At 39.5% G+C, this 288,358-nt stretch overlaps 9 protein-coding genes across 12 annotated transcripts in view; 5 read left to right on the forward strand and 4 right to left on the reverse strand.

Annotated features, from left to right (window-relative positions):
• The first annotated feature begins 67,914 nt into the window (after window positions 1-67,914).
• enox2 (ecto-NOX disulfide-thiol exchanger 2) lies at window positions 67,915-187,804 on the forward strand. Its single transcript, XM_022759948.1, has 15 exons — window positions 67,915-68,044; window positions 100,454-100,600; window positions 134,880-135,011; window positions 147,975-148,130; window positions 155,646-155,852; window positions 159,324-159,557; window positions 161,038-161,250; window positions 164,507-164,613; window positions 169,856-169,970; window positions 172,639-172,826; window positions 174,749-174,889; window positions 179,955-180,011; window positions 180,840-180,936; window positions 182,799-182,884; window positions 187,015-187,804. Exons 1-15 carry the CDS (start codon window positions 68,023-68,025, stop codon window positions 187,144-187,146), a joined length of 2,034 nt encoding a protein of 677 aa, XP_022615669.1. The 5' UTR covers window positions 67,915-68,022; the 3' UTR covers window positions 187,147-187,804.
• Window positions 187,805-201,397: 13,593 nt separating this feature from the next.
• On the forward strand, window positions 201,398-225,691 carry LOC111232369 (multidrug resistance-associated protein 5-like). Its single transcript, XM_022759858.1, has 29 exons — window positions 201,398-201,556; window positions 203,332-203,520; window positions 204,027-204,182; window positions 207,674-207,821; window positions 208,855-209,088; window positions 209,436-209,609; window positions 210,266-210,413; window positions 211,588-211,736; window positions 212,013-212,120; window positions 212,818-213,165; window positions 213,293-213,364; window positions 213,560-213,684; window positions 213,778-213,850; window positions 213,997-214,200; window positions 214,360-214,485; window positions 214,805-214,916; window positions 215,056-215,240; window positions 215,633-215,779; window positions 216,745-216,874; window positions 217,249-217,402; window positions 219,491-219,619; window positions 219,797-219,983; window positions 220,900-220,989; window positions 221,433-221,625; window positions 221,742-221,901; window positions 222,661-222,739; window positions 222,848-222,961; window positions 223,348-223,512; window positions 224,382-225,691. Exons 2-29 carry the CDS (start codon window positions 203,342-203,344, stop codon window positions 224,472-224,474), a joined length of 4,182 nt encoding a protein of 1,393 aa, XP_022615579.1. The 5' UTR covers window positions 201,398-201,556; window positions 203,332-203,341; the 3' UTR covers window positions 224,475-225,691.
• Window positions 225,692-228,047: 2,356 nt separating this feature from the next.
• Window positions 228,048-252,607, forward strand: LOC111232588 (mediator of RNA polymerase II transcription subunit 12-like). The gene is given in 44 exon segments (XM_022760172.1): window positions 228,048-228,158; window positions 228,907-229,011; window positions 229,120-229,311; window positions 231,069-231,228; window positions 231,446-231,621; window positions 232,315-232,425; window positions 232,779-233,051; window positions 233,231-233,377; window positions 233,802-233,901; window positions 234,016-234,152; window positions 234,327-234,458; window positions 235,178-235,304; window positions 235,504-235,733; window positions 235,850-235,909; window positions 236,070-236,243; window positions 236,794-236,938; window positions 237,836-237,954; window positions 239,112-239,255; window positions 239,363-239,526; window positions 240,663-240,794; window positions 240,948-241,175; window positions 241,283-241,427; window positions 241,635-241,755; window positions 242,884-242,994; window positions 243,095-243,208; window positions 243,345-243,481; window positions 244,210-244,389; window positions 244,718-244,789; window positions 244,876-245,039; window positions 245,344-245,505; window positions 245,692-245,893; window positions 246,671-246,780; window positions 246,916-247,051; window positions 247,486-247,635; window positions 247,895-248,260; window positions 248,428-248,566; window positions 248,663-248,877; window positions 249,526-249,600; window positions 249,800-250,029; window positions 250,178-250,358; window positions 251,286-251,395; window positions 251,397-251,532; window positions 252,332-252,413; window positions 252,520-252,607. Coding segments are annotated over 44 exon segments (6,534 nt in total). The 5' UTR covers window positions 228,048-228,056; the 3' UTR covers window positions 252,558-252,607.
• Window positions 252,608-254,406: 1,799 nt separating this feature from the next.
• On the reverse strand, window positions 254,407-257,499 carry mars2 (methionyl-tRNA synthetase 2, mitochondrial). The gene is made up of 3 exons (XM_022760168.1): window positions 256,958-257,499; window positions 256,363-256,697; window positions 254,407-255,584 (listed from the first exon to the last, which is right to left on the reverse strand). The coding sequence occupies exons 1-3, from the start codon at window positions 257,229-257,231 to the stop codon at window positions 254,412-254,414; spliced, it is 1,782 nt and encodes a 593-aa protein (XP_022615889.1). The 5' UTR covers window positions 257,232-257,499; the 3' UTR covers window positions 254,407-254,411.
• Window positions 257,500-260,912: 3,413 nt separating this feature from the next.
• LOC111232586 (magnesium transporter NIPA2-like) lies at window positions 260,913-264,702 on the forward strand. Its single transcript, XM_022760170.1, has 5 exons — window positions 260,913-261,369; window positions 262,024-262,080; window positions 262,379-262,469; window positions 263,756-263,916; window positions 264,049-264,702. Exons 1-5 carry the CDS (start codon window positions 261,237-261,239, stop codon window positions 264,681-264,683), a joined length of 1,077 nt encoding a protein of 358 aa, XP_022615891.1. The 5' UTR covers window positions 260,913-261,236; the 3' UTR covers window positions 264,684-264,702.
• A 12-nt stretch (window positions 264,703-264,714) lies between these two features.
• Window positions 264,715-267,393, reverse strand: timm8a (translocase of inner mitochondrial membrane 8A). Its single transcript, XM_022760171.1, has 2 exons — window positions 267,196-267,393; window positions 264,715-266,068 (listed from the first exon to the last, which is right to left on the reverse strand). Exons 1-2 carry the CDS (start codon window positions 267,304-267,306, stop codon window positions 265,907-265,909), a joined length of 273 nt encoding a protein of 90 aa, XP_022615892.1. The 5' UTR covers window positions 267,307-267,393; the 3' UTR covers window positions 264,715-265,906.
• A 478-nt stretch (window positions 267,394-267,871) lies between these two features.
• On the reverse strand, window positions 267,872-279,518 carry btk (Bruton tyrosine kinase). 3 transcript variants are annotated; one of them, XM_022760360.1, is made up of 18 exons: window positions 279,393-279,518; window positions 275,668-275,826; window positions 275,438-275,542; window positions 274,801-274,882; window positions 274,429-274,554; window positions 274,275-274,339; window positions 273,995-274,182; window positions 273,470-273,532; window positions 273,216-273,270; window positions 273,010-273,089; window positions 272,542-272,669; window positions 272,234-272,305; window positions 271,612-271,783; window positions 271,213-271,432; window positions 270,983-271,047; window positions 270,437-270,555; window positions 270,110-270,267; window positions 267,872-269,511 (listed from the first exon to the last, which is right to left on the reverse strand). In XM_022760360.1, exons 2-18 carry the CDS (start codon window positions 275,806-275,808, stop codon window positions 269,440-269,442), a joined length of 1,911 nt encoding a protein of 636 aa, XP_022616081.1. In that variant the 5' UTR covers window positions 275,809-275,826; window positions 279,393-279,518; the 3' UTR covers window positions 267,872-269,439. The 3 variants fall into 3 exon arrangements, with proteins under 3 accessions (XP_022616081.1, XP_022616082.1, XP_022616083.1); XM_022760361.1 differs by lacking the exon at window positions 279,393-279,518 and adding an exon at window positions 277,512-277,599; XM_022760362.1 differs by lacking the exon at window positions 279,393-279,518 and adding an exon at window positions 277,444-277,511.
• A 79-nt stretch (window positions 279,519-279,597) lies between these two features.
• Window positions 279,598-282,822, forward strand: LOC111232631 (60S ribosomal protein L36a). Of its 2 annotated transcripts, none has more exons than XM_022760234.1 (6): window positions 279,598-279,652; window positions 279,903-280,006; window positions 280,700-280,805; window positions 280,893-280,960; window positions 281,046-281,168; window positions 282,742-282,822. In XM_022760234.1, the coding sequence occupies exons 2-6, from the start codon at window positions 280,004-280,006 to the stop codon at window positions 282,760-282,762; spliced, it is 321 nt and encodes a 106-aa protein (XP_022615955.1). In that variant the 5' UTR covers window positions 279,598-279,652; window positions 279,903-280,003; the 3' UTR covers window positions 282,763-282,822. The 2 variants fall into 2 exon arrangements, with proteins under 2 accessions (XP_022615955.1, XP_022615956.1); XM_022760235.1 differs by lacking the exon at window positions 279,598-279,652 and adding an exon at window positions 279,697-279,759.
• A 1,001-nt stretch (window positions 282,823-283,823) lies between these two features.
• The window catches only part of gla (galactosidase alpha), a 4,760-nt gene continuing 225 nt past the window's right edge, over window positions 283,824-288,358 (reverse strand). Inside the window, exons 1-7 of the mRNA XM_022760303.1 lie at window positions 288,343-288,358; window positions 286,947-287,121; window positions 285,934-286,108; window positions 285,637-285,728; window positions 285,298-285,459; window positions 284,426-284,623; window positions 283,824-284,206 (exon numbers count right to left, since the gene is read on the reverse strand). The exon at window positions 288,343-288,358 is cut by the window's right edge and continues 225 nt beyond it. Coding sequence (XP_022616024.1) covers window positions 283,874-284,206; window positions 284,426-284,623; window positions 285,298-285,459; window positions 285,637-285,728; window positions 285,934-286,108; window positions 286,947-287,121; window positions 288,343-288,358 — 1,151 coding nt within the window. The 3' untranslated portion in view covers window positions 283,824-283,873. The remainder of the gene's footprint in view (window positions 284,207-284,425; window positions 284,624-285,297; window positions 285,460-285,636; window positions 285,729-285,933; window positions 286,109-286,946; window positions 287,122-288,342) is intronic.

Genomic DNA, 288,358 nt, shown 5'->3' on the forward strand with positions numbered 1-288,358 from the left:
GAGCCTGCTGATATGACAGATTTGGACATTACTACTACATCAACATTCTGTTTCCACCAAACTTCACACCAACCCAATCATTTATAGTTCAGATAAATGCTTCAGGAACCAAAAAAACCCACACTGACCTATAAGTTTTCAAGGTTGTTAGCATGACTATATTTCTATCTAAGAGATCCAAAGTGTTGCACAAATGTCTTCAGTATGTCCTTCTACAAACTTCATCAACTACAAAACCTACATACAGTATTTCTAGGAATTCCTGCGAAGAAATTGCTGCTCTGCAGTGAAATAGAGTTCAAACACAGCGACCCAGTCTCCTGCAAATGTCTCATTTATTCATTCATTGATGAATGAATGAATAATTACGTTTTGGGAAAAACATAACAGCTGCCTTGCTTATGATCGAAGAACAATGTTTACCTGATCTTGACGGTGATAATCACCAAAAGCATTCAGTGTTACTCACCTTGAGGCCTTACAAACATCTTCAGTGCTTCCTTATGCATTTTTTTTTTCTTCCTTGCCAGCAGTCTTCCTCCCTGCATTTGTAGTTTTTGTTGTGTTACCACCTGTAGATTAGAGTAATAGTGTGAAACCATATGTCTGTGTGCATGCATGTGCATCCTCACGCAAGTGTACAAGAACAAAGGAAACAGGGGTCCACTCATATACACACTGCTCCAAAGAACTTCTAATTATCAAAAACGCCACAGGGTACATTTGACCGAGGGCTTCGAGTTCCAAAGCATAACCATAAAAAACCTTGCATTAGTTGCTACTGTATTGATATTGTATTGCAAGAGCAGGAATTGGAAAATAAATTAAATGGGTTGTCAATAAACTATATGCAGATAAATTCAGATATAATATTTTGCAACTTGGCAGATACTTTAATGTGTCCCCATAATTTTGATAATGTAGTTGGGGAGTGTTGCATTTTTGTCGACATGTATTTGCTGTTGGAAATTATCAACATATAGAAGCAATTTCATGAAGACAGAGTTGAACACAGAGCACAATGTTGTACTATGAAAGATGAAAATGTTTGTGCACTGTGTCCCATGCCATAAAACAAGTAGAGCCCCTGAAAATGAGTTTACCAATATCTTTTGTTTTACACAGCTATCCAATAGAGAGTATGATACAGCAAGCTGTAATCTGATTTGTCCTGTCTGTCAGGAATGAACACATTTCTCAAAGTGATTTGTGAGAAAAATAGTTCAATTGCAGCTCCATCCTGAAGAGAAAACCTCCCAGTGGTTGAATTTTCAGTGACAATTATTTGCTGTTGAAGGGTTATTTGTTCAGTCACAGAGATGGCGGTGGCTGGAAGTCGAATTCACCTCATCATGAGCCCACATGCAGATAAATGTGGTGGCTGCATAGGTAAGGATTTGTCATGTTTTTGTCTAGGTGTGACCTCTCCGCTTTAGTGTCCTCATGAAAGACTTATCTTCCAGGTGATGTTGACACGCTCTCTGCTCTCAGATTCTTATATTCCCATTCTTAGCATCAGCATATTATCCACAATTTGTCACACTGCTTAAGGACCCAGTTGGATTTTAAATTCTTTGTTCTGGGAATTTTATGCAACAGGGTTTTTTCTTATCACTAATCTTACATTATCGCTGTATCTATAGCACATGCACGGTGCCTCTAATGCACTCTTCTTATTGTCTTCCCTGTAAATTAAAGCCATTTATAGTTATGGCATACATGTATGTGTGAGCAAGACAAAATAACATTTTTCTATTTCAGTGCATTCAAATGAGCTGTTGCCTGGAGTCATTATCAACTCAACTAACATGTTAACTGTGCATTTGCAGAGACAAATACCAATTTATCTCATTAAAAACCACTAGGTGTGCAGTTGGTCATCACATCAGGAGAGAATATTTTATTCTATAGGTTTTATTCTGTGGCTTTCAATATGACATACTGAATTATATTCAAAATTATATGTCCTAATGTTACATAAATCATTATATAAACAGTACAATTATTTTTATCCAAAAAAATTAACCAAACAAATGAGTCACTAATAGTGTGCAAACTTTTTTGATCTCCAATTATATGATTATTTGGCTAAAATGAAATGGACTTCATGCATAACAAATGCAAAGACAAATATTTATCTGTCTTGATATCCTGTGTAAATACCCAATTATACAGTAAGCCAAATTACAAGTGATACTAATGATGCGGTTGGTCACTTGAAAATTATTTCATCCAGGGTGGCAAATTACTGTCCTGTGGTTTCAATCACTCACCGGAACAGCTGTTCTTCCTCCAACGTGTCAGATCTTTTAGGGCAAAGTAGAGTGTGCGATCCACTGAGAGTTGCATATCTGAAAACCTTTAATAGGGAGACAAGCGTGAACTTTCATGTTTTATTCTTAAATAATTCTCTTTGATAGAAACAGAGCATAACAAACTGGCTTAGGTCTTCGCTTGCATTTTTTTGTTTGTTTTGTTTTGTTCTTCAAAAGAACTGACTTAAATGTGAACTGAGAGAAAGTCAGCTAGTTACTCAAAATTGTAACACAACGCAGCTGAATTGTGCTGTCTAAGGTGCTTTCTAAGGCACTCAATTTCTTCCTGAGTTAAATTTCTATTGTTGTTGCCTTTGAAACTCTCTCACTTTCAAACAAATATGTGACAGTAAGTGATCACCTAATAAACATAACAGTCAGAATACTTGATGCATAAACTCATTCTGCATATTGTTAGCTGCTCTTTTAACCGGGAGATTCACTGATAGAGGTGAGAGCTTGAGTCAAAGCATGTAAGGTACACAACAAGTAAACAGCACAAGACACATGCTGATAACATAGTCAACATAATATAAAAAATGCATAAAGTTATATAGTTAAATGTAACAATACATTAACAAGATCTATTAAATGAAAGACAAATAAATATTTAAGATAAACGTTGATGTTAAAAAGTTAATGAAAAAATGAACCTGGGCATTTCAGGTTGCCATCCCACCACTGCCACCAAATGTCACTCTGTTTGAGAGTGTGGGGAGTTCGGACCAAAAAATTTACTGGAAAAATGACTTACAATTTAAAAAAAACAGTTGTGTTTGTGAAGAACAGCAAGCCAAGACAATAAGACAATGTCTATTAGTGGATTGGTGAGATTATTGTGCTCCAAAAAAAAAAGGTGATTTGCACACAAACCTTTTTAAACTATTAACAACAGATGAAGACCTACTCTTACCAGCCGTCTGCTCAGCACCACGTTTTCCTCGAAGTCACCCCCTGCTCTGCTTGGAACCTTTTTATACATGGATGGCTCCTCCCACCGAAATCATACCAACACATTTACCAGTTAATGTCAAAACAACTATAAAATGGCTACTACTCTGCAAAACACATAATGAAAATGCATAATATTACATTCAAGACAGATCACTCTTCACTTAGTTTTTTTTACAGATATGATTTTTGACAGATTTTTGTTTCTTTTTTTCCTAATAAATGGAAGACAGATCCATGTTTTTGGACAACAGTCTGTTTTGGTGTTACTGGAATCATTTGCATTCTTTCTTGGGAGTCCATTCGATGCCTTTAAGTTTAATAGGACGTTTATATGATTAGGATTACAGAGTTCAAGACACAAGACATCTCACCCAGGAGATTTTATACAACCAAAACATGAAACTTGTCTCGTATTTAAATTGTCCTGTTATCTGCGTCCTTTTTTTGAATTATGGAGTCATAGTGTTAGTGTAAGCTGATGAATGTGGATCTGTTTAAGCATCCAGCAAATATTGGTTTGAGATGCACCAAATTGTATGTACTGGCAATTAAAAATCACAAATTCAATATGCTCAATATTGAAGGAAATGTTCAATTAAAGTAGAAAAGATAAAACTTGAAAAAGCTGAAAATCAGATTAGTGTAAAATCCACAAAGCACACGTTTACCAACCCAGCTGGTCTGTGATGGCTTTTTACCAAAGAATACCAGAGGGATGGGAAGAAGGAAGGATTAAATTGGCAAATCAAACTTCATGGTTGCTCAGTTCCTGCTTTTCAGGAGTGAGCTTGAATTCAACTTTTTAATTTTTTAGCGGTTACTTCTTATCCATATCTAACGCCAGAACTTAATTTGGACAAACACGGTGAGATTCGAGACTTTCATTCAGATGTCATGGGACACCTCTTTTCCCTAGCAATAACACTCTGAGTTAATCTGAGAAGACAAGTTTAATATTATGTTATAATGTATAATGTAAAAATGTCTCCTAGTCTAGCTTCAAGGTCGAAAACGGTACACAATTTTGAGTCAGTATTGACTGTATAACAGAATTATGCCTGCTTTCTCTCACTGTGGCATGCTGCTGCTGTCACAAGCGTCTCTATGGCTTTTCCGTGGAAAACTTATTGTCTCATCGTAAATTAAGTGTCATGTGTAAACATAATACAGATGGAAACTAAGTGGTAAAATATGAATTCAGCTCCTTCAGCATTCTAGGCTTAAAGAGTCTGCAGGGTTTTCTTAGTTCAGTGTCACAGCATGGCAGCCTACAGACAGTGATAAATCAACAAAGGATTTATTTTTGCCATGAAATCATTCTCACACTGAACACTGGCAATCAGGCCACAATCAGATGCAGTGACACACGTTCAAACCTATCCGTGAATGTGACCACTCCAGTGTGAAAGACAGTCAGATGGTTTAATTCAGCAATCAACACCCGGCTCAGATACCTGATTGGGTCCATTTTGTCTGCGCTCATGTAAAAATCAACCTTTTGGAGAGGGGGGATTACACGCACTTCAGCTCTCATTCAGGACAAGAAAAGCCATTATTTCTCTAGTTTACCACCAGCCGGTGCAAATGATTAAAACAACCTCTGATTGCTTGTAAACACTTTCTCATCAGTTCATAGAGAAGCAGCCCTGTTGACTCTTAAGTTCTGATGGCCACGGGCAATACCCAATCAAAGCCGGCTTTTATTGGCTGTTGCTAGGCTACCAAACTTTCCATATGTGAATCACCCAAGACATGATGAGATTTGTGCAGGCTTGACACTTGAATGCATTGCATCATTCCACACACTATGCACTTCAAAAATACTTGGGATGCATAAGAGTAGGAAATCTAATGAGAAAAGCTGAACAGACTGGTGGAGGGACTGCAGACAGCAGCTTGGGAGGAGATTGGATGCCTGCAGGAGGGCTGATATTGAATGCTCTCACATACACTGTTGATGAGAAATGACATGTTTTCTCTGGTCAACAGCAACTTGTATTGTAGAAGTAATCTCTCTTTTCATGTTTCGGCCGGGACGTTGTGCCATCAAAGCCGGGTAGCTGACAGAAGTATCTTTTTTTAACAAGTCTGTGAAAGGTGGATGTCTGTCATTAGCCCAAATCAGTATGCTAAAAATATTCCATATATATGTCTGCAAACAGATTTTTTCCCCTCACTTTCATTTCCTTGGAGATGAATGAAACATGTTACCATTTGTAACATGCTGGAATTACCAATAATACTCTCGCTACATGACTTCAAAAATATTCAGATTTACAGTGTGATTTACATATTTACGACCCAGCTCAAGTTTGGACAAAAGAGGGGACACCACGCACGAGTTGTAATTAAAAATAAGTTTCTTTTTCATCTCTAAAAGAGAATATCAACCAATGATAAACCAAAAGTGTGGAAGCCAGGGGGGAGAGAGAGAGAGAGAGAGAGAGAAGAACTGGCTACATCAGCATTCTCTATCAGCCAAAATGTTGAAATATTTGTATTATACCTCACACAGCACACCTCCTATCCATCACTGCCATAGACAAAGATTCCTCCAACTAGTCCACCCACCTCATGTCCTTCAACCTTGCACCTCAGGAAGCATATTTACAGTAAGACAAACAAAACTGGACTGGTCCTGAGCATAAAAACATCCAAACACAGACCGTAAACAAGGGAAAACAGCTAGCCTAGCTTTATCCAAAGATAAAAAATCTGCCCACCAGCATGTCTATAGCTCATTAATTACGTCATTATGTCTTATTTGCTTACTCTAAAAACCAAAGTGTAAGAAAATAGATTTGCATTTTGATTATTATTCCTTCATTGACTCTCTAAAGTCTCCACTGGATGCCTGGCAACCTCACAGTGACAAGATTTTAGGAAGTCACTGCTCCCAGCCGAGAAATAACAACCCTGTCTCCTAGAAATGGAAAGGAAACGTATTCACTGGTTGGATTACATTTAGAGGAAATTTACTTTTTGAATGAATGAAGGTTTGTGCAAAGATTGTGTTTTTTGTTAAATGTAACAAGACATGTTGTGTCTGAAGTCACTGTGAACTTCATCTACCCAGAGACAGTACTAGCAGTTTTTAACTGGTGTGGTCCAGGGTTGGCAAGGGGTGACTAGAGGTGGCACAATGTGTAATTAATGTGTGCGCACAGCGCAGGGAATTTTTGTATGCCTTGATATTCTACTAATAATAGGCTAAAACATAAATTAATAAACTACATGTATACACATAACTATTGATGGTCAGTCTCCTATTTTGCAGAACCTTTATAGTCAAGCGGTCTAACATTAACACAATAAATAGGACCTTTTTCTGAGCTCATTTCCAAAGGTTAAGGCTATTAAGTAGACAAATGCTCTAAGCATACCACCAAACAAGTGCATTATGCAAACCCTCTATCTTCCTCTAAATTAACTCAATATGAAACTACATTGTACAGTATTTGTATTTATCTCTTATGTGGATTAAACAAATGGCATGTTCATATCAGCAGCACCTGTCACCTACAGCTCTGGTTCCACAAAACAGACTGGGCAAACAGAGCTGCGCTAATCTTTCATGGCTTTAGTGTAGGACTGAACTTTCATTTCACAAATATACTAGCTGGTACATTATGTAGCTATATCAGGACAGAATTAGTGGACTGGAGAAACTGAAAAATTGCTATTAACATAGCTGTCTCATCAATGTCAAAACTTCAGGGAGGGAGAGGAAATTACCAGATCTGATCTGCAGCTAAATAATTATTCCTCCTCCTGTTACCAAAATTGACATGAAAATGTGGATGGTTGACACATGAAACAAACTGCTAAGGCAAAGCTGAATAACATGGGCTATAGTGTCATCATTGGCATGCAAACAAATTTCATTTGAGCAGCAAAGCTGATGAGAAAAAACCAGCGTAACCCAATGCTGGATGACTACACCTCGCTCTAGGTTCAGAAGGAGCTAAATTTTGCAATAAACAACAAACACAACAGAAGTGTATTCACTTAACTGCTTTACTTTAGTTTGCTTGTGGGTAGCAAAAGAATGCAACATGCATCACATGTACATGAACATAAAAACTAAAATCTGGGACCTTTGAACCTAAGAAAACTGTCTTTATCTGTGATTTCCAACAGTTCTAGTAACTTCTACGTCAGTCCAATATTGGTCACAAAGTCAGCTTCGTTTGAGTTCAGAACAGATGAAGGTCTAATCTGTCTGATGAGTCAGAGTGCACTCTTTAAGTATAATGTATGTTCAAGATGGTGCCAATTCAGGTGACTGGCATAATCCTACCACAAGGCAGATAGTTTATCCAGCTGTTTCAGTGGCCATATAAAGCCGGGCTCCTGGAAATCAAGCTGGGAGGCTCACCATCTCCTGGAATTGTTGGATCTTTTTCACTGGATCTTCTCACTCAATAAAAGGCCTGACCTGCAATAACAAACAAGGTTATAGTCTCTGTTCTGCTTTCCATTATGTTTCATTTTATGTTTCTCTTATGTTGTAAAACATCATACTAGGTCATAACAATATCAAAGTAAGTGAGGACTGATTGCAAATACTTAATATATTGAAAATTATTTGTTACTCTCTACTTTGACTTCCAAACTCTCAATGATATTAGAATTATTTTTGTTCTAAAAAAAACATGCTTGGTATATAATTACATGATACTATTATACATGAAATAATAATTAAACAGTTCCATCTTAGCCAATATTTGGGTAAACAATGAAACAAAAATATCTCAAACATTAACATTAAACCTACATACCCTAATTTCTCAGTGAAAAAAAAAATTGTATTTTTCTATAGAAACAGTCTCTGCTTCACCAACTGAGTAAATGCTATAACTTGTCTGAATGCTCTTAGCAGAAACAGTAAAAATAAATTCTGCGGTTGACGCTCACCAAATCATTTAATCATCTCTAGCAGCATGAGGAAGCGATTTAAAAGTCCCCATTAGAAGAAATCCGATTTTTCTCTCTCAGCAACATGGTGAATATTATTATGAAACTTACATTCTCAGCATCAGATACATTTTTCCCCATAGACACTTGATATTCACAAACCACAATAAAATGCTAGAATGAGCTTTTCATGGAAATAACTTTGTTTCTAACATGAACACAAGAAAACGCAAGAAGCTAGCTTACCAAGGCTAGTTCAACTAATTAAGATAAAACTGGCACTTCCGGCGGTCTCGTGGCTTCTGCAGTTGAATCTTTTCACTTGACAACTGCTCGACTTCAATGACAGCTGTGTGCCACGCCCCAAAACATACTGCGTTCAGTTTAGCAAGGGGTGGGTATACGTGAAACAAATCAAGTTATTGCAAATATTTAATAACAGTAACAAAAGCATTAATTTAAAACTTAAGCCAATAGTGAAATTGCTGCGTTACAGGTATAGAGACTTACATATTGTATTTGTAAATTCACTGTAACGTTCCTTACTGCCCATCCTGCAGGTCTGTGGGTCTCTGTGCTTGCACGTGTTGCAGAGAGTGGAGTTTGACTTTTGTGCCCCCATTACAAAATAACTCTCCCCTTATCAACATTTCCTCATTATGTTAACAGAACACATAATCTGGTCACAATTAGGCTACATTTCCTACAAAACATATTTGCTGTTGCAGTTTAGTTACATAAATCAGATTCCTAGGGAACAGGGTTGGAAGTAGTCCTTCACATAACTCCTGGTGAATCTGCAAACAATTTGCAGTCTACACGTTTTGTGTTTTTGTTTTTTTTGCTCAGATTAAACCCAAAATGATAAAGTATTCCAAAGGAAGGTGGCACAAACAAACTAAACAATAAACCCAGTCTATATTCTTCAGACAGGTGCTGATGATGGGCATTTATTCACTGGACACAATTGGGTCCAGAAAGCCCTGCATTTATCCCCAGAAGTCCATCGATATGATCCAGAGCTCTGAACTTTAACTGTTAATGTTAAGCTGAAACAAGCTCAATGTTGAAGCCTGGTGCAGGAAAACTCCATGAACCAAACAGCCACCTACAACCAAAATGCATTGGCACTTATTTGCACTAATACCCCAAATTTTTAGTTAAAATAGGAAAGTTTTTAAATTATCCCAGAAGGTACGACACAAACCAAAATGTAAAAATCTTGTTAGTGGACTGCTTCCTGAACTAGATGTAGCCTCTCTTTTGAAGAATGTCTTGAGCTAAACCACTGAAAAATGTTAAGAAAACTGCATGAGCTCTATACCATACAGTATGTCCACATTATAGAACTCCAGGCTTACGTTATGCAGCTGAAGCTGTGCAATAGGTATCTAATTGAAGAAACCTGCTGTGAACCAGGCAACATTATATCTTTCCAGCTGGGGGAGACATGTTAACTGGGATTATGACTCATTTGGGAATATTAATGGCTCATTAAGCATTAATAGAGCTCTCAGATCAGTATTTACACTGTACCAGTTTTCAGTTTCTCCCTTCTCACTGGAGTGCATGTGACACAGAGAACTGTAATAGGTACTGATGTTTAATCACAAAGAAGAAACAGACGTCCGCTACGGAGCAAATAATGATTGCCAGATAGTCCAATCCAGTGCAAACAAACCAAGGAAGAGAAATGCATGCGAAGTTGTCAGAACATGTCAAATATCATCATGGGCCTGGGGGGAAGGTTGGGTGCAAAGAAAGCATTAGCAGTGGTGTAATTGGCTGTAAATCGTTCAAAACACTTAATGATGTGGGAGTGGAATGCATGCTGGCACATATGATAATCCCCTTGTTATGAGAATTCACTAGATATCACTAGCTTTGTTCGTGCCACAGCTTCTATGAAAGAGCTTAGCCACCAGAACAGTATCAATAAGCCATGGAGTAGGAAATGGCATTGAATACAGCTGAGAACAAAGTGAAATTTGACACAAAACGAAACCATTTGCTTAATAAGGAAAAAAGTAGTATTGAGAGGTTTTAAAATGACATGCCCATTTTGTCTCTTTATTTGGATGATTAAATCAAGACATTTTTGTGATGAGTGGCAGGTTAACACCATCATCTCATAACAGGGATGTATTTAAGTGGTGAGAGTGAGAAGAATCAGCTTTGAGCTATTTTAGTTGTTAAACATTAGGATGCAGGCAAACTAAGCCTCACAAATCCCAAGCCTAAGGTACCACAGAAACAAAATCAAAGAATGAGAAATGTGGATAAACAGCTCACATCTCAGATAGGCTATAATTCATGGCAGCTTAGAAATAAAAGTTGTCATCACTTCTCAGTGGCGAAAAAAGTATTCAAATCCTTTACTTAAATAAAAGTACCAATGAATGTAAAAATTCTATATTATGAATAAAAGTCCTGCATTCATAATTCTACATAAGTAAAAGTATAGAAGTATTGGCCGCAATATGTATATAAAGTATCAAAGTGACATATACTGACATTATTAACGCTAATACATTAATGCATAAGCAGCATTTTACTGTTGTAGCCACTGGAGGTGGAGCTAGTTTTTAATAGCACACCAATGGTGCCCAGCCAGCAAGCTAGCTGCCGGGGAAGTGGCTAGCTTGCCCCCAGTGGGCCATGCATAATTGGGCGTATCATCTGAACCATAAACAGGTGTTAAAAAGTGTGACAAAGTAAACAAGACGTATGCTCTTAAAATGCAAGGACTGCAGGGCACACTGGTGACGCAGTGAGATAGACGTTTGATTGCTAATTATATCGCTGTAGCACTGCAGTTCAAATCCTGTTGCAGGCTTTCATTTAAGTGTGTATTTATTTTTTTGGCCAGCAAATTTCGTATTATTATCTGCAGGTTGACATTGACATGGATATGCAATTTACATTAACTGGAGATGCTAAGTTTTATTTCAGTGACGTCTTCAATATCTTGCCATGCTTCACAGACACACAGGTAGGCTAGCTATGCTGAAATCGACAAATCTGCTAAATAGGACATTTGGAGCACAGGAAGTGGCAAATATCACCAGGTAACACGACCACCAGTTAAACTGGGACACCGGCAGGACGAGGCAAAACTCTACTAAAATGCTAACATGGAGAGTCCGTAGACAACAACAATATTATGCATTTATGCCACTTGAAATGTTTGTCAGCACGGTTTGTCATTAGCTGCACTAATGATACTTTTTGCTAAAGAGCCAACATTAGATGTTACTCACCAGTCTAATAGAAAAGTTGCAAACTCGGCATCAAACCGCATCTCTTTACTTGTCAAGAGCTGTCTCAGTGGTAGAAAGCCAGACCAAGATTTACTAGTGATTGCTTCTTTTCTTTGCCGTTGAATGTGGGTTTTTTTTCGGGAGCAGTATGCAGATAAAGGTCAGGTAATTTCAGTAGATATCTATGAAATACAATAGATGGAGGTCTTAGTCATGACATCATCACGGTGGCTCCTTCACACACGGTTGATAGTGTTGCCCATATTGTACATTGACTTCTTCAGTTTTCACACTTGAGCTAAAACAAAGACGTTAAGCCTAACTTGACTGAAATTAACAAATTTGATGCAAAAGAAAGCATATTTTGATTTGGTTTTACAGTAATTACTATAAATCTATGCTTAGAATATTGTAGCGTACCTCAATAATGAAGCTACGGGTCTTGAGTTTGTTTCACAGGTACTTTATTCGGTACTTTATTCGTTCACTTAACACAGGCTACTGTGGGCCGTAGCCAATGCCAAAACAAGCTGCTCTCACCGTGTAATTTCGGCGCTATTCACAACTTCAACAACTCCTGCCGTAGACTAGCTCCCGCTTCCCAACTAACAGGCACAACAACAACCTGCCCGCCACACTATCAGCCAATCACAGGTACGTTGTCTTACATCAATCACTGTCATAGGTTGATGAGATAACTGACAGGCTTCACAGCCTCTAAGCATAACACACATTCACTGACAACCTGTAAAACTCAGTATCTGCAATTATGAGCCATTTCTACCGTAACTGCACTTACCATCCTTAAAACAGTAACACTATAACAGAACAGTTACGTTAACATGTCACCCAGTCCGTTACAATCTAAACTACAATCATTGTTTCCCTCATATTCAGTTTGTGATATACAAACCTTTGTATTTGCCTATTTTACAATCAGGCCAGTAGATGTCGTACCGTTCACATGACTCATCAAGAAATGAACCCTCTGAACCACTTTGCTGAGAAAGTAAAGTCTAAACCTCCGACGCTGTGGGATTTACCTCCGGCAGTTAATTTCTTCGGGCAAAGAGGACATCACAGTCTGGGTATTTTACTCACCGAGTATTTCACTTCCTGGCCGCGGACTGTACACTAAGCTAGGTTTCAGTTCACTGCGGCCTGGAAGGTTTTTGGCGTACGTATATAAAGCTGTAATGGCGCGCTGACTGGTGGTCGGAGACTAGTTTTACAAGCCTCAACCAGGCCTTAAGTACACCACACGTGCAAGACTCGGCCCATTACCAGTTGTGCCATCCATGGTGGCTTTTATTCATTTCCTGCTATTTTCCCCACGCTAACCAGGGTGCAAATTAAGGGGAGCTAAGAGAGCTCGGCTCCCAATGATAAGACATGGGCTCCCTTGTAAACATGATTTGTGAAATTCTCTCAAAATATTAACAATGTTGTTTTCCCACGCATTTTTCTTGTTTTTTGTATCCTCGTCAACATGGATCATGCATGAAGGCGATTTATTTTCACTTAAATACTGTTACACAAGTGGCGTGGCTCCTTTAAGAATAGCTCTGTGTGTAGGGGTGAGAGTGGTGGAGCGAGAGAGAGCGTGCGCGTTTATTGGTGAAGGTGAAGCTGCTTTGAATTGGATATAAAGTTTTAGATTTGAAACACGTATTCTGGTGTAAGAAATCACACAAACAGCATCAGAGCCCCATTCATTGTTAGAGAGCAAATTGGGATGACATTGCACATTTTAAAGTTCTCCCTTTGGTTTCCAACTTTAGAGGAGAGAGCTGCATGCTCACAAAGATTGACCAATCTGTTGTGGGGCACAGAAATAAGAAATGTGAATTCTTATAAAAAGGTTGGGTTCTCCTTTAAATGCACAATCCATGATTATAATATAGTGTTCCATTCCCAAAGTCTCTGGTGCAGAAAAATAACAGGCTAAAATTATAAATGTTGAAGTCATTGTAGAAGCCTATTGGGGACTTTATTAAAATGATCATGTAAACTTAAAAATGAAAATGTAATTCCATGATAGCATTGTAATTTTTCAAACATGCATGTGTTCTAGGATTACACTGGACTTGACTTTATGAGTATGAGCAAAGCGGGAGAAGCAATCGACATGTTCCATTTGAAAGTATTTAATCTTTTGCTTGCAGTCAGTCGAGTGTGAGTAGTTACAGCTGAGAGAATGTGTACACACAGGTCAAATTCTATCATATTGTCTTGAATAAATCAAAAAGCAATTCCAAATCAAAAATCAGTGTCGCAGTTCATCCGTGAGCCAGTTCTGTCTCTGGATGTCCCTGTGTCTCTCTGTGCTCTCCCTGCATTCCCTTGTGTCTCCACCCCCTGTGTGTGTAGATGCTGTGGGTGCGGTTTCCCCTACCTGGCTCTGAAGAGTACCACACCTGCATGCCATTACCTCACTAACCACAGTACAAATACTCTGGGCTTTCCCCCACTTATCACCAGATTGTTCAGCAACCAGTGGTAGCAAGTTCACGACCAACCTGGTTTCTAGCATGTTTTTTGTGTTTGTGAAACCTTTATGCTTACACCTATATTTCCTTCTGTGTCCCAGGACTCCAGGGCAGGACATCCCATTTCCTGCTGCTCTTCAGGCCAGCAAAGTAAAGACAATTAAATTGCACCTAAGTACAGTACACATACTTAGTTACTTTCCACCACTGTCACTAATGGACAATCAGTTTCACTGTGAGAAAATGCAGAATTGTATGGATGCTTATGGAGTGTAAACAGTATGACAGTATGTTGCACATATTCTTATATTCAAATTTCCTTTTGTAATTTCAGTGAATAACTCTCTTCTAAGGACACCTCATGCAACTTAGAATTTCATCAACCCCATCTACATAATAGTCTTGAATTAATTTGAATTGGAATTTGAAGGGAAATCATTAAATAACTACAGAAGAAAAATGACAGTTGTAAAAGAGGATAATGACATTTGATAAATGCAGCAGATAGACAGAAATTCGTCTCCTGGCTCTTTTTTTTAAAGAACACTACGCTTAAAACTAAAAAGAAAGATGTGAGCTGCCATCTCCAGGCTTACAATTATATAGTTTTGCGTAATTAATCAAAGAAAACCATACAATCTCTTTCATGTGAAAGAAGATGAGGAATAAAAACTGAATTTATCCATCAAAGCCCTAACTGGAGTTTCTGGGAAGGTTTTTGACTTGTAAATTTACACTGTAATAGCCCGCAGCCCAGTATCCATAACAAAAACAGCTGACACAAATACCTGCATGGTTGAAATGCTGTCAAAAGAGTTAGTCATTGTAGAGAATGAGACACTTCATCATTATGGACTGGATCATTATGAAGTGCAAAATAAATAAACAATGAGTGAATAAATAAATAAATCATACCTATACCCTTTATTACAGGACTACACACAGTATTTTTTTTATTACAGTTTTGCATTATACAAATAGGTGTGTATGTTGTTTAGTTTACCCTAATTGATTTGAATGGGGTGGACAAAATAGTTGGAACATCTGTCAACATAAGGCAATGCAGTTCCACAGCACCAAAGATGACATCCTCAAAAATGATCATGGAGCTAAATCAACACCACTTGAACAGTTTCAACAAAAACTGAGCATTATAAACTTAATGAAAGGAGGATTTACTGCAGGACTATTAGACTACATTAGGTTTAGCTATACTACCTAATAAACTGCTGAGTGTATATCTTTTTTTTCTTCAACCTGCATATACAGACGTTTGGTTTTAATCTTTTACTTCACAATATATGTGTATCTGATATGTGTTTCTATTTAATATTGTAGGAGATGCTTGGTAGGAAAGGTTGGGGAAGGATACGGTGATTACTCATTATGTTGAGTACTTTTACCCATTAAGTCTCCGTCTATGCAGCAGCAAAACGAAACCATCCTAAAAAGTTCGCCCATAGGGGGCCGATAAAAAAACGTCAACAAAAAGCACGTGTCGGCCTCTTGCTTGCCGTACTTGGCTCCGCCATTGTTTGACAGGTCTCGTTGCTAACCAGAGGCTTTCCTGGTTACCCACTCTGCGGGGCAGAAACTAACTTCCAAGTTTAGCATGGATTTCTAGGAGGCTTTTCAGCGGCACACGGAGCATGGAGGAGGACAGACGCTGTAGCCACGTACTTTTATACTTCCTCCTTACCTTCCTTTTTCACTTCACCGGTGCTAACTTTCCGACAACAGTAGTTAGCTTTAGCTTCTTTCAGTGTTGCTCTAACTGAAAGTTTACAGTAAGGCACGATATGGTAAAAGTTGGCTGCATATAGCATGTTGTTTAACATATAAGGCTCTTAGTTTGGAGTCACAGAAAGCGTTATGTAGTCCGAATTTCCCCTGTCTAACTTTTGTATTCGGGACGTTAAGTTACCAGACTTAACAACTGCTGATTTGACATTATTTCAACCGAGCAGTGTGGCAACATCATGTTTAGCATCTGCAGTGACAGCTCTCCTGCTAAGGTAATTATTCTCTTTTATCTCCATACATAAGTCCGTCATAGTGCTGGTTAGTCCAGAGTCGGGGTGTTTTGTGCAGTTAAGTGAAGGCTAGAAGAGGAGCAAGCAATAGTCCTGCAACAGGCAAAACTATTATCTGTAATTTAGAGCAGGGTTCAGGAAGTTATTTTCAGCACAGAGAACAGTTGATTGCACCGATCACAGCGCACATTATGGCTGAATTTGACAGAATCTCATTTTGGAGATGCTGCCTGGAGGGAGACCTGTCTGTTTTTTACCATACCTTTTGCAACATTGAACCGATGCTATAATTTTCAATTAAAATAAGGTTATTCAGGCTTGACTGTAGCAATAAATAAGTAGATGAATATGTAAAATACCACATTTGTTGAGGCAACTTTAATCTGAATGTGCCAACGAACGGAGAGTGTGAGTGACACGTTGTGTTGAGGTTGACTGAATCGCTGATTAAACGATTAATAATAAAAAAAAATAGTATGGGATAATAAACAATGAAATTGCTAACAAATCTTTAGTTGCAGCCCTGACTCATATAGTACATAACTCAAAATATGTATGAGTTTCTGAAAGTAGGTAATTTTAGATTTGTATCAGCTAATAAATATGAGGAAAAAAACATTTTAGCACAAATAAAATTGATCGCAGCCGCAGCTTCCAAAATTTAAGTCTGTGAAATTTTGGAGTTCAGTATTTCATGGGAGAGATGAATTTCCATCATGTTTCAGCTCATCTTGTTTTTTTGGGCCTAATTTATTTGAGGGCTGCTTGACCAATGTTTAAAGGTTTAAAGGTTTACTGAAGGCTGACATCTTGTCACAGTGCTGGCAGTTGTCTGGTTCTATAGAGGACAACTTAGGGTCATCTGTGCAAATGCATCAGCAGATAGAGGGGGATATCACAGCCCAGAAATGGTCCTGATGTGGACACCCACTGGATCGTCATTCATTGCTGTATGTGGGTTGAGAGAAAGTAGATTGGATTTTCTATGTGGTACAAAAGTACAGTTGTATTGCACCATTTTAGTACCTGACCATTGCACTTAGTAAGCAACATATTACAGCTCTAATAAATGAATAAATACTGATGGGACATGTAACTAATTATATTTTAATTATAGATCAATCTGTTGAAATTGTTTTTGATTTAATAGATAATTGTTGAGTCTACAGAATTTGAAAATAGTTTAAAATGCCCTGCACGTTCCTAGAGCCCGAGTTCATGTCTTCACATTGCTCATTTTATTTATCTAACAGTCCAAAACCCCATTATATTCAGTTAATAATGATACAAAACTGTTAAAAGTGGCAAATTTTTGATTATCAAGTTGATAAACTAATTCTTAAGTCATTTAAAGTTTCAACACTGGGGTCATCATTGTGCTTTGCTGCTAAAAATGTGTGAAACACAAGTTTATTCTGTGCAGTAAGACAGTTTTATGAGCTCTCTGTGAGTGATATGAAAATATTAAGAATCACCATTGTGGTACTTATCTAAATGTTCAGAATCCCAGCCTTTGATGAGGGCATGAAAGTGGAGAGCTCACCTCTGAAAATATGGAAGATCATTACGGAAGCCACCTCTGCAAATACCTTCATTTCCCAAAAGGCTCATGATGAGGTGCATTTCTTTGGAGAGATTTGAAGGATTACTGAGTCATTAATGGTAACCTAATGGTAGTGATATATGGGGTGTCATACAGGTCTGAAAATCTAAGTCCAATAATGAACTAAAGCATGTCTTCATGGGTATAATCCTGAATTTTGACTTCACATTTTGCTAAGAGAGGCCCCGCTGATAGCAAAGGTTAATCCTCCTGTTGATTAAAAATGGAGGATGCCATTTGTTCTGGCCCACTCCGAGTCCCTGTTGTCAGAAATGCAACCAGAATTTGGGCAGGAGAAATGACATTAGAGGAGCTTTAAACATTTAAGCAAACCAATTAATTCAAGTAAAAGCAACTGCATAGATATTTCTATCTGCTGCAGAGCTGTGGTGGGCCAATATACTGTACACAATGTTTAATTTTGTATTTTATGCATTTCTTGTCATGCTGTGTAGATTCACTAAGAGAAAGGACATGATTCATTACATGATTTGTCATTGAATGCACATGTAGCTAATTTCTTAATCAGAATGAAACATCAACTATGTATATAATAATAGGTTTAATTAAAAGACAGTACATGTGCCCCAGTGAGCTAAAATGATTAATTGAATAGAAAATGAATTGACAATGATTCTGATCATCAATGAATCTTTTAAGTAATTTTTCAAACAAAGTTATCTAACGATGCAGCCAAAGATTATTTTCTTTATTGATTAATTTGGAAGTTTTTCTCTTGCTTAACTGTGTAGACTATGAAGTAGAAAAAATAGTGGCATTCACAAATTCTCAGAGGCCAGGGTGATGTCTTCACTTTAGCTACTTTTAAACAGAGACCCCTATATATTGTAGTGAAGAAGACCTCTCATTATTCTGGCTTTGCTTGTTTACCCTGAACCAAACAAGACCGACATGATGCCTCCCCCATGTGTGATTTTTAGATAGCATGCCGGTGTCCTGAAATCAGAAACTTGATGTGTACCACAACAGTGTCGGCGTCTGTCCTGCAATGCCGGTAGACATCGATCCAGCTCTGTGACTACCTCCGCTGCCGTCTTAAAGGCAGAACAACAATCCCCTCCCATTCCATGTTTGTTCCTTCTTTACAGAACGGCGAGGCGGAATAAAGGCACAACATTCCCGTCTTGAACAGGCTGTATAAAGGGGGCTTTTAGTCCAAAACCTTAATACATTCAATTTGTTGTCATATATTACAAAAAAAAGAACAAATTATCATTTTTGAGAGGCTGGAAGCAGAAAATGTTTGGCATTTTTTCTTGTTGTGGAAAAAAAACAAGCTATTCAAAGACAAGAACAAGAGTTTTTTGGCTAAATAAATGATTATTTGGAAAAGTAATCAACAGAATAATTGATGGTTAACACTCATTAATTGTTAACTAAACTAGTTGCAGCCCTACCTCACATTGTGTGTCAAATCAAAATATGTATGAGCTTCTTGTAGGCTATCTTAGCTTTTTTATTGCCTTTATAAATATTAAGCAAATTTGAACACATAAAATTGATTGCACCCACTAACAAAATTATGTTTTTAATTCTTTGACATTTTGGAGTTCAGTACTTCTAGGAAGAGTCGCAATTCCATTATATTTCAGCTCTTGTATTTTTTTTATCGTGTGAATTATTTGGTTTGGAAGTTTTCCTGCCTCCTTCTACTTGGGCCTGATTTATTTAAGCAGTGTTGAGGACTGCAGGACCAAGATGTAATAGGGGTGTCAATATTCGTCATGTCAGCAGGTTGTGCTTCATTAATCTGTCTGATTGATCCAGCATCCATGTGGTTCCATGACCTTGCTTTGCACAAATAAGAACTGCACCCATGCCAGTGATACCTGATCTACTGCTCTGTTGATGGATTCATGCTTGACTTATTGAAGGCACAGGACAGAGACAAATGTGGACACCAAAGCCGTGAGTGAAGAGGGGATTCTTCATGTGTAACAGAATAGGAGGCCTCTTGTTACATTTTATGATGTCATGCTTGTTGTGCTCTGTTGCGTTGTGTCTGATCGGCTGGTAAAATGGGTGTTGGAAGGAGACATTAGAGAGAGACACAATGAGAGGATAAGTGTTTTAATTGATTGATTGCATTTATTTGATGATTAAGAGCAGTTGATAAAATCAGTGAGGTTCAAAACACAATAAAAACCGACAGATTTTAAGAATTAGATTTTGGTGGTCAGAGGTCAAAGGTCAACGTCACTGTAACCTCACAACTCAGCAATTCATATGCTAACTATGACATAATGCACTTAATAACTTTCAATCAATTCTTTCGAAGTCTGGACTACATATATTACATGAGCCTGGATAGACATGGATGTAAATTACAACTTGACCGGTTGGCGGAGGCATACAACTGGTGAGACAGTAATTCTAGTTATTAGTTGAAGTTTCTGTGAGTGGTGGGCAGTCCCTCTGCTTTCAGAGCCCACGTATAAAGTGTGTGTCATGTCATGTCATGCACATAACCCAGATCTACAGTGCAATTTGATTAAATGTGCAATTCTGCCATGTAGCATAAAATGTCTTGTATTTCACTTGTCAATCATAAACTAACCAGACATGTTGCAAGTGCATCACAGCTCTGGTGTGCTGCTTTGGTAAAAAGAGTATTTGAACTGCAATATGTTGTTCATGCTGAAGAAGAAGAGAGGCTGTCAAAATCTTCTCCAAACCTTCCTGCTACAGCAGTTCCAGATGAACACGCCGCTCCTCACAGACACTTAAAAAACCCTGTGGGAAACCATTAATAGAAAGCTGTAGTGCAAGTTATATATACCAGATACAAAGCCAAGTAGCTTTTGAACATATATTATCTTATATACATTGTCTAAAGAACCTAAAAAATTTGCCTATTAATCAATTGGTCACTTCTTGAAAATTAATGGACCAATTATTTTGATAATTGATTAATCCTAATGGGTAATTTTTCAAGCAAATATGCCAAATATTCTCCTGTTACAACTTTTCAATTATGAGAATTTGCTCAATGGACAAAACAAGCTGCTTGAAGCCATCAACTTACTTTAGGAAGTTGTAATAGATATTTTTCACTATTTTAGGATATTTTTTGGACCAAACAATTAGTCAGTTTAATTGAGAAAGTAATTGGCGAATAAATTAATTAAGAACATGATCATTAGTTGCAGTCTATTTTGACTATTTTAATGTAGGTTTGCCATGGGCAAAGCACTAGATGCAACTGTGTAACTAAATTACTTAAAAACAGTGATTAGGGCAGGACAACAGCTGATATGTGCCAGCCCATTAATCAGTTGCATTAATTAGGCTGTTGATGTCACAGGCCTACACTGCTTGTTAGATAAAACATCAGCGCGTGTCAGCACCAACTGTTCACAACATCAAGAAAACAACTTCAGCTCCTTAGAAGCTTTTAGACCACTGCTCAAGGAAGGTTGGGCGGCTGTGGCTCAGGTGGTAGAGCGGGTCGTTCACTATCTAGAAGGTCAGTGGTTCGATCCTCCTCCAGGCCATCGAAATATCATTGGGCAAAATACTTGGCCTGATCAGTGTATGAGTGTGATGTATGAATGTGAGTGAATGGGTGAATGTGGTATTGTAAAGCGCTTTGTGTGGTCAGTAAGACAAGAAAAGCGCTGTATAAGTTCAAGTCTATTTACCATTTACCAAGGTTTATAGTTGCTGATGGTAAATGTTTAATAAAGAGGTAGGATGTTCCAGTATTTACTAAACAACAGGAAGCCCTGAGAAGCATTTAAGGGCCTCTGACATCATCAGCTTGATGAAGCTGAGTAATGGACCTTCACACCTGGTATTTATTAGCTGTTGTTTTATGCTCTAATTATATTCATTATAATTTACTGATTTGGCATACACATTTATCCAAAACGACTTACAAGTGAGAGACAGCACTAAAGCTTCAGTGTAGCAGGAGACCTTGAAGTAAGTACTATGTACTAAATCTGTCCAATAAGGCAAAATGCAGATCAGAGAAAGAAGTGTAGCAAATGTGCATATTAAGTGCGAGTTAATTATTGTTTTAAAGTGAAATCAAAAGCTTCAAACTGCAGCAGTTCCTCTGTCCTTTTTTAGAGTAATTACGTGGACCTCCTGATAGCCGAACATGTTATTTAAATACTGCCTGCGGGTGATTACTTGCAGTATTATATTGTATATTGCAATAATAATCTCAATATTATGGCCTATCACTGACCTGCCAATTAGTTTGTTATAAATTTAAGACTGCCCCCTCTGTTGATGCATCCTGTGCGAAATTGCCCCAGCACTATGGTCATTTCATTCCCCAACTCTGTCTGACTAGACTGTCTTGCCAGAGGCCATCTTACTAAACTTAGCTCAGTGGATGGCACCATGTGGAGATCATTCCCATGTTCTGAACCAAATTGTTTTTGTGCCACTTGAGGTGAGAAAAGGTGACATTTCTCATTATGAGATGTTTTATTGACCCTCAAGGGAATTTGGTAGCTGGATAAAAAGAGAGAGGTGGTGAGAGGGTGCCATTTCAGAGAATCAATAATGTATTTTGGGTCTGTGCATACAATACCTACCTGCTACAAAACATCAAAAGTCAGTGAATAGAACATTGAATAGTGAGATAACATCTATGAATCAGTGCATGAGAGGGATTCTTTCTCTTACAAAACTTCTTGTGTAATTTGTTGCAAAGACAAAATTATGACCTGAACTGATATTGACAATTGTGTTATTGTCAAGTTTGAAGTTTAAATCTTTTAATTGCCTTAATTGCATTTAATTAGATTTAATTGAATCCTTCACTGCTGGGCATCAGATACTGAGTTCAAATTGATATTCATATTTTCTATATAGCAGAACTGTATAGCACACACTTAGACTCAAGAAGGCTAAAACGATGTGTGACTGCTGAAAATTACATTAAGAAAACGTAGAGGTGAATCTTTAGTGTCGTCAGCCCTGGTGTTTTGTATAATATCCTTGGTACGAGAAGTTTTGTTGCAGGAATGTATTGATGCAGGTTTCAGCCAGCAATGTGTCGCTAACATACAAAATGACTGCTTTTTGAACTCAAGGTGGGTTCAGTGTTCTCAGAACCTTTCACCATTGTCCTGCTGCCAGTTCTCATTCTTAAAATAACAGAAGTGACTGCTAAAGGGCTGATTAAACAGTAGAATCATTTTTCCTTTTGTATGGCAGTGAAAGGTAATGTCAGCCAGAGAAAATTTGGATTTTTTAATTGAATGCTTTTCTGCAACAATATCTATCCAGTATTACTGAAGTGTTTTCAGGTAGGGGTGGGCGCTATAGCGGTTTTGTTACTGTCATCGGTGTCACCTTTTGCAGCGACATGGATTTTGCAATACTGTTGCCGTCATAAACACATTCATTTTGGTTTTAGTACACACACAAAGGAAATCTACTTCCCACAACACGATGAACTATGTTTACGTGTCACGTACAGGCAATAGGCTCACTCGACTTAACGTGATACAATGCCGGACTTCAAACAGTGCATGCTGGTTAGAAATTTTGTGCGACTTTCGCTGGTGCTGCAGAATCTCACACGACTTTAAAACTTGTGAGAGCAAAATGCCGCATTTTCTGAATCAGGTGCTGCAGTTGCTCTGGCTCCAGCTGCACCAATTGGGAACCACCTCTGTGACGACCGAACTTTGCCCTAATTGGCTTAAGGCTTCACCGACACGCATGACATGTTCTGCATTTTTATTCTATGGTTATTTCTCCCAAAGGGGATGCAATGAATTTGATCCCCTCCTTCTGGCAGCTCATTTTTTACATATGGGCACCTTACACTACACTTTTAATTTCCAGCAAGACAGCTGTAAAACAGATCAGTTCAGGAGTGTGTTATTGTAAAAGAGGTAATACTGTTACTGTTATTTGTAACTGAAATACTGATTATGTTTGCACTGCAGCATATATTATACAACTTGAAGGTGTATTTTTGTTGTTCGACACATTTTACAGTTTCTGTATGAATTCTAATAGAGTTTGTAGGACAATTAGTATTATTTTTCAAGTCTGTTTGAACTCAGAATTGTGTAATGTAGAGACCAGGATTTAGCTCCTTGTGTTGTGTTCAGGTGTCATTTTGAATAACTTTCTTAATGTGGGTTAAGATATAAAAGGTTATGTCAGCTTTCGGTTTCTTCAAAGATGTTAAGTGTAATGTAATTCTCAGTTTGCCTGGTAGAGTTGTGGTATGTCAGATCACAAATGATGTGGCACTCATTTCAGAGGTGAGAAAACTACTACTAATAAAAAAACAGTAAACATCAAAAACATGAAAAGCCTTTTTTTCCCCCAAATATTCTTAATTTCTTAGATTCAGGTTGCTCAGCAACAGTTCACTAACAGCTCAAAACAGGCTGTTACAACTAACTCTGAGAATGAATCACATAACATTTACTAATAAACCTGCTATGGGGCAGGCTACTCCTCCCAAAACACATGTAGTCCAGACCTCTACCTCATTTTCATTCCTATTTGAGCCAATAAGCACATCTGTTTTTTTAATCATGTTTTCTGTCCTAAGATATGTTCTCTTGCAATGCTAATAGAGTGAAAAGAAGTAGAGATTCATGTTTTTAAAGCAGAGTTGACTTGAGTATCCCCTCTAATTTTGTACTGTGATGTAATACTGCTGCTGAAAAAATAATAGTACTGTAATATCAATTTTAGAACATATTGCCCGCCCCAACTGTCTGGACATGTCTTATTTACAACTTTATTTACTTTATTCAAGGGTAAACAAGAGGGCAAAGCTGATAACTTAATTATAGTCACCTCCCTTGTAGAGGTCTTATGTTACCTTCTGCCACGCTTCACTCAAATGGCTGTTAAAAATAAATATATGATCCTTCTCCTACCTATTCATGACAAAAATAAACTGGCCTAAATGACAGTATGGGAGCATACGCTGTACACTTCCCAGTAGGCTTAAGAAATAGAGCAGTGGACTTGCTCCATACTACGAGTGCCACATGGGATATGCTTTAAGTCTATGTAACATAGAAGATGAATGAAAATTCCACAGTGACTTGCTGCGTATAACCAAGATAAACAGAAGTAAAATGCATTAGTTTTACTTTCCGGGCATAGTCCAGCACCTGATAACAGGTTCCATTTAGTCCTAAACACTGACCTGCTATACACAACCTATTTTTTCCTCAGGCACAATGAATTGCTGTTGAAATTGGTCTAACCAACTCGCTACAATATCTTTTATCAATCTCTGTGGTCAGTAATTTAGGCTGTGTGGCTTTCAGCTTTAAAGTAAATTTCCTTATGAGATCTCAGTGGACATTGATCTGGATCATGTGAAGTCTCCAAAAGGTGTGAAGTAAATTAATTTCATACCCCAGAAAGTCTGGAAGCTGCAATGACATTGACAATTAGAGGGGGGTGCACTTTCGTGTTAATCCAGCTCAGGAAATGGTGCTGTGTTTATCACACCCAAACATGATCAGATTTCATACGTGCATCACTTTTCAAATGCATGAGCTGAAAAACAATGTGAGTTACTTTACTTTTTGTTTTGCACTGTCTACGTGATCATCTGGGGATGACTTCAGTGCTTAAAGCCCTTTGGGCTGAGCAATTACCTTCACAAATGCCATATTATTCATAAAGGTGAAAACCACACATTTAATCAGGCAGTGCTGATGATGGGTTATAATTTTAGTGATTGAGCTAAATCTCCAGTTGTAGTGATGAGCTCTGAGGACTTTGATTATCGCAAAATGTGGTCACAACATCACTGCATATTTTATCCTTGGCTATTGTGTCCTGTCTGAATGACATCTACATATTTCAAACTAATGGGAACTGGAATAGTTTCCTTGGATTTTACAAGTTGGCTTCTCTCTGTCTTACTTTTCTGGTTTTATGTGTGCATGCTTTCATTTGTAGGATTTATGGAGAATAACATATGAAACAAACCTATTTATTTACCCTTGTTACATCCAGTACAAATTCTGCAGCAGGCTGCCAGATATATTCCACACACTAGATTTGTTTATGTGATTAACCTATCAAACAGTAAAGCTTCGAATGACTGTACAACTGAAACACAATCTTACCCTGGTAGATTTTGTGAAGATAGGCTTGGCTCCGCTGCGTCTTCTTGATGAAAGATAGCAGCTGATTAGCTGCCAAGACATTTGAAATGACTCCAGCTCTAAAGCCAGGATACAATTCTGACAGAGCTGTGTGTCTTAAGCAGCCAGACATCTGGATTAATGTGTGAAAGGATTTCACTGGTTTGACTCCCTCAAAGCAAGTGCTGGAAGAATCAGAGATATATAGACTGAACCAATGTAGGAACCAATGTCCCATGAATATGTTTATTTGCCTAGTGAATGAAAACAACCAGCTTTTTACAATGTTATATATTTATTAAATGGTGTAATACAGAAACCATAATACACAATTCTCTTCTGCATAAAGGTTTGATATATAATTTTGACACCACAGGTTTTATAAGTTTCCATAAATGCATGGCGTTGTGGGGGCTGTAATGCATTAGATTAGTAGGGAGAGGTTGGCAAGTCTGCATTCATATATCAATAACAGTAATTTGGGATTGCATTTTCAAACATTCTGTACATAGAGACAGGGCGCTGTTTGTTCTCATCTCAGCCACTGACTGGTACTTTTTAAAGAAATGTCAATCTTTTTTTTAACTGGCATTGGCACATAAAACCCTTTTTGTGTGGAACTATTTTACTCTGGCCACCAGACTTTTTTCTGCCATAGCAGTCTTTTGCTTATTTGCAGGTTTGCTGTGTATTCTATAGAGCTAAATGTTTCAGTGATAGTAGGGAAATGCGTTCTCCAGCACTTTAAAAACACAGTAAATTACGTTAAATTACTGCTTTAATATACAGTATGTATGTTATATATAATCTACAGTTTGTTTATGTAAGATTCAGTAGCTAATTCAGTAATGCTAATTGGCAAACTAAGTACTATAATGTTACTGTAGTGTCCATAAAGGAGACTAAGTCACCAGCAGGGGAGAACCAGGAAAGGGCATTAAGGATTGTGCAGAATCTGGATTGCGGCGATGAAACGATGGCCTTCCTGAGTTGAATTTAAGAAATGCATTTGGCAAATACTACAGTGAGAGAATTAAAGGTGTGCTTCATTTGCTGAGAGACACCAGATGTGTGTGATGTTCTCTCTTGCTCTCAACTGATTAAGATTACTGCAAAATGAATTCCTATGTAAGCAGTATTCTGGCTGATCTTTAACCTCAGCCTCTGTAGGAAGTGCCACATGTTATGGTTGCCTTGGTTTACCTGGGAGACAACTGATAGCTGTTGGAATGAGAATGAGGAGTGACACAGACAATTAAAGGGCTGGATTCAACCTGGCCTGAGCTTCTGATCAATGCACTCCTATTTAGAGCTGGCAGGCTAGAGACCAGCACTGTTTTTCCAGACTAATAAAGATGGCACAGAGAGCAGCTCCTGGGCTTGACTGCCAATACTTTTAACACCCCCATCGATTCTCATTACTGTTAATGGTTTCTTTGCTAGTGTGAGCCGGATGTTGAAGAGGGTGTGAGTGGGCATGGGTGTAGTTGGAGATTTGGCTGGGGGCAGAGTCATCATATTGTGACCCTGGTTAGTGGAATGGCTGATACTCAGAGTCAGTTTTCAGTGTGTTGACCATTCCTCTCATACATTGTATAATATTAGTCATAATGCTGATTATTAGCACCTCTGAAATTTCAGAGGAAGCAGAAAAATGTTAAATTACAAGATGAATTTTGCAATAATCTCTAGCCTCACTCCAGACCTCTGAGTTGCCGCCAACATCTCCAATTTGTTTAGCAGTTCAAATAGGTCTGGCATTCTGCCCATCTACAGGTGTTTCAGCCAGTTGGAGAAACAGTTATCCAGTCACAGCTTAGTAGATGTGGACAAGGATGGAGGTGTCATCTTTTTATGTTGCTAATTAGTTACCTAGTCACATTCATGAAAAATAGGGACTGAATGAAAGGTCACAAACCTCCATGAGTTAGTTGCAGTTGTACAAATTGTTTTCAGTCCACAAACAGATATAATCATAAGTCTGTTTACAGATGTTGGGGAGTACTGCTGCATGATATGTGACTGATGTTGAAGTGTTTTGTGGCTCCAGAGAAAGCTGTGATTCAGGCTGAAGACTTCAAGTTTGAAAATTTTTCATTTCTGGGGGTGTGGAGTTAGAAAGAAGAGATCTAACCAGATCTCTGTAGCCTGCTCTTAATTAATGCTAGAGGCTAGTGGTGTGAAAACACATCGTCTTCAAGCATAACACACCTGAATCTCCCATTGAACTGTCTGCAGTTGAGGTGCATTGTGGGAAATATAGGCAATGCCACATTGTTGAGGTACTCAAAAAAAAAAAAAGTTCTTAGCAACCACACTGGAGTTGATTGGGGAAAACAAAACAAGAAATCGGCTAACATGAGGACAGTTTCAGGCTTAATGAAGGAAATGCAACAAAATGGCAATTCAGTCTGATTATCAGGCTATTTCTTTACCAGCTGAGAGTTTAAAAATGCCACAAGTCTGGTTTCTCTCGGCAAAACAATAACACCTATTCATCCACTTTGTGTTGTAATTTTCCTACTGAATTTCTCATTACTACATATCAACTCCAGTTGCAGGAAAGTGTCCCTTTATCAACGCAACATACATTCTGAACACCTGAAACCTTCACTCTTTTGGATATGTAACCACTGTGACCGGGTCCCAAGGGGGAAGTTGAAAAACACGTTGCACTGTTTTTAGCCCCCTGAAACGATCCACTTCCTGCCGAGTCTATAGCAGTTTGTGATGCCGTTGTTCTGCTCTCACGCTGCAGCAGCTCTACATGTTTTAGTGGCCTATACAGCTACTGTATGTCCACATTAATTATTTGACTCTAATTAGTGAGCAGCGCAGATAGAAATGTTTCTTCAGAGGTGTATGATTTTTATTTTGCTTATCCTAGGACAATACTCTATAGTCTGCTGTGGTAGGCTGCCTGAAGGTTTTTCTACCTAACTCAAATGTTCTGGGAGTACAGCAACATTGTCTGCTCATCATTTGAACATTCAGTGCTGCATTGGAAGCCTTCACACTGACAATAGCACTGTGGAAAAATAATGCAAAGGGTTGTGTAAGTGTGGGCATTTTGCCACAGGGTGCAGGTAAAGAAGATGAAATACAAACAAACAAGACCAGGATGAAGGCTTAAAATGCCTAGACAGCGGTTTATGCCCTTGTACTCCTCTGAGGTCTGATTGCACAGCTCTGGAAAGTTAATCACTGCAGAAATAAGTTTCTCCTCTATCTCAATGCTGCCCAGGTAGGCAGCAAATTAGTACAATGTTACAAGGTCTATACTGCAAGGCAATCTAGCTGAAATGTGTGCTTGTGAGAATATCCAGTATTTTGCTGAATGCCCTAACATTATGATGTGGGACAGAAAGAGCCAGAACCAACTGCTTTGCTGGATCCTTCCGTGACAGGATCCCCCGCTGAGCTAAAGCAGTGGTATCATTGAAATGAGTGAAGAAGCTTGAGCCTTTGCAGCAGTGCTATTGTCAGTGTGAAAGCTACCTTAGGCTGTGCTTTGGCATCGGAAAATAAAATGGTACTATATAAAAATTTACTTTATGGTGACTGCTTTTGGTCCAAAGCTCTAAACCTGAGAACTGAGAACTATGAAAGTAGAGGTATATTCAGGTTTTTAGCAGCATGGGCTTCATTTTGTTCTGTTGTGTTTTGCAGGCTCAGAGATGAAGCCAAGCTACTGCCACATCATCTTTGCCAGAGTGAAGTGGCCTGGTGTTTGATACAAGCTGTTCTATGACTACAACATCACAGGTACGATTTCTATGGCAGGCAAGATCCACACTTTTTAAAGCTGAATAAGCCAGTAATCTACCACTGCCTCATGTAGTGTATTTTTCCTTCAAGCCCTTAGTTTTATTAGTACATCCCTCAAGAGATGTTCCTGTTATTAATGAAATGTAACAATTCACCATTTAACAATGTTGCATTTTCAGTATTTCTCTCTCATCTTGTTTATCTCTAATTTTGACGATTTCCAATAATTGCTTTCAAATGTAACACCTCTCTAAAGAACAGTGTTAATTAACCTTATAGCTTTAGCAGGAAACCAGTTGTAGAAAAAGAGAAAAAACTAAATCCTACATGGGTTGAATAATCGCTTTAAATTATTTCAGTTCCTTCACATTTTTGTTGCTTGCACTTATTATCCTTCAAAAGTTGGCAGTTGTACCTGACATTAACCAAGAGTGCATACACAAACAGCTGTTGTGTATTTTATGCTTCAATGTCTTCATGTTTTATAAGAGAGTAAGTCGAAATGTCCAGTGCTAGAGAGTAGTACAAAGGGGGTAAAACAACACTTGTAAGTGTTTTGCTTGCAGGATATCTGCTGTTCTTTGTTGTTCCAGAGACTCAGGTGCTGCCTGCCTCTCAGGCTATTAATATTTGAATCTGCCTTCAGATTCAGCAGCAGATAACAGCAGCGGTATCTCCTCTAATTGTCTGTTGCACAAGAACTACTAACTACTGGAGATGTGGGCTGCATGTCAAACAGTTTTCTTCAAATAGATTCTGTGCCTTCATTTGGGCACATGCTCAAATTAGAGCCCTGCTCATTTGAATATACTGCAGTGTATTTTTCTGTCCGTGGCTTAATTATATAACCTCTATTTTGATTTAGGAATTGAAGGCATATCCCCATAAAATATCTTACAATTATAACCAAATTAAAAAAAATGCAGGAGCAGGATGGCAATACTGAGTACACAGACCTGACATTTAAAAGGCAGTTTCAGTGAAGTTGTAACTGAACATACAATACTGGGTTCTTGTGTCGTTCTATTTGCAATTTTAAAATGCAGCACAATTTTTTTGAACTGTCTAAGTCCTTGTGATGTGTATTCCAATTGTGTCACATGCAGTGGTGTCTATATGGCAGTCCATATTTGCATATGTACTGTATAGACTGTACTACATGGGCAGCTGTTTGGATGGGGTGTTTGGCAGGTTCTTGTGCTTCTTTTATTATTGTCTGCACTGTTTTCCTGTATTCTGCTCCTTCATATTTAATTTTTGTCTCTGTGTCTGACCGTGATCTACCGAACCAACCAGTGAACATCTTGGCAGCATTGCACAGTTAATGACCGTGCATTGAATGCCAATTCTCAACTCTTGTTCTCGTCCAAAACACACAATCAAGCTCATTTGCAGAGGAGCTAGAGTCAACAATGCTTGTTGCTACCTGTTTCAAGCAGGAATCATTAATATGAATTGTTACTCTCATTCATAATTGTGCCAAGTGGGAACTTCACAATATTAAGCGCTAAAATGAGGAGCGACAATTGTACTTTATTATAGTGTGAATGGTGTCTTAACGGCTTATAGTAATTATGTAATGTGTGTTTACATGCAAATTAATTTACTGTTCTCCGTAACTGCAACAAGTAATATCTGATAAAGCTCTTGACATGGTCGGTCAAAGCCCCATGAATTTGTTCCTATGCCCCTACACTGAGTCAAACGGTAGAATAAGCTCCTGTTCCCCTCTCTGTTGGTCTGTGGGTCAGTCATGCTCTCTGTGTCTTTAGTTTCTGTAGCCTTCAGCAAAACAATGCGATTATTTTGAATAGAGATAACTCCTTTACCACAGCTTCAGAATGATTTATGTTGCCTTATGTAATGAAATCAGGATACTGAACTCCAATATTAGCTGGTTGCTGATTAAGCCCTAATTCTAATTTTACACACACTAGATTTCCGTGTGATACTCAGTAGACAGCCTAATGTCCTAGTTTAATGCCCAACATGGAAGCAAATGGGTCAAATCTCCCATTTTTAACTGGGCACAGAAGAATGTCCGTCACTGCAGCTTTTGGGAAAAACTTTCAAGGTGAAAGATTGGATTAGAGCAGAGACTTTCTTCACGCTGGCAGTTGAGACTTTTGCGTCACAGTAAGAATCCTTTTGTCACTGCAAAATATTTTTGAATTTCTGGTCATCCTGTTTCCAAAAACACCCTCTAGAGCCAGCTGTAAGATGTGATAAGACCGTTTTCTGTTCTCTTTCACCTAAATCATATTCAAAATACTGATACTATTGTCTTACATTTTTGCTGAGAGCAGCTTGCTCGACTCAGCAAAGCAACTTGACCACACAATACAAGATACTTGCCAAAGGAATGTTCGTCAGCCTCTTACTGGATATTACTGAGAACAGCTATTTGATCTGTGAGCCACCCAGATACTACTGTCTGTCTGAAATGGAGAGGATATTACCTGTTATTCAGTTACTAGTGCAGACATTTTACAGACCAGGACAAATCGCTGTCATTTTCTAACTTAACATACTGATGGAGTCACTTTCTGTTGAGTGCGATGTGCATTTTCCTATTGCTGTTTTCCCTTTCCTGTCTGTTTTTGCAAGGTCTACACTTGACTACAATACTGTAAGAAGGTGAAAGCATGCATTAAAGTGTGTAGGGGGAGCAATAATTTAGGGTGACTGCTCTGTGCTCCCAAAGCTGATGTCTCGTTCACTAAATATGTGACAAAAGAACACCTCCTTTTCAACAAAAGGCACCAACGCTGGCTACCCAGTGCTTTGGATTTAGGGATTTATTGCAGTGCAAACTACAGACATATCATTTTGATTAGTCATTACGTAGGTACATCAAAAATTTGATGTTGTTTTGATAATGCTAAATTGAAAAAGTCAGTTTTTTTGTTTTAATTAACTTTTAATCACAAAAGCATATTTAAATGGTTCTCATTTATGAAGGTTATTTCATTATATGATTTACTGTCATGTGTTAGAATTTAGTACTATAATATATATATAATTTTTTTCACCTGGTTTTACAGGCTTACAACTGTCAGGACAAGAATGGAGAAAATATCTTGCTGTCGTTAATGGTCAGTTTGTGTCTCTCTATGGTAATTTTGTGGTCTCTTTACGGTTGTTTTGCATCTCTGTGTGGTCTCTCTGCTTCTCTTTGTGGTTGTTTTGTCTCTTTGTGGTCATTTTATGTCTCTTTGGCTATCTGTGTCATCTTTTAACTGAGCTCTTTATCATGAGAAATATTAAGTCCCTTCATACAATGGGGCCCCCTTGGGGCCCCTGGGCCCGTAGGCCTGCTCAGTAACCAAACATCGGTCAGGTCCACGTTACTTGATAATACTATAGCTGTGAAGTACTGATATAAATGTAATTATATTCATGTACTTATTGGTCTTATTGTTTGTTTTACGTCAAGAGGATCATGAAAAAGGTACTGAATTTGATCCTTTGTTGTGAACACTACAATACTCAAGAATTAGATATTTTGACTGATTGAGTGGAATGTTGAAGAGGTGTCTTTTGAACCTCTTGTCCAAGCCAACATGCCATTCACAGCGGTAGGCTAATATTAGCACTCATCTTTGCTCCATGTGTCAGTCTGCCTTGCTCTGTCTTTCCCACTGACTCTTTCTCGACACACAAAAACACACACACACACACACACACACACACACACACACACACACACACACACACACACCCACACACCCACAGTGAGTAAATTAGCTCCACTTAGCTCCACCTGTTTTCCAGGCTCAGTACTAAGCTCTCTTTCACCTCTCTGCCTACAGAGAGCAGAACAGATGTGATTGCCAGAAGACTCAGCGCCCTTTCACATCAACTAATAGCCTAATTTTTATGATGCTCAAAAACAACATATTTTAACCATTTTAATTGAATTCATATCACTGAATCAGTTTACAGCAGCAGTAAATTTTGATGTATTTGCTGAAACAAATACATTTTTGTATTCATGTGCACTTCTGTCTCCTTTTAAAATATTTGTCCCTGATCTTTAACTCCTATTTTTGTCATCATTAGTGCCTGCTGCCTACCCAGTGCCAATGTCTACTTTGTTTGGATATATTGTCATTGCAGAATATAACAAATAAGTGGGCAAAATCACAGTCTAAAAAGTAGCACAGTCAACACTTAGTTCACTGAACACATCATCAAAATCTCTAATGTCTTTTTCTCTTGCATTTTCCACAGCAGCAGTTTTGTGATGGTGGTAGCTAATTACAATATCTTCGACTCATCTCTGCCTCCAGCCTTTTGTGTTTTCAAAAAGAGGGCTAGGGACTGCATATCTAGTAGGCTGAAATTGGCTGCTGAAGCACCTACACACACTCCAGCTCGATGTTCCACACCAACACATATAAATGCCCATACAGTATCTGTAATTTTAGTTTTCTGAATCAGCATTTGTGACAATCAGCAACACTTTCCTAAAGTTATGCTCAAAGATATTTTTGGTCTCATCACAGGAGAGTTTGTGAAGCTGTTTTTTTAACAGTGAATGGGGAAGGATCAACAATTAAAGAAACAGTTTGTCATGGGGTGGCTGTGGCTCAGAGTCGTCCACTAATCAGAAGGTTGGTGGTTTGATCCCTGGCTCATCAAGTCCACAAGTTGAAGTGTCCTTGGGCAAGAACCTGAACCCCAAAAATCGTCCCTGATGGCTGTTCCATCAGTGTATGAGTGTGTGTATGGGTTTGATGTATGAATGTGTGAGTGAATGGGTGAAAGTGGCAAGTATTGTAAAGCACTTTGAGTGGTCTCTAAGACTAGAAAAGCGCTGTATAAGTGCAGTCTACTTAGCCTTTAGGTAGTTGCTTTCACTGGATGATATCACCTTTGCAACGCTAGCCGCATGTGTTGTATATGATTGGGCATCATGCTTCATATTTGCCACAAAAAATGTGTTTACATCCTGTCATGTATGTTCATTGTTTTTCAATTCATTCATTTATACAGAGCAGTGAATGGGATGAGCAGAAGGTCTGCAATATGATCACTTTGTTAGATGTCCATAACTGAAAAAGGGAAGATCAATGAAAGTTATCTTGAACTTTCTTAATGTTAAAATTGAATCACATTGAAAGTGGAAGTTGTTTAACATGATGATCGCCTTCTCTCCCCTTTATTTAAAGTGTTTTTACATAGTTGAAATGAAAACAAGCACAATTGTTTGTCTCCTGGTTAGGGATGTCACTTCAATACCAAGTTGATGCCAAAATTCTGAAAATGTGACGGCACTTGTTTTTCTACAGTACTGTAGATGACGTCGATGTAATTCCGGCAGGACTGACGTGATGGATTGGTATAACATGACTCCAGAGTGTGAGCATTTCACTCACATTTGCGACTAAAAGGAGACGTGTGTGAAATGTGTAAAATAGTAGGAGCACTGTGTGCGCATAAAAAAGTATAGTTGAATTGAGCCAAGAGGCTGTTTGGAGGTTTTATTCCCAATGAAAGGCACGGTCTATCGCACCTACTGTTTGTGTCTGTATGTGTGAACGGAGGTAACTCTTGGCAAGAGAGTATGCAGCTGTATTTCCCAAATTGTATTCCTCTAAGGTTTCTTCTGAATCAGAGTTAATTTAGTGGATTTAAAGTATTTTCACAAAAAAAAAAAAAAAAAAACACTTTATTTCCTAATTGTGTTTGTCGTTTTCTGTATTGAGATAAAATATACATTTCTGTAAAATTAAAATACCCAGGGTGTGAAGTTGCAGGCTTTGGTAATAATGCAGCTCCGAAAATTATTTCTTGTTGTCAAACTCCTGAGACACCAGATGTTTCTTAAACACAAACTGAGACCAATAATATCCCAAGGTTGTGTCTGGCATGCAGATTTAGAATCTCAAGAGTGTGCATGTTTGATTGTATCATGCAAATTTATCAGCAGTTTTTCCCATTAAAGGGTTTCTTTGTCAGTCACGTAGCAGAAAAGCACAGCTCAAGATGTTCGGCATTTCCCACTCGCTTACATGCGCTAATAATCTGCTTATGGTTCTTTTCCTAATCACAATATCACGGTCATGCCTATCCGTCTAAGCTGTATAATTTGGGTGAGAATAAATGTGTGTTATTGTTAGATTGCGAAGTTCATGACATTAGATATTTGTACATCTCAAAGTTGACTAACAGCACAGTCAGTCAGGGTTGTATGAACTGTGATAATGGGTCTGATATGTAATTTCTGAGTGATTCAAATTCTTTACTTTTATTGGATCTGTTAAACACAGTGACACATTAATTTCACTTGGTGACATGTTCATTACTGTGTGAAACACTCTCTGAAATGAAATATTGGTGCCACCAAATTACGCGCCCGTGCCACTAATGGGAAAATGTCAGCTGCAGCAGGAGCAAAAAATAGAGCTCTTTGGGGGTTTTAAGTTTAAGCAACTCGTTGCCTGGTTTAATTGCAGTGTGGTTTACTGCAAAACTGTAAGATGACTACTTTTAGAATTTGGCAGAGTTTTGCAGAGCAGCTATAACACAAAGCATGTCACAAAGTCATGCCCATGTTTACCCGCAAGTCATTAAACTAGATGTGCTGCTGCTGGTCCTTTGGAGATTCAAACTTTTTTTTTTTTTTTTTTTTAAATGTATGACACCAAGTTTGTCAGCATGACACATCAAACTCTGACATGAGCTTACTCAAAGGCTTTATTATACTCCTGTGCAGTATCTAGAGTATATAGGCCACAGTTACATTCAGCCTGGAACAATATTTATTTTTGTCAAGTTGTCATTATGAAACATTTGCCTCAGGTGACGTGTTTGATCAAATCAATTTACACCTCCCAATAATCCTCAAAAAGTCACAGCAATAATATATCTTTGCATTACTAAACATAAATAATCCAGGCCATGTTAAAACATGATTCTATTTCAGTAGCAAAGGAGGACATTATCATTAGTTCACTCCTCAGGTAAAGCCGTACAGGGAAAAAAAAGGCAGAAGGTCATCACAGTGGATCTTTTGATTTTTTGATTTTTTTTTTACCATAGGAATGTGACAGAGAGCTGCCTCCCCCTGGGTCCCTGCCTCTCTGCTACTGGGCAGTCGTGTTGTAAATTATTGTCCTGGGTATAAATAGGCTTACAGTCTGGCAGGGCCAGGTGGTCTAATCTGCCAGTTCAGTGTCCTGCTCCCTGCCTGGCGAGGTGGTGTGGCGGTTGTTTGTCCCCGCATTAACATTGGCCTCAGTACCCACAGATGGGCTCGTTCTTGTATATTGATCAAAAGGTGGCCTCAGAGATACTTTTTTATTTCACTTGATGAGAGAGACACTTGATCTTTTATTAAATGGTCGGCATAATATTAAATGTATTGCAATGTTGCACAAACTGAGCATCACTTGTTTTCAGCAAGGCCCACATTTTGTGGTAATATGAACCTAAAGTTATCAAAACTATAAGTCGATCCATAGAAAATTACTATTTTAATTGATTAATAGTCATCGAGTCATTTTTCTAGAAAAAGTTAAATAAACATTGCTTTTCTTTGTCTTAGTGTTTAGATAAACTGAATAACTATGGGCTTCATACTGTTGACATTGAACTTGGTTTGCTCTTTGTTTTCGGACCACATTTGTTTTGATTTCCTTTTCACAAATGACAAATTCTGCTTCTGCTTATTGTTCATGTCAAAGCTACCACTATTTTTAGCAGTTTGTCAGACTACTTCCAACCTGTACTTCACAGGTTTTTGTGCTGTTGCAATTTATTTTTTAAGGAGAGAAACAGTTATGCATCCAATTATGCCACAATGTATCCAGTCTCTTGCCACCTGGAAACTCTATGGCTGCTGAATATTCAGCATAAAAAGGTTTGGCTCACTTTTTCATTTTTGGATTTTTTCCCCATGGTGCACCATAATCAAAACATACATTTTTTTCAAACTTTTTTCAAACAAACAGAGTTTCAAAATGAGCAGTGTCTTCTGATTAGCGTTTGATCTCAGCATGCTGAAGTGCTTGGTATTGGCAGAACTGTTGATTGATCAATTAGGAGATGAAGAAGATCATGAGAAATACTTTATGAAAATACGATAGCTGTTATCAGTCATTTCTCCATTGAAACTACTGTTATTTGGTAGCCACCCTAGTCTAGCTTGTCCCTCATTCTGTCTTGTCCCTGTGTTGTCTGTCTCGATCTCCCACGTCATCACTTTCCCCCATCTTCAGTTGTTTCCCATCAGAGGTGCCAACATGTCACCAGCAGCGCTAAAGTCTAATGGCTATGGGAACATTTTCTCTGACACCTGCAGCAAACATGAAGCCTGCTGGGCTGCTGGGAGAACAGAGGAAGGTTTATCTGGGATGGCAGGCCTTTCCTCCATCACCATGCCAATAGAGACAGCAGCACAGAGCTCGGCGCTTCACAGCCAGATAAGGCCCCCAGACAAAGAGGCACTGCAGCTAGAACTCACTCACCACAATGGAGGGGAGAAAACAAGATATATGACTAATAATCCTTGACAGTTTGCTCCAGTTAAATACTTTACTATGAAAACACTTTACTTTTAGCCTCTGAGTTAGTTGTCTGTGCTGTTATCTAACGTATAATATATATGTGCTCAAATTAAAGGTATTCATTTTGCAGAAATTAAATTTCTCAAAGAATCCAGCTTGTTGGGAATGTCTCAGGTTTAGGTAAATTTACATTTTATTAGTGGACTGAACTTGCATAGACCAGTAGACAGAACATACAGTTCACAATAATCTTGTGATTAAGCATGTGTAGAAAATGACTTAAATTACATTGCTCTGTCGGTCTCCAAGGTCAGAAAGGTTGTACATGTAAGCACCACATATTAACTGCCTACTTAGCAGATTTTTTACTTTAGTATTTGCCATTTTATGCAATTATGTAAATGGCCTAATCACACTGACATTTCACTCTGGCAACTGATTCTGTTCATTGTGGTCACATTATTGTGTACATGTCTACAGGTCATTCTTCAGAATAAGAGTTTAGTTGATAATTTTTTTTTATTTTTCATGTTCCAATAGTAGAATAGTGGGTTAAATCACAAGGAAGAACTGCATATCTAACTGGTTTCTTATAGTTCTGTTACAGTGGCTGTTTTTTAGTTTTTATAGTGGGAAACATAAAAACTGTGCTTGGCTGCTTGTATATCCACTGAAAGTTTCTGGTGATTATAGAGATTGTTGAGAGAGATTGTTGAGAGTGAAAACACTATGAAGCAAGTTAAAGTAATCTGCTTTTTGTCAGTAACACACATCTAACAAAGCCGCCAGTGCGAACTCTCTGCTCACCGTGATTGTAGCTGTCTATCACAGTGAATGAAACGATGTGATTACAACAATAGAGGGGAATAGTCTCAATTCAGTAATGAGACGAGGTTATTCTTCCCATCGTCCTGCTCTATTATAATATAAATAAAAGTATGTAAACACTTTTACAGTGGGGAATGTAATTACAGCACGATACAGCCTGAACGTGTACAATATTTTGTCACCTTCCTAGATGTTTTTGCAGTGTCCTTAGGCCACATTATAGGTACTGCGTGTGCACTGTACCTTCACAAGTCCTTTTGGGGATATAGTCACAGCCAGAGCTCTGGACTGGGAAATCAGCTGTGTTTGGCTAACCGTGGCAGGCAAACTTGAATCCGACGGTGCCACAAAATGCCTGGGCCATCTTGTCTGTCACCATGAATGCAAAGAGTGGATTTATCTCCTAGCACTCAGATATGACCAGGAATAATGCAGGGTAGGACAGGTTCTGCATGCTTTTACTCCTTTTCCACATTTTCATATAATAACACCTGCAGCTTTTCATTACAGAGCTTGTCCTTTTTACATGGTTTGTAGACTGCAAGTAATGGTTATCACTTTATGTATTTGGCCATGAGCAAGACGTTTTATCTACGCTGACTGTTTTCTGGACTAAGTTTTAAACTTTATTCAATAGTGCAAGCCTTGTATTAAGTTGCTCTGAGATATTGAATAGGTAATCCATTAAAGGTAGTTATTGTATTACACAGTGGTTTAGAACATAATATCGGTCTATTACATCACCAATGCCTATGCATAGAAAGAAGAAGCTATTCATTCAGATTCCTTGAACGAAACTCATTTGGCATGGGTCACCTCATCTGACCAGTATGTTTGCTAAAAGCAAAAAGAGAAAATAGAGCCATTCAGATGATTCTGTTTTTTCGTTTTAGTTATTTATTGTGTGTGTCGGCATAAGTGTTTGTGCTTGTCTGGCAAGAAATTAACTTTGTCACAGTGGCCCTAAACAATAGCAGGCAGGAATTGCTGAGCCTAATGTTGCACTCTGGGAACAGTAAAGTCATTTCGCTCCAGCAGACCACTTAATAGCTTTGGCTGATGGAGAGTTTGGAAATCCATCAGTCAATTGAGCCAGACAGAGATGAGCAGTCTTCTGAGTGCCAGTATGCTTAGTATGTGAGGAAACAGGTAGCAAGACAGTGGAGCTACTTTCATTATGAGCTGGAGTCATACAAAGAGATCTAATTGCTTTTTCAAACCACACAATATCAACCTAAATTGATCTGACAGATGTTGGATATGGTGAACAAAAGAGCATCGGAATGACAATAAGTAGTTAAATTCTGTGTAAAGTACCATGGTATAAGACAGCCAGTGCAGTGTCCAGACCCAGTACCATGACAGAAAGAGTGTTATCACAAGTTTGATTATACCCATGATGAGTTTAGTGATGTTTATGACCAATGAGAGCACTGTAGAGTGATGTTACTTTGTATTTAGCTGTGTGTTATCCTGTCTGATACATATGCTGTCACATTGGAGAGTAATACATTTACCATCAGGTCTCTTTGGGGGATAGGGAGCACTGCCTAGACTCTCTTTATATTCTCATTGAAAATCTGTCCAAGGTTCTGATTCAGAATCTGGACCAATGACTGTATATAAACATAAATGATAGATAGCTCTCCAAAACATATCGATCGCTCCCTGGTAGCTGGTTGCAGTATAGGTCATAATCCCTACCCCATCCCACAGATGGCTTCTGTCATTTTAGGTGGTTTTATCACGCTCCTGTATGTTCAAGTGTTCATGATTGACAGCTGTGATTGACTCGTTATTGGGTTGGGTGGGTGTATGGGCGGGAGCTCGATACTATGGTTCCACCACCTGATCACTACTGTGCACACTCTGGCTTCAAATGATGTCACCAGCGCAAGATGGCAACGTCCGTATTTGGGATATTTTAGATTCATTTTTGTACAGTGGGAGGACGTGGAGACATGTTGTCCATCTTTATATACAGTCAGTGGTCTGGACTATCAAAGACCACTAAAATGATAACCATGGTCATTTGTTCATGACGACTAAAACACGTTTCCTGAAAAGCAATCTGTTGTGGTTGTGTGTATGATTATGTTGTCCAAAAACACTACAGCAATTGTCATAAAAGAAATCGATGCTCAGACGTGATTAAATTGAATGATCATGACACAAGATCAGCAAAGCAATAATACAGCATTGGTTGTTTTGGAACACACTGACAAGCTGTTGTCTGTTGTGTTGTTTAGGTTTGAGGACTTGTTGTGCTTTTAAGGTGGATTTAACACTTGAGTTGAGTTCAGTTTGCCTGGACCATGGGAAATATTATATATTGTTGTCCACTGGTCCATTTTATGTTCTTACAAACAACCTAAGAGGAGTAAACATAAACTCATATTCCAGGTAACTCATTCATTGGGTGGATTTGGTGGAGAAATCAAATTCTTTTCAAATGACTGACAGAAAGTTATGCAGCACGTTTGTATGTTTATTGTCTTCCCTGGCTGTCACAAAGAGCTCACTAAGAAATAACCATGAGCATAAATATTCAAGACTACAGCTAGACCTCATGTGTCATGTATAACGGAGAACAGAGGCGTCTTTCCATAATAATGGGGGTGGATATTTATCTCTGCCAAGGAGGCTTTGTTTTTCACCATGTCTGTTTATTTGTCAGCAGGATGACACAAAAGGTGCTTTGTGGAGCAATGGGGCACGGGCCAGAGAAGATCCCATTACATTTTGGGGCAGATCCAGATCATTTATATATATATATATATATATATATATATGGATTTATATGGGTGAGTTATATAAAAAATTAACCCTGGTAAATTTGTCATGAAGGGGGGAATTAGCTATGGAGACCCAAATTGTTTTTGTACCAGGCTGTAAACATGTTTATTTCTGCTGAAAATTTGGGCATTTTAACATGGGAGTCTATGTGGATTGACTCGCTTTTGGAGCCAGCCTCAAGTGGCCTTTCGAGGAATTGCAGTTTGTGGCACTTCTGTATTGGCTTCATTTTTCAGCCCCGGAGTTTGCCGGTTTGATTTAACGTGCCCAGTGAGGGCCACTTTGTGAATAAATCTCTACTGTGGGGACGTGTGGTACCTCAGCTCTTAATGAATACATTTTGTATCACAATACTTTGAAATTTAGTCATACGCCAAAACAAGTTTAATTGTATAAAATTAAGAAATTCCAACCTCATACGTATGTAATTCCCTCCATCTTGTCATCATGTGGATGGAGGCAGACTACCTGACCCACTGTGTCAGTCTGTAAGGATTGCTTGCCCAGCTAACCTCAGTGTCAGCACTCTGATCTGACTGGTTAGGATTGCAGACACATTGCTACCAATCAAGTAAATGACCCTAGGTAGCTTAATCAACTGGGATGATGGTACAGGGCAATGTGAGGGTATTGTTATTCACTGTGTCCTCCAATGAATTATATATGCTTTGCTTCAAGGTATGGCTAGATTTGATGGAGAGCAGAGATTGCGGCAGAATAAATGATGAAGAAGACGCCTCAGCTTTTATTGTCATAGCAGCAGCTTTAAACAAGTTGGCTCAATTAATTGGCTCGGTTGTGGGTCATTTCCATGATGCTTGATACTTGTTCTAATTTTTTGTTTCTTCAGGACTCAGGGGTCAGTAGTGCTTTACATAGGTTAAAAAGTAGTAGTAGTATGAATTATGTTAACGTAAGCAGAAGTATTCAGGGCGATGCATGAAAGATTCAGTAGATGCAACATTTCTGGAGCCTACTGGAATGACTCTCTTCTTAAGACTTGGACGCTATTTGCATGTGTCGCAAATGTTATTACTGGTTTAAAAAGCTATGTAAGGAGTAATATCAATGTTGTTGGCACTTTTTTTTTCTAAATTGGTATTGTAATTGATGCCTACTGTGAATCTTGTCACAGCTGTATAGAAATAGATTCAAATATTCTTTCAATATTAATGTGTAAATTTAAGTACTGAAAAAATTAAACAGTACAGCAGGTTGTTGATTGACAATTTTGTGAGTTAACAAAAAGAAAATTTCAAATATTTGCTGTTTTAAGCTTCTGTGTTTGATAATGTAAATTTAATTTCTCTGGGTTTTGGACAATTAGTTGGACAAAAGAAGATATTAAATGACTTAAGGCCCTGGGAACTTGTGATGGGTGTTTTTTCTTACAACATTTTGATATTTTATAGGCTAAAGGATGATGAAGAAGAAATGATCAACAGATTAATTGCTAATGAAAATACTAGTAAGTTGCAGCCGCATGAATTCCATGTAATTGCATACAAACTTCTTTAAAAGGCTGCCTAGTTTATCCTGCATCCTAATTATCTCCAGGTTTGATTGTGCCAGTATTCTGCACAGTTTCTCTTTACTCCTAAGCAGCTCATCCCTCTTATCAGAGGCTGCTTCAGTGTTGAGACAAGGTAATTAGCTGTTAAGAGAGGAGCCTGCATTGAGGAGCAGAACAGACTCATCTGCTTTTCAATCAAACACTGTGCACTTTGGTCAAGACCTGGAGAGAACACAATGCACCAGCTGAATGAAGATGCCTCCTCATAACTTGTGCTGGGAGTACAGATAGTGTTATTTCATTATTACCAATGACAGAGTGACAGACAAATTTGGGTTCTTCTTAATTATGGATTCTTCTTCTTCTTTGTAGCTTAAAATACATACACTTAAGTACTAATCAACAAAGGACTTTGAATCTTCTTTCATCACTTTATTTATCTCTATATTTTTTATGTAGACTGTGAAAAGATTCGGAACAGTGCACACCCAGTTGCTGTGCTGCTGGCACAGGCAGAAACAGACTCTGTTGAACGTGAGACAGCTGCACACTCAGCTTTCATTGCATGACAAGTAATTTAGGACACAGATGATCATACCTACTTTATCTTTCTTTAATGTTAATTGGGCAAAATATGACAGAGCTAACAGAATAAGGAAATTGTAGAAAAGTGTTTTGTACAGTACAGAATGAATTCTACTGCCTGTGGTCATTGACTCAAAGCACCCCACACACACACAGCATTATGTTGTATTACAAGACAACACCCTCCTCAGGTCAGTCAGTGTTTTGGTTGCCTGAAACCATTTCAGTCAGAGGCATCCTCGCTCCACAGAGCATCGGCTTGATGGGAGTTTATCAAAGGTTTCCTGGCTCTGAAATCCTAACTACTCAATTTCCCAGAAGTGTTGTCTGTAATCTGACTATTTGGAATTTGATTCTGTTCAGATGAGCTGACCTTTTAATTTCTTTGCTGACCTCGCTCCATGAGTATTTTTCTACTTGATATGAGTTTAATATTTTAGTCCCTATGTCGTACGTCTAACCGAGACATCAGAGTTAAAGATGTGGGGTGTCTGTCTGTAGTAGCAGTACTGGCCTCCCTCTCTCATCCTTTCCCCTCTATGCACATGCTTCAGCCTGCCCTCCTACTTTTCTTCCCTGACTTAAATACTTGTGACAGGGAGAGCTGAGCCCCATCTATCCCTTCACATGCAAGACTGCTTTTTCAAACCTTTATTTACCAAGGGTTGCTTGACTCAACACTTCTGCTCTTTTCCAGCAATAGCCTCTGTACACATTCACTCAGCTGCACATATTCAAACTAGGAATGTGCCATGCATTTTAATAAAGACTATTGTGCAGTATAATCAAACTCTCAAGGATACTGCCTGTACTAAAGGACACAGTTTTAAGGATTTTTAAAGATATAAGAGCCTTGACTTTTACAGGACGAAGGCTGAAGATAATTACCAAGACCTTAAAAACAACACAGCATTGTTCCTCTTTATTGCCACTTCCAGTAATCATTCGCTCTTAATATTCTCATTAAGTTCCCTCTTTGTCATACTTTGCCTAATTAACATAATAAAGTAACGACACGCACTGAAGTTTCTTTTAGATTTTTTTCTTAGAGGGAAACAAATTCACACAGTAATGATTTAGCCATCTAAACCCTAAACACTTGTCTATATATCTCCAGCTGATATTAAATCCTCTTTATTTTTCATCTTTTTGAATTAAATTGTGTTTTTTTTTTTTTTTTTTTTTTTTTTTTTTTTTTTTTTTTTTTTTTTTTTTTTTTTTTTTTTTTTTTTTCTATATGTTTTTTTTATTTTTTTTTTATATTTTTTTTTTTCGTTTTATTGTTTATTTTTTTTTGTTTTTCCTTTTAACTTTAATTTTTTATTTTTTTTATTTTTTTTTTTTTTTTTTTTTTTTTTTTTGCTTTGGCTCCACCAAATGATATCGAAGGCTGTGAAGCTCAATGGGTGTGTGTGTGAGTGAGAGGGCGAAAATGATTTCCCCAACCTCCTCACTGGCGATGAATGCAAAGACAGTACGTGTCTATGGCTGTTAAACAACACTCACTGGCTCCAGGCCCACTCGTAAATTACGGAGCGAAAGCCTCTCCCAAGACTGCCTTTAGTGGAACAGTTCAGTCAGTAAGGTTGTTTCCTATAACCAGCACCACAGCTGTCAGTTAACAGAGTTTTGGGGCTCAGAGACCAGGACTGTGTTTACAAATTATGAAAAGCAACTTTGCCAGATTCATTAGTTCCTTTTATTGCTTGTATTTCATTACATGTTGAATGGTTTTCTTCACTGTACGTTGCCCTAAGAGGGTCTTTCAGACAAGAGTACTATCTAAACATCAGGATACTAATGGTGTTGGTGTTTTAACAGAATGTAGTATTTAGAGCTGCAGTGATTTTGTCAATTTATGGATTAGAAAGAAAATAACTGGCAACTATTTTAAGTTTGTCATTTATTAAGTTGAAGTACCAGACATTTCGGTATCAGCTTCTCAAATGTGAGAATTTTCCTTCTCTTACATTAAAGTAAGTTTATTCTCTTTAAAGACATAACCTCAGACATTTTTCATTGTTTTGTAGGCCAAATGATTAATTATAAAAATAATTGGCAGATTAATCAATAAAGAAAATAATCATTACTTGCAACCTTCATAGTATCTGTATTTTGTTGCATACTTAAATGAGAAATACTTGAGGGTCTTCAGAATGGCTCTACTAGCTTTTATGCACATTGAGGTGTGTTCACTTTGCATTGTGTAACCCTTAAAACTACCACTGCACCAAAGCTGTGGGCCTCATGTAAACTTTTCCTTAAACCTAAGATGCAATTTCACTTGTTATTTGAGGATGCACACATTTTTTATTGCTTTTCTCACACTTAGGGGCTTGTTTCCTGTCCTGGGGTGATAGAAAATTGTGTTGTGTCTGTCCTCTGGCTATGTGTGTTAACACTGTGGGAAATTGTTTTCCTGCTCAACATCAGTATTTTCAGCCTGAGCCATGTCTAAACGATGGAAGATGCAGCTCAAATGTAACCAGTTCTTTCTCTCTGATCATTGTTTGGTGGAGAACAGTGGATACATCTCTGCTTTGCTCTTGCTGTTCTCTCATTGTCCTCTCTCTGCCCTCTGGCTGTCATGCACTTCCAAAGTGTTATAAATCTTTCCAAAACTAACATTTTTTTATGATGTGCAGTGTTAAATCCATAGTGCGACGTCAACAGGACTACACAAGCAACTCATCCATTGGTAGAAATGTTTTGCAGATGATTAATACCACAGATACTTCTTCTGTTGTTCTGTTTTTATCACCACTGATGAATGGTGTGAATTTCAGTAGTTTTTCAAATTGTTTTTATAAACTGTTTCTGGATCTGTTCACTGTCTGAATGAAATGATTTTAACATTTGTGACAAAAGAAATCTGCGGCCATATATTACCAGAGGGCACAGATGACTGCTTCAGTGTTTCTGTGTGCTCATTTTAAAAATTTATTTATAACTGTTTTTACATTGTGGCCTCACATATTGCAGCACAGTGGTGCTGCCATCTCTGCAGCATGTTGTCTCCCTATGTGTAGAAAAGCTTGACAGACTGTCAGCTTTTCAACATGTCAGCAGGGGCTCATTAACAAACAAATACTGTACCACATGACTGCATGTTTGTAATGGTGTGGGAACAGTTGTGTCTGTATTTGCAGTGTACATTATACATTTTTATGCAGTTAAAAGACGTGTATTACATTGATTGCAGAATATGCACGAATTGTGATTGTTGGAGGGATGACAGAAGCAACCACATCACTATAGACATGCCAGTGCTTCTATCCAGTGAAGCATTTTCATTCCCACAACCCACATGTGACGTCTGACAACTGCAAAGGTTTTCCTTTTCATTACTCATGCACTGTCTACATTCAACCAACTGTATGTAAGCATAATACACATAAAATGTATGGTTGACTGTGGAAAAATATTGAACATACATGTTTTAACATATGTAGTTCCTCCTCTTGCTATTTCAGGTTGAGTTTTTACATAATGTATGTTTTTCATCCTCATATGAAGGCAGCAGTTACAGCACTAACCGTGGAGATTAAGTAGCTCTTACACGTATAGATTTTATTAATCTGGTAGAATTATAAAGGTATAAATACTTCTACTACTACTAGTATTCATGGAATAGAAGAGATCTGACACAGTTAATAGATTAATTCATCATCCAATTGAAAGAAAATTAATGCCAGAAATTTGCTGTTTTTTGTTTCTCAAATGGAAGGATTTGCTGCCTTTGTTTTGGTCAGTAATGACAGTAAATTAGATATTTTTTTCGTGTTTTGGCGCGGTTGTGGCTGAGAATATAATTGTCAGATTAATTGATAATGAAGTTAATCATAAATTGCAATCCCCATACTTTTATATATTGGCAATAGTTTGTTTTTTTAGATTACATTGTTAACTATTATATTGTTATACTAATATATATTATATATACTATACTCTGTTATACTATAATACAAATGTTATGTTGTTATAGGTGCAATGTGTTCCTTTACTGGTTTTTGGTACAAATGTTATTTGTTGTTTGTTGGGTTTATTTTTCTTTGAAGATTGTAGTTAATGCAAAGGCTGGAGATCTTTGTGCAGGTTCTCTGAGAAGACAGGGCTGGGTTTTAGTTATGGAAATAATTACAAAATGCATGCATGTTTCAAAAGGGGGTTTCTACACCTACATTATGAGGTGGTCCTACTCCTTGGCATACTTTAAAAACATGTCATTAAATCTGCTACAGCACAGAATTACCCCATAGGTTACATAGCAGTGAGTAGATAGTACTTCTTCCATCTTTGATTACACACAACAAAATTAAATGACTGCTTAACAGCATTTTGCTTGCAGCAACAAAATAAGGTGTGAGCATTATATCTCCATAACAAAGGTAATGTTGTCATGGAATTCACATACTGTCAACAAGGAGTTCATAAACTCACAGTTATACTGTACATTGCTGCTTGGCATTCGTAAGGAACTAAGGTTGAGGATTTTCAGCAGTACACTGGTGTATGAAATCACATGTAACGTGTCTGGAGAAATATTATAGTGGAATCAGTGGTATTTTATCAGATAGTTGCTGAAAAGCAAGGCCGATGGTAGACGCCAGGATGAAGAATACTCATGCATTTTGGTTTTGTATTTTTAGTAGTATACACTTAGATAAATGAATACCTCCTCATCTCACATCATCTGAAGATGATCTGTTTGTTGACAAAATTGCCATTTGTAGGAAAAGCTTGTTACCACACTGAAAATGCAAGAGAAGCTGTGTAAAATTGGAATGACTGAAGTGAAGTGAAGAACCCATTGACCAAAGTTGCAAACATTGATTTTCTTCTGAAAAACATCTCAATTTACTTAAAATAATACGCAACTTAAAATTTAAAACAGAAACGCATGTGAGCAGATGCACATTTGAACTCATTTTGGTGTGTATTTGTGTAAACATGATAGTTGTTGAAGTGCTTTTTACCTTACTTGATATTCTGAACATATTTTTATGATTTCCAGACAAATGTAAACCCCCCCGAGCTTTCATTTTGTTGTCCCTGTGTGGGAGATGAGGTACTTCATCACAGAGATAAACATGCAGACTGAGGGACGGCTACAGGAAAGAAAAGGTACACGAGAGCTGCTTGTGAAGTACAGATCAGTTCTCGTGAAGTTGGTGTGATTAATCCAGTGCTGCGAATTTTTGCAGAGGGCAATTTGGTTTGTGCCTTCACAGGCTCCTGTTTCCCTGCTGGGGAGACAAAAGATGAATGGACCTATCCGGCCTATTATGGGGTATCTCTCTTCTCCATCACTATAGGGGCTGGTTGACTCTGATAATCCTCTCCTCACTGAGAGGATCCTCTAATCCCTGCTAGACACAGGTGTCTGGCCTTGTGCATTTGTCAAGATGGCAAATGCACTCAACTCTGTGTGAAATACAAAATACATAAATACTTACACAAGGCTAAACACGTGGAACATTGTCGGAATGATGAATATCTGTAGGAGGGGATGCACAAGAAACATTGCATCCAATGGCATTTTAAAGCAGTAAAGCTGACATTGTTGCCCATTTGCTGTTTTCATTTGCCAGTTAAACATTTATAGTCATCAATAACAGTCATGCATGCAAAGAAATTAGACCAAATAACCATCAACCCTCATTTCATTTTAAGTATAGCTTGTGTTGCACGAGCTGCCCGTACCTTCTTTCCTCATTTTCACAAACAATCAGAGTTTTATTCACTTCAAGACAAAATGAAAAAAAAAAAAAAAATCAGCCAATTCATTTTAATAACGCCTATGGTCACAGTATGTCTGTATGATCCTCTGTCTAATACACTCTCTACCCAGCTTACACTCTGAAGCTTGCATATTGGTAAGTGTGCTGGATTTGAATCACAATTTCAGAGTCTGATTTCAAAGGCCAGTGTGAAACTACCCTCTCCACAGCTTCTGTGTGTCATTCGTAATCATTAGTGGACACATTTCCTCAAGTTAGCAACTCAAGCTTTTTCCTAACTATGGAAATATATTTTAGAGCTAAGTGTGTGGAAATGAAAAATGCTGGTAATAACAAACATAATGGGGAAAGTGGGTGCCTTAAGAGTGATGAATGCCATTTGTTGTTGTGCCCACAAAGGACTTTAAAAATAGATTTTCTTAGCATCTTCCCCATTAAGAAAAGTCTTATTTTCCAAAATTAAAATAACTGTCATCATTCTTCCTGAGTTAAAACTAATGCCGTTCTGATGGTGAATAAGTAGCCTATTTTCCTGTCCTCATAGTGGGGGTTTGTGCATTTTTTTTGTTGGCCTTGATTTTGCTTTGTGGTTGCCATTACTGCAGTGAATACTCCGTGAATAGTCTCTCAGTGTTGCACCACCTTTAGGTCCAAAAGCCTGTCAGTGCAAGGCCAGGACATACTGGTCTTCTGTTTACAAATATGGTACTGTGCCCTAATGTGTAAAAATTATGGTCTAGCTAAGCTAAGTCAAGCTAACACTCTTCTGGGTCTTTTCTTACCTGCTTAACTTTTTAATGGTTTACAGATTAAAGAAGACATACTTAAGTTGAGGTATATTTTTTTTTCTTTTTTTCTTTTTTTTTTTGTTGTCAAGACCCAGAACTCTGTTTAATTAGTAACGTTTTATTACAAATCATGGGTCAGTGCGGCTCTCGTAGTTGCTTTGGATTTTTACAACATTGTCCTAACAAGCTATTGTGTGGAAAACAGATCATTATGCATTAAAATGGGTTCAGATATGTTAAAAAGAGGCTATTGTTATAGGAATGTTGCTTTTTCTTTTCTTTTTTTAAGTCTCATATAGTTTTTTTTCTTTTTTTTAATATTCATGCTTGGAGAGTCCCTATCTGAACACAAGCCAGTGTTATAATGATGTTTCTCTTTTTGTCATCCCCCAAGCATTTTCTTTTCCAGTCTACATTGTTTTCTATATTGAAACCATGTGGAAAAAAGGAAACAATTGTGCATTCACTCATAAACTTCTCCTCCCTATATCCTGTGTTCAGAGATCAGACTGTCTTCAATGAATGATATTAGTTCAATGGAGGTCAACTACCATTACAAAGGACACCTTAGTAATGAATTTGATTATACACCAGACAAATACAAGTGAAAAAAAGAATCAACATTTCAACCTGTAGAAGCCTGGGAAGAACTTTGGTCTCTAGCAACAGTGTTTTTGTTCTACTCTAGTGTCTGTATTCACCACAACAGACACAGTAATGATAGTAAACTGTTTGTTTCAGTGTTCAGTGCTCAGGGGGCCAAGAAGGCGGTTTGTCTTTAAACCCCAGTTTTGACAGACTTCAAATAAGTTGCAGAAGTAGCAAGAACAAAAATCTTTTAAATGCTAATCTGATGCTGATGGGTACAAATTGTTGAATTAATCACTGTGACTGTTAAATGTTGCTGATTAAAAAACAAATGATTAAAAACAAATGGTGTCATGACACAGGTATTACTAGTATAACTCTTTGTTGTTAATCTAAGCGAGTTTAACTGGCACTCCGCTTTTTGACTGTATCAGCAGCTACTAACAGACCACGACGCATGCTGAAGGCCTTGTATGCCAACAACAAGAAAGGATGCAAGCCTTACTTGAACCCCAGTGGACTCGCTCTACTCACTCCTATTGCACTGTTGCTCATCCGACTGTCAGCGACTATACAGTGAGCTTGTTGTTTGTTTCACTTCGTTTTATGTTCAGGTGAAACCAAAATACTTCACTTCATACTGCAAAATTGCTCTCTATATTCATTTGCAGCAAGCTACACTCATGCGTCCATATGTCTACTTTCTCTCTTTGGCAGCTTGAATCTTGGCAACCTGTCAAGAATGAGAAATGACAGATTGTGATCATATTAGGTAAACCCAAACAAGATCAAAAACACGTTTTGAGGGTTTAGTTTGTTACTGTCTGAGTGAAATGGATAGAGACAAGTCATTATCTGATTTAACTTCTTACTTGACTTTTAATTCAACTATACTTAGATTGCACCAATATAGAAGAAGCAAGCTGCAGGAGAACAGCTACAATGTTCAGTCCTATCTCTTAGAAATTATGTTCATCTATTGTACACCTAATGCATGGACAGTTCCACCTAGATTATGTTTTTATCAGCAGTCATTACTTTTTATTACCAAATGTTTCTGTTGAAAGTACTTGCAAAGTGCAAAACTGCCAGAGCGTAACATTGTGAGGCAGCTGGCTTTCACACAAGCGAGAATCCATCTTGCCAGACTCCAAGTTATTCATTTGTGGCTGGTTCAGACCAATCAGCACCCTATTAGGGAGGACCTACTGGCTACAAGTGACTGTTCTGGTATTTTTTTGAGTGCCTATTATGCGTACATTTTCCTCACAAAGATGGCAAAAATTGTCTACCGACATGCTAACTAGCTTTCAACGCTCTTCAGACTGTGGTTTGTTGCTGTGTTGTTTTTCCTCTTCGTCACTCTCCTACTACGACAGATGGATGGTTCTTGAAAGCGCCTTCCCTTTTCCAGTTCCCAATGAAGCCTGCCTTGATGGTTCTGTGTAACAAACCATGTGGGAAAAGGAATGACTGGCTGTTAACATATGCCAAATATCTTGGCCATCAATTCATAGAGCATATAATAGGTGATAGAGATAGTGTATATTCCAGCAATGCTGACAGTTATCTTTGTGTGTTCAGTACGTCCTCAACTGATGTCAAGGTCTGGGTGTTCAGGGCTTTCTTGTATGCTGTGAGTTGCCCATCTATTGTGTAGGTTTTAAAAGAGCAGTTTGCAGAGATGTAGTGGCCTGCAAAGATGCCATGAAGATGTTCTTGTATGAGCCAAGGTCTTGTTGTGTTCGTCACTTGCAGTATGTGTCAGCATAAATATACCTGCACGTCAGGCAGTGATAAGAATCCTATCACTACCTGACATGTAAGGAAGTAAATAACAGAACTGATGCACTTAAGTCCTTACAAAGCTGTGTTCAGTGAGTTCTACTTCATGTGACATGTACCATATGTGATTTTTTTTGGTTTTATGTGATTTATATAGTATTGGGCTGCAACTAATAGTTATTTTCATTATTGATTAATCTTTCATGATAATGACCAACTGATTCTTGCTTAATCGACTGCAACAGTGGGGCCAGCTGTATAATCGCGAATGTCTGTGACTGACTGACTGACTGACTGACTGACTGAGTGAAAGGGTTAAGTGATCATAGTTCCACCACTGGTCAGCCAAATGCTAGGTGACTGAGTTGGAGTTTCCCAATTGGTCATTATTCTTTCAAAATGAATTGGCATAAACAGTTTTCATTAGGGTAGTGTTTATAGCCTGCAGTGTTGCTAACTAAGCTAGATGTGTGTTTCTCTAAAAAGCCCCTTGCAGCCACTTTTTGGACAAACCTTGGCTACTTAGAAATGAGTCGCCAGTAATGCCCTGTCTTGTGTCTGCTCTGTTCAGTGAGTGGGAGAGAGGTGGAGCAGCTCACACAGAGGCTGTGCACTATATTAGAGACAAAACAAGAAAGCTATTCTGTAGCTTCTGACAACAGAAACAGAAAAACATGTAAATGAGAACAGCTTTACTGGGAATTCAACTGTTTTACAGTATTGTACATGTCTCACAGAGTAGGAGAGGAAGTAAACACATAAAGGACTGAAACCAGCAGACACTAGGCATGTAAATATGACAGACAGAGGTACCAAGAGTTTTCAACTACATACTCCAATTCCAACTGTACATCGTCCAGACATTTGGTGGGTTTTGACCTAGTTTGTCTGAAAAACAATCCAAAACTCAAATATATTAGATTTGCAAATATATAAAAAATTTTAAAAGCCCAAATTTTCCCATATGAGAAGCTGAAACTAAAGATTTTTGATCAAATTTAATAGATTGACTAACTGATTAATTGAGTAATTGTTTCAGCACCATTGTATGTCATTTATGAATTGGCTTTTTTAAATGTTTTTTTTTTTTTTTTTGGTATAGACCACAGTCTAAGAGAAAGTGAATAGGAAGAACATTCATATTTAAATTCTAAACATTCAAGTTCTTGTACTTGAGGTAAAATCTCAAGAATGCAGAAAACAATGTCCTGCTTATGTGTTGTTTCAATAAGAATTCAGACGCTGCTGTCAGCAGAGAGGAGCGAGGATTGGGGATCACTGTGACCTTCTCAGTGGCCTGAGAGTGTGTTGGCATGGCATGACTGATGCAGATTATCATAGCTGGAGAAAGCCAATTACTCTGGTCATCACGGCACCCTCAGGGCCCCTCTTGGTGGAATGAAATGCATTACAGAATTCTCTGTGCATCCTTCTGGCAGCGTTTTTATATTTCCTCTATGCTGATCCCCCTAGTTTGAGTGTTAATAGTGCAGTCAGTGGGACCCTCCTGCGCCTCTGAGCCCTCCCTGGCTCGGATGAGCTTCTGCTCCACAATGCAGGGAGGTTGTGCCTTTTGGAGAAGCGGATGAATTACATTCTCCTGTTTGTATTCTCTCTATTCAAGACAAAGCCTTTCTATTTTTGCACTTTCTTAACTGCTCATATCGGCACCCTTGAACAGCTACAGAGTGAATGAATGAATAAGTCGTGCCGCAGAGTTGAGGTATGGGAGAATTTGCTATAGCATTTTTATCAACAGAACAAACAGCAACTGATCAGACTTTTCTTATCCTTGGTTTTGATTTCCAGAACACACATGCTACAAGAGCAGAGAGGCGGAGATCACACACAGCGAAGCTGGGTCTCTAGTATGAACAAAGACTACAGATCAAGCCGAGTCACAGGTAGGAGGCCTGGATGTTTGTATGTACCATGTTGGTGTATATGTTGGTGTTTCCATTGAGTTTTGTTCCAAACTATCAGAACACTAATGAATACTGAAATGTCACATAACCAAGAGGATTTGCTGGTCAAATTTTTCACTCCCCAACAACATTGTTAGTTACCCTCTAAATGTCTTTTTTTGTAACTTCCTCTGAAGCGATTCGTTCTTTTGCCCCCGAACCTGCCTCACTCTTTCCTGGATTTGAACTGGTTTCTTTTTGTGAAGTCATCAAAATCTTTGGCATCCTCTCAGATATTAGTGTCAAGGTTTCTGATTCAAAGTGTTAATCTCATTCAAGCTCACACGTATGATTAATATGGCACTCAGATATGGAGACATTTTATTTGTGAGTCTAGATATGCTAACACATGTTTTTTTTCCAAAGTGATCTGCTGCAGTATGGATGCTTATGTGAATGGGTAGCTCAAGTCAAGATTTATCAACTTGCACAAAGTCAGAAGAATATTCACAACACATTAGGAAAGCCATACATGAAAAGATGGTATGTTAAGTGGGATTCTTGCAAAGTACATCTTAGTAGTGCCTGTGTGAAAAGTGTGTGAAAACATGTGCTGGGTAGTTGTTTGCCACTGATTGCACTAGTTTACTGCCCTGAAACTATGCTTTAGTCTGTTTATGCCATTGAATACTGACGCCTCTGGGTATCGTGCATAAACATCTAGATATAGTTTCACGCCCGACATAATTTTTACTCAAAAAATGAAAAATGAAAAATTCCTCTTGAGCAGCGTATTTGGCCTACTTGTACTCAAGTTTACATAAGATAGGATCAGATAAAACTAAAAGAATTTTTTTGCCAAGCAGCCTTACTGATCTTTGGCAATGGTTCTGTGGCTCATTCTAAGGCCAGTACATTCACAGAAGCCAGATTGGAAACTGCAGTGGGAGGTGTAGTTTGCATGAAGCAGTATGTAATGTTGCAGACTTTTGTTTCAAGTGCAACAATGATGAGTTTATTCTTCGATTGCTCAGATGTAATTAATAGATGCAAATTGTGGATCAAGAACCTAATTCACTTACATGATTGTGCATTCATTCATTGTGTATTGACTTCCGTTCTGCAGTCCTGCAGAACTGTGTGAGGTGTGTTGCATCTCTGACACGTTATTCAGTGACACTGACAGTATTATAGTTTTTTTGCTAGCAGCATGGTTCTGCTGGCAGTGCTGCTCTGTTGGAGGTTGGACCATCCACCACTTTGGTCCAGACTGAAGTATCTCAATAACTACTGGCCGGATTGCCATGAAATTCTTTACAGACATTCATAATCCTCAGAATGAATCACACTGATTTCGATGATCCCCTTACTTTTCCTGCCACAATGATGTTGACATTTGCAGTCCCGAGTGAAATCTCTTTCAACTTTTGGATAGATTATGAAATCTGGATCGGACATTCATGTTCCTCTCATGATGAATTGTAATAACTTGGCGATCGTCTGATTTTTCAACATTTCCATCATTATGCCAAAATTTTAATTTGTCCAATACTTTGTTTTATGACCAAATACCTGTAAAGCCAGTGACATTCCCATCAGCTTCAGCTGTACTTGTGCTAACTAGCAAGTAGTATGCTCACAAGCTAAACTAAAGTGAACATGGTCAACGTTATAGCTGCTTAACATCAGCATGTTAGCATAGTCTTTGTTAGCATGGCAATGTTAGCATTTAGCTCCAAGCACTGCTGCGTACAACCTCACAGAGCCGCTAGCATGACTGTAGACTTAATGTTGTTAGCATATCTCCAGATCAGCTGTTACTCTGCTTTATAATTTTGCCTTTCTGCTGAAAATGCTTGTAACTAACATTATAAGTGCACAATACAGAAAAAGACATAAGAGCACTTATTAAATGGACAATTAGCTGTTACATAAGCATGTTCAGAGAAACTACAGTGAATAGGCTTTTCAGTGTGCATTACATTAGGCATGGCATTGCTATGTCCCACCAAGCTGTTATTGTATTTTTGAAAACAATGGGATCCTACACTACATCGTCTGAGAATAGAAACTGAACCGAGTAAGAAACTGACAGATTGCTTAAGAGAGTGGAAAGAGAGGGGGAATGAAAAGCGCTTTTCTTGCTGGGCTTTGGCCGATGAGTGTGTCCTTTCCCATTACTCTCACACAGCGCAATATGCAGGTCAGTCAGGTGATAATGAATGCTCTGTCTGATACTTGGCCTTTCTCCCTCCCTCCTGCTTGTCTGGGCTGCTCTCTCTGTTGTATCCTCTCTCTTTCTTCACCCTTGTACACTGCAGAGTCTTCTATAGCATCTAGTATATTTTCCTTTAGTGGTTTTAATTATCTAGCAATCTCTTCTTCCTCTTTTCAGGAGCATGCGGCAGTTTAAAGGTGTCTCAGGTCAGTTTGTGGGACAATAAAGATGTCGAGTTTGCTCTCGCTTCCTTCATTAATTAAACACTGACTTTAAGGCCCGTTTAACCTAATTTTGTCAGGTTTCTTTGAACAAAAAGAAAAGACACCTTTGTTGATAGATCATTTGCTTTAGTTTCTACAGTGCACACAGAATTGGATGAACTAATCAAATTCTGTGCACACCAACCCCCCACTGCAAGACTGTGTGCAATAGGATGGAATTTAATAATACATTCAGCTAACGTTTCTCTAAAACATTTGATACTGGGTTCAAGGTTTGAGATTTCTAGTAAACAATAAAATGCGAATGAGATCAGTAATGACTAAAAACCAAAACAAAAGAAATTAAATGTAAACTAAATGCAAGCTATTGAAGCTATTCCATGTGTCTGGAGTTTGTAATGCTTTTGAATTTACAGGTCTTCTCTAGTAAGTTGTCTTGTAGTTTTCTTCAGGAGTGCATCAATCGATTGGTCAGCGGCTCCAGCTGGTTGATAAATGATCTTTCTGGGTCAATATTTACAGCTAATTAGTTAATTTACACTGGTGCTTATTTGTTTTTCATTGTTTTAGTGAGTGGTGACATTAGTACGATTAGTTTGCAAACATTGAAAAGCATCCTGGAAGGTACAGTATGTTACATAACACATTACATCTAAGTGGTTGGATGTTAGTGATGTTTGTTTCAAAGGTTCTTCTGATGTTGAAAATTAAGATTAAGATTTTGATATAAGTAACATCAAACATCTGATGACAGCACATCAAAGCTCGATAATGGCTCCTGTTGCGTCAAGAGATTTTGCTTTACAGTGGCAATATGTGCAAAAAGCCTTTTTCAAAAATGATTGAACTACTCCTTGACTGGAGAGAAGCAGAGCTTTTACCCATGAAAACATTAGGACTAAATAAAATGCCACATCAGCTGTTCGCAACTTATGACTTAACAGTGTTTATATAAAAAATAGATTGTGTAGTTTCCGTTATTTTGGAATTTGCACATGACTGTTATAGTAGAAATGGGATATGCATTCCTGTCTGAACACTTTGAACAAGGTTCCTCTCTTCCTCGGAATGAAGAAAAAAGCTTTTTATGGTCCAGGAAACAATAGAATATTCCAAAGTGACTATTTTGGCATCTTCTTTGACCCACATTTATAGTGACTGTTGATTTGGTATTCAAAACTGACTACATATTTAACAATTATAGTAATCAGAAGAGAGATGGCCAATCACCGGTCAGCATGTAATTTAGCAGATAAATAGATATGTGGAGAATAAATGGTCTGTTCTTGTGAAACATGCAAGAATGGTTCTCCAAACTCTGAGTAAATCATGTTTCAACCTTTAGGTCTCAAACGTCTCTTTATTCCACTCTTTATTCTCCTCTTTATTCTTCAGCCTGTTTTTTTATTGCTGTTGTTGACTTCTTGGTGGGAGCTAGAGGTCTGGCTACAAGACATTACCGGCCTTTGTGTTAATGTTGAGTTGGGGGCAGTGAATTTGATGCCTGTGCAGGGCTGAGGGTACATGTAGTGCCAGGAATCACAACCAGTTTGCTGCACAACACAGCTGCCAAAATGCACCACAGTGCCCACTTACTGCCATCAACTGCTTTTGCTTGTATCAGAGGACTCGCAGCATTTTTATACAGTGTGGTAATGTTGTAGAACCAACAAACATGATTTGTCATCACCTCTTCTTGTGGCTATATTGGTGGCAATGCATGAGTGGTGTTTGAGTCAAGTGATTCTCTGACTGTGAATGATGATGGGGCAGCGAATGCTGTTAACAACATTTCAGCAGAGCAGAGTGGTTAACAGTTGTTTTGCACTCTGCTTGAGACCCATTTCCATCAATATTCATGCTGAGGGGAAATTCTCCAGAGATAGGCCTGGCCTCTTTTTGGGTTTAGCTTAATCTGGTTTCCAGAACAGATGCTGTCATCACCAGGTTACCTAAAGTTACTCCCACCTCTCGCATCATCATGAAAACTATGGCAAACATAGCTCTGCATCTTAAAATATGTTGGCTCCATTTCCTTATGGTGCCTTGTCACTCCTCCACAACTCATTAAATTCATCCAAGTAGGAATTCACCAGTACCTGAACTGGGACACGGTGAAGCTCACTTAATGAGGTGTGACTTAAGATGGAGAGTCACCTCAACCTTTCCTGTCCAGATGATCATCTGCTAACCATCAGTCAGGGGCAGAGATGTGAGGTAAGGAGGGAGGAGGAGAGGAAAAGATAGGTAATTAGAGAGGGAAGGATTAAGGAAGATAGAGGTCAAAGATAACTAGCAATAGCCCAAAAGACAGAGATGTCCCCGATCCTCAGGACACACTTCCATGCTAGCTGTCTTCCTCCATTGAGGGCAGTGGAGTTAATGACATTTTTCACTTGTGCCTGAGCTACAAACACACCACTCATTGATCTGCAAATGGACGACACTAAATACCACTGCAGTCACTTTAAGCTGAAGCAGAATCTTTTTAAAATATCGTCCTCTCTCCCTCTCTGAAGGCCTTGTGGAGCAGCTACCTGAACCATATTGGTACAGAATGGTGCACTCGTACAAAAGAAAACAGGACTGTCTGATTTGGCAAATTACTCGATAGAGGCAGACAAACAGTGCCAATATCTCACGGGACAAATAGTCATAAATGTTGTTTAGTGGGAAGGGAAGAATTGAATAAAATGAAACCTAGTTAAGAGGAAGGCTATGCCTCTCAAAGCCCTTGTTAAAATTTTACTATGATAGTTGTCAGTGAGGCCCAGCTTCCATTTGATATGCAGTAACTGAATTTGAATTATTCATTGTGTGAGAGATTTCCCTGCTAACTAAACAAATGTATTGAGCAGGAGATTAGATCTAACTGGGTCGACCATTCTATATATTTCTGCGCTAATGTATAAAACTGAGATGAGTTGGACGATGTGGACTCTCTCACATGCTTCTTTTCTTTTTAACGAAATGGTGAAATCTTTCAGCCAGAATGACTTATTTCACCTCACTTTCAAGTCAGGCAGTTTATCGGACTAAAGAGGTCTCTAATGTCACCAAACACACACACGGTCTCATACAAAACCATAAAGGCAAACCAAGGCTGCTTTCATCTGCTGAGGCACAGAGTCAAATTAGTGTTTGATTTGAATGTTTTGCTACACTAAGCTGGCCACAGAAAGAACATCATTGTTAAAAAAAAAATCAAGACATCAGACAAACATTATTCCCTAGGGGCACTGAAATTGAATGAGAGCATGCACTAGCTGTTACTCATTACTACTGGCTGACATAGGTAATTGAATTCTGCCAGGAGAACATTCAGTTTATTTATGACAAGTCTTTTCTGGTGAAAATGTGGACAGCGAAAAGGCCAGCTAGTTGGTTGCTTTGCATGTGTTTATATCCCTAAAGGCAGAGGATAAATAATTAACTCCTGATTGATAATACTGGGTCTTGTGTTGCCTGATGCTCAACCAAGGTCCTGTTCAGACCTGCCGTTAACATGCGTCTTTGGTGATCCGATCATAAGTAGACAGCTCTAAGTATGTTGGTTCCCACCTGGCATTAGACTGTGTCTTGAGTGACCACTTGTAATCGGATCTCACATACCTGCTCTATATGCAAATAAACATGTATGTGTTGCTGTTTTTTCGCTAATCCAGGTCCACCGTCAATGTGTATGTGTGTGTGTGTTGGGGGGGGGGGCAAGGAGGGGTTGAGAGAATAATTGCGCTGTGCACAGCTCTGTAATGAAATTGGGTTTTAGCCTTTTGAAATAGTAACATTTTCAATTCATTACAAAACTGTGGTAGGACTAATTAGACTATAGACTGTGGCAGAGGACGTCAGTAGAACAGGCGGAGCTTCAGTGTGGTCCAGCTACCACTGAATGTGGTCAAACACAAATGCGTCCTCAATGCGTCTTGGGCGCATTCACACTTGTATGTAGAGCTGTCCATTTGTGATCGGATCACCTGAGACAGATGTTAAGGCCAGATCTGAACAGTTTCTCTTAAATTCATCCCATGTGTGTGTAACCAGTGAATACAGCCTTGTCCATCAAATATTTTTCAAAGGGTAGTCTGTGGTCCAAATGTTGTCCCATGTGGAAATGTCCAAAGGAGAAAGACAGATCTCCGTATTATTATCATGTTTCTGAAAATCACCATGATTTGTCTTCAGGACAGTCAGATTTTATTTTGAAAGCGTGTGATAACATAACCTGAAACAGCAAGTCTGTATATATTAAGGAACCAGTCAGAAGAGAAAAAGAAACTTCTTAGTGGTTGTTTTCAAGCTGCCTGACAGTTTGGTGTCTTGTTAAAATGTACCTGCAGTGAGAAGTTGTCAGCTGATAAGATCATTTTAATTCATTTTCCATATGTGAGATGAATCTTGTTATGATCATTAGGTATATTTCCTGATTGTTCTTCAACAATGGCTAACTGAAAACATGGAAATAACAGTGCATATTGAGCAAACGTTGTTTACCAAAGAATAAATCTGGTTTATTTCTCTGAATCAGTCAAAGCTGTTTAGAAAGTCACTGAAGGCATTTGCTATCAATGTATGAAAGAAACAGTGTTGTTACAGTCAAAACTGTGCTTTGAATCAGTCCAACACCTTGTTTGTAGAATAGTGTTCTTCTGACTTCACAGTAGACTGGAAATTGAGAGCAGTTTTGAGCCTTGGGAAAAGGGAATGGTACTCTGCCCTTGGTAAATACTTTTATTTACCTTTTGAAATGATTTTGTGATGGCAGTAGAAACAGACTTATTGCTGGGGCAAATAATTTGACCCGGCAGATATTTTTTAAACATATCCAAGGCTTTTTGACCTGAACCACACAACTCAATTTTGCTTGTATATATGTATAAATATTTGTGTTTACAGGCATGTTTGAATACATTTCTTGCCTTTGAAATCACATACACGCAGTTGTTAGGTACACCCAGCTGAACTAATGCACTCTAGAGCAACAGTCCTGCAATAAATCCTAGGCCATAGTTTTAAGTCCATGTTAAAACCTTAATAGAGTTGTTAATTGAATTTAAGGGTTGAGGTTCAACCTTCATTCTTGGCCTTTGGAAATAGCACTTCACAAACTAATAGGTGCATTTACATCCACCTGTTTTTATGTGCATTTCCTAGTTGGACATAAAAAACCTGAGTGGAAACACTGAAAATCTGAAAAGAAAAAAAATATAATAAAATGAATAAAAATAGCAAAAACATTTGGCTGAAGCGGAAAAGTTGGTGCATTGTTAAAAGCAAAATGCAACAAAGTGCACTGGAAACTGACATAGCAAATAAATCATGAGGTACATGAAGTGACTTAAACAACTGCTCCTCTGAAGACACTAAAAGTAGCAGCAGCCAAAAACATGTGTGGAGCCATGAGGAGACTGTAACATTCTACAAATTAATACATTTATCGAACATAAATTTCAAGTTTTCAACATTGTTTTCCAACATTTGAGGTTTGACTGGCACTCTTAACTACAAAATCTTGGTTGCGCCCTCTTCCTCTGCAATGCTTTAATGACACCTAACGAGAATTAGCACCAACAATGGTGGATGGAACGCACGTTAATTGACTTTTTGTCTTGTCAATTTCAAAATGTTCAAAAGTCCTAGATTTGCTCAAAAACATGACAAGTTTGAACATGCTGTTAAACTGCATTGCATTATACTGAGAGGTGTTTCTAATATTGTGTCTACATCTCAGTGTGTGACACCTGAAACAACAAATCTCTAAAACATTTTCAACAAAAACTGAACATTGTTCCCTTGATGAACATAAGATTTGATGCAGGACTGTGGTATTAGACTGCATTAGTTTAAGGCAGGTGTAAACTGGCCACTGTATCTACACTGCCCTATTCATACTCCTAATACAAAGAACAAATACTCAGAAAGAAGTCTTCATTTTCTCATGAAAAAATTCTTATAGTATCAAGTGAAATGTTCCCAAAATAAGCACACTGCTTCTATCAACTTAAATGAATAGTAAACCTTTTTGACATGCTGTTACCATTAGAAGTTGACTTAAATATTAACACTGAACAGTTGATATCAGTGTTTCTCCAAAATCCAATCTGAAGGGAGTTAATGAGATCAGGGATAAATGACTCAGCTGACCACCGTAGTGATACATTAGATAGGATTCTCACATTTCTCCTTGTCTCTGTACACAGCTTGTGTTTAATTATGGAAGCATAATAGTGTTTGCTCTGCTGTTTTCCTTGTGTAATTAATCTTGTGGCTTTGTGTTGATCCAATCATGTATTCACACTCTCAAAAGCCTCCGTCGTCTTTAACATATTTATTTTTGACAGCATGAGCACAAGATTTTCAAATATTTGGGTGGAATGCTTCTTAAAGAGTATAATTATGAAGGGGCCTCTATGGCGTCATAGAGGTAACATTGCATTTCATTGAGCCCCTGTGATATCTGTCCAGTTATCTGATTATTTAATGCATTCACTTGGCTAAAGCATCATAACTTAGAGGTGGAGTAACTCTCTATTGAATTACTTTTTGAAAATCCCTGACAACATGACCAAAACCAAGAAAAAATTGACAGACTGCTTACAAAAACAAGGAACAGACTAAGAACACTAACATTGTGCTAGCAATAGCAGTAGAATCGACCCAAACATTCTCCAGGAAATGGACAAAATAACTGATAACATCATGAAGGTTATTAATGCTAAAGTGGACAAAAAACTTGCGGCTGTAAGGGATCAAACAACCCAAATATAGGTGCTGGGAATTTGAGTCAGTGAGGTGGAGGGCAGAATTGCTAGCGTGGAGACCACAACAGAATTGTTGCAGTCTAGAGTGACAAATCAAATGTTTTGTAACTTTATCTTGCACAGTTGTGACGCTATCAAGAAGTACTCCAAACTGCCTCCGTGGTAGAACTACAGTGTGAGTCTTCAGGACCACATTTTGCCATGATGACACGCACACATAGACTCAGAAGGTGAAAAAATACCAGCCCTGCCGTCGTGGCTGGTGATGAATCAGCCTTGACGGTGGAGACTTCACACTTTATTCTTAAAAATAATACTTTCACATCTTATTCTGAATCTAAGGCATTTTTGTACATGAACTCACGATCAAAAGATAATCCCCCACTTTTATGGGAAACTTGTAAGCTTATCTTCTGCCATAAAGAGATGTCAAAAATTGGAAAAACAAAAAGCTTTAGAGAGTAAACTATCAGATAAAGAGGAAGCTTCTATTAGCTCTCCGTCACCTAAATGTACTCTATGGAAAGAAATATCTGTTCTCCGATCAGCTATAAATTGTCTCCTTCCTAAAGATGTAGAGAGAATAATTAAGTATACTAAACAGAGGTTTTATGAATACAGAGATAAGCCAGGGAAATCCCTGTCTATAGTAGTTATTGTTGATGCTGAGGGCAACGGGGTATATGAAAATAGGTTAATGAATGATTGCTTTAAGGAGTTTTACACAAATTTGTACTCTTCTGAACAGACAAGAGATGTACCTCAATTAACCTTTAAGCTTTTTGCTCAGATCAATCTCGCAACAACCTCAGAAAAACAGAAAAGTCTTCTCAATGGCCCCATTACAAGAGATGGAGTAGTTAATGCTATTAAAAATCTCCAGAGTGGGAAGTCATCAGGGCCTGATGGGTTCTGTTGCGAATTTTTTAAGGAGTTTCAGGACCTGCTTTTAGAACCATTACTTGAAATGTTTAATCATTCATTTTCTACTGCAGAATTACTACAGACTCTTAATTAGGCTAACATATCACTTGTAATAAAAAAAAGGGAAATGTTGCTTTCTAGAATTCTAGCTACTCATTTAGAGGACCTTATGCCCATATTAATTAAAAAAGATCAAACTAGTTTTATAACCACGAAAAGTCAACTAATAATGTTTGACGTCTCTTTAATGTTATTCATGCCTTTGAACAAAAATCTATAGATAGTCTAGTGCTTTCCCTAGATGCAGAAAAAGCATTCCACCGAGTTGAGTGGTCTTTTTTTAATTTTACATATTAAGAAAATTTGGTCTCTATAATAATTTTGTGAAATCGGTTAAAGTCATAAATAATGACCCTCAAGCTGCAGCTATGATTAATAGGTTAAGCTGAGGCGATTAGATTGGCTCCCACTATATATAGTTTACAGGTTGGAAAGGTATGTTATAAAATAATTCTATGTGCTGATGACATGCTAGTGTTTTTATCTAATCCTGAGACATCAGTCTCAGCTCTTATTATGATGGTCAAACTTTTTGTAAATTTTCTGGATATAAGATTAACTTAGCCAAATCAGAGGCTATGCCCCTGGGTAGTCCTACTCCCAAAACGAATACTACGCCATCCTTTACTTTCAAATGGTCTCCCTTGGGTTTTGTCATTTTTGTTACCCCATCATTTAATCAGTTGTACAAAGCCAATTTTGTTCCATTATTCCAAAAAATAGTTGGCTCAGCTTCTTTATATAGAGTAGACCTAAACTAAAAATAAATTTATAATACATACTTGTTTGTTCAGTAAGATAATCCTCACAAATAAGCACCACTTTTATGATTTTTGAAGCCTAAATACAATCGCCAGCAGTAAAAAGCTAATGTTAGGCTAACAAAGTACACCACAGTCACATGACTTCAACATCACCACAACTAATCTTCTAACTTGTAGTCTGATTTAGTATGCTTATGTCTTCTACAAAAGCCTTTCCTCTTACAAAGTTAGTAATAGTTTGCAAGAGCGTGAGTATGAACACAACGAGGCTCTGGCGGACTGGTGAGTAGATCGGTTTTCATGTTCAGCGTGATGACGTTTAATTTCCTTATCTGTAGTCTCATTTAGCCACTGTTTAGCAACTGTCTTTTTTTAAGACACGAAAAGTGTCTGGAGGTTGTGTTAACCAGACTTTATTTCGGGTATCTAACCAAATCCCATTCATAAAAACCACTGACTTTGGGACGAGGGAATCGAATGTGCAAAAATGTTAACTTATTTTCAGGTTTTAGAGCTCATTCCTGCAACACTCTATAAGTGGCTTACATTTGCCAAATATGAAAGGGTACCAGCGTGAGGTTTATATCTGAATGGGTGAGGAACAGAAGATTTGACCACTTGACAATGAATCATCATCTAAATGTATATTACAGAATAAGGGATAACAAGGATATAACCAAATTGGGAGAGTCATTTTCAAATCATAGTCTAATATCCTTTAAACATCTAGTAAAGAAATACCAACTCCCAAAACAAGATTTTATTGCTTACACATAAGGCCTTGTTTTACTAAGTGTACGACCCTTATGGATCACCCTGAGATATCTGCTGGTGAGAAAATGCTGTTTCAACAACCAGGAAAGGTTTCTCTTAGTTTGCTGTATGATGTAATGCGTGGCATGTCTCCAACTAATACACAGAGGATTAAAGGTGAACGGGAGAAGGAATTGTCAGTGACTACTGATGAGAAAATGTGGGAGGATATTTTGAGTTATACCAAATAGATATCCATCTGTCATCAAACAAAAGCAATCCAGTTTAGAATTATACACAGAATACATATATCCCCTAATCACAGGTGTTCTTTTAATCCGTCATTTTCCCCTCTGTGTCTAAAATCTAAAACCAAAATAGGTACCTTAACCCATTGCCTTTGGTCATGTTCTAAATTTCAGAAGTATTGGTCTGAAATATTATGTGAAATGGAAGAAAATATTTGACAAAGATTTAGAAATGGATCCAATGGGGGCCTCCCAAATAGAGATATAAGTACTGTTGTTAGTGAAAGGTTATGAAACATTCTTACTTTTGCCAGTAGGAAAAATATATAATTATAGTGGACTGATGACAAATGCCCTTCTGTTAAGGGATGGTGTAAAGGTATATTTGAGATGGGTCCTTTGGAATAGCTTTCAGGTCAGTTCTACAAAGTCTGACAGCCCTGTCTGTATTATCCTGGACCAGATTTTTCTTCTATTATTTTACAAAGCGTCTCCTGAATCTGAATTCTTGTAACCTGTGATTTATTTGAAACATAGACTGTTTCCTGGAACCTCATATGTTTGTTGATCTAAGCTGTGTTTGGTTGTTTGTTTATGTTACTATTGTTTATATGTTTGTTTAAATGTTTATATGTAAATGTATAATTATTAGAAACCTGACTGAATGCAGGCTGATTCACTTGAGCTCCCTAAAGAGACAACATCAGCAACTACATGAGAGGAATACCATTTATTTTTAATAAATACCTTAATCACTTGAGGCAGCTTGGACAAGTATTCTGCTAATGTATTTATTTTAGATCACAGAGTGTAACTTGAGCCTTAAGCATAACAAGAATGCCTCTCATTACAGCATGCATGCTCAGCATTGGTATTGAACTGATAATCTCAATGCTTCTCCCCCTCCAACTGGCAAGCAACAGAATGACACCTTCTTATAAACACAGCTGTCAAAAGTTTTGGTCAGATTACCTCGCTTTTTGGGCATTTATCGCTTGGCTGCACTTCAAAAGATGTCACAATCAAAAAAAAGAAAAAATACAAATTCGGAAAAAAGTGTCTTTTACCTAATTCTTGTTTATTTGGCATTCAACTCCGGAGCGGGTAACGTGTTGAGTGATTCCTCCTGTTCGCTGTGAGTGATTTACCGTAGGGGTAGCTTGGCTTTAGGCAATGTGATATTTCTCCATGTAAATGACATCCTCTCTTGACAGTTCACCGGCGCTTCAGTTCGCTGCTCGCAGCAGACTGACAAAGAATAGGAGCAGGAGTTTTGTCAGTGTCTGTAGCGCCCACCAACACAGCCTCAAACAGTTCGCCTGCACGCTGCGCGTGTCTGAAAGCGAACTAGTATTCTGCTTCGGTCGCGAACCGGGCACGTCGTGAGGGCGGGCTCGCCTGCTGTAGCTATAAGGTCCCGCTTTGACTGGCTGCTCTCATTGCAGTCCAGTCTGCCGAGCGGAGTGGACTGACTGAGGGACGAGCCCCGTCTCCATTCAAGGATTTTACTTCGTACACTTCGTCCTACAGCAGAGGACCGACAGGAATCGCACCTCGCCTTCTGTGGACAATGTTTCTCTTGCAGTACACAGGTACATGTTTCAAGTTTTACCCAGCTCCCGCTCTTCGTATACAGTCTCCTCTCTCGGTTATATTGACAGCAGAGATGTTATTTTTTTTTGTCCACACACACCGACTGTCTGTACTTCTGTTGCTGCAGGCTACAGTGTATCACTGAACGGCAGGTTAATGCATGACTTGTGTGGCGTTTTGCCACATTTTGTCGCTCATCTTTACGTTGTTTAACAGAAGTTATAAGAACAAGCTGAGAGATTTTCTAGCTGTTTTTAGGCTGTAATTGTCGGGCGTATACCAGCTGTTGAGACCGCATAAGAAGAGCGGTGCTGCCTCGCTCCAGTGTGGTAGGGCTGTTTTTTATTTTTCGTGTGTCAGCATTTACATCTCCTAATGGTGTGCTCTATGATGAGAAAAGATCAACAATAATTTCATGTACGCGTTTTACACTTGCTTGTCAGTACAATAGATACGAACCACAGCTATTATCCTGACTGGCACACGCCTACTGCAGCTGTTCGTGGATGAAGTTTTCAGAATAGATTCAATCCACGCTGACGCCGGATCGCTGCTATTGAAATACTCATTTTTCACATGCTGCTCAGTCCGGTTTCTTTTATATTTGGGCAGCATAATCGAGCTTGGTGAATCACATTGTAGTAGAAGATAGGCCTATCATGCAGGGGCTTGCGAGTTGTTTGCTTTATACATATAAGTTATTTTCTTTCTTGGCTGCGACGTCCAACTGTTAAGATTTCCGTGTCATTTATTCCCGAATCGCCACAACGCATAAATAGCTCGGCTTTAAATGGGACATTTTCTCTGGGCTCACAGGATCTAATTAAGCGAGGATGCTGTTTGAACTCTCACATTAACCTGCTTACGCTGCTTTATTCTGGCACTCTGTTCACCAGCTTCCTCTGTTTATAGTCATGGTAAATTTACTTCAGATGTCCCACAGCTTTTTTGTTGTCTCTGTGTTCATAGCCTAATTGCTGCTTCCCTTTAGCTCATAAAAGCAATGACTTGTCAAAGATTAGTCTCATGGCATTAATTTGCTGTTTGTCATCATAGTGGGTATACTGATGAGAGAAGATTAAACTTTTCCTATCCCCCGCCTAATATATTAGATTTATTCACTTCATATGTTAGGTTTATACCACACAATATATTCTTTATTGACTTTTTGACTTTTAGAAAAAAAGACTTTTCAGTAGTCTTTGGAAAAGAAGGTTTAATTAGTTTTGTAATGAAGCTTACTTTTGAGCTAAAAGTTTGTCACTGCAGTGATTCAAATAATTTCACACTGCTTAATTCATTATTCCAAATATAGCATGTAGTGTGAAAAAACAAGTAGTTTAGGACAGAAATTACAATATGACCTGAAAAAAAGTTATTGCTTTTGTCCAGCGGATGAAAATGTATTTCTTGTACTTCTCTGATTGGAAGGTTTTCATTTCTCTGCCGCACTGTTGTTCATCTTGCACAGACATAACAAATCAGTTCCCTTCTTCTTTATTTTCTTCCCTTCCAGAGGCACCAACATGTTTTGAATCAAATCAGATAGAGGTTGAGTACCTCCCCATGACCACTGGGAGAGAAAAGGTCCATCAAGCCCTGTGACAGCCATTTACCTCCACACTGTGCTAGTCCTCTCTGATCAATCAGTAGAGCGTCTTTAGATTGCCTTTAATGGTACGAGGGTGGGAGGCACTTTACTTGGATCAGTCAGAGAGGAGAGATTTAAAGGCTGTACGTAGAGTGCTTGAGAAGGAGCTTGAATATTTCATCTCTTTGGCATAGGATGATAGGGCTGAAGAACAAATTAAGACTGAATAGAGAGCGGACTACTGTACAATACCAGGAGATTTGGCAGCTTTGGAAACTCAAATTTTAATTGGTTGCTGCATGACAATGTGTGGTTACTAAGTGGGATTCTCATAGCAGTGGCTGTCGAGGGAAAAGGGAAAAAAAATAAATAAAAGTGACAAAGACAATGGAAGGCAAAAAACAAAACAAAACAAAAAAGAGTGAAAATATGAGTCATAGATGACCTGCAAATCTTAGATTAAGTGAAACCAGCTACCTCAACGAAAGCCTCACTAAACTGACATTTATTTGTGAGACAGACCCTCAGGATTGGCAGTGTGGTATTCATTACCACTGGAAACTGTCCTGCTTTTTTTTGGTCATTTCAAATGTAGCCTCATACATGATACTCACAGTTCGTCCCAGCACTTCAAAGGCATAAATTGCTGCCCTGACAAACAGACCATCACTGTAAAATCCTAAAAAATAAAATCTAAAACTTGTGTTAATGTTGATTGAGACTAATGTCATATTGGACACACAGTCTCTCTATTTACATCCTCTGGACAAAATGAACATTCTAATCATTGCACAGCCTATTAATTTGGAAGTGAGCATCAAAGTCAAGGCTGAAGGTAGTAGATGCTCACCCACCAGCAGTGGTTATTTGAATAAAACTGAATTTACCCAGGAAAAATTCATTTGCCTACTGAACCCAGACCAGTTATTTTATTTGCCTTTAACAATCACAAACACTCCACATTAAATGAAAAAGCACTTGGCTACAGTTTTATCCATGCTTGTGACAAACTCTCACAGCTGCTCACTGACTCAGGCTGCCTGTCTGTATTCTGCGCTGTTGCTGTCACCTGACTGCTCAAAGCTGAGCTGACAGACAGGTAGGAACCTCTTTAGCTTACAGACGAGGAAAGTTTTGTGTATGAACTAAGTGCAAATTCCTCATGTAAAGTTTTGGTAGCCAAGCTAGACAGGGTGGCCCTGCTTATACCAGCATCAACGATATGGTGAACGCAAAGGAGAAATAAGAGGCTCCATGTCGTCCCCTGTTGGGGAGAATTTTATTTTTCCAGTAGATTGTATCAACGGGGAAGGAGGAGTACTGTATAGGACATGAATTATGTTGACAGCAAGTCTAGTAAAGTTTGGAAACAGTTACATTAAACATGCTAATTTATTTGTAACAACATAAGTAATGCTATAAACTGGACGAAGGCTAAAACAGACTACATGCAAGACCATCTCTGCTGCATTCAGATTGTGCCAAAGGAATAAATTCACTGTGGCAGATATGCATACAGTGAATGGCCAATGCTAAAAAAGATACCTATCAAAAAGTCAGATAACAAAATATAAATATTAAATCTTCAAAAAGACTTTGTATATAATTCTATCTTAATTGCACCTTGTTATTTTTACTTCATTTATTAATGGTATTAGTATTCAAAAATCAACTCGGTTCATTCCAAAACATGTTTTTCTGAGGTATAAAGTTGCTGCTTGTGGATAGTGAAACCTCACGACTTGGATCAAATAAAAAGTCTTGACTATAGATCATTTTTTATTTTACTTCAAAGTTGTGCAGTTTGGCAAAACTCTTATGACTATTAGTGATATAAATATCACCTCTCTGTGGACTGACTTGATTGTATTAACTGATACAGTTAGCACCAATCTATGTTTGGTAATGACTGACATTTTACAATGGTGGTGCTTCATGTAAAAGGAATCTTTAAAAAATAATACAAGAGAAGCTTTGTGTTTCTTCTTTTACTAATACTTTTTTTTTTTTTACAGTTTAGAAAAAGTGAAAGTTGCAGCGTATAGAGGGAAAAAGTCTTCAGTCATCCATATCTGTGGACAGCACTGTGAAAAACTGTTTTATCCGCGACCGTCCATCACGAAGCAGTAACAGTTCATTAGAGACACTTTACAAAGCTCTTGATGGGAAGACAGCATAGATGCTTCTGTGCATCACTTTTTTACAAGATACTTGGCTGCTTTTATCAAGTCATTCCCCTTCATGTGGCGCTATCACTCCAGTGCACCATCTGCTGGGCTGATGTTTAAGACTGTTGTTGTAATAACTTGATTGTTTCATTGCCTCAACACTCATCCTAAATCTCCGTAGCAGGTTAATGTAGGATAATGATTGTTGTTTATTCCTTTGTCTAATTTTCCCTTGCATGTGCCCTCCAGAAACCCCATTTGACTTGGACTTATTGTTCAGCATTTGAATTACCACAGCAGCGTTAAAGAGAAGCTAAAGTATGTTCAGGTTGAAAGGAAAGTATATTAGCTTGTGTGGAAGATCCCTGTGAGGATCAGCAGTGTTGGCAGCGGTAGCAGTTCAACCTGCCATCTGGTATAGAGTAGCTAAGAGAGCTTGGCAGCCTGAAGGCAACCAACTCCGGGGCTCCAACCATATCACTGACAGAGCTCTTCATTTCTAATCACTTTCATGATAAGCAACCACACAGGGAACCTTGAAATTGAAGCTAAGGACTCTGCAACAGGAAGTTCTTGAGCTACATGAAATATGAAATGAACCATCAGCCTTATTCTGCATTTGCTGTATATGAGCAGCGTGTGCGACTGGATCGTGGCTGCATTGCTGCTGTGTTAAACCCTGCTGACAGTCCCTTTGAGCAGAGGAGAATAGAGAAGCAGTTTGAAGACGTTGGATTATGCTGTTTGCCAGGGAGTTGCTGAACAACTTTTCAGCATTTTCACATCTACTCTCAAAAACATATAATGAAAGCTTCACTCTTCTACATTTTTCTCAGTGTTATGTGGAATCTGCGGTTCCATGTGTGTTGGGGTAGGCTAAAACAAACACTGGAGAGATGTATGCCACATCTGCCACTAGTGAGTATTTTCCATGTTTAACAAAGACATTCTGTCACTGAAAAATTGAAGAACTTTCCTGAAGAATTCTCATTTGCACCAATATATCTCATACACCCACTTTTACATCCAATTGTAAACATTAATTCACTTGTGCTGAATCGGCTCCGCCCATTTATACCAACTAATTATAGTGTAGTTCAGACTCAACATGGCATGTGACTCATCATTTGAAGAGGCACTGTCAGTCAGTCATTCAACTCAGGTTTACTTGCTCTAAACAAAATATTCTTCAATATAAAGAGCTAACATACTAAAGGCTCAACATTAGGATTAATAAAATCCAAGCTCACCATAGTGTTTCCTGACAGTCTCTAAAAACTGTATGATTTAACAAAGCTGGTCTATTTGGGTAGACTGCTACTTATACTGTCGTAATTTATTGTCTGGTAATAAATGTCATAAAGCTTGATGTTAACTTAATTATGGATTATTATGCTTTCTGTTCTTGGTCATTCTCTGGTCCAGTTTGGACTACATCTATGTACCTGCTAGAAGGATGGTTTGTTTTGTTTGTTGAGCTAAGACTCAATCTGAACTGTGTTAACTTAGTTATATTTTGTTGAAATGTGAACTTTCTTGAACCACATAAACCAGACGTGACCCAATTTATGTTGATTGTAAATGTCAAACTCATCTGTGGGAAGTCAAAGTGACTTTCTCGCTGTTTGGTCTTTAACATGTTTTGCTATTCGTCCCAGCGGCTTTAGTAAAAAAAGTACAACAGTAAAACTCTTGAATGAGAGACAAATGTCTGTTATACAGGATGTCTGGTAGTGTATGGTAAAGGCATACACCACATAACTGCAAAGTTCATGGCTTGATTCCCAGCTGGGGAATCATGTCATACACCCCCCTCCCCTCTCTGCCCTTCTTTCCCGTGTCTCTAGACTGTCGACTGTAAAGTAAACCAAAATGCTGAAAAAAATCTTATTAAAAAATAAAAATAAAATAAAGCAGTTTTACAAAGGCTCAAGTCCAGATGCTTTAGACTTTGATGGATATCCTATGACCTGGATGACTGAGAGTCTTTGCAGACATCACGTCAGCCTTGACTGTCAGACTTTTACAACTCACAGTTTTAAGAGCAGCATCCCAGCAAACTGCAGGACTTGTGGTTATGCTAGCCTAGTGTTTAAGTAATGAGAGAATCCACAGCTGTCACTATAATGTTCAGACACACACTTGTAGCTGTACCTCATGGACCGTCCCACTTCAGTGCGGTGCGGGGAAAGAACACAACAACAGAAATATTACACCAACCTGGCAATTTGGCAGTTTTTGTTTTTTACGGTGGCATCTTTTTTCCTTACCTGCAGTGCCAAGACAAGCAATTGAAAGTAGCACAAGACGAGGTGTGATGGATCACCAGAGGGATGTAGGACACTACTGCTGTACATCTCTGAAGTTACCTGTGTCCACTGCTGCTTCAGAGATTGTATTACAATAAATTTTCTGCCTTGGCACTGGATGATAAATTGAGCCTCTAAATCTAACTTTTATGTGGGAGTTGCATTGTGTATCGCTTTTGTTGTTTTCTTCTTTAAATATCATAAGAGTTGGCTGTTGCACATACAGTGGATTTATTTGGGAGGAACACAATTTATTGCAGGAAGTTCAATGGCATTTATTCAATTTTTGCTGCTGTCCTATGAATATGTGGCTGTGCAGGAGTTGACCCTCCCGGCCAAAATCTGTTTTTCCAAACATTGATGTGTTGAACATTTCCCCCCCATAGAGAGAATGGAGAAAGCTGAGACCATGGTTCAGTGGTTTGGACCAGAGAACAGGGGTGTCCACAGAGATTGCTTGTCTGGAAAGCAGCCATCACTCTACTGTAATAGAGACTGAGAGCCCAGATTTATAGGGCTCTTACTTTAGGAAGAAGGAATGGCTTAAGGGGGGGGGGAAGGAGCATGAAAACAAAATGGTACCAGAATGGATGGACAGAATGTAACCAAGAATGCATTATTAATATGGTAATAGAGGTTCTCTGTATGCTGTCTGTGGGGGCATTTTGCCTCTCGGTAAAAGAATGAAAGAAAGTGCTTTCATGGGTTGGTTGGTAGAATATGTCTCCAAGACTATTAACTTCATTTTCTGAACCATGTTTACATGATAACTTCGCTCCTCTGTGGAAATGAAGTTGGAAGACTTGGGGTAACCCAGGAATTTTCCATTTGTAGGCTAGGTTTTTTTTTATAATTTATTTATTTATTTATTTGTGTGGTGAATTTTGTTTGGGGGTGTTTCTTTCCATTTCTATATCAACAAACTCACACTCACAGATCCCCACTGTGCAAAACCTTTCATAGCTGTGGAGAAAAAAAAACCCAATCTGAAATGTCATTGGAACTGCTCTGAAAGGTTTGGTGTTTGAGCTCAAAGGAAGCCCTGTACTTGCATGTTTACTGTGCTGAGCCTGGCTAGAGTCAGACCCCCGGTGCTGGATAAATGCAAGGCTTTTTCTGCGCTCAGCACATCTGACTAGCCAATATTAGTTCTGTAGCTTTTTTTCTGAGGAAGCGGGGGTCAGCATTTATGGGAGGATGATACAACACCAGTGTAACAGTTTGACCAGGGAATGCGGTGTAGTTTTCAATCGGGTTCTTTAAATTATATCCCTGTCTATTTTGGACCATTGGAATGCCGGTTGAGGTCAGCGTTTGGGTGAACTTAAGAGCTCTCTGTGATGTGGTCATGGCGAGTTGAATTGAGGACATCCACATAAGCGACAAATCCAAGTCCACTTGACTTGAATGGTCTGTTACTATGTTGTAGTAGTTTAAAGTATGTATGTCAATGAAATCAAACATTCTTCACATCTTTCTCCCCACAATTGTCCAAATGAACATTGTTTTTGGTGGATAATTCTTCATAGTTCATTCAATTTATTCCATCTAGTTTAATACTAATATTTATCACTGTTAAATGATATATGTCCACCTATAATACTCTCGTCTGGGTGCCTGGAGCTGGGTCTTTCCAGAGTATCATCAGATTTGCTTTCTTTAAAAACACCACTGCATTTTTGCTATTCATTAACCCTTGTTTAAGAAAACACCACTAGTAGTTGTGGCTAAAGCTCGGATTACACTTTTACCCCCTCAGGCAAGTGTCAGTGAACTTTCTGGGGATAATGTGAAACAGGCACGCAGAGGAAACAGTGAGTGAAATGTAGGGCTGGGTATCGAGCTCTGATACTCTTATGTACTGACCAAATTGGTTTGATCCTATCAAGGATGGAAAAATGCCTTGTCATTCAATACCAAATTTTGATACCTAAGGAGTAAATGAGTAAATCTCATCAGCACCAATAAGCATGTAGCATGCCTGGACCAAGATCTGATAATGCTGGTGATTGGCTGTTTATATAAACAAATGTGTTTGAGTGTGTAAAGAGATCAATCTTAAAAATGAAACTAAAAAATAAAGAATGAATTTTTTTTTTTTTTTACTGTTTTTAAAGACTATTATTTTTGGCATTGTGTCTTTATTGGACAGTCAACACCAAGGAGGAGGATGGGGTGAGGGGGCATATTGCATGCAATGCTTGCAGTTGCAAAATAAACTTGTGAGTGTTCTCTGAGGGGCAAACAATGTGATGTTGACATTGTTTCTAAATTGGGCATTTCTTTTCTGCAGTTTCTTTTTGCCGACACTGACACCATTATGTCAGCCAATATTAACTTATTGCAAATGTACCAGTCTGTTCGAATTATCAATCTAGCTCAATTCAAGACTGCTGAGACTAAGATCTTTGGACTACACTTTTAAGGTCTGACAGTTTCACAGTTTAAGAGAAACAGTCTGGTGCTGTTAGTTACATCAGAGTCTCAAGATGAGCAATGTAAAAGTGCCCAAGATCAGTGGCTGGAAATCCAAGCCTCTAGCTCCTTGCCTTGCATTATTTTTCAGCACTCTCTGCCAGCAAGCCCTCTTAATCCACATAGGTCTATACATGTTTAAATGCTCTTTGACCTCTCACTCAGCCTTTGTGCCAGCAAGCTAAACTTTTGTTTTTGGCTTTCCACGCCCGTCCACCTACCTGTGCTGCTATACATCAACATGGTTATTTAGAGGATCTGTCCTAGATGCTGAATGTCTTTCTTTGCGGAAGCTGCGGCCTTAAGGACATATGCTGACAACAGCTGACTTACCATCATAGCACTGAACACAGCCATTACAGACAGGGAGGTAATTGGATTCACAAATCAGCCATGGCTCCGGGTTTATAGTGGCACTGGGCTTTATGGGTCATATTTCAGAGACTGGTGGGAAGTTTGTCAGAGAGGAAGCTTGGTGGTAACGGGAAACTGATGTAGGAGAGAGTCAGAGGAGCATCTAAACTCCTTTTACCTTTGGAGAAATTGGTGGAGAGATAAAGATGAGTGTATCCTGAAACCTGTATATCCCAAATGAGGTCTTGTCAAATATAATAGCTCTGAGTTGAAATTGTCCAAAATACGAGGGATGTTTTTTCTTTGCTCTCGTTGTCCTTTTCACTTTCTTACAACTAACTCCCAGTTCTTATTGTTTCCTTTTTGATCTTTACATGGAACTTGTGTCTCCTAAGACACTTATTCTATACATATTTTTTCCTATTTATTTGTTTTCTCCCTTATAGACAAATTAAATTTTTCCTGAGTCACAGGGAGATCAATAATACATACGAAAATATCTGTGTTTGTGAGGCTGGGTGGGAAGACAAGCTGAGGGGAATCATCCTTGTTTCCTCCTCTCCAAGAGCTGAAACCTACTGCAGCTTCTCAGTCATGCTTCCTGTGCTTGTCCCAGCAGAAGCCAGGGAGGTAGATCGATATGAAGATTAATTATTGTGTCCAAGTTGAGGGCTGCACCAACAACCAGCATTTTTCATGCGTCTAGTGAGTGTCCAAATGCCTCCCTTTCCGAGGAGCGTCAAGCTTTAGCTTGTTAGTGTGGTCTCTGGACCAAAGCTGTGCTGAGAGAAAATTGGACCAGGCTCCAGGGGTAACAGTCGGGGGTTTAGTGCAGCTCAACTCAACACCACCAACAGGCAAAGCAGGAGTCCCACACCACTTTCTTGGCTTAATAGAACCTCCTGGATATTAGGTATTAGGTTAACTGTTCTTTGATGTATCAGAAGTGGTGGGGGTACCCCAGGCGATAGTGGAATGATAACTGTTTTTCTTGAGCCCCCTGTCTGAAAATGAAACATTTATTTTGTTTCATCTGCATTGGATCAGAAATAGAAGTCTGTTGAAGTAACATCCCCAGGCTAAGATGATTTATAGTCCAATGTATGAGCTATAAATTCTTAAAATGGATGTAAATTTTTATGTATTCTGCATTGTATTCTCAGTCAGCTTGTCTACATGAGGATTATTTAGTTGGTTTGTGCGATATATCAGTGTGTTTTTTGCTGAAGCACATTCATAAAGTATATTGTGTCTTGAAATGTCCGATATGTTATACCAGTAAATCAACAGCATGTGTCTGGCTGTAAGCCTGAACTGCCTGGGCAGGGGAAATTGATAAATTTCCCTCCTGATGGCCACTGGAGCATTTTTGTGTTTTGTAAAGGTGAAGATGTTTTGAAATCATCAGAAGAACTTGAATCAGTTCAAATCAGATGTCACAGGCAGATGTCAGGGGTGATTATATCACTCAAACAACTCCTGGATGGACTTAAGGAGATGGTAAAGAGGTTTTTAAAGATACATGTATTTCTCCACTTCCATATGTCCTCTTAAAACGGTCATATTGTTTTGCACATTTGGTCACTGATAAAATGTGTTAAGCTGTTTTGTTGTAATTCATATCAGTGCAAACAAAGGGCAATCTGCCTGAATTAATTTTTAAAAACCTCTGCCTTTAATGCACCCTGCTGTTCCCAAGAACAGCATGTAGTAGTAGTAGTAGTAGTAGTAGTAGTTGTAGTAGTTGTAGTAGTAGTAGTAGTAGTAGTAGTAGTAGTAGAATAAACTTGAAAACAAATATCACTGAAAATATGCTTACTGTGGTTTAATCATATTGACCCGGAGTTAAAAGGTTGACCTTGACAGTAAACCTGAATAGAAAAGACCTGGGAAATGGCAAAATTTTTTGGCTTTAATTTGATATGGCAACCCACTTTATCCAGGCTGCCCGTAAGGTACATGTTTGATTCAGGGGTCAGTGGAGCAGCTAAATATTATGCAGAAGAGCCAGTCAATAATTTGGTTCTTTGATTCACTAGTTTCTCATTTCACTCTAATCTTAATTGGACTATTGAAAAATTTAATATAATGACGGCACTTCTGCACTACAAAAACTTGACATCGGACCTTTTGTCTGGGCATTGTCTGCAATAAGGACTTTAATATGTTGCATATATGCATTAAAATCTTTTTTTGATAGAGACAATAGTAAACTTTGATTTTAATATCCGTGGTAAAGGGGAGAACCTCCTTTTGAGAACGTGACATTGTGATGTGGTTGTTTCCCTGTTGCAACCCATCATGCCAATCGCACTCCCCATACAGAAACTAACTAACTAATAGTTTCAATGCTGATCTTTGTTTGGGTGACACTTATAAAAAGCTTAGAATGCTGTACTGTTGAGTAAAAAAGTAAAGGTAAAAGCTGAATAATCCTTAATGAATCATAAGAACTCATACATGTTGATTTGAGCAAAGATTTTTTTTATTTATTCTTCCTTCATAATGGATAAGCTTCTGTTCTCAGCATGTTCTTCAACCCCAGAACAACTATAGTTGGAGCCTAAGAGCCAGACAACAGCTGAGTGGGTTGTGATTGTAAACATCACTGAGCATACTCAGGTAATTCCTTACAGGTTTTTTTTATGTATTAAGTGATGAGTCTGATATTAGCATCTTGTTCTTGTCGCACCCTTTGTTTCCCGTTTCTTCTCTCATCACATTAGCCATTAGTAATTGTGTGAGTACAGTCCCCAGTCTGTATGCTGTGATGGATGGATGGATGGCACGAAGAGAGACGAGAGAGAAAAAGAGAGAACAGAAAAGAGGAGCCGGGCTCAGCCAGATCATAGCCTCAGGAGCTATCCTGTTGCATGATCTATGGGGCTTCATTTGTTTGTGCTGTTTTGGTAATTAAACAGGGGAGGCCCACTCAGTGGAGTCTAGCTCTTGGCTTAGTTTCTCTCCCCTAATCTTCCCTTAAGACCAGATAATTAATGATGGAATGGCAGGAGAGCCCGCAGTCCTTCTGTTAATGGAAGGGATTCATCTTGTTTACTCAACTTACTTGCTTGTTTGCTTATTCAGAGCTTGGTCAGTGTGTCATCACTGTGGTGGTCAAAGATATTGAGAGCTGGCGTCTGGCCAGATGTCTCATTGCAGATGATATCGTGACAAGTCCTGGAGCAGACATGAATATTCTCAGCTAGGCTTTATCCCTCATCCTAATTGTCTGACTTTATCACCATTGTTTGCTTTAGTCATGTATTAAATAGATTATGGGAGTACTGAAAGTTCAGACAGTAGAATCCCTCTTTGGCATCAAGTAATTCATCACAATTTATGCAAGGAGTTCTTTTTAAATATTGACATTTTTAAAAATGTCTGTTACTCTATGTTTAAGTAAATGGCTAGTGATATTCCACGTTCTTGTCCATAATTGTCCACAAATCCCATAAAAAGACCAACTGCAGGGTGCTTTACTCAAAGTGAGTGGTCTGTATTTAATATGTAAATCTTTAAAAACAGATCACAAATTAAAAAAAAATTTTTTTTAAAAAAAGCTAAGACTCCCTAAAACATGTTGGCACTGTAGTTACGTTACTCATGCAAGAGAATATTGTGACTTATTTTCAACTGCAGTTAAATACATATTTAGTGCTCTAGTGAGTATTTACAGCAGCAGGACGTTGTATGTAGGATTGACTCAAAATGAACTTCAGTGCTCATGGTCATTGCGTAATAGCACAGAGAAATAAACTGTATACAATGCTTTTGCTACACAGGTATTACTTGTTATTAGGATCAATTCATTGTCTGTTTTCATCTTTTCATGGGGTTTGTTGGCAGTCAGAAAAACATGATCACCACTTCATAAGGAACTTGTACACCTGCTTATTCATGCAATTATCCAGCAGTGCATAAAATCACGCAGATGCTGGTCAAGAGCATCAGATAATGTTCACATTATAAAAAAAAATGTAATCTCAGTGACTTTGACCATGGCATGATTACCAGACGGTCTTGTTTGAGTAATTCTGAAACTGCTGGTTTCCTGGGATTTTAAATCACAACAGTCTCTAGAGTTTCTACTCAGAATGGTGCTTAAAAATCAGCAGCAGCTATGCGGATGGAAATGCCTTGTTGGTGAGAGAGGTCAGAGGAGAATGGCCAGACTGGTCGGAACTGATAAATAGTCCTTACAACTGTGGTGAGCAGAGAAGCATCTCAGAATGCACAATACGTTGAACGTTGAGGCAGATGGGCTACAACACCTGAAGACCACAATGGGTTTTCACCCCTGTCAGGCAGGAACAGAAATCTGAGGCTGCAGTGGGCACAGGCTCACTGAAACTGGACTTTTTGAAGACTGGAAAAATGTAGCCTGGTCTGAATCTGGATTTCTGCTGAGGCACATAGAGACAGTAGGATCAGAATTTGGCATCAACAGCATGAATCCATCGACCCAAGCTGCTGGTCGTGTAATGGTGTGGGGAATGTTTTCTTGCCACACTTTAAACCCTTTAATACCAGTCAGTCATAGTTGGAATTTCACAGCCTATCCTAGCATTGTTGCTGACCATGTGTCTCCCTTTACGGCCTCAATTCAGCATTTTCTAATGGCTGTTTCCAGCATGATAATGCACATTGTCACAAAGCAAACGTTGTCTCAAACTGGTTTCATGAACATGAGTTGAGTTGAGTGTGCATACTTCATTGACCTCCCCAGTCACCAGATATGATTCCAAGAGAGCACCTTTGGGATGTGGTAGAACAGGAAATTCCCAGCATGAGTGTGCAGCTGACAAATCAACAGAGACGATGTGATACAGTCACATCAACATGCAGCAGAATCTCACAGGAGTGTTTCCAACATCTTGTGGAATCCTTGCAACGAAGAATTGGGGCTGTTTTGAGAGCAGGAGGAGCAGGGAGGTCCTACACTGTATTGGTGTGTTGTTCCTAATAAGGTGCTCAGTGAGTGCTTATGACTTATCCTTTCAAAGTAGAAAACTAATGTTAGTCTTTATGTGGACTGCCATATGATTTAGTTCAGTACTGTTCCCTCTGACCGTGGATATGAATACATAGCAAATGTATTCATATCCTGTTATTGACAAGGCAGAATGTGGCCTGTCACATACAGTGGTTGGACATTTAGCCTGCAGGTAAACAGAGCAGTGGGGAAATCAGAGATATACCCATGGTAGAAGTCTTCCTGTGGGCAGCTAGCTGCTCAAATCTTCCCCTGGAGCAATATTCTGACAAAGGCTATTGAAGAGCTGAGCTGTCAGTGTCAGCCTCCTGACCAGACCCTCATTAGCCAACACCACTACCCAGAGAGCAGGCAAGATGGAGACACCTCTTCAGCAGCACTCAAGAGAAAATGTGTTTCTAACTGCAAATTAATTTTAGAACAAGAGATTCATTGCGTCAGAACAAGGTGGGGAGCACATTTAGTATTGTCTGTTGAAGTGGGCTTCTCTCTTTGAGTGACTTGCCACACAAATTCTCATTATTGTGCATCCTAGGGAGAACTTAATCCCCAGGAGCTGCTTTAAGGTAAACAGAGCAATGTGGGGGTGGGAGATATTCCCCATGGTTGTTTAGTTGTTCAGGGTTGTGTTTAATTCTATTTGCTCATCTCAAGGGTTGTCTGCCCTGGTTAAGTGCGCTCTAGATCAGTAGGAAAAAAACATACCATACATTGTTACCTTACCACCCATTTACTCTACTACTCTGATTAATGAGCTGAGACATATGAAGTACATTTGAAGTACTTCACTTGGCAGCTTTGGTGGTTGGCGTGATGTTGACGTCAATACTGAGAGAAGAATCAGAGGCGAAGTCCGCTCTGCATGGGATTTAGTTACAGTTGAACATCTGGAACTTGATCACATCACATGACCTTTTGTGTATATATATCTTCTTTAAAGTTGACCCTTGTTTTTGTTTTTTTGCCTGAAAATGTGTGAATGTAAGATCTAAGAATGCAGTATTGACATTATGGATAGGCATGGTCTGAATTTCAGCGTAAGAATTAAAATGGCATTCTCTTGGTCAATACTGAGTGAATTTCAAAAAAGGAAGAAAAAACGGTTTAAAATAAGCGTTTGATCCAGGTCAAATACCCATCTATGTTTACCTCTCCGAACAGTCAGTGAGTGAGCTGCGTCCTAATGCACAACCTATGGTACAATGGTGACTGGAGACCGTAGTTTATAACAGTCGTAAAACGACACAAAGGGTGCTGGTGCAATAAAATTCCATAATTCAGTTTCACATTCATTTGCATTGAGAATCATAACTCCTCTGCATATTGCAGCCAAGAATTAACATATTGTTAAAGTTTAGAGGACGTCCTCTTCCCCACTGGCGCCTTTGGAAACATATTTCCACTCTATATCAGATGGAAATCTTTGAATCTTTATTAAACTTGAGATATGTTGTGTTTGGTGTCGGCCTGAAATGAATCGGAAGAGTCAATAGTTGTCAGTTTTTTAAAAATCATCAGATACCTTTAGGATCTTTCTTGCAATGGGAATAAAAACAGCAACTTTCACCTCATATTTGAACATTTCCATCAGTTTACAGCACATGATGCGTAGATGATGGACCTTACTTTGCTAATCTTTCACCATCCACATTCCAGACACAAAGTAGCATCATAACATTTGGTATCATTCATCAGTGATGTGACAATAGTACTCTGAGGTATTCAGACCAATGGTATGGAACTGGGTCTTGTAGTACAGACAGGATTAGGGGTTCTGCTGTGGTCCATCATCCAGAAATAGCACAAGCTGTTCATCAGCTGCTCTGGGGCAGGCTGGATACCAGAGGGCTTCAAGGTATTGAGAGGTCTGACCATGTTGGAGTTTCACTAAGGCCGGTTCTATATAATGAAAAGCCTTTGTTAATCTGTCTGTAATTCTTCCACAAGTCACCAGTGCATCAGTAGATCATTTTGTCTATCCCATGAAATCAATTTGTAGTAATTCAGTCTTGACATCCAGATTCTGGCTTCAATTAGTTTTAGGCTATTGCACCTGTTTCACATACCTGAAGTGATGCTGTGGTCTAGATGGACAATCAGTCATATTAATGAACGAAATGACTTTAATTTCCTTTTTAGGACCCATGTTTATTGACTGAGTATGAACACATCAAACCTACTACCAGCAGCAACTTACCAGGTGTGAAAGATGAGAAAGAAAGCAGGGTTTGAATTTCTCTCTGCAGCTCTTTTTGTTTGTTTGTGCAACTTTTCCTTTGTGCAACACTGCGAATGTCTTCCTGGAGAGACCCTCAGTAATAGCAATGATGTTCTTCCCATGCTAGTTTATGGCGCTAGACATCTACTTATATAGCATGAATTTATAAATTTTGAACTTCATCCCCACTTCCCCCCAGTTTAGATTATCAGATTATAGCCTCTACAAATTACATCTGTATTACCAGTCTAGTGATTGTTTTATTTTTTTATTATGATATTTTCTCTTGAAAACATAGCCATGAGTAGAAAGTAGCAGGAGAAAGGGAAAAAATGGCTTTGAAATGTGCCAAAGGCTACTGGATCTGAACTGTGATGCTTTTTTAATTTTTTTTACATTAGGAGTTTAGGAATAAACTAAGACCTGTCCAGAAAGAAAAACCATTAACAGAGACTGTTGGTGATACTAATGAATGATCGCAATGGCACATTGAATTTATCATTTAATTACCCCCATAAAATACTGAAAATACTGGCATTATTATTGCTGCCAGATAGCAGAGTGCATCTTTGTGTCAAGTATGTATAATTCATGAATTACACAAAGAACATCAGACATAGGAGTTTTCTGAAGAAGAGTACAGGGTGTACAGTGTGCCTGGCAACAGCGTCTCCTGTTAGACAAGTGCTCTATTGATTGAGAAGGAGATTGAAATTGATTGAGAGGGAGACTGAAATCACTGAATCACTCCAGTTAAAATTATGATCCTGCTCTCGTATTTCAATGATAATGCATTCTGCACAGGGCAGGCATTATTCTGGATAAAACTCTTTGCAGACTGCTGCATGCGAAATATCTATAGTCAGAAAAACACATCACATCTTTAAGACATGCACAAATACAGTAGCCTATTGATGTATTGGAGTTACATTTCAAAAATGCAGATGACATCGGTTCATGTGCTTGTGGGGAGCTTCAAAATGAAGACTTGAGAGACAGCCGCTGAACTGCAGCCTCATGTAAACACACTCTGCTCCAACCTTGCCACAGCTCTGGAGTAACACCTGTGAATAAAAACTTTTTTCATTTTGTTTTTTTTTAACATCCCATGTTTTTTTTTCTGCTCACTGAGAATCATTTCCCTTAATCCAATCAAAATCGAATCAAACTCAAAAAACTGTGTTCACAACTGGCTGTAGCTGTAGATAAAATATCAAATCAAATCAAGGCAGTGTTGCACTGTTAACCTTGCTTCAGCTACGAGAAATCTTGCCCCCGCCATAGCATTCGGATCAATGTATTAGATCTCTTAATGGATATATTCTTCAAATGGAAGCTCTCTCTTTATTCATTACGTTGGTTGAATGGCCTCTGCTGGGCTTGGTTGCCTCCTCTATAGCTGGATAAAGTGTGATCTATGAACTGGCTAATTGCCTTTGTCCTGATTGCTTCCATGACCGGGGCGTTTACTGCCTGCAAAGGTCATTTCCCGCCCTGTTTCTGTAGCATCCATCAGGAAGACTCAGTCATGGCAAAGAGGAATACTGTAGATGATATTATTGCGATCGCATTGTTTCCTTTTGTCAAATTATCGAAGCTTGTCCCCTGAGAAATAGCATGGACTGGGTAAACAGCTGAGAATGTATAACTGAATTCAAAGACGCCAGCAGATGGTTATCTGAGCACTCAAGGCTGTCATGCTACATTTGTGCCATACAGCTCCTGCACTTGCTCAGAATGAGAAGAGAAATGAAAGATTAGCTGAGGAAATATTTATTCCTGTAGCCTGTGTGGACTTGAAGTACTAAAGGAGCCAGGAACCCAACTTTCATTTACGCAATTGTCCATAGCTGCTGTCAAAAGAAACTGAGACTGACTCGACATATGATGCAAATGCAGAGTGGCCATATTATTGTTCAGCCGCCAGTTTCGAGCCACTGCTGCACAGTAGACATGGCATGAGAAGACTCATTGTTACTGAATTTACTGTAAGCAGCCTGTCCTTCTGGCAATGAACAAATTAAGTGGCAGATTTTTCCCCAAAGCTGATACTCTGTGTTCAGGTTATTTTAGCTGTTTAGTTTGTAATTCTTTTGGATCCATTAAGGGTAGACATAAATGGCACGAAATATAGGATTTGCTTATTTTGTTGTGCTTGCATTTCTCTTGGCTTTGACAAGCTGTGTGGAAGCAGAGGTAGTTAAAACACTCAAATAGCTTGGTTTATTTACAGCGAGTTTTTTTAGAACGTCCACTTAAGATTTATATTTCAAAAAGGGGTTTTTTGGCTTCTACAGAAAGACACCAGAGTCACAAAATGTGTTCTATTCTTGTGCTTGTTGGCAAGGGAGCTAAGCAGGAAGAGGAAAGATTTGACAAAATCTGTAAAGCTGTGATCGAACATCAGTGGGTAGATGGGAAGACAGTTTCTTGAGCAGCAGCCTGCAGATCATGAGTCTGTTATGACACTATTTGAACTAATGTTATTAATAGGGTTTGTGCAAATATGCAACTCTCTCTGAACGCACATTTTTCAAGATAAGCTTTAGGGCTGCAAGGACATTTTTTTTTCCCCACTTTTGATTATTTTCTTTTTTTTTTTATTAATGAACATATAGTTTTGAATTTCTAAAAACATGTCAGAAAATAGTGAAAATTTCCCATCACAGTTCTAGAGGTGACATCTTTGAATTGCTTATGTCTAACTAACACTCCAACACATAAGGTTTTCAATTTTCAGTCATATAGAAGAGGGAAAAGCAGCCTCACATTTGAAACGCCTGAACCAGTGAATGCTTGAAATTTTTTGCTTGATAGATAAAAGATAAAGGACCTCAAACAACATGATTAAAATGTATACCAAAATACCTTATAATGGAAAGTTGTATTGATGTATTGTGGATGCTGTTTCACATTCAGTGTTCCTCTTTCCAACGGGGAGCTTGATGCATGCATATTGCCTCCACTACAGCTGGCTGATTCGGTGAAGAAAAATCACCACTATGTAGATATTTCCCCCACTCTGACACAAAGGGACAAGCCAATAAACTGGTTAGGAAGGACTTCATTTGCTGATTGAAATATTTGGAAACACTGTTGGCAGTTATCATGCTCAAATTCTCCTGGTTTACATTTTGATGCAAATGTAGCCTTACCTGACAACACTAGCAATTAACGTTATTAACATCTGTGTCCGATTGGCACTTTGATTTAGTGTTCTGAATTTGATGCATTACTATTCTTCATAGGCATACTTTAGTAGTGAAGTTGGCACCAGGGGTCACATTTAAAAAGATGATTCACTTTACCCTTTGTCACTATGAGTCTCTCTTTAAATGAGTCAGAGCTTAGCTTTAGCATGCATCAGTGGAAAACCCAAGGCATTTGAATAAATCAAATAAATCATTGTGTTTCTAAGTGGGTGTTTACTTGACTGAGTGCAACCTGTTGTGACCCCGGCCGTTCCCAGGATCCCCGAAGTAAAACAAAGATGTTGTTTTGCAGTCTTGTGCCCCACTTGGGCAGTTTCGTTTTATTTGTGCCCTAAATTTCAGTGTGGCAGCTTTTGGAATAGATTCTCCCTGACTTGTTTCCCTGGTCATTACAGGAAGAATTTTCTCTTGCTTCACTGAATAATTCCTTCTGGCACAGTAAAAACCCTCTTTGCCACAAACACCTTCGTTCCCATTTTCCACTGACAAAACAACATGAGGCTTCAGACAATGAGTGTTGACATTTTCTGCCACAGGGTCCATTAGCACTTTTCATGTGTGACTAAATATTTTTTTTTGTTTTTTTTGCACTCACTGCTCCAAATGTTAGCATGGCTGTACTTGGAGGGCAAAAAGGGGCAAAAATAAAAGTCTTTATGGAAGACATAATTCCTAAATGTGGCAATTTTATTGTGTTCTGTCATTTAGAGAAACTGTTGAACTTTTGTGTTGATTTTTGAGAACTGGGGTTGGTCGTTTTGAGTGTTGTTTATTGGATGACCAGGAAATCTCATTAACTGAACTGAATCATAAGGAGCTGGACTGAACTATAAAGAATATAAAGACATTTTTTTATCTCTTTGCTTTAGTATTACCTTTGAAAATTAAACTGATGGTGCAGTCGAGTTTGTTTACATTGACTGTTTTATTCAACCGCCTTGCAATTAATTTTAAAGTAGAACGTGATCAACATCAGACTCCAGGACCACAATTCAGAGCTCCTACTCATGGAGAATGACAAGTAGCCATCTGGTAATTCTTCTCTACAGACCAGTTCGGTAGCTATATCCCGAAATAGCATCAAAGGCGAAGAATTATCGTTTGAAAATGGTCTGTTGCATCTAGAGCAACTGAGATCTCACTTGTACTGTCACTCAGGGGGTCTGATACATTTGGATACAGATTCAGTCTCACTCATTTCTCAGTTCAGAGATTGGAAGGGAGAGGAAGCTGCATGCACACGATGAACAATACAAACAACTCAGGAGCACTGTTTTACAAGTATTAATTGACACACAAGGGAATAAAGCTTCTTATCTACCTTACTTGAAACTAAGTGCAGCCTCTGGGATGTTCTGAAGCGTGATGACAAGGTGTGGGTGTGCTTTTCAAAACCAAACTAAAAGTTGTGACACCAGCTGTGAGTCAGGAAAATTAATTTCTCGGAATGACTATGAGTTGATTTAGCATAATGACTCAAAATGTTCAGGTGACACTGGCTGCAGGGTCCAATCATTCTCCATTTTTATTTTAAACTTCTTTGTTTTTTGAGCTGTACCTGTAACCATTCAATGTATTCATGGATTATTACAGACATCAATGTTATCTCTTCTGGCTAAATGTTCTTGGAGGAGGTAATTAATGAAATAAGGACCAGTTCTCACAGCTTGTCATTCAAATGGCCTCAGGTCATCAAAGTCTTCAATCCAAAATGTGAGAAAACCCATTCTTAAAAACTAAGTAAATACTCAGAATAGAGTGACCCATTCACCTAATGCATAAATAAAAACAAATGAAGCAGATGATTCAAAATGAGAGAGTGATGGTGAATAAGAGAAGAAGGGCCTGGCGCTTGGAGTCACATTGTATGTTGAGATAATGACTGTATATTTGTAGTTTTAGCACTACATGCTTGCTAAGCTTTGCACAAATCATTGTCCTTGTTCGACTTTTTTCTCTTTTGGGATCTTGTGTCTTTTAATGACAAACAAGGACAGCAATAATAACACAGGAAATTACAGACAGCGATACTTAATCCAAGAAAGAGTTTAACATTTTATAACAAACACTGACCCTTTTGTTTGACGTTTTCCCCAGTGCACCTTTCCTCTCTCTGTCTAATTTGTTATTCAGTCTTTTCTCCTTTTTTAGATTTTAAATATTAGTAAGCGTAGATATTTGATATGTCCTGCAGCTTACAGCACTGCAAAAAGCTGCAGTTGTACATAGAGAAATGGCTATTGAAAGACAAAAGCTAGACTCCTGCAATCAAAGGCGAAAGACGACAGCAGGACACATCTTGCTGCTTTTAACTGCTTGTGTCATTGATGGCAGCTGCTCATCATAAATCTCCTGTGTTGTCTGTTTCAGTCCATTCCCTGACAGGGATAAAATATAGGTGGTCTGAAGCAAATTATAGAGCCGTTAAGATTTCAGAACAAGCAGGAAATGACAAAAAATTAAATAGAAAGGTAGATGATAGCAAAGCAGTGGAGGGAAGAGAGGCATAATTAAGAGAAGCTTATGTTTGAGAAGACAGATGGGAGAGAACAAGAGGTGGCTTAAAATGACGTGGAGGTTTATGGACAAGCAGACGGTGCCAAAAAGATGGTGGTACACACTCACCAAGCACTTTATTAGGCACACCTGTACACCTACATGTTCATGCAAATATCCAATCAGCCCTAATACATAATGCATAAAACCATGCAGATACAGGTCAGGAGCTTCAATTAATGTTAATATCAAAGATCAGACTGGGTGAAAAATCTGATCTCAGTGACTTTGGCCGTGGCATAATTGTTGTTGCCAGACAGGCTGGTCTGAGTATTTCTGAAACTACTGATGATCTGGGCTTTTTATGCACAACAGTCTCTAGAGTTTTTACTCTTTTACATCGAGTGAGCAGCGGTGCTGCAGACGGAAACATTTTGTTGATAAGAGGGGTCAGAGAATAGCCAGACTGGTTGGAGCTGATGGAAAGGCTATGGTAACTCAGATAAGTCAACTCAAATTTTATTTACATAGCGCTAAATCATAAGAGAAGTTATTTCAGGACAATTTTCATTTAAATCAGGTCTAGACCGTTTTCTTTTTATAATATTATAACTGTCTTTATAAGTGTGGTGAATAGAATGGCTTCTCAGGACGTGTAACACGTCGAACCTTGAGGTGGACGGGCTACTACAGCAGAATATCACTTTGGGTTTCACTCCTGTCGACCAAGAACAGAAATCTGAGGCTGCAGTAGGCACAGGCTCACCGAAACTGGACAGCTGAAGACTAGAATAATGTAGCAGGGTCTGATGAATCTGGATTTCTGCTGAGGCACGCAGATGGTAGGATCAGAATTTGGCATCAACAGCATGAATCCATGACCCCAACCTGCCTTGTGTCCAGTCCAGGCTGGTGGTGGTGGTGTAATGGTGTGGGGAATGTTTTGCTGGCTCTCTTTGGGCTTCTTAATGCCCATCATCATTTGAATACCACAGCCCATCTGAGCATTGTTGCTGACCATATGCTTCCCGTTACGACCACAATATACTATCTTCTAATGGCCATTTCCAGCATGATAATGCACCATGTCGCAAAGCAAGTCATCTCAAACTGGTTTCATGAACACGACAAAGAGTACAGTGTACTTCACTAACCTCCCCAGTCACCAGGTATGAATCCAGTAGAACATCTTTGGGATGTGATTGAATGGGAGATTATTGAATGGCAGCATGAATTTGCATCTGACAAATGTGCAGAGATTACGTGATGTACTCACGTCAACAGGCAGCAGAATCTCAAAGGAAGGTTTCCAACATCCTGTGGAATCTGTAACATGAAGAATTGAGGCTGTTTTGAGAGCAAAGGGGGAACATACCCAGGATTAGCAAGGTGTTCCTAATAAAGTGCTCAGTGGGTGTACATTTGAAACCCTAAAAGAAGTCGTCCCCCTGTGCAATCCCATTTTAATTAGGAGAGATGACTTACTCTCAAGCAGCAGCCATGTTTTCTTCAAATTGTGTCTGTCACAGGATTTAGAGCTTCAGTAATGTCAATTTCAGCTGCTTTATTTTTTTAATGAACACTTGGTTAGCCAAAGAGTGCACTTGCAACCTAGAGTAGAGACACCACTTTACACTAAAGCAGTTGGAGCCACTTTGTTCAAGCCTCGAAAACTGAAGTTTTCAAGTGAATCCACAGATGTGAAAAGACTGTAAAGATTGGACATACAGTATTGTCTGTCATAGAGTGTGTTTTAGAGGTAACCATTCAAGGCCATTCATGGTCATACGCAGACACAGGCGGCTCTCTGCGCCATTGTCGAATAACGTTGGAGCCAGCGAGTCTCTCATTAGCCACAACTCTGGAACACAAAAACACATTGACATAGGCTGGATGTTTTTCTAACAGACTGCAAATAGCCTCACCAACTATTAAAGGGAAGGGTCAGCATTTCCAAAGTCATTAGCATAAGAGTGTTAGCGCCAGCCATACGCATGCCATGCTGTAATAATGATACAGGGATTGCCCACATGGCCAGGATATTCCTTGTACCGCGGCCTAATTGTTGATATCTTGATCTGACCACACACTGCATGCATTAAAGTTTCCTGTCTTTCAAAGGACGGGACAGATGGTCAGAGCTTAGACATTCTGGGCCCACGAACAGTAGAAAAGAAAAGTTCTCCTGGGAGGAAGCTACATTTTAATTTTATTGCCTACTACCATGAGCACGTCACAGACTTATTAGTCCAACGTTATGCATTGCTCTCAGAAGGCATTGTGCATGCATGTGTAAGCGAACATGACCTTATCCACTGCTGTGTTGTCTTGTCAAGATAAAATAAGATGGATTTTATTGCCCCAGTGGGAAATTTGCCTTGGACATCACAGTGTCTGCAGTATAAAATCACAACCCAAAACAACGAATACATTCATCCATCACTTGCACAACACACACACTTATACGCATTCTCATTCTCTCACTACATTGCAGAAAGGGCATGGGCCTTTGACAGTAGAAAGCGGATTATACTGCAAACCAAAGATTCTTAGTCAGTTTAATGGAATAGAGATGAGTGGATGGGAGATTTAAATAAATTAACCTTCAGTGAATTCCCTGAGGCTCAGAGGAATGACAGAGGGGGTCTGAGGAGGAATTTCTTCCTTGTCAGTGATGTTTATGAATAGTCAAGACATGATTATGGTGAGCTGGTGCTCCTCAACATCCATGTTAACCTGAGATTGTGTTTGAAGAAGAGCAGGAGTGAACACTGGAGGTATTGACAAACACAGGGGAGCGGAAAACAAAAATTAATTGCTCTCCTTCCACATCAGTATCCCTTTGCATTTGTTTTGCCCTTTATCTGTCACACTATGCTCCAGCTCCATATGCCAATGTATTAGAAGAGTTCATACCACATGCCGAGCAGGAGGGAAATTTGTAAATGCACAATGAGATACTCCAATGCTAGCATCGTTTCAAAATGTCATCACAACATCAGGGAATAGATTAACCTTTACCAAACTCCCAACTGTAAAAACATAATTCTTTCTCCATGCTTATCATATATTAACCCTGATTGGTGTCTCTGACATTTACTTAAAGATACAAAATACTGAATATCCTGGATATTCTGTCTACTGATTAAGGTGTGATATCACACTGTAATCGTTAAAAAAAAAAAAATTAATTAATTAATTAAATGTTGTGCTATATTTGTATTTACATTTATTTCTGGGTTAAAAGTGTGTTTTGTTTTGTTTATTTATTTATTTATTTTTCTTGGATTTTCTTCTTATTGCCACTTGATTGCTTCTCAGAACAGTGTTGATGTTCAGTGTAATTTGGGAAATGCCTGGTTAGATTTATTTTGAGTAACTTCAACAAAATTTGATCAGTCTTTTAAAGTGATAAGCTTTCTGATTAATTTTTTTTTTGGCAGTGTTGTTGGTGATTAATATTCATCGCTGTAATGTTTTCCGCCTCATTTCACTGTGATCCCTGTGCAACTTTTCTTGCCAGTTTCTTAACTGATAACACCTGCTACATCTCCAAACAATGAAAGTGTGAACTGTTCTATGGGGGTTAAATAAATTATTGCAATAAAAACAGAGTTTAACCAGGTGCCAGAGGGAAAAGTATGTGTACAGAGATGCTAATATCTACGCTATGTAAATTTCATGTTAATAGAAAAAGGCTCTGTAATTAGAGTAATGAAAATAGAGAATTTTCTCAGTTAAATACAGTATAGAGCAGAGAAACTGTGCACTTTGCATAGTTGTTTCTTCATCTGTTGTGAGTACAACTGCTTAACTTTAACAATAGCATGTCAAAGTCAGAATGGATGAACAGTGCCACTGTGACCAACGTATTCACCGTAACCTTTCCTCTGTAAGACTTTATGTTGTCGAAATCTGAGTGCTGATAGATGCTGAAGCTTTTCCAGTCCAGATTGTCGACTTAATGGTCTTTTAATTGTCTGTGGTTTTAATGAAAGCAGAGGTTTTGTTTTACCTGGCTGAGGTCTGTCAGTCACGGTCAAGAATATGAGAAGATGGTGTACAAAGACCCAGAGTGTATTCATGGTGATTAAATTCTTTTGTGGTTCCAGTACAAAGAACTGACAAAGAAAATGTTGCACCTCAGGTGTGAAATTTCGAACTTCATGCAAAATTTTCATTAACACCCAGAACTTGCAAACTTGTTGAAACCACATGACATTATCTTTGAATGTGATTAAAAACACACATTGTTTGCTTAAAGGCTGCCATGGCTCATGGATATATCTGTAATTTGTAGTGTGACCACGGCTTTCATGGTTCACAAACTATTAAGGTTTTGCCTCGTCTTCAGCAAACGCAAGGGTCAGAACAAAGTAGGATGCTCTCAGCCATTAATTTTAGTTGTTAAATGATCAAAGCCTGCAGCTGTACATAAAGTGGTCCTCCACTGGTACAAACTGCCTGTTGTTTTAACTGCTCTTTGTCTTTTCTATAAATACATAGGAAGTGAAAAGCTTGGCTAATAGCCTCATGAGAATGCCGCAGCTGCCTGGCATGCCTCACCCTCCATTGCTAAGCCACATCAGTCAGACACCTTGTTTATACATCTGCTAGGGGCACTCATAACTTCAGTCAGCTACCATTTTTAGGAGGCTCTGAGCTCGTGCCTACAGTCCTGGGCCAGTACATGTTCTGTTGTTCTGATGGACACTGCAGGCTATGAATAGAGCTATATCTCATTTTATTGTGGTGAACTGATCTGTGTTGAAACTTTTTAGTGAGACTTGGTTTCATCAGTAACCTTTCAGGTCACTGAAGGCTAATTTGGGATCCTGTATGTAGACTTGCCAGCTGCCACCCAACATGACCAAGAGCTATAGTCATGACTGTCACTTTACTGTCACCCATAGCAGCTATCTCTGCAGTAATGGCAATACAGCATGTTATCAGAATGAGACTTGTGATCTGCATTACTAATCCATCACTGGACAATGTGACCTCTGCTATTTTCATTCAATCCATTACTAGAACACTTTTTATGGCCTTTCCACCACAACCACATTTTGCCCATATAGTGTGCATCGCTATTGTGTCTTAAATATTAACAGCATGGACTTGATTACAGTCAGTCAAGCGGGAATGTCAACATTCACTGGTTCCATCCTCTCAAATGTGAGGATTCACTGCTTTTCTCTGTCTTATACCATTGTGGATTGAATATCTTCTGGTTTTAGACTCTTGGTTTGAACAAAACAAGCAAATTGAAGAAGTGACTGTGGACTTGGTGAAATTGGGGTCACTTTTTGGGTGGAAAGATTATTACTTCAAAATCTATTACCTCAGTGTTTTATTTGATTGTATCCTCCCATAAAGGGCTTTTTTTTCTGGCTTATGTTTCAGATGACACTCATTGTCTATTCCCAGTAGGTTGTCTGTCTACACTTACACTGCTGGTCTGCTCTCTGTACGTCTGTTGTTGGTCAGAGGTTTAGAGAGAAAGGAGATCTACTTCATAATGCTAATGAATAAAAACTAGTAACCCTTGTCCTCATGGTTGTAATGGGACAGTGGCTTGGGAATTTTGAGCTTAATCTAAGTGAATACTGAACAATGTTTTCCTGCGTTAATTCAGTCCGTTGGAACCAATTGTGAGCTCATGACCTTGCAAAGCTGAAGTGGTATTTGCGAAGACGTTTCTTTGTGTATTTTTGTGCATGTTGTGTATTTTTTATATTTTTTTTAACCATGTACAACATTCCAACAGCTTTGTTTGGCTGCTGATCGACACAAGGCTTGGTGATTATTTCCGATTTTTAAGGCTGACAGAGGGAAACACTTGGAGAATGTCCTGTAGCCCTTCATACAATACCACCTCCCTGTGACGTTTTTGCTGTTAAACACGAGAAGTTGATCCTCTACACCTTATTTAGATTTTGTCCTGATAGGCGAATTCGCTCAGCCACTTAGCTAGATGGTACAAATCAGTGGAGCTGAAAGGCAGTTTGTTGACGGACAGATATGGTCGAGTAATGCAGTGGAATAGTCAGAGAAGCAAATTTACTTCTGAGGTTGGGGATATGTTAATGTTGTGTGCCACCATCTGGCCCTTTGCCTTGTTTAGATGAATGAGTGCGCAGTGGTCTACATGGCCTCTACATGCTTCTCAGTCCTATCTTAGATTAATAGTCCACTGCTTAGGCCACCCCCCCCCACCCCACCCCCTCATTCAGCTCTTTTAACATTGTGCACTTCCTTCTGCTCTGCATCACGCATATTCTACCATTAGGTTTATAAACTGATAAGAGTTAGATTAAGGATTATAGGAGAATTATACAAACGTGTTAGTTTAAGAGAATCATGCTCAGTGCCAGCGGGTTACAGCTGTGATCTCTTCCTGAAAGATCACAGGTTTGATTTCCACAGCTGCCAGTGTGTTTTGAAGTCATTATTAAAATCAAATTATGAACTCATTTATTGATCCAGCATGCAGCAGGCTTGATTATCTCTGTTCTCTGCAATTAGTATAACTGACCCAGACCAGACTGTTGTTTCCATATTATTAGAGATTTCTAATACTGTACTGTGGTCTCTTTCCCTGCCAGTGAACTGAGGCATCACTTCTTTTTTGGTTATGATTTGTTGGAGTTCGAGAAGCTTTGGGGTCTCAGATTAGATTACTACAACTCACCAAAAAGTAGTTGTACTTGAAATTGTTGCAGGTTAATCATCAATCAACTAAGCAGTTAATCTAATAATCATATAAGGTCTTTGAAATATACAAATAATATTTATGGTTGTCAAATATTTGTCAGCTTCTGTTTTACATCATGTAGTTTTTTTTCTGTTTTTTTTTTTTTCTAATCAAAACACAGGATCATTCATCAGCTTTATAAATCATGAGGCCTATTGTGTGACTGGACAAATCAAGCTGTTATTGTAATCACTCTGGTCCAGCTCACACAGACTTGGTGTTGGTTATCAACATAAAGTGTGTTATTAACCTTTTGTAATTATAATAGGGTGGCATTGTATGCAGCACATGTTCTCTACATGTTCTAGATGCTTTAGTTAGTTTCACATCCACAGCACTTAAATGGTGTTTTAATGACCCACTGAGTTTCATTGTGTATTCTAATGCTTCAGTCTTTTCCTGGCTCACCATATCATTAATGGGGCATGTTGTTAATGTACGTCCTTGATGTAAGATCAGGTCAGTTTCACTAGTGATGTTTCTTGTACCCCTTCCTGAAGCAGCAGAGCATTACGTTTGTCTCTCAGTTCCCACCATTTTCATTTCCCTTCATTTACTCTGCAGTTCCTCTACCCACAGCCTCCGCCTGTCTCCACCCAGCCTCCTGGTATTTATTTTCCTCCTCCCCTGGGGAGTGATACTCACTGACATCACTCCTCCCTCTGGCCAGATGTTGAAACTTAAACACACCATCCATCAGCCCACAGACATATGAGTAGCACTGCAGACAGGGGCAATGACCCAGCAAAGACATTCTTAATACAGGTTTACACACACTCACAGGCGTCATTCCTGAGATCTGTTCCCACTCTTCATTTTTGAATCAACATATATTTCTGCAGTGGGCCATCACTGTTTGATTACTGTTTCTGAACACTGACAACAGTTCCTGAACTCAAACCCAGAGAGCTACGCTTCTGGTGTGAGATAAAATAACAATGTACAACCAAAAGCTGCTTCATTGAGGCTGAATCCTTAGAAAGCTTTCCCCACCAAACTTTTTTATAGTTTAGTGATGCTATCCTGCAACAGCCAGATAAGGAAACCGTACTGGATGCAGTCAGTCACGTAGCTCTACATCACTTTTAAATAACAACACATTTCTTTCTTTCTGATTCATCCTTCTTCTGTAGCACCACTCACCTTTGTACCACATTTTTGAAGTCCTATTCTTAGCATCTGTTCCAGAGAAAAGGTTGTGAAATCTTTGAATACATTATGAGAAAAAGTTAACTTTTTTTGTGTTAACTTTCTTGAACTGAAATAACACAGTAACTGGTGAGGTTAAGCGCTATTTCCCTGTCAGCTGTTTGCAGTGCTGTTTCACTCTTTCCATGGTCTCTCTTGGCCTTTCTTCATGGGAAACTCACGTCTTTCATGACTGAAACGCTGCCTCTTTAAATATAAACTGTAGCTGTTTATTGGTGACAGTTAACACTGGCAGAGTAATGGATTCATTTCACTCTCTAGAATATTGACGGTCATCTTAAAAGAAGCGTGACAGATGGAAGCTGAGTGGGAATCGACTTAAAAGACGTGTGACTTATGTGCGGAGTTCAGACAGAAGATCTGTTTAGACTGACTCTGGCAAACACACTGTCCCCTCTTCCTAAATCTAACAAATCTTCCACACTAAAGTTTAATGTATTTTAAGGCCTTATTTCAGGGTGTGTTGTCTGGATTGCAAACACGACCTTTACCTCTGCTCTGAGACCGTTTCTTCTCTCTTTGTAGACGCACAAAGAATGAGTGTGTATCTGTAAGAGAGAAAAAAGATTTGTACACAAATCAGTATTTTCACTCACGGCATCTTAATAGTTTTGTAAACTTCTATGGCAAAAGGAACTAAATTGTTTATTCTGCCTCACTGTCCTTTTTCAATGTCAGAGCTCCTTTTCTTTATTTTGTATCTCCCCTTTCTTTTTCTTTCTCTTGTCTGAGTGTCTGAACTGTCAGTCTCTGTTAAGCTGTTGATCAGCCTTGCTATTGATTCACAGAATTCATGAAAAGTGATGTGAAGACAGAAAAAGGTGGCACAGAAAGCTGTAATCTGATTAAATCCGATTTTACATGGAAACACGAGAATGCACCACAACACACCTTTTTATGAAAATATTCAGTGAACATCCGTTTTTGTAAAGATTTTTGTTTAAAATCCTTAATAATGATGTTGATGTTAAGAGCATTGTCTGAGTTTGATACTAACTGATTAGGGACCTTCAGACCTCTGACATAGCCACCATAATGTGGGTGTTCTAATCTGCTGTGCCACAGAGGCAAAAACAAATCTGCGCCCAAATAAGTGTCATGAATTTTTCAGGAACGCAGACCGAATCTCTCCAGGACCCTGCTCTAAATTATAAACAAATACACCACTCTTGAGAGCGCAGAACAGCTGGTACGTTAAGCAGAAAACACAAATTAAGTTGTTTATCATTTATTTGGAGTCAGGAGCAATCTCCACATTATTTTTGTTTTGATCTCCTGTGGATCTAAGTAGTGTTGTTGTTGTTGTTGTTGTTGTTGTTGTTGTTGTTGTTGTTGTTGTTGTTGTTGTTGTCGTATTGTATTCATGATATGACTGTTGATCTTGTTATGGTAAGATAACAGTGAGAAAAATAGAAAAGAATAAGAATAGAATTGTTCATTATATAGAATATCTGAACTGAATTTTTCTTACAGTGAAAGAAGAACTGCCTTTACATTAGTGATCAAACTGGGATCAGACTCAATGTTTCCTAGTGTAGAAAATCCTTTACATTAGTGATCAAACTGGGATCAGATGCTGTTCTCTTTTTTATATTTTGGAGGTGCTATTTTGGTTTCAAACATTAGATTCTTTTAACTTCACAGCATTCTTTCAGAGAAACATTCTTAGCAGCATTTGCGCCATGTTTTTATTGTTAGTTTTTGGCCTTGTTAAAATTGACCTTGATTGGAAGGGAAGCAGTTTATGTCTCGGTGTCTGTGCGTGCACAAAATCTTTATTCAGAAGTCAACTAGCATATCAATGTTTCTCTTCTGTGCCCAAGATACTGACAGAAATGTTTGGGTATAGAAAATAAAATCCTCCGTATAGATTTCACTTTTTTCAACTTATTTAAATATCTACAAGTTCCTGGTATCTGCTTTTTCCAAAACATACCGTCTCATACAACTTTGTATTAGGGCTGCAATCAACAATTATGTTGAATATGGATTAATTTGCCAATTATTTTGCTTGGTTTGGGCAGAAAATAGTGACAAATGCCAGACTAATCATTTCAGCTTTATTTTATCAGTTTAGTTGAGATAACTAACCACAATGTTCATGAGTGGCTGCCTAGTTGCCATGGTAGATGTAGATGTTAAAATTTCCATGTTTTTTCAGGGCTCTTCGAAGTCATCCATGTAGGCTTCAAAGTCAGGATTCAAAGTTTAATCTTGACTTCAGAAGCATCAGCTGAGAAGCTTTAAGATGCGGTTCTCTAGATTTTGCTCCTATCACATGATCACAGTTCCTGAAAGCAGAAGGAAATTGAGTGGAATTTGATTTGAGAAGAATTTTATCACAGTCATATTTCTGACTGTTGAACTTGATTGTACTGAATCGTGACTATTGCTTGAATTTATTGCTTTGTTGTGTGGTTCCCCCAGTGCCACCATTATTAGTGGCATTGAAAAGTGTTTATACATGTTTATACTCCAGTGATGAAGTAATTAAGCCCAAAGGCTCCAACATGAAAAGCTTGGTATGCTGCGTTCTCACTTTCATGTGACAGTGTTTTCTCCTTTGGTCAGAAGCTGCTGCTTTATTTACTATAATGTGGCTTCCTGTGTTATCTGTGTGTTCCAGGACTCAACGCTCTGCCCTTTGATCCAGCAACCAACAACGACCCTCTCCAGTTCAACGGTTCCAGCGGGCCGCTGGTGTCCGAGTGTCCTCCTCTGGAAAACACAGCTGAGAATAGCAAGAAGAGGAAGAGAACCATCCTGCCTCCAGGTATGCACAACAGCTACCTCACAAGTATTTTGCCATAGGTGCAGCATTTCTGTGTTCTCAAAACCTTACCATTTTGCCCTCAGCCATGTCGAATTTTAAATGCATGTGTCAGTAACCTTGAAAAGAGAATGGCCTCCCTTCACTCCAGAGAGCTTTGATACAACAGCGAGATTTCTTACCTGGAGATTTCTCTTCCCTTTCCTCTACCAACATCAAATAGCTGTGATGGGAATTGTTGCATAATCCTATTATTTGGTAGCGGTTTGGGAAAAAAAGTAGCTTAGTTCAGTCTTTGTTGTTTTCGATTAGCTTGCCATGTCCTGCGGCTCTGGTTGTCTGGCCTGTTTGGAGGTCAGGCAGCTGCAGCGGGAAACTGCTCTGCTGAGATTGTGTGCCTGACTGTCTGTTACCGTGCCAGCACCACCTGCCTTTCACAACTGCAACACGCCCTCAGCTTTCTCACACACACACACACACACACACACACACACACACTGACATGTCACACAGTGAGGGACACACTGAGAGGAGCGTGCCTGTACACACGTGTGTTTATGGAGAGTGTGCATAATTAAACAGTAATTTAAGTTAGCAGTGGGTTGCCTGGTAATGTGACAAATTAAAGAAGGACTTTATAATTAAAAAATTAAAGAAGTACTGACTAATTAATTGCTCTGTATGTAATAGAAAGAAGAGGACCCTTAAGACGGAGAGGTGTTGTTCCATGTTCTCTGCTTTCTTCACGATGCTAATTTGACTGGATTAATACTCCACATTAACAAGGCCCTAATTGCCTATTCATCTTTTCTTCACATCTTCACATGGATGAGTTCACATTTTGATAAAGTTTAATTTCATTTTAATTCACTGACCATGTCAAGCTATAATTGGATAATGTATCACAGATGATTGTCAAACAAATAAACGGTGTCGGTCCAAATGATGAAAAGCTGTACAAAATTTGTGAAACTAAGACCATGTGTTCATGACACTATTTTGTACTTTCAACACAAAATGTAGCAAAATAGCAGCAGTGTTAATTGACAAAAACAAATATTTGTGTCGAGTAATGATGAGTTGAAAAGAGATACGGTGCGAAATGTGTTTTCAGAGTGGGTGAATTATTACTCCAACAACTTGAACAGCCAAGACAGAGGCAGAAGAATTTCTGCAGCCTTAAAGTAGCACCGTGACTCTGCTGAAGTGTAATGTCTCGGTGACGCTGAAATGAAGCGATTCATTTTTGTTTTCTTTTCTTTTCTGAGGACTGAAGTCAGACCAACATGTCACCAGGAGAAATTTCATCATACTTAAAAACTCCACTCCCCTTCGGTTAGGAATCATTTTCTGGCCACTGGTGATGAAACTCGAGTCGTTCCAGTCGGCTGATAGTGGAGGAGTTCACAAATGTCCAAACTAGGGGTGTTGATTCTCACATTCTCAGCTGGAGTAATCATACAGAGAAGAAATCTGCTGTATTTGATCTGATTATTAGTCTATCCTGATTATAAGATGAAAAACTAAACATGAAATACTTTCATTTCAGCAACATAAATCCCACGTATGTGTAGCTGTAGTCTGTCAGTCACAGAGCTCACACTTTGTTTGACAGTTTGCATTTTTCACACTGTCTTTTTGAGCTCCTCATAATTTGTGACACCTGCGATTCTTGGCTGCTCAACAGATGATTCGGACCACGTGTGCTGTGTTTCTGCTGTCCATGTCAGGGGAAGCGTTCCACTCATTTTCACTCGTCAGAAATTTTATTCCTTCTGTGGTAGTAATACACGTTACACAAGCCATCAGCAACTGAGGCTACAAACAACCTATAATGCGACACGCTTTCCATTCAAAAAGAATATCTTAGGTTGTGAACACATAATTGTGTAGTCTTTGGATATAATACAACCCCTGCTGTTTCAAATGTATTTTCAAGAAAAGAATATCATTGCAAGTCTCAACTGCTATATTTTTAAAATTCTGTTTCAACTGTGCAGCACCATGTTTTTTCCATACATGCTTGCATACTCACAATCCACAGATACTAAAGAAAAAAAAGGACTGAACAAGGAGAAAAACTAATTTAAATGTGAGCAGCAAGTTCTCACTTGTCAGATTTCCCACCACAGCCATGAGAGTGTAGTATCCTACGGTCATAATATAAGTAAAATAAGTCCAATGCGAAATCACACAGTCAAAACAGTCATGCAGGTTTCTCTCTGCCATTGTGCATGGCAGGAGCAGTGAATATGTAATGTGTTCTTCTGTTGTCAAGTTTGCGCAACATCAGGAGAAGCAAAGATGTTCAAAATTCAGAAAAAGCGTTGATGGGAACAGTAGTAATAATGAATAGTGTCAAATTTGTGTTTGTTCTCAGATAAAAGCCTGTCAGAAAGTAAGTACATAAATATTTGTTATCCTACAGGTGGGCAGACCATCACATTTTTCCTTGGTATCATCTACATAGCAACAAGGACGAACTGTTCTGTCATTCTCGACCAAGTTATTTATATCAGACGTAGTGACTAGGACAACTCTCTTCCTCTAATATTAAATAATGCAGGAAGTGAAAATGGCCTCTTGTATAATGTAAAAGTGCCTTTTAATATCTTTATATATATATATATATATATATTTGTAAATAAATGCCACTGTGATCACATGCTTGCTCTCCAACTAAGGGACCACCTGTTTGCACTTGTTTACACAATTTTACCTTGAACTTTTTCTCATCATATGCAGGAAAATCATATCACTGCAGTTCTAAGTTCTACTGCTCAACTCACCTACATTAGGTTTTCTCAAACAGTCAAGCTGTTAATCTGTATTTATATTTGATGCAAGATGGATTGAATCCCCTGCTTAAAAGATCAGACGTTCACTGGAGGTCCAGAACAGAGAGATATGGCTGTATTGGCTTAAAGGCATCTGATTCTGATTGTATCCAGTCTCAGTCAGGTCCTTCAATTCTCTGATGGAGCTCATTAAAAGCCGTGTTGATTGAGTTCCGTTAAGGGACCCTAATGGATAGATTTTTCTCATTACCAGTGCCTTTATCCCATCATGCACGTGTGCAAGCATCCGAAGCAACACATACACTTTTCTTAGACATTACACAGCTGCGTTTCCTTTCAATAATTGATTAAGAGTTTGAGAATGCAACAAAACAAACTGCCTGTTTGATGTGGCCCATGAGGAAACCAAGTCATTTCAGACTTATTGCCACCCTGCTGATCGATTATTTACAAATTATCTTTAAATCAGCCGACCGAGACCACGCAACAATCAGCCAGATACATAATTAAGAGCCCTCAACTCCGTTAAACAGTTTGGTAAAATGTTTGAACTTTAATTGATATCCTGTTCACTCTGCTTCTAAATAGACAATGTTCACCCAGCTCACACACTGGGACTCATTGTGACTAACTAATATTTTTATTTAGTTTACTGTAAAATGGCTCCAGAGAGATCAAATTCATTGGAAATCATAACAACTTGGTTGGAAATTTCCAGTTTGTTTTGACCCTTTTACTAAGGCGTATATAAAATGAGTGTTGCGCTTCTATGTCTTGGACCCAGTAAAATTGAGGCAGTGAATAGTTCAACATTTTACCATGCTTTCTTTATCAAACACCACTGTTTTTATATCGTTGTTCTCTCTAAAGTTAGAGATGATGTACTTGGCCACCACGTTTGCTCTTTATCTTTTTTTTTTAGTTTTATGTGTTTATGTTCACTCACTGTGTGTGTGCGCCTGTCTTTTAACAATCCATAATAAGTGGTGCCTTGGGGCAGCAGGCACACTGCAAGGATTTTTCTTATTCAGTTTTTTATCAGTTTTACAACACAGCCAGAGATGGCCATTTCCCCTCAATTCCTGCTGTTTTAAAGCTGCAGGTGGTGAAGAGAATGAGATTTTGAAATGCTGCTCATTTTTACTGGAGCAGGATTCCCCCTCTTACAATGAAAATAAATGTCATTTTACCAGAACCTCCACAAGCTGGATTTCGTTATCTCACACCTCTTATGTTAATGTATCGGTAATAATAATCCTTATTTGTGAAGCAGTTTAAAACAAAGTTAACTTGATTTACAGTGCAAAATGCAGATACAGCAGAGTTCAAAAGCCATCATAAAACACTTGTCTAAAAATAGAAATAAAAGGAAGAAGAATAGGATTAAGTAGACTACAGGGAAATGTAAAACATTTTTCTATAAGAGTGATATTTCAGCCTGAGAATCATGGGTCCCACAGCTGACACAAAATGTGTGACATGAAGACATGCATCACTCTGTTGAGATGTGTTCAGACCAAATGTGAAAGAGGTGAAAATTCACTTTAGCGGATAAACTGCTTCCACTGGAAACTGTCTGTGTCTGTGCAGTTGCAAATAACTTCGTTTATGTGAAATAGCTCTTTGAAAGGGAACGCTTGGCCTTTGGCTAAATGGGTTTCAAGTACCCTTGTAACAAGGTTGTTTGACTGCAGAAAAATTGAGTAGTGATCAGAACAGAGGCATATTTTCAAACCTAAGGCCATGCGTATGGATTCATCTAAAGTATTTCCAATGCCAGGATGAAATAAGTCACCTCACTCTCATGTTTTTCTGTGCATGAAAATCAATTGATTAAGTTCTATCACAAAGGCCAATTCACAGCCATAGTTTTTGCAAATAAAAGAATTGAACTCTCACCAATCCAATCTCTCGTGCATTAACCTTTAGTGGGAGCTAAGTGTTGAATAAAATGTTATTGATTCTTCAGGAGAAAGGTTAATGTCTTTGAGCAAAGGGAAAATAAGGATACATGTTGTGTAGGTAGGGAGCGACAGAAGTTCCCAACATGACATGTAGCAGCTAAGGTTTATTTTGGATACATCACAGTAGGAAAATAGTATAATGGACATGAAAACATTTAAAGGTCTCCTGTGGAGCCTTCATCATAAACAAAGTGACTTTTGTTTACACTCAGCATTTCTCACTAAAAGAAATTGTATTCCTCCTTAAGGCCTAAGAACAGTGTTGAAAAACATATTTTTTTCTGATATGCTCTGGCTTTGGGTCAGATGGCTTTTTTAAAGCTGTATTTGTATTCAACAAAATTAAAGTGAGTTATCATTGTTTTCTGCATAGATTTTTGCTGTGAGAGAATACAAACACGCTGTACATCACATTGTGAGGGGAAAGCAGTGTCGACTCGTGAGTTAACAACCATCAAATGGCACCAGGACAGATTTCAATTAAACTCGGTGTAATAAAGGTTTAGGGCATTTTGCACATCTGATAAAGTAGTCGTGCTCGAGTATGATTAGGAGCAATTCTGAATTCAGGCTTGAGCTTAAAGTGCAAATCGTTCTATTCCCGATTGTCAGTGTAATGTAGATTTGTGTGCGGACCCTTCCACGTAATTTAGCGTAAACAGAAATCAATGTATGTCTTGTCTGTAACTGTTCACGTCTATTTTGGAGTAAACCAACCTTCAGTCTTGAACCTCAGTAGCTCAGCCACAGTAATATGCATGTATCTTTACCACTTCTGGTGAGTACGTCAAAAGTTGTGGTCATAATGATGTTGTTTTTCTGCTTTGCCTTCAAAAGTAATTAAGTAAAGGAAACCACAAGCTCTAAAATTCTAATAGGCTGAGTCATTTTCGCATGAAAAGAGGAAAATTAAAGAAAAAGTTTCAGTCGTAAAAGTGTTGCTGCTCTTTCCCTGTAAATTTAGATTGGACATGCTGGCTTTAATGACAACATACTCAAGCAAAATCCTTGTCTTTTTTCCATATGCTTGTTAGCTACTATATTTTTTTTGCAGGAGATGGCTATGAAGCAAAGAAGTCCTCACTGACTGTCTTTGGTAGAGGTTTGTATTCCTGAAACCATTTTGTTAGTATAAGGTCTCCAATGGGAGTGTGTAGTCCTCATGATGAATGGTTTTCAGTCAGACTGGATTTGTAGAGCACCAAAACCCCAGAAAGGAGCTGCACTTCAGTAAACTGAATGTGGTTTCACATTTGAGAAAGTAGTGTGTAACAGTTTCCGATATTCCACGTACCAGTATTTCTCTTTTGTGGCCTTTTTTTTCCCCATTGGAAACTAATGGACTTGAGCATGAAAAAATGTAATGTTTTGTCACTGGTTCACTACTAGCTGAAGAAAAAAGAGCTGTTGGACGGTAAATAATGTAATGGGCTACTTAAGCTGTCAGAGATGGCAGTCCATTGAGATGTATGGCTGTGTCATTGTCCCAAAGAGATGTGTGTGTGTGTGTATGTGTGTGAGTGTGAAAGTCCTGATTGCTGTGTGTTGAGACTTGGGGAGATCTACAGCTGGATGTCAGTCTTTGTGATGCTGAGGCCACACAGTGACACAGAAGATTACAGTGATGCTGATGGATGGGAGACACGGGATGACAGATTGCAGTTAAAAATGAAAATATTATAGAAACAGGATGTATGCAGGCATGTAGGTGAGTATAGAGGTTAATGACTCGGTGAATCTTAAATATTCAGCTTAGAGGGAGCAGCTGTGTTCCTCTGCAGGACTGTATGTGAGTACACATAAAGTGATTGAAATGCATGACAAGCTGCAAAGGGGCCTGCCGCTCTTTATTCATCTGGGATTCCTCTGCTTCAGTCAGAACATAACAGTCCACTTGTCTCTACTGCTGCTCTGGGAGAAATAAAGACTTATCCTATGTCTATATGGACGGTGTGTGCCTGCATAGGCATATGGAGCCTGTTTGAGTGTTTAGAGTGTACTCTAAGGGCTCCATACAGCTGTTCAAATCCTAGCCGAATGCCTTTGATCCAGGTCATAGAGGAAATATCAGATCCTATATTCTCCATCTATGGGCTGATGATCATCAAGCAAGGAAATCAAATCGGGGCTCATCCTTCATTCCTTTTCCCATTTCTCACCACCATCATTTTTAAATCATGCTCCCTTGCTCCCTGTCACTCTTCTGTGCGCTGCAGTGGTCAGGGATTTAGTGCCACTTCAGCCTGTCTCGTAAAGCCTAAAAACATGTGAGATCTAAATTATTCACAGTGCCAGAAGGCGCTCTGCTCTGTCTGTGGACTCACCCTAAAGCTAATGGTAGCCTCAAGCCTCAAGCAAGGCTCAAGCTCTAAAAAGACTCTAATATCAAAACAGAAATCTTCACCTGGCTTGTAGTTTTCTGCTTGATCAAAGGGAAATGGTGCATGTGGTCTCTCTTTCATTGTTACCTTTATTCAGCACAGCAACAATGTAGGGAAGATAAACAATCAGTTTTTCTCGCCATCCCTCGGCCTCAGGGACAAGGCCAAATAAGTTGTCTCCTAGTGTTTCCATTAATATTCTCTGATCCACTTTTGGTTATTATCTCTGCAAGTTTGCTAAATTGATTTCTAATCAGAATATGTCCTGCAGGCTAGAGTTTTACAAAATGACAGTGTTGTATCAAGAGTCCCCGAATTACAATTATTCTCTTGGATAATTTTTCTTGAAGATTGATTGAATTAGCAACTGTGTCATAAGCATACATCAAGTAGTTCACTCTGCGAGTGACACTTAGAAAATCTGCTATATGCTCACCGAAGTAAATCCTACAAATCCAGTGAAGCATAGGTAAACGTTTTCTGTAACCTAAAAAGTACTGACTTTGTAGAAATCTGTTTTCACTTTGACATTTAAGGGTTTTGTTGTATTGGTCATTGTAAAAGAAAGACACATTAAATCTACTTTGCTTCAATGCTGTAAAACAATAAAATACAAAAACTTTCAGCAGGGGTGAATACTTTGCTTTTTTGGGACAGTGCAGCTGCAACACTGAGTCGATTAATTTAATTGATTTGCAACTATTTTATTTAGTCAGCTTTTCATGCGAAAATGACCAACTTGATAGTTCTGGGCTCTAAAATATGAAACTTTGCTGCTTTTCCTGGTTTTGCATTATAATACATTAAATATTTTGGGGATATGATTTGATAAAGTCGCCTTCTCTAGAAAACAGTAATAGTGATAAATGTCCATCACAATATCCTAATGTTGACCAAATTAAGTTTAATCGATAATGGAAATAATAATTAGTTGCTTCTCTAATAAGCACTGTAAGCCACAAGATGCCCAACAATGTCTTGTCTCTATGTAGAATATGAGCATTATCTGATAGATTTGTGGATTTTGATATTGCCTTATTGCTTTTTTTGAATATGAAGACATTTCAAAACAAATGCAAAGGAAATCATTTCAAAGTGAAAAGCGCTGTACGTCTTTTAGAGACTGCTGTAGTTTACACAGTACCTCCTCTGTATCTCAGTCCTCTGACCCCCCCCCCTCCTCATTTTAGTTGAAACAAAATCTGCCATTTCCTCTTGTTGAGGGCGTGTTATCTAACAGAGAGGGCAGGCTCGAGATTTAAGGGCTCAGGGGTTCAATTACATATGTAAAGGCTGTTGAGAGGTTTTATCGACAGTGTTTTTCATAAAGCCACCAGCGAATGTCAGATACCGCCCTAAAACACAGAGGAATAACCACTCACTCAGGTTGGATTACCTGATGAATTATTTATATTGTCTAGGTGGGCGAGTTTTGTTTCTCCTATAAATGAAAGAAAAATTTGGTTTTGACTAACATCCAGTGTTTCTTCTTTAAAACTCATTTTGCCTCCGCGCCGGCGAAAGCCAGGGCCAGAGGCATTATGTTTTCAGGTCCTCCATCTCTCCGTCCCATTCTCGTAAACGCGATATCTCAGTAACGCCTTGAATTTCTTCAAATTAGGTACAAACGTTCACTCGGACTCAAAGATGAACTGATTCAATTTTTTCATTTTGACTTCATAAAACACAGTTTTGGCCTTGTGAATGCGATATCTCGGGAACTCCACAAGGGAATCCCTTCAAATTTGGCACAAATGTTCATTTGGACTCAAGGATGAACTGATTAGAACTTGGTGGTTAAAGGTCAAAGGTCAAGGTCACTGTGACCTCACAAAATAAGTTTATGGCCATAACTCACAGAAAAAATTGAACACAAATGTCAGTAGGATAAAATGATGAAGTGATAACATTTTATATCCAAATGGTCAAAGGTCAACTTCACTGTGACATCATAATCTTCTGCAAAAACAATACTGCTAGCGGGAATTCTAGTTTCATATTAAAATCACTCACAAGGAGAAGCAAACCAATAGAAGAAAAAAAACTTTTTTGGATGATTTTTCTGTTCTCCTTTTTATCATCAGTTACCTCAGTAAGAATCTGCAAGAATCTCCCCATTTGTACCCAGTGCTCTGCTCACGGTAGCATCACAGTGACCCTGCGGCTCCTCTCCTCTTCTATCAACACCTCTCCCTCCATCCATTCTTTCCCCCCTCTGTCCTTCTGTCTTCTCTCTCTCAGCCTCCAGCCGGGTTAACTGATCCACACCAGCTGCTTCTCACTGCCTGACATTACTGCTGAGCGTCTCCTCTGGCTCCCCTCTTCTTCATCATCCTGCCACCCTTTTCCAACACCCTCATTCCACGTTGCTCTGTGAGAGGCCACTGCACAAGTACTAGTGCAGAAAAGATCAGCTGTAGTTAACCCATTTTAAACCATCCTAATTTATATTACTGAACTGTGAGATGACGGATGAGTGGATGCACACAACTGAAACACTGGACTGTTCTCTTCTACTGAGGGGGAAAGAAACAGATTTGAGGGCTAGTGCAGCCACATGAGTATTGCTGCTACTAATGATTATTTTGATTATTTCATGGTTTTGTCTATAAAATTTAAGTGAATGTTGCCTGTTTTGATTTCCCAGAAGTCAAAAACGAACCTTCGAGAATTTTTTGTTTTATCCAACCGTCAATCTAAAACCCAAAATATTCAGTGTACAATCATACATGCCAAAGAAAAGCACAAAATCCTCACACTGAACAAGCTGAAATCAAAGAATATATGGAATCATTGAAATGATTGATAAAATAATTCATTATTTTCTGTTCATCAACAAAGGCCCCATTTCAACTCACCATTGTTAGTGTCTTGAAATCCAGCACTTTAATTTACACTCAGCTGCATACAGTATATGTGTCTCTTCTCCAGTCCAGAAGGAAGTGGTAATGCAACTGAAGCTAATTGTTAACTGCCAAAAACACCAGAAGAAGTGGATTAATTGCGTATATGGGATAGGTACGAGGGAAAAGTTTTATCGTCTAAATATGCTCTTACTCATGCTGCTCCCTCCCACACACAGACGGTTCAGTGTTAACACTGATCAGGGATCAGATAAATGCTTCGGTAGCGCCATGTGCCTTCTCTATGATCATATGTGTTGAAAACGCTGGAGCGGCTCAGTGATGAAATTAGCTGTCAGCAGGGAGATCATCAGCTAATACCCATGTAACTTTAGCTTCTATTATGACAGGGGACAGATGCCGTGAGTGGCTACTGCCACAGACTGCTCACTGATCTAGTTAGTTAGGAGACGTAAGTCCTCACATATGCGCCAGTGTAAGGCAAGATTAAATGGTCTAAACAATAAACCAGAACCATTGTCTCAGCTCTGCATGTAAGGGTGGTTGCCCTACTTCTTGCTTGTTCATGTTCCTTCATTTCACTTCAGGGTATCTGGTTTTCTCTGAGCTTTTTGAGAGGGAAACCCGAGTGATGTTTTGTACAGCTTATTGGACATCGGGACTCATTCGGTGCCACCCAGCCATAATTAATGCATGATTGTACCTATTGACACACAACCAAGGGAGTGTCTGTTGATGCCAGTGCTCTTCAGTAGTGAGAGAGTCTATCTGAAGGCCATACTAGGTCACAGAACATAAAACATCAGAGAGATGACACAGAAAGTGGGATCACAGTTTGACAGACAGTACAAACTAGACTTTTTCATGATGTTTGAGCAAAGGCTCTAAATCCGAAAATGTCATGGGAGAGCTGCACTGTGGCTGACCATGTGCTCCCGCTCTTTTAAAGCAACACGTACTGCATGTAAGCAAGCAAGCAAAACTTAAGGGTACCGCATTTCCCTTGAAAGGGTACACTTCAAACTGTAGATGTGTGCAAGTGTGTTTGAACAAAGACGGGATATGTGAAGGACATATTAATCATTTGGCATTATGGATAAAAGCCTTTTTCTTTAAAGCAATCTGCTTCTTCTGTGGTGTTTTTATTGTCTACTGAGGCCTTATCCAACTCTACTTTTTAAAAGTCCCTCCTTCAGTCCTCCCTTCTGTTTTATATTGAAAGTTAAGATACATTTGATGATTTTTGTAGCTGTCAAATGTGGTCTAGAGATTTCAGCGTTACTATTGTTGTTGTTGTTATGGGGCGTTGACATCAATTTATCGCTTGTTAGTTCGAACTTGCCGTAGTTTTAAACTTTGAAATACTATGTATTAGAGCTGTAGCTAATGATTATTTTCATCATTATTACTGATGATTATTTTCTCAATTTAAGTTGTTTTGTCTATATAATGCTCATCACAATGTCCCTATGCCCAAGTTGATGTTCTGAAATGTCTCGTTTTATGAGACAAACTGTTCAAAATCAAAAGATATCCTATTTTTAGGGATTTTAGTTGAGATGGTGGAACCAGTTAAATTTTGGATATTTTACTTAAAATAAACCTTTTATAAAAAAATAATTTCAGATACATATGCTGTTGATTGACTAATCAAAGTCAGATTATGTATGGTAATTTGTGCATCACATATAAAAGATTTAATTCTTGTACTATTTGTTTTTCCCTACTCTCTCGTTGCATCTAAATTCCTTTTAAATTCTTTCATTAATGACCTTCCTTGCCGCAGTGATCCTGGTCTCACTTTATTCATAGAAGCACCTTTTCTTAATCAAAGCCATTTTCTAAAGGGCACCAATCTCACTGCTCTCTAGCATTGACTGCCAAGACAAACTCAAAGTTACATCATCCAGGCACCTTTTGTCTGCAATGTGAGAATCCTGATGGATTAGAAGAAAGTCTACTATAATTCTACATTATCTCTTTCTCTGTTTCTCTCACCGAATCTCCAAGACATGTAAGAAGGACAGATGTACTCTGGCTGCCAAAATCTAATTATATGCCAGGCAAGCCCTTTCTATAACAATGCCTCACACCGCTCTGGATCTGGCTGCCACTTTTGCCTTTCTTTTGTTCAGTATCTCCCTCCCTCTCTCCTACTTCTTCTCTGAGAGAGGATATTGTTCTCGTGTGTAGGTGGCAGAGTGAGATGACAGTGTTTCAAGTTCATAAGATCATCTTTACCTAGTTACACTTTGTACGCTGTGTACACAGATTGGGATTTCGCAACACAAGCTCTGATGTACATTTTTGAAACAGGACTGAGATTTTCTGCAGGGAATGTGGCCTAATTATCGCAGCCTCCAGTGATGTATTTGAACATAAAGTAGAATAATGGAGGAGTTGATGGTGACACACTAAAAGCAACACTGGCATCAATAAAAAGAATTACGACAGTTAAAAAGGACAGGACTCAGATGGAGCATGTTGATGAAATATTCTGACTGATTTCTTACTTATCACAGCGGTATTGTTCCATACATACTAATTAAAGTGATCAAATGAGAAATATAGATGGTAGCCGACCTGACCGTACAGCAGAACAACGGTCAAACAAGCCTCTGTTTTTGAAGTGTCAGTTCTCGTTCTGTATATTACAGAGGCTGCAGGGTATTCGACCATGATGATGTTTGTATTAACACAGCTGTGTGTGTGTGTGTGTGTGTGTGTGTGTGTGTGTGTGTGTGTGTGTGTGTGTGTGTGAGAGATAGCCTTTTGACGTTCCCCTGCTCGGCTTGACTCTCCCCTCAGGTGTTTGTTTGTGTTGTATGAGGAGGGCTAATGGGTTTAATCTAAAATCAGCCACCAGATGATTGGGGTTGTTAAATTTCAAAGTTTGTTGTAATGGCATTGACCACACCAGTGTTTGAGCCATTTGTCAAAGTCACTGGAAGGAATTCTGAGGGTTTTTTTGTGATAGCATTATTCATTTCAGTCAGTTTTGCATATCTGTTCATACCTCAATCATATATTGGGTCTTACTGCGCAGTCAGATAAAGGCGTTTATCCTTTCCTCCATATTGTCAAATTGCTATATATACATGCTCTTTGGGTGGTATCACAAGTGTAGAGCAGAGAGGCAGAGAACAACTGGTTTTCCTGTGTCTTGCAGAATTACCAAACTTTACTGATGTACTGCTTTCTTTGTTTTCTGTGATAGTACTTTGAATTCCTTTTGTTTTTGAGCTGTTTGTTGGACAGAAAAAGCAGTTTTTGCTTACAAAAACAACTTTGGGAAAGGGTAACAGGCCCTTTTCACCATTTTCTGATACTTTATAATCAAGAAAATAATCACTAGATTTGCAATAATGAAAATAATTTAGTTGCAGCCCTACTTTCTAGTTGCCAGCATTTATTTTATTTTTATTTAAGTATGTATACAAGTTAAAAAATGTGGGTAAAAGAAGTATATACAGCATTTAAAAAAAAAAAAATTTTATATAAAGAAAATGTTATTTAACCTTTTCTTAACCAGGTAAGTCCTTCTAATGTTGGAAGCCTCTTATACAAGGGAGACCCGGCCAAGACCATGACCATGAAAAATACTGTATAGGCACAATTAAACACCAGGCAATGAATGAAACAATGCTAAATCAGATAACAATACTAACATAAGCTAAGCACAGACTCAATTAGCAAATGAGTCAATTATAACATATACAATAGTCTTTTTGCCAGAGAGATATCACATTCATTTTGAATTCCTTTTACAGATGATCCCAAGTGGGTGGATATCTGTAGATATTGAGTACAGACAGCAGATATGTCTTGTGATCTTAGATAACGATCCCAAGATGAACTCAGTTTGCAGAGAAACAATTGAAGCTTGCCAGGAATAGCTAAAATGAATGGATAAATAAATATACTCAGTCTAACTCAGTCAACATATGGACAGAGATACATGACCACAGATGTTGAGCAGTAACAGCCCAGCCTGGTTGAATACGGTAAGAGTCACAGTTTGGTCCTGCCCCCACTTAAAGCCATAATATTGGGGGTCAGTAGTTAACCCCTCCTGTAACTGTGCAGTGGAAATGTTGGCAGCCACACAATGGCACATTATCCTGCAGAAAATCTCTTCACTGTGGTGTTGTTGCTATTCCAAGCCAGTGGAAAGATGGGTTTGCAAGGCATCAGATGTTTTTGTCTGTCATAAGTTCTATGTTGCTGCCTCTGCAGGCATCTCTCTCGCCTCTAGTCAACCATACCGCCACTAGAGAAAAGATGGACCATTGAAATAACTGCAGTGACCTCCATTCTTGAAAGCTTGAGTAAAGAAAGCATCAGACCATGTTTCATTCAATGCTCCATGACTCTATGGAGGTCACTGTCTACTAGAATCTTGTATGTGGTCTTAAAAGCCAGACAATGCTGTTAGGCGTCTCCATTAAGTTTCATGACCAATGATCCAAATGATGATGACATGTGACAGAAATGTGCCTGTCAACACTCCAAGGCATTCGAGTGACGAGCATCAAGTCCTGTCACCCCCCCCACCCCCACCCCTTATTTTTCTTGTCTCTCTAAGTAATATTGATCATGTTGGTAAGAGTTTGAATTTCACAACAGTACAATCTTATGTACTGATTCTAAAGTAAAAAGCAGTTGATATTAGAAGTAAGTTAAAATAAGGTTGTTGTTTTTTGACAACACAGCCTTAATTATGTATATATTATGTAATATTCAAACACTTCTGATAATTGTTTTATTGTCTTTTCAAACAAAGATGAGGGAAAAAAACGTCCATTTCATGATTCCAATCGCTCAAATACGAAGATTTGCTGCATGTCTTTGTCATGTATCATTGTAAACAAAATGTCTTTTGGTTTTGGAGTGTTGGTCGAACCAAACAAGACATTTTAAGATGTCACGAAAGGAATGGAAGGAAAAGACTAACTTTTACTAGATCAAATAATCAGCAAATTTATCCGTAATGAAAATCGTTAGCTGCAGCCATACATTTAACAGTTGAAAACAGTAAGAAAACATTAATCCTCCATGCAACGTTAAGATAAGGAAGGAATGTAACAAAAGAACGTTTAAGGAAAAATAAGTTGAATCTGTGCACTTTGAAGTCATTATCAAGACAATAAAGATCAGATGAGTCCTGCATCAATCGACAGAGAGACAGAAACAATGCATTTGCTCTCTTTACGGGTCTTCAGTTTGCTGTGGAAAAGCCGAAGCATGTCACTGATTTCTCGGTGGAGATTGGCGAACAGATGTTTATAGTGGAAATAATGCATCCTACCTGTCATCCATGTCAAGGAGCTGTAAAAAAGAGAAAGTAATCTCTTACAGTGTAATCAGTCTGAGAAGCCAAATACATTGTGTTCCATACTTCTAAGTTATCTTTGATTTAGTTTTTAATATCTTGTGTAAGCTAACGTATTCAGTCTGAACATGCACCCAGCTGGGGCCAGGTGAATAATGAGAGAATTTTGTTGGTTTCTGGTTTCTATCAGCTGTCAAAAACATATTAAATATTGCCGTTTTCAGGATGTGTGGAGTCTTTCCGGGAGGCTTGCTCTTTTGAAACCTTGCTCTACCTCCAGCCTTTCTTGTCACAACATTGCACTGGCAGTCGTTACTGTGACAGTAGACTCAAGGAGAGCTGCCTGGATGAAGAGGCGTGGCCAGATAAGAGCTCTGGCAAGTTCACTGAGCTGTTGACATTTCCTCACAGCTACTCCCCTGGTTCTAATTGGCTACCGCTGATAAGATTCCCATGTTGTAATTGGCAGCTGCTGATAAGATGCTGTCAGCTGCCGCAGTAGTCAGCAGCATGGTGAGATGACAACAGCTCAGGAGTTGGTGGGCGGACAGGGCTAAATCCAGGGCCTGAACCTTGTTTTCCAGAGATAGAGATTCTATTCCAGTCACAGGTTTCCATACTGGCTGTGACAGACTTTTAGACCAGAAAAACATACTTTTTAAAGGCCCTAAAAACATACTTCGCCAACCAGTTTCTTAATGTGATTTATGGGGCCCTAATTGAACACAATTTCTTTTTGCCAAAGTTGGAACAGCTTTTGGTTATTTCACGAGAGATTTCCATCTGTGTAGGTGTATCTGTAATTCTTCTTACAAGTTTGATCAGGGTGAGACATATTTTAAAAATGGTGATGTCACTTATTTCTGCGCACCAATCAGAATTTCAATCAAAATCAATCAAACAAACTGTGTTGTGGGGTCGTTTGCGTATGTTGCCAGGCCGCTGCCATTCATATCAGATCAAACCACACCCAACTTTAACTATGATTGTTGACATTTGCAAATTAATATTTTATCCTGCAGTAATTTGCTTTCATGGCCACTAGGACAGTGTAAACAAGTTGTGAACACAAAAATGATATATCATCACATTTTTTGTTGTCCACAAACGATGGCTTATCAACACATCTAGCAGTTACAGAACAACATTATCATCATTTGGAGTCTTGCTTCTGGCCATCTAGCAAATGTCAGTCCAATATTCACTCTCTTCTATCTCTGTTTTTGGTCTCTACCAACTCCTAGCTGCTAAATGCTCCACTATGTTCACCAGCTAATCGCTAACTGTGTCTGTCTGCTGTTTGGTGCTGAGTAGGTTCAGGTTCAGGTTTACTTTAATTTCCACATGTTTGACATACATAAATGGAAATTAAATGTCGTTGCTCATGGACCTCAGTGCAACATAGAACAGACATACAAGCACCACACAATGTTATGGGTAAGAGTTAGCACTCTTACATTAGCAACAACTTATCCAAAAACTTGGATGGGAACAAGGTGGAATATTCAGTTAAACAGTCTTTAAATCTGCATCATTGAAGTTGCCAACTGTGATGAAATGCACCAATCTGTATCTGCATGCAGATTGGTGGCCATGGCAACCAAAAAAAAATGTACAGTGGGTTTTTAGAGTTTAAGCTGGAAACAGCTGCTGCTGCCAAAAACAAGCAAGAGCAATGAGAGCGGACCAAAACAATAAAGTTAAGCGCCAAACATCTAAACAATGAGCTGTCGCTATAAAGAGCCATAACATGAGGGGAGCTGCTGATTCAGCTGATAATCCTCTGTAGGTTTGTCACTACGAGCGACGCTTCTCTAATAAATATCCATTATAGTGGCTTTAATTTTATAGAGAAACCCTTAAGAATTGAAACCACCTTTTAAGGCATAGAATGAATAGAAATGAACTGAATATCCGCTTCCACACTAACCACAGAGAAAGAGTTGATCAAATCATGGTGACCTGTGACACACTTGTTTAATGTGCATTATGCAGATCTCTGTGCATGATGTAGTGCCACTGAGTATACAGTTTGTAGATCTACCACCTACCCAACTTTAGCTAATACAATTTCACTGCAACTGCCGGCTTCAAGGAATGCAAAAGAAAGATCTGACCTGCCTCCATTATGGAAATTGAGTACAGTCTATTGATAACTGGCAGTACATATGTTGGTTATAGGGCTGAATGGTATCCATAGCAACAAGGGAAGTATGACGTCATGAACAGGAAAGTGTAATACTTATGACCCATATATGTCTTTATAAGATAAAGTATATCCTTTGATAAACACATTCTATCATTAACTACCTAAAGCGCCTCTGTATCCTGATCCTGGGCACACTGGGCCAGTCGCGTCACAAAGATTAATGTTTCTTTCACACCCCAGTTTTGTACTCACTATTATACAGCTGACTCTGCTGACTCCAAGCCACTTTTTCTGTAGAAACTTAAGTCCATTTGGTCATGTTTCAGGCCTTACTCAGATTTAGCAGATGTTTTTTCTGGCAGGAGTGGCCTGAAGTCTCCTAGGTTTCAGCTGGAACTGCTGATAAAGAGATTTTTGTGCTATTGTGTCCGTAGCCTACATCTCTATGTAATTAATACATTTAAAGTCCTTACTTCTCTCCCAACCTACTTCCTGTTTGTCCTCCTTGAACTGTTGGCCATTATTGCTGATTGTCTGTATGCTTAGAGGCATTATTATTTCTTTTTTTTTTTTCTTTGATTGATTGATCTTGAGGAAGTTATTATGCACAAGAAGCTTTGCCTAGCAGACAAACTACTTCATGTGAAATCTTGCTGCAGTGCAATAGTCCCCAGAGCCTGTCTAATGGAAGGGTATGTGGGCGTGTGTGTGAGTGCTAACTGTGGGTGAAGGCATTTGTCACAGGTTCTCTCTGTCCAATTGAGGGTTAGGAAGACAAATCCTTAAGTTCCCAGGAGAATGAGTATACAGGCCTCTCCAGCAGCGCGCAGGCACATTTAAAAGTGTAGTTAGTTGAAAGTCTGTAATATATTTCTGTCATATGGTGCGTCAGTCTCAAGAAGAATTATATGTTTGAACCTTTTGCTTTACCAGTAAATGGGGGGGGGGGGTTGAGTACCCCTTCACTGACATCTGCCGTCATGTTCTAAATGTGTTCTTTTAATGGATAGTATACTGCATGTTAATGAACACTTTTGTGACATTTTATTTCTTAGTTGGTTTGGACAGGTTTACATTTGCACTACATGTGATAACAGGTGGACCAATATGGGGAGAGATTATAACCCCAGACTCTGTTCCAGGTAGTAGTGTCTCTGGTTTTGGATGTGACTGTTCACTGACTCCTGGTGAATGACTTTGAGTTGTGTAGAGTTGTTTAGTGTTGGTGTGATTTCATAATGGTTGTGGTGTGCTCTAAAGACAGGGCAGCGTGAGATGCATGTGCAGAGCCACTGGAGTTGCATGAAGGTTCTTGTTGTGGAGGGAAGTCATGAGGGTTTGTTAAAAATGTCAAAGACTAAATCAGATCGTTGAACAAATTCTATTTGAGTGACTTAATGTGATGTTATGAAAGACTTTACTCTCCCCAGTTAAAAGAAACGAAACTAACTGTGCTTTCAAGGTTATTTAATTATCATTTTATTTTTAGGATGCTGAATTATGCAGAAAAAAAGCAGTGTCTGTCATAGATGTTTTACAATTTGCTTCTGGACTTTTCCAGCTGTTGATTAACCATGACGATTGAAGATGTTTTGTCTCCGAGCATGGCATAATGTAACAAGCTATAAGGACTTAGAGCACTGTTATTCTATTTACTGCAACAAAGAGTGACAGCCCCACAGGTTTTTTTCTCTGAGGCCTTGGTCTCTTGTTCTGACAGTTTAAACTTCAGAGGAGAGCAAAAACAGATTTAAAGAAGCTCTCCTGCTTGCTTTTCCTCCTAGAGGATGTCAAGCTGTCCTTCAGGCATCAATAGACGCGTTCAATGTGTCTCTTGTACTAAACAAGGGTTTGGCTGTGTAGTGCCTACTTGTTAAACAGCAAACTCCTACAAGGCAGCAAACTGGACACAGGCTGTCTGGATTATTAGAGCTTAGTCCTAACACTGAGGGGCTCATGCAGCTCAAGTGTTCACCGATGTAACGGCAAGGTTCAAGGAACCGGTTTAACCTATAAAACACAGTTTTGTATTTCCATAATAACCTTTTAAAATTGTATCACCTTGAAAGTCCATGTTAATAGGTATTGCTTTGGGCTCGCCATTTTCCATCTGCGCCCTCACCTTTTTCCTAACCTTCAGTCATCTGATCGAGATCTCCCTCTGGCTGCCTGGCGCGTTCTCAGATTTCTTTTTAGATTTAAAGTAAGTATATATAAATATGTATGCTTCGCTGTGTAAATGCATCCTAGGTTCAGGTATCCATTTCTTTTGCTTTTCTACATCCTCGGGGGAAAAGTGGAGGACATAAAGACTGACAGCACTGAGGAGGAAATTAATCAGGCCCTCAGAACTTCACACTTTGTCACTCTAGAGATTTCTGCCCGTGAATCTTCAGTGGAAAGGCTTTGGATTTGTCTAAGACACTCCCTTTCTTTCTTCAAGGTCTCCCCTTACTCCTATGGCAGAGTTTGCCTTAAAAGCTGGGGATTTGCCTTCAAGCTGCTGTTTCATAACAGTAAACTGGAAGTCCTGGGTCAAATAAGGGTTGGGGAGAAGGCAAATGACCTTGTTAGAAGGGTACTAAACACAAATATTAAGAAATTAACATGTTCAACGCTTATAACCTCTTCTTGTTTTGAGAGATTATATACACAACCTTAAAATTACGAAAATAAATAAAAGGGTAACAAAAGGCAAACATAAGAAAAGAGGAGGAAGTGTTAGTTCTGTGAAATGAAGGTCTTAACGGGTCATTATAGGGCTCCCTCTGTTGTTTATAGACATTTTTCTGTTTTAATTTTCAAATGAATTCCACATTGTAATTTTGACCTATGAAGCTGACGTGGTTAATGAAGGTTAAAATGGAGGAATGCTGCGCTGAAGGAGTGAAGCTAAATCTAAATCCCACATCTCCACTCTGAGGCTGAAGTATCAAACTGCATATCAGTGGGCTAAACACTAAATCCAACAATGCCAGTCTTATGTCTCTGCTCTAAGTTGTTTTAACCTCTCACAGAACTGAGCACAGAGAAGGATTTTTAGTTTGAGACGGATTGCGTGCTTGACATCACACGTGGGATCAATTAAATTGCACAGCTGTTGAGTTTCCGATCAGATTTAACCGGCTCTGTGCTATAGACTATAGTACAGTTTGGATCTGTTGTGTTGTTTTTCCCCTGAATCTGGAGGCTTTCTATTTATTTTCCTCATCCAAGTCACCATCTGATTGCATCCTCAGCTGGCAAGCAAAGCTCTCTGAATTTTTATTGATCCTCTGTCTTGGCTTTCTGTTGGTTTGGCATCGTGCTTTGGTCATTAGAGACTATTTCAGATATATTATGGAAGACTGAGCCAACCAAGAAAGAACCGAGATGACTTGCTGTATGTTATATTATTACATAATATAATATATCTGTAGTAGTAGTCCTTCTAGTAGTAATAATAATAATAGCATTACTTTCTAGTAATTGTTTTGTTTGACAGTGAAAATATTAAATATAGTGAGACAGAGAGATGTGACATTTAACAAATATCCATGGCTGAATTTAAGCCCAAACACATATATGGTATGCGCCACTGGATTTTATATTGCCATGTCATTTTGTGTGAATTGCTCTGTGGGTTTTCTTCAAACCTATACATTTAAAAGTCCAAAGTAGCAGAGATGGACATAGCAGGCAGAGACAACTGAGGAAAATCCAATACACTTGCCCATTGCATTTCATTTGTTACAGAGGAGGCGGCCTATCACCTGATACAAAGACCATCTCTGCTGACATCTCATCTAAGTTGATACACTTTTAATGAAACAACACCTTAACCTAGAGAGCAGACACGATATTTTACACATACAAATGTTTATTTATTTTGAGAGCGTCTTTATTGCTCAGGCCAACATCAACCAGCTGAATTGAAAACAAAATAAGAAGCATCAGGATCCGGGTGGTTTATCATCCCAGCTCTGGGAAACCCCAAATTGAATATTATTCAAATAGACTGTAGAACAGAATCTAGACAGATTAGGATGTAAGAAGTATCATAACTGTTCATTCCCCATTAAGAGGACCCTGAGCTGCTCTTCAGCAATGTTGTCTTGTTTGGTTTCTGATTTAAATGGGAATGAATCTACAGAGACGGAGGGAGAAGAAACAATAAGTCTACACGATTTTTTCCTCATATCTGCCCATATTACTTCATATCCTTTACTGAAACCCTGACTCGAGTGCATCTCATTAACATGTGCATCCAGTCTCCACTGGTCTGCCAGTGAATGTGTCAGAGGAGCAGTAAACACTGAAGTATTGAGTGTTTTCTCTGTTGTACAAGTTAAGTCTCTGTTGCATTGTTCTGTTTTTGTTGAAAACTAATTTTTTTTTTAGTTCAGATTTCTTACCTTATGGAATTCACTTACCTTTGAAGTAAACTTTAGAACTACTTTTTATGTCTGTAAGAAACTCCTGTTTTGCCTGTTGGCTGTTCTGCTATGTCTGAGAATAGTTTGATTTGTCTGGTGAACAGATGGGCACTGCAGGAGAGCTGAAAGTCATGTGAATCCGTTATGAGAAATCACATTTGGTTCACATTGACATAATACATAATAGATGAGAAAGAGTTAAATTAATACAGGATATATTTGAACCCATCTGTCTTACTGCATTAACGTCCATGTTTATCTAAATTCACTACCATGACAGTCCGTTCAGTAGTGAGGTCTGAAGTCTCAGTAGATGAATTTATCATTTCTATTATGACATGTAAGTTTCACTCCCTGTTGTGATACTGCTGTGGAATTATTCACTTTGTAAAAACGCTGCAGGAATTCTTCCCAATTATTTCTGGAGAGGAGTTCATTTCCATTCCCGTTCTAATCAGTCATGCTAAAAGTTGTAATACGTTTTTAACGGTTACATCAATGCAGAATTTGTCTTCAGCAAATATGTTTCAACTTTATATTTCAGCAAATGTGTTGCATAATTTTAGAATAAAATCTAGATTTATTTAAGAAGCTGAATTTTTGCACACTTGAGAATCGAGCAAAGCAAAAAACTCCTGCGCACTGTCAAATCTAGTCTTTCACCTCAATTCTTTAGAAAGATTTCTTTGGTTACATTACACTCTAGTGGACTATTTATTGATATATATAACTTGATTAAAGGGAGGGTTGATTTTTCACACTTGAGTTTTGACTTATGAATTTTGTGTACTTTGTTTTCACTGGGAGAAAATATAAAAGAAGCAGCTGTAACAAACGTGATTGCCAGCATTTGTGGTCTGAGCAATGGCACCGTTTAGGAATAAGTGATGTGTGACTCCTCTTATGTGTTACATTGATCACTGTAAACCCTGACGATGTGCCGCCAGTTTCACAAAGGTATTGTAGACTGATCTGCAGCATTACGTCAGTCTTAAGTTTGCTCTTTGATTAGTTTAATGCTCATTTGACAGTTTCACAAAATTAAAGATTTATTTAAGGCCTGAAACATTAGCCATCCTCCCGTCAAGTGAACTCTTGAAACCCATGTTTTTGTGTTAACACTCTGACACCTGCTGACCATAGGTACCAAATGACAAAAAACATGTTCTGCTACAGTGTTTAATTGTTTGAATGTTTTTGTTTTTTTGTTTGTTAATTTTTTTTTTTTTATTTACCCCAAATTCATGTCAAATTAGTCCTACTAATAATTATGCAAGAAGTAGACGACTTCATGCAAGTTTGACTTTTAGTTTGAACTAAGCCATAGTCAAATTCTGTCTTCGTGAAACTGCCCCTGCATCCAAACCTTTCGGCTTTGAAGCCACTGGGCTCCAAACACAGACACTCACACAAAACCTGACACAGTCCAGGCCGCAGTGCCACCAAGCTTGGACAACAGGAACAGCATCATGTGTCTGAGCCAGTCCAAATATAGTAAACGGTTGGAGTCGTTTTGGACCTTTTCCACTTGGCTGAGTTTCCCTGATTGCTCAGTTCTATAAGAAATGAATGGACTCCTGGTGACATGTTGATCATTTACTTGAACTATAGATGCGTAGTGGGTCTAACTCTGAAGGGTGGTGTTTAGTGGACATGGACCGCATTTTCCTGAAGTGTCCTCCAGCACTTTACTGCAAGGCAATGTCATAATCTCCTGCAATTGAAGAGAGATGAAGCATTCATAGGGTCTTTCTTGCATAAATGCTCTCTGTGTCTTTCCTTGGAAAAGCCCTGAGAGGAAATGGTGGAGGAAGAAAGCAGAATATGCACTAACATCACAAAAAGATATATAATATTGCCATAAAATAAATAACCAAAGTGCATTCTTTCTCTCTGTAAAATCTGAGGTCAGTCTTGCACAAAACCTCTGTCTGCTTGTGTAATGCCATGAATAGAGTCATTAAATGCTCCATTATACAACATAGTCTCAACAGTACACTCTAGCATTGCAAGCTACACAACAGCTCTGCTACATTCCTGTTTCGACAAATCTCTCTTCTCATCAGTGGATTTGTGAAATGAAATACTTAAGAATATGAAAAAAAACTGCAAAATACACAGTTTTTAAAACAAAAGTCACTGTTTCTTGTGAGGATTTTTCAGTTATTTTCAAAGCAAAATTTCCATGTTCCAGCTTCTAAATTGTGAGAATTTATTTCATTTGTTTGTGATAGTAAACTGAATATCTTTCCTGGCATTTTCTTGACCAGAACAGGTAATCTATTAATCAAGAAAATAACCGGCAGATTAATTGAGACTGAAAATCATCGTTAGTTGCAGTAGTAATGTTCTTAATATTATTATGTAGTGAACTACATATGCACAGTATCATCTTTCTGTGGTTCTGTCAGGATAAACCCTGATATACGGTTCACTGTGTTGAGGCCAATTTCAGACTCAAGTTGTCTAATAAACATACCAGAGTGCTTGATTTATCCCTGGTTGGTTTATTTTACACTTGATTAAACATAATTCATCTGGTTAGAGCAGTTTGTTCTCGTGTACTCAGCTATGTGTGTATCACCTAAATTAGTGGTTCACGTGCTTTAGGATTCAAGGCCAGTTCATTTCTTTTCCTTTTGCCCAGCTGACTTTAGATGATCAAATTGCCTATTTTGTCTCTCCTCTTTAGATTGTTGATCTGGTAATGGAGTCTGTTTCTTCACATCTGTACCACACTGTGAATTAGATTGCCTACTCACAAATCAGTATTTACTGATGTGACAGCTTGGCCATGATTTAAAAAAAAAAAAAAAGGAAGGAAAAAAAAAAAATCTGATTCATAGTCTCTACTGTTGTCACTCATCTTCCCCCTCCAGTACAGTACAGTCATTTGCACATTAAAATGCAAGGCCATTTTTCCTGCTCAGTAATGAGATCTGCAGGACTTGTTGTTTTTTAATGGGTACTGTGTAAAGGTAAGGAAGGAATTTGGAATGAAATGCACGTCCCAAACGTTTCTTATGGTGAGGAAGCATATCTTGCATCGGGCTTCACACAGTTTTATGTAGTGCTTCACTGGTTCATTGTGCATCTTTAAATTAATAAACCTGCAAATGACAATTGAGGTTTACATTATGTAATGCTCCAGTAATGTATTGTGCATGTTCAAATTATTAAGCCAACAAATGAAAAAAGAGATGCATCGACTCTGTCCCTTCCTTTATGTTTGTCTCACAGATTTCCCAGCTGTGCTACGTTTTTTTCTCCCAGGTGTGACAAACATACAGGACAATAATCAGCTTCTCTGTAATTGGGCAAATTGTCACTGTTGTCAGTGTAACCCATCTCAGCAAACTTGTTTATTAAAGTAACTTCCTGTCTTTTAGAGCTCATCATTCTTAGAGATTAGTAGCAGCTGTTTTGTTCCATAATTAAGATCAATGGTACACTCCTGTATCCTGTCAGTCATGGCAGTAATTTTCCTGCTTGTAGATGTCAGCAGTGTCTTAATTAAGGAGGCCGTTCATGTTGATGGTTAAATTAGAGAGGTAAAGATTAATTTATTGTAGGGCTGTCCCAAACGATTATTCTTTAAACGATTAATCTAGCGATTATTTTTTGATTATTCGACGAATCTAACGATTATTTTTTTTTATTAACCTAACAGTAATTTTATTGCAATTATTTTCCAGTTAGTCATTTAATATAACAATTTGAAAGTTCCGGTTTTGTTCTATGAACATTCGACACTAAAATTCCACGTCAAATAATTTTTATAATCAACAACGTCGATTACGTCGGATAATCGTCCCAGCCCTAATTTATTGTGTCTTTAAGGGTTGGAGAAGAGAGTGTGAAATGCTCGCCCTCAAATTAACTTTTCATCTCACCTCGTAAACTTAAAAAAAAGAAGAAAAAAAAAGGAAAAGCTTAAAACAACCTAAATATTGTCCATCTATTTTTCTTGGGAGATGTCAGTCTGCTTCTCGAGCCCTGCCTGATGCCTGTGATTGTAATTGGTAATTATTATTATAATAAGGTGTGAATGTATGTACTCAAGATGAGATTTCAAGTTTAGAAGTTATTTACAATTTAACTGCACTTTCACTTTCAGCCATGTGTCTTGCAGCTGTATGTAAAGAACCAGTTTCGAACCGGTGAGGAGGCTGTTAGATTAGGAACAGATATTGTTTTACATTGGTATGATTGTTTGGAGGAGGTGAGACAACAGGCATCATGTTTGAGTAGAAGCACATTCGCAAAAGGGAGAGTAGTAGTAGTGGAAGAAGCAGTAGCTGATTCGTTTCCATTGTTTGCTCGGACTCAGGAGCAGTTAAGGCAACGTTACAGTTGTTCTGCAGCAGAGCTGAGAGCATTTTCTCTGTCCTGCAGCGCTTCAAGTTAAACCCAGTCCAATCAGAGTTGAACTTGGTTCTGCTTGTAGGTGAAGAGTTACATTCATCAAAGTCACCTCTGTTATTCTGACCAGTCAGAAATGTCAAAGTCTAACAGCAGTATATATGGGAACCACAAGTGTAGTCAACAACTTTGGAGGCTATTTCATATTTGCCACCAGCCACTTAATCACTTGCTCTGTCAAAGCACAGTGATACACGTTGCTGCTTTCGCTTCATCCTCACAATGCAACTACCATCTAACTGAAGCATTTAAATGTTAGCATTTTGAAACCTCACCGAGCAGTGTGTCAGGTAGTCCAAACACCAGTCTTACTTGGTAGCCCTGCCCTCATTGTTTATTATGGACAACCCTACGTCATATTATTTTGAGTACTTTTTGGTGAGGTTACAGCTCTTTTTGAGATCTGCTCTTTTTCTCTCTTTCATTTTTTTTTTCTTCCCCCATCCCTCTTTCCCACCCCAGATATCAGAATAATCTGTTCTTGTCTGTCACCTCTCTCAGTCCGATAAGGAAGGGAAGAGTCATGCTCCTGTCCAGGAACGGATGTTCTTCTTTGACAACATTGACACAGACACAAGTGCCTCTGCTCCATTTGTATAAAAATAGCTCCTGATAAGGCAATAGAAACTGTTTACTATAACTAATCTGCCCAGGGAAGTCTTCTTCCTCAGTGAGACACATGCTGATGTGCCCTGTGCCTCTTTTTCTTGCTCTCTGTTGTTCCCTGTTAAAGACTATAAATTCATAGTTCAATAAAGCTTTTGTCACATCAGGGAGTTTATGGCACTCATGTTGCATCAGTCTTTGCTACTTAGCTGAGACTAATCATGCAGTGTATTTACAAGAGGAAACTGCAGCATTCGGCCATTTCAAACCCAGCACTGAGACTCATTTAGGGAATTGAAATTAGGCATTTAGCTGTACTTGCTGAGCAAAGCTTGTTGGAGTCATGACAGAGCAGCTTTAATTTATTGGTTTATTTTGTCAGCATTATTCTTCAATCCCTCTTAGTGTGGATGATTTGTTGGGATGAATAAATATAAGGAGGATTTTATCATGTTGAATCTAAATGTTGTAGCAACAAGAGCAGCTTTTGTCAAACCCAGGACTCTGCAGTGGCGTGTGAAGTTTGCCCCTGCGCCACCGCTCTGTTCAGACATGGAAAGCTATGTTTATGTTGCTTTAGAGGCAGAGTTAAAATACTTAAACATAATTACATTCTCACTCATTTTGGGTCAGTACATGTTCAGGACTCACTGTAGTCCTAAAAATAGAACAGAAAATCAACCGTTTATTGACAGTACAGATATACACAGCAATGCTTGACTTACTGCCTCATTGCTGTCAATTGTTTTGCGATGACTGACAGTTTGATGTGTTGTCTGCTTTCATTGATCAAGTAAAGACTGACACGTCTTCTTTAGATCTATAGGAATGTGTGTTCAGTCTGAATGATGGATTGGTTTTATTAATCATGTGGAACAGGTACAGATTGTAACTGATCATATCCTGATGAGGGTCTCGGTAGGAGCGAATGAACAAATCATTTAAGTCTTGTGGAGCCAGTAGGATCAGTGCACTTTGACTCAATGGACTAAATGACGATTGCAAATAGTCGAGTCTTTGTGACCACAAGCACCTAATTGGACTTCAATCCAATTTTGGAGGCAGTAATTTGATTTGAGAAACCTCCACTGCCAACTCCTCACTGAAGCCACGGTTACCTGTTACTACGCTGAAGGCAGCAAAGACGCTGGTATCTGCATGCAGCTGTTCTTTCACACATTTTCAGCAAGGCTTTAGGGATTAATATGTAATGTGGTCAGATCTTTAAGGAAGCACAGAATGGGAATAAGACCCTGCTAGCTCCATTTTAATTCTCTGTGCAGAAAATGCCTGAGGTTGTCTCTGGTTTGGAGGGTAATAAAATAACTTTTTTTCCTCAACAGTGTAAAGCGATCACCCTTCTCATTTCAGTAATGATGTTACACTCAGGTGCAGTATTCAACCGGGAGGTTATTATATGTTAAACATTGTTTAGCCTCTGTAACCTATTTATGGTTGTAATATCTAATGAAAGTGCTCAAACAATTATGTTATTATCCATCCTCTTTTAATAAGACAGATAAAGGAGTAACACATGAACAGAAAAAGCTTATATGTCATTTTATAAGGCAATATTAATATTTTTCATAGTAAAGTAGTAGTCTCATTGATTTGCAACATTGACCACAATGTCCTAATACTTCCAAACTTTACTAAACCTTACCAAAATAAAACATCCCCCCAATCATGCACCAACACATGATACCTGACGAGGTCCCTAAGAATAGTTTCTGTAAGAAATACAAGAGAATGTCTAAAAAAAAAAGAAAATGTCTAAAACCTGGATTAGACACTTGTGCCACTCAGCCAGATTTTTTCCATCTTAAGGGCCCATTTGAACTGAATTTATTTCTGAAGGGAGGTGGGGTAATTTCAAGCCAGTCATAATTACAGCTGCAACTTCACACTGTTTTTCCTCTCACAGCAAAGAAAGGACTTTGCTTTTAGAGGGAAAACAGTGGGTTATTTTAAAATGGTTTTGTATCCACAGGACAAGGATGTTTGTCCAACTTTTTATTTATCGACTCAGTGTGAAATTTGACTTTTGTATAAAAATGGAGCAAGTGGAAAATACTTTTAATAATCTGACTAATGAAAACATGTTAACACCAACATATAGGGATATTTGAAAACCAATAAGCCTTCAAGAGAGGAAGAGCAAGGTAGGATAGTATTTTCTTTTTCTTTTTTTTTTTTTAGCTAGTCCGAATAAGCAGAATGTCCATATCTATTACAGACCACATCCTCACAAGTTCACTATGGATAAAATGCTGCCTGGAATGATGAGGAAATTACAAAGGGAGCACACTGAATTTTTTATTCCACACCGGCCCCTGCAAAGTTAATCCTGTTCAAATGGGGCTTCATTGTAAACATTTTGCTTTTCCCCTGTAACAACCAAACACCGTACATGATGAGGTGTGACATGTGGTCATTGCTTGTCTCCTTCCAAGCAGGAGTCACATTTCTCTGCAAGTCTCCCTGAACTCTACTCTTATTAAAAGTTTTATGTGTCAGAATTTATCGGGGTGATTTGAAAAATAAATGGCAGAGGGAGTTTCTTTCTTTTTTCTTTTCTTTTTCCTCATGAGGCCAGACTGTCTTCAGGCCTCCTCTGTCATCTTAACATCTTCATTTTGTTGTCTTCTTTTCTGGTCCTAAATGAGACGCGGTGTAGTTTAACACTCAGGGCACTCTTCACTGTGCCACCACTAATCACCAGACCCCTACCAGTTTTATCATAATTAACAGATCAAAGAAGCGGAGAGAAGGGCAGTCATACATTATTAAACAGTCACTGTGTGTGTGTGTCAGTGTGTGCTGCATGCTTGTGTATGTCAGACACGTAAGTAATTGATAAATAATATAGTGATCATTTCTTCGTACAAAATGTCCTCTACACAAGGTTTTATACTCATGCATACATCTTATCTTCATGTTCTTAGGTTCTTCTCACATTGTGATGAAACATATTTTTACAGATGACCCTGACTTACGTCCCATACTCAGAAACACACATGAACAAACACGCAAACGGGCAAACGTACAGACCTGCATTCAGGAGAAGATGAAGGTCAAAGAGGCGTCCGCTCTCACAGAGCAATTTTATACAGAAGGCCTCAGACCAAAGAATCAGAAAGTACTACTGGGACTTTTATTTTGTTCTTTGGTTGGAGGATACACATATATTGAAACTTAATTACACTAATTTGTCTGCTCAAACACTGTGTATTCAGCAATGTCATTATATTATACAATAATTGTAGGTTTTTGCAGCTTGTACTTTGTGGTAATGACTGTCATCAGGTCTGTGTGCTATATTCATTGCTGCAGTGTTCGAAGTTCAATTTGAGGTAGCTTCCATTTTCTACTTCACTTTTCTTTCTGTCATTTCGTCTCATCAGCATCACATCTGTCTATTAAAAACGACCTTTTCGTTCTCTTTTCGTCTCTGTCCCTCATCTTTTGGCTCCCTCTTGAATTTGCTCTCTAGAGGCTGTAATAAACCTGTAGTTAGCTGTTAAAACCATGTGCATTTTAGACTAAATGGCCCCTAGCGTCTCTCTGCCTGCTGTTGGGGCTCACGGCCAATGGGCCTTAAAATGACTTAATTTCCTATCTGCCTCCTGGGGGAGCTTTTAGGGAAGCTGAGAGCTGGTCACAGCCCTGAGAGAGTGAGTATCAGGAAAGCTTTGGGCTGGGGTGGACCCAAGCTGAATCAAAATCTCTATCACTTTAATTGCCATGGGCAATATCCACACAGAAATGTATCATGGTGATACTGGTGTAGAGTTGCACTCAGAGCGGTCTCTTGACAGCATGTCCATTAGTGTGTGTTATTTTTTGCCTCATTTTTTTAGGCTCATTGTCCTTGTTACACTTGAATTTCCTTTTTGTTTATGTGTATATGTGTTGGTCCGTTATTTTCTTGATTAACTGATGAATCTTTTGGTCCATAAATTGTCTATAAAATGCCAAGTTGACATATTCACATTACTTGTTTTGTGCGACTACCAGTTAAAACCACAAAGATATTTAATATAATAGAAGGAAAGAAGAAGAAAACCATCAATTATTCACATTAGAGAAGATGGATGATTTTTTTTTCTATTATTATTATTGCAGTTCATTCAGAGAACCAGAAAGTGGTATCATCCATCTATACTCAAAGGTCAAATTCTGAATAAGTTTATAACATCTGTGTTACATTTCTGATTTAACTACATGTATTACTTGATAGAAATACTTGTACTGCTGTGTTGTTTTCACAATAAGTCTGTTGATTTGGTAATTCTAACTTCACTACCTTTGGAGACTGTAATATAGACATCCCGTGAGAAGCGATCAATGTAACCTCCATCTGTAGCCTCTTTAAGTCTAGCCCAGCTTAACCAGACTTATGTATATTAGGTTCAGGTCTACAGAGTTCTACATTTGGATCTCTGGGTCATTAGGTCTTGGCTGCACATAATTAAACTGCTCTGTTTATATAGTTAGATGTGGTATTTGTATGAGCTCAAGTTAAATTGAGCCAACAGCTGAAAATAATTTGGTTTATTTTTCTCTTATCGCCATTGATTTTTCCCTTTCCCTGACCTTGGAATAAATAATTAAATGCTGGGTTTCAATTAGGTGCTTTTGATTTCATGTAGACAATTGGCTTCAGAACAGCAAAGTGCTCAAATCCGTGTTTTCAGTTAAAAATGTTTACCAACATTGATTCCCTCATTGGCAGTATTGTTCCTGGCTCCTATTCCTCCCTTCTGGCAAGGTTAATGTGCTGTGTGTATCTGCGCCTGGGTGTGCGCTTGCACATGCGTGTATCCCTGTGTTGATTTTTCAGCAGCTGTTTGCTATTCGTCCTGCAGCTCTTTATATTGATGTGATGGTGTGGGATGGTTCCTTCAAGGGGAGCCAAGGCTGACTCCTGCCCTCAAGGTCACATTGCCGTGCCAAAATCAAAAGCCCTCAGTGACTGATTCACAGAGCTGCAAGCCTGAAAAGTATAATTGATTCATGGAGTAAAGATTGTTTGTGAATTGGGGAAATATGAGACAATGAATGGCAGATGAGTCGATGCAGGACGGGCAACAGAAAAATGAAACGTTTAGTACAATGAAAAGAAAGAGGGTGACGTATTTAATGCATTAAATGAATAGGAGCAGAGGGGCAGACAGATGAACTGCAGCCGTTATGACTCAAATGCAGATTATGTGTCCGCAGGGTCAGAGGCTAGTGTAGAGGAGTTAACTTGGCCCAGCATTGACAGTACACAGTCAAACGCACAACAAACGGTCAATAAGTACTCTGTTCTCTAGTGAGGAACAGAAATGAATTGTCTTTGACCTGTGCAGTGATTGCCCCCATCAAAGACAGACCCTTCTTGTGTTTTCACTTACAACTCAGTAGATTAGATGGGGGGGGGCACATGGACATATAGATTTTTTTATTTCAAAGTAGCAGTAGCAATAACAGTAGTACATACTGTATATATTGCTATATATATAGTTCTTATTCTGGAAATTCAATGGAGTAACCATTTATCGATAAAGTATCCAGATGGGAATTAGCACTGGGTGATATTTGCAAACAGATAATGTGATTGTTGCTGAAGCGATTACTCAATTATTTGTTACTTATCAAGCAAAGATTCCAAGCTTTTGCTGGTTTGCAGGTTTTGCTGCTTTTCTATGTTTTATATAATGTATGTAAATTGGCTTTTGGAGCTATGGTTGGACAAAGTACACAGTTTGAAGATGTCAGAGTGTACTGTGGGAAAATGTGACCGGCAGTTTTAGGACATGTAATAGTAATATATACATTTTCTGTCAATTAGTTTTCAATTAATTCTCTATCAGCTAGTCTATTGCTCAACTTAAAGATCATTGCAGCTGCACATAATACCAACCACATGTTTATTTATTATCCTAGCTCTAACTGTTATTATTTTACCAACAAGAAAAGAAGACTCACCAGTCAAACTCAGTGTGTGTATCCAGTGCAGTGACAACAGCGCTGTACTGTAAACTGTAATAAAACTGCTATAAAACAGCTCACCACCTCTGCTCTCCTCCTTCATTTTAGGTCCTCGAAAGTGTCTTCAGTTAATAGGGTTGTGTTAGTTAACAAGCCAGTGAAGTCCACGTCAGCAGCATTATCACAGCGACGCGCAGACACAGGCGGTTTTATCAGACCTCTCTATGGCAGCGACAGCAGACAGCTCTGAAATTAGTAGCTCAGAGAGGGAGGCAAAGAGGCAAACAGAATTATTACACATCGCCAGCTGTGTCTGAACACCAGGAATACCAATATAGTGGTTGTTGTGCAGACAGACCCACACACATTAATACACACAGAGCAGAGTGTTATCTCCACAGTGGGCTTTGCCACAGACCTTCTGAGGTGTGAAGTGTGTGCAAGGTGCAGAGCTTCTCATTATTAACAGCGGTGTTGGCTTTGGCATCAGGAGAGAAGAGGGCAGCTTGGCGCAGCCAGCAGTCACAGCAATTTACAGGTCTGCCAGAGAGAAAGAGGTCGACCAGAGGAGAGAATTAGAGAGCATTTAGAGCTGTGAAATAGACTGCAGACGGGGAGAATGAGCCGCTGGTGGATGTATGATGTGTTCACATTGACTTTACTGCAGAGTTTTTATTATGGGGATCTAAGTGTGTTTGCTTTATTATGCAACACTTGGCAGAGTGAGTTTGAGATGATGTGTGTGTATTTGTTGTGATAACTTGGAGATTTTTTAAAAAGTTTTCCAAGATTCAGTAGCAGAGTGCCTGGCAAATGCCTGATAGCATCAGCATTTGTGCTTAGTCCCATGATAATCTTGTTTTACGCTGTATTATTTTCTTACTGTGGCTTGCAAATGAAACCTCTGATCTTTCACTGGTTTACTCATTAGTGTACATTTTGTGTAGACATATGAATCCATTCCTATTTTTTAATATACTTGTGCCCTTGCGAACAAGATCCAACATTTGTGTGACAGTTTTTTCAGTCATACTGCAACATTTCCAGGGAACAGGTCACTGAGACAGGAAGAGGCCAGACTGTTGAACCTCAGTGCAGAAAGTGAACAAACAGCAGCATCAGTATGAGTAGTTTTAAAGGACAATGTTGTTGAAATCACTGTGGTGTCAGACTGGCCGCAGGGTCACAGTAGCCTCCCCTCTCTTCTCCTCTCAGACAAAACACAGACTTAAGGACATCTGGAGATGCTATGACATCACCACACTGTTAAAAACAATCTCAGTCTTTGCCTGGCATGGCCCAGTATCATGACGAATGTGATGTCACAGGAATGGTACTGAGTCTTCGCTGTGTTTCTTTTTCTGTCTTTCTGCAGAAGGGATCTGCAACATGACAATGGACTCCAACTCAATAACAATGCCCATGTCAGACCCCAACGCCTGGGCAACAGCCATGAACAACCTGGGGATGCCTCCCATAGGAATGACTGGACAGCCACTCATGCCAGGTACAACACTGCCAAAACTTCACCACACTCTACCCCTGTGCTGAAAGTTTATTTCAGTGTTCCACTGGGAAAGACATGCTACTGTAGAATTATGCTTGATAGCTCTGGGAATTGGGTATTTATTTACAGGCATCCTTACACCATTTCCATCCAGATGTTGTGAGGCTAGAAATGCGAATTCTGTCATGTTAGAAAGACCCAGTATGCCTAATGTTTGTTACCCAATACCAAATATCTTCCCATGTTTTATAGTGTTAAGCAATTCCACCTCTTTCTAGCAACATCATATACAAGCTTGTGCATTTATTAGTGTAATTATCTGGTGTCCTGTCATCTAATTTTGTAACAACATAATGTTATGTAGATGTATTCACTTCAGAACTGTAGATTTAGCTGCTACTCCATCCCCATCACAATCATTTTGTTAATTTAAGTTGTTTTCTTTTTTTCTTTTTTTTTTTACCTCTGGCTATTTTCCCTTTCAAGATACAGGAAAGCTTTTCAGTAGAAAATTAATCAAAACCTCAGTGAAGAAGAGTTTTTAGCTTGGATCTGGGTCTAAAGGGCTGGCTGTCTTTTTGCATCTCAAGTAGACCATTTTAACTCTCATCTAGAGAATGAACAGGATCTTTTCTTCTCGTGTGAGGCTGGCTTTTTAAAAATGTGACAGGTGAAGTGGAAGGTTTGTTAATTAGCCACACTGCCTTTAACTGCATTTGCGTTCAGGAGTGTAGAATATCTGCCCTTGAAAGGGTATGGAAGTGGATTCTTATGTCAGACCGCATTGCTTATTTAAAGAATGTTGGAATAAACAGGATGAGCTGAGTCACCGAGCTGGGATTGCGATGCTGTAATCAGTCTAAGGATGGCATACTGTACACAGGCAAGCAAGCTCTGTCTGAAGGAGGCTGATATGACTCAGTCGTTTGGGATCAGTGGAAAAGTAGCAGGTTTTGTTTTCAAGTTTTACAAGAGCCGGTAAATCAGACCCAGTGCATACCTCTCTCTGGTTAGTTATGCATAATTATTATCGCTTCCTCTGTCTCTTTCAGTAGCTTTTTCACTTTTTCTCTTGACCTTTTCAGCTGGCTTGAATGTGTGTATAAAATGCAGATTCACTGACACTTTTTTCACACTGTAAACGCCACTTGCCATCACCAGGTTACAGTGAAAGTTGAATATGAACAACCAGTATGTCTGATTATTTGAAGTTCTTTTTTTTCAAGCAATTAATTGGGATTTTGCAACAACCCACAATTAGCTTTGTCAAAACAAAAAAAGGATGTACACATCTTCCTCATTTCAGCTCCTGTTTTTTATATGACAACCAGGTAGCGTGGATTTAGTGATTTGAGCTTAGCACCCTACAGAGCCAAAAGGTTGGAACAATGTTTGATTAAAACGATAAAATTTTACTAATTTGATTATTTCACCTGTGTTATAAAAGCGCCAAGGAGCATTTTGTAAGCAAAAGATTGAGCTACTGTATCCTGATCAACCACAATATTCACCCTTACCGATTGCTCTGCTATCTATAACATTACGTTCAGCAGCACCCTCCCACTCTCCATATCTCTGAAGAGTTATTCTGCCATGTATTTTCTCCCTCCTCAGTAGAAAGCCTTTCCCTAAAGCCTTTTATAAATCACTTCCCACTTCTTAGCTGAAATGCACTTTCATATTTGAAATATGCCAGGCTTGTGTCTATGTGTGTAGATGTGTGTGTGTGTGTGTGTGTGTGTGTACACACTTGGAGATGAACAGTCTTCCAAATGCACTCCTCAAGAAATATTAAGGGAAACACACAGACACACACACTCAGGCCTGGCATATTTCAAGCATGGTAAACAAAGAAAGAGAGAAGACACAAGTGGTAGAAGAACTCATAAAGTCAGAGGGAGGCAGAGGAATTAAACCTAATGGTAGAGATGGAGATTGAGACCGGACACACATCCATTCAAGGGTCTGTATTTCAGATGAAGTGTGCACTTAGTGTGACAACTTCCTCCTATTGAACCTCATCTTTAGTACTTTAAGGCCTTTTTTTTTTTTTTACAGCAGACATTTTAACTTGTAATGGCAGGGAACACACAGGTGTAACCATTAACATTAATGATGTCTCCATTCCATTTTGGTTGTGTTATTGAGCCATGCCAGTGATCCAGCATCCAGAGCGCCAGAGCCCTTTAACTGACTCACATGAACGGAATGCGGTAATTAGTGATGTTACTAGCTGCACCTGTGTTTGGCAAAGTCAATTACTCTGCTCTTACAGACCCCTCATACTTTCAACCAGGTGCATATTCCAGACGGTTTGTGTAATAGGAAGGAAAACTGAGTAAGAGACCTTGATTTGTGAGCGATGGAGGAAGTTGGAAGCCCTGCTCGCCCACACAGGCGTTTGAGATGGGCAATGGTGAGAAGTAGAGAAGTACATTTACTCAGCTCTGTACTTATGTACAGTTTTGAAGTACTTGTATTTTACTTGCTCAAGTAAGGTTTTGAACGCATGACTAGTAACCTCTTACTTGGATAAAAGATCTGAGTTCTTCTTCCACCACTGAAGATGGGAACGATTCCCATGTTTACGATTGAGCATTCAGTTTGGACAGCTCAAGACTGTTGCAGGATGATTGCAGAGTTGGGCAACTGAGGGTCAGAAATACTCTGCATTGACAATATAGAAAAATATCCACTGAACCAGAGTTTTGTGTTGTGATTACAACTTGGATGTTGATGTGAGCACTATCCACAAGTCCAAAGCTGGTAATTACAGTGACTCTGACATGACATGAACGCGACATGAGGTTGAAGATTGGTGCAGCTGCATTGGAATTATGCAATGTTCACTCGACCCCTGTACCACTAAGGATGGTAAAAGTGCTGTTGGTCCCGTCCTAACAATTGCATCAAACTAAAGAGAGTGGGGGAGATGTGAGTGAAGCACAGTGTGTACACACCCACACAGTCCTGAGAAGAGCTCTAATCAGGCAAAAATAATTAAAGTGTCCTGTGTGGGTTTACCATGGGAGTGCAGAGCCTTTAAGCCTAAACAGCTTCAGCTATCAGAGGCAGTTTGTGAAGGGTGGTGTAGAGAGGAAAGAACGGAGGAGACGGAGATGGAGAGGGAGGAGACGTGGGTGAAGAGGACATCTGTGTCTCCTCTCTTGGATCACCTGAAAAACAGCTGCCGTTTCCCTCTTCTTCCTTCCTTTCTCCATACCCACCCCCCCACCCCCCTTCCTCACAAGCCCAAATTACCCAACATCTCATTTATGTCTCATAACAGCTGAGTCAGCCACTTTAACCCAGAGCTACATTAGAACACACGCTGCTCATCTGCTCTTCACAGGGCTGAGCTCCTTTACACACTTAGTCTGCACTTGGTCACACTGAAATGCTCATCTGGGCTCAAACAGTGTGAACATGTGATGTAAACTGAAGGTGCATCACATCCAACAAATGACAAGTAATTTTAATAGTAATGTATTATTAATGTAACTGAAAGCTAATTTAAAAGTGGTGAAGTGATGCTTTTTTCTCTCCCAGATGAATAAGAAAACTACTTCTGATATGTATATTTCAGAAATGTGCTGCTTTTTTATCATCTCACTACACTCCAAGTGAATATGACATATAGTACTCACAGGCCTATTCCACCCATGCATTCACTCAGCCAAAAGAACTTCACTTGTTGAACCCCAGGAGAACTATGTAAGTGGGAAGCGATCCACTTAAGCACCGCTCCTCTTGCTTTCCTTTTTTCCTCGGTTTACAACAATTTATGAGGACAAAAAAACTCAAGGTTTGCTCCGAACAATGTCCCAAAATCTGTCAATTTTTTTTTCTTTTTATAAACTTCTTTGCACTTAGTTTTTGCTTTCTTGTGAGCTCTTTCTGCAATCTCTGTTAGCACAAACCTCTAGGCACACACACATTTTCACCTGATGTCGCACAGTCTCATATCGTCACGCAGCGCTTGCCACCAGAGCACCTTGTGCCTTTTGAAGCAATCCAGGTGGATTAGTTATTGATTCTCCATCATGGCTGAACATCATCTTTGTCTCCTTTTTGTTTCACCTCTAAACAACAGGGGAGAATTCGGTCTTTCTTTGTCCTTTCCTGTTTGATCTGTGAGTGTGTTTGTGCACGCACACCAGCAGTCATATGTTTCCTGCATGTAGGTTTAAGTGGGTTTTTAATGTGTTAGTTTCGGGGTCATTCATTAAAAGAGGCTGCCTGCGCCTTAGTGCTTTCATTTAAGTTTGCCTGTTTCATCCACTGTGAACCCGCAATGCATTTCTTCACCACAAAGTCTTTTCTCTGCCTCGAGCCAAGTGGATTTATCCAGACAGACAGCTGGATAAACAGACCACTGTGGGCAGAGCCTTCAACACTCCGCAGCCTCACAAAGCCCGGTACACGTCTACAATGATGACAGTTTTATTTCTATAGATGTACTGGGCAATGGTTGTGTATGTGAGGAAGTTATTATAACATGTTTGTGTTAGAGAAGTGTTTGGATAGGGAGAGAGACTGGACTCAGGCATGAGTCAAGTTTGAATATACTGTATGGCCTGACGCAACCTAGAAAATCTTCTCCAATCTATAGTCTTATGTACTATATGTTTTTACATGTACTTTATTTGCCAAATATTCTCATTCTGCCTCTCCATACTATGATGTTACTGAGGGATCTCTCCTTTCATGCTCTCCCTAAGGTTTCTTCTTCCTGTTTTTTTCCCTGTTAAAAGTTTTTGTGTGGAGTTGATCCTCTTCCAAATCAAGAGCCTAAGCGGGGATTCAGACCAAAAACAACCCTGCATCAAAAACACAGGGCTGCTTTGGTAGGGGCAAGTCGTTTAACATAACGATGAGACAATTAGATAATATCCAGGAAGTCCAGTTTAAATAACAGCTTCATACGTTTAAAGGCCAGTGAGATGCCAGAACGCTGCACAACAGCTTGTCATACTCACAGGCAACTCTGGAAAGTTTTGACAGAGACAACTTTTTCTATCTTTTGTCAGGGCAGTTGCACAGTAAACAGAAAAAATACTCCCTTCACATTCAAGTAATCTGCCAGGGTACCAGCCTTGCTGGATGACGTCACTTTGCGTAGCTGCTAAAATTGTGCCTGCTTCAAATGTTTTGTTTCTGGCACCTGCGCCGCGCCAACGGACTGGGACGGACTCAGGATAGAGGATGTTGTAGTTTGTGCAGATTGTAAAGCTGCAGTTTGAGGCAAAATGTTAGATTTCGGGATATAAAAATAAAATCGACTCAACTTGTATAGCCCAATATCAGCAGCGGTTTCTGACCCAGCCCAAGCTCTCAAAGAAGATACACACTCCACCAAAAAAAGCCTCTAGGACATGAGGAAAAAAAAATAGTAGAGACTCCCTCTGTAATAAAAGCACAATACAGTAAGTCCAAGACATGTGTACAATAGCAGTTCTTCACATCGCATCAAGTCCAAGCCGCCAAGCAGGTCGGGTAGGGTTTAAGGGGAAGGGTAAATGGATAATGTAGGTGACAGTCAGGCTCAGGAGAGAAGTGCAGCACAGAGTCCTGGTTACAAATGAGAATTGTCTGATGGGGAGGAGCTGGCAGGCTAAACTTCAGACCAGGAGGGCAGGAACCTACGAGACACATGACCGACAGTATTGATCAGCAGGCGAGACTTCAGGGCAGAGCTGAATGTAAGGAACCTGACCCACGTGTGACGGGGGAGGAGGGGTCCTTTGTGTCTCTGGAGGACATATTGATTGTGTGTTCTGCCCCAGCTGCAGCTACAGTCTGAGATTCTGTTTTTTATTGTTGTCATCATAGTGGAGATTATCAGTATAAGTTCTAGTGAACTGGTGTTATGCTGCAGACTGTGTGCAGAGTTGATTTAATGCATTGACTCTGTGGGAAGTGTAGAAGAGTGGTTGTTAAAGTTTTTTTGTTTTGTTTTTTTTCCAAATAATAAGGTGAACCTCTGTTTATTTGTACAGACAAGAGCTCAAACAGACCAGAGACAGAGTTCCTGTGGTTATGGAAAATTTGAAAAGTCACAGTATTTCAGAGCAGAGTTTTTTCCTCTGGTCAGAGAAGATTATGGTGAATGTTCCAGGTTTCCGAAATTTGTTTTGGTGTTGCTTTTGTAACCATAAAACGTTCAACAGGGAAATTCAGTTGCAACTGGTCAAAGTTATGTTTTTGTGATTATCACCATTAACAACGTTACTGACTACATGGATTCCTGGTGCCTAGTGTCTGGTTCTCTCATGAGGACAAAGTAAAGACTCCTCAGATGCTCGCAATGTGTCCTGTCATGAACATTACACAGATGAGTCATGTCATATGCGAGCTTCAAACCTGGTAAGTGAAATCCCAGATATAGTGTTATCGCTGAGAACGGAGCGAAAATTGCAGCAGTAACGGCAGAAATCAACATCTGGTTTCAACATCTTTGACATCTGACGGAGACGGAGAGAATATCCTATTCCAGGAGCGTTCACCATGTATTTCCCCAGCGCTCATCAGTGTTCTCTCTAGCACGTCCAGACTATAAGCAAAACCAGATGCACAGCTATAGAGTTCCTCCTCTGTATTTCTCTGAAAATACCTACTGACCTCCCAAGATGGTTTTAATTATCCAAGACATTTGACTGTGTGTATTGTATATGAAAGGAGCTCCTCAGTACAGTTGGCCTTGATCCAAAGACTACACCAGAGGTTTGCTACTTGTCATGAAAAAGAAACATTTAGATAAAATTCAGAATAATATACATCCTGTTGTGTAAGGTGTCAGTTTTTGTCAACACTGTCATAGAGGCGCTAATTTAAGTCAATATTTTAGCATGTAGATCATAATAATGGTGTTGTACTTGACTGCATTATATTGAGTGGTCACCCTAATATTCTGCATGCCCCATGTATGTAAATGGACAATACATTTACAACACCTCTCAGTATCATGTCCATTACAACAGCTTTAACTATGACCTCAGTAATAAACTTAGAAATGAATTAACACATTTCTGACAGTGCCAACAAAAACTGAACATTATAAACTTTGTAAAGGTAGAGTTATTGTATTGAATTGCAATAGGTTGTACAGGTAGCCACTGAGTGTGAACGAACACAACGTCGAGACCCTTGAAATGGCGAACCACCTTTCAGTGATAAGGCTTACTGACAGTAGCAGTAATGCTTGTGTTTCCTGTTGCCTGGTTTTCTCATTTTTGTGTTTGTCTGACCTTGAACGTTAAGTGTGTTTTGCGTCACCAATGACAGCAGCCCAGGCCTGCGTAACATCTTAGGCATGTGTAATGGGCTTCCCTAATAATAATAATAGATGTCTTTATTCGTAGGAATGATAGGTTTGATCAGCCAGTTTGCTTTTCTCACATTTTTGAGTCAAAGATGTGTGAAACTTACAAAAGATGCCAGCTGCCCACACACACACACACATGCACAAACACACACTCACCCATAAGGAAAACGTTTCGCTTTTCACAGACATGTATTTGCAAGTTTATCAGAGTTAATTTAGATGCACATTCTTACGCTTGAAAACGCACACAAACTCAAAACACTCCGGAGAATAGATAAACAGGCTCAAGGGACAGACGACCGTTCCCTGAATAAACAGCCACTCCTTTGTCTGTCTGCTGCATCCCACTCATCCTCATCCCTTCCCCGCGGTTGCCACACACCCATCCGCCACTGTACACACTAACAGACGCAGACACAAAACCACAATGGAATATATGAAAACTTTGTGACTTAGTGTGATTGCTCATAACCAGTCATCAAAACGGTGCTCCCCATATGAATTGAGGAGGGGCCCCCCCACACACAAATATGAATCAGGGTCTCCTTATTCTCACACATTAGCTCACCTTTACGTCAGGAAATACATTAGATGACACTCATTCCTTTGCCGTAAGCGTTTTCCAATCCTTGGACTGGGTGCTGTGTCCTTTTCTGCTGACTGCTCAGGAGCTGCACTGTCACAATGCCAGAGGTTTTTGGCTGAGTGTAGGCGGACAGAGTGGAGAGGCAAAGACTCCCTTACTGTGGATATACAGTATGTCTGGCAAAAAATAGAGCAGTAGTTATAGGGCTACTGAAAAGGGACTTTCGGACAGTTATTCCTATCCATGGCAGATATATTAGATTGTGGGCTAGATTTGGGATAGATATTTGAGTATGGAGGTGTCAGATAAAGAAGATGGATTTTGGAAGGCAACATAAGGAATCTGATTCTCATTTAGACACAGAGGAATAGGGGGATAGAATAACTTTTATAAACAGGAAGGAGTTTTTATTTCCATCCTGCAGGTGGATAAATGCTCTTGTAAGTCGGACATCTTCATATGAAAATGCAAAGCAGGCGACTCTTGGCAGAGATTGAGTGAGGCAGATTTCAGCCACTGGTTGGGTTCCAGGTGCCACGGCTAGCTCGCCTCATTAGAGAATATTATCCAGCATTCCTCACATCAACTGCCCGTGTCCCCCTCCAACCCCCCCACACGCCGCTGACTGCTAGAAGCGACGTTTACTCCGCAAGTCAGAGAGGAGAAAGAAGGCGGAGGGGAGAGGAGGATGACATTGATAGCCAGGAGCTTCACACAATCAAAATGTCTTCTCTCTGCTCCTCCTGATTGATGGGCAGCTCCAAATGTCATTACTTTGAACAAACCTCCAGGATATAGATTGTTTAACATCAAAAGTATGTGATGGAGAAGAACAAGAGGTAGAAAGGGGGGAGAACGTGTGCAATAACCTTTGGCCAACATTGTGTGTATGTGTGCACGTGCACTCATGCATGTTACTGCACAAGGACGAGGTGTTAGCAGGGAGATCTTTGTGAATTTCAGCTTTCCAGCATGAGCATGAGACTAAAGCTCGTAGAGAAGCATGTTAAAAAGGATGGCCGTGTGTGGGTGGACCCAGCCCCAGGTTTCTTTTGTTGTTCTTCTTCTGGAGGACCCTCATGCTCTCTAAATCCCTCTGTGGAGTTTTTACTGAGTCAAAAAGACCTGCTCTCTCGTTGAGTGCACAGCATATTGGCTAGTAGCACATGCTGTATCTCAGCTGGACTGTTCAATATACATCATTTATTATCTGAGAATGTTTTTCCTTTCAAAGAGATTGTGAAAATGAAATTTCAGTGTCTGTTAATACAATGTGTTCCTTTTCTAATATTCAAAACAGAATGTATGAGTTGAAATTTAAAATGCAAAAGCAGAATTTTCCGAATTATTGAAGACTAGTTAAAATTGAGCTCTGTTTTCTGTAGACCTTCTCCACACTAATGTCCCCCTTTGAGAGAAATTCTAAGTTAGGGCTCTAACTAACAATTATTTTCATCATCATTTAGTTTGATGATTATTTTCTTGATAACAGGAATTGTTTTGTTTTTAAAACGTCTCAAATATGGCCATCGCAGTTTCCCAGAGCTCATAAAATTGCTGGTTTTCTTCAACGTAATAGTCAAAACATAAAAATAATCCATTGCTAGTAAAAGTCTTGCCTTCAAAAAGTGTTGTGGGGTAAACTCAAGCTACTTTATACCCTGTTTCATAGTTAAAACCATAAGAATACATTATATCTAGTTGGAAAAATGTTACTGTTCACTCTAAGCCACATCAGTCAAATACATCAGTGGTTTACTACTACACATAATGGAGGGAATATCTGGCCAGGCGCTGGATTGTTCCAGTAGCCATTAGAGTCAGAATAAATACAACATTTTTTGTTGAGAACTAGGGATAAATCTAAGTGTAATGTACTACAATGACACACTCATCCACCCATCCCCGTAGCATTACGAGCAGTGGTTAGTGAATGGAGATGTCTGACTGCTTGTAGCCCAGTGCTCAGCGGCATCAGCTGTTTATTAACCTCATTCTGCCCTCACATGATCGGCTACAAATGTGATTTAGGATTGATTTTAAAGTCGTATCGATCTCCTGTAACATTACTGTTGTACTGCAGCCTGGCTTTATTTTAAAGCTTTTTCTCCGTGGCATTTTCACTGTTACATTACAGAGAGAAAAAATAGATGGTGACAGGCAACAAATGACCCAGGTCAGCTTTAAACCCAAGATGTTGCCTTTACAATAAATGGACCATATTGAAGTGAGCTACCAGGACAAGAGTATTATAGTAATTTAAACACTTTTCTCAAAGAAAAGAAAATGGGAAAGAAATTAAAAATTGATAAATAAAAGCCAACAGTCTCTAACATCCATACCTTGCACCTTAAAATTTGAATCAGGTGGTGCCACTTTTGGAAGAGTTTTTTCTGGAATCTTGTACTGTAGGACATCTATTCCCTTAAATCTGCAACTGTTACAGGCACAAAATGACGGGAAGTGTTTTTCTGTCGGGACACCTCAACTCTGGAACAAACTACAGCATGAACAGTCAAATCCACCAGTATAATGCTTTTTCAAGTGTAAAATGTGCTCTAATAGAAACAGTCTAAAATGGATTCAAATCTGTAACATAACAGCAAATCCCTTCAAAAACTGCATAAATACATACAGTGGATGAAATGCACCAGGCTGATGTGCATGTTCATCTGTGTCTGTTTACAGCGTACACTGTAATGAGGAACAATGAAGGAGGGAGGAAATAATGGTATGTTGGTGATAAAAACATGTCCTCAGGCGAAAAATGAAGATGAGAGAACTCTGCTGGAGCTGGAAATCCTTAGGAAGAAGTAAATAATCTCCTTTATTGCGCACGGTTCTGCTACATGCTTGCTTCAGGTTTCAGGCTCTTGATGGATGAGGATAAACACACACACACACACACACACACACACACACACACACACACACACACTCACTCCAGTGGGACCGTGAGCAGCACTGCGGTGAAATTACACCAGCCATGCCCTGATGTAACCAGATCGTGCCCTCCGTATGAGCAGAAATGTAGTTTTCTTTGCACCAGTATACAACGCATGAACTCATAAGCATGTTTCTTTATTTTACCCCTGGAATAGTACAGCATTGGCTTGGCAGGAAATGGAGCATGATTTCCAGAAATATTATTTCCAAGATATTTTTACAATGTTTTTGCCTGTAGGGCAAACTCCCACAACACTGAATTTAGTCTTAGTGTATACTGTGTTTTGTTTCCTCAGTCCCCTAATATGCAGTGTTTGGTATTCAGGCTGGCTATTGCACCAACCTCCACACTTTTTTCTTTTTTTATATCATCCCTTCTGCTATCCATCTTCTTTTCCTTCACCTTAACGCGCAGAAGAAGTCATCAATCGCCTGGCAACTCGGGACCCTCTTATCACCCGTTCCTCTCACTCTGACTCCTAGTTAGAGACTGATGGTGAGGTCATCAACAGACATATATTTTCCATTCATCTTCCTTTAATGTAGTTCACCTGGCTACTTCCGTTTTCTTTTTGGACTGTTTTCTTTTCTCTTTCTGGCCTCTGTTTCTCTCTCCTCACTTTTGTCCTTCAGCCGTTTTTATCATTCTACTGTATTTATTACAGCCTCTACTGCTCCGGAGACCTATTGCAAGTCTTCTGTAATGTGCATATTTCTTGATTCTCCTTCACTGAGTGTCATTTCATTCATCCATTTTTGCTCTTACAGTAGATTTAGAGGAAATCACTTATGAGTTAATGTGCGATCTATTTCCCAGTAATGGTGTGTACTGCAGAACGGTAAATATTATTTCTCCTTCACTGGGTATTACTATTGAAGATCAGAACAGTCACAACTGAAATGGAACCCACATAATGTTTGCTGCTGTTATTCTCTGTTGCTATTCTCAGCGATGAATATTTATAATCATTATAATTGTAATTATTAATGGACTGTAGGTATGAATTTGATTTAATAACAGGCATAGGATTTCAAATTTTTTATCATAAAATTCACCTTTTTGGACATTGAGAAGCTTAAGTTGTTAAATTCAAAAGTCAATTTAATAAAATCTTTAACACGTCCTTTTCCATGATATATATTTTGTTTTATTTGATTTTTAACACTTAGGGGTTCCACGCTCCTGGCATCTTATGCCACTGTAATGAAACTGTAGGACCATATCTGCATACTTAAAATCAATACTAAAAACCGGAAACCAAGGTGGGTAATACTAAAGGAATCGCATCAAATATAAATATTTAAACTTTTGTCATTATGTTTCTTGTTGTTTATACATTTCATGATTCTCATCTCATCATCTGTCACAGTCAGCAAATAGCACCGTCTGTAAAATTGTTTTTAGCCAGTGTGTCAGATTGATTTTGTTACATGTCTAGTATATTACAGTGTGTGTATAATCTCTAGTGAAGGATTTGTTTTAGTGAGCAGTGCTCCTGCATGCACATACACAGGTGCATAAACATTACACACCCTGCGGCATAATTGTCAACTCCAAATCCTCTGCAGGTGATGTTGAGGCACATACTGGAGGCCAGTATCATTTCCATTTCAAAAAGCTCCATACCGGGACGCTTGTGCACATAAAAGCACATGTGGTGGCTAAGGATGCCAGTGCTTGTGTGTGTGTGTGTGTGTGTGTAGGTGTGCGCATATTTTCCCAGCTGCAGTGTAAATCAATATTGTAAATAAAGCTTCTGCTGTTACGTAGGTTTTAGACACAACTGTGAACATTATCTATAAGGTCATCACTCAAAACAGCAGGAGTGACAGAGAGAGAGTGACTCAGTAAAAACTTTTTAAAATATGCATGTTGTTTACGAGATGATTTATTCATGAATGGCGATGTATTCCATTATGTGTTTGCTGCTTGTGTGTCACTGATGTTGACAGAACTATCACTCAGGATGTAAGTACACAACATGAAACTGGAACTTAATGGATTTCATATGGGCTGAGGTGATACCTGACCAAAAAGTCTGTCTTCGAATGTTACTGTACGTGTTACTACTTTCTCGTCTCATTCATATTTCTCTCCTGCCTCCAGATTTTGACCCCAACCTCGGTATGATGGCTGGAATTACCCCCTTGAACCCCATGATGCCCGGCCTCGGTATCGTGCCTGCACCCCTCTCCCAGGAAATACCAACTGTCAAAGAGATCATCCATTGCAAGACCTGCACCCTGTTTCCCCCAAACCCCAGTAAGCTATAATATCATATTAATCCCCCCACCCACACCCACACCCCCACCAACACTACCCCCACCTTTTCTTCTACCAGTGTCTTCACATAAAAGAATCACACTTTTTAAAGGCCTCTGATTATGTAACATCATGACAAAAACATTAAAATCTCTAAACACGGTCCAACTTACTAACTGTTCATGAAGCTTTCAGTTACATCTTCCTCAGCTGATGAAGTTGCTCATTTCTCATGGAGATGGTTTGGTTGTTGTCACTTCAGTAAATAATTCTTGCGACTGACAATTAATTTCATTATTGATTGATCAGCCAGTTATTTTCTTAGATAAGTGATTAATAAGTGAAAAATCCTACCATAATTTTCCAAGTTGTTCTGTCAAGTTCCAAAACTCAAAGATATTCATTGTACTACCTTACAAGACGAAGACAACCTGCAAACATTCACATTTTAGAAGCTGTACCCAGAGAAGATTTGGCATTTAAGATCGAAAAATAACTTAAATGAATCAAACTGCTCTTTCATTTTCTTGAATGCACATGAAATAGTGTGGAAATTTCTATGGCAAGTCACTTTGTATACTCTGACTAGAGGTGTGCTGTGAACAAGCTGTTGATTATATTTATCTCACCTCCACCTTCCAGTTATCCAGGAAAAGAGGTAGTGGGGGGGTCCTTTGATTGATCTCGCCTTTGCGTTTCAGATTTCCTGCAACAGAAAAGTTTCTGCCTGGGGAATTTTTCCAAACAAGTATTGCATATCATCTTCAAGGTGAACTAAAACAAAAGCTGCTCACCGCAGTAACATTTTGGAGTTTACAATCTTGTCACAAAACAAAATACACACTCTTGCATTGTCTTAGTCAAATGTTGTTTTTTTAACCACACCCATGAAACTGTCTTTAAGGTAAGCATGTATACCTGGTGTGCGCATTATGGCTCCGTATAAACTGTCACTGTCACAGCATGGTGCAGGGAGAAGCTGATTAAAAGTTAAAGTTTACTTAGGAAAATCTTTCTAGCTAGTCCTCAGGAGCAAAGGCAAAGAAATGAGCTAGGTACTCTGTGCCAGGGGCACATATAAACCCTGAGGCTGAGTGAGGGATCAGCTTGTCACGAAATTACCCAACAACTTTGGAACCTGTCACGATCACTCTGTGACACAAGTAGAATTGTTTTTTGTGCTGCATGTGGCGCATGCTTTAATTGGAAAATTGATGTTATGGTTAAAACGTACGTCTAAGATGATATGTGCCCCAAAATCTGATGCTGGTTTGGTCCTTAGTGATGCGTGGACACAACGCTTAATTGCAGACATTTCTTATTTTCGTACTTACTTTCTACTTTCTTGCCTTTCTGTTCTGTCCCAGTTACTCTTAACTCGCTCTTTTGATCCCCATCTCTTCTTAAGATCTCTTTGCCTGTCACCAGTTAATCTCTAAGCCAAGTTTTTTTGAATAGGCAGACATCTGAGGAAAACTGTCTAGGCTTGATTCTGCTCATGAAAGTCAAGTCTGTTAGAGGCCAACAGGGATGAGTTTTGCCCTCAAGAGAATTGCTACCTCAACATGGTGGGCCGTGTTCGTCTGTGACCCAAGGAGTTGTTTTGTTGGGCCCACCGGCTCCTGGTAGCATCTCTCAAGGCAAATTGGTCCCAGCTGAGGGGCCTGCAATTCAAAGGCTTGCATGAATTGATGTGTCTGGCAAGGTTGTGACTTTAACAAATTCTAATTTTCATGGACAGAGTCTCTATGCTGAGTAGAGGTGTAAAGAGTTTCAACTACGAGTACCTCTGGATCGAATTTGTTCTTGGTGTCAGTAATGTAGTTCTGTTGACTTGATTTGACTGTGACCTCCAGCATGCAGTGGGTTGGTTTGCAGCCATTTGTGAAGAGCTTGGGATGAGCGTCAGCACCTCCAAAATCTATTTCAGTTTGGGAGCAAGTTGCTGCCCCAAGAGAGGGGAGTCCATGTATTTCAAGCTCTTGTTCACAAATGAGGTTCAAGGGAAATGTCACTGATCCGCTCTTCAGTCTGTTGAGAAAGTCTTTTATGGCTCCAGAGGGAGCTTCACAAAGTCTACTTTAGTTCTTCTGCATCACTTCTGATCTTTTTTTTTATTTTTTCAAACTGTCCATCACCGCTCTGAAAATGTTATAGAAATGCACTGCTAAATCGGAAGAGTGCTCCTTTTAAGATGTAGCATCAAACAGGTGAGCCGGTGCAGCATGGCAGTGATGGAAGCTTTTTACTGGACTATTGTTGAAAACAAGCGAGCTAAGCATTAAGACAAAGTTCTCGATTTACTAGTCGATCTACCCACTACCCAGAACTCACGATCAAGGGTCTTATTTGTGGGTAGTCACTAGAAGACTGAGATAGAGGATTCAAACAGCCTACATACGTTTCCTTTGCTGGTGTCTGGGATCAACTTTAGAGATGGGATGGTGAGCCTCTATATCCAGAAGCAGCTCAGAGAGGAACTGCCATTCTTTTACACTGAAAGGAGGCAGTTAAGGTGGATCAGCCACCTGCTCAAGATGCTTCCTGGACCCCTCTTCTGTGGAGGTATTCTGATCATGTACACCTGGAAAAGGACCCCAGACTACACTGATAAAATGCTGTAGAGAGCATAAAGCTCCCCTAGACTGACAATGCCTCAAGATCGTCCCTGGGGAGCTGGAGAACATGGCTGGAGAGAAGGATGCCTGGGATATATCTGGGAACCTGGACCTGCAAGAAAGTGGTGGAAAATTGATAGTTGGATAAAATACCTTATTGGGCTATTTCCACTCACAGCAACAAAAACTATACAGTCAGTCCACTGAATAGCTACATAGCACCTGCCAAATTCTGTCACACTTTAGGTGAGATTTCTTTTGAAATTTCTGGAAACATGCAGTTTAGCAACTGATGGTTACTCCAGGTTCTTGAGCGAAAAAAGAGAAAGAAAAGTCGACTAGGCTTTTCACATCAAAATGATGGGAAAAGTAGTTGTTAAGTGTCATTGCTGAGGATTGTTGTAACATATGTCTCACTGAAGCTGTATCACCTCCAAGGATGATAGGGCTGATTGGAGAATGGGAGGAGGAGATGATGATTGAGGCGTTTCATTGTTTCACACTGCATGCTGTCAACAGTGCCTTTGGAGGCAAAATAGTGATGTTTGAGGACAAAATTGTTACGAGATGAAGAAAATGTTATAAAATCTCTGCAGTGCGTCTACAGCTGCAACTAAACGTTATTTTCAGTATTCATTAATGTAACGCTTATTTCCTCTATTAATCTATGACTTATTTGTCCTGCATAATGTATACTGCATTAGTGCATAGATTAGTTATATTATTATTCATATTATATTTAGGGCTGCAGCTAACAATTATTTTTATTACTGTTTAATCTGATTATTTTCTGGATTGATCTATTAGTTGTTTGGGCTGTAAAATGTTCAAAAATGGAAAAAAAAAAAATCTTATCACAGTTTCCTAGGGCCCAAGGTCTTGTTGTCTCAAATGTGTTGTTTTGTTTGATCTGTGAAAAACAAAATCTTGTTGGAGGAAGGTGAACAAGAAACGTTTGGTGTTTTTTGCTTGAAAATGGTTCATACAATTAATCAAATCAAGCGCCTTTCTGCATCCTTCTCTTTTTTCTTTACAAACCATCTCCATCCATCTCTGCCTCAACCTCTCTTTCACTTACTTTTCTTTTGTCACTTTTTCCCCATTCACTTATCTATTGCAGAAGTGGTGTACTACCTTCTTTTTTTTCTCTAAATGGTTTTCAGAGGCTGCACTCAACATTTTGACCTGTGGACTCACTTTGACTGTCAAATTTGACATCACACTCTGTATCGTCCGTCTCTCTTACTCTTCCAAACTTCTGAAAGGCCGTCTGAGAGATATTTTATAATTACCTTTCAGGAAAAGATGAAGCACATTCTTTTGAGCTTTGAGGATACAAGCAGTGTGTACCAGTGTTACACATGCACAAATATACACACTCCATTAAGCCGGAATGAAGGAGAATGTCTAACTAGTATAAATTATTTTTTGTATTTCTTTCTAAATGATTAAATAATATTTAAAAAATTGCAGAATAGCAGTCAGAGGAATTCTTCAGCTGCTCCGTTAGTTTTTTTTAATTGAATAATCTTTAAGTCCATTAAATGAATTAAATATTTTTGTGATGCTAGAGGTTTTTGCCCTGTCATTTTAATTATTGAATAATCTTTTAAAGATACACTTACATAAATGAATAAAACCCTGAAAAGCAGCCAGATATCTTTTAAATCATTCATCCAAGACACTAATAACAGCTGACTAATACACAAAGATGGAACGTCCCAGTTTGTTAGAATGTGCCAATACAGGGTCTGTTTCTCCCTGTGATAAATCTTCATGTGTACAGGTTAATGCTTATTGTTTGTTTGTGTGTTGGTGATGTACTAAACGTGTTCACTTCAGTGTGTGTAAACGTAGTTTATCTTCTGAATAACAGTCCTCAGAGGGTTGAAGCCTCCTCCCTGTAGCAGCCCCTCCAACTATAAAAAGGTGCTTAGCCCAGTCCAGGTGATGGATGATGATGACTTGTGCTAGAGAAACAGACCAGTGGGTGGTCGCTCAGACGGCGGGCCTCTGGGACGGGCTGGACTGAGAATCAGCCGGTGTGTTTGCATTACAGCAGCCTCCATATTTGCCCGAAGTAACATATCAAAGTGAAAGCACATCAGCCAGTTTATTAGTCAGCCAACATATCAAAATACAGTCTACTAATTTCCCAAGATTCAAAACATACTTAAGTATGTTGTAAGTGTGCAGAAAAATAGAAAATGCTGTATGTTATAATTCAGTCCAAAAAACAGATTCAATTCTGTTGTAATTTTTGAGGTAGTTTGTTTTGTTTCTGAATTGTATCGTATTATTCTATTAGTTCTTTTTAATATTTTGACCTTCAGTATATGCAAATAAGTTGGAAAAAATATTAGAATCATAATATAACCAGTCAACATCTTGTCTCTCCCTCCTGTTTATTCAGTTGCTCTTTTTTTCTACTCTGGACCCTGTATCTACCCTCTCCTCCTCCCTCCTCCTCCGTTTCTCTGTCTGCATTTCAAAATGAATGGCCTTGAAGTCTCACATTTGCTCATAGGGGCTCACATACGAAGTTTGGACAAATATTTCTTTTTAAACTCTGTCTGGCACCCACATTTTATGAGTAATCCGCCAAAGCTCACTCTGTCCGTCTCTGCCTTAGGTTTATGTGCTTATTTTGTTTGCATAAAAATCCAATCACTCGGACTGTTCACAAAGGCTTTCACATATTGTATGATATCATGTATTTATTATACTAAGTCACGCTCCACCCCCCAGCCAGGTGCAAAACAACTGAAAGGAGATGAAAAACGACCACAGACATATAAAAACGATGCAAACCATAAGATGACCCAAAGAAACACAAACAACTACAAACAATGCAAACAACCATAAAGAGACAAAATAAAAAAAAAACGCTTTCAAAAGAACCACAAAGAGACACAGCCTGGGTGTTCTTGCCCCTTCCTAGGAGGAGTGGGGCAGTGGGGGGTGGAGTGGAGGGGGTCGGGTGCAGTTTATTATTTAAAACTGCTCTTCCCATTTGAGTTTTTAAACCCACTCCTGGCTAATAGGAGGCATCTTTGCAGGAGCCCAAACGACGTCAGCTGAATGTAAAACAGCAATAAAAGCTCAAACTGCTGAGCTCCTTACTTTGTCTTGTAGAATTAGACCAGCCGTCTTGCTTAGAAACGTCATATCAGCTATTTGTATCGTATCATTCTTTCTTTCACGACCCAGCTCTTGTACTACAGGACTACAAGCTTGGAATGAAGACAGCACAGTAAATAAGGAAAGCTTCTTTAGCACTTAGCTCCTCACCACCATCAATCAATCAGTCACTTTATTTGTACTCAAAGGACATCTGGTTGTGCAGCAGTAAAACACACAAGAACACATCATATAAAGACAATAAAAAAAAAAAATGCAGTTTGCCCAAGTTAAATAACATAAAATTAAATTAAAGACACCAAGTACCAGTGATTTAATTAATTTAATTTGTAATTTTTCTGTTTGATAGTGAAATAATTCTGATGCAAAATCAACATTACTGCACCCAACAAATGCTGTCTTGAAATCCTTTTGATCGTACTTGAATAAAACCTCAACACATCTGAATTTCTCCACTTGGTGCTGATCAACCAGACCCTGGTGATACTCCTCAGGTATCAAACCAAGTTCAACCCCACGTCTTTTCACCGTGTCCATATCTATAGTGGTGGAAGCATCACTAGCCGCTATTGCAAAGCCTTTTCTAGCAGACGCACAGAAATACATCATGCTCAGCGTTCCACTGATTAGCTCGTTCACTCCTCATAGACCCTGCTAATCACATTCATCATGGATGAGAAGCCTGATCTATTGGAGATTAGATCAGTCAACACTCATCTGTGTTGAATAAGTGATTTCTGCAATGCAGGGGACCTTCCACATGAGAGGATTTGCAATCACTTTGTAGCCAAAAGGATTTCATTTTCATGCATGGAATCGTTGGATATTAACATTTATCTAACAAAAAACGATCTGAGCATATTGCTCCAAGTTATCATTATTCATGCATTAAGCTTTATCATTTTTTAGGTCACAAGTGCTATGTTTTAAATATGACTTAATTGAATTTTGTAGCATCAGGCTCCAGAATGTGGTCTGTTTTCCTAAGTCTTTGATCGTATTATAGACGGACTTCTAGTTGAAATGCTGGTGTGACCCAGCCCTCATTCTTCTCAGTCTGAATGTGGAGTCTGACCTCTGGATTTATGTATCGTTCATGCCTTCTGGATATTATGTAATTTCTTTTGCATAAGAACTCCAATAACTGCAGTGAGTCTCCTCGTTGCAGTTATTGGAAAGCCACTTTCCTCTCCTTAAATTGTTCTATCATACATAATAAGATTTATTGAAGATATATATAAGATATATTTGAACTTCTATGCATGTTTAATATATTGATACACCTGGTAAACACCCAGGCGTTTGTTATTTGATGATGCAGATTGAATCAGTGCCATTCAAATGACATTTAAAGTAAGAATTGAATAAATATATTTTTGAATTGGAGCAGCTGCTTCTATTCTGTACAATCTCTGTATAATGTTGTTATTTGTATTTTCTTTTATTGACTGATTTCTATTTGAGTAAAAACAAAAGACCGAAAATCAGACCTGCTCCTCAGGTCTGCCAGAATGATTTACGGCAATAGTTTGATCAAAACATTATGTTCTTGCCATTGGATATATTTTCTTCAGCTGCTCAAAAAGCATAATTCATACTCAAAACCAAGTTTCATTGTTCGTCTTTTGAATCGTGTGTATTTCCGCTGTATTATTGCTGCATGAATGCAAATGCTCACAGTTTCATTACTCAGGTTTTTTTTCCCAGCCCAGTCTTCATATTATTATCTCCCCTTTGTTCCACTACTTCTGCCCAGACCTTCCTCCTCCAGCCACAAGAGAGCGCCCCCCAGGGTGTAAGACGGTGTTTGTCGGGGGTCTACCAGAGAACGCCACCGAGCAGCTGATCATGGAGGTCTTCGGACAGTGTGGTGACATCACCGCCATACGCAAAAGCAAGAAGAACTTCTGCCATATCCGATTCGCTGAGGAGTTCACGGTGGACAAGGCTCTCTTCCTGTCAGGTAAGCTGTCATTACTCTGAAACCTTCATCTTATTCATTGTGTAAGTGCTTATTTGTATAATATTTCAGTCAGTAAGTACCACTTAGATAAATGTCAAGCAAGAATACAGAGTTGCAAAGTGGCTAAAACCCTTCTTCATTTTTCCCATAGACAGTGTTATGTGACTCACAGTTGGAGCACTAAAAGGCTGAGATGGTCATGAAACTTGAAAATAAAAAGAACAGGTGTGTCAGAAAAGATCTGGTTATATAGGTTATATGATAAAGTTGAAGCCTTTGCACTTGAAGGAGTTTCCTGTGACAGAGCGCAGCACAGTGTTATGTCCACCATCCACTGTGTGTAAGAGTCAAAGCTTCTGCTGTTGAGACAAATAATTTTACAGTCTGCAGTTTAAACTACCTAACACCTTTGGATTCTGGGTAATTTTTTAAATGAATTCAGCATCAGCGGCATCATGTTTTGGTCACAACTGAAACAACACAGTATTTTGAATTTGCCTCACAACTGATTCGTACCTTCCTCTCCATAGCAACGGCAGCAGAGCCTCATGGGTATTGTATTATTTAGAGCTGTCCGTCATGCCAAGCCTACACAAAAAAAATATAGATTTTTCAGAAGAAAAGTTGAAATAATTAAAACTAGTATTCATATCACCACATACCTAAAGGATCATTGAATTATTCAGGATACTCCCATGTGTTGATGTCAAGGAGATCATGAAAATAAGATTTTGAAATGGGAATTCAGAGTGGAGAGAAAAATACTTACAGAACCAGCGGCTTCGATTTTCACACCTCTATCAGGGTAACTGTAAGAAAGGACAGTTAGTACACTCACAGTGGTTGAGAATAGTCAGAGGCTCTGACAACAGAAGATGTAACTTACCATTAAGGCAAAATAAGCAGCTAGTACACATGTGATGGAAGCTTATCGTTTCTTATCTTATCTTCATTTTCGCAGCAGCTTCTAGAGCCCAGATGTCTTAAATCTCTGTGCAAACTGCTGGCCACATATTCCTGCTTTAAAAAAACCATTTAGCGTAGCGGCCAATTCAGTAGTATTCTCAGCATTATTAAGTGTGTGTGTGTGTGTGTGTGTGTGTGTGTGTGTGTGTGTGTGTGTGTGTGTACAAATCAGTTTGAATGAGAGATCTTGTTATTTCATCTGCCTCTGTTCTTATGGTGAGATGTGGGAGCTGAGGGTTCATATATTAGCCAGATGACAAAGCTGTGTAGTTTTCCCATAAATAATACCCCACACACAGAGAGACACACACACACACACACACACACACACACACACACAGACAGACTGAAGCAGAAACCCCCAAAACCCATTGATTTCTTTTCCTGTTTGCCCTGGCATCCACCACTACTCCCCTCTTCTATGATGAGAGGATGTTTGGCCTCTCGGTGAATCACACTGGGCATCATTACTGTGTCCGGAAAGAGCATACAATCGCATGTGTACACAAACACACACTGAACACTCTGTATGATCATTTCAACCAAATTAAATCACAAAATGGGAATGATTTCATTTCAAATCTGCAACCAGCCATTAGTGAAAACTGAGTCAGGAGGAGAGAGTGAGGATAAGAGGGAAGTAGTGAGGAGAAGAGGGGGTAATGAGAGAGATTGTGGCCTATCAGTGCCACTAGAGAAGTAATTACCCTCCCTAAGTTTTTTCTCTTGTATTGACAAAAGGATGCAGGCCTTCTTACTCCACAAAATCCCACAGCTATAGTGTGAATTCAAAGGGATCCAACAAGCGAAATAGGTAACTGTAAGGATAAAGGGAGAGGTAGACCCCAATGAAAGAGCGTGCTCAGTCACTTTTATCTTTGTTGTCTGTGAAAATGGTCTAAAGACAATTTATGGAAGGTGACAGAAAGCGAGTTGCCATTGGGCCAGAAAGAAACCCCACAACTTATAGACTAAAACTCATTTGCGTACCCTTTCTGTCTCATGCTCCTGTTTCCCCATGTTGCTATTCAGTTTCATCAAATTCACGCCTCCGGGCATGTTTTTAATTTGCATTAAAAAGATGCATGGTGTCCCTAATTTCACTGATCTGTTTTGTTTTGTGTTTTTTTTTTTTTTTTTTTCATTTTCATGAGCTGCCTAGAAGGTGTAAAACTTTAGTGATTATTATATAGTGTATATTTGCCAAGTCACTGAGGAATGAGCATAGTTTAATAGAAGAGTGACTGTTAGATGTGAATGCAAAGAGTAAACTTGAAAGCTGTCAAAATTAGAAGCATTCGGGCGTTGCACTGCTGCAGTGGACCAAGGTGGAAACCACGTAACCATGACTTCCTCAGTCTGAATCTGACTAGTGATCTTTGTCACATGTCACCCTCTTCTCTCTCTCCCCGTGTTACTTGTCGCTCTCTGCTGTCAGATATTTAATAGCAGGACTAAGAGTCTACACGCTCTGTGAGCACTAAACACAAAGCACGGTTGAAGCTGATGGGACTGTCATTAATTTTGCAGGTATTTGGTCAGAGACCAGAGTATTGATTACATTAAATTTTGACCTCATGATGGTGCTAGACAAAAAGTAAAGGGATCACAAAAAAGATATTAGTTCATCATCGAAGGGGGACATCACTGTGTTTATAAAAAAAAAAAAAAAATTTTTTTTAAATAAATAAATAAAAAATTCACAGCAATCAGGATTCGTCTCTGTGCCATCTTGTCCCAGTGTGGTCATCTGTTATACTCTATCTGCTCACCAGATGTTCCCAGATGACTTTCTTTCTGTTTACATATCCACCTGCTTCCCTGTTTTCTATTCCCAATCTCCTGAGCTTCCCTGGTCACTCACACTAGATAACCAAAGTGCCAACCATACTGTTAGCATGGCTAAAAAAAAAAAGCTAAATGTATGCTCTGTCTCATTTCAGATACTTCCAGTCGTACACTTCCAGGTAGTACTCGATGGGTAGTGTTGTCTCAAATGAAACATGGCCATTGCGCACTTAAAAGAAATGAAGATTGTCGCTGGCTTCTATCTGACAACAGTATCATGGTACTTAGTTAAAACATGAAAATAGTTTGGTCGGCACTTTGGCTTTAGGAAGTGTCCAGTGTTTCACACTCAACTTTTTGATTATGTGTACACCATCAGTGTACTCACAGTACACTGTATGTTGCCATAATTGTCAGAGTGAATGCACAGATGCATTCAGAATAGCAAGTGTAAGTACACAAAAACGTGAAATGAGACAAAATTTGTTAGTAAAAAGCTTCTTTTTTCTTTAGAATTAGGTTCATTTACAAAGCTGTAGTATGCAAAGCACACTGTGAAAATGACATCAAACTGTCTGAGGATACAGATTAACTCACTTTAATTGGTAAGCTCCCTGCTGTCCCATCTGCTTCTCCCCATTATATTTGCTTATTCCCTTTTCCACCTCCTTCCATCTTTTTTTTAGTTTTTAATTTTTTACACTTTTGTCTGCCAAGGTTATCGTATCCGTTTGGGCTCCAGCACAGACAAAAAAGACACTGGTCGTCTTCACGTGGACTTCGCCCAGGCCAGAGACGACCTCTACGAGTGGGAGTGTCGCCAGCGAATGTTGGCCAGAGAGGAGAGGCACCGGCGCAAGATGGAGGAGGATCGCCTGCGGCCACCCTCCCCTCCTCCCATCGTCCACTACTCCGAGCACGAGTGCAGCCAACTGGGAGACAAGATCAAAGGTTGGTAGCTATGGCAAAGTAAAACATGTACAGTGTATGTACTGCATGCATGATGTGATGGCACAGACCGACATAAAGGAGAAAAGAAGTAAAACCTTGATACGTGGAAGAAAAGTGTTTTGTTTAATCATCCCAAGGGTGTTTTACGAGCACAGCACAAATTCAATTTGTCTCATTGTTAAAGAGCAAACCTAAATGGAACCACTCGTGGCACTACTGCACTTCATGCAAACGACAGATTAACAAGGCAGGGGATAAGGGAGAAGATCAGATGTGTTATGTGTGTTTGCAGCGGGTTCACAATGCAAGCCATGACATTACAGGAACAGTCTGGAACAAACTGACAAAGTAGTTCACTGATGTTCTAACAAATTCAGGGAATTTGTTTTCAAAAGACATTACACACAGGCTGTTAAACACAGGATATCAGTTTACTCTCCCCTCAGCACATACTACTCTCTTATCTTGTCCTTTCTCCTCTACTCTCTTCATGGCACTCTGTTCCTCTCAGTTCGCTCATTGTGTCCACTTTCTCTCCTCCACTCTACTTTGCGTCTCTTTCTGGCTGAATAAACTTGTTTCACTAATGAGCAGTGACACTTCCAGGTCTCAGTCACAGTTGCTTGATAACAAAATGGCTGTGACTTTCGGCCTCTCTACCATCTGCGCGTGTCTTTTTGAGCTCTTACTTCCCTGGCCCTGGTCTAAGGACCTAACATGGTGTCGTTTTAGCCGTGGTTTGGTATCTGATCACTTTGGGCTGCTGTGGTGAAACATATCCCTGCTATTTGCTACAGATGTAGGTTTACTCTTTTCCACCCAGAGGGAAAAAAGGGGTTTAGACTTTTTCAGTGCCAGTTTTATTCCTTTACTCCAAATCCAGTTACACCTTTTGATGACAAGAAGCTCACATGGGAACCACCTCTAAATGGGTTTCATACCTATTTTCTACTTCTTTCTTAGTGTCCCTGAGGTGTCATTAAGGTACATAATGTTGTTTTTTGTCATGCCACCACGCAGACAATTACTGGGTTGTCTGTCTGTACATCCGTATGTCCCAGCTCAGTAACGCCTTGAGGGAATTTCTTCAAATTTGGCACATGTCCCTGAGGTAACTCAAAGATGAACTGATTAGAATTTTGTGGTCAAAGGTCAAAAGTCAAGTGACCTCACAAGACACATTCTTGGCCAAATAAACAACTAACTTTACTTCTTCTGCTTTCCAGTGTCCCATGCTGCCATATTACTTTAAATGTATCTGTATTCAGCTGTATATTATGTGAAATGCCTGTCACCTACCAGAAAGCATTGCCTAATTTACATACTCATGGATTATGACTGAAATGTTCACTTTTATAAGGTTGTAATCGTTTTCAGCTCACCAACTGTTGCAATATCTGGGGCTGATTGAAGATTTCCTTTTACCGTCCTGAAAAGAGTCTGACTCCTTCCTTTCTCTGTCCACTCACCTCTCGGCCAGACGATGGCAAGTTTGCTGAAGCAGTGCGTGTGCTCCTGACCTGGCTGGAACGAGGTGAGGTCAACCGCAGGAACGCCAACAACTTCTACTCCATGATCCAGTCGTCCAACAGCCACATCCGCCGGCTAATGAGCGAGAAGAGTCAGCATGAGAAGGAGATGGAGGAGGCCAAAGAGAAGTTCAAGACTGCTCTGGCAGGCATACTGGCTCAATGTGAGTCTTACATCTTTGATCACACACACTGCAGACTTGGATGTATGATGCAATATATCCTGATGATACCGTAAAGAATCTTTTAAATGAGTCCAAAAATGAGTTCATGATCACACTGGGAGGGTAACTCATTTAAAGTTTGCCACTAGTATACTCCTTGTCATGCAGTATATGTGCAGGAAGAGGATAAGAATGAGTCCAGTCCTTTCTTGGTAAAGTTTCAGGTTCGGTGTAAGTTTTTTTTAATTTTAGGACCATACACACCACATTAACATATTATGAGTTACAGCGCATTATACAGGTTGGCAAAGGCAAAATTGTTCCGGGAGTTCTGAAATCCTCTAAAAAGTAAGTATGATACTGTTCGCAGCCGCACATTAACTCTCATGATGCACAGAGCATGGGTGTACAGCACTGTAAACATCAAAGCAATACACGTTGTGGATATAAAGGTTTTTTAGATTAATAGCCTCATAGAAACCATCTTGTTTGGTGCTAATTTGTTGTTGGGAGGATGGCTAAAGGTAAGTTTATTTTCCTTCCTCACCATGGTATCCCTGGTATCACTCAAAACCACTAGGGATTCAGAGGTGTCCTGCTCCTTTTTCGTTACCGCCAAGATACAAAATATCTTAAAGATCAGAGGAATAAAAATCTATTGTTGTTAGCGTTGAAAGATAAAGAGAAAACTGGAGGTGAATGTTATTCAGTTTGCCTTCAGATGAAAGTAGTAAGTGGCCCAACACATTTATTGCATGAATGCAACACAGGCCAACATGTAAAGTAAATCCCTGCTGAGCTCATCTAAGTTGATTAAAGGCCAAAGGCAAATGACACTGCTCCTACAGCACACATCTTTTGGCAGCTTTAGCTGTGTAGCTGTTGGTTTACATACAGCCTGCAGCATTTTGTCTGAACACATATCCCATCATACACATGTACATAGGATGTAAAGATTCCTGAAAACAAACTTTTTTGATTTATTTATTGTTTATTAGGTAAGCAATACATGTAGAAGACATAGAGGGTGCATGTGGGTGTATGGGTGTGTTTGTGCTGATTAGCTATCCTCCAACATTTCAGCCTGTATGTCTTTGAAGACTCTCAGTCATCCAGGTCACGGTGTCTCTAAGAGCTATAGGAAGGTCAACTGAAGGAGCCTCTTCAGTTCTAACAATTAGAACCAAAGAAGCCTTTCAGATGACTGTTTCATCCGTCATCAGAAAAGCTTTTTTGGTTCTAATTCTTCAAGAACTGCAGGCAAGTCCACTTGCCTTTATGTAGCTCTTAGAGATTTCAGCCTGTACAAACACTTTCCTAATCACTTTGCCTTCCCTTTGGTGCATTGCTGGTCATATTAATGATAACACAGAGACCGACGTCCTTTGAGGAGGTCTTACCTGGGAACAACCCGTGTTGACCCACGTTACAGAAGACATATTCTTACCTAGTCCTTAGTGGTGTCTCACCATACACCATACAGATGTGCTCATTTTATGTGCCCTGGTTTTGAGATATTGCCGTATCAATCTTATGCTTCTACCTCACCACAACAGAGGTGCAGAGAATTTAATCTGTAATGCTCAAAACATTGAAAAAATACACGTGAAAAGACAGAAACAAAGTCCCTTTCACCTCACTGAAGAGTTTCTATTTGAACTACTTTCTACTGTATTGTAAACAAGTAGAATCCAAAAATGTTTCAACATACTTACATGTAATATACTTGCATATATGCTGACAGCCCTGAAAGTGTGTCTGTACTGTTCCTCTCTTCTCTGCCTTCACCATCGATGTGCACCATCAAATTACATGGTGCTGGGAAGATGCTATTGATCCCTGTAGTGTTCTCTCTCTCTCTCTCTCTCTCTCTCACTGCTCAGCAAACACACACACACGCACACCCTTAGCTGGTGGTCTTATTGACCAGATCAGAGTTAAAAGGTCTGATCCTAATAAGACACTTTGACCCAAAATAAATAAATAAATAAATAAATAAATGAAAAGCTCGCTCAGCTCAGTCCAGTGTTCCAGCTTCTCTCCTGTGGTTTCGTTACAGCTGTACTGGAGCTGTAACTTTAAAGGCTTGAAGCTTGCTGTTGTTCCTCTTAAAAGAAGATCTAAATCTGTATAGAGAAGGTAAATCATGAATACTGTGCTACTTCAGAGAGCTGTCCTTGGGCAAAGTTCTTAACAGCTCACTGCTGTAGTGGAGCAGCACAGTGGTCAACAGTGGCAAAACTTAAAGTAGGTTATTTTTGGCAGCTGCCAGTTGCATAGCGAAATTTCCCCTGTTAAACAAACGTTAAACAAGACAAAGTCTGCTGCCATATTAACTGGTCTGTGAGCCTGTACTTGGGCGCAGTGGGTCGTTGTCAACACGCTGATGTTGTCAGCAGGTATAATATTTGTGTTTAGCATCTTAGCATGCTAACACTTGCTACAGAAACTTCAGCAGAAGCGGTATAGTATGAGAATGTTATTAGTTTTGCAGATATTTGGCTGTACATCAAAGTATTCAGCAAATTAAAATTTTGGCCTGATGAATGTCACTAATTGAAAAGTCTAGGGATCAATTAAGTTATTAAAATTCATCCTGAGAGGGACGTGATTATTTGTACCAAATTTCATGGCAATCCATTCTAATAGTTGTCAAGACACTCAAAACCAAAAATGTCAGCTTCATGATGGCACTACAGCAAAGGTCAGAGGAACATCGTAGTCATTAGTATTCATCCTCTGTAGCAATTTTAGATCTGAATCAAAGTGGTGAACAGTATTGCCCTCCCCATTGAGGAGCCACAACACTAACCTGGCTAATAAAAACCAAGTCAGTCGTAGCAGAGCTACAGCGTTCAAGGATTTTATTCTTTACGAGCCAGTATATCATATATAATTTAAGTTTGTTGGAGGAATGTATGATTTATTGAAGTTCAGTTTTGCGTGTGGGAACTACCTAACCAACCGTCCACAAGATGATGCACTGGCATCAGTTGGTAAGTAGATCACACGCTTGCACACACATATAAAAACACACACACACACACACACACACACATACATAAAAACACACACACACACACAGACAGAGACAAACACACACACACACACACACACACACACACACACACACACATTTCTTTACATCCCTAGTTGACTCCACTTTCTCACTCCTCTGCTCCTTCCCACCTGCCCTCTGTCTTTCTCTCTCTCTGTCTCTGGATGATCTCTGGTCCTTCCCTGCATCCCGCCACAGTTGAACAGATTGTGTCTGTATTCCAAGCTGCTTCCAAACAAAAGGCATGGGACCATTTCTCCAAAGCCCAACGCAAGAACTTGGACATGTGGCACAAACAAGCAGAGGTTGGTACACTTTGATTTCATTCTGTTGTTCACATGATTTATGGAAAATTAGACTTGATCCCATTTTGTTCTGCACCTGTGTCATTGTAAAGTTCTTTTATTTTTCAAATGATAGTTAGAACACTTACATTAGGGCTATGTTATGACACTCAAAGTAAAACAGGAGAATAAAAAGTAGGGGATGTCAGAAGTGAAAAGAGCAGACTCCTTCTTACAGTAAGTACTTTGAATGAAGCCAGCATACAGAACAGATGCCTGCTCACTCCAGCCAGTATAAGATCCACACACTCCCAGGTCCAAACCTCTGCCCCTTCCTCCTCCTCCCCTCTTCCACCACTGCCCTCCCTTGTGAAGTGATACGAGCTGCTGGGTGAGTTTTCCATCTCAAAGGTTGTCCAGGACACAGGTAAATCTGTACAAGTCTTCTTCCCCTGCACCAGCAAATTTGAAACTTTTTTTTTTTTTTTTTTTTTTTGAGTAGATAATTAAATGGGAACATCTTGAGAGATAAAAGCTTATTCATTTTCAAATCAAACAGCATTTTTGTCATCTACTATCTGCTCGCCAATTTTTCTCTCGCTGCCAAATGGAGCATTAATTAGCATGATGATGGGTTGTATGTAATGGAGGGTCTGTGAAGATCCTCAGTCGTTCAGGCCATAGTATTTCTAAGTGCTATACAAAGTTGTGAACTGAAGAAGCCTTTCAGATGAGAGGGGCAACGTCCTCAAGAACCTCAAGCAAGTCCAGCTGCCTTCATATAGCACTTAGAAGGAGGGTCAGGAGTGTGTTGTAGTCCTGGGTCTAATGGATCACATATTATCATATCTGATTGGTAAGTCTCTTTGAACCTCAGTATGAAAAAACAGCAATTTAAGGTGTAATTTAGTGCCAAATTCAGACATGCACATGCACAAAAATAACCTCTCACACAGCAGAAGCACCACTCAACCTGTACAAAAGCTTCTCTTTAAAAGGTAGGTGATGCAAAGAAAACATGTTTCTCTGATGTTGAGATTTGCAGCAGAACCATGAAAATAGTCAAATAATCTAAAACTTAACCATCGTGTAACCATGGAGATCTCTTAACACACACTTGATGAGTAAGTAGAAAGCTGAATGATGCATGTTTATACACAAATATTTGAGTACATCCCTGCTTGTGTGACGTCAGTAAAGATGACTTTTGTGTTGTTGCCTTCCCTCGCTCAGACCTTGAGGGTCTCTCAGGGAGCTGCTCGTTGGAGAACGGCTCTCTTCTATATATACACTCTAGCAGGAAGTATTAAAATCTATTATGTGGATGGCAGTGTTTCCAGGCCTCAGGGATCTGTCCGTTCTTTCCCAGACTTCTTCAACTTCCTTTGTAGAGTTTCTGTATACACACTACATACACCAGGGAGTACAGCATGGCCATAGATGCAAGAGAAGAAACCACTGCGGGTTGACACTCCACTGCTGAATATGTCCTCATTCAGAAAACATTGTTATGAAGAAATCCTTTAAATGACGTCATGGTTCAAACATTCTTTGTAGTTTTTCCTCTTCGGGCTGGTTTACACTTTTCAGTAGCTGTGAGAATAGACTTTGTCATTCAAAGTCAAACCACATAGAGTGTGTGTGTGTGTGTGTGTGTGTGTGTGTGTGTGTGTGTGTGTGTGTGTGCGCGCGCACGTATGTGCACGTGTGTGCATGCGTGCTCAGAGAGATGAAGTTGTTTGGACTCCAAACTCTTACAGCAGGTACAGCAGTGGCCTGAACTCAGTCTGTATTTCTCTGCAGCTGTCTGAGCAAGGTTATACACAGACCACCGAATAATCTGTGAACGATAGGTGAGGTCACACTCAACTGGTAAAAATAAGCCCCCCCATAAAAGTAATTGAAATATAGATTAACTAGATTAACAAAAGTATTTTCCCAGCTTCCATAATCAACATTTTTTTATATTAAATGTTTATATTATGTGAAAGGGTTCATTCATTGCGAAAAACCTACAGATAATTATTACCTGACGGTGCAGTTCCCCTCAGCTCTACAGTGTTTTCCAGTAGCAGCACGAAGCAGTTTTCAGCAGAAATCTCTCAAAACCAGCTGTACACCACCTGCCCAGCAGCAAACAGCAGACAGACGACGAGGTTAGTGACAAGCTGATGAACACAATGGAGCATTTAGCAAAAGCTAAAGAGCCAGAATTTAATCTCTGAAGTTAGTAGAGGCCAAAAAAAAAAGGAGCTAAAAGGCGAATGAACATTGGATCTAAATTAATCAAATTCCCAGAAACACAATGCTAAACGAATGTTTCTCTGTGTCTGCTGGATGTGTCTTTCAGTGACAGCTTGCCAACAAATTCACTATACCAACTTTTTAAGGTGAGAATATTTAATAATGTTGTATTTATTCAATATAGTATGATAATATTTTGATATTGGGTATCTGCTCATAAATGTTGATTAAATGGCCTGTGTATCTGACGCATTGAAATAACACAGCTGTAGACTTATTGATCTCACACACCTTATTTTTTATGAGTGTCATGATTAGCTTAAATTGTTGATATGACGGTAGGGAAAATTGAATTGAGAGAATGCCACCCCAGACAGTGACATCTCACTCTGTTGGATTTGTTAGAGCTAAAGAAACGCATGGTTGTACAGTGGTGTTACAGAGCAGAGGTTGTTTACACACAAACTATCTTTAATGTAGTGGTGACAGCCAAGTTTAATTTAGGTTTGTCATCAAGTTACTCACAGAATTCACATGAATTAGTGACATCTGATATGATGAAAGCGACACTCAGCATCAGCTAAAACTGAGAAGCTGCTAGCTGAATGTCATCTCCACTCCTCTGCTAATGATTACTAGTGTCAAAGCTTAGTGAATCAGTGTATTTTTCCAACCTCAGTGTCTGAACTCAATCACTCACCACCGCACCCAAATAATATTTCATTTTCACACACACTAATTTTCACCAGGTTTTGCGGTGGGATGCTGCACTGTTGAGCCCGGCTGTTAAAGAAGAGAGCAGCAGAGTATAGTAATGAAAGGATCGGATTCTCAGATCAGTTTTCTCAGATCTACTAATTTCACATTAATAATATAGACATGCCTTAAAGGCTGCAGTGTATAGGACTGGCAGCCACTAGCCAGTGTAAAGAGCATAGGTAAGTAAGTGCTGTTGCTCAGGGGTAGTGTATCATCAAATAGGCAACCAGTTTCACTCAGTCATATTGTATATTCAGTATGATTCTCTGGCCTGGAGGTGAAATATGGAGGAACAAGCCATGGTGTTGAGTTGCTGCAGCTCCCAGGCAGAATCGAATAACAGCTGCCTCCCTCTATCAGTGTTTTTATGTGGTGTGTGTGTGTGTGTGTGTGTATGCAGTGTGTGTGTGTATGCAGAGTGTGTGTGTGTGTGTGTGTGTGTGTGTGTGTGTGTGTGTGTGTGTGTGTACGTGTACGTGTGTGCACAGTGTGCTCCGCATACACCAGATGGTTGTGTGTCTGTATGTGCTTGTGTGTGTAGAGTACCTGTTTGACCTCCGCCATGGGCTCAGGCTGATAACGTCAGCTGACAGATGGTTGTAAGTTTATTTACTCTTGGGCAGCTCTCTGCTCCCTTTTAGCTTTTTAAGAGTATTTTACAGCCTGTTGTTGTCAATATTTCATTGATTTGTAAGTATATACATGTGTGTTTCACTGTGTACTTGTTTGAGTGTTGCGTCTGTTTAACTGCTGTTTAACATGTTAAATGTGTGAACCTTTTACATCTAACCCGATGACCAGATATTTTTTTATATGGTTGTGTGAAACATATATAAATCATGGGCAGTAGTAGACTTAAGCAAAGCCTGTGATAAGTGACTATACGTTACTAAAGGTCATTTAAGTGTTACTCTCTCTGCAAAAACACTGTATTAACGTACAAATCTTACACTTAATAATTTAAATAAGGCAATTAACCTCACAGCATAAACCACTTTAAAAACTAAATAATGTAAATGAGCCAATTTGAATTTGCAAGAGAGACCTGCATCTTAAAACATGATATTGACTCCAGGCCAGTCGTTTCGATTTCTCTGGAGTCTTAAAGCATGTTACTGCATAACCTATGTTAGCTGTGATAAAAGTTCGACGCTATAGATTATAATGTGGTCAAATAATGGAAAAATGGAAAGCTAAATTTTTATTTTTTTATTTTGCCCACATCCACAATCCACCCATGTTTACATGCATGTCTAATCCTGATCTCAGTGCTGGTCTACTTGTGGACGTTTTTTGTGACCTTCAACCTCTGAAGGAAAAAGGGATACCAGTGTGTGTGTGTCCTTGCAGCATAGTTAGCTTTGCTGTCTATTCTCCTGCTCCATTAGCATTAGATCTTGTGTCGTTGAAGGAGACACTGTACCTTTGTAGCTCAAACATCTGCTCACAAAAGGGAATGAAAACTGAATGGTATTTAAAAAAAAAAAAAACATCCAAGCACAGATTCTCATAGACATTATGTTTACGGTTTAGTGTAATGTGTGTCATGTATCACAAGGATTTTCTTTATTTTTTGTTTTGCTTTTCTCTTGAAAAAATCCATGGTTTGGTCTCATTTACAGCCAATCCAATTCAGTGGGTTGACCTTAATCTTGAAACCTGCTTCTGGTTACTGGTCTCCAGACAGATGTAGTCATTAGTGAGCCTGTCTGCGAGTATGAAATGAAACAGAGAGAGTTGGTATTTCACACTTACTGCTGGTGTTTCCAGATGTGCACTCGATTAGAATAACACACTATAAAAACCAACTGTAGACTTGATGTGCACTCGTCATTCTTTGTCCTGGTGAATCAGTATAGTTATAGTTATAGTTATAGAGAAGTTTTAGAGCTTTGCCATTTTTGACAGGAGCTGTGGTTGTGAGTGCCATATTCTTACTCAGGTGCATTAATGTGCTGTTTTCTCCCAAGTAACAAGAACAATGAATTACAAAACGTGGGGTTTAGTTATATCTGTGCTACCATCTGCCCTATTAGTGTGCCAGAGGAGGAAATGAGCCCCAGCTCTGAGACCATCCTTTTCATCTTTATTCATCTACTCTCCTTTGTTCTGTACTGATCTGTTATAAGTGTTCCTTACAGCTAATGCTTGATAATAACACTGAAATAAAAGTGGTGCGTCACTGATAATCCTACTCCTACTGGCACCTGCCAAAATGTGTGCCGTTCTGACCCGCCTCTCTTTTCGTTGTGTTTTTCAGGAGATTAGAAACATGCACAACGAGCAGCTGATGGGCATCAGACGAGAGGAGGAGATGGAGATGTCCGACGATGACATGGAGGACGCCCCTGACAGCAAGGACTCTGAGGACTCAGGTATGCATATATATTCACAGTTCATCACTTCTGTCGAGATGACAAGCCATACACTGATCAATATCTCCAGAGGGCGAACACAGGGTTTTAAATAACTGGGGGAGACAGCTGCATTTGACGGAAATGGCAGTAATCATCCCCCAAGCATCTGACAACCATCTGACAACTCCACATGAATAAAAAACACATTCACAGTACATCAAGATGCCCACACCGCACACGCTTTACTGCGTTGATGTTCACCATAGCTGCCAAATGGACATCCACCCAAGTCCACCCTTGTGAATGATGTAAAGAAGTGTGTGTGTGTGTGTGTGTGTGTGTGTGTGTGAGAGAGAGAGAGTGTGTGTGTGTGTGTGTGTGTGTGCGTGTGTGATAGAGAGTGTGTCCACACCTGCCAGCTGCCATGTAATTTCAGATTGGGATACCACTGAAGTGCCATAATCTTGTGTTTCTCCCTCGGAGGAGTCTCTTTGTGTTTGCTGAAGCAACAAAAACTAATGGTGCCGCTCATTTCTCAACCCCCATTACAATAACCCATAAGTCTAAAGTATCCACCAGCGCGACACGTTGTAACCATCAGCACCACCTAACTCTGTCTCTCATCTTGTGTTTTGTGCCTCTCTGCATGTTGTTGTGGTCTCTTCACCTACTTTTCCTTCGTGCCTTTTAATCATTCTGATCTCTGCCATTTGCTAATATGACAGCTCATCTAATCAGCATGCAAATGTATGTAAATGCAGTCGTGAGCTCAGCCCCTTCTCTTGTGCAACCTCGCTATTTAGCTATCAGTCATTAGCATTGCTGTCAAAGACCCGTCATTTCACTTGATGCTCCGGCATTGGCTGAGGTGACAGGTGTTAATGTGACACTTCTTGGTATTTGTGTTAACAGGCTGACTTCTACACACCCCCTTTACTCACTAACCTTTAAGCAAAGGGGCATGTTTACACGTCAACCAGCCTGGCTGAAAACACCTGTGTTATGACTGCAGCCTCTTAGAAAGTGAATCGATGCTCTGCGTCTGACTCATGTACAGAATAGAAATCAAAAGAACTGCTTGTGTGCGTCACTGTATGCCTAAAGGTGCGTGCGTGCGTGCGTGCGTGCGTGTGTGTATGCACGCTCATGGATGGTCGATAGTGCTCCCTGTTATGTAACAGAAGGGGAATTGCTCAGAATCTGGCCAAGTGGTTGACATCTCCTCACACCAAGTTGATGAGGCTCTCAGATCAATACTCTTCTCACCTCAAACCTTCATTTTGCTGGGAGAAAAGTACACACACACACACACACTCACACACTCACCCAGCAAGAGTTCATTAACACTGCCAATGGTCCTCCATGATAGACTGCAGGCAGCACTCATGAACACTCACACCAAACCTAACCAGACACGCTTTCATGCACATACACACACACACACACACACACACACACTCACTCACACACTCACACAGTCGCACAGGATGGGGCTTATCTCCCCAGTCCAGTCAGTGTATTGCACTTTCCCAAAGAGCTTCCCCTCAAGGTCCACAGGGGGAGAGCCGAGCTGATAATACTGGACATCTCTGGAGCTGAGCGGTTCTCACATAATAATAACTCCCACTGTCTCCTCTCTTTGCTCAATAGGTCAGGTCAAATGTGCAGAAGAGAGCTCTTGGACAAAAGTCTCTGGGATTATCACAGTTTTCAGTTGTCTGTAAATATATTGTTGGTGTTTGATTATCTGGTGTGGAGGGAGTATCCAAATGACAATTTCCTGTTTGTGTGACAATATTGTTCCTTGAGTTTTGGACCCTTTTGTGTTAGATAGAGGCGATAGCAGATTTGCAGATGTAGAGCACTGAATTTCAATTTTTTCTGTGGGTGATATCCTGTGTTACTTAACACTGGAAACACAGGACACGTTACATTATGACCACAAGTTTTATTTATTTCAACTTTGTTTCAGAGAAATCATGTTTTGTCCATCATTTAGGGATGGTGGATGATTACTACAATATCCATGAGCCCAGGCCAAAGAAAGAAGTCAAAGAAGTCAGAGGCAAGAATCGGAGTGGTAGCAAATTCAGAGGGTGTCATCCACATTGTTGAGTGTCATAGTTGCTGATATAATCCAAAACTGATGCAAATCCAAAAGTAAATTTTATTTAAACTCGCTTTTAGCGAGACACGTCTGACTACTTGGCTAATTGATTGACACAAGATCTTGTCCTGAATTACTCTGTCCCACAGGAACAGGCTGAGATCTTTTTAAGGGCAGACATCTATCAAGAGAACATTTTGGCATTTTGAGTTTTAAGACACCTGAAATTCGCATGAATTAAAACTTAGCTCTACTCTTTTGCAGTTATGCTTGGAATTTTAATGCTTTACCGCTCACTTCCTCGCAATCCTTTGCAATATTTCTGGGCTCAACTGAACAAGGAGCAATTCACTCGCGACTGTAAATGTCACTGTGGAACAGACATACGACCTTCAGTTTTTTATTTGTTGAAAAAAATACATTTCCACAAAAGAGCCAGGTCAGGGACAACTTGAGAACGAAGGATCGAAAGACACACTGTGAAACTGAGACCCGACGGGATGATAATTTGTAGTGAGAGACATACATAAGACAGACACATTATATGATGATCTCTGTACTTTATGTGTAAATCTCTAGGTGTATCCCAAGCAGAAGCCTTAAAGGAGGAAAACGATTCGCTGCGCTGCCAGCTGGACGCCTACAGGAACGAGGTGGAGCTGCTCAAACAGGAACAAGGCAAGAACCAACCAATCAGGAGCGAGGAGGACAACACGCACTCACAGCAGCTCAGCTTCTTACAGCAGGCTCTGCAAGGCATGCAGAAGGTAGTACTTATGAATATGCGCACACACACAGAAGCATGAAGACATTTTTTTCCAGTCATCCGTCCAACAATAAGTTTAATCTGCTATTCATTTCTGTTATGCACCAGGTTCTTTTTAAGAACAAGGTTGCTCAGGTTAACCCATTGAATTTTCCATGCACACTGAAAAGCTGTCATTTATTCATGAGACCCAGTACTTTAAAAGAAAACCAAGAGCTATCTGGGAACAGGCAGAAAAGTACAGCTGTCTGGAGCAGCTGTTAGACTTTCATGAAGAGCTAGTAAAAAATAATATTTTCAGATTTACTCTGGTTATTGGAAAGCCTATTCACAGTTGGAATAGGTTTTACTTGAGATTGGAGGGTTGTGTGCTATAATTCAAACAGTGCACAGATACTTCTTGGAGCAAACCCAGGGCTATTAAAACTATTTCAGACCATTTATTCAAGGAAAGATAATGAAAAGTATTGGATTTTTTTTTCTTTGTTTGAAAACGTGCCTTGAATGTCATACAGTAAGTTTACCACTAAATTCTTCAGTCTCAAATCTACGAATTAAAGCCATCTCAGTTTGTAAAGCTGTTTTTTGGTTTATTGATGAAATTCTTATTTATTTATAAATACGACATATCAGAAGGACAAAATAACAGAAACTCATGTCCGTAAAACAGCTGAAATAAAGTTTTTGGGAGCCATTATTGGGGTCCATTCACAGACTTAATTAAATCACAGTCACAGACTAAGAAAAAAAGTCAAACACAGACAATAATTCCTCTAAGTGATCAAAAGAAAAGAGAAAAGCATCTACAATTCCATTTCAAACGGGCAAGTTAAATCTGCTGGTGAATGATATATATAATCAAAACCTTTAGAACAACTTGTGTTGGAGCTGTATTCTTAACTAATTGTTCTGTAGGTTACAATATGACCAACTTTTCCATGTGTAAAAGAAAAAGTACAATAATGGTGGAAACCCTTAAATGTACCTTTTCAATGCAAAATAGCTACTGAATTGACTCATTCTGGCATTTGTCCAGTGTCCCCACTGGAAATTATGATTGATGCATGTTTAGAAGAAAAGAATCCATTAATGCCCTACTGTTCATTCCTGCCTGCAGAGAGTAATTACCTCTCCAGCTTACATCTCTCATTGCATGTTGGTATGAAAAGATTAGGTGAAAAGTTTTAATAAATTGGAAGACAACAAAATTGGACAGCTCTCCTTGCCAGGGTCCACGTGTTATATCACGCAGCCACACAGATTGCGATGAAATATTATCACCACCTGTTTTCCTCTTTTATGAATTATAGTGTATATAACAAAAAAAAAACAGTGTGTAACAACTCAGTGTGTAGCAGTGCAGATGAAAACTCCTGGCTGTGAAGACACCCCTGTGACTTGCAGACCCTCTTTTTTTTTGCTGAAATTAACACAGCAGGAGGTGAATCTTTTCATCTGTGTTAGGCAGATAACTTCAGAGGACAAATTAGCTATCAAAGCTTTCTCAACACCAGTTCTTGCATTACCCAAAGCAAGGATAAACCACAAATGAGTGTTAATTTTCTCATGAAGTTTTACCTTTTTATATGTAATTTATAATTTTTTGTTTACAAGCAAGAGATTTGGCAAATTACTCCTCTTGGACACATATGGTACAACAGAATAGAATAAGATAGGATAGAATACAACAGTTGTTTTCTGTCTAGAAAATGTTTATTAAAGATATAATTCACATCAGCATCTAATTGTTTTGTGAAACAAGCTGAAGTTCTAATTACTGGTGTAGGGATTACATGCTGAATATTAATACAGCAATCGGCTGATTGTTCCTTTGAGTGCGAGGTTAGTATCATCACGGTTAGTTAGTTCACTGTAGCATGAATGGCTGACTGTTCTCACTTATTTATTTATTTTGTTTTGCAGCAACTGTTAAAAATGAGGGAAGAATTAAAACAGCGGGAAGCTGAGCTGGAGAAGAGTTTGGAGGACAAACAACAGCTCAAGAACCAAGTACAGACCCTGAAGGAAGGTCTCCAGAACCTGCAAAACACACACGTAATGCAGGTTGGTTTGAGTGTATGCTGGGTTTCCTGAGAATGAAGAAAAGGGGAGAATCTACTGTGTTTTCTTAGTGTGTTTCATAGGAAAGTTCATCTCTGGGTTGCTCTCTTTGTTTGAAAGTGAACACTATCTAATTTGCACTTTAATAAGAAAGAAATTAGTTCAAGAGCAGTTTCAGCGCATGGACGAAATTGTAGAAATAAATCATCAATAAACAAAAAGACAGAATGTGACAGTTGTAATATGTAGTTTCTGTTTATGAATATAACTTTGTAATTTGAACTGGTTTAGAATTTTAAAAAAAAAAGAAAAAAAAAAAGCTAATCAGCTATCCGAAAATAGCTATTTGGGAGCATCTTTATAATAGCAACACTGCGGGAAAGGGCCTACCACAGTGAGACAGGCAATTTCTAACTTCAATCAGTGCTCTGGTGTTCCCATTTTCCTCCCAGGGTGTTGAAAACATCCTTTTTTTGACTCTTTAATTTCTCATTTCTCTCCAAAAAAATTGAACAGCATTCAAATTTTATGTGGCTCAGATGAAAAGTTTATGACTTCCCCACGTTTAACGTTGTTTAGTGTACAGTAACAAACATCTAAAAAAAAAAAGAAAAATATATTTAACCAATAATCATTTGAAGGACTGTTTACCATCATTGCATCATTGTTTTATTGTCATTCAAACTTTGTGATGCTTTACTTTGAAAAAGACAGTTTATATTAGTCTCTCATAGTCTCTGTGTCTTCAGTGCTGAAGTGACTGGTTTATTAATCAATGAGTCATTTGAACACTCACTAGTTATACACCAGAGTATCTTTGGGTTTTTGACTGTTGGTCAGATAAACAGTTAGAAAATATCACCCAGGGCTCTGGGACATTACAATAGGCATCTGTTTTCTCACATTTTAGACAAAGTGATTAATTGTGAAATTAATCCACAATGAAAATAACCAGCAGTTTACAACACGGACAGTTTGATCATGTGAGTGTAAAGTCAACAGTAGTTGCTGGTTTCACACTAAACTTGCCGTTTTGTTCAGTTGTACCATCTGTCCTCGCTGTGTGACTTAAAGTCAACTAATCAAGACGACATCAGAGGCAGTGATGTTTCCCCTGGTGCATCATTCAGGTAGATTAACAAAGACTGACTAGTGATGGAAGTAAAGGAACTAACACAGCATTTATTTGAAAAAGAGAATATATATATATATATATGCTATTAAATGTGAACAATCTAACATATGGTAAAGTGCATTAGTTTGGTAGTTTGGTGGTGGTTGTTGTTGTTTTTACAATGTTACAAAGCTAGCTGTATCACACATAAATATTGTCATAAATTATGAAAATAGTACAAAAGAGGGAAAAGATTCTGCTGAAGTTAATCCCCTAGTTCCTCCAAATCTCACGCTTTTATGTTAGTGTGTGTGAGTGTCAGAGAGATGTAGTCAGGGACAGGAAACATGCTCCCAGAGGAATTTTTCCAACCGTTACACAAAGGAAGCACTTAAATGGTAGGTTCACAGTTTTACAGTTCAGTTATCCATATTAACATTGCTATACTGTAATCATTCCCCTTGTTCATATTAGCCAGTAATAGATACCTTCTTTATGCATTTCCACTGTAAGTGGTGTGGGACAAAAATTAAAGGTTCTTATTTTTTCAAGTGCATCTTAAAAGATGCTCACATGCCCATTCAGTATGTGCACTGAAGCAGCTTGCTGTAATTATACACTCTGGTCATACTGGCCATTAAAAGTCCCTTCCTAACATGCCTCCGAGGTAAAAAAATGCTGGACAAAATCCACCGACCCCATATTCTGTGAGAAATACATTGTAATGTTCATCTGAAGTTAATATGAGGCTTTAATTGTGAGCTAGTGAGTAGCTTCTGAAGTTAGTCTTTTAACATGAAATTCCTCTTTGTATTTCTGCAACTTTCTGCTCTAGTGGGAATTCATCCTCCTGTGCAAATTATACAAACATATCAAATACCTACAGTACCAGATCTATAGAAATGAGTCTAAAAACATCTTTAAATGTCTAGAGCACACACTTTAACTCACTACAATACATACTTATTCAAATCCAAAAAATCTTTAACCATCTATTTTACTGCAACATTTAAACTAAATGCAGTTTAATAAGACTTCGTGCTCCTCTACCAGAAAAGATGTTTCTCTCTCCTGTTATTGTGTCCAGTCCTCTGAACTGCATTTTCTCACTGCAGCCATGTTAAAAAAAAAACAAAAAACAAATGATATCCATTCATTTCCTAACTAGAAACATATTGAGCATGGTTGACCGCAGTAAAATTGCTTCCTTATTTGTCTGCAGCTGAGAATATACTTGACATCGACCACCAGCAACCGAGTCACGTTCTCTCATTCCTGAACATTTTGTCCTCTGGGCCACATCAGCACTGGCATCCCACAGATCAGTCATTTTGTTTGAATTGACCAAGAGGCAGTATCTAAGAGATCTGTGTACACACTCACTATGTACACAGAGTAATAGTGTGATCACTAGATAGGGAGATATTACCTGCAGAAGACATTGCACTAATGTAAACCACTGGTGCGGTCTCAGCTGTTCTAGCCCACAGCATCGGTTAGAGCCACTCCTACATTATTCAGCCATCCCAACATCACATTTGTTATTTGATTGAATGCGTTGCTTACACTGACTTATGTTTTTCCCAACAAAACTCCATCTAATATTGATTAGTGGCATGCTGTATTATTACAAGAGTACACTGCTAAATACAGTGCACCACAATCTACAACCTTATTAAGCAGTTTCAAGTTTCAAGGGTCATTTTTCTCTGTTAGGCATGTCATGTTTACTAATGTTTCAGGTGTTGTCCCATATTCCAAGTAATAAAGTGCTAATGTTCCTTCTGGTTCGGTATAATGAGAGGAAGGGCTGTCATTAAAATCAGCCTCAGGTTCAATCGCCTATTAAATTGGATAATAATATAAACAAGAGTCTCTCAGTTCACGTTGGGAGCTGCTCCATGTGTTGTCTTTTTGCTCTGAGATGTACGAGACGACTGCAGCTCTCATATAATGCATAGGTGAATTTGTAATTCGCTAACTTCTAATTTGAGACTTCTTCATGCCATCAGTTCTCCTTCACTGCTCTAATCACTGTCCCTGCTGTCACCAAGCTGTCACCACACATTACTGGATCGACACCAGTGTAGCTTATTATGATCACAACAAATGCCTTTATATTCTTTTTTTCATGTATATTTTAGTGCTGCCACTAACAATTATTTTCATTTTTGAGTGATCTGTTGATTATTTCTCTAATTAACGGGGTACTCTAATGACTTAGAATTGCATATCTGTAAAGTGGGAGAGCCGTGCAAGACACACACACACACACACACACAAAAAAAGGTTAAACTTGGTGCAGCCGAGATATCCTGATTTTTAGTTCCTGGTAAAAGTCAAGCTTGAAAAATTGCTTTTTATTTTACTCTTCCTGCCTGGTTAATGTCCGTATCTTTTAAACTCCACACCCAGTAGAGGTTTAAACCCAAACTGAGATAACCCTGATGACATCACCAGGGTTATTTCCTCATACTGTAGAAAGCATCCTTCGGAGCAGCAGAGGACATTATATAACAGTTTTTCACAAGCTAAAGATGTCAGTATGATTCAACAGAACTGCTTCTTGATGGTCAGACCGCGTCTGGAACTCCCCCCCCACACACACACACACACCTTTCTGATGTAGGTATTTGAGGCCTGCGTCCAACAATTTCTTTAAATTTCTAAAACTGACAATCCAACATTCATACCCACTTAACGTAGCGATTGATCAGGTGTGCAGTGGTGGGAGAGTAAGCAGGTTTTGAGCTCCCTTTTTTTCACACAGTTACTTTTCCTGTTTTGTATGTACAAATGCCTTTGAAGCCTTTAAAGAAAGACTGTCCAAGAGTGTTATCCCCATGTTTAAACCTCACTGAATAGAGGCTTTTGTGGCCATTCAGAACAACTATAAATACTTCTGCCTTCAGACAGTCAGACAACAACTTTTTACACACCATTTATTTCAAGCATATGAGGAATGTTTTTCACTTTTTATTCACAATTCAGACTTTCTTTATAATGTGGGAAAAAATGAAATATTCAAACTGAAATGACCTTTTTGAATTCAAAATTTTCCAGTTCTTAAGCATAAGACCATCTGAAGTAGTTTTTCTATTTGGTCCAGCAGGGGGTGTTCTTAAAATTCATTATCAGCTTGCTGCCTTACTGACCTATTAGTAAACGAAGTTAATAAAAATAATTGTAACTCTGAAGCGGCTGAGAAGCAGTGTGCGAAAGTCTTCTGGGTTTCACACCGTTAATGCCAAAGTTGCCAACAAAGATATGGCTGTTACTGAATTCAAACAAATTACATGTTAGTTTTAATTTGTTTGAACTTGGCTTTTTGAAAAAGTGTCAGCCCTAGAACATAGAAAATGCTCCTTGTGACAAGTGAATAGATGTTCATGTGTAAAACTGTTAGAATACCCCTTTAGTGGGCTGAGATATTAGTGGAGCAAAAGGATGAAAATGCCCCTATCCATAAGGCAGGAGGGGTGACTGAATGGTTTGAGTATTAAAATGATGTGAATTATGATCTTCACAGTCACCAGATCTCAACCCTGTTGAACACCTATGGGAGATTTTAGACCGACATGTTAGACAGCGGTCTCCACCACCATCATCAAAACACCAGATGAGGGAATATCTTTTAGAAGAATGCTGCAGAGTCTAGAGATTTATAGAGTCAATACCCAGGAGCACTGAAGTGGTTTTGCATGTTACAAATGTAATAGCTGACTGTTTGTGCCAATTTTTACTTTGAAGAGTTAATTATATCCATATGGATTTCAGTGTCTTATTTGTTCAAATTCAGCACATTTCTGGACATGATTCCAAAAATCAACATTGCTTGTATTTGTCTGTTTTCGCACACCATGCTGTGCACAACCAAGCTTCGCCGTATGTCTACATTAGCACTTAGCTTGTCTCTCAGTGGCTTATCCCTCATATGTTTCTAATGTCCCACAGCTGGAGATGTCGAAGCAGAATGACAGAGGCAATGAGGAGAGCGCTAATCAAACTAGTGTAAGTGGAAAAATGTTGAGCCCTCCTGACTCCTCTCCAGATACTGTTTGTGTCCTCATTCTCTCGTCTTCTTTTTCTTCTTCCTCCTCTGACTTTCCTCTCTAACCTCTTCCAGTGACATGACAGATCATTACAGTCTAATCCAGTTCCCTTGCAACTGCATTTGTCATTGAATAAATCACCCAGACACAACTGGGCTAGGAAATAAAGGAGTCATAAAGTCAAAATGGCTTGCACATGTGCATATGCCAACACACCCACACACTGACACACACTCACTGGGTGTTATGGATAGATTAAAAACAGAAAAAGGCCACTAGGCATCCCACACCATAAGTGGAAATAGTAGAGACAATACAATGTAGGACAACAAACAGACAAAAACTCTTCTGTCATTCCCCCGACTTTTTTCTGCCTCCTGTCAGAGATCAGAAACAAACAGCTTGATCATTTGCCTTCCAAGTCTCTTCCCCTCTCTCTCTATTTGTTCTTCTTATACTTGTCTCTTTTTATGTTTGTGTGTGTGTGCGTGTGTGTGTCTGTGTGTGTGATATGCATTTCAATCCTCTCAGAATTACAGCTGCTGTCTGAATATTCTCCCTCGCCTCATTATCCTCATCCTCATTGTCTCTCCGTATTTATGTGTTGGTGGTGAAACTTTCTGATGTGTTCACTCCACTTATTTGTGTTTGATTGTCTTTTTTTAATGTGTGCCAATAAGCTTAAATTTAAGCTTGTTTACTTCACGTCAGCCACAGTCAAACCGTGGCTGGTAGAAGACTCATTTAAGGTAACAGAGTGTGTATGTGTGTGTTTGTGGGTGTGTAGGAAGCAACAGTGGTGTCCTGCAGTCAGGAGAAGGAAGGTCCAACAGAGAAGAATCCACCGAGTCCCATCCACTCTGAGAGGGAAGCTCTTCTAGTTGGTATGCTGTCACCATTCTCGACTCTTAAACTTTGGGACATTTTGGGAATATGCACCACAAAAGCACATTATGAAGCTGAAAATGAAAAACAAATTGAAATTATAAACGCCTTTTTCATCAGTGTGTATCAAACAAATGGCGGTGTACGACCAGCCATCTGACCGCATCTAAAGGCAATAATCCTTAGATGCATTCGACTGCCTCACTCATCTTTCGCTCTTTGAGTTTTTTGTATCTCTGTAGTCACAGTGCAGTTTGCAGGACAAGCTGGGATAACCCTGGGCACACACTTCCACTCTTCCCTCAGTAATTCATTGAGTTGCTCTTGTACAAAAAGTGACAGAGGTAGTTGAAGATTGCTTGAAAGGCTGCTTTCAAACATCTGTACACATGAGCAATGTCTACATAAAGTGGGAATTACTATATCATAGTCTGTTGCAGAAAATTGCTGGACATGGTCCTCAAACACCTCATTTACATACAGAGGTCTTATGGTAGGTCCTGCATTACTGCCTTGTTTATCTGGACCTTTATTATTTTTACATGGTGCATATTCCTAAAGAAATTTGTGCTCTACCTTTTTATAATTTACAATTAGTGCTAGGGGTCAGGAAGTATTCCAGTACAGGGTTTGGCTTCTGGAGTTGCAGGCACTGTTCTTAATGGGTATCTGAAGGGGACAGGATAATACATGATTCACAGAATGGTGGGAAAAGAGGGTCAGTTAAGTTTTACCCAGGGGGTCCAGCAGGTTACCGTGGCCAAACGTTTTTGTGGTTTTCTTTAGATACAGCACAAATCAAAAATTGGACATAGCAAAATGCATAAAAAGAGGTGAACAGATACAGATTTTGCTTTAGGGAAATCTCATCTGTTACCGTTGAGAATGAGCTACAAATTTGCGTGACACTGTAAAGCATAAGCTTGAGATTCCCATCAAATTCAGAAAAATCTAATTATCCCAATTTGTAAGACTTTGTAAGGACCAAATGTGGTATAAAATAAGAGGAACAGTTGGAGTGGGGAGTGGAGTGGTTTCTGTTCAATTCTGGAATTGTTTAATGGTCATCATTAAAACATTTAATGATAATGAATCTGAGCATTCGTGCGAGCTCTGCCACTTAAACACACCGACAATCTCCACACACATGGAGTGAGAACATGTTGATTCAGCAAACGTCTGTACTGTCAGCTGGAGAACATGTTCATTGGTTCTTTAAGACAAATAAACACAGACAGCAAAAATTGCTCCAGTGGGTAAATTCATGCAAATAAATCAACATGAAATTCTACTTGGTGCTGTATCTGAATGCACCATTAGACTCCCAGTCAGACTCTCATTCATGGTCAGTGGAGCAGCTTCAGGCAAGCACATCGTTTGTGTTCAAATATCGACTGACCTCCTGCAGGTGGCAAAAATGAAGTCTTGGGGTAGTATTTTTCCTCTTAAAGGACTCCAGTGATTGTGGTATTCTTGCTTTAGTGTATGAGTCTGTGGAAAGCTTGTGATTTTAACACTGTGTGTTTGTTTCAACTGTTGGTCCCTGGATGCTCCATAGGTGGTAAGGAAGCAGAGGTGGAGGATTATCTCTCTCCTGGTCCTATCTGTGAGCTGATAGCAGATGGTTTGTTTGAGCTGGGGGAGAGTATGGCTTTGATGAGAGACAACGGCATCAAAGCCGTCATTAAACACTCCCTCTAATCTGGAGCCGCAATATACAAGAGGCTATTAACAGTACTGGGACTCTGGGAGAAGCCACTCGAAGCTTGTGTTACACTCAGTCAGAGGAGAGGAGAAGGAGTCAGATAAACTGGTATTGTCTCTGTGTTAACATCTTTGCATGACTTTTTTTATACTTCAGGGATCATATCAACGTTCCTGCACGTTCACCCATTTGGAGCGAGCATCGAGTACATCTGTTCCTACCTGCAGCGTTTGGACACCAAGGTAACAGACTCCCATGAATCAGAACTTCCACAGTGGAGTATATTAGCCAAGCTGGCCTTCAGCATCACTCTAGATTACATGCACCCACACAGACACAGTGTCAGTCCCTCCCTACGGAGCTGACATATGGGCTTGTTGTATGCCAGTGTCCTGCTGTGCAGTTGAGACACAGCCCCTCAGTGCAAGCGGTGCTCCTTAATGCTTTTCCAGGCCTTTCCATACAAATACATTCATTTTGCAGAAGAGCTCTTTAGGTGAAGCCGATGCACTTACACAGAATAGTTCGACATTTTGTAAAGTGGTATCGATCTTCTCATCTAACTCAAGCAAGAAGGTAAAAAGGAGTGCAGTTTACAACGAATCTGAGTATACCCCTGTGCAACATTACAAAACTGTCCCATCATACAACAGTGTAGGGTATTTGGCCTCCAAAGTACAACCTCAATGCAACAAAAGTGATTACACATATGATATCCAGTTATGGCTAACTGCATCATATAAAAAAAAATAAAAATGGCAAAGAACTGCAAGATTTAACTTTGACAAAGAACATGAAAAGAATTATTGGCAGCATAGTCTTGTCTCAGTTACAGTTTTTGGTCAAATGAAACCAGCGTGTTTAGTGTGGCCTGGCCAGGAGGTGGGATGTGCTGATATGGGGCTGGATGAGTGCAAAAGGTGTAGGGGACATGACATTTTTAGATGACACTATGAATACAAGTTTGTATACCCAAATACTGAATGAAAAGATAACTTCCAGTCTCAAGAAGCTTGGCTGGAGAGTTTTTATAGAAGAAAAAAGGGAAAACTATGACCTGGTCGAGTATGTACCTCAACTTGAATCCAATAGAAAACCACTGGATTATTCTAAAGCTGAAGGTAGAGCAACAAAACCCTCCAGCAAAGAGCAGTTGAAATATAACCTAAACATAACCTGCAACAGATTAAATCAGCTGTAGGTAATTTAATGTTAATTCTGTAACAGCTGAAATGAGATTGGCTGTTGTCTGATTCATGTGCTCTCTGCAGATTGTTTGTGAATGGAAAGACACATCACTCTGTAACACCACTGTACAACCACAGGTAAACTGTGTTTTTGTACTTCCATAAGAACCAAATTATTCTTTGTCGACAGAGGATTCTTTTTCAGTTCTAGATTTGAATTTGATAAACCCTGTTCCTAGACCTAAGAACAGCAGAGGAAACATTTACATAGAAAAATACATAGAACAAACATAGTCACATAAACAACACACTCAAACAGCATCAGAAGCAATTATACATCTCTTTATGTACATCTGGTAGAGGTACAATCCAAAATCCCTCAAAAACCTGTTCTGATGAAAGTTTAACTTTGGAGACAGTTTCTCACACTTTTCTGGCCTGAAATGTCACAGCTATTTGTCTAGCCATATCTGGCTAGTTGTGTGATTTCCCCTGATAATGGAACATATTAAAACTAGATCCTTCATCCTGACACTTGAAGCCAAACACCACCTTCAATCCTCAGACACCCTTAGTTTCCACTCTGTCTGGCAAAGCACAGCTATTTTATCCCCATCTTTCTGAGGAGGCATTTTAGGCGTATTATCGCTCTTCACTGCCACTTACATGAGGCTTTCAAAATGCCAACTTTCAATGTCACCTCCAAAAGGTAACACTAAGATTAATGGCCTTTTCTGCTATCCGCCTCTGACAAGAAGACATTCAGGAAAAATGGCAGATGTCTCTGCTCCCTTTACACTGGCAGTCACTGACCAAACAGAAGACACGTTAAAAATCTGGGATGCAGCCCTCAGACTTCAGGCTCTTCTAACTTACTCATTATTTGCAAAAACTTTGTCTCTATGTCCACGAAGTTGCCCCAAGAAATGAGTGTTCTCTGTAACAACTCTTTGAATATGCTCATCACTACCCTGACTCATTCTCACACATGCAAAGAATAGAGTGTGACTGTCCTCTCTCATGCCTTTTGGGTTTTTCTGTTTAGTGTATGTGTGTGTGTGTGTGTGTTTTTGAGCGCACACCCACACTTGTCTGTCTGTGTGCGTGTGAGTGTGCCTCTGTTGTTCCCACACCAACTCTCCACTACACACATCAAGCAGCCAACAGAGTTTTGTCAATATCATTGGCTAGACTCCCCAACAACAAGCCCAATCCACTGCTTATCTAGTGGCTCCAAACACGGCTCCATTGTGTATAATGATAATGAATATCTCCTTGATGGACCTTAATGTGTCCTGACACCGGCACAGGGCTTGAACAATCTGGTTATTAATGCAAGACACTGTGGGTTGTCTGCAGCAGCTCATACGCTGCATTTTGGCTCTGTCTCCTCAGGATTTCAATTGACTGATGATCCTTAGCCCACCCGAGTGGTGTGAGCCAGATTATGCTTAGTCAGGCAGCTGCTATGCTGTCGCTATAAATTTACTTACGCTATGATTGTGCGATTGCAGCGGAGGTGTGATTGGAGCGAGTCAGTGCGAGTAGAGAGGGGGTGAGGAATATGTAAAAATAATAAAACATTGGTTGTATGAGCCACAGCCAAAGTTAACTCAGTGGGTGACCCAGTCAAGAGAGAAAAGTAAAAAAAAATAATTAGTTAATTAAAACAAAGGACTGTATACAGTATGTGTGTGTATATATTTTTGCTGTTAGGCTGATGATGATGAACGAAGATCCAACTGAGAACAAAACATGTCTATTTAGATGAATAGATGGTTTTCAGTGTGCAGGATTTTCTCTTTTCACTTGGCACAGACACTCGTTTTTACCACACAGACATCCACACACCTTTGAAGTTGAAATGCTTCACACTTTATCAGTCGTGATCTAACAGAAGGCAAGTCATGCCCAGTGAGGTAATCCCAAAACAGGAAAAGTTGCAAAGGTGACATGTTAGAGTTAGATACGACTACATTGTGCAGAGCCGTTGTAAAGGACAACCAGTCAACAGCTTATTTTCTGTGAGGCCATTGATTGTGAGGGCGCACAGTCACAGGAAGTTCACAGTAGCTGGAGATCAGACCCTCAGAGATTCATCCGTGACAGTCTGATTTTACCCAATGTCCAGTGTTTGTTTAGGGGACTAATATTTATATTAAAAATGCTTTACAGTATTAACACAATTAACTGTTCAAGGAAAACTATTATAAATACAATAGTAAGTTCAAGGTTCCAAAACCGAGCAAAGGAAAGAGAATTTAAATTAAATGAAACTGTACATCGGCAGCAAGTGACCAGAGCAGACTCTGGTGCATTTAGCTGGTTAATATGGGTCGTTTGGGCTGGTAAGAGTCGATTCAACTCTGGTGCAGACTAAACAACCAGACAGAGATTGTTGAAAAGAGGTTCTCTTGTGAAGTTTGTTTTGCGTTCTGAAAGCAAACGAAACAACCACAGGATTTTGTGATAGTAGATCTGTGATTTTAGAATGAAATTCAAAAGCTAAACTACTAATAAATCCATCTGCTGATCGGAACTGTTACAGGAAGTGATCTTATAAGTGATCTGTGTAAGGGATGTATGTATTTATGACGTGTCAATGATTTGGTAACCATGGTGACACATGTGCGTGACAGCACATGAGTACAGGACTCTACCGTGATCAGTCAGACAATCAGACGTAGTTAAAGCAGCAGTCTGGCGTGTGTATATCCTGTGTACTTTCACAGTTCATTAAGTCCATTAAAAAGACACAGCGGTCCCACAATAATACGCTCAGTATATTGCGGTACAAGATGTCTCTTTTTCATCCTTTATCTACCTATTTCTCATTATTCATAACATGATGAATTTACAGTCTACTAGTCAGTAATTTCTCTGTGAGCTCTTTGTGCCACCAGAGAACATCAATATAGAAGTTACTCTGATTTGATTTCCCCGCATGGTTCCTGATGATGCTGGATAACATCACCAAAGCAGTTCAGTCAGTCTCAGTTTTATGTTTGATGTTTAGTCCTCTTGGTTCATTTAAAAAAGTCAGTGTGAACACAAACTGGACCAGAACTAAATCATTGGATCAAATGAACGTAAAAAAAAAAAGAGCTCAAAATGACTTTGGATTTATGAGTGTGTGCAGACAAATCAGTTTTAATTGTGGACCTTTTCCCTGTGTGTGTCTACAGATCAACCCTGGTGAGGTGGAGGCTCTTCTGTCTCGGCTGCCCTGCACCTTCAGACAGGAGCTGACTGGGGTCGGAGCCAGTCTGGAAAAACGCTGGAACTTCTGCGGCTTCCAGGGCATCAAGAGCACATAGACTCTGCTGGTGACACTTTTGGGAAGTGGAAGAGACGACAGGCAGACAAGAAAACACAGAGACACTGAAGAGATGTGAAGAAAACAGTATAAAGCCCATAAATATCAAAGTCTGTGGACTGTACCTGACTGTACAAGGGCACAGAAGACTGAGCACAGATCTCAGATCAGGAAGGGATGTTACGTGAGCATTTCAGGGACTCAGTGTAGGTGGCAGGGACATAAAAAAGCAGCATTTCCATGGTTACAGGAATGTTGACAACAAACCATGGTGACGAAGTCTTCATGAGGTTGAACTGTCAGTTTCTCAGTGCAAATCATTTTTTAGACATAGCGACTCACTGGGAGGTACAGAAACGCACCACCGCCAGTCACTGGATTATTATGTAGTCATCACCCACATGGGCAGGGCATTGTACATTCTGAGCCTGCGGTTGGCTCTGTATGGTGTCAGTGTGGGCCAGGACTACAGGGCTAACCAAGGAGGTTTATCAGGGTCTAACTGAACACTTCAAACCTCTGAACCCTTTGGCCTCTCTCTCTTCTCTTTTTGCTGTTCCTGGTTTGTAACATAGATCAAAAATGGATATATTTCTTCATTTTCTGTAAAGGCTGTTAACAGTTGCATAGAATCATTTGTTGTAATACACTGTAAATGCTTGGATGATATTTTTGATTATAAAAAGATGTTTGAGTATATAAAAAATGTTTGAGTTTATTTTTGCATATATGATGCTCAGGGAGTCTGGTAGTAAAACATGTGTATATGTGTGATAGAGATTCTGCCAACCTGTACTGTTAGTCCTGAAGAGATGCACACCAACACACCTACACAAGACAAGTGGTCTCCTTCTAAGTTTGTGCCTATTCTTGCTTCAAGGGCATTGTTTTTTCTGATGTCTATCCTTTTGTTCTTACTGTAGCTGCACTCAAGGCTGATTTTAGAACCATACATAAGGGCATTTGTGTCTCTGAAAAGCCAATTAAGCCTGGCTCTCTGCCTGGCTAAAGGCATAGCACAGCCACATCACACTTAACTGGGAAACACACCTAGGGGATCATGTTAATGATGTATAATTGGTGAGGCAGTTGCGGGGGGGGGGGGGTTCCTGGCATGGTACATAAACAAAATGTTTGTGTGTGTGTTTGTGTACTACTTGCCTGGATCCATATATTAAGTGGTTATACAACACTCTACAGAGGGGAGTTTTCTTCTCCACCTTCGCCAGATAGAGAGCTCTTGCCGCCAGGACTGGAGGTTCCTCCCAAAAGCCCAGTCAAGCGTTCTTAATGCGCCTCCACTGGGCTGTTTGGCGGCGCGCTCTCTTCCCCTGTTGCTCTGGGAAACAAAGGTTTATTATTACACATGATTTGCTCTCATTGGCCTTCTTCGTCTCCTCCAGGCATTGCATTTGAAAAATTAGCGTTCATGCACTTCGGCATACTAGTCCTTTTACCTGAATTAATAATGGGGAATGAGTATGTTTTGCCTACAAGATCGTACAAGGCCTTTCTTCCATATGCATCTATTCATTGTTAACAGCAATGCTTTGAATGGGAAGAAGGTTTCATAGATGAAATGTGAATTGTGGGAGTGGAGTTGTTTGCATGTTAAATACAGTACATAACCTCCAGCCCACTTAGTTCGTAGGCTCTTGTCAAGCATGATTAGAAAAGAGTGAATGTTGCTGCTGTAATTCGTTGCATTATTTTTTATATGCAGCAATAGAGCAAAGATTAGTCCCTCTCTTCTAAGACATGTTACGGCATTTTGTCGATGATGATGGTTCTTATACTCTATACATTTCAGCTTCTGCCTACTTGATGGTGCACTTGGGATTGTGAGAGATGCTGCCTGTGCAGAGTTGTGCATCACTACACTTCTTCTCAACGCTGTGAGACTTGATCTCAGCACAACATCCCTGATGGCAAACCCTAGCACACCTCACACCAGCCTCTCGCTTCTCACTCGTTAGGTTTCTCTCTTGCTCTCACTGACACAAACAAAACACTAATATACTGCATTCCTCTCCTTCAGAAGCTGCTATCTGTCTAGCATTTCCTCCCAACTGAGTTGCTATTCCTACGCACTGATAGACTGAAGGCATTCGCAATTTCTCTTTCACAGCTGTTTGTGTGTGAGTGAGTGTGCGCACACAAACATGCTTGTGATGCTTCAGGTTCTCGGGCATTGCACAAGGAGGTAAACACAGACTAATTAAATCCACCAGCAGTCCCTGGTGAATGTCAGTCTCTATTCACTGTTGTCTTCTCATCACTGTGACACAGCAAGGAGCCTCCTCATTAATTCAATTCAAGGTGTACGCAAGCAAACGCTGTTCAAGGGTGTGATTTACCTCACCAGCAGTGACAGAGATGTAGGACAACTCCCAGCTTGTGAAGTCTCTGTGAGAGATGTTTGAACATGTCCTTGGGCATCTGCTGATCTGAATACTGAGCCTGAATGTTAATTCAAGGGCATTAGTGTCATTCTTGAGGGATTTCTTTGAATGATTATCTAAATCCATTTATGCATACTCACATCACGTCTAAGATAGACATAATTGCATGCAAGGAGATAACCAGGTTGTTTGGGGTGAGATCATGATGCTCAAAATACCTTTAATTACCTTTTCTTCTCATGTTGTTTCCTGAAGGCATCTTCATCTACTTAATTATGATTACAGCCTCCCTTGAGTGAGCAGGTGAGATGATTCTGTTTGTGTATACAACACATGTGGTCAAAAATAAGATAAACAAATCACCTCTGATAGTGGATTAGAAGAACGCAGAGGGGTGTCACTTCTTTGCATGTCCACAACAGGTCTACAGCTGACAAGACCGGCATATCACACAGCAGTGTGCTGCTGTTTTAGCTGTCACAAGATAAATCACTACATATCTAAATCTTATCCAGATGTATCACTGGATAAAACTCCAACAGCCTGTTGACAGGAGGTGGTGAGTCAACAGCTCCTCCTATTGAGCACAACAGCAGCTACACCTCACACTATCATTCTTCAGCCAGTGGGCCAGCACCGGGGGTGATTTGCATTGACAGCGGGTGTATGGCCACAGCACCGGGGGCCATGTTCATGCGGATTTCTGTCTCAATAAAAGCTGCATGGTCCCTCGTTAATTTATGTATGCATAAAAGCTCCTAAAATTGACTTTATTTCCAGGGTGCCAGTGCTGCAGCGCAGCTCCTGAAACACTTGCCTGCAGGCACTTGGAATGACATCTTAGAACCCAAAACTATGGAATATTAGAGCTAGAACTAAAGAGATTTCTATTTCTTTGAGGATTATTAGTTTGGCAGGTAGCAAATCATGTTTTGTACAATGTTTTTTGTTTACTGCGTTTCGGTATTCTTGGAGAATTGCATGCACTTTTAGCCTGAATGAATGGCAAGTGTTGGAATAATTGCTTTACACTGTGGTCTCTGGGGTGTCTGGGCACAGGATATTAAGCTGCAGATTTCAGTGGAGTATGACACACAATGCATCTCATTGTTCCTACCCAATCTCTCTTTCTCTGTCTCTCTCCTTCCTTCCCTCTCCTTTACATAGATCATCATACAAAGAAGGAAAGAGTTGAAAGCACAGCAGTGAATGCCCATAAGGTATTTGCACCCCCTAAGCTGGTTCTACCACATCAAATACGCAGACCCTAAAGTTGAGAGGAAGGCTATGGAGAGGAAATGGTAGAAGAGAAGTCTCTCTCTGCACGTGTAAAATGTATTCATGGCATTCTTCCAAAAAATCGTTGCCATTTAATACTGTTCACTGGTAAGAAAATGTCTTGACCACAGATCCTCCTGTGGTTGGGTCCAGCAGTGGTATTTCTGGCCCATTAGATGGTGAAAGCAGTGGGGCCTGATCAGTGTGTTTGATCTGAAATGCCAGCACCAAGCGGCTCATGCCAGGTTAGATGGGATTGTGAAACTCTCTCCTAATGAGCGATGGCCACTCTTCATGCTGTTATTAATCGAGTGACCTTAGACAAAGATGAAATGCTTTGAACTAACAGCAATTATCTGCACAGTGGAAACTTTTGTAAAAAAAAGTTTATTTTTAGACATGAGTGAGTTTGTTGGCATGAATTCTTTGACATGTTCTCTGGCATAGAATCTTTTGATTTAAAGTATTTATTACGTTTGGCATCAAAGCTGGCAAAGCAACCCCATGTGGTGTTTTCTGTTAAGTGACTGTAGGATTTTCAATAAGTTCTTGTTGAACTGCAAACACCCAAAGGCCTACAGGGATGCCTGGCACCTTAGGAGGTTGGCAGTGGTGTATGTGAGTACCCCTTGCTTGAGCCTTAAGGGACAGCACACTCATGCTGACAAAACTAAGTTTGTGTCCATGAAATAAATACGGGAGATAACAGGCAATATACAGAAAATCCCCCATCATGGTTAGTCAGTTTTATGTTGCAATATTGATATTTATGATGGCGTAGTACATTTTCTAATAACTGAAAAGTGTTGAAATACACAGTCTATACAGCTGAAAAGGTCAAATTAGTCTAAATGATTATTTACCTGAAGCCAGAATAGAAAAAGAAGATCTGACAATGGCTTGGTGACGAAGACAGCACTCTTTCTGGAGTTGCATCTTCAACTTAGGATGGATGGAGGAGAATATCTGATGAGCTCACTGGACCTGGACCCTGAATCACGCTGAGGGGTTTGATCCGATGAACACAGGAGGTGGAGGGGAGCAGGTGAAGCTTGTCAACACAGCACTGAAATGACAGCTGAAAGCAGCTTAGAAAGGAATAGTTTTAGTCCTGACAGCCACACAATTACCAGATATCACACTGATACACATTGGTTGATGTACACAGCCACAATCAGCTGATTGAAATAAATGAATTGACAGTGTGGGAAATATGCATATGCATAAGCATAAATATGGAATTTGAACTTTGGCTTGTTTATTTCATACTACTAAAACCATTGTGCTTTCCAGTTGTGTTAAACATCTTGACAGTAAACAAATTACTTATCTAATATCTTCTTCAGTCAGGGACAGCTGGTTAACTACTGCATGAACAACCTCTTAGCTATTTCCTATACAGTAGGTTACCTATTGAATAAAGTTTGGATATGTGTCACTTTGATGAAAGTATGGATTAATCTAAAAAGATTGTAGAGGATGTTTACAAATTCACATATTATGTTTCACTACAATTTATGAATAGGAGTGGACACGCTGCAGCTACAATAAACCAGTATGTCAGGAATTCGAAAATAAATTTACCACAATTAATTGCAACTATAGATTTTAGTCATTTTAGGTAGCAAGGTCAACTACATTCACTTGCAGTCCTGCAATACTTCCTGTTTTATTAAGGTTATAATGTTAAGTTATTATTGAAATTGTTATAAAGTTGTTAGTTGAACTGTATATTTATTTTGGAGGATGTATTTGTGCTGCTGTTGAACTACATGGAGGCGTTTCTGTTAATTACCCTACCATCTTTGGTATAAATGGGTGGGCAAATTAATAGAAACATCTGTCAGCATAACACAACACAGTTCAACAGGACCAGAAACTGCAGCCTCCAAAGTGATCATACCCAGTTGAATTATTACCTTGCCATAACAATTACAGTAAAAACTGAGCATTATAATCTTCATGTAGGAGGATTATTGCAGGATTAATGTATAAGACTGCATTCGTTTTTTAGCTAGGTAATAAGCTGGCACTTGAGTCTATAGGCCTCAAGCTTGTTAGTTGCATTTTAAAGCCAGAGTGCACAGATAGGTATGTCATTTTTATTGTTTATCATTGAAAGTACATAGATTCAACTTATCTGTAAACATATTGCTGTTTATTATCACTTGCTTTATAGTTAACTTATTAAGATGTTATAGGAATAAGTCATTGCCTGCAATATACAAATCAGTTCTTTCTGTAAAGATTAGTTGTTAGTAAATATTTGCACCCACTAACCAGACTTGTAGCTAACTGTAGCTAATTGAACTAACAAAACTAGCTAACGTTAGCTTACATACTTACATATATGACCCGTTTGGAGAGAACAGTAAAATAAATAACATTAATATCGACTATGGACAACATCTCACCTGAAACTTAAATGAAACGAAAAAACCTCATACTACTAATATTACTTGCTAGTAGTTACGCATAACTTAAGACGGACTTTGTTAGTGATGCAGTATCCGTTACCATGGTGACCTACTTCATTTAAAAAGGTATAACCTTCATTGTGTGAAATTCGAGTTAACCAAACCGCAAAGAAAGCAGCGAGTGCTGGACATGTAAGTAGGCAATTATTTGCTCACACGTTTGCCATGGTAATTTTAAAAGATTACTATTATAATGGTGCCTTCAAGTTAAGTCATGGTCAGTGTGTTTATGAGCAACAAAGACCCAATGATGGTATTAACAACTTGGTAAGTAGAAAATTTAAAAAAGTATGACTTATACTTAAAAAGACCAGTATGTTATGTTACAGTATACTATCTTTTCAATTAATAAAATATAGCACGAATGTGGTACAGTCGTTCATGATTAACATAGGATATGTAATGGCAAAGTTATCATCTAGCTAACTTGAAATAGCTTTAAAGGCGTTACATTTTCATTTTATTGTCTATTTTGTCCTTGGTTCTAGCACAACATTAACTAAAATGCAGGGAACACAAAATCTTTAACTATTGAAAAAACATAGCAGCAATGTCATGATTTAAACCATTTCAATGCCAGTCAGATTCTGTAATGGACTTCCACCTGTTGGAGATACACCCTATACCCTGTCATATCAGTAATACCACTGTGAATCAAATGTTCATATTAAAATCGTCTTTTGATGCAGTCTGAATTATTCTGTGGCCTGTGGGTCTGGTCATATTAATGATCATTTATTATAATTGCTAATGATAATTTATTTATTAGTTCCCAGAAAATATGTGGAGGCTTTTTAACTACAGTTACCCTGGATGAACTATGAAGCAGTGTGTCAGTGTCATTAAAACTGCATCAGTCTTCAGTTAATGTCTTTTGATTCCTTGCTGCACAGCTTGATCAAGATCCCAGGGATACATTCTAGCAAAATCAACACTGACAACCCCGGAGCTTTCACTCAATGCATGACTGACCCCTATTAAAGCTGATTGATTGTCAACTTTTGAGCTCTGTTCCCCAAGTTACTGTCAGGGATTTTGTAGTTCCTCTGGAGATGCAGCACCATCTCCAGCAGGAAGTATATACATATGTAGTTTCAGATCTCAAAACCACTGAGTCTGGTGGTACGTTGATTTCATGAGGCAGATAGCTGAGTAGAAGTTAGACACAGTTGCTCGGACACTTATAGTTTTTCATCCTGTGATGTGAAACTTCAGTAAGTTAAAAAGCACTTATTCTAAATAGTAATGAAACAATTCATTGGCAAAATTAATCATCAACCATTTTAATGATGCCAAAAATGAATTGCTTCTATCTTCTCAAACATGAATATTTGATGGTTTTCTAGGTCTCATGTGATAGAAAAATTTCTATCTGTAGGTTTTGAACTTTTGGTCAGAAAAAACAAGTTTATGTATGTCAGCTTGGGCTCCATTTTTTTTATGTTTTTACAATTTTCTGACATTTTATCAACAAAGCAATTCATTGATCAGTTGAGAAATCATCATTAGTTGCAACCCTAATTGGAAGTTAATAACACTGCATAGAGGCCTGCTTTAGACATTCATCAAGTGCTTCAGTCTGATTTTATGTGTCCTCCCCATCACATAGATTAAAATTGTGGAGTTCCACATTCAGATATATGATCTCCTGCATGATTAATGCCAAGTGTCTCCACCTTTGCAAAACCAAGTCTGCTATTTGCTAATTTCCTTGCATACCCAAACCCTGCAGAATTGGCACCATTCCCCTCTGTTGGATTATAAAAATATTTTAAAAAAATAACAAGAAACCTGCACTGTAATAAATGCCAAGAAATTAGATTGTGCAATTCTACTGGCTGATGTATGAATATTAATGGCATTTGACAACCCTCCACAAAGAAACAAACAAGCTGTGCTCTGCATTTGAACATTTGAGGTATCATCAAGGGAGAATGATTTTGCAAAGAACAGTGAGCTTTCCTTTGAAATGCTGTGAACAAATAGCTATTGGCATTGTACTTTGCATATTTTGCTGTTGGCCGATGTATTTTTCTTATTCCTGTGGATAACTGGTCAAATGTAGACAATGTAATGTCATGGGAAGACATTTCCAGTGCAGGTACACAAGCGTTTAATGTAGGAGTCCCAGTCTCTCAGAGACTGATTAGGGTCCTTTTTGTAGGCCTGCCATTTTGCACCTATATTCAACAATCACTCTCATAGTAGAGGCAAAGAAACCAATTTATTTCGGACAGTAGCCTCAATAGGCCATAAATAATGGAAATGTCTCCCCTACAGCAAAGTTTGCAGCATGTTGAGGGACCATTTGAAGATATTATGTCAGGACTGTGCAAAGGTGAACACTGAAAAATTCCAAATGTAGCTGTAAAAGCACCATGTCATAAGCTCAAGTCATCTTTGTGTAAATTTCAGGTGTCTGGAGCTTTAGATTAAGGAATCATTTGAACCATAGATACACTCATACACACTTCCTCAGAACATATATATCAATGACACTACAGCACTTTTTAAAATCATGTAACGTAACACTGGTAGAAAAGAAGAAAAGACAAAGTTGTGTGATCACACTGTGCTCCAGACTCCACCATGGCTTGGCAGTTATCATAGATGTCTCAGGAGATTCAGAGCAGTGATTGCAGAAGTTTAGCAAATTTCCCAGCTCAGTAAAGTGAAAGCCTGTCAATGATTTTCTACACAATTTCATGTATTGCTTTTTTCTGTCTGTCAGCAGCGCAGAGGAGGCTGCCAGTGAGATTGCATCATTGTATTAAGTCATACAGATACTGCAAGAAAAGTAGAGGCACAGGCTGAAAATGTTGAAATTCTCTTTATATTTGCTGACAGCACAACAATTATGGAGAAACTGATGGATATAACTTAATTAGTCTCTTGTCTCTCTAATCAAATCTTAAAGTCCTATGAATTCTTTATGGTGTAAACCTCTGAACAAAAGAGGCATGCTTTTTCCAAGCAGCATGCATTAGTGTTTTGTTTGGCTTATCAATATGGAATTTTCTTCAGTTTGATTTCATTAGAGACACTCTTCGGTACCTCATTGGTGTAGGTAGACATATTGTAGGCATCAGCATGAGTGAAGTCCAGTCAAACGTTCTTCAGGTTTGTGCATGACAAACAGGTTTTCAACATGTAGAGTTTAGCAAAATGTTCAAGGACATATTATTATTAAACACCGAAGTACAGCTGAACTGCAAACATGGCATTTAATATGACGTGACATTTAATTATGCTGTTCACAGTGGATGTTACACTTCCTGAGGAAGTGTTATTTGCTAAGTGACGTCAACAGCAGGAGATCCAAACTAATCTACAAGCTGTTGATATGAATCGGAGTTTGAGGTGTTTTTTCATTGTGTGAATTTGGAGCATACACATGGGTAAATGTAATTATTGACTTCATCCTCTTGAAAGGTGATGCAGTATTCATTCCTTGGGTAGACAGTGCTCTCAGTAGTAGATGGAATGGGGTCCTCTTTATGTATTTTTCTTTGTTTGTTTTACAATTTTCAATTAGTTCTTTGTTTGAAGAAATGCAGGCAGTCATTTTGAGATCTAGGCAGCAGTTCTTTCAGCACCACCATCAGTCAAAAGTTCAAGCAACACTTTGGCCTCTAACTGTCCCCTTCGCCAAGTTCCTTTTTTTTCAAGCGTAATTTGGCAAATCAATGTGAAAATAATTTTTAGCAGTTTCAAAGCCTTTTTTATTTTTCAACAAAGTGAAATCAATCACCCAAATAAAAAGCATGTGTTGGCTTATCCCACTGAGAATAGTTTGACACTAAAGATGGACAAAAGGAATGAGCGAGCATATTTATCTGCGTTGTTTCGGCTTGGGTCTTGATTCTGCTCGGGGTATCACTGCACCTGTTACCACACCTGAAACAAAACTTTCTAATTTTGATTGAAGACCAATTTAACTTCTTGAAACCTTTTTTGCCACGAATAACCAGTCTAAGAAATTCAAAGGCACAATTTGGGCGGATTTAACAATTTCCCAAGAGCCTCCATTATTCCTCATTACTTAGTACTTTTTTATATTTTGGTCAAAATCTAATTAAGTGGTTATTTATGCTCCATAGCTTGGTAAATAGGACTTAAGTTATGGGATACAGATTTAGTGAAAATGTAAAAAAGATGTTTGTAGACACTAACATATTCTCCACCAAGGTCTGCAATAAAACAATGACATAGTGGACAGAATTTACATGTTTAATTCCCATTTATCCTATTTTCAGCACACAGATTAAAACATTCAGAGCCAACATATTGATCTTGATGTTATATAGAGCACAGACACGATTATCCCCGGATGACATGCCCAAATCCATAGAACATCGATCCTAAATAGCTAAATATAACATTTATAAGTGTTTTAAAATGCTTTGCAAGTTTCTCATAGCAGTGAGAGTGTAGCTAAAACATTCCTGTAGTTGAGGAACATTAACGTCATTTATTCCAGACCATGTAAGGTTGCAGCAGAAGCAGACATCCATATGTCCACAATACTTTAAAAATTGCTGTGTGCAAACAAGCCTGATTTCACCTGTGTGCTGACGTACTTTTGCTTGCCGCTGAGTTCCAGCTGTATTGTTGTTCTGGATTTTCTTTATGCTGTTGTTTGTGTATTTTCAAAGTTTATAAATTGCCATTGCTTAACTGCTTTGGTCTATTAGGAGATCTCAGTGTAGCTGTCATTTGTATAGCCAGCTGGGTTTAAGGTCTTTATCATTTACATGAGGACAACTTCAAGTCACTGTAGAGAGGGTTTGCTATTTGTCTGGCAGATATTGCTTCAGTCTGACTCAACTGTGCTCCTGTTAACCGAGTAAACAAAGCATAGTTAGGATGTTGAAACTCTTCCAGCCAGTGACAGCATTTTTATTAGCACCAGCAGCACAGCTTGATAATTGCAGGCTATCACAACATCTGAAGCCCCTCTGTCTGCTGTCTGTCTCTGTTTCTATTTCTTTTTGTTTCTTTCTGTTTGTAATGTTTTGAATCCTTGTACCCCGTAGGATACAGGTGACATGTTAACACTTGAAATTAATGAAAAATTATTGTTTCAAAATGTGTTCCATTAAATGTAAACATGAGTGCAGTGGGTGAGCGGGAGAGAGAGTTTCTTCACTCGTGTGGGTAGGGGGCACAGAAGCACTTGATGATATGACAGATATGCACAATGCAGGTTACCTATGAAAGTAAATACATAGCTTGTAGACTACAATAGGAGAACTTGTTGATATGAATTTGTATGTTGAAATTTTCACTCAACAAAATATTCACACAACTGTATTTTGAATACAATATTCATTGATGTGTAGATTGATATTTACATAAATAAAATGACAGCTGCAAGCTACAACTCCCACAACTCTGTGCAACATCTCAAATTGGTCACTGCAAGTTGACAAATGTGCTCTGTCGCATCACAAAGTAATGTGCGCCTTGAGTTTTGCAATACTTCTTGCGATAAATGTGTTGCAAAACATGCACTCGTAGCTGCGGAAGTGACAGCAGAAGGGCAAGCTATCACATCAAGTGTTGCAAAAGTCAAGAGAGCACATTTGTGAACTTGCAAACTTGGAGTGAACGATTGGAGAGATTGTAATAACAGAGTTGTGGTTGTACTGGAAAATGGAAAAATAAATGGAAAAGGAAAATAAATGTTGGATTATGTGTTTGCACCTGTTGTTGTGTTTATGTAAATATTAATGTACACATTTGTGAATATTTTTCTGTGATGTAATATTTTCTGAGTGAAAATTTTAACATACAAGTTCACATTTTTTCTACAAGCTCTTTTTTTCTGTGCCTTCAAATTTAACTTCCATGTGTGTGAAGGGAAAATTTAAACAGATTTTTGTTGTACAAATTTTCACATTGAATTTCACAAGCTCTTTTGCAGCATATTTGCCCTCATAGCTACCTGACTTGTAATGGAATAGACTGGCATGTGCATGGATTGGTGCCAAGTGTAGGCTTATAACAAATACAAACACACCCACACTCAGTCGCAAACACCTCCATTTTAATTCCTGTAATGTTCTGAATTATACAGTAAACATCACATTTATATACTGTTTATTTAGACAAATATACGGTAGATCGGTAATAATTGAGACCCATAATTGCCACTGATATGAAAGATTATAAAATCAATGAATTCATAATGATAAAAAGCATGTTGCACATTCAGAACTCATGGGCACAACCTCACACACACTTATATGCAGTCCTTTTTCCTTTGCCATGTAACCATAATGCCCTGTCTGCTACAATCGGAAACAAGCAGTGGTGCAGGAAGTTGTCAGATCCTTTGCTTTAAATGTATGAATACTAATACACTACTCATTTAGATTAACTAAAGCTCTGAGATAAATGTAATTCAGTAAAAAGTTCCCTCTGAAATGTAGTTAAGTATAAGAGTGGCATGAAAAAATAGATTCTCAAGTAAAGCACAATTAAACTCCAATGTGTACTTAAGTAACCTACAGTACTTGAGTGAATGTACTTGGTAACTTTCCATCTGTGAAACAAGTTATTTTGCTTTAAGTATCATCACAAAACACAGAAGACTACAGCAGTGCTAGTATGAGGAAAATGCTGACAAGTAATATCATACATTTCATTTTACCGTTTGAATCATGATTAATTCTGACTAATTCATGATTAATTCAAACCATAGTTTGTTACAAGAAGATGCACTGTTGCTTCCCTCTCATTTAAGTGCTGTTATTTCTCTTTTTTTGCAACTATTTCTTTATTGAGTTTTTGCATGAGTATATCCACAGGTGGATGCATAGCAGTTCAAATAAATATAGGCTACCACATAAACATGTTGAAGGACTGACTGTAGTACATCATGCTGTGACCACACTGCAGAATATAACTCCTACCACTTCCCCAACCCAGTTGCCAAAACCCTCCCACTTACCCTACCACACCCATTGTTATGGGGTTGCTACAACAACAACAACAACAACAACAACAACAACAACAATAATAATAATAATAATAATAAACAAATGTGGGTATCTTCCAGTCTCTACAGACACACAAACAGACTTATAGCTGATGCTAGAATCTGTGGGGATGAATAAAGTTTCATCTTATCTTAACAAAGACCAAGAAAATTGAACGCATCACACCATCTCTCAGGCCTCTGCACTCGCTTCCAACGTGTCAGAGAATAGAATTTAAAGTACTGCTGCTTGTCTATAAATCTCTCAGTGGCTTAGGACCAAAACACATCTTTTTTTTTTTACTATGGACGCTCTCCACCTCTCAGGTTATCAGGTGGAGGGGCTGCTAACTGTGCAAACTACAGAGTGCAAACTAAACATGGAGAAGTAGCATTTAGGTACTGTGTGGAAGAAAACGTCCAAAGGATGATTAGCTTTGAACTGACTTTGACCACTTTTAAATTCAGGTCTGCCTTTGAATGAAGCTTAAATACTCATAATGAATAATTTTTGCTCTCATTTCCTGTAATTATATCTCTTCTTTCTTTCTCCACTTTGCACTTTAATGTTTTTATTCTGTTCTTTCCTTTTCTATATTTCAATGCATTATGTCAAGCTTTGAATAGTCCTTGGATTGTGCTTTACAAATAAACTTGCTTTGCGTTGCTTTTCCTTACATATGCCTACAGCAGTTGTGTCATGCACCAGAGCACTTGAATGTACATGTACACATACTGAGTACATGCGGACAGAGAAAACATGTTTCAAACCAGTTCCCTACATGTTAAATCATGTCAAAGCTGAAAACGGGTGGCCAATCAGATTTACCGCCACCCCTTCCTTGTTTCGAGCGTTTACTTCCTCGTCATTATTCCCGTTACTATGGTGCTTATTCGAGGGAGCTGCTGCGGTGACTATGCAGCACCGTCACTGGTTGGCGGAGCCGTTATGATGTCAGAGTGACAGCGGGAATTCCTCTCCCTGTAGGGCTCCGTGTGACGATGAACCGGAGTTTCAGACGGTGCTGGGGGGAGGCAGCACGCACTGAATACACGTGAGCCGCTTCCTGCCTGTGTTTTCATCTGAGCCCCGCTACGCCGCTGAAGAAGAGTCTGTCTGCGTGGTGTTGGAAGAGAAGTTCAGGTTTAATGACAAAACTTATAAAAGAGACACCATGGTCAGCTACGTCTTTACCAGCACTTCCTGCTCATAAATACAAGACCTGAGATCTGTACTGCTACCAAGGTGATCCGAACAGGGCCGGCTTGAATGTAAGTGTATTGTCAATGAAAGCTTCACTCAGCTAATATCAGTGATTTTAGCTATTACCAATACGACACACCACTACAACACAGTCGCTGCTGGTAGTGATTGTAGTAGCTTAGTATACAATTGTTTAAGTGAACTAACCAGGCAATAGTTTGTAATAGTTTGAAGTTTTGGGCAAAATGTGGTAGCCTATTTGTCACTTAAAGTGATAAACATGTAAGACAGAAGTGGTGGGAAATAAATTAGTAAATGTCTTAAGTTCAGTGACCTTCACAAAACTGGTCTGCTTACAGAGGCAGTATTAATTCTCTTTTTTAGAAACACATGTCAGATAACATGTCAGGGTCAGCTGTACCTTTGACATTACATTTGCTATTGTGCTAATCATTCTTTGTGTACCATTACCGTACTTATTAACTTTTTATGGCCTCATTTTCAGTTTTGCTTTCTTGTGTCTCTTTGCTGTTGGTGGATCAGCTTTTTTCTGTGAGTCCACAACAAACACAAACAGTGACCTGCTGTTAGTTTTCTGTTTGTGTGTGTCAAGTGCAAACCTAACTAACAGGTTAAGTTACAATTCTAGGTAGCTATGTTTAGTTTGATTTGTTTGATTTAGTTCATTCCTGGAGTACAGGGATACAAAGTTCATGACAGTCATGAATGGCGAGCGGCCCTTCTATAAAGAAAGATCTGTAAAGTTCACAGCCATATGACAAACTTCACGTGATATAGGCACTGAGAACCGCAGAGGGAAACACAAAACATCTTTTCATGCTTTTTCTCAACCCCAGTTTAGATCACATTGCACTTTTACATTGACAGTGACTACTTGTTTCTCACATTCTCTTATGTGGCTGTTCATGCACCCACTGGGCCATTTGTATTGAATCTCATCATTGACTGCTTCCATGGACGCTCAGTCTACACCCCAAACCGAGTTGGGTTGACCTTGTAATGGAGCTTTGCTATTGAAGGGATCAGTGACAGTGTACGGACATACTGTCAGCTCAGATGTCTGCTCCCAAGCTCCTGGGGCTGCTGGCAGGTCGTCTTTAAATAGATAAGCACTTTAGTTGTATGCCAGAGAGGGGCTGTGACCTGTGAGCAAGGTGATTTCTCAAATCTATCTGCGTCTCAGAGGGTGATTCAGCAAAAGACTGCTCCTCTATAATAGTTCTCTGGGTTAGAGGAAGACTGAGCAGGCAGATTACAGTGTTTTATTCATGTGCTTCCCACTGAGAGGTTAGCAAAAATGTCAGGTTGGGAGTATTTTTTAGACAAAGATAAACTATTATCACATCATTCTAACAGATTGTTACCACTGTGTGAAGATGTTGTGTGTTTTCACTAGAGCTGAAGTGATTAGTGATCAGTCATGATTTAGTCAATCAACAAAAAAAATAATTGGCAACAATTATGTTTTTTTCAAGCAAAAATATAAACGTTCCTGCTGCTGAAATGTGAAGATTTGCTTGTCTATTATAAAAGTAAAATGAAAATCTTTGGGTTTTGGAGCATTGGTTGGACAAAATGAGCAATTTGAAGGTCAGATCTCTGATGTAATCAGATGTAATCAGATCTCAGAGCTCTTTCATAAGCTAATAACAGGCCGGTATTTCATTGTTGTTAAAAACTAGACATGATTGAGTTAGGGGGGATTTGTCTGTAGCGGCATTACAAAGTACCAGTGGGTAAATATCTGTAGTTGTTTTCAGGCTGTTATCATGTATCATAAATGTGTTTTTTGATTAATGTGGCTTTGCTCTTCTCTACCCAGAGGGTCTGCCATGTTCCCTGATGCCCTCGAAGCAGCCGGGCGGGTGGAGGGCCTGCCACTATCCTCCCCACAACCGTCACCAGAGCTGGAGGAAGAGGAAGCAGAGGCATCGGTGGAGAGGGGGCCAAAGAGACGAGGACGCTACCGCAAAAGCCTGCAGCTTTTAAAGCCCTTCAGGATAACTCACAAGTAAACAAAATTGTATTTAAGTTCATGTGGTGTCTCTCTGACTGTAAACCATATAAAGGCAGACATAAGAACAGACAGACAGTTTTAGGCTGGCACCTTGACAGACAGATACCCATTTAAAGACACACATAGACACAAAAAGTTCACATAGTTGTTGTGTTTGCTGCCTGCCTCATGAGCTGACTGTTAGGGAGTAGCAGGAGGCCATGATAAGGGATGGGAACTTATCCCCCAGCGACAGACAGCACCGTGTTTGAACATATGCTGGCTGATAAACTGCCCCTGAACTTTTTTTTTTTTTTTGCTGCTCTCTCAGATTTCTGTGAAGAGCGTGCAAATTACTGTTCAAATACTGCAGGCATGATTCACCTTTCGTCGACTCTGGCGAGCAAAGGCGCCGCTTCTCTCTCAGTGGCCGATGTGGGCCTGCTCCCCCAACATAGCACCTCTGTGTGCCTGCACTTTTAGACATCTCACTCATTTCCACGTCTTCTTCTCTATTCCAGGCACCAGCACCCAGTCGATAATGCTGGCCTCTTCTCATTTATGACTCTGCACTGGCTCTCCCCACTGGCACTGAAGGCTTACAAGGCGTCCAGCTTGTCTATAGATGATGTGTGGGGACTGTCTTGCCACGAAGCCTCTGAAATCAACTGCCAAAGGTGAGGTAACCGTGGCACTGCTGAGGTTTGCTTGATAAAAGTGACCTGCAGTGTTAAGAAAAGTCTATTTGATGCTGACACTCAGAATTCCTAGAAAACTATAGTTTAGGTGAGACATGACATGAAAAGGGTTTGTCTGAAGGTGAGGCTGTACCACATAGGGGGTAATTTGTGAGTGGTTAGATTTGTTTTTTTTTTCATAATGTGTTTGACACATCGGATGCAACCATCATGGAGACTAAAGGGTATTTTTGTGAGTGGGTCCTCAAGGCTACAATATGCTGTAGTGCCCCTACTGATCCCACATACCGCATTTTGTGCATTGTCTACCCTGTTGCCACCAAGTTCCCATTAAAGGTTCATTCTGGCGATGCTCTATATTTTCTTATATTCTCAACAAATCCCATGTAAAGACCAAAACCAACAATGATTTGATTCCAATTACAACTATTGCTCTGTGCCTCGGAGCGCCATCGTTGTCCAAAAAACTATTAAAAACACATCAGTAAGCCTCACTGTCGCCCTGGCTGACACATTCCTTCATTCTGCACTGTAGCTTATTTTGGGCTGATCCCATGTACAACATATGGCTGTCATACATCACACACATCAAATCAGTAAACAGTAAAAGTGCACTGTTTACTCTTGTTTGAGTAATGTTTGCTGAAAGCTGCAGTGCCCGGCTGTTTTAGAAAATGACTTACTATTAGTGCGGACGTGGGCATGAGGCTGAGAGCCACAGACAGAAGTCAAAAAATACTGAGAGATGGACTCATGTTGGTTTTGGTCTTTCTGTGAAATATGTTGACATGCACAGACTGCTCATGGCATCTTCATTTAGATGTTTAGACACCTGGAGATCAACTAGCACTCATTTGCTGGAATACTACCTTGTCCTAGGGTCTGTTTGTCACTTTGTTTGTATCAACTCGATTGAACTCAACTTTTTGTTTAGGATTAGTACAATGTAAAATAAATGAATAAATCTCTCTAAACAAGATTTTAACACATGATACCTCTACAACACAGGGTCTCAAGATTAGCTGACAACTGCAGGACCTGCTCTAGTTGATATTGTCCAAAAGTAGTGTAAATTCCCTTACAAAATTTAGAAAATATCCCATTACTTACATGTAGTGAACCTGGGACTTCTTTGGGCCCTGCGCCGTTGCCTGCATTGGCTGGTTGGTAAATTGGCGATACAGAGAAAGGTGAAAAAGTTATGTTGTTTGTTTCAAGTACCCAGTGGAGCTTGGTTGTATCAGGGCATACTCCTGTGAACTGATCTACGCAATGTGAGTTCGCTCTCACACGGTAGGGTGCCTGAGATTGTTTTCCTTTTTCAAACAAATATTGAGAAACCCTTCCCTGCTCTTTATGTGAACAAGATGAATGTGGTGATAAACCTGGTCAAACACACCAGACAGTAACAGGAACAACAGGTTTGAACTCCAAGGTTGCATTCACAGTATTTCCAGCATGATAATTACCATTGATGAGCATGCGATTCCCTTCCACGTAAACAACTGTTTAGGATTGTGTATGTTTGTACAGTATGTGTTCAGGCTTTGCAGTGAGACTTAACTAATGAACGTTCAGTCTTTCGACCAACGTAGGAACATTGTGGCGGGATGGGAGGCTGCTAAGAATAGCAGGGATTAGAGATTACAGCGACAGTTAGTGCCTGACTTGGGTGGTTATGTCATTAACTCCTCTACCTGCGATGCACTGTGTCTCCCTGTCACATTCATTAGCTGTCACTGACTGGAGCCCAGCTGGAGCAGACCATGAGATAAGAGTCACTGTTTGCCTGCCAAACCATGGCTTGAGAAATACGTTGTAGTAACGTACTAATTCTATGAATGAACAATAAGCTTATTAGGGGGCATTTAGTGTTTAACTGCTAACTGAAAAGAAAACCAGTGCTTTTCCCATTACTCACATACTGCTGAGTCATGGGGCCATTACTCAGCAGTATAGAAGGGGAAACTATTTGAGGAAATTTGCTCTTGTGTCTGGTGACAACTGTGTGGGTTGTAAATAACTTGTTCTGTTTAAAGGCTGTGGCTCCGGGCTTAAGGGTTAGTGTTTCTGCCGCTTTGTGTGTGTATAAGAGCACATAGAAGTGAAGGAGCAAAGGAGCACAGAGCTATCACATTGGCGTGGCTGGGAGATGGTATGCATGAGGGCTTTATTTTGTGTTTACATAGCAAGAACAGTTATGCAACCCTGATGCAAAGCAAAGATGGTGGCGAGAGGGGGAATGGGAAGAGCACCCTGGGAGAGTTAACACTTGTTGGTGCTCAGTGAGGTGCGAACCTTGAACGCAGTGTCCTGGCCAACGCGCTCTTGGAACATCAGCTTCGCTTGCCATCTGGCAAACTGAGCCGATGGCTGTTAGGAGCATTTCAGTCATGTTTAAAAGCACATCACTCCTCCTTTGGATCTCACGCTGTTGCCCTGGTGTTCTCACTTCCATCAGGTTTGCTATTGTATGAGTTTTGAATCTTATTGTTATTTTCCATTTGATTTATGCATAGCTAATTACATGTCCTCTTTTCCTCCCTTTGGAACTTATGTACATGATAAACGCATATAAAGACACATAGTGTACTAATATTAACCTTTATTTAGGTACAAGTTAATATGGAAAACTTATATTTTTGCTGTTCTTTCAGTGCATTGTCCACTTTTCCTTGCTTTGTCCATTGATTGGATTAATGTTATTCACATAGAAGTTGCCTTGCCACTGACTCAAGCTGTTCTCTATCCAGCTATCGGGGTGCAGTTAATTGTAATTTCTTAGATTCAACGCCATCTGACTTCAAGTAGTAATTACCAGGCTATGTGAGAGGCTAGTTGGTTTAATGTTCTTTCTATCTCTGATACGTTTTTAATAAAGTCATTAGGACGTAAATTACTTTCTGCAGCTGCTATGCTGCTGCTTTATTGCGTCATTAGCCATGATGCATTTGGCCAACAAGATATTTTACCCTCTTCAATGGGCATTATGCAGCGATAAAAGTGCATTAACACATCTTTAACATATTTGGTAGAACCTTTCTCAGTCTAATTATGTGATGCATCATACATGGTATATTGTAGGTCACCTTTACATTATTATCATTCCAGCTGCTTTCAATTTATTTTGTAGTTTTCAACTGCAATGATTGCCTGACAGACTGTTTATATCCCCCACTGTGCTTTCGGACAGTCTGATTAATTGGAAGTGCGCCTTTACTTTTTTTATTCAACTTAATTTTAGGAAAAATAACATTACGGAGAGTGTTCTTTTCACTTAAGATTATTGCGCCGTTTAAAAATGACTATTTTTACATACTATTAATTGGTACTATAATAGCACTGAGCATAGCACTCATGCACGAAAAAGTGAGAAAATTAGTTTGACCAAATGTTCTTGACTTAAGTTCAGTAATGTAATGATGTTTGGTTGAGTTATGTCATTCTGAGCTCATGGTTTCTCGTTCCAGGCTCGAATTTTTATGGCACGATGAGCTAAAAAGACGAGGGCGAGAGGGGGCATCCCTGACAAGAGTCTTCTGGAGGTTCTGCCAAACTCGCATGCTGGTGGCCATCTTTTCCCTCCTCCTCACAATGGTGGCAGGCTTCGTTGGGCCCGTGAGTACTGTCCAAATCCTTCTTTGCCTTTATATTCCGCTGATTCGGCTAATATGCCTTTCAGCATGGTCGCTGGCTTGCAGTCCCAAGTCCGGGTGTATTTTCTGAAAATCACTTTATCCCGTTTCACGCTGGTCTGGAAATTGAAATGAAAACATACTGGGAGATTACAAAGCCTCAGATAGTGAAACCCGTATTAATACCATAGATTAGCTGGTTTGTACCCAGTCATGCTTTGGTCCAGAAATATGCTTTTTATTTTTTTTCTTATCTGCCACACTTTTGGCTTTAGACGTCCCTCCAAAACATACTCAGAGATTAACATCAACAAAGCGCAGATATTGTCATTCCTTATCATGATTTTTAAGTAATTACCATAAAGGGTAATTATGCTTGGAGTTCTCAGTTTCTTAGTCGGCCCCATTGTTCCACATGGTCTAAGCTGTTTATTTTGGTGTCATGTTATGTGTACACTATGTGCCTGCTACTACCCACAACTAATAGCATTAACCGGATTTAACTCTTACACAATGACGCATTTGTCTCACATTCCTGTCTGATTTATTGACTACACTTGCTGACAAAGCAGTGTTGTAGATATTCTCTCTTCAGTTTATCCGTGTACAGTCTTATTTAAGTCATGACAGAATATTCTTGGTCTTTTTTTTTTGTCATCTCAATCAGGCCCTTAAATTACTGTCTGTCTGAGCAAATATTCTTTCCATTTTTTATGCTTATTTTACTCACATGGTCTCTGATATGTTGATATAAAGTGTTATCTTCCATCCTCTCCCTCTCATCCTTTTCTTCTCATTCATCTGCTGCCTGCCCTGCTTATCTCTGTCTATGGCATTTCCTCAATTGTACCCTCTTTTTCATCTCCTTGTTTTTTTCCTTTTTCTTCTGTCCCATTTTATCTCTTTCATGTTCCTGATTTTTGTCTGTGTTATTTTATGCTCATATTTGTTCTGTTACTATTACTGTTTTGGTTTCCTTTACCCACTTTGTACCTTTCCTCACCTTTCGTCCCCAGGCGCTACTGGTTCGAGCTCTGCTGGAGTATTCCCAGAGTGTAGAGACCTGCGTGCCGTACGGCCTATCTCTGGTGGCTGGGATCTTCCTCATGGAACTCATCCGCTCCTGGTCTCTGGCGCTCATGTGGGCCGTCAACTACCGCACTGCAGCACGCCTCCGTGGGGCAGCTCTTACTTTTGCCTTCCACAAAATCCTCCGCCTGCGCAGCACTAAAGACATCGGGCCAGGCGTGGTAGGTGGCATAACCCTGGAGGGGACTCATCTCCAAATTAACTAAATCATCCCTCACTGCAGGGCACCGCATGCAGATGATTGAGATGGATTTAATTTCTGCTCTTACAACATTCCTGCTTAGATCTCAACAAATCCCATAGCCTGAGGGAGGGGAGGCCGTCTAAGATTAGTCATTACACAGCTTAAGAGGAATCATTGTCCAACAAGTAAACGCAGGAATAAGGGCAAAACTATTTGTAAAAACTGCTTTTATAGTCTTATTGGCAAGGTTGCAGTATGAGAAGGTTTAGCTCATTGAAGACTTTTAATGTAATTTGTAATATATATCACTGTCTCTCTACCTAGTTGATCAACATCTGCTCCAGTGACGGCCAGCGCCTGTATGAAGCTGTGTCAGTGGGCTGCCTCCTGGCCGGTGGGCCCATAGTGGGAATACTGGGTCTGTCCTACACTGCAATTTTCCTGGGCCCCACTGCTCTGGTGGGGTCGGCCATTTTCATCATCTTCTATCCTACCATGGTACGACTTCAGCTAGAACATCTGACACTGAGAGACAAAGGATGAAAATCCCAGTCTGTTTGAGTCTGGAGGCTTTTGTCGAATGCCATCATCATCATGCCAGTACAGACAGCATGAGACGACATACAGCATACATTTATTACAGGCACACAAGTTAGAATAAATTGATAACACCACACACACACACACTCATACGCACACACACACACAAACAAGTAACAATCACACTCAATATAGCAGTGACCTGCTATCTCATTATAGAAATTTTACCAAAGGGTAATGACTAGATACATGGCTTTCTTGTCTACCCATCAGTTCCTGAGCTAGAGCTTTTAATAATGTGATTAGTAGAAGACACAGGTACTCATCACTTTAAAATCATTAATTGAGGCTGTTGTAGAACTCATCCAGCACTTTTTAAAAGCATCATAACTTGTTGGCTATCAATCTCCTGTCAACTTTGTAGCTGTTATTTCCAAATTACACTCATTCTAAGCTGAAGCCTGACAGCCGGAGACCCTGGTATTGATGTGAAAAGCATTTATCACTAGTCCCCCGGGCAGGTCTGCACAGCTAATGTGATTGTGTCTGCTTTCATTTCCTCCCCTGCCACTTATTTTCTCTTGTCATCATTTCCTTTATTCCTGTCTGGACAGATGCTTGCATCGAGGCTGACGGCGTATTTCCGTAAGAAGTGTGTGGCGGTGACTGACCGGCGCGTGAGACTGATGAACGAGATCTTGGGCTGCATAAAGTTCATCAAGATGTATTGTTGGGAAGATGCCTTTGCACAGAATATTCACAGTGAGTGGCTGTCATGTTGCCCAACGACTCAGCGATATCCTGATACACTGCTCATTTCCTGTTTGTGGTCAGGACCAGATATTTTTTAGAGATGCAAACTTCATGCTGTTTAGTGCTTTTATTAGGCTTTTTATTCCCAACTCACTTTGAATAAAAGGTCACCTCATTTGAACACCTGTCGCAGTCACAAATTAGTGACTAAATAGTCAGTTAATCACCTGAAATTAGACTTATCCTCTTAGTGAACTGGCAAGATAACCCTGACCCTAAATCCATTTTCATTAGGTTGCTCTTTTTAAGTCTTCCCCTGTGCCATCATCTATAATCAAGGCCAGTTTGAATCCCTTGGCTTCAAGGTTAATTTGCAAGGTGTCTGGGGCCTTATGATATCTTGAATGACTGTCAAGGCAGCTCTACTCATCCATGAATTAGCGATGGCCTTTTCTCATGAGGCCCTTGCTGTAGGTTGTGGATAAGGATCATTTTCCCCTTTTAATCATGCTCCAAATTAGCCAGGTGGGGCTCGTTTTCGCTGCCGTCCTGTGATTACTTATTATAATGATAATTAATTGGCATTCAACTGAATGGCCAATGAGTCTAAAGAGTTACAATGTCATTCCCTTCACTTACTATTGTTGTTAAATGGATGATCACAGCGTTTTTGTCTGGCGCGTGTGACTTTTGCTTTATAATCCATGCAGAAACACACATAGCATCCAAAGGGAATCCCATGGGGAATAACATGTACCAGGAGGAGGGAGCTCTCATATTTCACACACACAGAGTGCTGCTGGGGCTGAATTAAGGATGCTTTTTGTTCCAGTGTTTGCACCCAGTGAAGTAGGTTAACAAAGCAGCTAGCGTGTGTATTTGTGAGATACAAACATGAAGGAAGGGGGGGCAGGATTTGGGCATTAGACTTGGACAGTTATCAAGGTTCAGCAGGTTTTGAAGCCCCTTTCATACCATGTATGGATGTGAGGCCCTTGTCCTCCCGCTTGTATCTATTTCTGTCTGCTCGCTGTATGTTGGTTAGGGACTCTTATGGTGTTGTTGACTGAATGTTCACTGAAGAACCTTTTGGGAGTCACTCAACCCTTACTTTTTTTTCTCTCTCCCTTTCTGCTCCTCGCTGCCTTTTTTATCCCTTCTCTGTTTCTTATCTATTCAACAGAGGTGCGATCTGAAGAGAGGGGGATACTGGAGAGAGCTGGGATCGTCCAGAGCCTCACAGTGGGCGTTGCTCCCATCGTAGTTGTGATAGCTAGTGTGTGCACTTTCACTCTACACATGGCTTTAGGCTACGACCTTACTGCAGCTGAGGTATTTATTATAGTCACCGTATCATCTCTGTTTACATTTGGTTTTCACCTGTCTTTACTGGAGATAGCTGAGTTTACAACTGTTTTTAAAGTTAATGTGACAACAGATTGTCTCCATCTCTGATGAGAGTTTACAGATTTTTGTGCATCTTAAAGTGTTTCATGCATTCCTGGTTGTGTATTGAACTGGAGATAATTTAAGTAACTTTTACAGGTGTAGCCCCTCGAAAATCAATTAAGCTAATAACTTTCTCTATCTCTACACACCCTGCCACAGGCTTTCACTGTGGTTGCAGTTTTCAACTCCATGACCTTTGCCCTTAAAGTCACACCATTGGCTGTGAGGTCACTGTCGGAGGGTGCTGTGGCAGTCAAAAGATTTCAGGTGAGAAATATAGACAGCCACACCTGTCACAGAGCTATGTTTTACCTAGCACAACATTTATTTACCTAGCTGTATTAATGCCATTTGACAGTTCTCATTATTTTTTTGACACACAAAAGGGATTTTACAATCCTAACACAGTTAAAACACTGTAACATCTCACTTCTCAAATTGAACATACACTGTATATATAACTAAAATAACCTAGAGAATGTGTATACAGTATGTCATCGGGTGCTGCTCGGAGCCAACAAAAAATTGCTCTTGTTGATGCTAAAAACACAGCCGCCCACACCGCATACTGACATTTTCGACATATTTTATTCCAAACACATGGTAAAAGTCACATGTTAGTGAGAGATGGTTTCACAGAAGCAGCTAGGGTTAAATAAGCAAGCACTTCTGCCAAGGACGCACCAAAAGGCTTGAGGTATTCTGTGTTTGATGCATACGCAGTGCATAATAAAATAATGATGTACTCAGGGGCAGGTGGAACTAAGTATCCTGGTGTTATTATTGAGCACAGCAGTGTCACACATCTCATGACATAGCACAACCTCATGTATGGTAAACCACATGCTTGTTTATAAAAAAAAAACAGAACTTTGTTGCAAGCGCAGATTTGTTGTTGTGCCATCACAATGTGTGGTCGACACTCAATGTTACATAAAGTAACCCACTGTGTCTGTCTCCTCAGAGGCTCTTCATGATGGATGACAGAGAGGTCGTTTTGGTCAAATTGGAAGATCCGAACAATGCGGTAGAATTTCAAGATGCCACACTGGCTTGGGAAAAGGCACGTGCTCCAGCTGCAAAACCTCCTCCCCCTAAGAAGCGAGGAGGGATGAAGCGTGTGCTGCGCAGGGAGAAGCTTAGCCTGTACATTTCCACAGAGGACAGCAAAGGAAACAAGGAGGGTCCCAATGCACAGAGTCTCCTCACAAACATGGAGCAGGAGAGTCCACAAAGCACCATCTCCTCTACTCAAAGCATACGACCTCCACTGCACAAGACGCTGCACCGCATTGACCTGCGTGTTAAGAAGGTAACAGAACAAACACATAAAGTGGCTTAAGGACGTTTTTAACTAAACACTTGGACAAACATTTGCCTACTTGTGCGTGTGCATGTGCATGTATTTCCCACAATGCCACTGTTTCTTCCCTTTTTAGGGTTCACTGGTTGGGATCTGCGGAGGGGTTGGCAGCGGAAAGAGCTCTCTTCTGTCTGCTCTGCTGGGACAGGTGAGATTCAACTGGATGTTTAACTAGATTGAGAAGTTTCCTCCTCAGACAGACACATACATGAATAACAGCAGCAAGGATAGATTTAGTCTTTTTGAAGCTTTCATTCTCACACAATGCCACGCAGCAACCTGCAAATTGAAAAGGAACATTTTGTGCTTTTTCTGCTTCCAACCATCACTTTTTGTCTTGCAGATGACGCTGTTAGAGGGTAATGTAGCAGCCGGTGGTGGTTTTGCTTATGTGTCCCAACAAGCGTGGATCCTCAATGACTCACTCAAGGAGAACATCCTGTTTGGAAACGAGTATGAACAAGACAAGTAAGATCAACCAGTGTATAATGGTGTTCTAGAGAACAAAATCTATAAAGGCTGAGATTTATCCCTAAGTTTATATATTTGTTCCCTCATCAGATATAATGCCGTCCTGGAAGCCTGCTGTCTTCTACCAGATCTTGCAGAGCTCCCATTCAGAGACATGACAGAGGTATCAGTAGAAATCTGTTTTTTTAGTTCTGCAGACTTTCTTTTCTGAAATGACATACACAGGAGTTTCAGTTAATGCAATACAAATTTAGTGCAGCCACAACTAGAGGATAGTTTTTTGAGTTTTGTTTTACTTTCTCTTTCCAGATCGGAGAGAGAGGTGCCAACCTGAGTGGAGGGCAGCGTCAGAGAGTGAGCCTGGCTCGTGCCCTCTACAGTGAGCGCCCCATCCTTCTGCTGGATGACCCTCTCAGTGCTGTAGATGCTTGCGTGGGTTCCCATATCTTCTATAAAGCTATCAAGGGGGCTGCCAAAGGCAAGACTGTGCTTTTTGTAACACACCAGCTGCAGGTAAGGGACTGAATTTTAATGATATCAAATTTTCCCTCATAATGTGTAATTCTTTGTTTCGATTAGCTGATTACAGTTTGAAACGCTAAATGTCCAACTTGACTGCAACATTAACTTTTGCTATTCTGCCTTTGTTTTTCATATTTTCATTTTTTTTAGTATCTGTCTGAGTGTGATGACGTTATTCTGATGAAGGACGGGCAGATTGCCGAGCATGGCACCCATGCGCAGCTAATGGCTAAAGAGCGTGACTATGCCACCCTATTCAGCAGCATGCAACAGGAGGTAAGGCCAGGGGCACTTGAGGCACCAAGCCAGCTCTTTTGAATAAGGCATCTTTGCCCCCACTACACAATAACATTGAACATTACAAGCTGAATAATTCATAAGCCCAGAAAGGCAGGCCCAGTGGCTGGGAAATGTTAATGCATACAAGGCCCTTCATTATTTATGCGTGCATTGATTTACTGGTGAGCAGCTAAAGACCCTGTCAACAATATCTCTGTTTAAATGACTTGCAGGGCTTTGTTGTTACGGCTCATTTGATTTGTGGCAGTGGCATGTTTCAAAACTCACTTTCTTCTCTTACCTTTGTGTCTTTTAGAATCTGGTGAAAGAGAATTTAAAAAACAAACAGCAGAGGGCAGGTGCAGACAAGGCTGACAGTGGTGTTGTTGTCACCAAGGTTAAACCAAAGGTGGAAAGAAAGGAAGGAGGTGAGAGACTCTGCCACTTTTCATTCTCCAAATATAGAATGAATGCTAAATGTTTTTTTTCCTGCCAGAATGTCTCACAAGTAACTTTTTTCTTTGTTTTTCACTTTCTCTCTCACTTAATTTCTTGCATCTCATTTAGAGCAACTGATGAAAGCTGAAGAGAAGGGCTCTGGTGCAGTCGCCTGGTCTGTGTATGGTGCCTACATCAAAGCAGCAGGAGGTCCAATCATCTTCATCATCAACATCTTCTTCTTCCTCTCCACCACAGGCAGCATAGCCTTCAGTAACTGGTGGTTGAGCCACTGGATCCGACAGGGTAGTGGGGTGAGTTTGGAGCTTTATTATAATAGACGGCTCCTTTTAGTGTGTATTTGGCCCCCAAAAGAAAAATAACTACTATGCTTCAGTGAATTGTGGCAGCTGACTGAGCATTAATCTGAATGTGCATGATTAAAAAAGTAACAGCACCGCGGTAAACTTAATTAAAAACAAGCACGAGCAATGAAGAAACAGATGTGCAGTAAAGCAGGCAGTGGCTGCCATTGAGAAATGTGCTTAGAATAGTAAACATCATTGAACTGACTGATTTTTCATGTACTTTTTGTATGCCAACGTGGGCTTTTCTCAATTTCATTAGAGGCAAAATTCCTATGTGGGGAAAAAATTGATTTTTTTCTCAGTCTTTCTCAGTAATTTGTTGCTCCATCTGCCCTCAGAACACATCATTAATCTTGGTGAATGAAACGATGGCAAGCAACAGTATGAGACTCAACCCTCACATTCAGTACTATTCAACTATTTACGTTGTCACCATGGGAGCTGCTTTATTGCTGAAGACAGTGAGAGGGCTGGTGTTTGTGAAGGTAAGCCGTCCCCCACCTTTTTCCTCAGAGACTCCCCAGCTTTGTGTCCCATGCTTTGTCTTCTTGAACACTGATGAGCTTTAAAGTGATAGTGGTGTTTGAAAGGAATATGGAAAGTTTATATATATGGGCTTTGCAGTTAAGCAGTGCTCCTCCTTAATTGTCTTTATTGTCATTCATTCATGCTCTCATGGTTCCAGTGCTATAATTGAAAACGCCTGTGGGCAAATCCATTTATCTGTCCACTACTATGTCTCACAGATTTACAATAGCTAAATGTGTGTGTTTGTGTGTCTGTGAGTGCACGAGAGACAAAGAGGCAGAAAGAAAAGAAGGATGTGTTCGTGCGTGCGTGAGTGCGTGCATGTGTGTGTGTTCGTGCGTGCGTGCGTGCATGTCAGTGCCCCTTCGGGTGTGCGTCCTCTTTTTCAATCTAACCCATCATGACACTGCATTGCAGAGGTCGGGTCCCCACGTTAATGTGTGCCACTTGAAATTGCTAATTTTTCAAAGATGGCTAATCTTTTTTTACCCCTAGCTGTGATGAGATCTTTGGGAGTGTTGAATATTCCATTAATAGAATTAATTTGTTCTCTGCTGCCACATGTAATTTCTGTCCAATTGGTGAAATGTCTCTTGCACATTAGGTCATGACCTTTATGTCAGCCTCCCAGAAGCTTATTATAAATGAAGATTTGACAGCGTGCCTCATGCGGGGGGGAGGGGGGGCCACCACTGTGCACATGCTTAGCATATGGTGAGGTAGTGTTTGTAACTCTGCGGGCAAGATATTTGTGCCACTGTATTTATCCATTGTGTGTTTGTGTTTCAGGCTGAGCACATCGACTGTTTCCTTCCAACTGTCTGTTTATCCAAGCCTTGACTGTTTCCCTATGTTTCTTAAAGTTGTTTGTTTACACGTGTCAGGTCTCATGTTCAAACACGGCTCTTGTTTGTGTTGACAGTGCACAGTGAAGGCTGCCTCCGTGCTCCACGACAAGCTGTTCCTCCGCCTCCTTCTCAGCCCCATGCATTTTTTTGATACAACACCTCTGGGTCGTATCCTGACCCGCTTCTCCAGGGACATGGATGAGGGTGAGGCTTGATTTGTCTTGACTGTGAACCTTTCCCCCCAAGAGAGCTCTCAGTCAGTTAAGTCACCCGGCTTGACAAGGTGTTGTGCCAAGACACAGTGTGGTTTGACATGGAGTATTTTCCCAAGTGATTGGCTGTTTGTTATCCACTTCATTGGTGTCTTTGCTTGACATTTGTGGGTTATTGTTTTTTTGTGGATGGCTGGTTTAGTTTCTAAACACAATATTTTTGAGTATTGTGTTGTGTTTTTGCCGATGTTACCTGCATATCTTCTCTTTCTCTTTAATACTTAAATAAATAAACACGGCACAAAAACACTAAGAGAGACTCAAAGAGAGAGAGTGTGTGACATACAATATGCCTCCTCCTCACAGTGGATGTTCGTCTGACCATGCAAGCTGAAATGCTGCTGCAGAACCTGACCCTGGTGCTGTTTTGCTTGGCAATGGTGGGCATCGTCTTCCCCTGGTTCCTGATCTCCAGTCTGCCCCTGGGAGTCTTCCTCTTCATTGTCAACCGTGTCTCCAGGTCAGACTCTCATCACTTATGTTCTTATCATGGCTCTGGCCTGTCAGCCGCAAGATCGAAAAACTTCCTTTAGTTTGTATTTACTAACTTTGTCTGCCTACTGTTTAGTCCTCAGCAGGTAGCTTACTGTGTATTTATCAGCTTTTCTGATGTCGCCCTGCTGCTGCTGCAACAAGCATTAATGAACGTGATTATACTGATCCAAAGTAAATGCACAGATGAAAAAACAGAATAATGAGCCAAGAAATATGAGACAATTCTCTGTGAATTTTGTGATTTTTCTAATGAAATGTTAATGAGATTATAATGTGCAATTCTTGCTAAATCTGTCAGTTGATTCTCCTTTTTAATACTGGATCATTTATTGTTAGTGCAAGTTTTAAATAAAGAGAAAGGAAATGCAGCATCTCATGCATGTAAAATGCTGTTTGGTAAAAAGTGCTTTCTATATGTTGTAAATGTGACTTTCATGTGTAGTTTGGAATTAGAGCATGGGCTACATTACACTTTCAATTACTGGTCAACAGTATACATGGCAGCACAACCTTTTCTGCTACAGTACGATTATGAATTACGTAATTCAAACTTTTTCTTATCAGTAACTGTGACTTCAAAATATAACAGGAGACGGTGAAAGAAGTGCAGTGATAACCCTTATCTGCGAGTGCATAGAGTGTTACTGGTCACTGATTTAATTCTTCACAGCTTCTGTTCTGCTGTGAATGTTGCAGGAGTGCCCTGGATGATCTGATGACTCTGCTTTAGTCATTATTTATGGTTTTGCAGCAACTGCGCAATAAAGGTGAATCCACCGAGGGGAACAACAGCTCGCTGATATCTTGGGAAATAACCATAATATCTTATTTCCTCTGTCTGATAGATAAAGAGGAACATGACACTCTTATTGTTGTTCTGGTGTAAAATCTGAAAGTACAAAAACAAGCTGCGAGAATGGTATCGATGTCGTTATACAAATAGAATGTAAACATGTATATTAGTGCTAGTAAATATATAAAGATGTGACCGTTTTGATTTGAAGATGTATTTCAATTGTAAACTTGAATTCTTGACTTCTTCATTCAAGTCTGATACCATATTGTCTCTTGATTGAGCAGTTTAATCACAAAATATCTTCATTTATCTTTTAATAGACACTGCAATTGGAATGAATGATATACTTTGAGCATTAACCTCACTTAAAGCAAGCGGAAGAGGTGATCCCCAGCTGAAAAGATAGTGATCACCCTTGGCAATGCTGTTTTAAAAAAAAATGAAATACTGTATCTTACAAAGTCACGACATCGCAGGATATGTATGGCGATTACATCAAACTGGATCTCCCATTGAAATTTCCCACTTCTAAAGCAGCTTTTATTGAATTCTGAAATGAAACTGCCCAGGGCATAAACATGTTTGTCTGGATCACAGCCCCGAAGCGGGGAAGTGTCGTGTTCTTTCCATCTCTCTTCTCAGATTTTATGAGAAAACCAAATGATTCATGGGAGACTGGTAATTCACATGCACCATCCATTCTATCTTGGCATCTAAAAGTAGAAAGACACCCCACCTTTGTCAATAAACCTCTCTCACTCGCACTGCCTCGTGGACGGCGAGTCTGGTGTCTCTCTGGCTGCATCAGATAGTGGGGAAAACGACCAGGAAGATGGCTGCTGTGTTGTGAACCGAATCCCTCTCTGTCCACTGTGTCATCATTACCTGTCTGCCATACCACTGCGTCATTAGAGCTGATGCATTTTCCATTCCCTCACTCCTCAGTGGTGTTTGAGTATTAAGATGTAATGTCTGTTCTCCCTGCAAGATCTTACAAGTCAGTGTGATGTGCAGGCTTTGATTTTAAAAATACACCAAATCAACTTCATAAAGACTTGCACTTCAAATTTCATACAGGATTTTAAAATATTCCCCTTTGTGGCTCAGTGTTTGAGTAAAATGTTCTTCATGATGGTTCCAATAGATTCTAAAAGTTAACCCTTCACATGCTGGAGCCTATTTGCACACACTGAATACAAAGCATTGATTCCTACTTGAAGAAGTTAAAGGTAAAAGATTATCTTTGTCCACTTCCAGGGTTCTGATTCGCGAGCTGAAGCGCCTGGAGAACATCAGCCAATCACCATTCACCTCTCACATCACCAGCAGTCTTCAGGGGCTCTCCACCATCCACGCATATGGAAGAGGGCATGACTTCCTCCAAAGGTGAGTATAATGGTGTCAATCAGAGATGGAGACCATTAAACTTTAATTTTTATCTTATCTCTCCTTGTAGTTTTTCAGATATACCAAACCTCATACCACAAAATTTCCCCTCCATGGGAGGATAGAGTTCTGCTTCCCTTTGTTCTGGCTGAAATGGGTTTATCTCTCTTTTATCAGATATCAGGAATTATTGGACACCAACCAGGCCTCCAACTACCTCTTCAGTTGCGCAATGCGTTGGCTGGCTGTGCGCCTGGACCTCATCAGCATCTCTCTTATCACTGCTGTAGCACTTCTTATTGTCTTCATGCACAATCAGATACCTCCAGCCTATGCAGGCCTGGCCATATCATACGCAGTGCAGGTTTGTAAACAAACACATGTAGTGACACAGAGTGAATGGAAACACTGGCAGCAATAGTCTAAAGGTTTTTAAAAAATTGTAGCTTCAAGCCCCAGACTCAATTAGAAATGTCATGAAGTAAAGCCTCTTCTGTTTCTAGCAGCTACCATAAAAGTGCACTTTTTTTAGTTTCAGGTTTACTTCTGGTTCAACATTTGGCATTTATATAATGCAGTTGTTTGTTTGCATTGCCTGTCTTGCTGCCCAACTGTTTGGATGTAAATCTGAGCTAAAGCTTGTTCACACTTCCTTAAACTGCTCCGTAGATAAATAAAACTTAAAGTGAGACTGTGTAACTTATAAATAACACATTCCTCCTCTAACAAAGGAAGCGTTGAATTCATATGCAATAGTAACCACGGTTACTCAGTTCACTACACTCAGAGATTTTGTTGCTACAACCTTACTTGGTCTGATACAGTTCACTGACTTTATGACTGTTCTTCACTCCTGCCGCTGTTACAATAGCTCAACATTTTAGCTGCTAAACTGCTGTTTAGCATTTAGCAGTGGCTTTTGTTCAGCAAAAGTCACATAGTCTTGTTTTAAAGAACCAACATAATATAAACAACCTTACTGGTCCTCAAATGTTTGTTACCTCACTGTTAAACTGTCCGATATTTAGTTTTATTGTTTTTTAAATGCTTAGTGCTTTCATGCATGTCATCATCGACAGAGAATTAAAATCGGTTGGTGAGATGGTGAAGGAGCCATGTCCACAAATCTTTTTATTAGGCTGTACATTTTTTTCAATGTTGTACTGCTCATTCGGGGAAGGGGAGCAGCTCGTGTAAATACCCAGTGTTTCACAGTAATTGGTGTGACAGTGTTAATCATTAACCTTCTACCTCTCTCTCTGCTTTTCTCTCACCTGCAGCTGACTGGCTTGTTTCAGTTTACAGTGAGGCTGCTCACAGAGACTGAAGCTCGGTTTACATCAGTTGAGAGGATCAATCATTATATAAAGGTAAGAGCACTGATTAGTGCAGTGAGGTGGATTATGTGGCGCTCAGATATACTGTACAAGGTCACATAGACACCGTCTAGAATCACATTATGAGACTCAGTCCAGCTTACTACAACAGAGCTGTTGAATTCAGGCGCAGTTGGCATGTCCAGACATGTGTGTGTGTGTGTTGTTGTGCACTTGTGACTGTATATGTGTGATAAACACAGCAAGAAGCAAATAGAAACCCAGTGTGAGGTCTTTACACAGCCCAGAGCACATGACAGGGCTTGTTTCACACAACAGCCATCAAACCACAGAGATATGAATATCAACTCAACTTTTTCTTTTCGTTTCAAGTGCAAGCACATGGAGAGAAAATCACTACAAATCAGTTCAGGGGCATGCACCTCCACAGAGATCTAGAGATTAATACCAGATACCATCACTGTTCCTTATCTCAGTGTCTAGAGAGTGAAGCACCCCGACAAAGTCCTGAGGCAGAGGCTCCTGCCCCCTCCTGGCCTCAGCAGGGAAAGATCACCTTCCAGAATGTGGAGATGCGTTATCGTGATGATCTGCCGCTGGTGCTTAAGAACCTGTCCTTCACCATCCTGCCTGAAGAGACCATTGGCATTGTGGGACGCACAGGATCAGGTATGAGTGACGCTCTCTGTTTCCCAGCCAGCAGCATATTCATTTTACGTTTGCATCTCTGTTCCGACTTGTGCACACATTTGTTCTCACGGTTTCTCTTCTGTGTGTGTTTACAGGGAAGTCCTCTCTGGGTGTTGCTCTGTTCAGGCTTGTAGAGCTGACAGGAGGCTCTATTATCATTGACGGGATCAATATTGCACAGATTGGTCTGGATGACCTGCGCAGCAAGCTAGCCATCATTCCTCAAGAGCCTGTGCTCTTCATTGGCAGCGTCAGGTAATCCAATTATAATCACTTCTTTTAACAAGAATTGTAACTAATTCATTTTTCTGGTTCAAAAAATAAATTTTTGACTGATAAGCAGAGCAGAGACAACTTGGCAATTAATGCTCCGCTGGAAAATCCTCAGTGTTAGTAGTGCAACGGTGTGGTGTAAATGGGTGTCTGCTATTTGTTTAAATGTTTGCATGTGTGTAATGCTCCCTTCCCATACAGTTGGCAACTCCCTACTGCAAACAGGGATGTGCCTTCAGTCAATCTAGCCCTTCAAAGCTGCAATAATTTTTTTTTTACATCATAAATGAACCAGGTATATTGTTCATGGCCAGTCTGTCTCTGTGATCCTGTTTACATACATGCCAACATTTCACCATTTGCCTGAAATAAGGCTTTTTGAAGGTTTTTGGGGAATATATTTACTGTGAATGGGTCCAGCTGGTGATCTGAGCTCTGTCTGTTAGTGTTTATGTAAAGCCACACAAGAGAGAAATCACAACAAAAAACCAAAATGCTGCTAGGCAGTAGGAAATAAAAGAACAGATAATCCAAATTTAACAGGCAAGACTGATACAAAAACAAAACATCAGCTTTGCTTTAATAAAAAAACTTTCAGGTTGCTTTACGGATACCAGTTACCTCAGATGAGAAGTGATCTTGGTCAGATGAGGGTTCACTAAACATCTTGTCTTAATGTGAAATTGTCATGATGCTTTATCCAGTTAATGAATATCAGAATTATGGCTTGTCTTCCAATAGGACCAATTTAGACCCATGGGATCAATACTCTGACTCTCAGATATGGGAAGCTCTGGAGAAGACACACATTAAAGAAATGGTAAGTGACAAGATGGTCAAACATTGGCAGATTATGCCAAATGATGCGTCACTTGAACAGAATAAGCCCCTGTAATTTGTCTTCATACCTCTGTGTGACCTTCCGCAGGTGAGCCAGCTGCCTCACTCCCTCCACTCAGAGGTGACAGAGAACGGAGAGAACTTTTCAGTAGGAGAGCGACAGCTACTCTGTGTGGCCAGGGCCCTGCTGAGGAACAGCAAGGTGAAGATTGTATAATACAGCTATTTTTTACTTACATGTGGAACATTGTTCGGCATTCTCCTCAGTTTTATAATGAAAAAACAGACGGCTCTGTTTCTCACACTGTCCCTGCATGGGATAACACTGCCACCTGGTGGTATGCACCAACAATTGGTACATTGGTACTAGTTCATGCGCCAATTGTTAACAAATTAACAATTGGCGCATGAACTAGGAATGAGCAGCATACAGTATTTAGTGTGATGTTTTTTTGTACCAATAGTATTCTTTTATATTTTATACAGCAAGCACAGGCACCAACACTTTGTGTGGATAGTGTAATTTGTTTTGTTGTCTTGTCCCCATTATTCTCCCAGTAACACTTGCTCATCTGCTGTGTTTTTCAGGTTCTTATACTGGATGAGGCAACGGCCGCCATCGACACTGAGACAGATCGTCTCATCCAGGAGACCATTCGCTGTGCGTTTGGCAGCTGCACCACCCTCATCATCGCCCATCGCCTCAACACAGTAATGAGCTGCAGCAGGGTCATGGTCCTGGATAATGGTCAGGTGTGTATAAATGCAACATGACTGACTGCACAATTGCACAATTCAGCCCAGTGGTTGAAATGTATTCTCAAGTTGAAACACCCCTTCTTTGCTGTGTGAATTGGTCTCTTTGAGGCAATGGAGTGGATAAGACGGTGCACATTTTTCTGATGTGGTCTTGTTTTCAAGTCGATGTTTGATGCGTGTAGTGAACATGAAATGCACACAAATGATTTCAGTCTCTTCACTCTTTAACCTCGTTATAGATAGATATAGATAGTGATAGATGCATCTACCTCTAATTTGTTGCTATGGTGACTATAAAACCGTTCCTCCCTGTATTTTATAATTATTAGATCGACCTAAATGGTGTAATACTTACTGCATAATAGCTGCTTACTGCATAAGAAGATATTAGGCACATATTCAGCTTTGATGGTTGGTTGCTTATTTTGCTATGTGTAAACCATAGAGCTGTGGCAACTAAGCTTTTAATTCAAGCTTTTAATTTGTTGTATATCATCTCCAATCTTGTTTGTCTGTACTCTACAACATCCAATAATGCAGAAATTGCATAAAAAGTGTCATAGTTTCAACCACGTCAACAACGTCAGCATATGTGTGTAGAGTGTCAAGTATCTTTTAGTGATCAGTTAGCATCGGTTTATGTCATTCACCAAAGCATATTTTCTACACATTAAAATTCTCTTCATCTGCTATCTGCCGGAAATAACTTAAAGATGCAGGAACTTCGGATGTGCAATATTTACTGGGAAAAAATATGGCTTAATAATTTTTTTTCTCCTTAAACAAGTTCATGGAATGAGTGAATTGAACCTTTGATTTTATATGCTGCTGCTTATTTTGTTTCATCCTTTTCATTCTCATAGATTCTGGAGTTTGACAGTCCCGCTGCCTTGCTGGCAGATGAAAACTCAAAATTCAGAGCCATGGTAGAAGCAGCAGAAAACCAAAGCAGATAACAAATGCACGAGATGAATTTTGGACATGAGCTGTGGCTTCACAGAATATTCAGTGGTCGCTGAATTGCACAAAACACAATTATCCCAATCCTGCCATGGTGTGAAAGTGATGTGTTAAGAAATACAGCAGCTTTTGTGATGGGTGCTTCGTGTAACATTGTCTGTTTTATTTCACACCAAAGACCCAGGGACCACATTTATGAAAGACTCATCAAATCTAACTATGCAAAGAAGGACATAACAACTTCCTGTTCTTTGCCGCCGTGTCACAAGAGTTATTTCCTGGAGGCGAAATAATTAACTGCAAGTGAAACAGAGCAATGGCTCTGACAATAGCACTTTATTTTTCATGTGGAGACATTGAAGAACATGTGATGCTTCCTTTTCCTCTGGAAGTCAGCTAATCAATGAGACTCCAAATTAGTTTTAGTCATCTTGACCTCGCAAAGCAGGATATTACTGTTAAGTAAAGAATGGTATAGACCAGACTAACATTTAATATTTATACTTCAAAGCATTATTGATATGATTGCAAGACTTTAGTAATTAGTATTGAATAATCAATACGCTATATCTAAAAAATATTGCCTATTAACCTTTCCTATGAAGCACTGTCTAAAATGTTTCACTGTTTGTTTTTAATGTTTGTTGCATCTAGTGAATGTTATAATGCAGTAATTTCAGTAAGTTATTGCAGATGCAATATGTGCCTATAGTTGTTGACATTTTCAGGTCCCATAGTGGAGTTAGCCATGTAAGCATGCTTTTTTAGACTGCATGCAAGTACTGTGTTTTCATATGAGCTAATTATTCCTCTAAATCCAAATGCTGGAGTTTAAAATCTGCACATTTTACACTTCTTGTAATTTTGTTTTTCTTTTACCAGTAAGGTAACTGGTAGCTCGGTTTGACTGGTGTTGAACAAAGTATGTTATACAGTTGCAGTTTAGGTTTCAAACCATGGTTCAGTATGCTTTTTGCAACAAAGCTGAGACTGATCAACATCAGGATGTTTCTTTTAAATGTTGTGTTTTCACAAAGCTGGGGATTGTAAACCTCTGCCTTATAATCAAGTATGTGCTGAACAATCATGAAGAGTGCAATATGTTTCGATTGCATTGATACAGTTTCAAGATTGCCTTTGTACACTTGAGATTGTTGTATTGCAATATATTTTTTTGTAAATGTTTGAATTTTATTATAAACATTCTTATCCAATAAAGATATTTTTTGTATATGCTGATGTCCAGTTGTCTAATATATTTTAAAGAATTTATAAAGATATGGAGACATTTATAAGCATCATAGACATGTGGCAAAAAGTGGTTTAACATTATCGTCATCAACTTGTCATAACAGCCCAGCAGCACTGCATGAACATGACACTGACACAAGTACCCCCTCCCTGGCTCATGGGGTTGTGTTAACACATTTCATATGTGTAACCGGGTGGAGGGTTGAAGTGACATTACCCACAAGTGTTACTGCAGGAGCCAGTCACATGCACTTTAAAACATAACGTTTTAGTCCTGAGATCAAGGGTAAGTGAAGCAGTGCAAAAGAGAACAACTAAATTGTTGTGAACTGCCTATTTGTGACCTTGTTCCTGCAAATCGAAAACCTGACAATGTGCTGCTATCAGCCCATTATTTGTACTGTGTGAAAGGTGATCAGCTGTCAGCAAACAACACAAATTCCTTAAGCTGCACAGGAGTGAAAGGTGAAAGAAATTTATTTACAATACATGAATAAGAAGTTGCAGACAACTGGGAGAGGGAGAGAAATAAACAACTGCGTCCACAAACAACTGGACTCAGTATCAATACCCTCCTGTCATCACCTGCTGATTGGTATTTCATATCAGATGGTCAACAAACTAGGTCTTTGTATTTCTTGTCCGGGGTTCACTTGCTTGACCTCAGACGCTGCAGTAACATTACATAACCTTAACATAACATAACAATTAACATAATCTTAGTTTGCAGCTACCTGCCCTCTGCGCTGGATTTTACTTAATGTACAAGGATGTGAGAATATACAGTATGTTTGTGAGGAAACTGATATGTTCTGACTGGCTGCTTATTTGTCTGTCACTCAAACGTATTAAACTGTCGGTCTACTTACCTTCCCGGATTAGAATCTGAACTGCAAAGACTCGCTTAATATGGCGTTGAGGAAACTGCTGGATTGCTATGCTGGATGTTTCAACAGCTAAGATTAAAGAAATATAAACAAATATCAGTCTGTCATTCATTATTCACTTTTCCAGGGAATAAATGAGCCGTTGGGCAACGTGTACAGATTTCTTTGCTGGAATATCACAATTTGCTATGTGGTATTTTTGATTAAACATATTAATTTAGGAATATGCACAAAACTGAAATACTGAAGGTCCCAGTGTTGACATAGGAACCCTTTTCAAGACAGGGCTTCAAAAACAGAAAATAGAGCAGGACCCACATTATCATTTCTTTGGTGGCACATGTTTCTGTACAAATTTTCAATTTAAGACAAACCTGTTGACATGGTACCACATGGGATCACACAAGGGTTGATGAGATTTTTAACTTGGGAAATGATGTTGACAAATAACAAGTCCGGTGTAGTGCTATTTGTTTATGTGCACCTGTGACGTGTAAGTTTCTAATTTTCTAGATTTATGTATCCACTATTCCTATGGCGGCAAGTTTACATACATTAGTAAACTATAACTGTCCACATGATCAAATGTTAGACCGATTTTATGAATAGTTCACGTTGCAACTCATTTATTTACAACAGTAATACTGCCATAGATGATTAATGTCCACATTATCTCAACATAATATTATCAGTTAAATGTCTATTATATGGCTGACTGCGAGTCAATAATTAAGCCATTTTTTTTACAATTAGAAAGTCCAAGTGATTCCCAACCTAGAGATCAGGTCCCTCCAGGTCAGAAGATAAATCTGAGGGGTAATAAAAGGATAATCGAGATCTGAGACCTGAGAAAAAAGGTCTGCTACAAATTGTATATTAATTCTTGTATAATATTTGCTATTTTTGTGACATATTGGATAATTTTACCTCTTTACGCCTCACATGGCTATAAAAATGAAACCATGTGAACAAGTTTAGAGGGTGTCTCTTGGGTGGAAACATACCTGACACTGTTTTTTGTATGAGGTCACCATCTGAAAACTGTGGGAACTTCTAGATTAATTCAACATTATGTTGTCTTTTATAATCTTATCACATAACACATGTGACGTGTACAATTTTAATCTGTTGTAGTGGAGTAGAAGTACCACAACATTTAAAAACGTGTTTAAAATAAAGTGCCTTAAAAATATATTTAAGTAACTTGACTACTACTTAACAACTAAAGTAAACTGAGTAAATATACTTGGTTGCTTTCCATCAGTGGTCTATGTATTGTTTTATGTCAGAAATTATTGTAAGTCAAAGGGAAAGGTTGCATCCAAGTGGAAGTGTTCTCCATGACTTTTATTTTGAAGTTCGTAGCGGAAGCGTGTTTGGTTGTTGTAGCTCCGTTCAGGCTGCTGAGGAGGAGGAAAGCCCTGGCTGTGATGCCGCTGGATGATGGCTGCTTTCGGGATCCTAAGTTACGAACACCGGCCATTAAAGCGGCCACGGCTCGGCCCTCCGGACGTTTATCCTCAAGATCCAAAACAAAAAGAGGTCAGATTTTTACGATGCGCATTCTGAAAGGCCAGGAATGCTGTTTAGGGCAGGGAAATATTGAGTCAAGAACCTGTACGAGCTAACACTAGCTAGCCTGTTTAGCGAGCCCTCTAGACGATTGGGGCCTAGCAATAACAATGAACAGCACCCAGTTGTCAGTTTGTTAGCTAGCTCGCCAGCTTATTTGGAAAAGAACCGGTTCGTTAGATACCAGAGTTTGCTAAGCTTGTCCATGCTATGCAGTTTGAAATAAACTACTACGATTTTTTAGCGTTATGATAGAAAACAATAATCGTTGGCTTTTTAGATTGTGCGTGGCAGGTAATTGTTTGTTAGCTTGATGTTTTGGTACGAGTTAACGTTAGCGAAACCTGCACAGCTAAGCTTTGTGATCTGTACGAGTGTAGTAAGCTAAATGATCTATTCCCAGTGTTAAAATTGGAGTTTGGCCTAGCTGGGTAGTGCTGTTGGCTCCTGATCTATTATTAACTTAAGATAATGTGTTGATGTAGATGGAAAACTGGCTGCTTTACCCCTGGGGTATTCTGTCACCGTGTCTGCAAATATTTTTAATAATGACTTAATAACATTCCATTATAGTTAAGTGCATTTTCCTGGTGGCAAACCTAATCAAGCACACACTGATTTCCTCCAACTACTACTGGCTGTTTTAGGATCAGAAATAATGAATCATTGTAGATTGACACTAATGTTTTATCAATGTGCACTGAAATGTGTGTTTCAGGATGAGTTGACTGCACTGAATGTAAAGCAAGGATTCAATAACCAACCAGCTGTGTCTGGTGACGAACATGGCAGTGCCAAAAATGTCAACTTCAACCCTTCAAAGGTAATGACTGTTGGCACTGTAGCTACGCTGTATGCTACTTGTTGTATTTTTGTGTAAGTGCTCATAATTGATCTGGCCATCACACACGTTTCCCTCAATGCTTTGCAGATCAGTTCAAACTTCAGCAGCATTATTGCAGAGAAGCTGCGTTACAACACGTTTCCAGATACAGGGAAGCGTAAGCCACAGGTCAACCAGAAGGATAATTTCTGGCTTGTCACAGCAAGGTCACAGAGCTCCATCAATAACTGGTTTACCGATTTAGCTGGGACTAAACCCCTAACACAGCTGGCCAAAAAGGTAAGACCCTGGTGTATGTCACTAAAAGCCTTCTTAATTAAATGTTTTTTTTTATTGCTTTAACTGGTAGTATAATTGTTGGAGAAATCTGCTTTGTACATATGAGATATTTTTTCCACATTGGCCACACCCTCTGTGTTGTGCTTTGGTTAGCTGGATAATCGGTGTAATTTTTTGCACATCAGTCCCCTGTGCATGGTTTTTCTTTTGTTTCTTTGTTTTCATGTTTTTTTTTCATGCTGATTTCCACTATTTATATTCTGAAAGAACTGGTATTGATTTTTTTTTTTTTTTAGACCATGACAAAATCCCAACATTTTTCATCCATGTACACAAGAAAAGAGACTCAATTCCCACAAAATATTCAAAGTGTGAATACGATCAATTCAATCATAAATGTTCAAAGGTAAATGTTAGCATTTAGCTAACGCAGCTAAAGAGGCTGTAGAATACAGGCACATGTTTACACGTCCTGTGCTAACATCTCAAGAGTTTTGCAATGTGGGCATGCAAATTTAGCTTCACTTGTTGTGGTCTGGCAAGACTTGATAGACTTTTTCGCCAGGACATCCTGGGTACAAGTAGGAGACCTCGGGGTAGACCCAGAACACACTGGGTGAGGTAATTTATTTCATTTGGCTTGGGAACGCCTTGGATCCCCCTGGAGAAACTGGAAAACGTTACTGGGAGAAATGATTGTATTACGTTGCTTAGCCTGATGCCACTGTGACCCAACAATGGATAATCAGCAGAAGATAGAAGATGTATATCACTACTTGGAGACATTTACGAGTCAGTTCTGTGAAAGCTAAGAAGAGAGAAAACAAATAAATACCAGTAGTTGGATTGGCCATGGTGACAGAGCAGTCCCCCAAACTGTGCAGAACTCTCCTGGATGAATCAGCTCAACGTTACAAAACAAGAACAATTCAGAAAAGGTAGGTAATGGTGTGTTTTTCTTTTTTTTATTTCCTTATTAAAACAACCAAACTGATGCTTCTGTGTAAATCAAGTTTAGTGTTCGGATTGTTTGGGTGTATTGACTCAAAACACAATGAATGTCTTTATTTGTTCGTGGTGTTTTATTTTTTAAACTTGAAAATCTATATTTATAGATTGTATGGGGAGATGTTTTTCTCTTACAAATGGAAGAAAATATGTAAATCAAGATAAAGATGAGCTTTGTATTCATTCAAGTATTTGATAAATCCTTATTATTTACAATTCAACTGCAGTTTGTTTAGTATTTCTTTTAATTCCTACTTGCATTGCTGCATACATACATATTTGATTGTTTTCTCACCATATTAAACAATGTTTTGTTACTGTGTTTTTGACAGGTCACTTTTCCAGAAGCATAGCAGTTCCAGGTTTCTCCCCAGCTGCGTCACCTGCGCCACAGTTGAAACAATATCAGGACAACAGCAGAAATTGTGGACTTCATGCTTGCCGTTCCTCCAGTGCATTCATTTTCAAATCAGAACAGGCAGTGGTGGAACAGAAAATTAATTTAGCTAAAAAAAAAATCCCCAAGGATTTCTGTGGAGTGTGTTTACATAATTAGAAAGTTTATCAGCTGTTTGGAAAAAAAGCAACACTACTCATAAAAAAGAAATTCAATAAATTACTTTGACCTTTGTTTTCTGGCAGAGTTCTCATTTTCTTGTTATTTGTGGTGTTTTGATAGAAATATTCTGGGTGTGTTGTGAATTCTTTCACTCAACATTACTGATGCACATGAAATGCTCCTCTCACAGGTTCCAATCTTCAGCAAAAAGGAGGAGGTTTTTGGATACTTGGCCAAGTACTCGGTCCCTGTCATGCGTTCAGCGTGGATGATCAAGATGACCTGTGCGTATCACGCAGCCATCACAGAAACTAAAGTCAAGAAGAGACATGTGATTGATCCTTGTATAGGTAAGCAAGCAAAGCAGGTAATCAGCATGTTTTTTTTTAAGGAGCATTGATGTGTTTTTAGGCTTATTTTATTTATTTAAAAATACATAGTTATGATTATTTCTATGGGATGATTCAATTTTTTTCTGAGTAGAATATGTGTTACTTGTGATTAGATTTTTCTGTGGTGTTAAAATGCATTTTGTGTGTGTGTGTGTGTGTGTGTGTGTGTGTGTAGAATGGACCCAGATCATTACTAAGTACCTGTGGGAGCAGCTTCAGAAGGTGGCTGAGTTTTACAGACAGGTTCCCAGTCAAGGTTGTAGCTCACCCCTACCAGCCACTCCCGCTGACGTCGAGACGGCCATGAAGCAGTGGGAATACAACGAGAAGCTGGCCATGTTCATGTTTCAGGTCAGTTCACCCCTCAGTAGTCTACTGCTGAACACTGGTGGGGTTAGCATGTTACAGTAATCACATTCATTTTCCCAGTGATGCAGTAGAAATAACGCACTCTAATGACCTCTGGTAGTTACATTAGTTAGAGCTGTGCTTAAAATGGTGCTAGAGGCGTTTCTTGTATTGCACATAAAATTTCAACATAATTATTTTAGAAGATGTGATTTGGCAACATTTAGCTATCAAGGAAAAAGCTTTCTCCTCTCGTCGTCTCATTCTGCTTTACATTTTGCTGGAATAACAAATAGCACAAAACAGCAGAGGACACTGCTTTCGGTTTTATTAAACAGGCTGGTCTCAGCCACTGTTTAATAAACAAGTGAAGACCAGTTTTAATTAGATGACAGCAAGTATCGCAGGGCAAGTTCTGAACAACATACAACAACAAAGTAAAATGACTATTTTTCTCTGAGTAACAAAATAATCACATGACATTTGGGGAGAGTTGCTTTGAAAAGGAATCAGTAAAGGATGACTTTTTCTGATATTTGACCAACCTGAGTCTTTGAAGTGAAGATGGAGGTTACTGCATTTTTCAATCAGTGAATCCATTAATGACTTAATTGTAGGTCTGTACATTAAACATTGTAATAATTATGTCCATCTACTTGATATTAAGATGCAGCTGTGTTTTGTGTCTGTGTTCAGGATGGTATGTTAGACAGACATGAGTTCCTGACGTGGGTGTTGGAGTGCTTTGAGAAGGTCCGACCTGGTGAAGATGAGCTTCTGAGACTCCTCCTGCCCCTTTTACTGCAGGTATACTCCTCCATCCATTTACTGGCATCTCAGCTTCTCTACATCAGTCTCTCATCACTCATGCACTGATGGATTGCATTTGGGAAACACGCAGTACTACTTTACATTCGCACAGCTGTACACAGTTACACACACTAGCTGCTCCGTGTTATAACAGGCCTCTGCAGCTGTCCACGGTTTATCACGAACCTGCTGTGTTTCTTCGTTCACAGCACTTTGGCGGTGTTGACCTTTGCTGTCAGTAGCCTCTGGGGCCCACGGCCTCTCATTTTGTTTCTATTTCCAAAGCTGACGGATGTTAATGGTCACTGAGTGCAGTGGGTAATGCTGTGAATCTCTCCTCCGTCCTGCAGTACTCAGGGGAATTTGTACAGTCCGCTTACTTGTCACGGAGACTGGCTTACTTCTGCACACGCCGCCTCAACCTGTTGCTAAGCGACGGCAGCCTAGGCCCCGGCACAGGAGGACATCCAGCGCATGGCATCTTGACGCAGCAAGGTAACGCCCTGCCCCCCACCCCGACCTCCCAGCCAGCAGGAGGGAACCAGCCCCAGACACCCTTCACGGATTTCTACATCTGCCCGCAGCACAGGCCTCTGGTGTTTGGCCTCAGCTGCATGTTACAGGTATTATACTTTCATTTTGACTGATACATAATTGATATGCGTGACACTTTTTTCCATCATGCTCTGATAAATAACTTTGAAAATGGTTTTGAAACTATAAGACAAGGCTTAAAATACATCACTGACTAGTTCTGTTTTTCCTCTCCCTTGTTATTTGTGTGTGGTTCTTGTCACATCAGAGCATAGTGTTGTGTTGTCCCAGTGCTCTGGTGTGGCATTACTCCCTAACAGACAGCAGAAATAAGACTGGCTCCCCTCTGGACCTCCTGCCCATCGCCCCATCCAGCTTACCAATGCCAGGAGGCAACACTGCCTTTACACAGCAGGTACCTCCATCAGCACTGATGCAGTGTTTATCCTTCTATTTCTGTTTATTTCAAGACCACTTGAAAATGCATGCGTGTGTGTGTGTGTGTGTGTGTGTGTGTGTGTGTGTGTGTGTACAGCACAAAACCCTCTTGCTTGGTGACAAAATGTTACAGCATGTTATTGCAGAACAGGTAACAGAACAAAACAGATCTGGGCACATAGAAGTAACTAATGCAGGTAAAATAAAACACACAAATAAACTAAGAGAAAAAGGACTATTCTTGTCGTACCACTTAAGATGGTAGGAGAGACCTGTCACCTGATAAACACAGCTGGTGAGATTCTGGCAGTAACCACTCTTGGTTGGTTTTTCCCATTGACTTTTGGATATTTTTATTTGCCAGATGACAGGATGATATCTGAACCCTTCTTTCACCGCAGGTCCGCGCAAAGTTGAGAGAAATCGAGGAGCAAATTAAGGAGCGGGGCCAGGCAGTGGAGTTCAGGTGGTCGTTTGATAAGTGCCAGGAGACCACAGCAGGTGAGACAACTGTTCCTTTGTCTCTGCAGACACCTGTGAACAGCTCATACAAACAAGCTTGTTGGAGGACAACAATGGTCAATGTTTGAGATGATTTTTTCGATCTGTTGCCAGGGTTTACCATCGGAAGGGTTCTCCACACTCTGGAGGTTTTGGACAACCACAGCTTTGAGAAGTCTGACTTTAACAACTCACTGGATTCGCTGTACAACAGGATATTTGGGTCAGGCCAGAGTAAAGATGGCCATGAAGTAAGGATTGAGTCTTCTTATTTTTAAAAACTGAATCTTTTTAAATGGGATATTACAAAAATACACAGTCACCATTAAAGTTGAGCTAATAGTTTTTAATTTGATGGTATAATTTTAATGCTGGAATGTGAGCCACACTCGCAATATTGTCTCAAAATGCATGTTTCTGTCCAGATGTCACCGGATGATGATGCGGTGGTGACCTTGCTTTGTGAGTGGGCAGTGTGCTGTAAGCGTTCTGGCAGACACAGGGCCATGGTGGTGGCCAAGCTGCTGGAAAAGAGACAGGCGGAAATAGAAGCAGAGGTAAGAGACACACCACCTCTGCTGACTTCTGATACATGTTTCTGTCTCTTGCTTGTTTATACACAGCCCCAAACCAACTTCATTACATCTTCTGTTATTGGTTCCCAGCCTTGACTTGACTTGTGACCCCTTGCACTCTGCATCACAATTTAGTGTGTGTGTGTTTAAGTTATCAGCAGTTCAAACAGAGAATAAGCTTTCCTGCTCAGATTTTCATTTAATTGATTTTTAGAGGCTGGAAGAGATGAAAATATTCTGCATGTTACCAGAAAAAGACCAAACATTTGAGAAAGTTGTAAAAAAAAAAAAAAAAAAACCCCATTATCAACAGAAATGTGTTTTCTTTCCTTATTCCTTTAATCATCTTTTGACCCCTCAGATTTATTTTGGGACCCCATGGGGGGGTTGGGAACCACTGATCTAAGTCTGAGTAACTTTGCTGTCATGTCTGAAAATATCCACCTTTGATATTCATCTGCAAAGCACTTGAGTTTGTATTTTACAAATCAACAGCTGAGTTTCCTATTTGCTGTTTTGCCCTACAGACCCGTCATGCCCTCCATCATTACGATAACATTTAAAAAAAACTCCTAATGCTTCATTCGTACTTTGTGGCATCTGTAGACCAAACTGTGAACTCAAATAAACGTGTCGAATAAGGAAAGTTTTTAAATAAGTGCTCTACATTTAGCACTCAAAGGCTGTGTGTTTGTTTGCAGAGGTGTGGTGAGTCGGAGGTGGTGGATGAGAAGGGCTCTGTGTCATCCGGCTCCCTCTCAGCTGCCACACTACCGGTCTTTCAGGATGTTCTGCTGCAGTTCCTTGACACTCAGGCCCCCACACTGAGTAAGTCTTTCTTTTTTCAGTCATTTCCTCCGGCTGTAAGTCTCAAATGTGCCAAACTTGATCTCAATCTAATACTGAAGGAACTTTATATCCTTTTGTCTTTGCCTCTTATTTCATTTCCCAGTGCATATTTATTATAAATGATTTGGCAAGGGAAACCTGCTATTAAATTATTCAAATCCTCTTTTCCCCTCTGTAGCGGAGCCTGGGAATGAAAGTGAACGAGTGGAGTTCTCCAACCTCGTCCTGCTCTTCTGTGAGCTCATCCGTCATGACGTCTTTTCCCACAACATCTACATGTGCACACTCATTTCCCGTGGCGACCTGGCTTCTGACTCCCACCTGCCGCGCCCGCGATCCCCCAGCGACGAGCCCTCCGATGAATCAGAGCGCAAGGAGCAGGATGCAGGCAGCAGTGTCAAGATGGAGGCATGTTGGAGGCATCTGTTGTTGGTGTTGTGGAGTGTGATGAGTCACTTTGTGCAGCAGTACAAACTAACAGTGTGGCGTAAAAGGGTAACATGAGATTATGGTTTGTTCAACAGGATACCGGTCTGTCAGAGTCGATGGAGACTGATCACAACTCCAGTGCTAATTTTGACGAGGTAAAAACAGTATTTAACCTTTAAGTTTCCTGCCATAAAGCTTTTTTTTTTTTTTTTTTTTACAAATTTTAATCACTTCTACAACATTTCTCTCTTGAACATTCTGGCATTGCTCATGTGTCCTTCCTTAGAGTCATTTCAGCTTCCTTTTGCCTTGCAGATGTTCTCTCCTCCGATGCACTGTGAGTCTAAGGGCAGCCCTTCTCCAGAGAAGCCAGCTCCAGAGCAGGACAGCAAGGCTGGCTGTAAGGACAAGGGCATGGACCCGGCCTTTCCTCAGCTATACGAGCAACCCCGCCACATTCAGTATGCCACTCACTTCCCTATTCCTCAGGTGAGAACGCTCATAGTTTGGCATTTAAAAAGAAATCCCAGGGATGATTGGATGAGCACGATTCCTTAGAAAACACCATATTCTATTTTGACTGGTAGTTTAGTAAAGCTTCCGTCCTGATGCATAAAATATACAGTCTGCACCTTTCTCATGTTAGAATTTGAAGTTCTCCGTTCCACAACTTTCTGAACTTTAATTCACGCCCCACTTCACACAGCAGTTGTTCAGATTTGTGTTAAACATTTGCAACTTTCTTTACTTAATGTTTTTCAGTTGTTTTTCAACCATTGCAGTTCAACCAGATCTTATTTGATTCACCTTACTGTTGAAACCTCAAAGTCAACTCAACAATTGAGATTTATACTTTACAATTTACAAGTTAAATTTGTAAAATTATTCCTCAAACCGTGTCATGTCTGTGGTGCAAAAATATATGCACTAATATATTTTTTCCTGTTGTTTGGTTCATATTATTTCTTGGTGTGCTGCTCAGGTTATCAAGTGCGTCCAGTTCATGAGGATCCTTGTGTCCTTTTGTCTTTGCCTTTAGGAGGAAAGTGCCAGCCACGAGTGCAACCAGCGGTTAGTGGTCCTGTACGGTGTGGGCAAACTGAGAGATGAGGCGCGACACACCATCAAGAAAATTACCAAAGACATCTTGAAGGTGCTCAACCGCAAAAGCACAGCAGAAACAGGTACCTCAATTTTATCAGCTTTTGACTGATGCTTAATGTCCTGCGTTTCCCATTTAGTTGATATTTTACATTACCTTAGCTGTAGGCGTGCAGTTTGTCTGGCAGCCAGCTGCCATTTAAGATTACGTTTCATCAATTTAATTGTACCTACTTTTCATGTTAAGGAATGAAAATGTGAATCAGTGAAATTGCTTTGAAGTTTTGATGAATGTCCCCCGATTTATTGAGTGAATTTTTTCCTGCATCCCTCTGTAGAATAATCCATGAATATCATATTAAATATAATTTTGCCTTGTGGAAAGCAGCAGCCTCATCATACTTGGAACATCGTTCACTGGCACACATCGATTGCTTGTTTTCTCACTGTGGCCAATCCTAATAACTCTCCTCTTTGAATACTTTTCATTTGTATTCCCTTTCTCCTGCCCTTCTTCAGAGAACAAGCTTTTTCTCTTTCTTTATCGACCTGGGGGGATGGCATTACTCAATCTTCTTTCCACCCAATTTCTATGCTAATAGCTCTCATCTGTTCACAGACACTTTATCTCAGATACATGTGACCTTATTAAGGTGATTTAAGGTTTTCAGAGTTATAATTGCACAGATTGGAGTGTTTTGTGTCAACTTAGCACATTCCTTTGGGCTCATGATGACCTTCAGCTCACAACTGTGTTTCTCTTAAATGAAAAGTACAATTTCCTTTACTTTAACTGCTTTTATAGCAGTGTCTTTGGCAGTAAAGCTTCAAATTGAAGGAGGCTGGAAATAAGATAACAGGCCACTGGTTTAACTTGATTTCACGGCTGGTCTGTTCTGCTAACTGGAAAGAACACTGCTGACCAGTTATGAGTTGCTTCCTCTCTTATTTTTTTTCACCTCTCTGTCCCACATACGCAGGAGGGGAGGAAGGACAAAAGAGAAAGAGGAGTAAGCCGGAGGCCTTTCCCACTGCAGAGGACATCTTCTCCAAATTCCAGCACCTCTCCCACTTTGACCAGCACCAGGTCACCTCACAGGTAAGACCAGACAACCTCACCAGTCAAAGGGGTTCATTAAGGCAAATACTCCAGCAGCCTAAAACAAGAGGCCTCCCAAGGTGACTCATTTGGATGCAAATGTAATTTGAGTGTAATTTGATTTCTCTTGTGAGATGTCTGAATACAATTTGAATGGATAATGCACTTGGGTGGCTGTAACTTGAAAACCCAGCAGAACATAATGTATTTAAATTTTAGGTGGTACAGGTTGTAATGGAGAATGCAGTTGATCCTGAATCCAATAAAGTCAATAAAATCACATAGATGATAAAATATAAAACACTTTGCATTTCATTTGCATTTTTAATTGCTTTTAATTCAAATATAGTTAATAGCAATCAAGCAAGCAAAGCTTTATTTATATAGCACATGTCATTCAAGGTGGAAACACAATGTGCTGCACAAAGGTTGAGCTGCCACAGAAGTTGCAATCACAAAGAGTATGAGAATAGTAACAAGAAACATTAGACATGAATAAACACAAATTAAAACGAACACATAAATGAAATGTATGAATTAAAAACCATTAGGATAATAAAATAATTAAGACCAACAACTGATATGTAAAATACATGCAAATTAAAACTATTAAAAAGTAAGAATAAAATAAGTAATGAATTACACCAATAGAATAAAAAGAGATATAAGTTAAAACCAGTAAAAGGAATACAAACTAAATAAAATCATAATTAAGTGCAGCAAACCAGAAAGGAATGTTTTGAATTTAGTTTTAAAAGACGGTAGCGTTGGAGCAGCCCTAATATGATTAGTTAGCATGTTCCAGTGGCTTTGAGCATAAAAGCTAAAGGCAGTTCCAGAGTCAAGACTGCGTGAAACTAATATAGATTTAAAAAGTCTCAAGAGGTGAAAAACTGTTTCTTTCCAAAAGCATTATGGTTGTGTTGGTGTCCGTTTTTGTATAAAAGAGTTTAACATTTTGGAAACATGCTTATAAGCTTTCTTGCCAAGAGTTGGATCAGATATTGATTGAAGATTGTTTCATTTTAGACATAGACTGTCTCTGTTGGAGCTCTGCTGAACAGTGTTTTGTGCTTTTGCAGCTCAGAGCCAGAGGGAAGGTGGGAAATATATTTTTTTTTCTGCATGTTAATGATGTCTTGATATTTTGTGTGCAGGTGTCCAGAAACGTGCTGGAACAGATCACCAGCTTTGCCTTAGGGATGTCTTATCACCTGCCTCTCGTCCAGCACATTCAGTTCATCTTTGACCTCATGGAGTATTCCCTGAACATTAGTGGCCTCATAGACTTTGCTATTCAGGTACAAGTAACTTCATCATTAATGTTATTTAACATGGAAAAAACAGAAAAAAAATACTTTTAATCATCGCTGTTTGTAAATATCCGTTGACTGTGTGTGTTTTGTAGCTTCTGAATGAATTGAGTCTGGTGGAAGCCGAGCTGCTGCTGAAGTCGTCCAGCCTGGTGGGCAGCTACACCACCAGCCTGTGTCTGTGTATTGTAGCCGTGCTGAGGAGATACCACTCCTGCCTCATTCTCAATCCTGAGCAGACAGCGCAGGTTTTTGATGGGTATGTGACTTGATAACACGTGATGTTTGCTAACAGCATACCAAAAATTAAAATCTAAACTAGAATAGATATTTAATTGGGGGCCCAAACCTGGGACTGTATTGTTTTGTAGTCATTATAGTGAAATTAACTGAAATAGAGGTCGGATCCCATCCTTAAATTAAAGGGATGTTGGCAGGGTTAATACATCAGTTAAACTTATAATTAAAGTAGTAAAAAAGATGTTTGGAGTTGCAAGTTAAAGAATCTTTCCACTGTCTTTAATGAGGATTTTTATTGTCTCAGGACTGCTGACAGAGCACTTAGTTCCTGAACGCCTGTTCTCAGTTATTTGTGATGCTGGTACTTGAGGAATTCTAGCTGATTCTGCTGTTGCAGTTCTATAAAGTTTGATTTTGTTTTAAGCATTAGCTAAATGCCTTAAGCGTTAAAGAGAAAGCTTGCTTATATGAAGCCTCTATTTAAAATCAATGAAATTAAATATAAAAGTTTTGCTTATACAAAAAAGACTTAAAGGAATGGCTTGATATTTTGGGAAATATGCTCATTTGCTTTCTTATCAAGATTTAGACAAGAATATTGATAACACTCGCATGACTTTCCGGTAAATATGAAGCTACTGCCAGCAGCCGGCTAACTTAGCTTAGCACATAGACTGGAAAGAGCAAGAAACAGCCTCATGATTGCATCTCTAAAGCTCACTCCGTTTGTAAAATAGTTTTGTAGTTCTAGAGGGGAGTGTGTGCTGGACTGTTTCTCCAGGATGTTATTGGTCCTGGCCAAGACATAGTCCGGCACATAACCACCCGTAAAACTGCAAATTGTTGTTTTAACATTTCAGTTTTTGTATGGATTACCACATAAGACCTAGTGAGTTAATTAGTGAGCTTCAGAGTTGCTGGAAGGTGGATTTTGTTTCCTTTGAACAGAGCCAGGCTAGCTGTTGTTTTCATGCTAAGCTAAGTTAGCTGGCTGCTAGCGTCATACTTACCATACAGCCATGAGAGCGGTATCAGTCTTCTCATCTGACACTCAGCAAGAAATCAAATAAGCCAACCCAAACTGTCAGACTGTTGCTTTAAAATACGTTGCTGAAGTAGTCGCTGGTGAATCACGTGTGGAAAATGTTTTCACAGGTTGCGCATCGTGGTGAAATCAGGTGTGAACCCGGCAGACTGTTCCTCTGCTGAGCGCTGCATCTTGGCCTACCTGTATGACCTCTATACCTCCTGCAGTCACCTCAAGAACAAATTTGGCGAGATCTTCAGGTAGGACTGACTATTCAGCTGTTTGAAAATGAAATTTGAGAAGGGAATGTATCAAATAGTGTCCAGGACTTGTTTTCTGTGTTCGACTCGATGTAATTTGTAGTTATTTCTTTTCAGCACGAGTCTTACCTCTTATTCTGTGTTCTCTCTCAGTGAGTTCTGCTCCAAAGTGAAGAACTCCATCTACTGCAACATCGACCCGTCAGACTCCAACATGCTTTGGGATCCTGTGTTCATGATGGAGGCCATCGCCAACCCCTCAGCCCACAACTTCAACCACTCCATGGTGGGCAAGATCCTGAACGACAGCCCCGCCAACCGCTACAGCTTCGTCTGTAACGTGCTCATGGATGTGTGTGTGGACCACCGAGACCCTGAGAGGTGTGTTACTCTTGTTACTGTTACTTTATATGTGTGTACGTCTGAGACTGCTTCAGTTTTCCAACTCCCTGTTGGACTGTTGTTAACATCGTGTGATGTGCTTTCAGGGTGAACGATATTGGGATCCTGTGTGCAGAGCTGACGGCGTATTGTCGCTCTTTGAGTGCTGAGTGGCTCGGCATCCTCAAGGCTCTCTGCTGCTCCTCCAACAATGGCAATTGTGGCTTCAATGATTTACTGTGTAATGTAGATGTGAGTTGTGGTTTCATAATTTTGTTATCTGTCACTTCTCTTGCTTTGATCCTTACCATTGCTTGCTTCTAAACAGCTGTTCTGTCAAATTTCTTTGTATGCCACATTTTTGATATTTCCAAGTCTTAGCTGTCCTCTAAATTACAGCAGCTTTTGTCACCATACAGCATTCATTTTAAAGTTGATCTTTGCGCTTGTGTCCTTCAGGTGAGTGATTTGTCCTTCCACGATTCCCTGGCAACCTTCGTAGCCATTCTCATTGCTAGACAGTGCCTACTCCTAGAAGACCTGGTTCGTTGTGTGGCCATTCCTTCCCTCCTCAATGCAGGTAAGGATTATTTAACCTTAAGCATCCTGTTATACCAAAATATATATTGCCAATTAAATTGGTGCAAAATTTAGAAGTGCTATCAAATCATTATTCAACGTTTAGCTCAGTTTGGTCAAGTATGCATGTATCTGACTTGGAGTGGGAGAAGTAATTTCAGCTATTTCATTTTTTGCTTTTTCTACCATGTGTCCACAACTTTTAGATTTTTTTTTTACTATTTATCTGCCACATTTAGCTTTTTCCGCATTTTCTATTGTAACCGATTGTTGTTCTTTATTTCAACCATATTTTGACCATAGCTATCTATTTCACCCATTTCTATTACTGCCATTCTTCATGCACTCGTAGTTGCAACATGCAGTGTTCAGGTGTTACCACTGACTAAAGTGTGTGTATATATGTATATGTGTGTGTGTGTATATATATATATTTATAATTTATTTTTTTTATCAAATCATAATTTATATTCTGTCAAATTATTTGAGCTATGATTTACCCATCTTCCCACCCAACTGCAGAAATACTCCATGGAGTACGAGTTCCCACTGCTTGAGAACCACTGTTTGAAACAATGCAAAAAGCATCTATGCATATATAATCTCACAGCCATTAGTCTTTCTGTAAATGAATGAACAGTACATTGCTACTTGGCTCATAGAAAGGAATACCAATCTGTATAATGCATACTGCTGTCAGAGAGGAAAGTAAACGCAGCGTATTTGATCTGGATCCATGAAACCTCGATGTGCTTTGTGCACTAGCCAGAGAAGAGCCTCTCTCTCTCCCTGCTGTTAATCTTTCTTCTCCCAGCTTGGACACAAAGCCCCATTCAGCCATGCTGTTTGGTGTTTGGCTCATTTTATAACGCAGCTACACATGCCAAATGCCAACAACTCTGGCTTGTGATAAATGCTTTGTTCTCACTCCCTCTTTCACGACAACAGCTCTATGAAAATTCCTCTTCATCCTGACTGATGAGAGGTCTATCTAGGACAAGGTTTAAATTTAGATGTGTGGCTTTGATGGAATAGATGGTGTAGCCTATGCAAAACAATGAGAGCCCGAGTTATGTGATGGGAAGAAGCTCGACTCTAATCAGTGCATGTGTCCGGACTTTACCTCCAGCCTGCAGTGAGCAAGACTCCGAGCCAGGAGCCAGACTCACCTGCAGGATTCTGTTACACCTTTTCAAGACACCACAGCGCAACCCTGTCCCCCAAGATGGTGTGAAGTCAGGTAGCGAACACAACCAACAACTTTTTACCATTGTTTCAACACATTTTTGTTTCTACCTGATTGTGAATATTAATCTTATCCTGGTGATATGACTTTGCAGATAAATCCTCAGTTGGTATCCGGTCGTCTTGTGATCGCCATCTTCTTGCTGCCTCTCAGAACAGCATCGTTGTTGGAGCAGTATTTGCTGTCCTAAAAGCTGTCTTCATGCTGGGTAAGGATCTGTGTAGCACTGTCATATTAAGAAGTTTGAGGTTGGAACCTGTTATATAAAGAAAAACTGGTTTTCCTGCTCATGATTCCGCTGTTAGATCTCAGTGCTTGATTTTACTGGTCTCTTCATATTTTAGGTGATGCTGAGCTAAGAGGCTCAGGACTGTCACATCCTGCTGGCCTCGACGACATATCTGAGGGACGCAATGTCTCCATAGAAACGGCCAGCCTAGATGTGTATGCAAAGTATGTTCTGAAGACGATCTGCCAGCAGGTGAGAAATTGAGTTGAAATGAGGTGATTGATTTTGAAAGAAATAAAATTACACTACCACTGTTAACGCAGTCGGTTTGAAATGGAAGATGTGAAAATGAAGGTACAAGTGACTACTCTGAGGGCCAGTGCACAGTGTCCTTGTCATGGTCAGTGTTATCAATGCTTATGTATTTTCTCCCTGAAAGCTTTTGTGTGAATGCGCATAGAAACGGTGAAGTTTCTATTTTAATAATATTAAAATATATTATAAGCTCTCCTGCTTTTCTGAGCTACTTGTAAATGCAGTAAGTCAAAGATGTATAAAAAGTGTGAATGAGATCATTTTCTGCAACAGATGTTACTTATGCCACATGGACATGAAGGCCAGAGAGAGAGCTGGCAGCAGCTCCGAGGGCAGGACGTGCTCTGAGCCCTTAAGAGACTTCAGACACAGTTTCTACCCAGCAAGGTTCTGACATGTGCAGTTCTATTTCTGAGAAATGAACCTTTGCCCTGTTTTCATCACCGCCCACCCAGCTTTGGATAAGCTTGCTTTGCATGAGTCATGAGTTTACATGATTCTATATCTTAAGCTCTGGTTTCACTGAAATCTTGCTCCTAAAATCAAGATGCTGTTACTCTGATATTGGGGTGTTAGGGAATGTTATTCACCGACCACTTTAACGTTTCTAATTCTGCCACCTTTTTCCTCTTTCCCCTTGCTTTCCCTCTTGTTCTGTCCTGCAGGAATGGGTGGGAGAGCGCTGTCTGAAGTCTTTGTCTGAGGACAGCAGTGCCCTCCAGGACCCGGTGCTGGTAAACATTCAGGCCCAACGGCTGCTGCAGCTTATTTGCTATCCTCACCGCCAGCTGGACAGTGATGATGGCGACAACCCACAGAGACAGCGCATCAAACGCATCCTACAGGTAGAAAATACACATAGACTGTCATTGTGTTTTTTTATATATATACATATATATATATGTGTGTGTGTGTGTGTGTGTGTGTGTGTGTGTGTGTGTGTGTGTGTGCGTGTGTTGGTATATGTATGAAACATGGACAGGTTTTTCAAGTGTGTAGGCCTTGACCATGTCTTTCTTGAATCAGAACGGTGCACTTTTGCTGCCCTCTCCTGGCTGAATCAGGGGTTGAGGAAATGTCTTACCAGTACGATGAACTGTGCATACTCAGAACTGGCTTTTGACAAGAAAGGGGGGAAAAATGTATCTAACTATCAGTTATTCTCTTTCATAGAACATGGACCAATGGACGATGAGGCAGTCGTCCCTGGAGCTGCAGCTGATGATCAAACAGAGCACAAACAATGTAAGCTGCTGCTTTTTGAAGGGTGAAATATGAATGTGTAGTCTTTGTCAAAATTATCTGAATATTCCTCTTTTATTTTTCAATAGGAGCTCTACTCACTCTTGGAGAACATAGCCAAAGCCACCATAGAGGTGTTTCAGAAATCAGCTGAGATGAACTCCAGTAACCCCTCAGGGAACGGAGCAGCAGCCCAAGGTGGCTCAGCACCCAACAACAATAGCACCACAAGCAAGATGAAACCTATTTTAAGGTAGGTCATCCTTTTTTTTCCCCATGTGTTTTTCTCTCTAATAAAATTTTAAAAACACTTTGTTCTTTAAATCTGAAGTGTAGGTAATATTGTTAAGGCTTAAACCCTTGCACTTGATGTCTTTTCACATTCATTGCAATTCACTTACTTCTTATTTCGAACTCAGTGAACATAAATATGTAAATTTATAATTCCACACAAGGGGGTCAGATGGTAAGTCCTGCTACCTTCTTTTCCTAGTGTTTTTGGTCTGCATGCAGTGATGCTCAAGTCTTCACATTTTTGTTTGCACTCTGGTCTGCAGCTCTTCGGAGCGGTCAGGTGTTTGGCTGGTGGCTCCGTTGATAGCCAAGCTGCCCACCTCAGTTCAGGGCCATGTGCTGAAGGCAGCTGGAGAGGAGCTGGAGAAAGGACAGCACCTGGGCTCTTCCTCACGTAAGGAGAGAGACAGGCAGAAACAGAAAAGGTAAGTGGCAAACACATACATCTTTGATACTTGAACAAATGAGATTTTACTTGCGAGTACGTATGGCTGGAAGGATGTTTTCATTTGGCGTCACTGTCACAGGCTATGGAAGCTGCAAAAACAAAATTAGCCAGCTATGTGAACAAGATTTCTTCTTTTATTAAATTCAGTTTTTTCCTTCCTCAGTATGTCTCTGCTGAGCCAGCAGCCGTTCCTGTCTTTGGTGCTGACCTGCTTGAAGGGACAGGATGAACAGAGGGAAGGCCTTCTCACCTCGCTCTACAGCCAAGTGCAGCAGATTGTCACCAACTGGAGAGAAGACCAGTACCAGGATGACTGCAAGGCAAAGCAAATGATGCATGAGGCTCTGAAACTACGCCTGAATCTTGTAAGAACCAGCTTGACAGAATCTCTGGTTATTAGGTCCATGTGTAGTTAGTTTTGTTCCCTTGTATGTTGACTTTTTCTAGATTTGTATCTCAGGGAACCAGCACATCTACAGGTCTGAAAAAGTCTTACAAAGCACTGAATTTAGTTTCCTTAAAGATGTCTTAGAAGTTATGAAAGAGTCTTGAATTTAATTAATATAATGTAAGTTTTACATTTTTCTGTATCTGAGTTTGAGCTGCTGGGAGACGTCATACTTCTACCTGTGAACTAAAAGTGGAATTGTTTTGACAATTGACCAAGGGTGCTGTTCATGCTGCAGTAGCTAGGAGCCTCACCCACTCATAATGAGCAAATGTAGTTTTTAGCAAAAACTTTGAGTTGAGTTCCTTTTTAGTTTAGTTACTTTAAATGAATTAATCATGTTTTGGTTCATTTTGGTTCATTAATTTAATGAATTGTATCTTTAGGAACTATTAACATAGTACTGGGAAGTACAGAACAAACTTTGGACAAATTAATTTAAGCAATCATGAAAAGGGTATAAAAATTCATTCAATGTGGTATTAATTAGCTCATTAAAAGTCTTAAATTTGACTTGGTAAGCTGTGCAGAAACCCTGACTACATTGCAAAGTCCATGAAATGAAAGTTTATCATCCAAAACATTTAATGAAAGTCATTCACTTCATTATTGCTCTACTATTTAAAATCCAACATTGGGTTTGATTAAACAAGCCATGAGGAGACTAACAGTATGCTTTCCTCTCCTTACAAAGGTGGGCGGTATGTTTGACACGGTGCAGCGCAGCACCCAGCAGACAACTGAGTGGGCAGTACTGCTGCTCGACATCATCAGCAGCGGCACAGTGGACATGCAGTCCAATAAGTGAGTGTTGAGTCCGGTCCGCTCAGTATTGCTCTAATTGCACACTTCAGTTATTATTCCTAACCATAAATTGCTGCCAGTACAATTATCAGTCGCTTGATCTGCCTGACCCTGATGATTGTTTCTCTCCAACAGTGAGCTCTTCACAACAGTGTTGGACATGTTGAGTGTGCTGATTAACGGCACACTGGCTGCTGACATGTCCAGTATCTCTCAGGGCAGCATGGAGGAGAATAAGAGAGCCTATATGAACCTGGTCAAGAAGCTCAGGGTAAGAACAGCACACCTTTCTCACCCATAGCCAGGACATATAATCATCATATAATGGCTGTTTACGGATTAATGGGTTGCTTTTTGGCAATTTTTTTTCTCTTATGTAGGAAAGGAGGTGAAAGTTCAAATTAAACTACACACACAGTAGAATCTGTTCTGTCAAAATAGACCTTAAAAAAACTGTTAAGGTATGACCGACCACAACAGTATCAGCGTATCAGGAAAGTGAAACGATTGTATAAATCATCTTGTATGAAAAAGGCTTTCACACTGGCAGAAAAAAATGTAACTACATCTGTCTTGACTGGCTGATTACTTTGCATAAATCAGTTTTTCAATAATATGCCTGTGTACGAGAAAAACAATAAGCTTTTAATTGTTCACATTTTCATAATCGCTCCTCTCCACAATGTTCCCATTTTATTTCCACAGAAAGAGCTTGGAGATCGTCAGTCGGAAAGTTTGGAAAAAGTTCGTCAGCTACTGCCACTGCCCAAGCAAACCCGTGATGTGATTACCTGTGAACCTCAGGGCTCGCTCATAGACACAAAGGGTAACAAGATCGCTGGCTTTGAGAAGGAGGTAAGCGGCTTTATCATGTTGCTCATGTTCCCTGACGTCTACCTGCAACGTTACAAGTGAAGTTTCATTATGAGTTGTATCTCCAAGTAAAATAAGGATGTTATTATTTGTGGTTTATGTTTTGTGGTATGATTGGTGTTGGTGTAGATACACAAAATTGACATTACAACAATACATTGTGCCAGAATGTGGTAACATAACATGTACATGCTTATCACGAGTAAGATAATAAGACTGCTGTGTCATTGTTGTCCATCAGGGCCTTCAAGTATCAACCAAACAGAAGATTTCTCCTTGGGATGTCTTTGAGGGTCTCAAACACTCCGCCCCTCTCTCCTGGGGCTGGTTCGGTACAGTGCGCGTGGACCGCAAGGTCACCAAATTTGAGGAGCAGCAGCGTTTCCTTCTGTACCACACCCACCTGAAGCCCAAACCTCGTAGCTATTACCTGGAGCCGCTCCCTCTGCCCCCTGAGGAGGAGGAGCCCCTGACGCCCGTCTCCCAGGAACCAGAGAAGAAGATGATGGAGCCAGTGAAGCCAGAGAAGAATGTGCCTGCTGTCCCCTCCGACTCAAACAAGAAGAAATCCAACAAGAAGAAGAAAACTCCCCCTACCAAGACTGAGGTCAGTTATGTCTACCTAATGATTTTAGAATAATATGCTTTTAACAACAGTCATTCTTGATGTGGGAAAGTGGTGTCAGACTTTTGGACTCCACTGTATTTCTTCCCTGGATTGATGTCTGTACGATCAGGTTTAAAAAGTAATACATTTTGGACTTTTCCCTCCAGGACTTTGTGAACCGTACACCAGGTGGTGTAAGCTACAGCACTAATATGCCACCAGACCTGATGCAGAACCACCCATATGGCAGGATGTACAACCAGCAGGCCATGAGCATGTACACACAGAACCAGCCTCTACCTCCAGGTCAGTTCACGGTGTATTGGTTGAAAAAACAATAACTGAAAATAGCATCTGGGACTGTAGTTTATGTAATTTGTTTGTTTGTTTTTTTTTTCACAGGAGGTCCCGGTTTAGAACCTCCATACAGACCTGCCCGAAACCCACAGATGAACAAAATGATGCCTACTCGGCCCAGCTACCCAGGCATGATGCCCGGCATGCAGGGAAGCATGCCTGGCATGATGCAACTGGACAAGCAATACCCAATGGGTTATAAGCCCCAGCCTAGCATGCCACAGAGCCAGATACTGCGCCAGCAGCTACAGGTCAGACTGGTGAGTCAGTCTACACTGACAGCTCAAGCAACACCCTCTAGTCACGTAGAGCTGAACAAACTGAGTAGCTTGTGAGATAAAGCATAATTAGGATAGTTGATTCCCTTTGTTATTGCTAAAGACCCATTTGGACAGGATTAACATTATGTGGGGGATTGGGGGATAAAATATTCCCTGTGGTCAATGGTAATTTAACTCATCGCTCTGGACAGGATTTTGATATATTCCTTATGTGGTATTTGTTCTAATGTCCCAGTTTTTGGGACTGGTGTATGTGAAGTGATGATGTTAAACTATTTTTCCTTGGAAAAAATCTGAGATCCCCTGTAAAATACAAGAATGTTGCTCCAGATAGAATTTAAATAAGATGAGGACAAGAAAGTTTGATGGAAAAAAAAAGGAAAGTAGTTTCAGTTGTAATTATCACTGGGGGGGATGAAATACATGCTCCAGACTGGATTAAAATCACAGGCAGGAAATATTACAATCATCCCACCACCCCTAGATCAATAAGTCTTGTGCAAATGGGTCTTCAAATTAAAATGAATGTTTAAGTAAAAAAGCTGCTATTAAATCAGTACTAAGAGGAGGAGAAGAGGCTGAGGACATTGAATCTTTGCTGTTTGCTGACTTGTTCTCTCTCTTCAGAATCAGAGCATGATAGGGCAGCAGATGAGACAGATAACACCCAACCAACCATACACTCCAATGCCCGCATCGCAGGTAAATGTTTCTGTTGTTTTTCTTTTCTCTGTCTAAGAAATGCATGCAAGTCATCTGACACTTAAAAAGCTGCTTCCATATTCACACAAGAGTCCATTCACCATTTTCTAAACATTTGCCATCTACATAGAAATGCTTGTAGTTATATATGCTCACTTATATGCGTTTTCATGGTGTTGTTTGGGTTCTGTGTGTTCAGAACATATCTCAGGGCTATACCACATACGGATCACACATGGGGATGCAGCAGCATCCGTCCCAAGGTGGTGGTATAGTTCCTTCATCCTATGGGAACCAAAACTTCCAGGGCACCCATCCTGGAGCCAACCCAGCTGTGGTGGATCCTCTTAGGCAAATGCAGCAGAGGCCCAGTGGTTATGTTCACCAGCAGGCTCCAGGCTATGCACACAATATGCAGAACACACAGAGGTCAGTAAAGTGTTGTAAGGAAGGTTTTTTTTTTTTTTTTCTAGACAGTTGACATTGTCATAATTTACCATCGTTTTTGTCCTTGATTTTACATTAACTACTTTGCTGCCTACCCTCGTATTTCTTCTTCCTGTCCTGTAAACCTCAGGTTTGCCCACCAGCCCCTCCAGCAGAATCCCATCATGCACGGCCTCAGTCACATGGGAGGCCAGGGTGTCCATCTAGGCTTGAGGCCCAATCAGATGCTGGCAGAGCAACAGCAGCAGCAACAGCAGCAGCAACAACAACAGCAGCAACAGCAGCAGTACCTCAGACAACAAGCACTCAGAGTATGTCACTTTATCATCATTACTTTAGATATGTTTTGGCCAAGTTTATTCATTTTAATGAGTAACTTGTGAAGTGAAAAGGAGGCTGTTTGTGTGCACTGCCTTTTTAATGATGTAACCCTGAAGCTATCCAGTGTTTCCTAATTGAATAAAAAAAAAAAAAGATGTTTATATTAAAATACACGTGGTTATGCTGAAAAGTAAATAAATATTTGGACACAGACAGGTCAGGTTGTGAAGATGAGAGGACAGATTGACTTTTGTTACATCACCTGATTTATGAGTCGTGGAAATTCAGGGCGTGTAGTTGTACTTTACTCCCAGAGAATGTAGTTGCCTTGTGAAGCCTTACAAACACTAAATTACATGACTAACTGATTTCACCAAATCACAAATAATAACAAAAGAAACTAGAATCTAAAGGTGAATCTACGGATGATCAAATTGGCAAACATTTGATGAAAAGCAGTCTTGATATTGATGATAATAACTGAGCAAAGCTAAAAGGCATGAGAGCGAGGCATTAGCTTATGACAACCTGTTCACAACTGCAACTAGGAGCAGGGGAAACTCAAGATAGACTGACAACATGAGATTTGTGTTGTTGCTCAGCCTCAGCTGCTCAGTGCAGAACTCTGTCTTGCTGTTGTTAATCCTTTAAAAAGCGTGATAAGAGATTGTAAACATGATTTAAAATGAATGCTACAACACTGCTATTTAGTTTTGCAGTGATTGGTGTAGCCAATGCGTAACCATAAATAACTAATAAAAGCATAATCATGGTTAAGCTTGAGTCCAGTAAGCTGAGGGCTCTGAAAGGCACTGGCCTCAGGCTGTATTACAACTCTTACAATTTGAATACGTCTTCTGTGTTGCCAGGGGCCAGACCAGTCAGTACATTTTTTTTTTTAAATCAAAAGTCACAAGTCTTTACCGCTAATATCAACTCTTGTCCTTTTTCTCGGTCATCCACAACAGCAGCAGCAGGCGGCCCAACAGGTTCAACAGCAGCAGCAGCAGCAGCAGCAGCAGCAGCAGCATCCAGCCGCAGCAGGTTCCTCCTCAACAGCAAGTTCCACAACAGCAGCAGCAGCAGGTGTCAGCGGTGCCTCCACCAGGCCAGGCACAGAACCAGGGCCTGGGGATGCAGCCACTGCCCCCCCAGCAACCTATGGTAGGTCCCATACTGATGACAGGGGCTGGATTGTTAGTCCAGTTGTTAGCAGGGTGTACAGTATATGTAAGGAGAGCTGGAGTCGGTGACTTTGCCAGTCATTTGTAAAAGCACTGTCAGAAAGATTCATATAGCAATATGTAGTCGAGTATAAGACGACCAATAACACTGACGGATGAACAAAACCTGTGTGGGTAAAAGAGATAGTTGCTTTATATTCAAGTGTCATGCTAGTAGTTGTATGTATTAGCCAATTTATGTCAAATGTGTATACATGTCTGTGTAGCCCTTTTTTCCAGCTTGAGTTTCTTTTGTTTGCGGGTTTAGTTTTTCTATTTATTTCAGTAAGTTATACAAACCAATTTGCAGAGACTTGAAAGTTGAAACCCCGTGAGAAAAACCGTGATGACATGTCAGAAAACTGATAATGACTGAAGTCGTTATTAAATCTAGTTGGTAAATTAAATTCCTTTTGGTAGACAACCCTTAAAATTGAGGAAATTGTTGCGTCCTTAAATGCACCACTAGAGGCTTCAATGTTTTCGATATGGTCCATGATTAAAGCTACATCACCACACAACATAATTTTGATTCTAAAATGAAAGGAAACTGTCAGCCCTGATGGAGCACTTACTCCAAACTAGTTTCAAAACTCTGCAAGTTGATTCTCATAGCATACTACAATAAATGTACACCTGTCAGGAATCAGTCTAAAACCTTGGTATGAATTTTGCCAAATGATTGGTTGTATATTATGTATATATAGTTAGTACTGAATGTGACTGTGAATCTGTTTTAGTTCCCGCGACAGGGAATGCAGCAGACTCAACAGCAGCAGCAGACCGCAGCTCTGGTCAGGCAGTTGCAGCAGCAACTTTCAAGTAAGTCAGAAACTTCTTCAGACATCATATTTTCTCCCCCATTTATGTGTGAACCTACAGTTGTCAAGATTCCATGTTTATAATGAAATGTTCCTACTCTTTACAGATACACAACCAGGACAAGGCACCAATTCATATTACTGATAGTGCTTGTTCATAGTAGTGTGCAGAGAGAGTGTGGGGAGGCCCAGCTCTGTAGAGTGGCAGATGAATGTGTCCAGTCCTGTGTAGGCTGTTAGGAGAGATGACTGTTCCAAGGCACAAAGGACAACCAACCAGATGAACCAAACCCCATCTCGACCACTGAGGCAATGATCAGAAAATATCCTGACTTCAGTCGTGTAATTATGGATTATGAGGGGGGGGGGTACTGCTCTGGAGTAAACACATAATGGTTAATAATGGAGAAGTCTATGTAAAAAAGTACCAGAAATTATAAGAATAATGCAATTTTTTTATTTTATTTCAATTTGTACAATTTTTTCAGTTTCGTGTATTTCTCATTAAAAAATCATGTCAGTTTTTATGTCTTGTACTTGTGTTGGCTGCCTGTATACTGTTCAAAACCTGTCAGTCTAACAATTATGGTGAGAGTAGTGGGGATGAAAAGATTTGTTCTATCAAATAAGGCTGTTGTTAACCAAAAACAATCCTAACACTAAGTTATTCTGTGTTTTGAGTAACTTTTACATCCTGTTGATTAGATTGTGTTGGCCAATGATTGATCCCACAATTATTTGAAATTAAGGTTTTTAAACAGGAACTTACTGTACATGAGCATTTAATTCTCCAGAAGAAGAATTTATTTCATCAGTAGATATGACTGATAGGATGATAATCCAACATGATGCACAGAGGTAAATGACAGCTTTTAACAACACAGGTTTTTTTTATATTTATTCCACAATTTTCTTTAACAAGACAAGTTGATGCTGGAGGCACTTTTCCTCGACTTATTACTGCAACGGTTGGGCAACTTTTACAGTTTCAGTGTGTGCCTCAATGTAGCATTACACTATTACAAGTGAAAACAGTGTCTAAAGCTTTGCTACAATAGACTGTTTTCTCAGCAGGAAAAAAAGCACAGGTGTCACTAATAACGTTAACGATGCCGAGGTTGCATTGACGTGTCCCGGTGAGCCAGCATGCACAACACCAGGACCCTGAACCTGAACTACATGGTAGTTTTATTATTTATTATCAGTAATTGGACAACTTGTCAAAATTTTGCATGGGAGTGTTACCACCAAGTAGAAATAACGTCTGTAACATAACTGCACTAACTAAGGAATAACTTCAACAGAAGAAAAGCAATACTTTCGGTGAGTGCATTGAAAGACGCTTTGACACGCACTTCATTCACACTGACACTACCTGTCTAGTTTTTAGAGTTAGGTCTAACTCAGATCCATTTTGTTGTAGACTAAGAGCCATGTACACTATATATATATATATATATGTATAAAAAAAGTCCCCTTCAACAATTTCAAACAAAATACAAAAGGGTATTAAAAGCAAAATCTAATAGGCCAGCACAGGTGTTTTCACTTTGTGCCTAATTATACTTCTGCTCAGGTGGGCGTGGGGTGAAGTTAAGCTGGGAGCAGGTCTTTTTCACAGCACAGCCTGACCTGCTGCAAAACAACACAGGTGCAATTAATATCAATAATAAAGGCTGTATTCCAGTCAGATTTATGTCAGCAGTGTCTGGGTATTGTGCATGCTCGCTCACGGCCTTGGCTTTCTAACACTTATATGGAACAGAGCCATTGTTATGTGTTTCCTGCTATGGCAAATCAAAATAAGGCTGTTACAGGTATAAGTTGTTCTGTCCTGACAGTTGACAGCAAAACTAACAAAAAGCGAGGAAGATGATAATCAAGCACAGTCGAAACGCCTCACAGCCTTTAGAAGATTAAACTGAAAACACTTGGAGTGGACCACAGGACTTTTATTTCTTACTGAAGCAGTCTACAGGGAACAAAACAATTCCTCATTTCAATTTTTTTTCCTTTTTGCTTTGTTACGTTTTTGTTCATCAACATTTTGACTTTCCAAGCGACTAAAAAGTACTCCAGTGTCAGATCCTAGTGCTCTCCCTTCAAAGGGACAGTCCATTCCCTGATACGTTGGCAGGAAGTTCAGAGCTGCCCAGCTCCTCTCACCTGGCTGCACCCCGAGCCTGGACAGGAGTTTGTTGGAAATCTCTGGCACTATTGGCTGGAGGAGTGTGCCATAAATCCTCAGGCATTCAAGGGAGACATGGATGATAGTGTCTAGCCAGCGCTGCTCTTTACTGTTCCTCTTGTCCAGCTTCCAAGGTGCGTGGCGATGAACAAACCCGTTGGTCTGCCTCACGCAAGCAGTGATGGCCTCCAGCGCTTTGTACACATGCATGCTCTCATAGTGCTGCTCTACCACAGCGGGGAGATTTTTCACAGCATCCAACATGAGGTAGTCTTCGACCACAGCCCTGCCTCCCTGTTCTCTTGGGAAGGACAGAGGACAGAAAGAGGGGTAGACCTGCGCTGGGTTAAGAGCCGTAGCTGTGCAGCGGTTAAGCAGACCACCCAGGGAGTCAGTTAGCTCTGCGTTGAGTAGCTTGAGTACTTTGTGATCTGTGTAATCACAGTCTGAGTCTGGGACACCCTGACGCAGAAGAAAGTACCTCATACCATCAGTTGTAAACAACTGTGAGCGTTGAAGAGGATCTACCACATTGCCCAAACTTTTAGACATCTTCTTTCCTCCCGCTATCCAGTGAGAGTGCACATGTATCGTCTGTGGCAGCGGCAGTCCAGCTGCCAGGAGGAAAGCTGGCCAGTAGACGGCATGAAATTTTAAGATATCCTTTCCTACAACATGGTGGGCCACATTCCACCATTGGTCGTGATTATCTGGATAGCCAGCTACTGTGAGGTAGTTCACCAGAGCATCTAGCCACACGTAGATGGTTTGCTCAGGGTCGTTGGGGACTGAGATGCCCCACTGAAGGCGGCTTCTCTGTCGGGACACTGAGAGGTCTGGAAGGTCGTGCTCTAGCCACTGGAGAACAATCTGGTAGAAATGCTCAGGCTGTACGGCCTGGGGATTTCCTCTGAGCCAGTCGAGCAGCTGAGACCGAAACACAGACAGACGGAACATGTAGTTCTCCTCTTTCATCCACTCCACCTGCAAAACAGTGAAGAGTGTATTTGTAGTTGTTTTGGTGATGGAGTAAACCTGCGCAAGCTGTGGAGGCGTTGCTTGATTTCTGCCTAAAGGAACAGTTCAATAGTTTGGGAAATATGCTTATTTGCTCTCTTTCTGAGTTAGATGAGAAAATCATTACCACTCTCATATCTGTCTGTTAAATAGGAAAATGGAGCCAGGAAACTGCTTGTAGCTTAGAATAAATACTGGAAACTGGGGGAAACAGCCAGCCTCACTGACAGTAAACAACTTGCTCGAGCTGCTTGTCAATCTTACAGTGATGACAAGAGTCCAGGAAGTGACAACACCTAAGTGAGAAATAACAGTTCATAACCCCCATAAAATCGCGTCATTTTTACACTTCAGTTTTTTTTAACGATTAAACAAATAAGATATCACGTCTTAATTAGTGAGCTTTATAGCTACTACATTTAGACAGTCAGGCTAACAGCATCCCCTTGTTTCGAGTCTTTATATTAAGCTAAACTAACCAAATATTGGCTTTAGCTTTAAATTGAATATGATAGTATGGCGCCATAAAGTTGGTGGACTTGGGGAAGTCGTCAAAATATGAGCATCAGAGGCCAAGACTGACTTTACACTCTCCCTGCCTGGTAAATGTGTTTTATTGAACACAGAAAGCTCCTCCATATCCACCATACGTCTATTTTCACGAGTTGAGTATTACTCCTTGTCACATGTAAACTAACCATAATGTGTACAATGGGTAAAATTATTTAATCTTCAGTGATATTACCTTGTGTCCACTCTCCAGCGATACCTTAATCTCCTTCCCTGTTGAGTCCACAGCGTCGTCCACCTGCAGTGGCGTGAGGAAACTTTCATCCTGTGTGGAGTACCAGCCTTCATAATGCCCTTTGTAGATGTGTCCCTTTTTCCAGAGCACTGACCAGAAATGCTCCACTGCCTGACGGTGTCTCTGCTCAGTGGTTCTTATGTAGTCTGTGTACGAAATGTTGCAGCTGCTGAAGAGATGTTTGAATCTCTCAGACACATCAGTGCAGAAGGTCAGGGGATCTTTTCCTGCAGCTTCAGCAGCTTGTTGGATTTTCAAGCCATGCTCATCTGTGCCTGAAATGCAAAGTAAGCCGATTATTATTTTCTCAATGAATTGTTTAAAATATAAATATAAAAAAGGAAAAATGGCTCTTAGCCTCCCATAAGCCAGCTCTATTAGGAATATCATTTTCTGCGCACAGATGTTCAATTTAAGCTTTAAAATAACAGATAACATGGGTTCTTACACTGTGACAAAATCTTTGGCTATTACATGCAAATGGTGACAAGAAAAGCAACGTGCACACGGATATTTTGGCCACTGGATGATTTACCTGTTGAAAACTTTGAGTTGAACCCTTGAAGCAGCTTGTACCTGTGTAGGCAGTCAGCTATCACAGCCGAATACAGGTGTCCTAAATGAGGAGAAGCATTGACATAGAAGATGGGGGTGGTTATGTAGTAACTCCTCTCATCTTTGCTCTGATGGCTCAACACAGCGATGCTCTGATGTCTCGACACAGCAGAATCTGGTAATAAGAAAGGGCTTTGTCGCAGTCTGTGAAAAGCCTTACAGCTTCTGGCCACAAAACGAAAAGGGAACCTCATCGTTGGAGAGCAGGCGACACCCACATGAAAGCCAGCAAACTATGTTTACTCCAGGAGTGCAGAAATGAGCTGGTGGGTGCTAGTCTTTCATTTTAGCTAGCTAAAGGATTTCGTTTTCGCAGAAAAACGAATAATCGGAACCGCTACCGGAAAAAGCTCTTAAAGTAGTCCTGGTGAATGTTATAGATTAAAATGATAGGAATCATTGAATTTCAGCCTTTTTTCTCGAACCCTGTCGCACATGTTTTGCTTGGATGTGAAGGTTAGCGCTTCTTCCGGTTTCTGTAAAGAACAATCACTCGTCCAATCAAAGCGCTGGAAAGTGTGCCACAGCCACCAATGAGATGGCAAGGACTACTGACGCTATGCTGACGTTATTGGTTTTATTTACTTCTAGGATGTTAAAACTGTCTGGACATGAAGTTTCAAATTAGTCAAGCAGAGAATATTTACGGGAGAAGCATCTGGATGTAAGGGTGAGCACCCTTTTTTGACAGACATACAGTTCTAGCATGATAATAAGGCAGGGACAGTATAAAAAAATTAAAAAAGCACTTTATAGATGGATTTTGATTTTCCACAAATAATCAATAAAGCATTAGCAAATGATTTATTAACTAATAAATCAATTTATTACCGCTTATAAATAAATGGTGCCTTATTAGAAAGTGGCATCTTCTTTGAACAGGCTGATACATCACTTTAATCCCTTTTCACTGAATATCTTTAGGGACCACGTTTTATTCCAGTCAATCTTATCTTGCTGTTCATTCCAGTGATATGAATGCTATTTGCTAGGAATATTTCAGATTGTTTTAATATTGATATGGAACATGGCACACAGAGTTTTGAGACAAACTTTCCGCCAGTCTGAATGAAAATCAGATTGTATGCACTTGTGGCGCAGAGGACCTGATCCAGGGTTTAAGAGGGAATAGGGATGATGGGAACAATCAGAGTCCAAATGCAGACAGAGGCTGGTTGATGAATGAGGAGTGGAGGGTGAAACGGGCAACAGCTTGGGAGGAGGAGGGTGTGGGATCTGGCTCTGGAGTCCTGGGACACAGAGGGAAAAATAGATGCAAGCAAAAAAGGTTTCACAAACATGAAAAACACTGTAGAAAATGTTCAAAAACAAGTTGACTGAGAGCTTGCTACCACTGTGGTTGCTGAGTCAGTCCTTTAAGTTAAGCTACAGCTCCTGATTAGTATCACAGGAACGCAGAGAGCTCCCAGAAAGGGACTTTTATCTGCATCCCGAAGGACTGCTCCCGTCAAGAAGCCCCGTTCAACGTCAAAGAAAAGAAGCAAAACACTAGCAAATCTTGGTGTGGCTTTCCACTGCTGGAGACAGCTCTTGATGAGTAAAGAGATGCTGTTTGAAGCGGAGCTCGCAACTTTTCTTTTAGACTGGTGAGTAACATCTAATGAGGATTCTTTACCAAAATGTATTGTTAGTGCAACTAAAGACAAACCTTACTGACAAACATTTCAAGTGGTATAAATGTATGATATTGATGTTACCTGCAGACTTTCCATTTTAGTGGTTTAGCAGCATTTAGCCTGTTCCTGCAGCTGTTGCCCAGCTAGTTACGTCACTAACTTTAGGCTTATTTTGTAACAGATGACTGTAAATTGAAAACATATGGAACCAGTAGACCGAGTGAATACACATCGATTGGTTCACCATGTTGTAACCACTTTACATTAGTTACGAGATCAGACAGGATTGAAAGTTCGCTAGGCCTTTACATTTTTGAGGAGATATCAGCATACCTCTTTCTTTATCAGGGCCTGAGCCTGACACTGCATCCACCTGTCCCACAAACACCAATGACAAGGTGTACAGACACAGTGAGGAGGGTCTAGGTGAGTAAAATTCTATCATTCAATATTGGCAAGTAAGACTTGTCTATACTACTGTGATTATATCAGACGATTATCATTGTGTTTTCATCAGAATGCCAGAGTCCAGCTGTAAAAACTCAAAAGTTCCCACAGTGTGTGTGACACTGAAGTTACAAAGATCAAAATTTGTACCTGTCAGTGTCACACACTGGGAATGTTGCATGCTGAGTTTTACAGTTTTCTGCTCTTTATCTACACAGACATCCACAAAAGCATTTCTTCTTTCCCTGTGTCTTTGTTTAACCTCACCACTGGTCATTTGTTCAGTTTTGATTCACCCTCCCTCTTTTTTTTAACAAATACAAATCTCTTTGCCACAAGCCCAATTTTTTTTTTTTTTTTTTCACATGCACAAACTTGAATGTCTCATGCAGATGTATTTTACAGGTTTACAAATGTTGATTTACAACTACAAACTTTGGAATTGTTGCTGTTACTGTAGAATCTCAAAATCATTTTGATGTTAATTTGAGCCTATATAAGTGTCCGGAGAGTAAGTGGGGGGAGTAAGTAGTTCAGGCATGGCCCAAGCAAGCTAGCCGCCTCCCCATTAGCATTAGCTGCTAGCTTGCTGGCATTGTACATTGATGAATGAATCAAACCATTTAATCATAAGACTGCAAAATAACAAAATGTAACAAAAGTGACTGAATACTTTCCAAATGCAATGTATATCTAACTGATTGAGCTGTCAAACTGACATCTCTTAGTATAACAGGTGCTTCCCACCAGGGAGTTTCTCTAGGATGAGGTGTAATTTATATTATGTACACTTACTTCCCCAACTTACTCCCCTGACACCTATATAGGCTCAAATTAGGGTCGGAATGATTTTGAGGTTGTAAAGTTATTCATGCATGAAAAATGTCAAATGTTATTAAATGCATATTTACATTGACCTCTTTTTGTATAGTGTATGTTTGCATGATGATTGTTCATTTATTCTTTCTGAAAATCTTTTCTAAAATATGAGTCTAACGTCTCAACATTAACATTTATCTTTATTTATGACATGTCTGATTGGATATTTACTATAACGTTGTAGTGCTAGTTGTTCCCTTTATGCTACTCACCAAAACAAAATGCAGTGAGTGAATAAATAAGATGTTTTAAAAATCAAACTATTTTTCATGGTGGAGTCTCATCTTGTTATAAAACCCTATGATGATTAAATGAACCTTGTAACCTGTCACTTATTTAGTATATATTATGCATTAGAACATAATCCCTACTACAACCACCTGTAAGAGATGAGGTGGCCAGTGACTGTACAGGACTAATCAAGTAAACTGCTGACTGAGTATAGCGCACCGAAAATGAAACCATCAAGTACTTTGCGTCAAGCCCGAATGCTCCGCAAGTTGTTGGGCGACCTATACATGGCTATTTCCCCAGTAAGATACTAATACAGTCAGAGAGACTGAGAGGAAATGAGACCAAGTTGAAGTTATATATATATTATATTTAGTTATGGAGTTTATAACTCCATATAAGATTCTGGGCTTTTGACGAAAACATCCGGGGCTGGAGCCCCATACCCCCCCCCCCCCCCCCCATGGGCTCGGGAGTATGGGGTGTTGTCGAAGTTTTGTGTTTCCCTCTATCTCAAACTAAACCTTGCTTTATCCCTAATCCCCAGCTAGTTATCTCCGCTTATTCCCGAGTGTTAATCGTAACATTTAGCAAACATGTACATGTTTAGGAGAAAGCCCCCTCCCTCCCGAGGTGAAGGTCCAGCCCGTGCCCACGAGCCAATCAGCTTCTGCACTTCCTGCTGTTCAGTCAATGACGACGGGGTTGACGTGACAACGGTGGTAAAACATTACAAATGGTACCGTTATGCGACAGTAAGATCGGTTACTAGTCTTAATTTCACCAAAACCAAGTAAGAGAAGTCGCTAGTCTTCAGTTCTTTACATATCTAACCTTACGAAAAGCTAGTTTGAACCTCTTGGCAGTGGATCGTCGGCCTGTCATGTGATGTTTAACATGGGGCGCCTGTTGCTCGACTCCTGAGAAGTTCCCAAAAGCTTCGTTTTCTCACAGAAGTTCGGTTATTTTAGCGTTACATAGAAACGACATTTTATGTTGTAACAGATGGAGGTGAACCGTTTGGACTTCTACATCGGTCTCTCACTGGCAGTGAGCTCCAGTGTGTTTATCGGTGCCAGTTTCATCCTGAAGAAGAAAGGCCTGCTGCGATTGGCCAGCAAGGGTTCAATGCGAGCAGGTACTGTAAGCTTTTATTAAAATAAAAGTAAACTTTTGCCACTTTAAAAATGTCAGTAGTTTAGGAAGGACATCAGAAACTTTAGTTAAGTAACAAGTTATTAACAATACCGTAATGTAAAATACTCCATTGCATTCAAAATATGTATGCAATATGGAAGAGTCATGATCAAACTGTAGTTACAGTATCAGAACTAAAAGGCAAGGCAGTTTTGTTTATATAGGACCGTTCAGACCCCATGCATTTTAAAGCCGCTGTCAGTGAGTTATTATTATTATTATTATTATTAATAAACTTAAACTGATGATTATTTTTTATTATTCATTAAACTGTGGATTATTTTCTCGATGAACCGATCAGTTATTAGTTTGTAATCAACAGTCTAAACCCCCGAAGATACTGAGACCTCTATTTTATTTTAAGTGCCTCGAGATAACCTCTGTTGTGAATTGGCGCTCTACAAATAATATTGATTTGGCTAAGGTCAATAACTCGTTACAGGACATCAGTTTGGAGAAGTTTTTATATAAAGTTGGTTGTTGGTGACAGAAACTAGTGACCCTGCAGCTTGAAGTCAGCTAGCAATTATTTGTAACTATTAACTGTAACGTTTACTGTGACATCTACTCCAGTTCTCTTCTCTGTATCTCACAGGTCAAGGGGGGTATGCTTACCTGAAGGAATGGCTGTGGTGGGCAGGACTAATTTCAAGTAAGGGAATGATTCACAGACATAATTCTGCTTTTAAAATGGGTGATGTGTTTTTTTTTTTACTTGGTTACACTGGCTACCAGCCCTTTCCAGTAACATTGTCGCCTTTGTTCCTCAAAGGGAAAAAGAGGCTCTTGTGGGTTTGGTATTTTTGCTGGTGACTTTGCAGTAGATCTAGCACCCACACCACATCTTTGAAGTACACAGTCCTCCAAAGAACTCATTTTCAAATGTGGGCTGCAACAGCTGTAACAGCTCTGAATTTTTGCACACTGATGGTGATGTTGATATGTTCTAGTGGGAACTGGAGAGGCGGCTAACTTCGCTGCATATGCATTTGCCCCTGCCACACTGGTGACACCTCTTGGAGCACTGAGTGTACTTGTGAGGTAATTGTTTTGTTTTATTGGTGTTTTATTTTTATACCACTGATGCTGCTGATCACAACATGCTGTTAGTGTGATACAGAAATGGGAGAATATCATTAGCACCAACAGCCCTCTCAATACTTAAAATTATATGTCTGGTAACATTCTCTATTCTTCTTATTGTCAGCAAATCCCATGAAAAGATCAAAGCTTATAAGGTCAGCAAAAAGAATGTTACACAATTAAAACATTTTTTTCTTTTTAATTCATCTTGTGATGAGTCAAAGCCATTTATGTGTGAAAACAATTTGCATCCACATAACATTTTCAGGTGGTTTATGTAGAGTGCTCCATCCAAAGTGAAACAGCATGAAAAGGCTAAATCTCTTTTTTTTTTTCAGTTGGAAAACAGCTTAACTGCAACAGACAGCCCTGCTGACCAAGTCAGTCATTCTTAAGCTGCTGTGCTGCAGCGATAAAATCCTTATTTTATGACTGCTGCTTAATGACAAAATCAACATAAATCCTGGTTATTGACAATAGCTCTGCTGTGTTATTCAGTTACACTTTCATTTAAATTGACAATCACAATTAATGTTAGAGGCGACTAAAGGTTGTGTTAACTTTACTGCCACACATCCCCTGACCATCACTGGGACCCCATTTTACAAAAGCTCTGTTTACCTCATGCATACTTAAACACCAAGTCAGTATTTTCAGATTTACAGTCTGGAGGCCATTTTGGAAAAGTAATATTTTGGGAGGAGAAACCGTTTTAGTTTGGATGGAGGGCTGAAACCAAGAGAAAAATATGTTAAAAGTTTAATTGGCTTAATTTGGTCATATTCAAAGTCATGTCTACTAACAAAGAGTGTTTTTTCCTTTTCAGACCTCTTCATCATGAGTCTTAAAGAGGAAAATATCCAATATTTAGAAAAGAGCAAAAATTACACAAGTTGGAAAAAAAATCTAATTTTGTGTTACAAAGATTCCCTTTTCCTTTCTTATATCATCTTGTGACCTCTCAGGTTTATCTTGGGACCCTCTGGCGGTCCACATCATCAGGTTGTGAACCATTGCATTGGAGCATCAAATCTATGACTGAAAATAATCCAACAAGTAAAGTGTTTTCTACATATTTGTTACTAATTTTAAAGATTTACCTCTTAAGAGCCAGGATAGGTTGGGGAAGAAAAGAACACATTATTTCTTTTGGTCTCTTCTTGGGATTTGTTGATGATGATGATAATAAAAAATATTCTATAAGTAGTAGTATCACCATTTGTGTTATTTTGTTTTCTTTCCAGTGCTGTGCTCTCCTCTTACTTTCTGAATGAGAGGCTGAATGTGCATGGGAAGATTGGTTGTTTGCTGTGCGTCTTAGGCTCCACAGTGATGGTGATCCATGCCCCGCAGGAAGAGGAGGTTTCTTCCCTCACATCCATGGCAGAGAAGCTCAGAGACCCAGGTAGAGACAGAAGATGATCAGTGTGAATTTACTCGTGTGATCTGATTAACCATGTTGTGAAAATGAAATCCCTGATAACGGTTGGATGGATTTCTTTCAGGGTACTAACTCATTCTTGAATACTCCCATTAGGTTTCATTGTGTTTGCTGTGTGCGTTGTGGGAAGCAGCCTGGTTCTTATCTTTGCTGTGGCTCCGCGGTTCGGACAGAGGAATGTGCTGGTCTACATCCTGATCTGCTCTGTGATTGGCTCCCTCTCTGTGTCTTGTGTCAAGGGCCTGGGCATTGGCATTAAGGAGCTGTTTGCTGGGACAGCAGTGCTGAAGGAACCCCTGTTCTGGTCTTTAATCATCTGCCTGGTAATCTGTGTCAGCATTCAAATCAGTTACCTGAACAAAGCCCTCGACATCTTTAACACCTCCATAGTCACGCCCATCTACTACGTCTTCTTCACCACGTCTGTCATGGCCTGTTCAGCTATCCTATTTAAGGAATGGTTGAGTATGACCACTGACGAAGTAGTGGGAACGATTAGCGGATTCCTCACCATCATTTTAGGGATCTTCCTCCTCCATGCCTATAAGGACATTACATTTAGCTGGGATTCCCTCCCACTGTACCTAAGGAAGGGTCCTCAGGGCTTTCCATGGGGTCACCAGCCTTATGTTGCTGTTCCCAGCCATGACAGCCAAGCAGAGGATGAGATGAAGCTGCCAAAAGAAGGAGGCTCAAAAGCGGGGTGGGGTACACACCAGAGAGCTCCTTAACAGTCTTGTCACTAAGAAAAGAAGTTGCTTATTGCAATTCTGAAGCTTTAATGCACATCATAGCTTTACAGTATGACAAGTTTACTAAATCTGAATTTCAAGTCTGTCTTACACAATGCAGTATGCACTGAATGAACAAAGTTGCCTTAAAATGAGCACAATTTTGCTGTCAACACACTGGAATCCATATAAAATGTATGTTCTTAGTCATACACGATGGTACATCCACACCTTTTTCCTTTGGTTGGTAGTATATCATGTATATACATGTGAATGTCTGTTGCACTGCTGTCTTTTTTTTATGTTAAGTTAAATTCATTGAAGATTTAATATTAGCCTGCATAAGCCAGACTGTGCCTTTTTACTGAAAATGATAACCTGTTCAGTGTTGTACAAATGTATGAATTGATTTATGACGGTGGCAAAAACTTTATTTGCCCTAAATGCATTCAATCATCTGTTGTTTCTGAACAACTTTGAATAATTCCTGTGATGAGTTACTGTTAATACCTCATACAAATTGCACCAAAGAATGTTTTTCCATGTATGAATTAATTCCCATCATTTGCCAAGCTGTAATGCATCTCTGATGTAACTATACCTTTATGTGTTTGATAATGCTGATTAAAACATAACTATAACAACAATACTTGACTTCACTTTTCCAAACAAAGTATTTGGCATTTTGTTTATTGCATATGTGCAGTCTACAACCTTTAGCTGTTGATCACGCCTCTTAAGTCAAGACATTGTTAGTTCTCTTAAATTACAGCAGTGTGTGAGGTGAAGTCCTTGTGGCTGTCAAAAACAGTTGGCAAGTTGAATGTCCCAGATGTGTCCGTCTTTCTGCATCCTCCCACACTTAGCCCACTAGTTACAGCAGTGGATATTAACAAATTCAAGCTCACAGCCTGACCAGCATAATGGCTTGAATTCAATCACTTGACAAAACCAATCTAAGGGCACTGCTAGCAACAGAGCACAAATAAGTGTTTTGCAATACTCATATCCCGCTAAGTGGAGGACAAATAAAACCCTAGACTTCTGCATGAGTTCATACATTGTGTTAATCTCAGGCACTTGTAACACAAGTAACACTTCATCTTGTTCCTTCTTCCAGTTGATCAGACAGTTCTGCAACATTCAGACAGCTGTGTCAGGACCAAGTGGCCTTGTCACAGAGCAAGGGCCGCGTGTCTTGTCAGTCCTTTTAGTGACAGTTTTTACTCTGACATGGTCTCAGAGAGTGAGCCCCGGCTCCTCTGAGTCTGTTCCAGTCTGTTTAGGATGAACTGGCTAGTGTCAATAAATCGCTCCACACAGTTAACGAAGCACATTTCTGTCCTTGAGTCCAGCTTTGGCCCGGGTTTATCCATACATTTCTCCTGGAGACAGAGATACAACAATTTAGGCAAGGTCCAACGGATCATACAGGGTATTACAAATAACATTAGTAGGGCTGCTATCATCTGTTGAATTATTTCAGCTCTAAATATTAGTACTCCACATTTAATACACGAGCTCGTCTGCAGAAAGAGTGAGAGGAAGTCCTGGTATATTACAGGAGCTGTGACTTCAGGATTCACAATGCAAACATTAAAGGGGAGAGATAAAGCACAATGTAAACTCATTATCCAGCAGTGGTATGCTTCTTCAAAAGTATTATTGTGATTTTACTGCACTACAATTATTTGACAGCTTTGGTTACTAGTTGCATACAAAACATATAGAGAGCTTGTAGAATATGATGCGTTGTTACTGATAAAACTACCGAACAGTACATACAAGTAGAGCTGAAAAAATTAGTCAATTAATCAATTAGTCGAATTACAGAAAATTCAAGACAATTCCCATGTAAAAATGCCAAATATTTCACTGTTCCAGCTTCCTGCTGCTTTTACTTTAAATTATTATGTTAATGTTTTATGTATTTAAATATTTTAATGATAATTTTAAGGCTTAGACAAAACAAGCATTGTGAAAGTGTCTCTTTTGGCTCTGGGTTACCGAGATGGCATTTCTCACCAATTTCTGAATGAGAATATTATTACGAGATGAATCCATAATGACAATAATCATTAGTTGATTATGTTGATTAATTGATTAATGATATGTAACAATCACAGTAGACATTTTACATTGTGTACTTTTACTTAAAAGTGCATTTTTCCTTAATATGCGTATCTTTACTAAACGTTTCAAAGAAGTGCTGTTACTTGTAGTGGAGTATTTTTTACAGTGTGCTAATAGTGCTTAGGATAAAGGAAAAGATGTGTAAAGGATCTGAATTACTGGTGTGCTTAACAGAAGGCTAAAGTGACCGAGTAACATGCGGACTGCTGGGGTCACAAATGGCCCAATGTATGCGTTTAGAAATCATTATTTAACAGCAGCAAATAAAACCCGTGTATGCAACTTTTACGTATTTATAAGACAAGCTGGCAATAAGTTACAGACACATGAGTAAGAAGCAAGTAGCTGAGCTCCACTGCTAGCTTAAAGCTTATCTTACCCAGCAAACCTCAGTCATTTGATGAACCAGCTGCTGAAATCTTTGTTTCTGAGACTCGATTTCGATGAAATGCTGAAGCTGAGGGTCGGCTGTCGCTCCCTGGCCGTCCATATTTTGCTAAAGAGAGGTCGTACGAGCAATATTTTTGTAATTATGAATGCCTTATGGCTGTTTTGCTGACCTTCACGTGTGAGAATGGAAGACAGGAAACAGGAAATAGTTCAGCCAATCACAGAGCGCGTTCTTCTTACGTCACTTGTCATCATAAGTAATGTTTCATTTTAAAAAACATTTTGAATTAATTTTCTGTAACTGGGTGGTTGAAGTTTTCTATCAACCTGTTATTTTTAAACATTTAAACTACCTTTGAAACCTTCTAGATATCACCAACATAAAATATTATATAATAATAAACATTTGTATAATTGTACAAACAAAGAACAATCACTCTTCAAGACTTAATTGTAATTTCCATTTCGCATATTACTTGGACTTGGAAGTTAATCTTAATTAATAAAGTCTTTTGAAAAAAAATTATTATTAAGAGGTGAAGGTGTCTGAGATCTTGGAGTTTATGGATATGCGTTAAACCTTTAAGTTAAAATTAAGTTAATAGCTCTGGAATCTTTCTAGTACTTTATACCACAAACTGTAGTTAGAAAAATGGGTGTCCTTCTGTTTATTTTATTATGAAACTATGATGTAACAAAATCACTGAAAGGTTGTCTAAATATCATCAAGTTCTTACTGCAGAAAAAAAACATGTTTTGTACACAATTATTCTCCCCCACCAAACCATTTTATCGAATAGTGAATACATAATTGCAGAAAACATACATATTTACAGCATTGGAACATTGTTTTCCTTATAGGCTTACAAAATGAAAATGCTCAAATTCTATGTTATGAAGAATTTCTTAGCTCTAAAAATGTTCCTGTTAGCCTCCATGTAAATAATATCAAATGGTTATAAATACTGTTGCTAGAGGCAGTTAATGAAATGCAGCTTTGAACAGCAACAGCTACAAAAATTAGGACTTTTGTTTTCTGTAAAATAAATTTACTTTAACAGCCACAAATGTGCTAAAAAATGTATTATAACGGAATTACATTTACAGTAGATATAAAAAATTGATATATATATATATAACCTCAACAAATGTGATTTTTGTAAAGAAGACACAATAAAACATTATGATAATTTTATGAAATCCCATTTACAATATTCTGGAGAAAAATGAAAGGAATATTTGCCAACCAACCAAACTTACAATTATTTTGGAAGCCAGAGATATTCTATATTATGAAAACAAGAACCAAAAAATACAACAGTCCGTTAACCTATTCATCTTATTAGGCAAATTTCATATTCATAAGTCCAAATTTTCTTGCCTGTCCATAGAACTATTGATTGGAATTGGAAATTATTATATGTAAGTCTGTTAAACTTTAGTAATAAGAAATGTGTGCACACTTTCATATGTTATTAAAGAAATTTGTTTATTTTTACTTAATTATATTTTCTCTGTCTAAATGTATCATCATTCATGATCTTTGTATGTTCAGACTTTTTACTTTAAAATGTAAATCTTATCTTTTTAAATGTGCTTTACTCTTTAAAAACTGATTAAATGGATGTCTGATTGTAGTTGTCATGTCACCCTTGTTATGTGTGACATTGTTCAAGTTCTTTAAAAACATTATTATAAATGATCAAATTAAACAAATAAAGCAAATGCCAACCAATGCAAAAGTATTATTATTACTACACTACAAAAGAGTTCATACTACATGAATAGGCCTATTAGATGTTTTCTCATTTTCATTTCACATGATGTTTCAGTCATTTCAAAGCCTATCATACTTGGCTTTTATTTGTGCAATACATCTGCTTTTACAAAGCTTGTTTCCTCATGCAAAGTCATCTACATCCCACAATGATTCCACAGAATACAATAAAGACATACAATAATTTTAATCCATTAACCTTCAATAAAATATACACATTTTAAATGCTGATCTATAGGACTGTACTTATGTGATAAAAGAGCTTTTCTAATCATTGAGCTATAATGACATTCACAGTACACATATTCACATTACAGAGGACCTCAATGTGGCTGTGTTGTCTCATGTTCAAGTTGTTAACTGTTTTAACATTGTGTTAACTTTCCAGGGACAGCCGGAGATGCTGCTCTGTGGGGATCAGAGTGAACTGTTTGTGTGTGTGGATCATTTTGTGATCTACTGGAGCTCGTACAGCAAATCCTGAACAGACAGTGACAGCTCTTGAAAGGTGGGTCTCTCATCTGCTTTCTGAAAACAAAACAAGGAGAAGCTGTGAGATGGTTGGTGTTCAGAACATATTTTCATACACTATCATCAGTCTGTACAAGATCATTGTCATTACACAGCCAACAGCTGGTGGTGGAAGAAGTATTTAAATTCCACAGTGTAGAAATACTCAATAACTCTATAATATAATTATGGATGGCCCAATTCTGAATAATACACATTATTGGTTTATGATTACTGATAAATTAATGCGTAAACAGCAGGTACTTCATATATGAGTAGCTTAATCTATATATCACAATTTATAAATTGATTATATTTTGTACTGATAATCTGAATCTATAAGGTAACTAGTAACTAAAGCTGTCAAATAAATGTAGTGAAATAAGAAGTACAATATTGATGTAGTGGAGTAGAAATGAAATGTAGCTGCCATAGTTTTCAGTGCAATATGTCTGTGAAGATTCTCAGTCATCCAGGTCATGGTTATCTGACAAAAGCTGAATCGAGGGCAACTGGACTAGATACTTGAAGACATTTCACTTCTCATCCAAATGCTGCCCTCGGTTTTCAGTTCGGATTCCACCACTGCCCACAATACGATACGAAACTCACTTACATCGATCCAACAGCTTGACATAATGCTGTAGACTTTTTCGTTGGCCAGCTGGGGGCGGTAGAGGCGCAGGCCTCGGGACACCTGATCCACTATTTCCGTGTTGTTTAGGCGTTCATATGGAAGCCGCCCCAAAGTGTACACCTCCCACATCAGAACCCCTAGGTATTTGTAGAAATAGTTAATGTGGTAAGAAAATAGTTTAACACAGATGTGTTTTCATTGTTTGTGAAGACATTTAAACATAGATCACACTTCTAACTGACCAGAACTGCAACAGGGAATTGACAGTTGAAACTGAAATATAGACTGTACACTATGTTTACTCACCATATGCCCAGATATCTGACTTGCTGCTGAATTTGCAGTAGAGGAGGACCTCAGGAGGTGACCAGCGAACAGGGAACTTGGAACCTGCTGAGCTTGTGTACTCATCGTCTAAGACATACCTAAGGCAGTGGTGGAAGATCTTTTAGTTAAAGTGTGAAAGTATATATACCGCAGTGTGAAAATACTCTATACATTCCAAAGTTTTGCATTTGAAAAGAGACAAAGTTCCAACGTTTTGTCAAGACATTGTACTTAAAGGATCAAAAGTAAATTATGCACTGTGAAGAAAGAATGGGTTCTGTAAGTGTTATGGTTGGTTGAGGTGGAGCTGATTATAATTACTTCACATACTGATTAAAACCTCATCTTGGTGTTAAAACTCTATATATATAACCCTAACCCAGTAACTAAAACTGTAAAGTGTAAACTAGCTTAAGACATGAATACTCAAGAAAGGTACCCAGAAAGTACCTACAAATTGTACCTGTTTAGCAAGGGGATTTTACTATTAGACTTTATTAGGCACCAGTGTACAGAGTATTTTACCTTGACAGTCCAAAGTCAGTCACTTTGACAGTTCCATTGCCATCTACTAAACAGTTCCTGGCGGCCTGGCAATAAAACAAACAACATTCTTGATTTAGGTGTAATCATTAAACTTTAGCCTTATCTCCAAACACATAATACCAATGTATCTCAGCATAGCATGACGCAGTGATGTAGGAATGTAGTGGGATATGTTTTGCACTGTTACGCAGTAGATGTTTGTCTCTCACCAGGTCTCTGTGGATGTACTGATTTGACTCAAGATAGGCCATGCCCTCAGAGACGTCTTTACACATCTCTAGGAACTGGACGGTTGTTGGGTGCTGCTTCAGGCCTTCCCTGAGGTAAGTCAGCAAGCAGCCATTTGAAAGGAACTCAGTCACTATGTAAATGGGTCTTTGTGTGGTGCAGACACCATACAGCTGGACCAGGTTCTCATGGCGAAGCTTCCTGGTTTGAGCAAAAGGAGAAGGAAGTTAAGTATTATGAGTTAGTTTTCCTCACAGTAGTTACAGAACCTACACTTCCCAGTGTGACACATCAGTTTTTTCAGTCGCTGGCTGTCGCACGTTGAGTGATCAATCAAGATTGTGAACTTATTCCAAAATAAGACTCTTAGTTTTGCTTACATCATGGTTTTGGCCTCTTCAATGAAATCATCTTCAGACATGGAGCCCTCTTTAATCATCTTAATGGCCACGTCATGCTGGCCCTGCCACTTCCCATACTTCACCACTCCGAACTGACCGGTGCCCAGCTCTTTGATGAAGGTGAGGTGACGGGGGTCAATCTCCCACACACCTGGAGCAAACAAGAGAGAGTGGATGAGCACTTTTATACCTCCTGCGTCCGCTTTAAAAGAATAGTTCTACATTTTTGATATATATGCCTTTATTTGCTTGACTGATACCACTGTTAGTAGCCACTAACATGTAATGTTCTGCAAGAAAGAGAGTAAGTGTATTTCCAAAAATGTCAAACAAGGGACTCATTACTTTTAACAAATGTGGTGGTGTCCTGAACCGCTGCTGACAAATGATCATTATGTAAATCATGCAGCATTTATACAATCTCAGGAAGACTGGTGGTTTATAAATTACACACACTGAGAAATTTTTAATCAGTCGCCAGAGGTTAATCACCAAAAATTATGATTAATAAGAGAGTATAGGGAGGAGCCAAGAAAGTAGGTGTATTTCAGCTATGCCAGTAGTACATGTCATATTGATAGTTATATAGTCATTCTCTTACCATAGCCAAGCCCTGCTGTTGATGGGGGCCGCGCCCGGTTAGAAACAATGTATTTCAGCCGGCTAACCATACCTAGTGAGGGAGATAATAAAACCTCATTATTACCTGTAAGATCAACATTTTTAATGGATGGACTTTGACTGTTTCCGTTTTTAATATTTTGTTTGTGTGCCTATATTTTGTTGCTTTCCCCCTGTTTCCTTTTTCCTGCTGTTACAACCAAATTTTAATTGTATCTTATAAATACTGGAGAAATAAAATCTGTTTTTTCTATTAGATATCCATATATTCAGAGCTATTGTATTAACCTGCTGAATTGTGCTGGTGGTACTTGATGAGCTCTGGGATGCTGCTGAAATGATGCTTCTCTGCAAGATAAAACTGTCCCTGTGGGGTGGTGCAGATGTTATAATGTCTGCAGCTTCCGCCTGTTTCTCTGTGGAGAGAAAAGGAAGAGTAAATTAAATTTTAGTCAACAGGTTTTTATCAACACAGGAATTTATTATTTATCATGTATGCATGAGTAGGTCATATGTCCTCAGTGTTATCCACAATGTAGTTCAGTCTTAGAGCTCTGCGATGATAAAGTTCCACAGGCTGATTAGTCCAAGTTTTGCATGAAAAATTTACATCTCTCTCCCTCTGTCGCCCACTGTTTCCGCTTTCATTACAAACAGTTCTTCTTTTGATACATTCACACATGAGTGGAGCCAGTGGATGCTGTATATAAAAGGTGCACCATGCAGCAATATTTTAACACCACTGAGCTTACTCACACGCCACCCTTACTGAACAAAGACACAGTGTATTTCCCGGCCTTGCTTGAGTCCCGTACCAAGAAGCCTCCATCTTTGTTCTGAGAACGGGAAACAACACATAAGAATATATAAAACATACATTTTAAATTGAATGTAGTCCAGCTAAGATGAACCAATTGTAGGTGTCCTCCTAGAACATAATGTATGTTGGTCATTGAGTTTACCTCAGTCTTTAACAGCTTTTCTGCCTGGCTACGGTTCATGTTCTTGCAATACCAGCTGTGAAAATAAATATGGATAACATTTTTCCTGTGTACTATTTTTGCAGTATTCTTTGCTTCAGCAATCAAGAATATATTGATACATAGACAAGGAACTTTGTTTGTTTGTTTATCAATCATCTAACATAAAAATGATAATTGTATATTTACAATGATGTAAGGAGAATTTCGGACAAAACATTAGTTCCCATACTCACTCAAATCTTTCTAGCCCAGTTTCTGCTTCAACAACATAATTACTAGGTATGTATCCTTCTTTGCTGCAAAAGAAACACATTGTAGATATTAATATTATCTACATGCATACACACAAATGAACAATAAATGTGCATCATGTCTGGTCACTGACACACTAATAGCTACTTAGCTAGTTTGCTAAGTAGCTACACTAGTAACATCTTGTGAATAAATGATTAAATCCAAGAACACTTACAAAATTAATTTGGGTAAATAAGATAAAAACAAATCCATAAAGATATGCTGTATATATTCATTATTATTATTAGATCTGTATGTCTATCCTTAACACTGTCTCCTGTTCTTTATGCACTTGTGTTGTTTTAATTTATGTGCTTCAAAGGCATCAATGAATATTCCCCTTTTGTAAGCAAGGAGCTTGCAATCATTTTATTTGAACAGCATTTTCCCACTGTTTTTTTGCAATGGACCCCAGAATGTAAATGTAATCAGTTCGACCTCCTGCATTCATTTCTTCCTCTCACCCATATTTGTCTCGGGCTCTCCACCAGTTTGTGTCAGCCATCTCGAGGATGGTGTACTCTTCATCCTTCCTCAGCTCCAGGTCTTGTTCTGTCATGGGTGTGTAGTTATACTCAGCTATGACAGTCATGCCGGCAGAAGGGGCAGGTGGCTCAGGAGGCTGTGGAGGTAAAGGCCGACCTGGCTTCTCCTGAAACAACATATAATTAGTGGATGTATTTACAGAACAAAATAGTCTGTTTTTATTTGGTGAATATCAATGTGAAAGGACTGGGTCTGCACCTCTGTTGGGGTGGGAGGAAGAGGTTTCCTGGATCCCCTTCGCCGAGATGGTTTAGATGTAAAGCCTATTAATGACATTATTTAACACAGGATCAGTGAAAAAGTTTAGTTGTTGATTGTAGCAGATTTCAAACCAAAAGCAAATTGTTCTCACCGTTCTTACTGTCCAGCACCTTGCAACCCATAGCTTGTTTAACTTCCTGCTGGCAGCACAGCCACACCCCATCGACCCAGAAACAAGGATGGTACTTCTGCATCAGGTCCTTGTTGAAGCGCACCACTATGCACAAGTATGGACACACACACACACACACACACACACACACACGCACGCACACACACACGCACACACGCACACACACACTAACAAGAGAACATTTAAGTCAACATTTGCATTTGCATAAGCATGCAACTCTTCTCATGTGCGGGCACTGGGAGATGGTTAGATATAACATTGCCTATATGAGAAACTGTGACAAGATTATAAACACAAGATACATTTGTAAATGTATATGCATATACTTACTTTCCTTTAGTTTCTTTATCCAATGAGCACGGATATCTTCAGTCTTTGCAAAAATGTACAACGGCCCTTCATCATAAACGATCTGTGGCAAAAATGAAAGAGAAAATAGAAATATAAGTAGCTGCACATCATATGTAGTTACAGTTTTGCACAAAGTGTGACAAAAGTCGCGTCCAAATGTGTTCACTGCAGTTCAGAAAAGAAACTGTTGCTTGCTCATTCTTTGATGGCTAAAGCCAGCCAGACACATTTTTACCTTGCTTGCGATTTAACACGTGTGCAAAGACAACACCTGCACAATCACTAAAAGCCCCTAGTTCATTTGAGTGTGAGAGTTGGTTTCACTTCTTAACAACAGACTTTCACGTTATTAACTATTGGAGGTAGGGACAGCTTCTGTCTGTCAAGGAGATAACTTGGTCACATGTTACAAGCCTCTCATGTGTGGCATCTTGCAGCTTGTACATAGTGGCAAGTGACAAAAGTCAAATAAGGAGTGTATTTCACTTGCTTTATTTATTATTACTCTAAATCAATATTGTGATACATGGCATTCTTGCTTATTTACATTGGTGCAGGTTTGTCTGTAGTTTTCATGACTGTCGTGAGGTGATTGTTAATTGACAAAAGTGTCTACCTGGAAAGCATACATGCGCTCGGTTGGGGAGTTGGGCTCTGTCTGGACCGTCTCTACACACTTGATCTTCTCAAGGTCAACTGATCCTCTCAAACCTTTTCGCTTCTGCTTAACAGATGAGGAAACAGTTGGGGAACTCATGGATAAACACACAAATGTAGCTGCACGGTTCTTTTAAGGTTGGCAGCAAAATTAATATGAGACAGATGTGATGCTATTTCAATACTTACGCCTTTGTCAGGATCAAAATCATAGTAGGCTATTTTTTCCTGGGTGAGAACAAACCATCTCTCCTTGTAGTTCAAAGGGGATGTCTTCTTCTTCTGCTGAGATCGTTTAATGAAGATTTCTTCCAGTATAGGGTCTGACATGATTCAGTCAGAATTAATCTACATGTGAACAAGGAGGAATGAAGACTTCTGTAAAGTATAATAGCAGCATAACATCAACTCTTTTCTGTGTGGCAGAACAACACTGACTCGTACATTTGCACCTCAACTCAGGCAATAATCTTCCTGTTGAGTCACTGACTCGCCTGTTACCGCTGTGCTTAGTTTGGCATTATAATACAGCCATGGGCTGTGTTGCACCTCACACTTAACTGTTCAGTGTTTTCACATCCTTTGGAAAGTTTTAAAGTAGTATGTTAGCAGAGTTTAAGTTACTACTTGCCTGCTCTAGATAGAGTCAGAGCAATATCAGGGCAACACGTGAGACTACAGATCTGGAAAGAGATGGAGAGTCATGGAGCATGAATGTGAGCAAGTATGAACGCGTGATTAGCTGTAATTTGCATAAACCCTGCTTTTCATGCCAGCAACACCCCCCCACCCCACTATGGCACATCTGTGTCTCGTCTGAGCTATTATATCCTGGTCATCATGACAGTGACCTAAATATACAGTATGCTTTTGTACTGGGAAGCCGTGCAAGTAAATATTGGATAAAAGTGTCCACCAAATATCTGGTCTGGAAATATTCCTCATATGATGGTTGATGGTTGACGTTCTCTTACATTGTAGGGGATATAGCGCAATTACATGCATCTAAAAGTGTTTTTTGTGGGGGCTGTTATATTTCATATGACATAAATGTAGACATCTTCGTCTGGCTTGATAGGCCAGCTATGCTTTCTCACAATGCAGACACACACAAACACACACATATAAATACTTTCTTTTTTTTTTAACCTGATTTGGAATACCATTTTTTAGGACCAGCAACCTAGTTGTTAATGCAATAACCCAGTTACATAGTTTCATGTAACATATTCAAATGTACGCTCTTAGATAAGAAACAACATCTAAATGATATTAGTTTACTGCCAAACTGATAAAATAAGATATCAAACAATCCCACCATCACAAGGCACCATCACTTTCTCTTGGCTCACCCACTCACAAACATAATCACATTTTACCTGCATTATATGCATTTAAGGTAGGCAAGCAAACGAAAAAGCCTCTCTGTTCTTAGTTTATAACAGTATTGGTTAGCATCTGCTAACCACCAGTGCTGCAATGAAACTAGCGCCTCCAAAACAGGACAGGGCCTCAATTTATACCACAGGTAGATGAGAGTGAGGTAAGACAGAGAAACACTAATGTCTGTTGATGAAAGACGATAATATAGACTCTGTAAAAGCACTCAAACATGCAACCCATTACCAAAACAACAAATATAACTGGCAATATGCAGGAAGAAAATAACCACAAATGTAGGAAATGTTCCTTGCGATGTTGAATCATTTGTCTGAACTGAACGTCAACAGACACACCAGTGACAGGCCAGTGTTCAAAGTTAGCATTTAGTATGAAACTGACACATAAAATCAGCTTTGGTTGCAGCAGACTGATGCAGAACTAAAACACAAATCACATTCCAGTACCACTTTTACCAAAAAGCATTATTCACCACTGTTTTTCATCAAGCAAAAACTCTTCTTTAACATCCAAGCCGTGGTCTGGACACATTCTATTCTAAAACACAACAAAAGTACACAGTACCCTAAAGGGAGGAAGTCATTGTGCCATATTGCCAGGTCAAACATGGACTGCCAGATGCTCAGACTCACCCCTGTCACACAGCTGAGTGCTCACTGCCTGTTAGTCTCTGTGAGATGTGTTTGCACTTCAGCTCAGCCTATTTTCAGCCTGTGAGCACTTCCTTCTATCATATGAACTGTAACACTACCAGAATCTTCTGTCACTTGCCTGCGAACCAAGAGTGTGACATTTCTTCACACTAATCTGACAATACCTGTTGGTTTTGTTTGTGCCGTCATGAACAGACAGACGTGTTCCCTATTCTGAGAAACATTGTTTACTCATTCCTCATTCGTTGCAACCCAGAGTTTTCTCACATCACTAACTTGAGTAAAGGTCAATCAACTCTGATAATGGATAATCTGCACACTGATGTGCCATCACCCCTCTTTGTCTCTGATCAATTGGAGCCAGTGGACTGAAACTGTACGTCCACATTTCAGTGTATCACTGACACCAGAAGGAGATTTTCTTTTTTCTTCTTTGGAAGGGAGTTGACTCATGGTGGCTGACACAGACAAACTGATAGGGAAGTTGCATCAGTGTTGTACCGCAATATGAAGGCAGAAGCCCTGCAGCACTTCAACCTAACATTGTTTCGCTCTCAAATATGATTGACACAATTACATACACACTTACATGCCACTTACAACTATATGCAAGGCTCCCTTTTTTTTTAGATTTTGCAGAATGATCCTCTATTTCTGCACAACATAACAACATTTTCATACTTTGTGGAGTTTTTTTTCTCAGGCTCTAACGCTTATCTTTTCAGTTGCTTGTGTGGTTTTGGGTTGTGAAAAACCATATGCAGCATCTGTAACTTTTCAGCAACTCAAAAGTCAAAATAACCCTTCTAATCTCATAGAATCATCTAATCACAAGAAAATAAATTGACTGTTTCTGACTTGGGTGGCTGTCAGAGTGATGGAAAACTGATCTTTGTAACCTGTAAATATTGCCCACTGTGTCACTATGTTGGTGCATGCAAGGCAGAAACATACAATAAAATGAAAATGCTCCAATTAAATAAGTTATAAAGACTAATGGATATTTTTTTGGATGGAATGCAGTTGTTTATTTCATTGCATGATGTCCACTCTGTATGACACCGCAAACACAACCATATCATGAAAGAGTTGGTTTAACAGGAACCTGTTAAGATGCTCTCTTTTCCTGACATTTCCTGACAGATAAGTAGTATATGCAAAAGAGTGTGTGAATGTGTGTTGGTGTGTGTATACGAGAGAGACAGTGAGAGGAAAAGATAGCGAGAATCATATTCATTGTAATTTGTTCGAATTAAATCTAACCACAGAGAATGCTCCCCCTCCACATATTAAGATACCACATCAGTTTAACATTGTGGTCTCCTTGTGGAGGTTAGTTGTCAGAAATAAGATTTCCTGTGATGTAAAAAGAGGTCATTTTAGAGAAACTTCTGAAATTGTAAAGTATAAAAGTGCTCATGAATTCAGAATATTCAAAAAATAATCATGCGTAGATTATAAAGGTAACCAACGTTAAACTACTCTCTGATTTTCACCCCATCATACACGTAAATGGTTCTAGTGATGTGTCAATACAAAGGTTTAAAAAAATATGCAACAAATTTTCATTGCTGCAAATTATAGCAGAATGCACCACAGTGAATTATTGTGAACAAAACATTCAGAAACAAGTATAACATTCTTGCATTTTAACCGACAATATCATTAACATTTGACTTATCTATTTGTGTATTTGTAGTTTTGTGGTGAGCACAAACTTCATTTTAGATTTGCATACAGTACTTGCACAAATCTGCACAATACTTTCTACTGCTTTTTCCCACATTCCTTCAAATGAAACACATGACTAAAAATACTTCTTAACCTTACAGACTACATTCAGAGAGCTATATTACTTACCCAGGCACCCAAAAAGGTCAAGCATCAAACAGACAGCTACAGATGCTGAGGCTTGTAGCGATGGCAGAAACCTTTCTTTAAGCTGCTTGTCTTCCATTAAATGTGTGGGTCTGTGATGCAAGAAGTTTAAACTCGCCCACAGAGAGGAATCGACTATGCTTACTTCCCCTTTTTCTTCCTGCTCATTTTCATATCGGCCCTCTGGACAGTTTTGGTGATAAGTGGAAGCGGGCTAAACATTAACACAGGATCATATTCAGGTGCTATAGGCTCTTACACTCTTACATTTTTATTTGAGGGGATATCTTATCCAGTCTACTGCTAATTTGGCTATTGCAAGGGCAGGACATAAACACTATTCAAACTGGTAACTTTTGCAGGCATGAGATCGCCTGCTCATTGTTTTACAAAAACGAAATGTATAACTTTTTGCAGTTGCACTTACTTTAAATTTGAGCTCTTTGATATCTTATTTGTAATTTTTGACCTCCCGATATTTCTGGCCGCTAGGGGGCAGACGCTATGACAACAGCGGGTCCACAGCTGGGGTCTACTTTAAGAAGTGCTTCCGGCTTCTACCTCCCTCTTTTCCTCTGCATCGGGACGCAGCCATGGTATGAAATTATTACACGACAACAATTTTACTCAATCAAACCCAATCTTGCCGATTGAGGAATCATTTTTGCATGTAGTCAACTCATATATGTAATAAATGTTTTGATGTACGTAACTATGCTAGTATTGGCCATCATGTGTTCATTTTACACAGTTAGATGGATATTAACGATCCCTGCCGTGTTGAGTGGTAAAGTCGTGCCTCCACACGAACCGGCCTTTATTATACAGAAAGTTAAGAGTTTAATGTCGAAGTAACCGTGATGACAAACAGCCTTTTAACTTTTTCCTCAATTTCAGTGTCACATGTTGAAACACTGTCCCATTTATTTCGTTATATAGCTTCAGTGTTAGCCTGCTAGCTAACGTCAGCTACTCTTCACACCGACCGGATCACTAACGGTGAAAACGAGAAGCGTGAGCGTTATAGCCATTAATGACGAGCTAGGATTATCTTGAGCATCAAACGATGCCAGATATATTTTGTTCTGTGGAAGAGCCCTCTTTTACTTTGCATCAATGCGTTAGCCATTGGTTAGTAAGGCCAATTGACAGTGGCTTGTTTTCCCACATCAGTTATATTCGTTAAACCGTGCATCCTTCAAAATTGTCGGGAAGATTTAACCCAATATATGATCAGTCTGCTCTGAGGCTTATTGCATGTCAGCTCAAGGTCCATTTTCTATGTTTAGGTGAACGTCCCGAAGACCCGCAGGACCTACTGCAAGAAGTGCAAGAAGCACCAACCCCACAAAGTTACCCAGTACAAGAAGGGAAAGGACTCCCTCTATGCACAGGGTAACCAGTCTGTTACCAGTGGTTCATGTTTCTGTGTGGTAAGCTTCCTGTATTTTGAAATGTAGCTGAACTGTAAATGTTTTGCAGGTAAGAGGAGATACGACAGAAAGCAGAGCGGGTATGGTGGTCAGACGAAGCCAATCTTCCGCAAAAAGGCAAGTTAAACCTTAGATATGTTTGACCAGGTGTGTCTGATGTTGCAGCAGAAATGGGGTCTTAACTAGTTCACTCTCTACACAGGCTAAGACGACAAAGAAAATTGTGTTGAGGCTTGAGTGTGTGGAGCCCAACTGCAGATCCAAGAGAATGCTGGCCATCAAGAGATGCAAGCACTTCGAGTTGGGTGGTGACAAGAAGAGAAAGGCAAGTGTTATAGGTCTCTTTTTGTATTTCTGTAATGTCTGTGTGTTAGGTCCCTCAGTGTTCCAGGTTTTACAGGGTATACTGAACATATACATGTGCTCTGAATTGTATAGTTTTGTGTTGAGTCTAAATCTATTATGAACCCCAGAAATCACCCCTAAGTCCTCTGCTGCCAACACTGTGCTCTACCTGTGGATTCATAATTGGTTCACCTAAATTAGGTAATTTAGTAATTCATTGTCTATCGGGTAACTATCCATAGAAAATGACCGTCAGTAACCCACTGATAATCTGTTAATATTTGACATGTTGACATCCTGGTATCATTATGCTCGATAATACAATGATCAGTTATATGAAATTTGAGTAAATCTGACTGACCAGCTACAGAATTATCCCCAAAACATGCATTTGACAGTGTGGTGTATCAGATTTTGGTTTCAAAGTGACAAAATATCAACAAATTGTATAACATGCAAAGGGCAGGCAGTATGACCAGAATTTTAACCAGCACAAACATTTGCATGTTAACCAGTGAGTGTACCCTTCTTTTGCATAAATACACAATTATAAGAAAAGGGATCAAAACACAGGGACATTGTTGAACAGGACAATTAACTAAGTGGGAGGGTGTCCTCAAGCCTAATGCTAAAGAGACGGTCTGAATAAAAGAAAAGGTCAGGAATAGTTATTCATGCCAGAGATGATAAATAATGTTACTTGTCCTCTTTTTTTTTTTTTTTAACAAGAGAACATTTCGTTTTAGACAGCAGAGGATTTGTCTGGATTTTTTTGGTTCATTGTGGGTGAATTTCCTTGATTTTAACTGGAATCGTGACCACAAAAATAGTGATTATAATTGGCGCAGAGGTGCTAAATTCATAAAATCATAGAGGTTGTACATGTAGGTATTGATTTGCATTTGTGTTGGGTTTGCATGTTAGTGTACGGGTAGTCACTGTGTCCCTTTCTCTGTACATTGGGAAGAAATCTATGGCCATTGTACTGATCCAGTTCCCCAAACTAATGTGCATGATATAAAATGGCATTTTTACATCGCATCAATGCCACATGAACATTTAAACATTACTACAAACTCTGTAAACCTGAACATACGTGAGACTGGCTGCCTCTTCCTGTCCTAACATGCAAACTGTGTGAAAGCTCAGTAAGAAGACTGATTCATTAAATTGTCATTGTCATGATGATAAGGTTGTGGTTGATTTCAATTGGCATTTAGGATGAATTATAAAGGATTAATGGTCAATGGTTTTCCTTAACCCAACATGTTTCTATCGGAGTAAGATAGTCCAGATGTCAAACTTGAGTGGCCTCTGCTTTTTGATGTAGTGTTAAACCGACAAATATTAATCAAGGATCACCTGTTCATACAACTTAAACTGTTTTTATTCAAATATAATTCAAATGTGATTCATCATCTAAATAATAATATACATTTATGGAAATTGTTAGCAGCATTCAAGGTGAACCACATGCCATTGACACCTCATTATGCTGTGTAACTACCCTTAACTCTCATTTTTACAAAGGCTTTTCCTCTGTTCTCTTACAGGGCCAGGTCATCCAGTTCTAAACTGTGGTCCCGTCTTCTGGATGAAGTTGTCACTATTTTCAATAAATTTATCAAAACACACTTGGAAGTTAAGTTCTTTGTTTACTTGTATTTTCACCCCACCTTTTAACCCTATGAACCTTGAGATGTTTCTGGGCGTTTTCACCATGTCATATTTTTACTCACCACAGACTCATTTTGCAATATTAGGTCCTGCACCTCACAGGAAACAACCATGGGCAGAAGTGGAGAGCTCAAAATGTCTTATGTGCAACATAACATTTATCATGCCATAAATCACTAAAAATAAAAATCGATTGGGTGTTAATTGATTTTATTTTGTAAAGATTGGAAAAAAAAAATAGGCAATATATACTACATATTTTCAAGTGAACACAAGTGTTAAGAATGAGGGTGGAAAAAAGCTCAATAGCCACAAAGTTAAGCTGCGAGGATCTCCCTGAATTTCAAGTGAGTCGTGGGTTGTTTTTTATTTGACAGTTCCTTGTGAAGGATGTAGGTGTCAATAAAGTGTCAATACATTTTTGTACCACCTCATTGTTTTATGGTGCACTGAATAGTATTGAATTAGGTGATCTGACAAATATATACACCACCCCGCGTATTTATTATATTCTGTTACCGGGGTTGGTATCTCTCACTCGTCTTACAATGGTGTGAATTGTTGAACAGAAGACACCTCTCTAGTGTTCATCCACTCTGTAGAGCAGTGGTCCATCTCTGATCCACCTTATTGTTCCTCTGCTGAACTTTTCAGTTATTTTGTTTATGCATGAACCTTTTAAATGTACAAAATTCAAGCTTCGTCTTAATAACTTAACATCTATTAGCAGCCATGTCTGGACAATTCATATCAATTGTCCAAAACATTGTCCAGTGAACATGATAAAAAAAAAAGTAGCCAGTGTACAATAGTCATCACAGCATCCAAACTGATTCAAGCAAACTCTAAAGACTAAAACACTTTGCCTTTTTAAATGTATGTGCTCTATTTTTACAAAGGCAACTCATCTTAATTTTTTTTTTTTTTTTTTTTTTTTTTTAAAGATCCAAAAACTTTCCACTTGATGAATATAGACAGGCAGATAAAGTGCATAACAATGCATCAGGACTACAAAATACCGGCGTGCTTGTGTTTGACGGACGTGTCTTGCCAGTACAGCTCGTGCATCCTCTTAGAGTCGCTGCTGATCGGAGTGACAGTGAGTAGAGCCGTGCCTGAAGGGTTGACAGATATAACCATTTTGCTGTGTGGAGTTTGAACGCCCATCTCCTTGTACTTAGGCAAGATCTGTGTGACGTTACACTGGGGGTTACAGATCCTCCAGCCAGGAACCGCTCTGACGACAAACCCTCGGGGGCCACCGATTTCCTGTTTGTTCAGAACTGCGATAGCCAGCCGGTTCTTAGACAGAGGCCGCTCCCAAACTTCAAAACTGTCCACCTGTAGAACAAGTCATATCAATTGATGTTGCTATTCCATACCTGGAATTGCCATTACCACTTTGATTTTATTACAGTCATTACTGTGAGGACTTTTTTGTGGCTACTAGACCCTGATCACAAAGCATTTAGCATTCCTATATAGATATTAAATGTATGAAAATACTGACAGCTGTCATTCCAGGTGGTGAACATGCTTTGTGTCACCTCTCACACCCACCTTGGCCGTGTGGTATCCCTGTCTGCCCAGTGGGTCCTGGCTGATGTCTATGATGCGTCTGTTCTGCAACAGCTCCTTGGAGCGAGGACAAATGTCTCTCAGATCATTAGACATGAGCAGAGGGGCTGCCATGATGGCCCATAGTGCCATCTGAGACTCCTGCTGGTCATGACTCAGGCCAAAGTTCCCAATGACCAGCTAGAGAAATGGACCAGTATCATAAGTACCTCTGCAGTGACATTATACAGTAAATCAACAACACACAATTGAGAAATGTGATCCTTTTTTTTTTTTCTTCAAATAAACACTTGTAGTTTTTGTACTTAAATAACATATATTCAGTTGAACCCCTTTATAAATTAAGCTCTATATAAATGAAAAAGGTTGTAAAAACAAGAGCCTCAACTAAGGCATTAAAAATTTTAAAGGGATAGTTTGACATTTTGGGAAATAAAATGCTTAGATTAAAAGATCCACACCACTCCAATGTCTGCAAGGTCAATATGAAGCTACAACCAGAAGCCCGTTAGCTTAGCACAGAGACAAGAAATGGGACGACTCTCCTTGCTCTCTCCAAAGTGAAAAAAATCCACCTACTGGCTTCATACTAATGATCGTCTAGTGACAATGATACTAAGTCTTCTCATCTATCTCTTGGGGTGTAAAATATTACACTCTTTAGTAAGGCCACCTGCCAGTGGAACTCCAGTTAAGAAACAGGTCCGCTCTCCGTCTTCAAAATGTAGCAAATGGCGAGTCAGTGACGTTGTTAAAATGATAATACAACAGCTTGGTACTTGAAGGCCACTGGTTCTATGCGTAGTTTGAGGTCAAAGAGGGGAGTGCGTAAGAGCTTGAGTAGAGCACAGTACCATATCAGGGTCATTCCAGCCCCCGGGTGCAGCCGAGGGGACGATGATGTCCTGATGAGCAGCAGTCCAGTCCAAGATGGACTTGACAGAACTCCATGAGTCGTACACGTCATTGAAGTTGCGCCAGTGGTTACACGTCTCGCGAATGGCTGTGTAGTTAGGCTGGAGGCAGAGAAATGCTCTTTTATGTAGTGTAACATATGGCATATGGTCTCTCTCTCATGGTCTCAAGTATTCTTCATTTTATTCTTACTGTTATGTGGGTTGAATCTTGGAAAATAAACCAGAGATTAATAACATGATAAAAATTCACGTAAAGACAAAGAAGTTCTCTCTCACCTTTCTGATAGGCCACTCATATAAAGGCCACTCACAGGAGTACAGGATAGGTCTTCCGGTTTTGTTTAGTGCTTTTGACATGTTAATGTATCCTTGACCAGAATAAATAATAGGCAGTTAGATTAAAACCCATATAATACCTTGTCTAATTGAGGTTCTGAAGAAGAACCAATAAAAAATGACCCATGACATTAATAAAAGTGTAATTTAAGTTGTCACGTGAAAATATCACGTTTCCAAGTTTATTTACATACACAGTGCTGTGCAAAAGTTTCAATGTCTGAATTAAAAGCTCACCTTCTCCCAGCATGGTCCAGTCCATATAGCAGCCGTCGAATTTTAGCAGGTCCACATGCCAGTCAGCAAAGGTCTGAGCATCTGTCTCATAGTAACCCAGACTGCCAGGGTATCCAGCACAGGTATTTTTCCCAACATCTGCATAGATACCCAGCTTCAGACCTTTAGAATGGACCTTAAAACAGAAAGTTTAATTAGAATTAATTCATAGTTTACAAGTACGAACAGCAGCTATGTTCTTAACAGGTTACAGACACGTACCAGCAGGTGGCGATGTTACACAGCTAAAATCATGATCCTTACACTACAGGACACAGCTCTGCCTTAGTGGGCTTAAATATATCACTTTACTGGTGAATATAACTTTTTAGCTGCCTGTGTAGGAATCAGCCAGTCATTGTAGTCTACAAGGCAGAAAACATCCTCTCCATTGTGACTGTGTCTGCAGCAGAGAGGGTGAACAACAACACACTCCTACCTGAGACAATTTAATGTCTAGGTATCTCCCTCGGCTCCAGGTGCTGAATTTCTATCGGAATGAAATCTGAGACTTGGGTTCTACATCTGGTCCTCTCCCCTTCATTATGTAAATAATTGCAGGTTGGCTTGGATGGATGTATAATGAATACGTAATCTGACTGTGTAATCACTTTTACTTACCAAAGTTTTTATTTGTCAAAGATTTCCAAACTTAAGACGCATTGCACCACTGATTCTCTAATTCTGTAGCCCTTGGAATTACATCAGTGGGAATATGTGTTAAATATGACATGATTTACCATTGTATAACTTTGCACACTATTCATAATGCAGCCCAAAGACTGGAAACTATAATAAAACAGTCAAATCCTAGCACATACTCTCATTTAGTCCTTCCAGCTAGTGGAATGACTCCAATTAGTATTTCTCCCTTTCCTTAAGTCTCTCTGAACCCCTCTCTCTTCGATGACTTATGGCATTAATACCATATTCACATTCAGAGTCTTTATGCCTCTTTTATACCTACTACTCACATAGTCGGCCAGTTTCTTGATGCCCCCCGGGAATCTTTTGGGGTCTGCCAGCAGGCGGCCCTGGGCATCACGCTGATGGGAGGGCCAGCAGTCATCGATGCAGACGTACTCGTAACCGGCCTCTTTCCAGCCCTCCTTCACCATCACATCTGCCATCTGCATGTACAGACGCTCACTGCCAGGGCAACAGGAGGAGACAGGCGGGGTTGACAGTATCAGTTAGACACCAGTGTTCAGTGTCATGTGCAACAGCAATATGGCAGACACAAATACGTACATGCTGAAGGAATTCTTGTGACAGGAAAATGCCAGTTTTGCTGTTGTTCACTGTTGAGTGTTATGAGACAATAACAATTCAACCGATGAGCCTATATTCGGTGCTCTAAACGCTTTACTGGCCAGGCCTTTCTGGGGGAAACATGCCATCCACAATGAAGTGAGCTATTTTATGTTTGTCACTAATCAGCATAGATGTCCCTAAAATAAAACAGGGAACACAATCATCCAATACTTTTGAAGTGCTCTGCATCCATCAAAGAAAGAAATGGAGAATTTACTTGTAATTAGGATTAGAGCTGCAATCACCGTTCGATTAACTGATTAGTCCATCCTAAGATAATTAACCTGCAACTATTATGATAATTGAATGATTAAGTAATTTTTCAAGCAAAGAAGGTAAATGGCAATCATGAGGAAAACTGGGCTGGTAGTGTAACCTGTTTTACCTGAAAGCCTGTGAGATATAATAATGGTGTTTACATAAGGTAACACCAATATCTCCCAATGCCTCAAACCAAAGAACAAATAAAGGCAAATTAAATCCGGTCCTGATTGCAATTACTCTCAGTAATTGTTAAATCACGTGTCTCTGTTTTCATAATTACTCTCATATCCGATTCATAATTTCAAAATAGATGTCATAAATATGAAACAATAATTAGATGGAACAAGGTCATAAAATGCAAGTCATGATTACAAGAAAGTTTAGGGTTTTTTTTTCTTTCTTTTGTGAAACCACTGTGTTTCTGTAGCTCGGTTACCTCTAACATTTTCTGTTTTTGTCTCTAATCACAATTAGTTTGATAATGGTTTTTGTGATCCCGACAACCTCCCTTGTGGAAACGTCACTTCCTGTGCACGGCAGGGATTTCTGTGGGTAAAGTATGTGATTCATTTGGAGCAGAAAAGTGTAAAAGCTGTCATTCACTGGGTCTGGGTGAAATCACCTTTGCGGGAGTGTAGATGAGTTGAGATGTTTACGTGAAATTCACCGGGAGAGGTGAAATGTTGGCGAAGTGTTTCTGTGAGTAGTAGGAGAGTTTTCCTTGTGTTTGAGCTCACAAACCTGTCAGACTGCGCTGGATCACCGCCACCTGGCAGCTCTGATGCCTCTTACCTGATGCAGTTATCGG

Source organism: Seriola dumerili, unplaced genomic scaffold, assembly GCF_002260705.1.
Source record: "Seriola dumerili isolate Sdu_G_001 unplaced genomic scaffold, Sdu_1.0 BDQW01000331.1, whole genome shotgun sequence".
Lineage (NCBI taxonomy): Eukaryota > Metazoa > Chordata > Actinopteri > Carangiformes > Carangidae > Seriola > Seriola dumerili.

Coding starts and splice junctions, on each gene's coding strand:
- enox2 (XM_022759948.1), top strand. CDS start 68,023: ATGTTTCTCTTGCAGTACACAG. Junction 161,251..164,506: donor GGCAGGCATACTGGCTCAAT/GTGAGTCTTACA, acceptor ATCCCGCCACAG/TTGAACAGATTGTGTCTGTA. Junction 164,614..169,855: donor TGTGGCACAAACAAGCAGAG/GTTGGTACACTT, acceptor TGTGTTTTTCAG/GAGATTAGAAACATGCACAA.
- mars2 (XM_022760168.1), bottom strand. CDS start 257,231: ATGAGGTTCCCTTTTCGTTTTGTGGCCAGAAGCTGTAAGGCTTTTCAC. Junction 256,698..256,957: donor CAACTCAAAGTTTTCAACAG/GTAAATCATCCA, acceptor TTTGCATTTCAG/GCACAGATGAGCATGGCTTG. Junction 255,585..256,362: donor CGCTGGAGAGTGGACACAAG/GTAATATCACTG, acceptor ACTGTTTTGCAG/GTGGAGTGGATGAAAGAGGA.
- LOC111232369 (XM_022759858.1), top strand. CDS start 203,342: ATGTTCCCTGATGCCCTCGAAGCAGCCGGGCGGGTGGAGGGCCTGCCA. Junction 203,521..204,026: donor CCCTTCAGGATAACTCACAA/GTAAACAAAATT, acceptor TCTCTATTCCAG/GCACCAGCACCCAGTCGATA. Junction 209,089..209,435: donor AAGACATCGGGCCAGGCGTG/GTAGGTGGCATA, acceptor CTCTCTACCTAG/TTGATCAACATCTGCTCCAG.
- timm8a (XM_022760171.1), bottom strand. CDS start 267,306: ATGGACGGCCAGGGAGCGACAGCCGACCCTCAGCTTCAGCATTTCATC. Junction 266,069..267,195: donor AAATGACTGAGGTTTGCTGG/GTAAGATAAGCT, acceptor CTCTGTCTCCAG/GAGAAATGTATGGATAAACC.
- btk (XM_022760360.1), bottom strand. CDS start 275,808: ATGTCAGACCCTATACTGGAAGAAATCTTCATTAAACGATCTCAGCAG. Junction 275,543..275,667: donor ATTTTGATCCTGACAAAGGC/GTAAGTATTGAA, acceptor TCTGTTAAGCAG/AAGCGAAAAGGTTTGAGAGG. Junction 273,271..273,469: donor ACTGGGCTAGAAAGATTTGA/GTGAGTATGGGA, acceptor TTATTTTCACAG/CTGGTATTGCAAGAACATGA.
- LOC111232631 (XM_022760234.1), top strand. Junction 280,806..280,892: donor GGACTCCCTCTATGCACAGG/GTAACCAGTCTG, acceptor AATGTTTTGCAG/GTAAGAGGAGATACGACAGA. Junction 280,961..281,045: donor AGCCAATCTTCCGCAAAAAG/GCAAGTTAAACC, acceptor CTCTCTACACAG/GCTAAGACGACAAAGAAAAT.
- LOC111232586 (XM_022760170.1), top strand. CDS start 261,237: ATGGAGGTGAACCGTTTGGACTTCTACATCGGTCTCTCACTGGCAGTG. Junction 262,081..262,378: donor GTGGGCAGGACTAATTTCAA/GTAAGGGAATGA, acceptor GATATGTTCTAG/TGGGAACTGGAGAGGCGGCT. Junction 262,470..263,755: donor GCACTGAGTGTACTTGTGAG/GTAATTGTTTTG, acceptor TTTTCTTTCCAG/TGCTGTGCTCTCCTCTTACT.